Raw genomic sequence first — 275316 nt, 5'->3', positions numbered from 1 at the left:
CTCCCATTCCTAGCCTCACCTCACCCCCTTGGAGGAGACGGTGCAGGCCATTCTTGACAGGCGCATGCTGAGCCCTTGGCCAGCGGTGGGGCTGAAAGGATACAAGATGCTGGTATCCTCATACATTATCCTCCTACTGGCATGCATCTCTTGCTTTCCCGCCCTCCCATCACCACAACTCCACCCTTGTGCCTTCCTCATTTCACACGCCCAAGAAATGCAGCCTGCCCAGCCAGTGGGTGACAAAGAAGAAGGAGAGGAGAGTGAAGAAGAAGAAGAAGAAGATTGATTTGACACTCCCAGCCACCAGCTTCTCAAGGTCAACCAGCAAGGACATTTGCAGCATCCCCCACTGAAAGTCAGCAGCCTTCCACCAGCCATGCTGCAGCCACTAGTGTAGCACTGAGTTACATCAGTAGGATAGGCAAAGGTACACACAAGACAGTCACTAAGCGAATGCATACGGGTGATGAGTTGATTTCTTGATGTCACATTGGATGGATAGACGTATATAGTTGGATTGGAAAATTTGCTTTGTGGAGGCTTTTATTTCAGCATTGTAGCCAAGAGGACATTGTGATGGTCAGTAACAGATGAAAGGTAAGGTGTGGGACTAATGTTGAAAGGGGAATTGGGGTTGTGGTCACTGGAACAGCAGGCGGATGATTCCATCCCGGATATCCCGGCCACAAAGGGGCTGTCTGGGATACATTCTTCTGTCTGATTCCTCCCCTTCGGCTTCCTCCACTCTGCGTCTTCCTCTTCCCTCTGCAAGCGGATGCTGTAAATGTGAAATGACACCATAATATGCTGGAAATACTCAGCTGGTCAGGCAGCATCTCGACCTGAGAAGTGAACTCTTTTTTTCTCTCTACGGATGTTGTGTGACCTGCTGAGTATTTGCAGCATGTTCTGTCTTCTCAATGGCCTTCATTTACCATCCGAGCCCTTGCAAGTATCCAGCAGCACTCCCTACACACTTAAAAAACTTTTCACATCTATTGCAGCAAGCCACCACTTCAGTAAAATAAAAAAAAAGGTCCAAAACTTTAAATCCAAACTTACCTGAATGATGTCTGTGTCCTTTTAAGAGGTGCAGACATCGCCACTGTCAGCCTGCTTGTATGCCAGGTTAACCTGGCATGCTTAGGACCCAGTGCTGAATTCAGCGCTAGGGTCGAAGTTCACGTTTGTGACATAAAGTCGGCGCTGCACGCCGATTTACATCACAACACCGCCATTTTATTGGCAATGGCGCTGCCAGTTACCGGCAGCGCAAAGGTAGGGACCAAAACACCGGCCGCCGCGGGACCCGCCAGCAGCTGGCGAAAGAGTGGCAGCCGTTGTATAAGGCCACGAATTTCTCACCCTATGTACGGAAACCCCTCAGGTCTCTCTGTTCCTGCACTCCCTTTAAAATTGTACCATTTAATTTATATTGCCAGTCCTCATTCTTCCTTCCAAAATGCATCATTTCACACTTTTATAATAATACTAGCTGGGGGAGCCCGGCTTTGCCAGGGCTGTTTTGGGGTGGGCGGTTTAAATCGAGTGCCAGGCTTTGGGGCCTCTCTGTGTCCCTCTGTGAATCTGGTGCCGGGCAACATTTTAAATCGAGTCCCAGGCTTTCAGGCCCTGTCTGTCTGTCCCTCTGTGAATCTGGTGCCGGGCAACATTTTAAATCGAGTGCGAGGCTTTGGGGCCTCTCTGTGTCCCTCTGTGAATCTGCTGCCGGGCAACATTTTAAATCGAGTCCCAGGCTTTAGAGCCCTGTCTGTGTCCCTTTGTGAATTTGCTGCCGGGCAACATTTCTACCTTTTAATACCTTGAAAGATGAAAGTGAAAGTACTTATAAAACGTTTTTGGTAAATCCTATGTTATTTTTAAAAGAGAAACTAACTTTTTCAAAGCTGGATGATCAAAGGGCTTTCAGGCCCTGTCTCTCTCTCCCTGTGTGAATCTGCTGCCGGGCAACATTTCTACCTTTCAATACCTTGAAAGATGAAAGTGAAAGTACTTATAAAACGTTTTTGGTAAATCCTATGTTATTTTTAAAAGAGAAACTAACTTTTTCAAAGCTGGATGATCAAAGGGCTTTCAGGCCCTGTCTCTCTCTCCCTGTGTGAATCTGCTGCCGGGCAACATTTCTACCTTTCAATACCTTGAAAGATGAAAGTGAAAGTACTTATAAAACGTTTTTGGTAAATCTTATGTTATTTTTAAAAGAGATACTAACTTTTTCAAAGTAGTTTGAGCTGGAAGCTGAAGTCATGGCAGTGAAACAATGGCTGCCACATCCCCGAGATGAAAACGATTAGTCCCGCCCACACACACACACACCGATTGGCCAACCATCAGGGGACCGTACTGTAGGATTGGTCAATCGTGACGGCACAGGATTGGTCGAACCTTGACGTCAGTCAATCAATGCTAGCAGATAATGAGTTTAATTTTGAAGGTTTTTTGCATAAGGCGCAAACAATTTTCGTCCGACCGAAAAGTAAATACGCTTACGAGCGTCCCGGAAGCGTAAGCTTTCTTCAGAGGTAACGTGCGCGTAGGTACGCCGTATAACTTTCGAGCGCATAGCCGGACAGACGCACACCCGAGGACAGACAGAAGGACAGACAGACAGATCGATTCCTTTATATATATAGACTAGCTGAAGTGCCCGGCGGTGCCGAGGCTTTTTCGAGGGCATGTTGTTGTTGGAAGAGAGAGAGAGAGCGACTGGGGGGAAGAGAGAGAGCGACTGGGGGGAAGAGAGAGAGCGACTGGGGGGAAGAGAGAGAGCGACTGGGGGGAAGAGAGGGAGGAGGGGGGAGGGGGAGGGGAGGAGGGGGAGGGGGAGGGGAGGGGAGGAGGGGGGAGGGGGAGGGGGCAGGGGGGAAGGGGAGGGGGGAGGGGAGGGGGAGGGGGAGTGGGAGGGGGAGGGGAGGGTGGGGAAGGGAGGGTGGGGGGGAGGGCGGGGAAGGGAGGGTGGGGGGAGGGGAGGGGGAAGGGAGGGGGGAAGGGGGGGAAGGGAGGGGGGGAAGGGAGGGCAGGGGGGGAGGGAGGGCGGGGGGGGAAGGGAGGGAGGGGGGGAAGGGCGGGGGGAAGGGAGGGGGGAAGGGAGGGGGGAGGGCAGGGGGGGAAAGGGGGGGAAGGGAGGGCAGGGGGGAGGGGGGGGAGGGAGCGGAGGGCGGGCGGGGGGGCCCCCCCGAGGGTCGCGGCCCCCCCCGAGGGTCGCGCCCCCCCCGAGGGTCACGCCCCCCCCCGAGGGGCGCGGCCCCCCCCGAGGTGAAGACCGCCGATTGCGAGCGCAGCAGGAGCTGAGACGCGGCGTCTCTCTCTGGCTCGGCCGGCGGGCCCGGTTGCCAGGGTAACCGTGACGCTGACCAAGCCCCGCCCCCCGGCCGAGCCAAAGAGAGAGACGCCGCGTCTCAGCTGCTCCTGCTGCGCGCGCGGCCCCCCCCCGAGGGTCGCGGCCCCCGCAGAGGGTCGCGGCCCCCCCCCGAGGGTCGCGCCCTCCCCCCCCCCCGAGGTGAAGACCGCCGATTGCGGCTGTGCGAGACGGCCGGGGGGCCGGTTGCCAGGGTGACGCTTGACGCTCAGCAAGCCCCGCCCCCCGGCCGAGCCAGAGAGAGACGCCGCGTCTCAGCTCCTGCTGCGCGCGCACCCTAGCGGCGCTGGGCTGAGGCTCGGCCCTCCAGCCTTCGAGTGGGGCCAGGAGGTGCCTAGCTCGGGCGTGGGTGCGAAGGAGAAGCCGAGGCTTCGAGGCCTACCTGGAAAAACGGGGAAAGGTAGGAAAATTAATGAGATTAGATAAGTTAATTACTTTCTAAATCATTTAAAAAAAAAAAAAAAGTTATTTAAAAGCAACGTTTTTTTTTAAGACGCAGAAAGCGGGAAAAAGAAAGGAAATGTTTGGAATCAAGATGGCGGCGACTCACCTTGGTTCAGAACGATAAGGCCCGGCCACACATGCACCGATTGGCCCGGCGGCACACGCCAGCAACCCGGCGTACGATTGGTCGAGCTCGAGGTCACTCTGTCGCTAATGAGCGGATAATGAGATGCTAATGAGCGGAACGTTGAAGGTTTTTGGGATAAAGCACATGCAACGTCGTCATTTTCCATTTTTAGTATGCACACATATATAAATAATATACAATTAATGAAAGTGCTGCAATTCTCCATCCATTATAACAATAGCATTACCAATACTGCATTACAAGATGGCATTAGTCATACTAATTAGAACTGATTTTATAGTTTTAGTAATAATAAGCTTTTCTGCATCACAAGTCATATCAGAAATATTGTTTAGTCTCATCAAATGAAATAATAAAACTATTATGGGGATTTGGTGCTCGGTCACCTTGAAGGTGGTAGGAATAGTTAAATTCTACATACTCCAAAAACTGTAAACGCGTACAGTTTTGGTCTCCTTATTTAAGGAAGGATATATTTGCATGGAAGGCAGCTCAGAGACGATTCACTAGGTTAATTCCAGAGATGAGGGGGTTGACTTATGAGGAAAGGTTGAGCAGGTTGGGCCTATACTCATTGGAATTTAGAAGAATGAGAGGTGATCTTATTGAAACATATAAGATACTGAGGGGGCTCGATTCGGTAGATGCAGAGAGGTTGTTTCCCCTCGTGGGGAAATCTAGAACTCGGGGGCACAATTTCAGAATGAAGAGTCGCCCTTTTAGAACTGAGATGAGGAGGAATTTCTTCTCTCAGAGGGTCGTAAATTTGTGGAATTCTCGGTCCCAGAGAGCTGTGGAGGCTGGGTCATTAAATACATTTAAGGTGGAGATAGACAAATTTTTGCAAGATAAGGGAGTGAAGGGTTATGGGGAACGGGCTGGGAAGTGGCTTTGAGCCCAAGATCAACCATGGTCTTATTGAATGGCGGAGCAGGCTCAAGGGGCCAAGTGGCCTATTTCTGCTCCTATTTCTTATGTTCTTATGTTCTTATAGTTATTCTGCTCAAAAATAAGTCACTGCAAGTGCTTCACCATGATAAGAAATATTTTGGCTGAGTAGTGAAGGTACTAAATCTAATTTAAACAATAGAAACAAAGATTTAGACAACAAAGAATCCTTAAAAATAATTGTGCCTTTTTCTCCTCAGAATGTTTAGAATTTTGTTTTAGTCTGGCCTAGATTTGAGAAAGGTGAAAGGCTAGAGTGTAACTGCTATTGAATGTAAGCTTCCTGTGCTATGCAACTGTACATGACGGTTTAATCCCTACTTCCTTGGCAAGATTAGAAATTTTATTGGTCTATATAAACTGGTCACGGAGCTTTTCCACTTGATTGGCACCCCCTCTAGCACCTTAAACATTCAGGCCTAGAAATTCAGTCGCGTTTGCGCCCACTTATTGGCTAAAGAGTGGTTTGCGCCGGAAGTTTTTTAGCGCCCGAAATTCAGTTGGTCCCTAACATCGGCGTTAGCCGGTAGCGCTGCGCCGGCACCGATGACGTCATCGGTGTGCACAGCGCCCCGGTTCCAATGCGATTCCGTGCCGACCGCCAAATTCAGTTGCGGCCGCCTCGCCCGTGGCGGCCGCAAACAGCGTTTGAAAAACGGGGCCTTGCAGCTCCGAGAGGCCGGCGCATAAAGGTGGAGGGGCGGTCGGCCGCTTTCCCGGCGGCCGCCTGGCCGCACCTCCCTCCCCGGACTCCTGCACCACCCCCCTGCGGCATTGGTGTCTGACTCCCGCTAGCCCGGCACTTCTCCGTGGTGCCGGGCTCATTTGCCGGGGGAATCCAGCGGCGATCTCACGGCTGCAGGCAGCTCCTCCTTAAGAGAAGGAGGAGGCCTGCAGTACCCCAGCCTGCCGCACCGCATCGGGTGCCGCAGCGGCAGCTGGACGCCTGCAATTGACTTTCATCGCCCCAAGCGAGGCGGCCAAACCCTGCAATAGCGCCCGCCTCCGTCTTGGGGCGCCGCAACTGAATTTCAGGCAGGCGCTACGGGAATCCGGGCGAGCGCTAAATTTTGGGCGCTAAAGACCTGGCGGGGCCTTACTGAATTTCTAGGCCTCACTCCCTCCACCACCGGCATACCGTGGCTGCAGTGTGTACCATCTACAAGATGCACTGCAGTAACGCGCCAAGGCTTCTTCGGCAGCACCTCCCAAACCCGCAACTTCTTCCACCTAAAAGGGCAAGGGCAGCAGGCGCATGGGAACACCACCACCTCCAAGTTCCCCTCCAAGTCACACATCATCCTGACTTAGAAGTATATCACTGATCATTCATCGTCGCTGGGTCAAAGTCCTGGAACTCCCTACCTAACAGCACTGTGGGAGTACCTTCACCACATGGACTGCAGCGGTTCAAGAAGGTGGCTCACCACCACCTTCTCAAGGGCAATTAGGGATGGGCAATAAATGCTGGCCTTACCAGCGATGCCCACATCCCATAAAAACGAATAAAAAAAACTCGGTCAGAGTCAGGAGACATCTTTGTGGTAGGCGAGACTCCCATCCCACCAGAGATGCCCTCCAATAAGAAGATTTTGGCCATGGTTTATGGTGGACAAATTACTGCCTGAATTGGATCGAGCTAATACAATTTTTTGTTGTTGTTTTCTGCCATTTAAAATGTTGTGTTTTTTTAATTGACAAATGCTGTCCATTTATGGAACAAGCCAAAGACCTTCATGTGAAAACCTGTATCAAGCAATTGGCGATGTGTAAGCCTGGTTAATGCCACTTGACTTGGATGTCTAGTCCATCACAGACTGGCTGGCACGGTTCAAGCTGCCCTGTTTAGGTCTTTCTGCTACACTGAAAGCAGATGTTCATCACATACTGCTGAGAGAACTCTGAAACTTGGGATGAATACTCCTGGCAGCCATTACCTGAAAGTCAGGTATGAGAACATTTGGTCACACATCCAGAGTTCACAGAAGTAGGCAACTGCTGCTGAAGCTCAGCATGCCAACTGGTGTAACATGGGGTATGGTGTATATCCATACTGTGCCAGGAGAATGGTGGCAATATACTCACATATTTTATGTTTAGTTATGCTGCACACTGTTCTGCCCATGAGGAGCTCCTGCTGCCTATTGACATTGGCAGGAGGCCCAATTAATTTTCGTAATCAAACCTTATTTAAACATGAGTGGCAACATGCCTGTGCTAATCGTGCTACTTATAGGCTGCTCACTGTTTCGGAGAGGGGAAAATCCAGTGGGCTTGCTGCTTCTTAAAGCCAGCCTTAAAGGGAAGGTGTAGTTTTGATTGTTGGTGTGTCAACAGCGCATTTGTGGAGCAGCAGCCACAATGCCAATGGCCAGGGCATTCTGGTTTTCTGATAATGTGGTGGAGGTGCCATTGAAGAAGTTAGGGCCAGGAAGGAGGTCTTGTTTCCTGGGTGGGTGCCATGACAAATAAGTCAGCATGTATAGAGTGTTGTGGGGTGTAGATTAGTGTCACCAGTATCACTCGCAGAACCTGGCTGCAGTGCCTGAAAAGGTTTAATGGCCTTACCACGACTGCCAAGATAAAACTGTTCTTCATATCTCTCTTACTCTGAACACAGCATGGCAAAACCACACTTTCCCCTGGAACTGGAAACCTTTGCAATTTACAATGGCAGTGGACTCATTTGCAGGAGCCACTAGAAGCAAAAAACAATGGCCTAGAAATTGGAACCTTTAGCGCCGGCCATTAAGATCAGTTTTGAAGAAAAAATGGCGGGCACCTCACTTCCACCCATTTCCGACGCTGAACGCGGCGGCCGCCCTATTGTACAGATCGGCAGCACTGCCGTTGCCTGCGCTCGCCGCAAATATTTTAATGACCAGAAGCGTGTCATCAATCGCCGTGCAACGCCGAATTGATGCAAGCTCAGTGATTTTGGACGTCGCCACTCCTCTTACCGCCCTCTCCAAAGCACGCCCGTGTGTGCAGCTGTTGCCAGCGCGTAGAGCCGGGAGAAAGCAGCGGAGATCTATAGATCTCCGCCAAAGTCTTCAATAACTCTGCAGAGTATGTCCAGTCCAGTGAGATGGCTCATGGCGATTGCTGCAGAAACACATCAGCAGATCGAATGCCTGTTCTATACACATTAGATGCCAGCACTCAACCGGAGCAGTGCGTTCTGGCACGCAATGTGTACAGAACAGCATATGGTTACAAATAATCTGGGGGACTTGTACTGCATCTAAAGGTCTGATCCATTACTGTCGCTTGCAGTTGTGTCAGTAGACTGGAAATGAAATGATATTGGGCTTTGTAAATGTTTACTGTTATTGTTCGAAACATTCGTATTGAATATACATCCTGTTCCTCTGAAGTAATGGGTGTGTGCTTATTACTTTTTCAATGAAAGGAGACCTAACGACTCTTTCCTGTCTCTGAAGGAATTTGTACATCTGCAATTACTCATATCGATGTTCAGGTGTTCAAGGTATCCAGTAAACTTTTCACATCTCATGGTGTATTCAGGGAAGAATCATGGATCACCTCTGACATTCAGTATTGCAAATAAATCTCCCAATTCCAATACACCATTGCCCTTTCAAAATGTTTATCTGGGTACTTTCTAGAGGGATATACTCCTAAAAAGACTTACAGTGAAAAACCTCTATAATAACAAAGCTTATTCACCGTGTATCTATCTATCTATATAAATATATATATAATATATATATTATATTGTATTATTATATTATTATATTATATTATATTATTATTATAATATATAAAGCGGTTTGTCTCTCTGTTTGTCTGTTTGTCTGTCTGTTTGTCTGTCTGTCTGTCCGCTATACACTCAAAAGTTATACAGCATACCTACACGCATGTTATATCAAAAGAAAGCTTACCATTAGGGGAGTCTAATAGGCATATTTACTTTTTGGTCAGACAAAAATTGTTCCGACAGTATACAAAAAAGGTTAAAAAAATGGCAAAATTCCGCTCATTAGCGTTGAGTGACGTGATGGTTGACCAATCGGTGCATCACGGTGGGGTTCATTATGTGTGTGGGTGGGCCTAATCCTTCTGAGCGGAGGTGAGTGGCCGCCATCTTGATTTCTAACTATTGATTTATTTTTCCCACTTTGTGTGTTTATTTTTCCTACTTTCTGTGCGTGTGGAGGGGAAATTGTTTTGAAAAAAAGTAAATTCATTTCTAAATATTTTTTCTAAGCTGATTAATTTTCCTACCTTTCACCCTTTTTTTTCCTCTTGACTCGCTGCCTCCGCCGGGCGCCGCAACCTTGGAGGGTTACCCCACCTGCAGGCCTCGAAACCTCGGCCTCTCCTCGCCAGCCACGCCCGAGCTATGCACCACCCGTCCTGCTGGGCCCGCCCCACGATCGCCGCCACCTTGGTAAAGGCTGCGGCGCGGGACTGAGCTGAGCGTAGCCACCGCCGCCATCTTAGTAAAGGCTGGCGGGCGGGAGTCAGCGCACGCGTCAACCTCGGCGGCAGCCCGGAGCGCGACCTGAGGGAGAGGAGAAGGGGGAGGGAGAGGAGAGGAGGGGGGGAGGGAGAGGAGAGGAGAGGAGGGGGGGAGAGGAGGGAGGGAGAGAGGGAGAGGAGAGGGGGGAGGGAGAGGAAAGGAGGGGGGGAGGGAGAGGAAAGGAGGGGGGAGGGAGAGGAAAGGAGGGGGGAGGGAGAGGAGAGGAGGGGGAGGGAAAGGAGAGGAGGGGGGAGGGAGAGGAGAGGAGGGGGGAGGGAGAGGAGGGAGGGAGGGAGAGGAGAGGGGGAGGGAGGGAGAGGGGGAGAGAGGAGAGGGTGAGGGAGGGAGAGGAGAGGGGGAGGGAGGGAGAGGAGAGGGGGAGGGAGGGAGAGGAGAGGAGGAGGGAGGGGGAGGGAGGGTGAGGAGAGGGGGCGGGAGGGAGAGGAGGGGGGAGGGAGAGGAGAGGGGGAGGGAGAGGAGAGGGGGAGGGAGGGTGAGGAGAGGGGCAGGGAGGGAGAGGAGAGGGGAGGGAGGGAGAGAGAGTAAAGCAGGGAGAGACAGGGGGAGGGAGAGAGAGAGGGTGAGGGAGGGAAAGAGTGAGGGGGTGGGACAGGGAGGGAGAGCTCGCCTTCTTCCTTCCTTCCTTACTTCCTTCGCAGGGGTCGATCGGGCCAGGCCTGAGGCACTCCTTCCCCCCCTCTCTCTCCAGGCTAATCCCAAACTAAATCCAGCAGTCTCTCTCTCTCTTCCCCCCCCCCCCCGTCTCTCTCTTCTCCCCCCAGTCTCTCTCTTCTCCCCCCAGTCTCTCTCTCTCTCTCTTCCAACAACAACATGCCCTCAAAAAACCCTCGGCACCGCCGGGCACTCCAGTTAGTGTGTATTAAAAGAATAGGTTGATTTTATTTGTATTGTAGAGAGCAGAATCAGAAATATTGGTTGCATTTTTTAAAAATATGACAGATTAGTCTATTTTTATGCTCTGATTTATCTTGCATACTCTCTCTGTCAACCGAGAAACATAACCAGAAAATTGCGCTTCACTTAAAGAAATCATGATCTCCTGAGAATGCCGCTCGGACAGATTAGAACCGATCTTCGGGCTCCTGCTGAGTTTACTGCCTGAAAGGGCGCGTTGCATGGGAGCTTCTGCGCAGCAGTCGTTTAAATCAGCAGGCGGCACCGTCTTTTTACGGGCGGGCGTTAACCTTTTCCCGCAGCGGCACCACCCGTTTTCGGGGTTAATTGAATTTCTACGCCAGTGTTTCTAAAGCAAAATCCGACTAAGAGGTACAATTAAGATGTCCGTAAAACATTTGCAGCGATTTAAATTAGAGCAGGTGAATGCGCTTTAAATACCACTGAAACTGGCTGTTTCCTGCCGTGTACAAGCCATGATTTGTGGGTGGGTTTTTAAGCAGGGGTGGCAGCACAGACCCACATGAAAATGGTGATTGGACTCTGATTTAAATATATTTGTTAGGGTCCTGCCCATTTCTGGTGGAAGCACTGGCTGCTTAAAGCAAGGTCTGCTCGAAAACTGTAACAGGCAGGCATCTGTCAGTAACTTGGTGATTTTCATTCCACTACCAACCCGGTAAAAATGGGGTGGTATTCAAACTTATCACATCACAAGATTCTGCAAATTGAACACTAATCCCAAAAAGTTAAGCATTGATCTAGGAGTTGACAGGTTGGTTGCCAGCTAACCTACTTACATAAATAAGATCAATATTGTTAGTGAGAATTACCAATAGGCACACTCTCCGAATGTCATATTTAGTTGTTGTTCGTTATTTCTTTTGAAATCCATTCTTTTCTCTGGTGTGTTCTATAAAGTCATTCACACTTTGATACAAATACTCTATTGAAGGGTATGGGGAAATTGGCATTCATGTATAGGCTTTTGTATACAAGCAATATTTTTATTTTTCCTACTCAATTTCTTTCAGCATTGTTTCTGCAAGGTACAATGGATACTAGACCCAAGCATATTGTTTCACTAACAGTAAAAATGACATCAACACTATAGTCAGTAGTCAGACTCACCACTTCAGCTTGATTTGCTTTGTTTTTGTTTCCTTCAAATCCTGATGTTCCGTTTAAATCACTACCAAAATCATCAGTGTGTTTGTTGCTTGGGAAACTCCCATTTAAATGACAATCTTGCTGAGCCACACTTCCACAAGAAGCCTCATTTTCATCCTGCTCATTTCAAAGGTCATTTTGGGCAAAAGCTACTCTGTACAAAGGTAGGAAGTGTGCAAAAACAATGACTGGCTTTTCTCAGATCTTAAAGGAGTATAGTCTTCACTAAAAATGATTTCTAAGTGATTTATGACATTATATCATGTCTTTCAAATTAAGAATTTTTCCGTGGCGACATTAGCCTTTACTCCGTTTTTCTGACATTAGTATTTCCTAATTGCTGATTGTGACATTTCTCAGTGTTATTTCTTCACTGTGTTCAACAGATCTAACCGAAATGTTCTGGTGCAGACTCTTGCAAACACAGCCTGTTCATTTATTTTCTCTCAGTCGTTAGTTTTGAGAACACGCAGTCACTGGTATCAGTCTGGAAGTGAAAGTGTTGCTGTCACTGATTAATCTTTAAAGTAAATGACAATGTTTACGATCTCTCTTGGAACATGCAGAGATTTATCCTTCATGTTACATTGTTAATTTGCTTGTATTCCATGATTTAATTTGAATCTACAATGACCACATTAAAGGGTAAACTTTCTGAGTCCCAGGCCACCACTGGGGCATTTGCAAGCAACAAGAGCAAGTTAGGAAATCGGGCGCCTAACCTTGTGCACCCGATTCGCAGGGCATCCAATTATCTAAAGCGCCACTCGTGCGCAAATAATAAGACCACACTAATGACACATGGAACCTCATTTATTTATTAAAATCCTTGTAAAAATGGTCCCTTGCTGAAGTATAAAAAATTGGTTGCATTGGAGTCCCAGGATCTGGCCTGCTAAAGCAAGCTTCTTAAATGCAAGATGTACATATGGAATACAGGACTGAAAAGACAGTTGTGGTCCATCTGGCCATTTGTAGTCATTTCGTCGTTGTCCTTTTTAATACATTTTCTTGATTGGCATTTTGCTCCATGCATTAGTTAATTTTACTGGGTAGTCCTCCATTTTTGCACTTTTGGGTTTTTCTCTCCACCGATACTTTACAAAGAGGTGAGACTGAGCGTTCCTTTTGGGATTCTAAACCTGCAGCATAATTAAGATGACAAAGAGGAGTTCATGAGGGGCCAGCGAACAACCCCTAAGGCATTTTGGCTACATCTGTCACTAACCTGGGAGCTGTACTTGGACTTGGCCGGGGAGACCTGCTTTCGCCAGCTCTGCATCACAAGCTGTGCCACCTGTTTCATGATGGTTTGCATATATCACCTGGATCAGAGACAGCTCTTCCCGTAGAGGTGGAGGTTAACACTGTAGCTTCCAAGCTACAGCTTCATCAGTTTTCCTGTGGAAAAGAGGCATCAGCTGGACAGGATGCACAGCTTTCACTAGGTGGCGGGGTACCCTCGGGTTCAAAGGGTCACCACCACAACCTCAGGTGGTCTTGAGATGGCATGGGCTCCGGATGCGCTCTGATGTTATCTCAGGAGACGCAGAGAAAAGGAGAATGTGCTACCAAGGTGCTTGCATGAAATGGGTGAGTACAGACTTCTGGAGAATGTGCTTGGGTTTTAGGGGGTAAGTAATTTGCAGGTCAGCAAAGAGATTAAATAAAAGGGAGATTAAGTAAAAGAAAGCATATGCATTGTCAGGCTGGTACTAAACCTCCACTCAAACACTTGGGGGAGAAAATAAAAGTTGAAAAAATTAGGGCGCTAATGTCTTCCAACTTTTAAAAAATTCGGTTTTGCGCTCCAGTAAGGAAGTGGAGCACTTGATTTCCTGGAACGCAACAGGCAGCAGGCGGGGCGGTAGGTGAGCAGCGCTCCACACTGGGCTGTGCAGCACTGCTGCGTTGGAAGGCTCCTTCCCTCCCTTAAAGGGAAGGGCCATCGCTGCAGGCTCTGCAAGGGAAAAACTTACCTGGTCCCCGACGGCAGCCGTGATCCGGCCCGATTAGCCTGATATACTGCAGCAGAGTGCCGGGCTGATCGATCGCTGGCGAAGAAAACTGAAAAGATAACAGAAACACCATTTCAGATTTTTCATTACTTACCTCGGCCACCTCGCCTTTAAGTATCACCCCTGAAGCGCCCGGCCTCCCGATGAACGCCTCCTGCAGCTGCCGATATTTTACCCTGGCGATGCTGCAGGGGGCGGAACTGAAGTTCGTGTCTGGGACGATATCGGGACGATGCGCACGGCGATGATGTCACGATCTCCGGGTGACGAAAATCGGGGTGCAATGCCATACCGCCGCCGCAAGCCTCCTGCAAGTCCATCTTCTCACCGCGCCCGGTCGGTAAGTGATTACCACCCCGTTATCGCCCCCTGGAGGCAGTAACAGGAGGCACAAAGGTACCCAATTTCTCCCCCTTAGACTCCAACTGCTTACACCCTCGTGATGTGCGAGTCCTCTCAGGGTGGCAGAGCCACAAGCAAACTTTGTTGTCCTTGTTGTAGTACTTCTGGTTTTGCTTCTTTAGCATAATGTACCGCCACTCCAGTGCTCGGCCTACATCCCATTTTGTATGAATGAATGACAAATCAGCATGCAAGTAGTTTCAGGGACCCATTTGATTTGGTGTCACATTGTACAAAAATTGTATGTGACCAGAGAAGCATATTAAAGCATCAGCCACAAAATTCAAGCTGCAACATTATGGGCATTGAAGTTCAAGTGCGAAAGATCTGAAGGGTTGTGCTAGTGCTTCCAATGATCCTTCACTGATGCAGCACCATGTCACAAACACAGTTGCTCCCATGAGCCATGGGCATGAAAAGCAGCATTGACTTGATCTGCCACCTCCTGATGTTTGATGTGTATTGTGGTGCAAAAGAGGGTTCCTCTCAGTCCAATATATGGATACCTTCCTTTGCTGCACCCCTTCTAGGAGAGCATCTAAGCTATCTTCATCAGTGACTTGGAATCTGTCAGAGTGACAGAGCTGCAAATGAGATGAAAAAGTACATTTATGGGCACAACAATGTCAAAGAGCTTTCACTGAAATTAGAAAATATCGCGCTCATAAAGAGTCTACAACCATACAACAAGCTTTTTTCACCTTACCACCCTCAAGTTTATCATGTCTGATATACCTTAAATAGCTACAGAGACTGGTAGTTATAACTCAAACAGTTGGCTTTTAATAGCTTAGAACTGGACAGAACAGAACACACATGTTAGCCCTCTGATCAGCTTCTCAGAAGTGAACTAGGAGGCGGAGCCAGGGGCGAAGTAACAGATCAGGACAATCAATGGCACAGCAGAGTGGTATACAGTACATCAGCATTCCTGGCCAACCAAGAAAACAGCAGGGTTACAATAGATTACAATAGGAAACTATACACAGGTAGAATAAGGTATATACTTATAAGACTTATTTCACCACAATGTCATTGAGAAAAGAGGGCAATGATTACTACTAAGAGAGACAGTCATTTAGTTACCTAAACCTCCCCCAGTTCAAGGGTTCTGTATGGGATACAGCACTTACCTTCCTGGGACCCTGAGAAAAATGATGAAGACTTCTTCATTATACATTGTGAATCAACAAAAGCTTCAGTTGTGCAAGTAGAAGCAGCTTAAGGCAGCTTTGCACTAAAATATCACAGAAGGACATGAAGAAGATTTTCTTTAAGCACAATGCCTCATAATGTTCCGTGTCATTATAAAACAGTGTGCATAACATTGTGCCAGCTTTAAACATTTAAGCCTAGAAATTACTGTTGGGGATATTAGCAGGCCAATGCTTAACATTTTGGCATGACATTCTTTTCTAATGCATGAATTTTAACCCATTTATTTTGAATAGTTTAACACCTCCATTAAAATTGCTGGTAGAGGAATGTCATAAGAATTCTGTTACATGTTTGTTCACTAATATCGCCAATAGAGGTAGACTGGCTGTGCCTACTAGAGTGTCAGCAGCCATAAATGCAGACCCAGGCATAGCTACTTGGCAGTGTTCGAGGGGAACTGCTTCCATGGGTTCAGATTCAGCAAAAAAAAGGAAAGGCTTGCATTTATATAGCGCCTTTCATGACCTCAGGACGACCCAAAGCACTTTACAACCAATGAAGTACTTTAGAAGTGTTGTCACTGTTGTAATGTTGGAAACGCAGCAGCCAATTTGTGCACACCAAGGTCCCAAAACCAGCAATTTGATAATGACCAGATAATCTGTTTTAGTGATGTTGATTGAGGGAGAAATATTGGCCAGGACACCAGGGGTAATTCTCCTGCTCTTCTTCGAAATAGTGCCACAGGATCTTTTACATCCACCTGAGAGAGCAGACGAGGCCTCGGTTTAACGTCTCATCCAAAAGACGGCAGCTCTGACAGTGCAGCACTCCCTGAGTACTGCACTTGGACAGTCAGCCGAGATTTTTGCACTCAAGTCTCTGGAGTGGGACCCTGAACCCACAACCTTCTGATTCAGAGGCGAGGGTGCTTCCAACTGCGCCACGGTTGACAGCAGGGAGGCAATTGCAGAGCGTTGTCATCTGCTACAAGAAAACTTGTGGCTAATCTCTCCTGGTTAGTTCCCTAAGTAACTCTGCTATGGTGGCAAAATCCTGCATTTTGCAGTACGTGCAATTTACTTCTGAATGGCTGGAGGCGATTGCAAAGTGCAGCAGAGTGTACTGTTTGCATACAGGTTTCTGTGGTCAGCTCCTGTTGGGGGTGGCCTGTGGGGTGGCGTGTGCGCCCGGTCAGTTATGCCTCTGACTGTTTATGAGCGGTTCGAATTGCTCCCACGCCCCTGGGTTCTAGACACTGGACTTAGGTACAAGGCGGCGGTACAGAGAAGACTTGAGTAAACAGGTGGTTGGATGCAAACAAAAACCAAGATTTTATTGAAGAGGAAAAATTGATACAATCTTATGGAAAATTACTAGTGTACACTTCTACAGGCAAAATACAAAAGAATAACTATACTTATACAGGGAATGGGGAACACACGGCACATCGAGGGAAAACAACTATCTTAACAATCCCCTTATCCTTATCCTGCCCCCTATACCTAACTAGATTAAGCTATGAGGGGTCAGAACTTCATGCTCACCAATCAAAAAGGGTCTGCTGAACTCAAAACAGCGGTGGGGTTTGGGTTCGCTCTTGGTGCTCTCTGGAGCCTGCCGTCGTCACGTGGTCTCCAAGTGCTGCAAGGGCGTTGTCCAGGTACACGTACCCCAAGGTTAAAGTCTCTGCTTGGGTACTTTACCTTGCAGGGATGATTCTTCGTTGTCGGCTGACAGTTTGAGTTTGTGTGAAGATAATCGCAGGTCAGCTGAGGCTGAAGGCCCGATGATTCGAAGCCTACCCTCAGTTCGTCTCCTCAGTTGGTCTTCCTCAGTTGGTCTTCCTCCTCCCTGTATTGATTTCTTTGTGGGTTCAATGATGAGACATTTATGAAAGAGAATGAGTTTTAATCTAAAGTCTGTTCAACTCTTTTATACAGCTTTTACAGGAGACACGATGCTGTGATGCATCTAGAACGAAACCGAAACTAAACTAACTGCCTTGCTTCTCTCGGTCACATGCCCTCTGCCGGTCAGGCACAAGCAATCAATACATGCAATCATGCTATTAAGGCATCATAATCGAACAGGCAAATACCATCTCTATTTGCTGATATCGTTACATCTCCTTTTCTTAAAACAAAAGTATTTTACTTTTAACTAACAACATGTTTTCTTTGTATTAATCTGCATTTTAACTGTAACACTTAATGAACTTACATTATCATTATCATGATCAAGGTTTTTTAACCTTGCTTTGTGTGTTCACATGAAATATGTCAATACACTAGAACTTGAAGAAAGAATAAGATAACATTACTTCCTTCTATAACAATAGTCCTTAAATTTGCTCAATGAGTCTCTCAGGAGGCTTCACGTGTCTTGAGGATTTTCTGATTGATTGTCCTTGAATCTGAGTTGTTGCCTCAGATGATGTGTTCTCAGCTGTGTGATCAGGTTGTTCAACAGTATCAGTCTCTTGACCTGCTGCGGCTGGTCCCATGAGAAGATCTTGACGATTTCTTCTCCGAACAGCACCCTCATCTGTCTGAATGGTGTATGATCTTGGTTGAACTTCACTCAGGACAGTTCCCTTCTGAGTCCATGTGTTTGTTTTATCTTTGAACCTTACTTGGTCACCAGTGTGGAGTTCAGGTAGGTTTTGTGTTCCTCTGTCATAGTAGTACTTTTGCTTTTCTTTCTGTTGTTCTTTGAACTTCCTCACTTTCTCCCCCTCTTTTGTTTTCAGGAGGTTCTCCGGGATGGGTAGGTTTGACCTTAGCCGACGTCCCATCAGGAGTTGGGCTGGTGACATACCACACTCGAGCGGCATTGTGCGGTATACAAGCATGCTCTGGTAGAAGTCAGTTCCACTGTCTTTTGCCTTGTACATCAGTCTTTTCACTGTCTGGACCGATTTCTCCACTAGTCCATTGGACTGTGGAAAGTGAGGACTTGACGTTGTGTGGACAAAGTCCCACTCTTTGGCAAAGTGTCAGAAACTTGCATTGTAAAACTGAGGTCCGTTGTCTGTGAAGACCTCGCTTGCCACGCCATGTCTGGAGAATATGGCTTTCATACATGTTATCACAGCATCTGCAGTGGTGGTGTGCAGTCTACAAACCTCTGGATACAGGGAGTAATAGTCTGTGACTACAAGATAGTCCTTCCCTTGACATACGAATAGGTCAGCGCCTACCTTCTGGTAAGGTCTGTCTGGTGCTGGGTGTGGCTTTAGTGGTTCTACCGGATTGCTTGCTCGATATTTCAGGCATATTGTGCAGTTTGACACCTCATTTGTCACATCTTGGTTGATTCGTGGCCAGTACATCACCTCTCGTGCTCTTTTCTTACACTTTTCGATTCCCAGATGTCCTCCATGGATCTTTTTTAGCATCTCTCTTCTCAGACTCTTTGGGATAACTATTTTACTTCCTTTGTAGATGATGTCTTCGACCACTGATAGTTCCGCCCTGCAGTTCCAGTACTCTGCTATATCAGGTGAGCAGTCTTGCTTCATGTTGGGCCATCCATCCAAGGTGCTTTTTCTCAGTCGTCTCATTGTTTCATCTTTGTTTGTCTCTGTCTTTATGAGCTCCATTTTTGCATCTGCTATGGGCAGTGCACTTGTGATCATGTCCACGTAGGCGTTCACTTTGTCATCCATTGTGGTGTTTGCGGGCTCACTTGGGTCTACAGCTCTGGACAACGTGTCTGCTGTATACATCAGCTTACCCGGTGTGTACGCAACATTCAGTGTATAGCGTTGCAGCCTGATCATCATTCTTTGTATTCTAAGCGGACAGCTATTTAGTGGCTTTTGGAACAATGCAATCAAGGGCTTATGGTCAGTCTCTTTCTTCTTTTTTGTTTTCAGACACAACATCTACATTGAACTCCTCTATGTCGCTTTCATCTACTGCATGGACCTTGCTTTGTTGCGCTTGGTTCTTACAGCAACGGGCATAATGGTTGTTCTTGTTGCAACTATTGCATTTTTTACCATATGCTGGACACTTTTTTGGTGGATGCTGTGTACCGCATCGACTACATGTCTTTCGATTGTCCCTTTCATTTTCGTTCGCTGGCCACGCCTCTTTTTTCACATTGGCGCTCTTTTTGTTAAACGGTTTGTATCCGTTCTTTCTCACTGCATCCACGTTGCAGCTACTGTCACTGAACAGCTCCTTTGCCTGCAACTTCACAGTCTCTGTAGCCCTACACAGTGCTATGGCTTTTCCCAGGTCTAGATTTTGCTCTCTTAGCAGTCTTTCCCTTAGACCATTATCTGGAATACCACACACCAGTCTGTCTTTTATCAGCGAGTCTGTCAGTCCCCCAAATTCACACGATTTGCTTCTGTTTCTCAGTTCAGTTACATACTGATCAATAGTCTCACCCGTTTTCTGTACACATGTGAAAAATCTGTGCCTCTCAAATGTCACGTTACGTTTAGGTATGCAGTAGGCCTCAAACTGTTCCATTATTTTATCTAGCTTCATTTTGTCTCCATTAACAGCGAATGTGAAGTTATTATACACCTCCACCGCTTCATCACCCACGACATGTAAGAACAGTGACGATTTCCTTTTATTACTTTTCTCGTCAACTCCGATTGCTGATAAATACAACCCCACACGTTGTTTGAACCTTCTCCAATTTTCAGCCACATTACCTGTCAACTGAAGCGTCACCGGTGGGTGTAAACCTTCCATTTTTTCACTTCGTTAGCTATTCTCCAATGGTAAGCAACGATGTTCTCTTTTGGCTTGCTAATTTGTGGAGAGCTGATTTAACTTCAGAGTTTTTCTCTTCATCTCTTTCAATCACTTCTGACACCATGTATTGATTTCTTTGTGGGTTCAATGATGAGACATTTATGAAAGAGAATGAGTTTTAATCTAAAATCTGTTCAACTCTTTTATACAGCTTTTACAGGAGACACGATGCTGTGATGCATCTAGAACGAAACCAAAACTAAACTAACTGCCTTGCTTCTCTCGGTCACATGCCCTCTGCTGGTCAGGCACAAGCAATCAATACATGCAATCATGCTATTAAGGCATCATAATCAAACAGGCAAATACCATCTCTATTTGCTGATATCATTACACTCCCCTCGTTGCGTCCCGCCTCGCCTGGCCTGAATAGTCCGTGTCCGCCTGATGCAGTGCCTGGGCATTTCCAGATGGAGTGGGGAAAGGCACGGGCAAAGGCCAGGGGGTAAGCGCGGGATGGGGAAAGAGCGACAGCCACGAGGGTGAGGGGCAGAAGAGCCGAGCAGAGAGAGAGAGATTGCTACCCAGGGCCTTCAATTATACTCTTTTCGAAAACCCTTATCTGCGCACCAAATCAGGTTAGTTCTTTGTCTTAATCTTGGCGGGCTATTTTAAATAATGGTAGCGATCCATACTAACTGTTTTTAGATGGCCGGTAATTGCATCTACCGGCCCGATAATTGACTTGCTTTGTCATGAATGTTCCTTGATTGGCCTGTCCAGCCTCGATGGCTTCCTTAATCTGTTGTCGATTATATATGTAAACTGCTTGATGGCCTTAACTATAGGCCTAACTGAATTTAAATTTGTCTCCAATTCGATCTAATACATAATTCAAAGTCCTGTCTGGTTTCAAAATACAAAGTCTCTCTTCACAGAAGCTGCAGCTTTGGTTTCGATTCCTCCACAAGCTGCCTGCGTTGCAGAGTCCAAGTTTTAAAATCTCACAGGCTTTCTGCCACGAGGCGCGGACGCCATTTTGGGTACCCTTTCTCATTGAAAAAAAAATGTCCATGCAGGGTCCCTTTTCTTATTAATAACCTTCGGGAAAATGCAGAAATTTTGCGAATCTTACACTCCTTATTAGAATTATTGATAGCTCCGGGTGCAGCTTTGGATGTGTGCAGGGAAATAGCCTCCAGATTGGAGCGGGCTGTCGCTTCCAGCCTCCAAGTGATTGGTTTTGGTATACAGGCAAGTATCTCTCAGAGTTTCACCTATCTCAAGGGACCATTGCAAAGTGCTTTCCACTGATCAGTGGCCACACGGAGCCAGTGCCCAGCACAACTGATACGACAGGGATGTGCTAACATGACATTGCTGTCTCTCAGAATAGCGGTACATGGATGCCCTCCCTCCACCCGGCTCTGATACCTGCACATGCAGCAGAAAGGAGGCATAGCCGAGCTGTCCGTGATGTACCAGACCTCTGCTCCATTTTCCACCTTTGCCTGTTGGGATACTGCCTGAAAGTCAGGTGTTAAGAAAGGGAATCGCCAGACTTACGTTAATAGAAGCGACCCTGGTTCATTAAGTAACATAAAGTGACTTATTAATTGAATGATCATAACTAAGTTTATCATTTAACCCCAAAAAGATGGAAAATTTAGCTTGATATATTTTCAAAGTCATGCACTGGCAGCAAAGAGACTTGCTAACGCCATGTTGGAAAAGCATGGATGCTCTACCATATTCTGTCCAAATCAATAGACAAAAAAATTATGCACAGCGTGTCCACAATTTTATGGTATGCGCTGGTGACAGGTGAGGTTTTCTGTTGCAAGCTCTTATTTGGAAAATCACCCTGATGAAAAAACAAGTAAATTATTTACTTTGAAATGTGTACAAAGTTGAGTGAAGTTTAATGAACTTGCACAACTCTTAGCAAACACAGCAAGACTGATGTTATAGGCCTTCCAAATCATTTTGCTCACAGGAGTTATATGCATGACTCAACAAATATCTCAATAGGTTTATCAGTTACAGAATTTATTTCCAGTTAGGCCAGGGGTTATAACTGTAATATGAAAACATAGTTAGCAGAGATTAGTTGTAAAATGATCTATCTGGCTGTAATGAATTTCCCGACATTAAAAATTTGTAAGCAAAGGATCAGTCAAAGATTAAAACTGCTTTGTCATACCATGTTTCATTCATAGATTGAAGTGAATTCATTTGCAAGTTTCTGAAACCCCAATCAAATCCTATGATTGGATACACAATTTGAAATCTGGGTGTTCGTAGTAATGATTATAGATAAGCCCCAATTTTTTTGAGACTCTTCTTACATGGGGCCTCACTAAAGGTGAATGCAGGTCATGACATCAGGTGCGCGAGCCCAAATCCCTAATACACAGCACATTGTGGTGAAATAAAGGGCCGGGTAATTGGAGGCTGTGTTGGTGACCAGCCCAAGTGTCTTTTCAATACCTTAATTATATAAAACAGGTCCCATGCTGAATTTCATGTTCTTGTGGCAAGCTCTGCCCTCAGCACCTCTTCCATATAAAATGATTAGTCCATCGGCCTGGCTTGCAGAAATTGGATTCTTAAAGCTGGGTCCTCAGCGGTGGACTGACGCCCTCATGAATTTTGACCCCACTTACCAGCGGTGATGTAATTTCTGCCGGCTTAGCGTCGGGGTATGCAAATGAGACCCGGGAGTTCAAATTGCACAGGCCTCAGGCTCTGGAAGAGGACCAGATGGATTGCCACCTGCTTTGGCACCCCTCCCCATGCCGACTCCTGCCCCGAGTGAAAATCGGCCCTATCACCTTTCAACCTTCTCTTCTTCAGTGAGACATGCCCATGCTATGTATTCGCACCTTATAGCTGGAATATTTACCTGCCGACACACTGGGAGTGGGCGGGGGTGGGTTGTCAGGTGGCATGTGGGAAACCCAGAAGTAGATGCAACGTGTCTGTCAGTGGCTTTTTAACCCAGCCACTGCATTTGCATCTGACTTCCAGGTTTCCCGATCAATTAACGCGAGCGGGAGTGATGACGACATGTGTGGGTCTATTTCAGCTGAGCTATTTAAAGGGACCCAGCAAAGACGAAAGTTGAAGGATTGTCCATAAGAACATAAGAAATAGGAGCAGGAGCAGACCATTTGGCCCTTCAAACCTGCTCCGTCATTCAATAAGATTATGGCTGATTTTCTACCTCATCTCCACTTTCCTGCACTATCCCCATATCCATTGATTCCCTTAATGTTCAAAAATCTATTGATCTCTGTCTTGAATATACTCAACGACTGAGCCTCCACAGCCCTCTGGGGTAGAGAATTCCAAAGATTCATCACCCTCTGAGTGAAGAAATATCTCCTCCTCTCAGTCCTAAATGGCCGACCCCTTATTCTGATACTGTGACCCCTGGTTCTAGACTCCCCAGCCAGGGCACACATCCTCCCTGCATCTACCCTGTCAAGCCCTGTAAGAATTTTGTATGTTTCAATGAGATCACCTCTCATTCTTCTAAACTCTAGAGAATATAGGCTTAGTCTACTCAATCTCCCCTCATAGGGCAATCCCCCCATCCCAGGAACCAGTCTGGTGAACCTTCGTTGCAATCTCACTATGGCAAGTATAAAAGGATTATTACTAGTCCTAGCCCCTTTCGGACTACCCCAGATCAGGCGTATTCCCCAGACATTCACTTTCAGCTAAAGTTAGAGGTAGCCGAATCCTAAAGACGCTAAAGATCCAGACTATCTCTCCCTAAAGGAAAGGAACGACCTGAAGATGGTACCGTCCTCCAGATAGCACTTTTAATAAGTTTAGCTAGACTGTAACCTTCCGGATATTATGAGGGTCCGGAAAACTCCCCCAGAATTCTGCAACTCCTCACCAAATAGTGTACAAAGATTGAGTTTGCAAGTTTGATACAGAAGTACTATGTGAGACAATTCTAAAAAAATATAGATTTATTAAAGAACCGACATGTAATTACAGTTGGTGATTCAATTGCAACTTTAACAGTTCCAAATACAAAAAGCTTACAATTCTTATTCAGAGATCCTTATTCGCAAATCTTAACTTCATTACATTTTTACATTTCTTAGTCTTATTCCAGGATATCCACCAAAATTAAATACAAGTACCTTTTTTAACCCCGAGATACAAAGAGTTGAAGACTTACAGAGCTTGCCTCTGAAGCCTGAGAATTGCTTTGCCCCTTCAAGCGAATCTGTCTTCCCATTTGAAAATCCAATTTTTATACCCTTTCTCAGTGGTATATCCTTTGAAGTTTTCTGCTGATGCAAGCTAATTATCTCTAGTCATTTTCCTGTTGACCCCTGCTATTCTTATCAGTTCAGCTGGTAGCAAGCAGACTTGTGTCTCTTGTGTAGGTGTCTCAAGCTTAACACAAAAACAATATGGAGCAGTGCATCTATTTGATGCCATTCTCATGAAGGTCTTCTGTTTGTATCTTTTGCATTTAGAACACCTCAGCTGGTAGCACCATTGTCTTTTTAGTTACCTCAGTTGGTTGCAACACATAATCGTGTCTCCATGTTTCATTTGATGTTATTTTTACGAAGGCATATGTTTCTTTAATTTTATGTGTTTCTTTCCAAAGTGTTGGTTTAAAATACTTAGGGGGAAAAATTCAGTTGTTTGCACCTCCCGTTAGCGCCTTAAGAGGGCGCTAATGGGGCGCAAAGCAACTAGCGTCTGGGCGCGGCGATGTTTGCGCCACTCTCGAAATTAACTAGACATTTTGCGGCAGCACTAAACACTACCGCCACGATCTCCTGCGCTGGCAGATCGTGACGTCAGTCGAGTGCGCAACACCCCGGTAGCACCCTGGACTGGATATTGAGTGGTGCTCCCTGCCTTACCACCTGCCGCTAGCAACGACAGGTTGAGGGGAGCATTTTGCAGTCGGAAAGGGACTGGGGGAGCGCTATTTAAAGGCGACCGCTTCCTGCCTTTTTTTGTTGGTGACATTTTTGCACCACGCATTCTGAGAGAGTGAGAGAGAGAGAGACTTCTGGAGAGATTCAACACTGTGTGAAGGAGTTTTGGGTACTGAGCAGCACTTTGCAGGTTCATTTTGATTTGCCCTTCCTTGCTTCGCCAGCGCTCTGAGGTAGCGCCTCGCTCCTCGGCCTTTGTGCCTTAAGACAGGTGTGAAGCGCCTGATTTAGCGCTCCAATCACCTCCAAGGGCGATAAAAGCCAAGTTTGCCGTTGGAAGCGATAATTAGCGCCAGGCACTAAACTTTGCACACGGCCGATAATGGCGCCCCAAAAGAGGCGATATTTGAATTTTTCCCCCTTAAACATTGTGTTCTTTCCAAGCTGCAGACTTCCTGGAACCTCTAACCTTCTGCTTCAAAAAGGCTATTGTCTCAGTGTCAACAACTTATCTTATCTCAAAAGCCTGTATGCTGTTTACAGCATTAGATTGTTGAGGCTTCCAGATTTCCAAACCCAGTTTGTCATGTTTTAATAAAGTCAAAATTCTGTTCATAGGATGGTGTATTTTTCTGAATATGGCATATTCCTTCACAAGTATATCCTTCCTTAGGTAAGGAGACCAAAACTGTACACAATACTCCAGGTGTGGTCTCACCAGGGCCCTATATAATTACAGTAAGACGTTTTTACTCTTGTACACAAATCCTCTTGTAATAAAGGCCAACATACCATTTGCTTTCCTAATTGCTTGCTGTACCTGCATATTAACTTTTAGTGATTCGTGTACAAGGACACCCAGGTCCCTCTGAACACCAACATTTCCCAAACTCTCACCAGTTAAAAAACACTCTGCTTTTCTATTTTTCCTACCAAAGTGGCTAACTTCACATTTCTCCACATTATATTCCATTTGCCATGTTCTTGCCCACTCACTTAGCCTGTCTATATCCCCTTGAAGCCTCCTTGCATCCTCCTCACAACTTACATTCCCACCCACCTTTGTATCATCAGCAAACTTGGATATATTACATTTGGTCCCCTCATCCAAATCATTGATGTAGATTGTGAATAGCTGAGGTCCAAGCACTGATCCTTGCGGTACCCCACTAGTTACAGCCTGCCAACCCGAAAATGACCCGTTTATTCCTACTCTCTGTTTTCTGTCCATTAACCAATCCTCAATCCATGCTAGTATATTATCCCCAAACCCATGAGCCCTAATTTTGTTTAATAACCTCTTGTGTGGCACCTTATCGAATGCCTTCTGAAAATCCAAGTACACCACATCCATTGGTTCCCCCTTATCTATTCTGCGAGTTACAACCTCAAAAAACTCTAACAGATTCGTCAAACATGATTTCCCTTTCATAAATCCGTGTTGACTCTGCCCAATCCTATTATTATTTTCTAAGTGCTACCCCTGGCAAACATGGCATTGATCACCTGAGTGGTACATTTGTGGGCAGCAGATTGTGAGATTCTGCAGATATCTCCTGCAAGATCCCAGGAAGGAGCCAGAGGTGAAGAAATTGAGGGAGGTGGTGACTTTGACAGCCATTGGCAAAGCGTGCCCACCAGGTCCACCTGGCGGGAGGTCTTCTTCCAGGTGGCTCCAAAGGTCTGCGACCACCTGATGCGATACTCTGAGCCTCCTGAGGAACTGGTGTTCCGACATGTCCAGGAAGCTGACCCTCTGCCTATATACGCTGTGTTGGGGGTATTGCTTCATGCGAGCTGCACCCCCGTGCTCATCTCCTCTCTCCTGTGGAGCGGCAGGTCGGTGAGGAGAAGGCTGCTGCTGCTGCTGCTGCTGCTCCTGCAAGGTGCTGTTGCTGCTGCTGCTCATCTTAGTCCTCATTTGAGGTCCAAGGCAAAGCTGCAGAAGCGGCACCAATGCTGAACTGATGCTTGACAGATGGAAAGTGTAATTCAGACTCACAAAAATCCACGGTAGCAGAAATGACCTCCAAAGTAGTGGAAATCAAATCACCTGCAAAGTAGCGAAAGCACACTCTCGGAACAAGCCCTGTGAGCCAAAGCCTTTCACTTAAGCAAGGAAGCAGGTGTGAGGTCTGAGTACTTATAGGATTGTTTGCTTGTCATTTTGTCAGCCCCCTCAATTTGCGCTGTCATCTTGCCTTGCTTTCACTGGCCAGTTCCAGGAAGCCCGGGAAACCTGTGCACTCAGAGTTAAAGCTCAAATCTGCAGTTAAAACAGCTCCCTCTGAATATCTTTTAATTGTCAACCTGCTCTCCCATGGAGGTTACTCGTGCGCAGCCAGACGTGCTCCAGTTAAACGAGGAAGTCAGCGGCTGCAAGCTGTCAATTTCAGCGCTTTTAACTGCCCACCCGCTCCCAAACCCACTCACTCTTTGCAGTTAAAATTCCCCCGATAACACAGTCCCTCCACCCCCTCAATCATTCTGGTTACCCTCTTCTGTATCCTCTTAATCGTTGCAATATCCTTTTTGTACTGTGGTGATCAAAAGTGTAAGTATTTAAAAAGACAGTAAAGTCACAGAGAGCATCTAGCATAGATTCATTAGAATGATGCCAGGGATGGGAGATTTTAGTTAGGAGAGATTTGAGATGAAAGGACTTATTTCCAGGGGATCAGAGATGGCTAGGATGAGCTTTAATAGCGGTTTTTTAAATTATGAAGAATTTTAATAGAAAAAATAGGGAAAATCTATTTCTTCTGGTTGGGGAGTCAGTAATGAGTGATCATCCATTTAAAAATGATCACTGAGAGAGTGAGGAGAGAGATTAGGAAAAGTATCTTTACCCAGAAAATTGTTGGAGCATGCAGTGGTGGTTGAGGCAGAGACCAGCGCATTTTAAGGGAAAATAGGTGAAATATTTGAAGCAGAGAAAGATACGGGGCTATGGGGAGAGAGCAGGGCAGCGGGATTAGCTTTGAATTTCTTTAGCAAAGACCTGGCACGGGCATGATGGGCCGAATGGCCTACATTTTGCACTGTAAACTTCTATGGGATGTACCGTTCATTTAATATATATGCATTCACAGATAGCGCTGCAAATCAGGAAAAACAGAAAGCATCATCATGCCGGTACACTTCACACCTAATCTCAGCTGCCTTTTGTCTTCACGGGCCCATTACCATCTCATCTGGCTTCTAATACCTTTTATTGTCTCCTTTTCTTCTTTTGTTCGATCGCAGCTTTGCCTTCGATCTTTTTATTTTCTTTCCAGTTTTGAAGAAGGGTTTCAACCCGAAACGTCAACTCAAATTTCTCTCCACGGATGTTGCCTGACCTGCTGAGTTTTTCCAGCATTCTCTGTTGTTATTTCAAATATTTTTTCTTTCCCTTTACTTTAAATTGCAGGATGAGGATAGAAACTCCAAACGGAATGTGAATAAACTTTGGGTGCGAGGACATGGTGATGGCAGAGCTTTGCCCCCTTTCCATCAATGCTTGGCTCTGCCTTGATTAAATGTTGAAGGCTGGAATTCTTCAGTTCACCAGTTTCCAGCTGTGAGTTGAACAGTGAAACATGTCTGCCCCCTTGTGGTTCAAACTGTTCATTGTCAAATGGATCTGATTGCACAATTTAACTAAGTCTGTCGTGCTCTTTATTCAAATAGATTATATTCCAAACAATGTTTAATGGTTCAAATAAATAGCATGGTGCACTAGTTTTAGAACTTGTACGTTATTTTCACTTAACATTACATTATTACAGAGCATTGTCATGCTTTCAGTCTGTATGTTTCCACTTGTGGGGAAGACCAGCTCTCGGAGGCCATCAATATAAGATAGTCACTAATAAATCCAATAAGGAATTCAGGAGAAACTTCTTCACCCAAGGAGTGGTTAGAATGTGAACTTGCTACCACATGGAGTACTTGAGGTGAATAGCATAGATGCATTTGCGGAGATGCTAGCTAAACACACAAGGGAGAAAGGAACAGAAGATTATGTTAATAGAGTTAGAGGAAGAGGAGTGGGAGGAGGCTCGTGTGGAGCATAAACACCGGCACAGACCAGTTGGGCCGAATGGCCTGTTTCTGTGCTGTACATTCTATGTAATATTGAGATCAAGCAGTGATTCAAATGTTTCAAAAAATAGAAATGTTCGTCACCCACAATCACTAAAATAATAGTTCACTAAAACTGAAAAGTACAACTGCATTCCTACTACCTCACAAAGCCAACATTTAGTTCCAAGCAGGGTGAACAGACTGTGACAGCAGAATCCTGGCTGCTTGGAGTACAATAAGCTCAGTATCACACTGTCACTCCAGCCGATCTGTTGGGAAGTGGGATTGGCTGAGTTCGGGTAAGTAAACAAAACTATAAAAGGGTTACCTAATGCCAGAGTAGCTGGTGTTCTTCCAAGCTCTAAATAGTTTGCGTGCACTTGAAAGTAATAATTAGACCAAAGGGAATCAGGGGAATGATCAGATTAGATTGTGAATCATTATCGAACACGTTTTCGTGACTGGTTGTTCTGTGTACTTAGAAGTTGCACAATAAGGATTGATCTTCACAGTCCTGAAATTACTGCAATGGCAGGTTTGGTGCCATTAACATCACACTATACTTGCACTGGAAATTGCTGCAATGGCAGGTTTGGTGCCATTAACATCACACTATACTTACGCTGGAAATTACTGCAATGGCAGGTTTGGTGCCATTAACATCACACTATACTTACGCTGGAAATTGCTGCAATGGCAGGTTTGGTGCCATTAACATCACACTATACTTACGCTGGAAATTACTGCAATGGCAGGTTTGGTGCCATTAACATCACACTATACTTACGCTGGAAATTACTGGAATGGCAGGTTTGGTGCCATTAACATCACACTATACTTGCACTGGAAATTACTGCAATGGCAGGTTTGGTGCCATTAACATCACACTATACTTACGCTGGAAATTACTGGAATGGCAGGTTTGGTGCCATTAACATCACACCATACTTGCACTGGAAATTACTGCAATGGCAGGTTTGGTGCCATTAACATCACACTATACTTACGCTGGAAATTACTGGAATGGCAGGTTTGGTGCCATTAACATCACACTATACTTACGCTGGAAATTACTGTAATGGCAGGTTTGGTGCCATTAACATCACACTATACTTACACTGGAAATTACTGGAATGGCAGGTTTGGTGCCATTAACATCACACTATACTTACACTGGAAATTACTGCAATGGCAGGTTTGGTGCCATTAACATCACTATACTTACGCTGGAAATTACTGCAATGGCAGGTTTGGTGCCATTAACATCACACTATACTTGCACTGGAAATTACTGCAATGGCAGGTTTGGTGCCATTAACATCACACTATACTTACACTGGAAATTACTGCAATGGCAGGTTTGGTGCCATTAACATCACACTATACTTACGCTGGAAATTACTGCAATGGCAGGTTTGGTGCCATTAACATCACACTATACTTACACTGGAAATTACTGCAATGGCAGGTTTGGTGCCATTAACATCACACTATACTTACACTGGAAATTGCTGCAATGGCAGGTTTGGTGCCATTAACATCACACTATACTTACACTGGAAATTGCTGCAATGACAGGTTTGGTGCCATTAACATCACACTATACCTACACTGGAAATTACTGCAATGGCAGGTTTGGTGCCATTAACATCACACTATACTTACACTGGAAATTACTGCAATGGCAGGTTTGGTGCCATTAACATCACACTATACTTACACTGGAAATTACTGGAATGGCAGGTTTGGTGCCATTAACATCACACTATACTTGCACTGGAAATTACTGGAATGGCAGGTTTGGTGCCATTAACATCACACCATACTTGCACTGGAAATTACTGCAATGGCAGGTTTGGTGCCATTAACATCACACTATACTTGCACTGGAAATTACTGGAATGGCAGGTTTGGTGCCATTAACATCACACTATACTTACACTGGAAATTACTGCAATGGCAGGTTTGGTGCCATTAACATCACACTATACTTACACTGGAAATTGCTGCAATGGCAGGTTTGGTGCCATTAACATCACACTATACTTACGCTGGAAATTGCTGCAATGGCAGGTTTGGTGCCATTAACATCACACTATACTTGCACTGGAAATTGCTGCAATGGCAGGTTTGGTGCCATTAACATCACACTATACTTGCACTGGAAATTACTGTAATGGCAGGTTTGGTGCCATTAACATCACACTATGCTTACGCTGGAAATTACTGCAATGGCAGGTTTGGTGCCATTAACATCACACTATACTTACACTGGAAATTGCTGGAATGGCAGGTTTGGTGCCATTAACATCACACTATACTTACACTGGAAATTACTGCAATGGCAGGTTTGGTGCCATTAACATCACACTATACTTACACTGGAAATTACTGCAATGGCAGGTTTGGTGCCATTAACATCACACTATACTTACGCTGGAAATTACTGCAATGGCAGGTTTGGTGCCATTAACATCACACTATACTTACACTGGAAATTACTGCAATGGCAGGTTTGGTGCCATTAACATCACACTATACTTACACTGGAAATTGCTGCAATGGCAGGTTTGGTGCCATTAACATCACACTATACTTACACTGGAAATTGCTGCAATGACAGGTTTGGTGCCATTAACATCACACTATACCTACACTGGAAATTACTGCAATGGCAGGTTTGGTGCCATTAACATCACACTATACTTACACTGGAAATTACTGCAATGGCAGGTTTGGTGCCATTAACATCACACTATACTTACACTGGAAATTACTGGAATGGCAGGTTTGGTGCCATTAACATCACACTATACTTGCACTGGAAATTACTGGAATGGCAGGTTTGGTGCCATTAACATCACACCATACTTGCACTGGAAATTACTGCAATGGCAGGTTTGGTGCCATTAACATCACACTATACTTGCACTGGAAATTACTGGAATGGCAGGTTTGGTGCCATTAACATCACACTATACTTACACTGGAAATTACTGCAATGGCAGGTTTGGTGCCATTAACATCACACTATACTTACACTGGAAATTGCTGCAATGGCAGGTTTGGTGCCATTAACATCACACTATACTTACGCTGGAAATTGCTGCAATGGCAGGTTTGGTGCCATTAACATCACACTATACTTGCACTGGAAATTGCTGCAATGGCAGGTTTGGTGCCATTAACATCACACTATACTTGCACTGGAAATTACTGTAATGGCAGGTTTGGTGCCATTAACATCACACTATACTTACTCTGGAAATTACTGCAATGGCAGGTTTGGTGCCATTAACATCACACTATACTTGCACTGGAAATTACTGCAACGGCAGGTTTGGTGCCATTAACATCACACTATACTTACACTGGAAATTACTGCAATGGCAGATTTGGTGCCATTAACATCACACTATACTTGCACTGGAAATTACTGCAATGGCAGGTTTGGTGCCATTAACATCACACTATACTTACACTGGAAATTGCTGCAATGGCAGGTTTGGTGCCATTAACATCACACTATGCTTACGCTGGAAATTACTGCAATGGCAGGTTTGGTGCCATTAACATCACACTATACTTACACTGGAAATTACTGCAATGGCAGGTTTGGTGCCATTAACATCACACTATACATGCACTGGAATTTACTGGAATGGCAGGTTTGGTGCCATTAACATCACACTATACTTACACTGGAAATTACTGCAATGGCAGGTTTGGTGCCATTAACATCACACTATACTTACACTGGAAATTACTGGAATGGCAGGTTTGGTGCCATTAACATCACACTATACTTGCACTGGAAATTGCTGGAATGGCAGGTTTGGTGCCATTAACATCACACTATACTTACACTGGAAATTACTGGAATGGCAGGTTTGGTGCCATTAACATCACGCTATACTTACACTGGAAATTACTGGAACAAAGATCTGATAAAGGCACAGCTAGGTCAGTGATGAATCAGGGGTCTTGTGAGCATTGTGCCCAATGGCTTATCTCACAGGCCAAGCACATGGTACTATAAAATGCTGAAAACAGACGCCATAGCTCAGATTGAAGTGTGCACCAGCAACTTCTAAAAAGACCTTAAATCAACTTTAATAAGTTACTAACATTTAAAAACCTTTGTAAAATGCAGTAAAAAAATTCACGGGCCTAGAAATTCGGTGGGCTGCGCCACCAGTTAGCACCTAAAGAGGGCACTCAGTGGCTTTAGTGCCACTGGCCACGCCTCCTGCGATATTTAGCTGGGGCGCGAATGGCGGCGTTAGCCTGTTGCGCTGCGCCGCCTCCAATGACGTCATCGGTGTGCGCAGCGCCCCGCTACCGCCCCGATCTCGATATTTGGCAGCGACTGCCTCTGTAGCGCTGTTCGCAAATGGCGCCCGGTTCACGGGGCCTTCCTGAGGCGGCAGTGGCGCAAATTAAGGTGGAGGTGCGGGGCGGCTGTTTTTTCCGGCGGCCGCCTGCCAGCACCTCCGTCCCTGGCCTCCTTATCGCCCCCCGTGGCATTGCCGGCCTTTTTCCGAGAGCCCGGCACTTCTCCTCGGTGTCGGGCTCTTTTGCCGGCACTCACGATCTCCGATTGCGCTGGTGCAGGCCCCTCCCCCTTAAGAATGGGAGGATGGCCTGCAGTACCGCAGTGCACCGTGCCACAGCGTGTGGCGCTGCGGTACGTTGCGCTGCGATATTCAGCTTCAGCGCCCTAAGAGGGACGCGGAACTCCTCGAGCCTCGCCCCGTGTCCCTCTTGGGGCGCTCAAGCTGAATTTCCGGCAGTCGCTACTGCTCCAAACGCTGCGCTAAATCCGGCGCCCAGGTGAGCTTGGCGCCCCGTTTGCGGCTCCACCCAACTTCTCCCCCACTGTGTTTTGCAGATACATTTTTCCACAGAAATGACTCAAGAAGACACCATGAGAGAGCGTAGAACTTTGCAGATGAAGACCTGTGGGCTTTCTTGGACAAAGGGGAGAGGAGGTGAGAGTGACTGCTGGGAACTGTAAGGGCGATGGCTCCCCGCAAAGTGAGTCAGGTGGCATGGAGGGAGATGGCAGAGACCCTGAGTGCAACATTGACTGTTTCACCAACAGGGGGCCAATGTAGAAAGAAGTACAATGACCTGACCAGGGAAGGCAAGGTAAGCACTCTCAGTGCTTCATTTCAGAACTGTCCATTAAAAGCACAAAGATTGTTTGCTTTTTCTAACACTTGACCACAATTGTCCTTTCAGTGTGTGTAGAGTGGGGGAAGGTTAGTTGGTTTACTGTTTGTTTGTCTGTTCAAGGCTTAACCCAAACAAAGTAACCCATAAAAATCAGTTTCCATGGGAGATAGCCTTTTCACAGTGGCCAGTTGATGAATTTGACAGCTTTGTTTTCTGCTGAAGAAAAGATTCCAATTCCTGAAAAGAATCTTCTCAAACTAAGCAACCCAAGTAACATTCTCTCTGTCTTCTCCCTGCAGGGCAAGTTGGCGCATAACGTGTGGGAGTGGGCTCAGTCAGGAGGTTGGATCCCCTTCCTGAGGCAGCTGACTTCACATGAGGACAGGGCCCTGAAGTTACCCATGCCGAGGTTGAAGCCATATTGGCAGAGCAGGGTGAGTGTCAAAGCCTTTTGCTTTGTCTCCTGGCCAAGAGCCACCCAAGGATGAGACAAAGAGGAGGGACATTGGAGATTTGTGAAATGCATGTGTTCGATAGGCTGCATGTTGAAAAGCTCATGGATGCAGATTGGGAAAAGGAGGAGTGGGAGGATGCACATGCAGCATTTGAGCAATGGCATTGTGCGAATTGCCTTTTTCCGTATTGTGTGCATTGAATGTGAAGATAACTATTATGTGATCTGCAAGTAAGCATGCTGTACTAATTGTAACATTTTGTTCTTCCTTCCCACAGCTCTCCACCAGCCTGAGGAGACAGGGGCTGCAGAGGGCACTGATGTGGTTGTTGCGTCCGTGTATAAGAAGACACAGACTGCGGAGAACGGTACAACGTGGCTCACACTGCAACTGAACTGTACAGATTACTACTCAGGGCTATATACAGGTGTGGTCACTGCCGGTACTACAGTATACATGAGCTGTAAAACATAGTTCCCCACTTAAAGGTATATACATTACAATTCCTCCCCTTTTAGATTAACAGTACCATAACACTCATTTAACAATTAAATATCAACTAATTACAATTAACACTTTTAACATGCAACATTAGCTGAAAATAGTCTATTTATATATTCAGTCTTTGGGGAGGCTTCCTGATCCTTTCTGGATAGCGCCTTTCCCGAGTGTCTTGCTCTTGGTGCGGAGGCGATTCTGGCCCCCTGTCGTCGGTTGGTTCATCAGCTTCCGATGCTACTGTTTCTGGGGTAGATGCGACCTGTACATCGGGTTCATCACCAGGTACGTATGGGCGAGGCATGGGGTTGACTTGTTCCTGTGACTCTAGGATCTGGTCAGCATGGCGTCTCACGATGCTCTCCCCAACGTCCACTGTGTACATTAGTGGGCCCTGCCGTGTGCATATCGTTCCTGGTTGCCATTTCTCTGTTCGGTAGTCGCGGGCCAAGACTGGTTGCCCTACATTGAAGCTCCTTGTCGGCTTCTCATTGATGTGCTGGAATTGCTTATTTTCAACATCTCTTCGTACATTTGGTCTGAGCAAATCCAGACGAGATCTCAACCTTCGGTTAAAGAACATCATGGCTGGGGCCTGGTTGGTGACTGCATGTGTCGCATTCCGGTAGGCGAACAGGAAATTGTCCACCTTGTGCTGCAGCGGAATGTTGTCATTGTACATAGCCTTTATTGCCTTCTTAAAGGTTTGTACGAACCTCTCAGCCAATCCATTTGTGGCTGGATGATACGGGGCGGATGTGTAATGCCTTACCCCATTCTTTTTCAAGAACCTCCGGAACTCTTCGGACACAAACTGTGGTCTGTTGTCGGAGCAAATCTGTTCTGGCAAGCCATTCCTGGCAAAAATGGTCCGTAGGACTGCAATAGTTTTCTCCCTGGTGGTGGAGGACATTTTGATGACCTCAGGCCATTTCGAGTGCGCATCCACGGCTATTAAAAACATTGAGTCCATGAATGGACCAGCAAAATCAATATGCACCCGTTGCCATGGAGATGAGGGCCACTCCCATGGGTGTAGAGGGGCCTGTGGTGGTGCATTTTGGACTCTATGGCATCCTGAGCAGCTCTTGGTCAGGTCCTCGATTTGTTTATCGATTCCCGGCCACCACACATAAGCCCTGGCTAGGCTTTTCATTTTTACCCCTCCCAGATGACCCTCATGAAGCTCATTGAGCACTCTATCCCTTAACTTAGGTGAAATTACCACTCGGGATCCACACATCAAGGTCCCCCGGCACACTGACAGCTGTTCTCTCCTTGTCGAGAATGCTGGCAACAGTGAGTCGCCATGTGCTGGCCATCCCTTCACCGTTGAATCATATACCCGAGACAGTGTCGGGTCATTTCGGGTTTCCTTTTCGATACAAGCGTTAGTTACCGGTAGGTATTCAACTATAGTCGAATGGAATATTTTGACAGGATCCACTGCTGGTGCTTCCTCCGCAGTAGGCAGTGGCAGGCGTGATAGCCCATCAGCATTTCCATGCTGTTTCGTGCCCTTATATTCAATCTCATAGTGGTGCGCCCCTAGAAAAAGTGACCATCTTTGTAGTCATTGCGCAGTCATCACCGGAACGCCCTTCTTCGGATTAAAAATGGAGACAAGAGGCTGGTGATCAGTCAGCAAAGTGAATTTCTGCCCGTGCAGATAGTGATTGAACTTTTTCACTCCCCACACTAGGCTGAGGGCCTCCCTGTCAATCTGGGCGTAGTTACGCTCGGCTGAGGTTAGTGATCGTGACGCGAAGGCTATTGACCTCTCTGAGCCGTCCGAGAATTTGTGCGACAGCACCGCTCCAATGCTGTAGGGTGACGCATCACATGCCAACCGAATTGGTAATGCTGGGTTGTAATGGGCCAATACCTCTTTCAATGTGATTAGTGTTTTGCTCTTCTGGAAAGCTCGTCTACATTCGTCACTCCACTTCCATGGCACCCCAGTTTGCAGTAGGGTGTTCAGTGGGTGTAGTATTGTAGACAAATTTGGCAAGAACTTATGGTAGTAGTTTACCAGCCCGAGGAACGACCTCAGTTGTGACACATTTTCCGGTGCTGGAGCCTTGACTACTGCCTCAATCTTCTCTGGGGACTTATGTAACCCCTCTTTATCGATAACGTGGCCACAATACGAGATCTGTTTTCTAAGTAATTCGCATTTGGGGCGGTTAGCTCGGAGCCCATATTCCTGCAATCTAGTGAGCACCTGCTCCAGGTTGGCAAGGTGATCACTGTCATTTTCGCCCGTGACCAGGATATCGTCCAAATAACACTGGGTCACTGGGATCCCTTGCAGGACTTGTTCCATTGCCCTCTGCCAAATAGCCGGAGCTGATGCTACCCCGAATACCAGCCGGTTGTATTGGTAGAGACCTTTATGGGTGTTGATTGTGAGGTTTTTTTTTATGCTTCTTCTACCTCCATTTGCAGATACGCCTGGGCCAGATCAATCTTAGTGAAGCGTTTCCCTCCAGATAGCAAGGCGAAAATATCTTCAATCCGCGGAAGTGGATATTGTACGGTGTGAAGGACCGGGTTCACTGTTACCTTAAAGTCCCCACAGATGCGAACCTTCCTTGGTTCCCCAGGCGTGCTGCTCAATGACTTTTTCATCACAGGGACGATGGGTGTAGCCCACTCGCTCCAGTCTACCTTGGACAGTACACCTGAACGTTCCAGACTCTCCAGCTCTGCTTCGACGGCTGGGCGGATTTTGGGCTTGCGTTTTCTTCAATTTTAATCGTCGCTGTCATGCCTTTTAGTGTTCCGAGTCCTTGCTGGAACACTTCTTTCGTGTCAGTTAGGATCTTTGACAGTCGCCCAGGTGTGACGTCGTCATCCTTTTTGTCAGCCACAGTCAGTGCCTGTATGGAATGCCAATCCAGTTGTATTTTCCGGATCCATTCACGTCCCAGTAATGGTGGTCCTCCATCTTGCAATACATACAGGTCTAGTTTTGGTGTTTCCTTACCGTTATATATAACGGTCACCCTTATTTTTCCTTTGGGGTAGACTTTTTGCCCCGTGTACGTCTTCAAAATAATTTTTGTGTCTCTCAAGGGTATGTGTGAGAATAGCCGCTCGTAGTCCCGTCGGTTTATGACTGTTAGGGCTGATCCTGTGTCCAATTCCATCTTTACCTGGACTCCTGCTATCTTGAGAGTGACCCAAATGGTTCGGTGATCCTCCGTTGTGATCACATTATGTATGTAGTTTCAGACAACTCAGTTCCCTGCTTTCCGAGTCGTTATCACTCTTTGGTTCGTCTGAACTATTCTCCGTTATCATATGTACCTTCTTGTACTTTCCTTTGGTCGGTTTCTTATTGCTGGTTTTCTTTCCCGACCTGCAGACTCGTGCTATGTGTCTTACTTTTCCACACTGTCTGCACACTTTGTCTTTGAACCAGCAATCATTCTGGTCATGTGTTGTTCTGCCGCAGCGATAGCACTTCTCTGTTCCATATGACATTTCGTTTGTGCCATATTCTTGCGGTCTCTGTTGTATCTCTGTAGCGCCCCGTGCTGCTGCTTCATATGATACCGTAATGCTAAAAGCCTTTTCCAGCGTAAGGTCCTTTTCAGATAAAAGCCGTTTCTGGGTTCCTTCACTTTGAAGCCCACACACAAACTTGTCCCTTAAGGTATCTGCCAGTCCCGCTCCAAACTGGCAGTGTTTCGATAGTTTGCGCAGTTCTGTTAAATAATCAGCATTGCTTTCATCCTTATGCTGGTTCCGTTTGTGAAACTTGAATCAGCAGCAGTGTGGGGTTTAAATGTTCCTTTAGTATCGTTACTATGTCTTCAAAACTCTTTTCCATTGGCTTCATTGGGGTTACTAGATTTCATAATAAACCATACGTCTTTGCACCCATTAAATTTAACAATACCGACGCTTTCTTGTCATCTGACACCTCATTTGCCTTGCAGTACACCTCTATTCGTTCGACATATGTAGTCCAATCTTCGACTTCATTGTCAAATGCGGTGATACTGCCACTCTTTGGCATTTTGGGTGTGGTTTAAAATGGCGTCTCCCAATGGCTTAAAATGGCGTCTCCCGCGCTTTCCTTCCTCCCCCGCTGCTGCCGACGCCGCTCCCGGCGGTTCTCGTGGCAATGGCGGCACCCTATAGGTTTTGCGCGCTTCTCCTGCGCTGCTGCCAACGCTGCTCTCGGCGGTCCTCGTGGCAATGGCGGCGCCTCGCGGGTTTCTGCGCATCTCTCTCTCCCTCTCTCCGACGCTGCTCAGCCCCTGAACACCGGCTGCACCCTGTGCGCTCTGCCCTCTCTCTCTCTCCCCTGTCGACGCTGCTCGGCCCTTTGCTGTGCCGCTCGGTCGGGCTCTAGCCCGCCGCTGTCCGGGAAGGGTATGCGCACTACCTGTTGCCAGCCCGTTTCGCTGGACCACCTCGACTGGAAAGCCAAGCCTGGATCTCGACAGCCTCCCCCGCAATTCTCGAGTCTCTGCTGGATGACTGGGCGGTTGCCCGTGGTCGACACCCGAGTCTCTGGCCTTGACCTCCAATCCACTGATCTCCAGGAACGAATCCCCGGGAGGTGATGCAGAGTTGCAGGCAGGTTCGAACCTGCCTCGTCGCCAATGTTGCGTCCATGTATAAGAAGACACAGACTGCGGAGAACAGTACAACAGGTGTTTACTCAACGTGGCTCACACTGCAACTGAACTGTACAGATTACTACTCAGGGCTATATACAGGTGTGGTCACTGCCGGTATTACAGTATACATGAGCTGTAAAAGATAGTTCCCCACTTAAAGGTATATACATTACAGTGGTGACTGAGTGGGTGGAGGAGGAATGGAGGTACCAGGAAGGGGGAGGGCAGGCAAAGTGACATTGGTACTCCTGTCCCCACACTGCACTCTGAGGGTGCTGATGCGGAAGGGACGTTTCAGCGTGGCCTTCCTTCCTTGCACCACACCCACCCCACCCCCCTCCCCACCCAGAAACCCACACTCCTCTCCAACTCCCAGCCAATCCCACTCTACACAAGACCCACCCATCTCTCCTCTCATAGGCAGCCATAAAGCTGCAACCTCCACCGTGGGGTCTGTGAGACGGAAGTCACGCTCTGAGTCTGGCATGTCAGGGGATCAGGGACCATTGAGAAGTGGGGAAGATGTGCCCGGTCTCCTGTAACGCAGGGCAGATGTCAGGCCCAGCGTGAGGACCACTGGAAGCAGGACTACAGGGGACCACGACTGAGAAGGAGGATGATCCAGGAGCGTTGCAGGTATCCGCGACATCTCGGGTCCATCGACCACTAGATGCCTGACTGCCAGGTTGCATGCAATAGGGCAGCAGCTGGACAACCTCTGCTGGGTGGTTGGACAAGCAGTTGAATTGCTTGCCCCGGGCAGTACAGTCCTAGAGCTGATGCCCATGTCCCCCCTCCAACCCCTACACAGCCCCCTGCTGCAGAGACAGTCCGGGGCCATGAGGAGCAGGAAGGCAGCAGTTCCCAGGGCCACCTCCTTCCACCCCCAGGCTTTGTGCCAGACGCACAGGCCTTGCAGGACCCTGATGTTGAGGATGACCCTTCGATGATGCAGCCAGCAGCTGCCCCATCACAGGAGGCAGCTGTCAGGAGTCACAGCACATGTGCTCCCATGTCCCCTCGGAGCAACATTCGGAACCCAACTCCCTGATCCCAACTGACATGTGGCTATGCCCTTGACACAAGGGAACGTGTATGGGGAGGGGAGGGGCAAGGCACAGGTACACAAAGGAATAGGATGCCCTCCTCATGCAGAGTCCACCTCCTTCTGCTCAGTCTCACTCTCAGCAGTCCCTCAGGCATGCTTCGGACCACAGATGTAAATATTTTGAAAAGTTCTTATTGATGTTGTTGTTGTTGCTGTATTCTTGCTGCTGTTATGTTGTTGTTTGTTATTATTGATTTTTGAAATAGTTTAATATGGTTGAACAAATTTACATTTAAGAGTGTTGTTACAGAAGAAATTAAAACTAACCACTACTTTTCCAGAGCCTTTAGCACAACAATCTAGGCTGACACTCCAGTGCAGTACTGAGGGAGTGCTGCACTGTCGGAGGAGCTGTCTTTCAGATGAAACATTAAACCGAGGGCCCATCTGCTCCCTCAGGTGGACATAAAAGATCCCATGGTACTATTTCAAAGAAGAGCAGGGGAGTTATCCCTGGTGTCCTAACCAATATTTATCCCTCAATCGACTTCACAAAAACAGATTATCTGGTCATTATCACGTTGCTGTTTGTGGGAGCTTGCTGTGTGCAAATTGGCTGCCACGTTTCCTACATTACAACAGTGACTACACTTCAAAAAGTACTTCATTGGCTGTGAAACGCTTTAGGACGTCCTGAAGTCATGAAAGGCGCTATATAAATGCAAGTCTTTCTTCCTTTTTCTTTCTTTACAATGGACTACCTCAATACAGCGTTACCACTGCTCGTTAGTTCACAGGCAGTAATGTATACATGTTCATTGGAGAATGTTTCTTTACCACTGTTAACAAAGTTCTGTAATTTTTAAAAATGCATTATTTATAAAAATATGCACTACCTTTCTGATGCGTCTTCCTGATGAGAGTCTACAGCTTTTTTATTCTCATCTGCTTTTGCACTGGCCCATTTTCAGCCCACCTTGGCCCCTGTCTGCACAATTACCGCCCTGAGTTAAAATTGGGGCTTCAGCTTTCTGACACTTAGTACAAATGTGCTGCCCCTGGACACACTGAGGATCCATGTTGGCCCACATATCACAATTCATGTACATCAGGAGGGTTCCCTAAACCCTTAGGCCCTTTGGGGGGAATTTTAAACCCCAAAAACAGGTGGGTTTGGATCAGGTGGGAAGTAAAAATGTTAAAAATCTGAAACCCGATGCCAACCTGCCCACTTCCAGTTTTAACGGAGGCGGGACAGGGGGAGGGTAAACAACCTGCTCGCAGGAGGCAGGTTGGTCATTTAAATATTATAATGAGGCTGCATGCCTCAGAATTAACCATCATTTTAAATTTAAAACTGCAGCTAAAGGGCGGCGAGGACTGCTGGATCCAGGAGATACGTGCCTTTCCACTTGCATGATGGATTCAGTTTACCTGCTTCACCCACCCACTGCGATCGGGCACGCCTTGGCCCTTCTGAAATCCCGCCTGTCCCTTCTGATCTTCGCTGACCCTTCCAATTTCCCCTGATACTTCTGATCTCTACCCCCAACCCATACGATCTCCTTCCCCCAACCCTTCCGATCTCCCCTCAATCCTTCCAATCTTACCCCCTGACCCTCCAATCTCCCCCCCCCCCCACCGACCCTTCCGATCTCTCCCCCAATCCTTCCCACCTGCGTCCCCAGCCTTCTGATCTCTCCCCTGTGGCCTCCGATCTCCCCTCTGCACCGGACCCCGATCTTCACCGTTAAATTCGGCTGGACCCATTCTCCCGGGTTTCATGACCGCAAATTCCCCTCCCCTCCCCGCTCCCTCTTGGCTTCCGAGGTAAGATCAGGCTGTGTCTAACTTAAAAAGCATAGACAGTGGTAACTTGTACTCCCACTACCACCAAACACTCACAAGAATCAAACTCCTCTTACTCACTTCACGGAAGTATTAATTTTAGGAAAAAGAAAAAAAATCCTGTTCAACAGCATCTCACAACTGATCTCCCTCTAAAGCCAAGTTCTGCTGAGGCTCAAACCTACACTTTTCAAGGAAATCACAGAATCTTACAGAAGGAGGCCATTCGGCCCATTTTGCCTGAGCCAGCTCTTTGAAAGAACTGTCCAATTTAGTTCCCCACCCCAGCTTTTTCCCCATAGCATCGCAAATTAGTCCTCCTCAAGTTCGTCTTCAATTGCCTTTTGAAAGTTCCTATGGAATCTGCTTCCACCAATCTTTGTTTCCAGTCCACCTGTACTAGATCCCTTCTCAAATCAGTGAAATTGTCTCTCTTCCAATTGGGTATTTTCACCTTTGATTTTTCTTTGTCCCTTTCCACAACTATTTTAAACCTATTTATATTATGATCATTATTACCCAGATGTTCTTCCACTGAAACACACTCCACTTGCCCTACTTCATTCCCCAGAACTGCTTCCTTTCTTGGTGGGCTAGAAACTTATTGATTAAGAAAGTTCTCCTGTACATATTTTAGGAATTCTTCACCCTCTTTGCCCTTTACACTGTTTTTTCTTCCCATTCTATATTAGGGTAATTGAAGTCCCCTACTATTACTGCTTTATTATTTTTACATTTCTCCAAAATTTGCCTGCAGATTTGCTCCTCTGTCTCTTTCTCACTTTTTGGGGCTCTATAGTAAACACCCAGCAATGTAACAGCTCTTTTTCTGTTCCTTATCTCCAACCAAATAGATTCAGTCTTTGAACCCTCTAGTATATCATCTCTCTGTAGAATTGTATTATCATCCTTGATCAAGACAGTCACTCCCCTTCCTTCCTTTCTTTTTTCCTTCCTTATCCCTCCTGAATACATTGTAGCCAGGAATGTTTAGTTCCCATTCCTGTCCATGTTTAAGCCAGGTTTCCATTATAGCCACTATATCATAACCCCATGTGGCGACCTATGCCTGCAGCTCATCGACCTTAGTGTAACACCCCTTGTATTAACACACATGCATTCCAACACCATGTTAGTCTGCTGTGCTTTTTTCCTCCACATAATTCCTGCTCTTTCTACACAATTCTATTCTGGCTTCTCACACTGTATTGGCTTCTCGCAGCTCGGGATTTTAAGAATAACTCTGGGAAATTTCTCTTTGTCTCATTAAGCTCCATTAGGCAACCCATAATGTGGGCAAAGCTTGCAGGACTTGGCAAATTCTGAATATCTCAGACAAACAGCCATGTGAATCTGATCATGGAAATGACTTAAAAAGCACGGTGAGCTGCCATTTGTGCTGAAACTGGAATTTCCAGGCTTATTGTGCTAGTATCTTTGCACATTGACTATAAATGGGTGGAACATGTAGCATGGTTTTCATTGGTTTTATGGAGTAAAGATCTGCCTCTGATATGTCGCTTTACCAAATGAAATAATAAAGTTTAATTATTCTGATCTCAGAGTTGCCATTCAAGCATTGTGAATGGTTTTAAGTTTTGTAATTGATGTTAGTACCAGCAGAGATGCTGATGGTAATTTTAATTAAGAGCATTGTTTGGGTATCAACAAAGCGATGTTAACACCCAAATACTGGGTTTTGTGGGGGGTCAGTGGGTGCGATCAGTGACGGGGCAGATGGGAAAGTGTTTCTTTTCCCCAGCGGGTCAGGACCCTGCTGTGAACCCGCCGCCACTCACCTTTCCCCGATGTTGGGGGTGTCAGTGCTAGGCAGACCCAACATGCAGCGGCGAGATCACAATGGGGGACCCATTTCAGGTAATTAGTGGCTTGTTTAGAGCCACTTAAGAATGAATTTCAGCTCACCTTCTGCTTTTGACAGCTCGCCCATGGGGTCCACACTGGTCGTGGACCACGTTTGTCAAGCTGAGGCAGAAGTTCAGTGGCCATTGAATCAGCTGTTGAGTTGACAGCTTCAAATGTACATTAACAGGTCTCATCTTAGAGATATCTTCCCTCGGCCACAAACTCTTCCTCACTGCATTTCCACAACAGATTCACCATGCTGCAAGTCTTTACACAAATCTCCATCCAGTCTGACATCATTACCTCTCTCATCATTTACAGATCACTTCTGTCATCTCTACTTCACCTGCCATCTATTCCATCGGCATGGGTGCCCTTTATACTCTCACCTTGGCCCTCAGAATCCCACCACCATCAGCCCCAACATCAGCAGCACCAGGCACACCAGCAGCACCAACAACAACACCACCAACCTCCTCCACAATCAACTGATGCTGCACAGGGCAGAGAGCATCAGCACCCGACCACATTGCTGCCGGGAGGCCAGGGATGGCCTCACCATGGCCAGATTTACTTCACTTGACGCTGTACATCCTGGCTGCCACTTGATGCGCCAGGTTGGCACCACCCCACACCAACACCATAAAGCATCCCTACAATGTCCAAGCCATTCCTTTCACACTCATCACCATTGCGGGGAGGTGGGGTGGAGGAGGGGAGGTGTGTGGGGGGGGGGGGTACCGTTATGTCTCACCATTCACAGCAACTCACGAAGCAACTTCCAAGGGTGCACACAAATCTGTCCAAGAACGCAAAGTGGTGACAATAAGGATTTCAATGTTTGACACCAAATTAGCAGAAACTTTACATGGACATTGCATAAAACACCCAAGTACCTATCCTTGCGTGTTGTTAGTTGGTATGATTGGACTAGGATACGGGTGAGTGTGAGGGGTGGCTAGTGAGATGGGGAAGTGATAATGTAGATAGAGAGGGATGGGTGGAGCTGCAAGGTAAGTTAGTGTGAGTAAGGGTGTGAAGGAGTAGAGTAGGGAAGGCAGAGTGATGGGGATGTGATGAGAAGCACAGCAGGATGAGGTTAAGTGTGGCTTTGTACTAACGTTTTGTGATCTACTGAGATCATTGAAACATTTATGGCACTGCAGCCAGGTCCTCCTGACCACATCCCTGCTTGTGCCCTCCTCTGCAATGTGCAACCAAGCTGTGTTGATCTCCTGGGGAGGTCGCTTCCATTAATGGGAACGGAAGAGGGAGTCATGGGAGAGCCTGGGTGCAGCCCTGTGCCTTTGTGCAGTGCTTGTCAGTGTTTGTAGCACCTCAATGCTGTGGAGCACTGACAGCACAAATGTAACCAACTGGTGGCTGCCATGTTGTGGTACCGGTTCGTCACTTTGATCCCTCCCCTTGCGTTTGTCGCCAAGATACAGAAGAAGCTCGTCGACTTCTTCTGGGACAAAAGGAAGCACTGGGTCTCTGCCGCGGTTTTGAGTCTCCCGCTTAGGGAGGGCGGTCAGGCGCTGGTGTGCCTCCGCACCCAGGCTGCGACTTTCCGTCTTCAGACGCTGCAGAGATACCTGTACGTCGAGAATCCTCCGAGATGGTGTGCGCTGGTGACGTATATTTTCCGCCAGCTGCACGGCCTCAATTACGACATGCAGCTCCTGTTTTTGGAAGTGGGCGGCACGCGTGCCAGCCTGCGGGAGCTGCCTGTCTTCTACCAGGAACTGCTATGGGTTTGGAACTACGTCGCCTCCAGGCGGAGCTCTCCCCCGTCGGGAATGGCGGCTGTCCTTCGGGAGCCGCTGTTCAGGAATCTGCATCTCCACGTCTACGGGTTCGGGTGGCTGGCGGAGGGCAGGGCTGTGCCTGGCAAGGTGACTAGAGTCGGGGACCTGCTCGATGGCGGAGGAGTGGACTGGATGGCGCCGGAAGAGTTGGCGCGGCGCATGTCTTGGGCCAACGTCCGGCTCGCGGTCAATGCCATCAAGTCGGTAAAAGCGACGCCGCGCCCCGGCGCCACGAGGTGTATCGAGGCGGCTCAAGCGCGTGGGGCGATCCCGTTCGAGCTTTCCCCCGTTCGGACGGAATTCCTTATCGGCGCCCAGCCCCGAAACCCCCCTCGGGAACCGGCGCCTCACAACTTGAGCCGTCTCGAGGAAATACCCTCCGTGCCTTTTCATTCCGCACGGAGGGGTTTCCTGTACGGGCTGCTCCTGCACACTTTCCACTTTGTCATCTTCGCCTACCGTCCGGACACGCCGTGGCGTGCCGTCTTGCCTTCCGGCGGAGGTCCCCAATGGAGGGCTCTCTATGCGGGAGTCCTCCCTTGTCCTATTGGGGACTTGGCCTGGAGGGTGTTGCACGGAGCAGTCCCGTGCAATATATTTTTAAGTAGGTTCACGGACTCCCAGACCGCCTGTTTGTTCTGCGGCCTGGAGGAGTCTGTGTTTCACATATATGTACAATGTGAGAGGTTGCAGCCCCTCTTCCATTATTTGAAGGGGCTGCTCCTCGATTTTTGGTTGCACTTCAGTCCCACGCTCTTGATCTACGGTCACCCGGTGCGGAGGGGAGCGGGCAGGTTGGAGGACCTCCTCGTGGGTCTGCTCCTGGGCCTGGCTAAAAAAGCCATCAATTGGTCCAGGCAGCGGGCGGTCGAGGGGGTCGTCCAGCCAGATTGCCTCCCTCTCTTCCACGGCCATGTTCGCGCCCGGGTGGCCCTGGAGATGGAGCACGCGGTGTCCGCCGGCGAGCTCGAGCACTTCCGTGACCGGTGGGCGCCGCGGGGACTGGAGTGCATAATTGGATTGGACAACCAAATTTTAATTTGATTTGCTAAGGTTTATTTAAAGTTTTAGAGGTTTAGTTACAGTTTATTTGTTTAATTTACTTGGTCTTTTAAAAGAGGGACAGCACAAATGTTAAAATAAATTTGGACATGGTCCCTTTAAGGAAACCGGCTGATGATGCGTCATCAAATGATGTCACCAGACCCGCTTCCTCTAATTGGCCGGGAAATGAGCTGGGTGGGCTGAACAAACCCCATCAAGGGAAATTCATTTCAGACAGCGGGATGGAGCCAGGAGCGGGGTCGGGACCCACCACCGAACCGCCGAGGTGAGCAAAATCCCAGTCTCACCATCTATTCTGTCAATCCCCCTCAGAATCTTATGTTTCAATGAGATCACCTCTCATTCTTCTAAATGCCGGAGAGTATAGGCCGAATCTACAGAATCTCTCCTCATAGGACAACCGTCTCATCCCAGGAATCAATCTAGTGAACCTTCGTTACACCGCCTCCAAGGCAAGTATATCCTTCATTAGATAAGGAGACCAAAACTGTGCACAGTACTCCAGGTGCGGTCTCACCAAGGCCCTGTACAATTGTAGCAAGACTTCCTTACCCTTGTACTTCAACAATCTAGCCATAAAGGCCAACATGCCATTTGCCTTCCTAATTGCTTGCTGTAACTACATGCTAACTCTCTGAGTTTCTTGCACTAGGATACCTAAATCTCTCTGAACACCAACATTTAATAGTTTCTCACCATTTAAAATATATTCTGCTTTTCTATTCTTCCTACCAAAGTGAATAACCTCAGATTTCCCCATATCTGCTACCATATTGCCCACTCACTTAACCTGTCTATATCCCTTTGCAGGCTGTTTGCGTCCTCCTCACAGCTTACTCTCCCACCTAGCTTTGTATCATCAGCAAACTTGGATACATTGATACACTTGGTCCCTTCATCTAAGTCATTAATACAAATTGTAAATAGCTGAGGCCCAAACACTGATCCTTGCGGCACCCCACTAGTTACAGCCTGCCAATCTGAAAATGACCCATTTATCCCTACTCTCTGTTTTCTGTCTGCTAACCAATCTTCTATCCGTGCTAATACATTATCCCAACCCCATGTGCCCTTATCTTGCATAACAACCTTTTATGTGGCACCTTATCGAATGCCTTTTAGAAATCCAAATATATTATATCCACTGGTTCCCCTTTATCTACCCTGCTAGTTACATCCTCAAAAAACTCTAATAAATTTGTCAAACACAATTTCCCTTTCATAAATCCATGTTGACTCTGCCTAATCACATTGGGCCGTATTTTCCGATCGGAGGCTTCCCGCGTGCGGAAGCCTCTGATCTGGAAAAATTCTACGCACTTACCTGAGGGCACCTGAGTTGCGTATAGTTCCGATGCTGGGCCTCTCAAACTCCAAGTGTGCAGGGCCCACGTATCCCCGGGGTGCATGTGGTTCGCTAACGTCCCTGGGATCACGTGGGCCCTGGGGAGCCAATCAAAGAAGGGAATCTCCCTTCATACACTTGACAGATAGACCTGTCAAATATATGAATGGAGATCACCCCAAAAACACTTAAAAACATTTAAAAAAATGTTTAAATCAATTTTTAAAATTAGTTGAAATTACAATAAATTAAATATTTTAAACAAAAATTAAATTTTTTGAAAAAAATATTTAAAGTTTTTTACAGGGCTAAAAATAAACGTACCTTTTTTAAAAAGTATTTTAAAATGATAAATGACTGAACATTAAAAAAAAATTTTACTTTAAATTTAAAAAAAAACTTTTTCTTGACAGATCGGAAATGCCGGTTTTCAGCGCATGTGCTGTGCGTGCCTGAAACCGACATTTCCGATGTCCCTACGAGTGGGTACACAGCGCGTACCCACCCATAGGGATCGGAATATCTGTGCCAATATGAGTTTCTAATTTCCTGCTTTTTTCCAGTTCTGGCGAAAGGTCTTCGACCTGAACTGTTAACTCTGTTTCTCTCTCCACGGATGCTGCCGGGCCTGCTGAATTTTTCCAGTGTTGTTATTTTTGAGTTTCTAAGTGCCCTGTTACCACTTCCTTAACAATGGACTCCTCCAGCATTTTCCCAACCACCGATGTCATGTATCTCATTGCTGCTTGTGGGATCTTGCTGTGCGCAAATTGACTGCCGTGTTTCCCCACATTACAACAGTGACTACAGTTCAAAAGTACTTCAATTGGCTGTAAACGCTCTGGGGTCGTTATGAGGTCATGAAAAACGCTATATGAATGCAAGTCTTTTTCTTTTATTCGCCAGGGACGTTGCATGCCACTTACTTGCCAATCTAATGTTTAATAACGTTATAGTTGAAGGTCATGGCACACAGATCAAATTGGCTGCAACCGTGTCACTTTGAGTGGGCTCAGGTCTTGCCAAACTCCCAGTGCACAGACTGACAGCCACAGGGATTGGGCAGTGTCTGGGAGCCTGGTGTCCTGACCCTGCAGGGCGCATGCGCGGCAGCCTGGCGTGCGTTCGGCCTGTTGTGGCCGTGGCGGGGACCCGTAGTCCCGGGGCTTTCCGGTGAAAGTTGTCATTTTGTCCAGTCTCGGGCGGGCTGGGCCCAGGAATTAAAAAAAACACCCCACTAAAGCAGCAAAGGGTCGGCTCGGCCGGTCACGCACGGCGCCAGGATGGGCTCGAGTGCCATCCAGATTCCCAGCCGCCTCCCTCTGCTCCTGACAAACGAAGGCGTTTTGTTGCCCGGCTCTTCGATGCGCATCAGCGTGGAGACTTGGAGAAACATCCAGCTGGTGAAGAGCAGGCTCCTGAAGGGAACCTCGGTCAGAAGCACCATCATTGGGGTCATCCCCAACACCAGGGATCCCGACAGCGACTCCACGGAGCTGCCCCATTTGCACAGGTAGGCCCCGGGCGCTCAAGGACGGACATCAGCAGACTGGGCGAGGGGCTTCTGATCATCAGACTGGGCACTGGGCTTCTGATCAGACTGGGCAAGGGGCTGCTGATCAGACTGGGCACTGGACAAGGGGCTTCTGATCAGACTGGGCACTGGGCGAGGGGCTTCTGATTAGCAGACTGGACAGTGGGCGAGGGGCTTCTGATCAGACTGGGCACTGGGCTTCTGATCAGACTGGGCACTGGGCGAGAGGGGCTTCTGATCAGCAGACTGGGCACTGGGCGAGGGGCTTCTGATTAGCAGACTGGGCACTGGGCGAGGGGCTTCTGATTAGCAGACTGGGCACTGGGCGAGGGGCTTCTGATTAGCAGACTGGGCACTGGGCGAGGGGCTTCTGATTAGCAGACTGGGCACTGGGCGAGGGGCTTCTGATTAGCAGACTGGGCACTGGGCGAGAGGGGCTTCTGATCAGACTGGGCACTGGGCGAGGGGCTTCTGATTAGCAGACTGGACAGTGGGCAAGGGGCTTCTGATCAGACTGGGCACTGGGCGAGGGGCTTCTGATTAGCAGACTGGACAGTGGGTGAGGGGCTTCTGATTAGCAGACTGGACAGTGGGCGAGGGGCTTCTGATCAGACTGGATATTGGGCGAGGGGCTCCTGATCAGCAGAGTCTGTGAATGCACTTAGTGTTTAGAGCTGTTTAGCTGTTTGCATTTTGTAAGAATGGCATTTATCAAAGTACGTTGCATTTTTAAACCATTTGTCACTCGCAAGGAAGGTTTTCCGCTGTGTCTGGGTATAGTGAAATCGTAACTGTTTATAATGCACAGGTTTAAGATTTTGCCACAGCTGGTGGCAAGAGAAAATTCTGTCCCTTCACCCAGCCCCGCTTCTGCTCTCTGTCTCGCATCTGCCTCATGTAGGATACCTTGCAATAACTTACATTCTGTAAAGTAGCTCACACTTATGTTGCACTATAAGCCCCGCTGGGATGGTCATCAGGAATTCTTTGCATCTTTTACTCTTCTGATACTTGTATCTTTTTCCACTTTCATCAGATCTGAATATCTTGGTTCAGTCAAGTTTTTTATTTGCGCACAAGACGCGGGGAATGCTGGCAAAGCAGCATTTATTGCACATTCCCAATTACCCAGAGAAGGTGGAGGGAGGTTCTTTTTGAGTAACCTTAGCTACTTAAGATAGCATCAGTGGTCAGCCATAGGTCAGACTGGGTGGCGGTGGCAGATTCCCTTACTTAACAGACGCTTGTTGGGTTTTAACAAGAAGAAAACCAGAAGATTCCCTGGTCATTTTTTTCCTTGTGCTAGCCCACAATTACCAGATTTATTAAAGTCAGTTTCACAGCTTGCCATGATGGGATTCGAATTGACAACCTCCAGTACCTCGCTACCATACCCGTAATCATGCCTGTCATTCTCTTATAAAAATTTCCGCTTATTGCACCTGACACCTTGCTCAGTCTGAAGCATTTCTAAGCCAAATTTATCCCTGCTCATAAATCCATAAATTTGGCTCCGTCATAGATATCTTCTGTGCCATTAGTTGATCTCATAAGTGGATTCCATGGGGGAAAAATTCGGTAAGTTAAAACCTCCCATTAGCGCCTGCAGAGGGCAGTAATGGGGCGCTGATACAGTGGCGCTGAGGCAAATCCAGCACTGCATGGCAAATTCGCCACCCCCCCCCCCCCCCCGCACCACTGGTACGAGGTACTGCCGGGGACTTCAACGCCAGGCAGATCGTGACATCAGTGAGCTCACTGCAACGTGCAACGCTCATTGGGCGCCCGATCTGGAAAATTCATTGTTGCCATATACCTTTGTGCCTCGACCAGACAGCGACAGGGAAAGCTGGCGCACGGCTGCAGGAAGCCGGCTCCAGTGACATTATTTAAAGGCATCAGCATAAATCACTCGCAGCTGTCAGGGCAGGTTAGTTATAGTGGTTTCTTGTCACTTTCACCCAGTGGATGAGTATGAGTAATTTCAAGCTTTTTTATCAGTAGTCTTCTGGCAATTGCAAAGTGGCTACATTTATTGTTCAAACTGCTACACTTGGCAACATTAATGGGAGCTATACTAGCATGCCACCTCGCCCTCCAGGATCTATGGCAGAGGGAGCTTAGGCAGCCAGAAATGCAGGAACATGTGTGCAGAGGGATGAGGAGGGCTATCAGGGCTCTCACCAGGAGGCCTTACCCTCCGAGGGTATTCTGACAGCAACTCTCCTACCTTCAATGAAGCGAGGAGCAGCGTATTAGACGGCTCCGCATCAACAAGGTGGTGGTTACAGAACTCTGCCACCTCCTCCAAACAGACCTCCAGCCTCACACCAGGATGACTTAAACCCTAGATCCCTTTTGCTCACCACATGCCCATCATACCATCCCTGTGTCATGCCATATCACAGCGTCCTCCTGGGTGCAAAGGTGAAATGAGAGAGACCATAAAATATTACAAACTCCATTAATAAATTTATGTATAAGCATATCGCACATATCACATTAATTCTAATAATTAATGACCCTTGTGCCTGCCATAGTTGAATAGCTGTCATTGTGTGCAAGGCGTGAGATGTGGGTGAAAGTGTTGGCAGGTAGAGATTGTTGGTGTGTAAGTGGTGGGGTGTGGTGCTTTGGGCAGTGTGTGAAGCTTGTGGTACAGATGGTGGTATGTAGCATTTGTTGAAGCATTCAATCACCCTGACCACCCAACTGAGGTGGATCGGCCATGAGCACACCTGCTTCAGTCTTCCGGCTCCTTCCCCTTGTTGTGCTTCTCCTTGCTGAGGCAGCTGCACAGCCAGCAATGTTGAGAATGAGGTGCTGCAGTATCAATGAACCTCCCCTTTAAATACTGGGAAAAGCCTGTGGCAATGATGAGTTGAGATTAGACTGCACCCGATATTGGTCCACCCTTTCAGTGCAACGCCACTGAGCTAGACCTTTTCAGTAGGTGAACTGTTTACACTTGTGAGACAAGGCCAGAACAAAACATTAAGCTGCGAGGGAGGGTAACGAGAGTAAACGTGGGAGAAGGAGCTTCAACCCTGAGTACCAACAATCTACGATATTAACTTTACTATATATATAATAATACATTGTGCATTACATAGTATAGTGCTGCTTGACTCACCATGAAGAACTACACCGGAAATTACCAGTTTAAAAAAATGTTGTGTTTGCATGTCTGTAATATTATAATGAAAAGGAAGTTTATAGCGAGGCTTTAAGTTTACTGATTGGTGTGTGATATCATGTAGTGAGCATGAACCAATTTATTGTTGAAAATAACTTCAACCAGTTTCCGGTCACCATGATCTTCCACCGTGGGAATTTTACCCTCTCTTCCCAGTCTTTGCTTCTTCCGGGATCTCTGCTCCCGTGGTGAGTGCTTCACATCCTGCTCTTGCGCTCTCTTCCTTCCACCAAGGCCCAACTCTAATACTCCAAATCCTGCTTTGTTCCTTCCCTTCAAGAGCTGCCCTGAGTATTACAGCAAAAACTCCATTCTCTCTCTCTCGCAGTACATTTTGGGGGCTACCTACTCCATCTTTTACCCTTCTCCCCTTCTGCTGCTCACTCTAATCCTTGTTCTCTGTTTTCTGTCTGCATTCCTTACTCCCAATCCTTGTTCAGTGCTCTCTCCTCATTGCTCTGCTTGACCTTGTGCCCACCTTTCTGTCTGCATTCCTTACTCCCAATCCTTGTTCAGTGCTCTCTCCTCAATGCTCTGCTTGACCTTGTGCTCAACTTTCTGTCTGCATTCCTTACTCTTCAATCTGCTGTTGTTATCCCTGGTCCTGTGCAATTTCACAGCCGGCCGCTTTGGCTGTGTGGACTTGGGCTGCTCCTGCTGCCTCCTCGCTGAGATAACAGCGTCTTCTGCTCAAGACCCACATACCTATGTAAAGAAGGACTTGTATTTAAATAGCACCTTTCATGGCCTCAGCATGTCCTAAAGTGCTTTACAACTGATGGATTTGTTTTGTGTGCCTAGTCATTGTTGTTATGTAGGCAAACATAGCAGTTAATTTTGTCGCCAGCAAGGACCCACAAACAGCAAATGAATGAATATCCAGACAATTGTTTTTGGTGGTGGTGCTGCTTGAGAGAGGGATGTCTGAACACTGAGGGAATGTACTGCTCTTCAAATAGTTTCATGGACTCTTTTACTTCCACTTGAACAGGCAGACAGGGCCTCTGTTTAACATTTCTTCACAAAGGCAGTACTTCTGACAATGCAGCTCCCTCTCAGAACTGCACTGAGGTCTGTACTGGAGTTTGAACCCATAATCTTCTGATATATAGAGACAAAAGTGCTACAGACTGACACATAAAAACTTAGAAATACAGAAACAAGAAGAGCCATACAAAGCGAAAACTGAACAAATACAAAGCAGACTAAAGAACTAGGGAGTAGGACAGAAGCCGAGACGTTGACAGCAAGCCAGAAGAACAATTTTTTTTTTTAATTAAAAAATTGTTTGTGAGGAGATCTGCTAGTAAATTACTTGACAACAAAACTGATTTGTCAAAATGAATATAACTGTGATTTCAATCCAATTATATTGGGGACAGGTTTCAGTGGACTTCACCCTGGTCACTGAGCTCTGCAGCGAGCTCTCTAATGTTGTCTTTGCTTGTTGGGTAATGTAAATAACCTAATTGACATTTTAAAGAATGTTTTTGATCTGTTTTGTTGAAATACGATTATGAAACCTCATTTTCAGAACTAGACTTGTTTCCTGTGTCTTCCCTCTAATAGGTAATTAACACCCAATGAAAACTGATATGTAACATTTTTATAGGATATTGCTGATGGTTTCTTTCCATGTCTTGATTCTTGAATTTTGTTGCAAATTCATGTACACATTCTGATTTGGGAGAACTTTCTATTAAAATTTAAAAGTACCCTTGACATTGGTTTTTGTAGTAATATGTCGACCCAGATCACCCAATAATCACTTTGCTCTGCTTGGTCCTCTTACTATATGTGATTGATAGCCAGGGACTGCATGTATTCTTTACATATATTTTTTTTTGTTGTGATTCTAGTATTGTTGCATTTTCTAATTTTATATCATTCATGTCATCTTTTTCCGTATGGTAGTAGCAAAGCAAATCAGATGTCAATATCTAAGTGTAACAATGTGGATATCTTGTAGGCTGTGTGCGAATTTCCTCTGAGGGCAGTGCTCAATGATGTGCTCCAGGGTCTGATTAGGAGCTCCACAGTCGCATGATGGGGATGCTTTAATCTTCCATCTATGGAGAGGGTGGCAGCATCGACCATGATCCATTCTGAGGCGGTTGATGGTTGTCCACTGTTTGTGAGGAACGCTTGATCCTTCAGGTTGTACTGTGGGGTCCTCTATAAGGAATCCATTCCGTATGTCACAGTTCTTCCAAGCATTTTGTCATCGGTCACCAAGGCTGAGGGGAGATTGCTGAAGGGCTTCGGCGACGGTCCAAACTGGCCGCCTAGATTTGAGCCGGGTTGGTGGTAGGTTGTTCAAGTCGGCCTGGATCGGTGTGTCGTTGCTGGTGTAGCAGTTGTATTCTCTGGAGACTGCACATTCGCGGCGTGGGTGTGGTGGTGCGATCCGCAATAGACCATCACCTCGACATTCCACCTCAATACCCATCAAGCAAACCAAGCTCTGAAAGTCTTCTTTTGAGGTGCAGAGGTAAATCATGCCAAAAAAACCCTCCTATTTAGGAGTCACCCTCGATCGCACCCTGTCATATAGATAGCATCTCCAGAACCTTGGGAAGAAACTAAAGAGTAGGGTCAACTTGATCCAGAAACTCGCCGATCCACACGGAGAGCAGACGCTCAAACCCTCCGTATGGTAGCACTCGCCCTGGTGTACTCTACAGCGGATTATTGCTCTCCAGCATGGCTATCATGTCCACGTGTCAAATCCATTGATGTCTGGCTGAATTCTACTATGAGAATTATCACTGGTACACTTTTATCGACAGCAACACCTTGGCTGCCCGTGCTTGAAAACATAATTCCTGTGATACTGTGTTTCTTAAAAACAAAAAAAGGTAAATTCATACTCTATTGTTTTCATTTGCTGACTGCTTTTTTTTCTCTTTTATTTGTAGGATTGGCACAGCTGGTATTGCTGTACAGGTAGTGGGTAGTAATTGGCCAAAGCCACACTATACTCTGTTGATCACAGGCCTCTGTCGGTTTCACATACTTGAGGTGCTGAAGGAGAAGCCATATCCAGTGGCTGAAGTGGAACAACTTGATCGGCTGGAGCAATACACAGATGGTACTGGGGAGCTGAGTGACCTTTCGCAGCAGTTCTACAAATACGCAGTACAGGTCTGTGTAAGATGTTTTGCAGTTATGAATGCAATCTCCTTATCATTTCCTTGTATCAGTTTCGGTTTTATTAAACAGGAGGGTAGTTGACTATGCTACAACATAGCAGAATGCAAACTTCAACCATCGCAGTAAATCTTGGCTCCGCAAGATGATTTGAATGTAGAGTGAGGTATATGTAAAAAAAAACACTCTGGAAGTTAAAATGTCAATTTTTCAAGAGGCAAAGGCAAACTTTCAGTTAATTTTTGTCAGCGTTGGGACAAGAGATATCTCCCACCCTAGTCTTGATATTTTATTTATAAATACATACCACACATTTAAAATCTAATTTTTATGAATCAACAATTTATCTAGCACTCTTTAACATAGGAAACATTCCAAGGTGCTTTACAGCAGGAGAAATAAAAAAACCCAGGTAAAGGGGGTAAAGAACTGATACAATGCCATTGTGTGGGAAAGTTAAGAGAGGTGGCTCCAAGCTTGGTCGAAAAGATGGGTTTTGAGGCCAGTAAGGGCTTTGAAGATCGAGGATTTTAAATTCAGTATGTTAGGGACAGTGAACCAATGTAGGCCAGTCAGGACAAGGGTGGTGGGTGAGGAACAGGATACCTGGGCTGACTTTTGGATAAATTTGCGTTAATGAAGCATGAAAGATGGGAGGCAGGCAAGGAGGAAATAGGAGACATTGAATCTAGAGGTGATGTGACTTGATGTGAATCGCAGACCAGAAATTTCAAGCTTTTGTAGCTCTTTTTCTGGCGAGGAGGTGCTGGAAGTTTACAAGAACTACCTCAAGGCTTTCTTTGTTATGGCAAAAAGAGGACACTGTACTCTGGTGAAGCCAAGAGGGGAAGAGAGAAGCATCTGTAAAGATGTCCAGAACACATTTCTAATGAGATTCTTATGTTGGGAAAGCTTGTCATTAAGTAATAACTGGCATGTTAGATGTACTTGCCATTGCTGTGAAAGTAAATTTTGAACATAGCTGAGGCTACTTTCTGTGCTGATTTGGAAAGGGTGCTTGAAGACAATATCGGTGGATGAAAATTTAAGACGTTTGTTTCACCTTTTTTTGTTCACTGTTTTACAGGAGACTTTAGCCTGTTTATTTTAAGCAGGTTAGCATCTTGGTTACGTAGCAGTAGAGATTTGTCATATCAACATGTTTATCCAGTAATATTGTCAACAGTAGACTTTGTTTCATAATTTAACAAAATCAGCATAAAGGGGGAGTCAACTCCCTTTATATACGATAATCTCTTTCCCCATCTCTGAACAATTCAAGGAAGAGGAAATGTTAAGCAGAACTACTGAACAGCTATTTTGTAAAACACAAATATAGATCTGTTGAAAAAATGAGGCCCACAATGTTGAGCATGAGCATACATTTTGTAATAGGATTTTTTTCCCTTCCTTTTTTCTTAATCTTCCTGAGCAGAAATTCTCCCGATAGCTTTCTTCACCCAAGAGGTTGAGGGCATTCAAGGCAGTGGCAGTGTGGTAGAGCACCAACACATTGCACTACTTGACAAAATAGGGGGAATTTTAACATCCAAGGTTGGGTGGGTTTGAGGTAGGTGGGAAGGTAAAACATTTTGAATTCTCTAACCGGACCCCAACCCACCTACTTCCGGAGGCGGTTTAGCGGGCGGGCGGGCGACCAGCCCGCTCTCAGGAGGTGGGTTGGTCACTAAATTCTTTTAAGGAGACTGCGTGCCTGCATTTTAACACAATTTTTATTTTTAATGCATGGAGGCTGGGATTCCCGAGCCTCTGAAATCCTGGCAGGTAAAAGGAGATGAGAAGGGCCGGATCCATGAAATAAGAGTCTTTATTGCATTGCCTCTGGGCCGGGAGGAGCAGAATTATTTCCCCTAGGCCCAACATAGATACATAGAAGATAGGAGCAGGAGTAGGCCATTCGGCCCCTCGAGCCTGCTCCGCCATTCAATGCGATCATGGCTGATCATCCACATTCAGTACCTGGTCCCTGCTTTCTCCCCATACCCCTTGATCCCTTTAGCCATAAGAAACATATCCAACTCCTTCTTGAATATATTTAATGAACTGGCCTCCACTGCCTTCTGTGGTAGAGAGTTCCACAGGTTCACCACTCTCTGGGTGAAGAAATTCCTCCTCATTTCTGTCCTAAATGGCCTACCCTTTATCCTTAGACTGTGTCCCCTGGTTCTGGAGTCCCCGACCATCGGGAACATCCTTCCTGCATCTAGTCTGTCCAGCCCTGTCAGAATTTTATAAGTTTCAATGAGATCACCTCTCATTCTCCTAAACTCCAGCGAGTACAAGCCTAATCGACCCAATCTCTCCTCATACGTCATTCCGGCCATCCCAGGTATCAGCCTGGTGAATCTTCGCTGAACTCCTTCCATGGCAAGAACATCCTTCCTCAGATAAGGCGACCAAAACTGCACACGATATTCAAGATGTGGTCTCACCAAGGCCCTGTACAACTGCAGCAAGTTCCTGTACTCAAACCCTCTCGCTACGAAGGCCAACATACCATTTGCCTTCTTAACCGCCTGCTGCACCTGCATGCTTACCTTCAGTGACTGGTGCACAAGGACACCCAGGTCTCGTTGCACTTCCCCTTCTCCCAATCTATTGCCATTTAAATAATAACCTGCCTTCCTGTTTTTGCCACCAAAGTGGACAACCTCACATTTATCCACGTTATATTGCATCTGCCATGTTTCTGCCCAATCACCCAACATGTCCAAATCATCCTGGAGTTTCTCGACATCCTCCTCACAGCACACAAGCCCACCCAGCTTTGTGTCGTCTGCAAATTTGGAGATATTACATCTAGTTCCCTTGTCTAGATCATTAATATGTATTGTGAATAGCTGGGGTCCAAGGACCGATCCCTGCGGTACCCCACTAGTCACTGCCTGCCACTCGGAAAAGGACCCGTTTATTCCAACTCTTTGCTTTCTGTCTGCCAACCAGTTCTCTATCCAAGTCAGTACCTTGCCCCCAATCCCATGTGCCTTAACTTTACATGCTAATCTCTTAGGCGGGACCTTATCGAAGGCCTTCTGAAAGTCCAGATACTCCACATCCACTGGTTCTCCCTTATCTATTTTACCAGTTACATCCTCAAAAAATCCCAGTAGATTAGTCAAGCACGATTTACCTTTTGTGAATCCATGTTGACTTTGTCCGATCCTGTCACTGTTTTCCAAGTGCTCTGCTATTACATCTTTTATAGTGGACTCTAACATTTTCCCCACTACCGATGTCAGGCTTACCGGTCTGTAATTCCCCGTTTTCTCTCTACCACCTTTTTTGAATAGTGGGGTAACATTAGCTACCCTCCAATCCATGGGTACTATTCCAGATTCCATCGAATGTTGGAAGATGATCAGCAATGCATCTACTATTTCTAGGGCCACTTCCTTAAGTACCCTAGGATGTAGATTATCAGGCCCTGGGGATTTATCGGCCTTCAATCCCATCAATTTTCCTAACACCATTTCCCTACAAATACTGATTTCTTTAAGTTCGTCCCTTTCATCAGACCCTATGTTCCCTGGCATCTCTGGGAGGTTATTTGTGTCCTCCTTTGTGAAGACAGAACCAAAATATGTATTTAGTTGGTCTGCCATTTCTTTGTTCCCCATTATAAATTCCCCTGATTCTGACTGCAAGGGACCTACGTTTGACTTCACCAATCTTTTTCTCTTCACATATCTATAAAAGCTTTTACAGTCAGTTTTTATGTTCCCTGCAAGCTTACTCTCATTCTATTTTCCCCTTCTTAATTAATCCCTTTGTCCTCCTTTGTTCAATCCTAAATTGCTCCCAATCCTCAGGATTATTGCTTTTTCTGGCCAATTTACATGTCCTCTCCTTGGATCTTATGCTATCCCTAATTTCCCTTGTTAGCCACGGTTGAGTCACCTTTTTTGTTTTATTTTTATGCCAAACTGGGATGAACAAATTCTGTAGTTCATCCATGCGATCTTTAAATGTTTGCCATTGCCTATCCACCGCCAACCCTTTGAGTGACATTCCCCAATCAATCCTACCCAACTCGTGCTTCAGACCATCGTAGTTTCCTTTATTTAAATTTAGGACCCTAGCCTCTGAGTCAACTACTTCATTCTCCATCTTAATGAAGAATTCAATCATATTATGATCGCTCCGACCCAAGGGGGCCTCGTACAACAAGATTGCTAATTAATCCTTTCTCGTTACATAATACCCAGTCTAAGATGGCCTGATCTCTGGTTGGTTCCTCGACATATTGGTCCAGGAAACCATCCCGTAAACACTCCAGGATTCCTCCTCCACAGTATTGTTACTAATTTGGTTAGCCCAATCTATATGTAGATTAAAGTCACCCATGATAACTGCTGTGCCCTTATTGCACGCTTCTTTAATTTCCCTTTTTAATGCCATCCCCAACCTCCGCATTACTGTTTGGAGGTCTATATACCACTCCCACTAACGTTTTCTGCCCCTTGGTATTTCTCAATTCTACCCATACAGATTCCACATCATCAGAGCTAATATCCTTCCTTACAATTATGTAAATCCCTTCTTTAACCAGTAATGCTACCCCACCTCCCTTTCCTTTTTGCCTATCTTTCCTGAATATCGAATACCCCTGGATGTTGAGTTCCCAGCCTTGGCCATCCTTGAGCCACGTTTCCGTAATCCCAACCAAATCATATTCGTTTACTTCTATTTGCGTAGCCAATTCATCCAGCTTATTACGAATGCTCCTCGCATTAAGACACAAAGCCTTCAGGCTTATTTTTTTAATGCTCTTAGACCTATTAGAATTATTATTTACTGTGGCCATGTTTGATTTAAACCGTTGATTTCTCTGACTGCCACTTTTGTTTTTCTCCTTCCTTTCTTTTGCTTACCGCCACGCGATCGAACATCCTTGAGCGACTGACCTCCACTCCCCTCCAATTGGCCAATCCACCGCGCTTTCCGTTTCTCCTCCCCGAGCGATGTACGAGTCACCCCTGCACGGTGACCGAATTCACCCCCCCTCCCCACACGCCGCGATGCCTGAATCCCCCCGCAATGTCAGACTTACCAGACACCCACTCCCCGGCTGCTTTCCAGCCAGGCAGCCTGACCACCTGGCTCGCTGTCGGGCGGGAAAACTGTTGAAAATATTTACAAGTTTGCCGTTAAATTCAGCAGGACGTGCAGGAAACCCATACTTCCGGGTTTCCTATCCGAAAATCCTCCACCCGCTCTCTTCCCGTCTCTGAGTAAATATCGGGGCCAATGTGTTTGAAAGATTTTGAAACCTCAAATGTTGTTTTCTGAGGAGTTAGCAAAAAGTTGATGGTGTGATTTAATGGAGAAATCTTTAAATATTCCCAAAGCTTGTAAGCATCAGATAATATGTGACCCACACCACTTACTACAAACTTGTGCAGTAATGGATAATTCCTTAATGTTTGCAGTTGGTGGAGATGTTGGATATGTCAGTACCAGTGGTTGCTAAGCTGAGACATTTACTGGATAGCCTTCCGAAAGAAACATTGCCTGACATCTTGGCATCAATTATCCGCACAAGTACCAATGAAAAGCTGCAGGTATGCTTGATTATACACATGCACTTAATGCTAAACATAGACTTTAAAAATTTTAAGTACACGTCTAGGCTGTGGAACAGCTGCAATTGAAAACAAACCCAATTTTACGCACGCCCCGTTCCGTCCCATGCTGTTTCCAGTAATCAGAAATACAAGTTAAAAATTCGACACAGAAAACACTGGCCAAGATTGAGAGCAAAGAGCAGCGCTGCCAATTGTTTATTTTTAAATATTAGAAACTTGGTAGATTTTTCAGTTGTAAGTTTAGTATTTGACGTTAGCACATGATGATATGCACTTTAATTTGCATTGTTATATGGAGCTTTGCTGCCTGAAATTGTGGTTTTAAGTCTGCGGACATAACTTTTTCGAACACTTCAATAATGTCCAATTTTCTTTCTGTTCTGATCTTGCCTCTGACACACAGATACTGGATGCTGTTGGATTAGAAGAGAGATTTAAGAAGACCATCCCATTGCTTGTTCGGCAAATTGAAGGACTAAAATTACTTCAGAAAACTCAGAAGCCCAAGCCAAATGATGAAAAAAGGGTAGGAATGACTTACTGTATATAAGTCACTAGCATACTGTTAGTATGATTTTTTTTGTGCTATGGTGAGTTTGGGCGTGAGCCCTGTAGGCCCATGTGTTAATAATCTGCCCCTGGTGTTAGCCTATTGATTTGATACTTGCTATATGTGTAACTGTGAATATGTTGGTGCAGTAAAGAATGCATTTCGAAATTTTCCTTTTTTTTCCCGTTCAATTAAAAAAAAATCATAAAATGATTTCTTATTTTTATCAATGTATGAAAATGATTAGCTGTATATTCAAACTAGATTGAGGGTGTAGGGGGCACAACTGTAAATTTTCTCACCGATGTTTCTAACACTGAAGGCAAAATGTCACTCAGTCACTTGCGTACTGTGTTCGCTGCACTAAGGGTTGCAATTCTTTAAAGAATTTCAACGCTTTCTACAGCGACTATGTTCTCTATTCTAGTACCTGACCTGCTCTGGAATTCCATCCCTAAACCTTTCCACCTCTCTCTCCTTTAAGGCCCTCCTTAATATCTACCTCTTCAACCAAGCTTTTAGTCACCCGTCCTAATATCATCTTCTACGGCCCAGTGTCAGTTTTTGTCTGATTACGCTTTTGTGAAGCACATTGGGATATTTTACTATGCCAAAGGCGCTATATAAATGTAAGTTGTTTTAAAAAAAAAGGAAAATTACAGGTTTGTGTTCTTATTTAATGACCTGACAAAATCACATTTTCAGAAACATTTGGAAGGCATAGGTTCCCACTATTTTTAGTGACTCATTATGGTGAAAAACAAGCATTCTCCCATTTTTATTAAGAGGAATTGCATTCCCTAGTAATGATCTCTGTTTGTACTTTACCAAGAACTGCGACTGACTGACTAAAGGAATTGACCTGTAATTAGCTATTGCTTAATTATTTAACATATTCCAATTTTGTTTTGGGAGAAAACATTTGAAGGTTTATTTGTCTGGTTTCATTGTCTAAAGAAGTGCTAATTTGCGAGACTGCATCAGTGACCATTTCTATGAAAGAGTGCTGCACACTCCAAATCACACAAAGTAGAAAGGTTTCTGAATATGAATAACACTTTTGTGAAGCACCTTGGGATGTTTTCCTACGTTAAAGGTGCTGTATAATTGTAAATTGTAGACCCTGTTATACTTATCAGAAATACTTGTACAACTACCAGATTGTGACCATCCGATCTATTCGAAGAAACAATCACATTCCAGGAAGACCGTTGCATTTGGATGCAGTGGAGGAGGAAGATGATGATGATGGTGATGATATTGTCATGCTGGAGAAGAAGATTAAAAGTACAAATATGCCAGAGCAGGCAATGAAAGTTTGCATAAAGGAGCTCAAAAGGTACATGATGACAATTGACCAGTAACAGAAACCTTTTTTGGTGGCTACAGTTGAAGAACAGAATACTTGATGTGCTAGGTGCTATTTTTTTTTAATTGATTTTCGTAAAGGAACCTGTTCCATTTGATCGACTCTGATTTATATCACAAGATAGGTACCCGATGTTTTGGACTAATCTTTGGAATGTGTGCACTGTTGAAATTAAATAATTCCAAAATATGTGACAGAGTGGCATTTCCTAGCAAGGTTAAATGTTTGACATTTTTCCCCAGTGATGTTGCTCTGATCACAGAATCACAGAAACCCCACAGTGCAGATAGAGGCCATTTCGGCCCATCGAGCCTGCACCGACACATATCCCACCCTATCCCCGTAACCCCACGTATTTAATCCCCCTAACACTAAGGGTCAATTTATCATAGCCAATCAACCTAACCTGCACATCTTTGTAAAACTAAACCAATGACAATAATATACATTTTTCAAAACAATATTCTGATTTGGAGCACTTTGGCAGGTAAATCAACTGGTACCTAACTCATCAGCACTAGTGTTGCAAAGGAATTAGATCATGCTGAAATGTTATCAGATTCCATAGTGACTGTCACATGTCTTCCTATTTTTCATTTTGAATTAACGAACAGTTCAAATAAGGCGGAGTTTTTTTTAAATTGCCCTATTGTCCATCAATGCTTCCAAGCTCTTCCCCAGGAATATTCAGATTTTAGTTATTTGAACTTGACTTTTTGTCTGTTTTCTGGGGTTTTTTATGAACTAGTCCTGCAATCACAAAAGTGATCCCAGTCTCAGTTGGATAGAGAGGGTGTAGAAGTTTAAAAAGAACTGACATAAAACTCCACAAAGCACATTCTTTACATTTTTCAATGGGTTTTTCCATTTGCAGATTAAAGAAGATGCCTCAGTCTATGCCAGAGTTTGCTTTGACCAGGAATTACCTTGAACTAATGGTGGAACTGCCATGGAACAAAAGCACAACAGGTAAGAAACTACTCACAGTAATCCACCTGTGTTTAGTGTCTCTCTCATGTTATGGGCTTTCTGCTCCTTTTAAGAAAAATGCAAAAAGTGAGGGTGCCCTGTGGTTTCCATGAAATGCAGTCAAAACCAGGTGTCAGCAGTCAGCCCATAATGGGGTGGTGACAGATGCATGAACCAAGCAAGCATTTAATATGAGGCTTTCTCTGTGCATGCATGTAAGGCTGTTAGTGAAGACTGGAGGTATACGGAGGCCCGTAGTTTCTCCAGGGCATTGATAGTGAGCTGTTGAAGCACTTTAACACAATTAAGGGGAGGAGGTTGTAAATGGCAGACATACTTAGTTCTGTGCATTCCAGGAACGTGTGCTTGACTTTTATTTGGCTTAACTGGTAGGTCATTAAACTTCTTGTGGCACTGAATTGTGGAGATGGACTTGACTACCCTAGACACCTTCCACTGTGCCGGAGCATTCTCTGCTTGTTCCTAAAGTTGGCCTCGTTTCTCTGCCTTACTTGACCCAAAAGAACTTCCACTGCTGCCTGTGAAAATCTGGGGCTCTGCGCCCTGCAGCAAATTGCCGTGACATTCTGCAAAGATTTTCAAATTGATTTCAAAGAGAAATATCAGTGTTTTTAAGCTCCTGCAGGTGTTTAAATCCTACAGCAGCAAGCTACTTCCCATCCCTAAATGTCAAACTCCAACTCAGATGTGTTAGTGCCAGGAACTATGTCGGTATTGAAATTGGGCTGGCCCAAAAAGTTCAGTTAGGGTCATTGCTGGGAAGTCAATGGGCATGAGTCCTGCCCCACTACACCTGTGAGGACGATCGAAAGAAGAAAATCCAAAAGAAATCTTTTTTGGTGTCCCCCATAGAGAGCAAGGAATAATACATTATTGGCATTCTCGAGGAAGGACAGGAGATGTGGTGTTTTTCTCCCTCCTCCTATGCATTCTTGGGTGAATATTTCCATCTCTTAGCAATCTTGATTAGTAACTTAATTGCTTATCATCTGTGCAGAATAAGCTCTGCTTTAGTGCTTAAAGGGTCATGGTATTTATATTTAGTGGCTATAAACTGATTTACTGTATAAGTAAATTAAGTAATTAAAGTAGTTCCTTGGGGGGTCACAGTTTTTCTGATTCATTGAGAACTAATTCAGGCTTAGGTTATTACGCCTTCCCTTCTTCTATTTGATATACATGAAATCATTTGCCCTTAATCATAAGTTTCATATGTGAGCATGCTTTTCCTCTGAGTAGCTGCGGTGCCAGGATATCTGAATTAACATGCCCCCGATTTTCTCAATCCCCCTTCACCCTCCCTCTCAATCCCCCCCTCACCCTCCCTCTCAATCCCCCCCCTCGCCCTCACTCTCAATCCCCCCTCTCCTTCGCTCTCAAACCCCCCTCCCTCTCAAACCCCCCCTCCCTCTCAAACCCCCCCTCCCTCTCAATCCCCCCTCTCCTTCGCGCTCAATCCCCCCTCCCTCTCAATCCCCCCTCTCAATCCCCCCTCGCTCTCCCTCTCAATCCCCCTTGCTCTCGATCCCCCCTCGCCCTCCCTCTCAATCCCCCCTCCCTCTCAATCCCCCCTTGCTCTCAGTCCCCCCTCACCCTCGCTCTCAGTCCCCCTCCCCCTCAGTCCCCCTCCCCCTCAGTCCCCCTCCCCCTCAGTCCCCCTCCCCCTCAGTCCCAATCCCCCTCAGTCCCCCTCGATCCCCCCTCGCCCTCGATCCCCCCTCGCCCTCGCTCTCAATCCCCCCTCCCTCTCGATCCCCCCTCGCCCTCGCTCTCAATCCCCCCTCCCTCTCGATCCCCCCCGCTCTCCCTCTCGATCCCCCCTCGCTCTCGATCCCCCCTCGCCCTCCCTCTCAATCCCCCCTCCCTCTCAATCCCCCCTTGCTCTCAGTCCCCCCTCACCCTCGCTCTCAATCCCCCCTCCCTCTCAATCCACCCTCCCCTCGCCCTCAATCCCTCCCCTCGCCCTCAATCCCCCCTCGCCCTCAATCCCCCCTCACCCTCAATCCCCCCTCGCCCTCAATCCCCCCTCGCCCTCAATCCCCCCTCGCCCTCCCTCTCAATCCCCCCTCGCCCTCAATCCCCCCTCGCCCTCCCTCTCAATCCCCCCTCATAGAAACATAGAAGATAGGAGCAGGAGTAGGCCATTCGGCCCCTCGCGCCTGCTCCGCCATTCAATGCGATCATGGCTGATCATCCAAATTCAATACCCGGTCCCTGCTTTCTCCCCACCCTCGCCTCTGTCTCAATCCACTCTCTCTCTCTAGTCTCTCAATCCCCTCTTGCCCTCCCTCTCACTCAATCTCCCCTCACCCTCTCTCTCATTGCCCCCTTTTAATTTCTGTGCCCTTCTACATTTAACTCTCGAGAATAGGATATACTTTTCCAACGATTTTCACCATCTTAGCCATGTGCAAATTCTTTAGTTCAGTCTTTTCATATTTAGCTTCGGAAAATGAGCATGGATTTTCATCTTTTACATTTTGTTTTGTACTGTAACCTGCATTATTTGATCAATCCCACCAAAACATTCTTCAAACTTGTCCTAATGTTTAGTACACGGAGCACTATTTCACTTCCCTTTTGTCCCTCTCAAAAACAAACTATATAATGACACATGGACCAGTATAAAAGTATACATTTCATCTCGCATGGTGTTAATCAGTCATAAGAAAAATAAAATGTCTCTCTCTTGTATTGTTTCTTAGCTTGTCTCCCACATCCTGCCTTTTTTATGGTTTGGGCTCTTCCCATACATTTTAGCTATTTGTGTATTCTTTTATTCTTCTGTTGCCTTTTGTCTCACTGGATAATCTTTTATACTAACAGGTTCCTGCTTCTCTATTAAACATGTTGCAAGTCTTTTTGAATTGAACGGGTTAAGCTTGCATAAAGCCCCTCATAAAAATCATTTACGATTCAAGCAATCCCTTTAAACCACCTTGGGGGATTCGCTATAAATACATGGAGGAAAAGTGCTGATTGTGGTAGTTGGAGTCTCGTGAAACACTTTTGATATATTCATACAGATTGTGCAGCTTGCACACTAGATTGATGTTATTGCATTCATATTTGCTGGAATGTAATTTATTAAGCGGCTGCAGCTGTTTGACTGTTGATGGGTAACGGGGGAGATGACATGAAATTATGTGTGCTGGAAGTCTGTATTTGTGTAATGGACTGAAAAGCTGCAGTTAGTTGTTGCTCTACATTTATACTATCTATGGGTGACAAGTCATCAATAATTCCCATTGCCTGATTTAAAATGTCTGCATTTTACTGGCTTTAGAAGAAAATTGATCATAATATGTTTGCAAAAGCATATCTGTGCTTGGTGTCGATATAATCTTGTAAAATGAAGTTGCATTGTTAATGTTTCTAATGCTTCACTGCAGTTAATTCCTTTGTCCCCTGTGGTCTGGAAGCGCTAGTTTTTCGATACTCTTCCCTTGCCAATAGTTGCTGCTGTTGTGATAATCTGCTTACCAGATTTAACGTAGGTTTGGACCTCTTTACTAAATTCTCTTCAAAATGGTAAACATTACTATGTAGACCACGGGGTTACCACCTTAAGAAACGAATAACTATTTACAAATAGCAATAGGAAACATAACAAATGGCAGATATAAAAAGAACGTACCTATAATATAAACCCTAAGAGAAATGTTCAGAATGGTTTAATTACACTCGGACGTTCGGATTTTCTTCAGACCGTAGTATTATCCCACGTTTTCTTTTAGCAAGGATTGCTGGGGATTGGCAAGTTTCTAGCATTCCCTGCTTTGGTTTTGCACTTCTTGCACATCTTCTTCCCTCCCCTCCATCTTGTCTTTTTTTCCTGGTATGAGCTTTTCCCATGCTTTTCACCATCTTAGCTATTTTCACATTCTTTTATTCTTCTGTTGTCTTTTCCCTTGCTAGATAATCATTTATAATATCTAACGGGTTCCTACTTCTTTCTTAATCTCGTTGCAGGTCTTTCAACCCATTAACTTCCTATCTGACTGGAGTACGCTATCTCCTCCATTCCGCCCCCCCCCACCTCTTTTTCTACTCTTTTCTGTTTACTCAGGGACTTAATAACCATTCAGTTCTGGAAAAGGTTCTTGTGCTCAAAATGTTAACCTGTTTTTTCTCTTTACACGTGCTGACTGACTTGCTGTGTATTTCTAGCATTTTCTGTTTTTGTTTCAGATTTGCAGTTTTTTTTCTTTTTATTCCCAAATTATGCTACCAGTTTAGTGTCAACAGGCATCAAAACTACTTTACATCAGCACAAAAAGGCTAGCATAACTGGCTCATCACATTAGGTGGAGAAACCATCCTAGCTTTGCCAGGGTACTGAAGGGAAGGGTAAAGGCAATCTAGTTGCTGATAAGTTGATGATCACCATTACCAAAGTCCTGGACATAACAGAATACACCTGGAAATATGATGTACTGGAGCTGGCTTTGATCAGTTCTCCAGCTACTGTGTCCCTTTACAAAGCCATAGAAAATCGATTGAAAAGAGTTTGGAAATTCCAAGAAAATAATAAAAATCATATTTTCTTATTATGATATGTAGTCACCAAACTTGTTTGATAACAATTTTCATTAAATATGGCAATTTACTCAGTCAGTCCTTAAAGCAGTGATCGGTGTGAGGGCAGTGTGATTCACCAATTCAGTAATGACGTTGCTGCAATAAATAAAACGCTTCCACAAAACCAAACATGGAAGACTGCATTCAGCATTTTGTGGTTTAATGTGTCTGGTAAACTCTCCAAATGGCTAACCTTGTTAAGGCGGAGTGTAACTGAGACATACAAACCAACTGGTTTCCAGTTTCAGTTCCCAATCTGTGCTGGTTTAGATGGCCACAGCCAGGGTGGCAGTATGTGTTCTACAGTTTGTTTCAGTGCCCCTGGCCTAGGAGGGATTAAAAACAGCAGAAATTCCACTTATGGTCACTATCCAGTGACCCCTGCTGTAACATGCATATGTGTGGACATCTCATGAGGACCGAATCGCGCTTGACCGTGCTGCTCCCCATGGTAAAAAATAGTCTGCCAGTTCTCTCAGTGAAGGGCTCACGTGATGACAATCACTTGGGTGAGTTATCAGAGAGTGACTGATTCTTGGAGAACCAAATCCCTGCAGCCGATGGCACCTTCAGGAAGGGAGAATATTGCCAATTTAAAAAAAAAAAAGAAAATGCATTAGTGATGTGTAATGACATCAACCTTAAGTTTTATGAAATATCTAATTGTTTTGGTTGGACTGAAATTTACCTAGACATTCCAGGGACTTTATATTAAATACACATGTCCACGCCTCACTCTTGACAACGTAGTCAACTTTTTGAGAAAGGACTTTAAATCTTCTCTTTTGTGCTACTTGCTTTGATAGTTTTTTTTTCAGGGGCAGTAGTTCTTGTAATGAAAGTAAAATAGAATATAATTCGATATAACAACAGAAAATGTTGGAAAAACTCAGCAGGCCAGGCAACATCCGTGGAGAGAAAATAGAGTCAACGTTTCGTGTCAAAACCCTTTGTCAAGACTGAAAAAGGACAGGAAATGAAATAGAATAAGAGGCCAGGCTGGGAGAGAACAAAAGAGAAGTGAAGAGACATTAAGAGGTATTCAAAACGAGACGAGATGGTGATAGGACTAGTGGAGACAAAAGATGGCTCTAGATTAGGTGTGAAATGCGCTGGCAGAATGGGAGACAGCTGCCATGTGGGAGAGAAAAAAAAGGGGGGGGGGGAAAGGGCCAAAATAAAGGTCACTACAAGCCCACTGACTCCCACAGCTACCTGGACTACACTTCCTCCCATCCCGCCTGCTGTAAGGACTCTATTCCATTCTCCCAGTTTCTCCGTCTCTGCCACATCTGCTCCGACGATGCCACCTTCCACACCAGTGCTTCCGACATGTCTTCCTTTTTCCTCAACCGAGGATTCCCCCCTACCGTGGTTGACACGGCCCTCGACCGTGTCCGTTCTATCTCCCGCACTTCTGCCCTCACCCCTGCCCCTCCCTCCCGGAACCACGATAGGGTTCCCCTTGTCCTCACCTTTCACCCCACCAGCCTCCACATTCAACGGATCATCCTCCGCCATTTCCGCTACCTCCAAACTGATCCCACCACCAAACACATCTTCCCCTCCCCTCCCCTCCCCTTTCAGCATTCCGTAGGGACCGCTCCCTCTGAGACACCCTAGTCCACTCCTCTGTCACCCCCAGCACCCCTTCCCCTGGCACCTTCCCGTGCAAGGAGATGCAACACCTGCCCTTATACCGCCCGCCCGCCTTCCCACTGTCCAGGGCCCCAAGCACTCCTTCCAGGTGAAACAGCGATTTACTTGTACTTCTTGCAATCTAGTATACTGTATTCGCTGCTCACGATGTGGTCTCCTCTACATTGGGGAGACCAAACGCAGATTGGGTGACCGCTTTGCGGAACACCTCTGTTCAGTCCGTAAGAATGACCCCAAGCTTCCGGTCGCGTGTCATATTAATTCACCGCCCCATTCCCACTCAGACCTCACTGTACTTGGGCTCTTGCATTGTTCCACAGAAGCTCAGTGTAAGCTCGAGGAACAGCACCTCATCTTCCGATTAGGCACTTTACAGCCTTCCGGACTCAATATCGAGTTCAACAATTTCAGATCATAACCTCGGCCCCCATTACATATTTACTTATTTTTTTATCCACACCTTTGTTTTGGCCCTTTCCCCCCCCCACTTTTTTTTCTCTCCCACATGGCAGCTGTCTCCCATTCTGCCAGCGCATTTCCAACCTAATCTAGAGCCGTCTTTTGTCTCCACTAGTCCTATCACCATCTCATCTCGTTTTGAATACCTTTTAATGTCTCTTCACTTCTCTTTTGTTCTCTCCCAGCCTGACCTTTTAATCTATTTCATTTCCTGTGCGTTTTCAGTCTTGACAAAAGGTTTTGACACGAAACGTTGACTCTATTTTCTCTCCACGGATGTTGCCTGGCCTGCTGAGTTTTTCCAGCATTTTCTGTTGTTATTTCGGATTTCCAGCATCTGCAGTATTTTGCTATCGATATAATTCGATATGTTGAATTGCGTTATAACATGTTCTATGTCTATTAATAAGCCATTTATGATTGGTTTCCAGATCGCCTAGATCTTCGTGCTGCAAGAGTTTTACTTGACAATGACCATTACGCAATGCAGAAACTCAAACAGAGGGTGTTGGAATACCTTGCAGTTAGACAACTTAAAAACAACCTGAAAGGACCTATCCTCTGCTTTGTGGGGCCTCCTGGTGTGGGCAAGACCAGCGTGGGCAGATCAATAGCAAAGACCCTCGGCAGGGAGTTTTACAGGATAGCATTGGGTGGAGTATGTGATCAGTCTGACATTCGTGGTCACAGGTATTATACAACAGCTATTTATGAGTGCTTCCTTGTGTAAAAGTAATATTTAGAAACTTGGACTTGTATATCATAAACCCTATTGGTGAAATCCTGATTAATAGAATAATTAGTCATTCATATTCTATGAAATTAAGATGGTAAGATACTTTACTGTTTCTTTTTATACATTTTGTGTTATTATATTTGGATCCCTTTATTTTAATTTGCCTCTAACAACTGGTCCTGAAACTGATGGCAAGAAGACAGACAAACTATTCTTTAGCAAGAAATAGCATTGTAATAACACACTGTAACTAGTGGGGTGCCACAGGGATCAGTACTGGGGCCTCGGCTGTTTACAATCTATATTAATGACTTGGATGAAGGGACCGAGTGTACTGTAGCCAAATTTGCTGACGATACAAAGATAGGTGGGAAAGCAAGTTGTGAGGAGGACACAAAGAGTCTGCAAAGGGATCTAGATAGGTTAAGTGAGTGGGCAAAAATTTGGCAGATGGAATATAATGTGGGAAAATGTGAGGTTATCCACTTTGGTAGGAAAAATAAAAAAGCAAATTATTATTTAAATGGAGGGAGACTATAAAATGCTGTGGTACAGAGGGATCTGGGGGTCCTTGTACATGAAACACAAAAAGTTAGCATGCAGGTACAGCAAGTAATTAGGAAGGCAAATGGAATGTTGGCCTTTATTGCAACGGGGATGGAGTATCAAAGTAGGGAAGTCTTGCTACAGTTGTACAGGGCGTTGATGAGACCACACCTGGAGTACTGCATACAGTTTTGGTCTCCTTATTTAAGGAGCGATATACTTGGAGGCAGTTCAGAGAAGGTTCACTAGGTTAATTCTTGAGATAAAGTGGTTGTCTTATGAAGAAAGGTTGAGCTCATTGGGGTTTAGAAGAATGAGAGGGGATCTTATTGAAATGTATAAGATTCTGAGGTGCCTTGACAGGGTAGATGCAGAGAGGATGTTTCACCTCGTGGGGAAATCTAGAACTAGGGGGCATAGTTTCAGAATAAGGGGTCACCCATTTAAAACGGAGATGAGGAGGAATTTCCTCTCTCAGAGGGTCGTGAATCTTTGGAATTCTCTTCCCCAGAGAGCTGTGGGGCCTGGGTCATTGAATATATTTAAGGTGGAGATAGACAGATTTTTGAACGACAAGGGAGTCAAGGGTTATGGGGAGCGGGCAGGAAAGTGGAGTGGAGGCCAAGACCAGATCAGCCATGATCTTATTGAACGGTGGAGCAGGCTCAAGGGGCCAAATAGCCTACTCCTGCTCCTAGTTCTTATATTATGTTCGATAAATGTATAACTATATTTTTCTCTCCAATTTTCTCCCCACACCTCCTCAAAGTGTTGACCTCTTACTAGGGTATGGTTTCACAAACACTAACCAACCTCTAGTACCTTGTCCAGGTGACTATTATTCATGTGTATGCCTGGCCTTGGGGTGGGAGCATCACAACTGAGCACAATCCTATATATGCACACTTCCACCAAAGGTCACTGGGAAGTGATCAGAAGGTTAAACCCTGACTGATTCTTGACTTCCCTAACCCAGGATAGCTAAGGCCAGTTGTAGCACTGCAGCCACCACTCAGGTGGGATCATCTAACAGAGTGGGGAACAGGTCTGGGACTCTTCCTAGTCTCTGTGGCTCTGTTAAATCATTGGGCAATTATAACAACACTTTTCTACTTAAAAAGTGACCATTTTAATCACTTATGGCACAGAGGTAAGTGCACCTTATGGTAAAGTAATGTGGCATGCAGGCCAATAAAAGCCTCAGTTTGATTGTTGGTCTGAGCACAGCAGATCTAACAAAAGATCTGAAAAGTAAAGAAATATTATAAGGTGACTCATATAAAACGAGCTCACCTGCTCCTCGAACAGCTGGTTACAGTGTTTCTGTCAGCGATCCTGTTAAACAGGTCGTTTTCCTCCAGTGATCCTCCAAACTGCCGCATTTGCATTTTGATCGTTTTACACGTGGTTCTTCTTACCTTCTAACTCTTTTATCAAACCTTTTTTCAGCTCATGAATAATTCAATAAAAGATTGGAAAAATAACAAAATAGGAGGAGACCCATATATATGGGGCTCTTCCGCTCCCCTGAATAGCTGGTCAGTGTTCTCCCTTTCTCTGCTCCATCAGTACAATCAGCCAGTCTCGCAACTCCTGTGAGAATTCTTGTGCATAGGCCAGAACGTAGAAAATGGGAACCTGGATAATCTGCTAAGATTGTATTGACGACTACAGCAAACTGTATTTGCCCTCAGCAGTGTTATGATGCAACCTTTTACTTTTGCATTTGCTTCTTGACTTATTAGTAAAATGGTAATTAGTTAAAAGTGACATTTCACTCCTGCGTACTCCATCATGGTCCTCTTAGAGTTGACACTGCCAAATGAAGAACAGCTGATCTGATCACTGCTTACCCAATCCAAGCAGATATCTTATCCAAACATAGAATTGTAATTTACTGAATTATATTTTAATTGGCCTGAATACGATGTTGCATTAGTTTAACCATATGATGTGTGTTATTTTGGTAGTCTCTAGCAGGTTGTAGCTTTGACATTAGTGACGAATTTTAAAATGATCACTCCCAAAGCATTTCAGGAAATAGTTCTGATTGTATTGTAGCAATATGTAGGTCCCCAGCAGGGAATACAACTGTAGTAACCTACGAAAGAAAAAACACAGCTTTCAGCAAGGGAAAATCCTTCTGCTTGTATTTGTTATTTTATGTGCATGCTTATGTCATTTTATATTCTAATTGTTACTCTTGGGTACAAAGCAATTGTGTGGATTTAATAGTTTATGCCTTATACCTTATGGTGTGTTCTTGAATATAAAATATATATCTTTCTATATAAAAATAAATGTTTAAATCCCACTCTTGCTTCCTGTTCGCAGCAGCAGTTGTGTCAGCACAACTTGATTCCTTGACTGCTTAATGTTATGATGCAGTAGATACAGTGGGGGCTAAATTGGATAGCCCCCGAAAACGGGCACGGGGATCGCAATGCGCGATTAACCTGCACCTGTTGTTTGTGCCATCTTCTTGCTGCCTGCTAATTAGCGTGATTTCTGCATGCAGTCAGCGCCAGCCACGCTGTTCATTACCTGCACGCATCAGCAGGGGGCCCAAAATCCTCGCACTTCTTAAAGCTAGCTTGCACTGCTTAAAGCTAGCCTGCACCCCTTAAAGGGGAGGTGCATTGTGGTTGGAGCAGGTGCTGGGAGTCGTGCAGGAAGTGAATTTGATCTGGGAAACAGTGAAAATGGCACAACATTGGAGAGAGAGCGCGCTCCAAGTTTTTCCGATGCTGCACTGGAGGTCTTGGTGGAGGAAGTGGAAAGGAGTAGAGATGTCTTATATACGCAGGAGGTCCTCCAGACATACGGCCAAAAGGCAGTGGGAGCAGATAGCCGTGGAGGTCAATGCCAGATGACTAGCCCTGAGGACCTGGATGTAGTGTCGCAAGAAGTTCAATGACCTCACGCAAGTGGTCAAGGTTAGTGAATGCATCCTCAAATGCCATATCCTACCAACTGCATCACTAGCCTCAGCCACTCCTCAATTCACCACACCCCCATCACTCACCTAGCAACAATCTCTATCAATCAGAACTTATACCTAACATTCATATACTCGACTGCACCCTCACACACATAGCACTGCTGCAAGCCTCACGCCCACATCTCACAGCTTGCACACACCCCCACCTATTCACCATGACAGCCACATCACCTAAACAGATTGTACGACACTCACTGACACACTTCCTTCTCTCTTGCAGGACAAAGTGGCGCATAACTGGAGGGAGCAGGAACTAACCGGAGGGGTCAGGCATGCCTGCATGTCCTTACCTCCATGGAGGAGATGGTGCTGGCCCTTATTGGAATGGCCATAGCTGAGGCCATGGCCAGTGGCAGGGCTGAAACCATTGAAGATGACGGTATCCTCATACCTAATCCTCCTTCTCACATCCCACTTCCCCCTCATCCCACAATCTCTTCTGACTTACAAGCTGCAGATGGTGTAAACATGCACCTCTTGCATTCCCCCATCCCTTTAACACAACCTTACCCTTGTGCCTTTTCCCTTTCAGATACCCAAGAACTGCAACCAGGCCAGGCAGTGGAGGAACACCAAAAAGAGTGTGATAATGAAGACACACCGTCACTTGATTTCACACTCGCAGCCACCAGCTCAGATACTGACACTGCGTGTATCTTAGAGGATAGCATAGAGGCGGGATCTGCACGTGATGAAACACCGGGCACTAGTGCGCTGCAGACAGGGCAGGGAGCAAGGTTAGCGCAGGTGCTAGCTCGTTGGAGGGTGAGGTTGCACACGAGTTCTGCTGCAGAGGACACAGATGAGGACTTCGATGGGCCGGCCACAGAAGAAGAGTGATGGGCATACACAACAGAATGCTTGGTGCATTGGGAGGCCTGCTAGAAAGTCTGCGTACAATGTCAAGGGGCATGGAGGAGTCCGACACCAACTTGGCACAGGGCTTTGCGCATAGCTTGGAGCCCATCTTTTCCAGCATTTGGGGACCCAACCATGATGTAACATCTGATGGCCGATGTCTCAGCTTCCATTGCAGCACAAGCAGCACCCACCCAATGTTTGAGTGCTGCAGCGGAAGCTCAAACAGCTGCCATCATAGCTCTGAATACCAGTGTGCAAAGTGGCTCCCAGGGCTCCTGAAATATGTTCTCCAACAGATCTCCCTAAAGATCCTCTGCAGATATGGCCTCCTGCCGAGAGCCCTTTTCCCCCTCCTACCCTTCGCTCTTCTAGCAGCTTGTCCTGCTCTGTGTGGCCTCTGCTCATTCTCCCAGTCATGCTCGATGCTAAGCGGAAGCTCTACTAGGCCACCCACATGGCAACTGGTTTGTGCAGAAGCCCTGAAGTCAGCAAAAAAGTACTTCAGCACCTGCGACACCACTCCATGTAGACTTTTTGCAACTTGAAACTACTATGGAAAGCACCAAGCACTTGTAGAATTGTACCAACACCCAGAAGAAATCAACCAGCAACTAACCGGTAAGTAGTTGATGAACCCTTTAAATAGCGCCAGTGGGGGGTCCTTCATGCTGCTGAACTCGTGTTCAGCTTTGTGAGCTTAAGAGAGGGCATTGGCTAGAGCGTGGAGCTCCAAAATGGCAGCGCTGGCATCAATTCAGTGTCACACGCTGATTGATGTCACGATCTGCCTGCTCTGCATACTTCCAGCGGACGTTAGCTGCACGTGCACCAACTCCTTCATCAATATGGCATCTGGCGCGATTCACGGTAGAAGTGTACGCATGCTCAGCGAAAGGCAACCATAGCGCCCAAACAATGGGAGCTACCGAGCCCAATTTAGCGCCCATTCTCTTTTGGAAAACCCTAACATGAGACAGATAATGGGCCATTTTCATGTCCCCACTGTCCTATTTGTGCGTGCAATGGAAGTGCTGACTTATTGCCAACTTCCTGCCAGTTCTGATTTTTTGGGTGGACCATGATCCAGGCAGACAGAGCTCCCACTGGAAACAGGTGTGAGCCTCATGAATATATACTAATATCCCTGACGCCATTTTAATCTTTGCTAGCCTGATTATCACCAGTTCCTGCTCCAGCCCACCAAAAATGGGTGGTACAAGTCAGGAGACATCCATTTTTTGCGTCCATTAAAGAGATCCTTAGCTACTGTCAGGGAAAACTAGATGCAGCATGCTGTTGCATGTGGATTTTGAGCCATATCTAATATCCTTGCTGCTGTTGGTTCTGCAAAAGTGTTGGCTGCTGCTCTAAAATTGTACTTTTCACTCCCTACGCACTTCCCCTTTAAGGTGCTGTAGTAGACCCTTCTAATTTGGCTGCTCTGCCTGATTTCCCGCCTCCAGATCAGTGTGCTGCTTATTGGGGAGTGCGCTCACAGGTCGCTGACCACATTATGATGAGATCTCCGAACAAAATGAATCGGGTCCCCCACTGACTCTTCTGGGTAAATGCCACTGTGTGGCTGTAAAGAGATCCTTCTGCATGGAACAAGGCATTTCAGACAAGAACTCTTGAGCTTTTGGGAGAGAAATTCGATATCGCCCTGTTTGGGGTGCAATTATCAGCTGGGTGCAAAGTTTAGCGCCTGGCTCTAATTATCATCTCTGACTGCAAACTTGGCTTCTATCACCCCTGGAGGTGATTGGAGCACTAAATCAGGTGCTACACACCTCTCTTAAGGCGCTATCACCGAGGAGCGAGGCGCTATCTCAGAGCGCTAGCGAAGCTCATGTGATGTCAGTCAGCAATGGAACACAAACACACTGGCGCCGGCCAGTTCTTAAAGGGGAGGGTCGATCTTGCTCTCCATCCACACCCTGCTCATTGCAGCCTTGAATCTCAGCCTGGAGAGACCTGTACATCAATTCTGCAGGAAAGAACAATGGAGAGGCCCAGGGAAAGAGCTCAGAGTGCAGCCCCCATAGTCTCTTCTAAATCGATGCAAGGAAGGTCAAATCAAAATGAACCTGCAAAGTGCTGCTCAGTACCCAAAACTCCTTCACACAGCGTTGAATCTCTCCAGAAGTCTCTCTCTCAGAATGCGTGGTGCAAAAGTGTTGTTGACAAAAAAAGGCAGGAAGCGGCTGCCTTTAAATAGTGCTCTCCCAGTCCCTTCCCGACTGGGACAAAACGTTCCCCTCAACCTGTCGTTGCTAGCGGCAGGCGGAAAGGCAGGGGGCGCCACTCAATATCCGGTCCGGGGCGTTGCACGCTCGACTGACATCACGATCTGCGGGCGCAGGAGATCGTGGCAGTAGTGTTTAGCGCTGCCGCAAAATGTCTGGCCAATTTCGCGAGTGGCGCAAACATCGCTGCGCCCGGGCGCTAGTTGCTTTGCGTCCCATTAGCTAATGGGATGCGCAAGTCAACCAAATTTTTCCAAGTGGGCACTTTGGACCTCCAGACAGATTAGAATCATAGAATAGTACAGCACAGAAGGAGGCCTTTCGGCCCATTGAGTTTGCGCTGGCTCTTTCGAAGAGCAATCCAGTTATTCCCACTCCCTCGCTCTTTCCCCATATCCCTGCATTTCTTTCTCCTTCAAGTATTTATCCAATTCCCTTTTGAAAGCTACTATTGAGTATATTTCCATCATCCTATCAGGCAGTTCATTCCAAATCCTAGCCACTCGTGAAAAATGTTTTTCCTCATGTCGCCTCTGATTCTTTTTCCAATCACCTTAAATCTGTGCCCTCTGGTTATCAACCCTTCAGCCATTAGAAACAGTTTCTCTTTATTTACTCTATTCTCATTCACTTTTTCAATTCACTTTTAATAAATTAGTTTCTGTAATGATAATTGTTTCTCACAGTTGTTGAGGACCTTGCTGCAATTGACTCTAACTCTGTAATATGCCTTCCGTCCCAAATGTATAACTGCAGTAACCTATTGTTACATAATTCACCTTCTCCTCCATACCTTGATTTTCTTTTCTTCCACTCAAAGCAATGATATGTTGCGGTGTGGTTGCACTGGTGATAACAACCCTCAAGTGGTGGTCTTCATATCTAACTTCATATCTATGGCTGGCACATAGGGGGCTGGCCCATTACAGCTAAGCTCAATGTTGTCCTAAAACAATACTCACACATGCATTGAGCATGGGCCACTGGCTGACGGGCAAGAATGGGAATTGTGTTTCCCTTTTCTTCTGCTACCACATCTGAGATCAGCTAATTCAATATGGACCAGGATTTGTATCTGCATCTTTTCCTGGTCTGTAGAGTTCATAAGCACATCACACAGCACATTTTACCCACTGAACAAACTGACCTTTTATTTTCTGCAATCTTTTCCCTGCTGTTTCCTATTATGTAAGAACCGTGCGACTTCAATTGCATCACTCACCTATAATTCTTGGCAAGAAAAAAGCATGTCTGGCACCTGGGTGACTTAAATAAGTGAGTGCTGAGGCAGTCTTGGCAGAGGAGCAGAAATAGCCAAGAAATATTCAAAGTTCGTAAAAGTGCCCACTGTAATAAAAATAATGACTTCACCACTAGAGTTTAGTTCCCCTTAACAACCAGCACTGGAAACTGTTTCTATGTGACTGAGCAAAGACACAGAATAATTTGTCTAAAAGGCTGAATTATACTTGAGGGGTTCAGATGACATCATAAACAATCAGTGAAGCTTATTTTGTTAACATAAAATAATTCCTACATTACAACAGTGACTACAGTTCAAAAAGTGCTTTATTGGCTGTAAAGCACTGCGGGATGTCCTGAGGTCATGAAAGGCACTATTATAAATGCAAGTTCGTTCTTTCTTTATATGCATTAAAAGCCAAGTGCATGATCCAGCCCTGAACATACAGGAAACTTTGTGATATCCGGCACCGACGGGACCGGCGTGTTGCCGATCTGTCAAAACTGCCGGACATACAAAGTTAATGTTGAAGCATACGGAGGTTTTCATCTCCGTATCTGACAACAAACACTGTTGCTTAGCAACAGCTTCTAAAGAGTCGGCTGCAGCTGCAAGCGTCTCTAGCTGAAGCTGTTGCTATAGCTACAGACCTTGCAGTGCCTGACTGGGAAAAACAAAGAACGAGAACTAAAAAAACTTATAGAAAATGGCTCCTGATTTTTGCCGTTAGATCGAGTATTCCGGACATACAACCTCCGGATAAACCAAAGTTTCCTGTACTCCGTTATCAGTAAGTCAGAGATTGTGCTGTTTTCTAAAAACAGAAAAATTATACCATGTAAAAGATAATGGCCCGAATTTTGCAGTAAAAATAGCGGTGAGGCTAGCAGCGCTCACTGTTATTAAAGAGTAAATCGGACAGCAACTTCTGGCGACCGCACATGCGCAGTTAAACGCGGATATCAGGAAGTTGCTGTCCAAGTTGCCCTGCTCCTCCAAAGGTGCACTATACTGGTATCTTGCTGAGAGACTTGGCATTCAAATACATGGCAGGGCATGAAGTTGGGGCACTTACATGATAGATACCCACTAAACACGCCAGAAAACATTAGAGCTTGTCTGTTCAAGTGTAAGGGAATTTTTAATGGCGTGATAATTCTTAATTACTGCCAAACAACCTCTCTGGCACTGAAAATTAACTTTTACAATTGTGTAGTCTCATTCCTTCGGATTTTAATTATTGTTGGAGATTTTTTTTAATTAAAAAATTTAAATTTTAAAAACTTTTTCCTTCTATCTCGTCTCTCTCTTCATCCCATCTTTCTTTCCCTCTCTTTATTTTGTTTTCCACACATGATTTCACATTGAATTAACTATTCTAACTGACACGTCCTGGTTCAGACTGTGTGTCTCAGTAAGGATTCTTCAATCTGATTGGTTAAGGAGACACACTGTTGCTTGCCCTGTTTACATAGGTCCCAGACCCCTGTAGAGGGCACCTTGCTGTTTTGGATTTCTAACCACTGCAAGTTCCAGTGCAAAAGCCCATAGGCCAGTGTAAGTCTAATGAATGGCTAGCGCCGTTCGTTCGCTGCTGACCGCAAAATCCGGTCCGATATATTCTGCAAAAGTGTTGGTATGTGTCCCTTTTAAGGCTTCAATTTATTTGTTTTCTATTTGGAAAAAGAAAATGAACTCACATTGGGATGCAGAAAGCTTCCTGTTTGTGTGTCTTTTTCTCACTAGCATAGCTTTGATTAATTAGGATATTTACATTTTCCAACAAGAAAACACAGATAATGATAAAGCCTTTGTGCTTACCTGAGAAACTTTCAAAATCCAATTAATGTGCATTGAAAGAAAAAATCAATTTTCTCTCTAGCTAGCTCTATTTCTGAGCTAAAAAAATTTCAGTTGATGATATGAAAAATTCATTCTACAAGATTTTTTCAAAAAAATTGGAAGAACTCATTCCAAAATCCTTTCACACCCAGAAGAAATAGACCCACTCATTTGTTAGTCAATGTTACTTGCATTGACAGAATCTTAGATACATAATGAGAACAGGAATATGCCACTCAGCCCCTTGAACCTGTTCACCATTCAGTTAGAAATCTCCTGATACCCTTACCTAACAAAAATCTATTGATTCTAGTCTTCAAAATGTCAGTTAACCCTGCACCCACAGCCTTTTTGAGGGGAGTGTTCCAGATTTCCATGACCCTTTGTGTGAAGAAGTGTTTTCTGACTTCATTCGTAAATGGCTTTGCTCTAACTTTAAGATTATGTCCCCTTGTTCTGGATTCCTCCACCAGAGCAAATAGTTTATCTACCTTATTGAATACCTTTACCATTTTAAAGACCTCAATTAGATCACCCCTCAACTGTCTAAACACAAGGGAATACAAACCAAGTTTATGCAACCTGTCCTCATAATGTAGCGCTTTAAGACCTGGTATTCTGGTGAATCTAAGGCCACTATATCTTTTCAAACTGAACACTGTACTCCAAATGGGGTCTGACCAAAGCTCTGTACAACTGAAACATCATTGCCTCTCCTTTTGCAATCCAGCCCCCCCCTTGAGATAAAGGTCAACATTCTATTAGCCTTTTTGATTACTCTTTATACCTGTACACTAGTGTTTAGTGATTTGTTTGCTTATGTACCTAAATCCCTTTGCTCCTCCACAGCTCCTAGTCTCACTATTAAGATAATATTCTGTTTTGTCATTTTCTGATCTAAAGTGGATAACATCACACTTCCCCACATTGAACTCCATAGTTTTGTCCACTCACTTAGTCTGTCTATGTCCCATTGTAACTTTCTGCTCCCATATACACATGCTTAGACTGCAGCATCTCCGTGAAGCTAACAAATTGATAGCTCTGAGTTAAACTATCACAGTCAAGCCTAGGCGTTGCTCTGGATAGTTGGATTATATTAAAAAAAAAAAAAAAAAATTTTGGAGGAGGCAACAAGGAGGATCGATGAGGGTATTTTTTTTTTAAATTCGTTTATGGGATGTGGGCGTCGCTGGCAAGGCCAGCATTTACTGCCCATCCCTAATTGCCCTTGAGAAGGTGGTGGTGAGCCGCCTTCTTGAACCACTGCAGTCTGTGTGGTGAAGGTATTCCCACAGTGCTGTTAGGGAGGGAGTTCCAGGATTTTGACCCAGCGACGATGTAGGATCGGCGATATACTGCCAAGTCAGGATGGTGTGTGACTTGGAGGCGGTGGTGTTCCCATGCGCCTGCTGCCCTTGTCCTAGGTGGAAGAGGTTGTGGGCTTGGGAGGTGCTGCCGAAGAAGCCTTGGCAAGTTGCTGCAGTGCATCTTGTAGATGGTACACACTGCAGCCACGGTACGCCGGTGGTGGAGGGAGTGAATGTTTAAGGTGGTGGATGGGGTGCCAATCAAGCGGGCTGCATTGTCCTGCATGGTGTCAAGCTTCTTGAGTGTTGTTGGAGCTGCACTCATCCAGACAAGTGGAGAGTATTCCATCACACTCCTTACTTGTGCCTTGTAGATGGTGGAAAGGCTTTGGGGAGTCAGGAGGCGAGACACTCGCCACAGAATACGCCGGTGGTGCATTTGATGTAGTCTACATGGATTTTAGCAAGGCTTTTGATAAGGTGCAACATGGCAGACTGGTCAGAAAAGTAAAAGCCCATGGGATCCAGGGAAAGTGGCAAGTTGGATCCAAAATTGGCACAGTGGCAGGAAGCAAAGGGTAATGGTCGATGGGTGATTTTGTGACTGGAACGCTGTTTCCAGTGGGATTCCACAGGGCTCAGCCTAGGCCTCTTGCTTTATGTGGTATATATCAATGATTTAGACTTCATTGTAGGGGCCATGATTAAGAAATTTGCAGATACAAAAATTGGCTGTGTGGTTGATAGTGAGGAAAAAAGCTGCAGACTGCAGGAAGATATCAATGGACTGGTCAGGTGGCAGAAAACTGGCAAATGGTATTTAATCCGGAGAAGTGTGAGGTAATGCATTTGGGGAGGGCTAACAAGGCAAGGAAATACACAATAAATGGTAGGATACTGAGAAGTATAGAGGAACAGAGGGACCTTGGAGTGCATGTCCACAGATCCTTGAAAGTAGCAGGACAGGTAGTTAAGGTAGTTAAGAAAGCATACGGGATACTTTCCTTTATTAGCTGAGTCAGAATATAAGATCAGGGAGGTTATGCTAGAACTGTATAAAACACTAGTTAGGCCTCAGCTAGAGTATGGTGTGCAGTTCTGGTCACCACATTACAGGAAAGATGTGATTGCACTAGAGAGGGTACAGAGGAGATTTACGAGATGTTGGTAGGACTGGAGAATTTTAGCTATGAGGAAAGATCGGATAGGCTGGGGTTGTTTTCTTTGGAACAGAGGAGGCTGACGGGAGACTTTTTCAGCTGGTACAAACACGATGGGCTGAATAGCCTCCTCCTGTGCCATAAATTTCAATGAATCTATGATATCCTGTTTTATACTGCGTAATGTATAATTTCCTAACCAGTCCACTGAATTATGGTTATCCATTATTCAAAGTATTATGAAAGTGGTAGTGGTATTCTTATGCAAATCAGCAACTGATTATCAACAACAACAACAACAACTTATATTTATATAGCTCCTTTAACGTAGTAAAATGTCCCAAGGCGCTTCACAGGAATGTTATCAAACAAAATTTGACACCGAGCCACATGAGATATTGGGACAGATGACCAAAAACTTGGACAAAGAGGAAGATTTTCAGGAGTGTCTTAAAGGAGGAAAGAGAGGTGGAGAGGTTTAGGGAGGGAATTCCAGAGTTTACGGCCTAGACAGCTGAAGGCACTGCTGCCTATGGTGGGGAGATTAAAATCGGGGATGCACAAGAAGCTGGAATTGGAGGAGTGCAGAGATCTTGAAGACTTGTAGGACTGGAGAAGGTTACAGAGATAGGGAGGGACAAAGCCATGGAGGAATTTGAAAACTAGGATGAGAATTTTTAAATTGAGGCGTTGCCGGACCGGGAGCTAATATAGGTCAGCGAGCACAGGGGTGATGGGTGAACGGGACTTGGTGTGAGTTAGGATATTAGGATACATGCAGCAGAGTTTTAGATGAGCTCAAGTTTATGGAGGGTGGAAAATAGGATGCCGACCTGGAGAGCATTGTAATAGTCAAGTCTAGAGGTAACAAAGGCATGGATTTCAGCAGCAGATGAGCTGAGGCAGCAGCAAAGTTGGGCGAAGTTACAGAGGTGGAAGTATGTGGTCTTGGTGATTAATGGCCCAGAACTTCGGGTCTCCATGGGTGAGTACGCACGGGGTACTCACCCATAGGCCCAATGGAAGTGCTGGTTTCCGGCATGCACTGCGCATGTGTGGGAAACCGGCACTTCCGTTCCCCTGAAAGTGGGTTAAGAGGTCAAACGCGTGCGCGGGAGAGGCTGCGCGTGCGCATCGAACTTACGTTTTTTTTTTACATGTTTTCCTGGGAGGGTAAGTCTCCAGAAGTTACACTTTTAAAAAGCAGGCGTAAGGCCTGCTTTTTACAAGGTAAGTGGTGAATTAATAAAAATTAAAACATTTTTTCCACAGGTTTATTATTTTTAAATACTTTAAAGAAAGGTAAGTTTATTTTTAGCCCCGTTAGAAAATAAAATTATTTTTTTCAAAAATTTAAATTATTGTTTAAAATAGTTATTTCATGTAATTTATAGTTTATTTAAAAAATGTGATTTAAAAAAACATTTATTTGAAGATTTAGTGATGTTTTGGGGCCCGTAATATTTCTCTAAGTTTTGACAGCTCTTCCTGTCAAACTTATGAATGAAGCATTCCCTGCTCCGATTGGCTCTCCATGGCCCATGTGATCCCAGGGGATGCATCGAACTAACTGCGCCCCTGGGATACGCAAGCACTGTGCGCCGGCAGTTGGAGCAGGCCCAGGATCGCAATTCCACGGGGGCCCACAGCTCAACGGCCGGCGCGCAAGGTAAGTGCAGGTCGGGGGCTTACACTGTTATGTTACATTAGTTATGTAATGAGCTTATATCTTAACAAGATGGTAGGGAAAATGCTCTAGCTTGGAGATAGTTGGGATGTAGAAGTATTAAGATGGGGGATATGGTTTTAGTAGGGCTGAGAGGGTGATCTAGGAATATGGGAATAGTGGGTTGATGGCATGTGAGAACAGCAGAGGGGTGTTGAATGTGGAAGTACAAGATCGTGATCATTGGGAGAGGGGTTTGTGGGGAACCTCTGGGAAAAGTGGCATATCTGACAGTTTCATCCAAAAATTGTTCCGAGTCTGAAAGAACCACCATTCTGAACAGAGTATATTAACTCCTTGTGGACTGATTCTAGTTTTATTCATAGAATAGTACAGCACAGAAGGAGGCCATTCGGCCCATCAAGTCTGCGCCGGCTCTTTCGAAGAGCAACCCAGTTAGTCCCACTCCCCCACTCTTTCCCCATATCCCTGCAATTTTTTCTTCTTCAAGTATTTATCCAATTCCCTTTTGAAGGCTACTATTGAATCTGTATCCACCACCCGATCAGGCATTGCATTCCAAATCCTATCCACTCGTTGCATAAAAAAGTTTTTCCTTTTATGTTCTTATGAATTGTGCTTTTTGAATATCTTGCTGCATCTTTTGACTTTTTTTTTATTGTTTAACATGTAAATACATTTGACCAAATAGATTTAGTGCATATGGGTTGTTTTGGTAATGTATTGTTTTCAGCTTTCAAAAATGATGTGAAACATCCCATTGTATTCCCCAGTGAATAATATACCGCAATTGCAGGTTAATTGGGTTATACTACCTCATACAGCCACAAATAGGGGTATAAGTTTTGGTTTAAAAGGGACTTGGACTGCTTTTGGAAATGTAACACTTATATATGAGAGCAAGTGTTGGGAAAATACCTAAACTGTAACAACTTTGTCTTTCCTATCTTTTCATTTTGGTTAGTGTCCTTCATTATTGCCCTTGGCACTTTGTCAAGATTTCTCCGTATATAAAAAATAAAGCTCTTGTGCTTCTGATTTTCTAAAGTGCTTGAGTGTTGTGTCTTTCAGACGAACGTATGTGGGCAGCATGCCTGGCAGAATCATCAATGGCTTAAGAACTGTTGGAGTGAATAATCCAGTGTTCCTGCTGGATGAAATAGACAAATTAGGAAGAAGTCTACAGGGGGACCCTGCAGCTGCTCTCTTGGAGGTACAAAATGGAATATTTCAGAACTTAAATTACACAATGACTGAATTGGGCAAGGAGTGCAGTTGCCCTAATGCTCTACATTGAACAATACAAATAGTAATAAGAAGCAAATCTTTGGCAAAGGATGAATTTTATTTTTCTTGGCTTAAGTGCAAGCACTGAGTTTCGACACAGAAGAGCCTGTGTTTTATCCTTCTATACCAAGTTATATTCATACTACATTTCTGCCAGCAATGAGCTGTTTATAGCTTTAAAATGCTTCTTATCAGAAACATGTAGGAACACAGTGTATAGCCAACTGGAAACTACAAGTCAGCCTTTTAATTTGAAAGGTTCTAAATCACTTCCAGTTCTTCCTTTGTCCAGTGTAGGCATTTCCCCATTACAGTCTAACTTTTCCATTAGTCCTGTTTTAGGCAGGGGCTGAGGAAGGGAAGGGGAGTGGGGGTGGGGGGGCAGAGATTAGTGACAGGAATTGGACCAGAATGTCTTAACACTTAGGCCGTGATTTTATCAGCGGTGTTGGGATGGTGGTGGGAGAGCTGGTTTCGGGTTCCAGTCATGATCCTGGCTACAGCCGCTCTGTCAAAGGGACTTTCCCTTGATTGGCCTTGTTAAGCCCACCCTGCAGGCTTCCCGGCCAATTAACAGGAAGTGGGTCTGATGATGTCATTTGATGACACATCATCAGCCGGTTTCCTTAAAGGGACCACGGCCACATTGAGTTTGACAGTTGTTCTGTCGGTGTTTGACAGCATTGAGGTGCTGCAAACACTGACGAGCACTGCACGAAGGTGGACACTTGCAACCAGGCTCTCCAATGACTCCCTCCCCAAGGGCAGAAGAGACCTCCCCAGGGCACCAATGTAGCCTGCTTGCACATTGCACAGGAGGGCAAAAGTAGGGCTGTCGTCCGGGGTCCCTGGCTGCAGTAGCGCCAACCTTTCAATTGTAATGATATGCAGTAACATGTCATTCTAGAATGGTACACTAGGTGTAGCTGTATGTTTTAGTAGTGGGCTACATCTATATGGGTTGTCTTGTTTAACACGAGGCACTGGTCGAGAGAGTCAACATGGCTACTGTATACAAGTCAACATGGCTGAATAAATGACTAGCATAAGCTAGCTGTTCATGATAAAAACGTCTTTATTTATGAACATAACATGGTACCAGGAGTGGTAATATCTGCTGAATATTGCGAAACGCGACATGGAGAATTTGAAGCCACCGGAGGGTTTGAAACTCACGGGGAATGTCGACTGCAATTGGCGGACTTTCAAACAACAATTCGAACTCTACATTGCCGCCATTGGGTTTGGTACGAAGCCAGACACAAGGAAAATAGCGTTGCTGCTCACGGTTGCAGGCCCGCAGGCGATAGAGGTATTTAATACGTTTGTATTTGATCAAGAGGAGGACAGAGAAAAAATGGACGACGTGCTAAAGAAGTTTGATACACATTGTTCTCCCAAAAAGAACGAGACCGATGAGAGGTACGTGTTCCGTTCACGGACACGGCAGCAAAATTAGACTTTTGATAGCTTTCTGACCGATCTGAAACTGAAAGCACAGACATGTAATTTCTCTGAACTGAAATCATCCATGATTCGTGACCAGATTGTGTTTGGTATTCATGATAAAAAGGTCAGGGAACGTCTGTTGAGAGAAACCGAACTAACATTGGAGGATGCTATGAAAATATGCCATGCCAGTGAGCTAGCTCAGCAGCACGCAAAGACTTTCAGTGAAATTAATAATGGTGCGACTGTAGTGAGTGACGGTGCAGCTGTCGGTGCTGTGTCCTGCAAGGGGAAGAAACGTGGGCAGAACAGGAATGCAAAGCAATCGGAGGATGGAACTTTCAGTTGTAAATGCTGTGGTTACCAGCACCAGTCAAGACAATGCCCAGCGTGTGGGAAAATGTGCACAAAATGTAATGGAAAGAATCACTTTGCCAAACAATGCTTTTCAAAAGTAAAAACAAAGAAAGAACATAAAGTTAATGCAGTAAAAGAGGACACTGATTTAAGTGAGACATTTTTTGTAGGAATGGTGTGACAATATAGAAAAGGATACAGAAAATGTGCAGCCCTCAGGAATGGACAATGCTGAACATAAAGTTAATGCAGTAAAAGAGGACAAATGGATGATGCCACTGCAGGTAAATGGAGCATTAGTTACATTGAAACTAGACACTGGGGCAAAAGCAAACTTAATCAGTATGAGTGACATTAAAAATATGAAAGAAAAGCCCAAAATACAGAAAAAGTCAGTACTACTGAAGAACTATAATGGACAGAAAATAGATAGCTTAGGTGTATGCAGACTTAAAGTGACAGTCAAAGACAAAGTGCATCATCTCATGTTTTCTGTTGTGGCTGAAGGACTTGATTCACTACTAGGTGACAAAGCTTGTGAGGACTTAGAACTGGTCAAGAGAGTCTACCGTATCAACTGTGCCATAAGCAGACCAGATGACTCAGTGGATTCTGTAGTGAGTAATTTCCAGGATGTGTTCAAAGGATTTGGAGTTCTACCATTCACTTACAAGATCCAGCTAAAGGAGGATGCTCAGCCAGTGGTACATGCTCCACGGAGAGTTCCAGCACCCCTGCGTGACCGGCTCAAGAAAGAACTGGACAGAATGACCACACTAGGAGTCATCAGGAAAGTCGAAGAGCCAACAGACTGGGTTAACTCCATGGTATGTGTAAAGAAAAAGAACAATGATCTAAGAGTATGCATGGATCCAAAGGACTTAAATGCAAACATAAAACGTGAACACTACCAGATTCCCAAGCGAGAAGAAATCACCAGTGAAATGTCAGGTGCCAGATACTTCACAAAGCTCGATGCCTCACAAGGATTTTGGCAACTAAAACTGGATGAAGAGAGCACCAAATACTGTACCTTCAACACACCATTTGGCAGGTATTGTTTCCTCAGAATGCCTTTCGGGATAATATCTGCATCTGAAATCTTTCATAGATCGATGGAACACATAATTGAAGGTCTGGAAGGAGTTCGGGTCTATGTTGATGACATCATCATCTGGGGCTCCACACTGAAAGAACACAATGAGAGACTGACTAAAGTGCTACAGAGCATACGCCGGAATGGACTGAAGCTCAACAAAGCCAAGTGTCAGTTTGGCATCCAGGAAGTCACTTTCCTAGGAGATAATCTATCTGGTAAAGGAATAGAGCCAGATATGGAAAAAGTAAACGCCATACTCAACATGCCCCGACCCACTGACAAAAAAGGAGTGCTACGCATCATGGGGATGATAAACTTCATTGGAAAGTTCATTCCTAACTTGTCAGCCAAGACAGCCTGTCTGCGAGACCTGCTACATAAAACAAATGAGTTCGCATGGACAGAAAGACATGAACAAGAGTGGATGAACCTCAAAACAGTGCTGACAACCACACCTGTACTCACCTTCTTTGACCCAACAAAGAGAATCAAAGTGTCAACGGAGGCATCAAAAGATTGCCTAGGCGCGGTCTTGCTACAAGCAGAGGGTGAAGATTGGAAGCCTGTTGCCTATGCCTCCAGGTCTATGACTGATTCTGAGTGTCGATACGCCCAGATTGAAAAGGAATGTCTAGGCTTGGTAGTTGGACTAGAAAAGTTCCATGACTACATATATGGACTTCCCACCTTCACAGTTGAGACAGACCACTGCCCACTGGTTGCCATCGTAAAAAAAACCTGAATGAGATGTCTCCAAGGATTCAACGACTCATGATGAAGCTGCAAAGATATGACTTTGAACTGATCTACACACCAGGCAAACACATAGTGTTAGCAGATGCACTATCCCGAGCACCCATAATGAGTCATGTGAGCTCTACTGAGGAAGACGTGGATGTTCAAGTGAGTATGGTCACTGCTGCGCTGCCCGTGTCAGACACAAAATCAAAGCAAATAGCAGAAGAAACAGTAAAAGATACAGTGTTACAAACAGTAATAGAGAACATTCATCATGGTTGGCCAAAAGGTTCCTGTCCAAAGTACTATCACATCAGGTCAGAGTTGAGTGTCGCAAGTGGACTATTACTAAGAAAGAACAGAATAGTCATTCCACAGGCTCTACGTCGAGACATGCTCAAAAGGATTCATGAGGGACACCTCGGAATTGAAAAATACAAAAGGAGAGCAAGAGACACTGTTTATTGGCCTGGCATAAATAAGGACATTGAGAACATAATAGGCAAATGTGAGACATGTCAGAAACACCAAAACAAACAAGCAAAGGAACCAATGATAGTAGCTGACTTACCAACAGCACCATGGCAAAAGGTTGGTTTGGACCTTTTTCATTTGAATGGTAAAGACTATCTATTAGTGATTGACTACTATTCTAACTATCCTGAGATGGCGCTGCTCTCAAGCACCACAGCAAGCAGTGTCATAATGCATGTTAAATCCATCTTCGCCAGACATGGGATTCCCAGGATTGCCGTTAGCGACAATGGTCCGTGCTTCAACTGTAAGGAGTGGCAACAGTTTGCAGCACATTATGACTTTCAGCACATCACATCCAGTCCTCTGTATGCTCAGTCGAATGGTAAGGCAGAGAAAGGTGTTCAAGTTCTCAAACAGCTACTGAAGAAAGCAACAGAAAGCAAGTCTGATCCTTATCTCGCCCTGCTGAGCTACCGAGCCTCCCCTTTAGACTGTGGTTCTTCACCTGCTGAACTCCTAATGGGTCGCAAGTTGTGCACCACGCTACCCTGCTGTGCAAAAGAAAAGCAGAGTAAGGAACTGAGACAGAGACTTAAACTGTTAAAGCTGAAACAGAAATCACACTATGACAAGTCATCCAAAACCATGTTGTCAGGATTGAGGATCCAAATGCATGGAACAGGAAAGCTACAGTTCTTGAGGAAGTAGGACCAAGGTCATACATTGTTAGAACTGAGGAAGGACAGATTCTCAGGAGGAACCGCCGTTCCCTCCTGAAAACACAAGAAACTATCCAAGAGCAAATCGATGACAATGCCGCAACTGAATCTTGTCACTCACCACCAGAACAACCTAACACAAACACACATACAGGCTCTCATGCAAACACATCAGACTTGCCTGTGCTGAGAAGATCCACACGTGAAGTAAAAAAGCCTGATAGACGTAATCTTTGAGTACAAAGAAAACTATAATAAAAGAATGAAAAGCTTAGAGTTCATAAAGTAAAGCTTTGAAGATGTGTTGACTGTTGTGAAGATTTTTTTTTAATGTGTCGTTATGTAAAAAAAAACAAGTTCATTCGAAGGTTTATAGAGCACTAACAAAAGTGTTACTGATATCATCTTTATCGTTTTTCTTGAAAGTTGATTGATATTGATTTTGTTTAACCTCAAAGGAAGGGGGATGTAATGATATGCAGTAACGTCATTCTAGAATGGTACACTAGGTGCAGCTGTATTTTTAGTAGTGGGCTACATCTAATATGGGTTGTCTTGTTTAACACGAGGCACTGGTCGAGAGAGTCAACATGGCTACTGTATATAAGTCAACATGGCTGAATAAATGACTAGCACAAGCTAGCTGTTCATGATAAAAACGTCTATTTATGTAGATCACGAAACATTACTGCAAAGTCGCACTCCAACTCACCCTGCTGCGCCACTCAACATATCCCCATCACATCTACTTTCCATACCCTTCTCCTGCACATCTTTACTCACACCAACTTACCTTGCACCTCCACCCAACTCTCCCCATCTCACTAGCCACCCCTCACACTCACCCTCATCCTACTGCAAGCATACCAACTAACAACACACAAGGGTAGGCACTTGAGAGGTTTAGCTAATGTCCATGTGAAGTTTCTGGTAATGTGTTGTCATACAGTGAAATCTATTTTTCAAAAAGTGCCCCTGGACAGATCTCTGCACACCTTGAGAAATGTCTTACTGAGTTCCAGTGAATGTTGAGACATAACACCCCCCCCCCCCCCCCCAGCTATAGTGATGAGTGTGCATGGAATGGCTTGGACATTAAAGGGATGCTTCACGGTGCTGGTGTGGGATGGTGTCAACCTGGCACATCATGTGGCAGCCAGGGTTTACAGCGTCAAGTGAAGTAAATCTGGCCATGGTGATGCCATTGCTGGCCTCCCGGGCAGCAATGTTGTCAGGGGCTGATGTCCTGTGTCCTGTGCAGCATCAGGTGATGGCGGAGAAGGTTGGTGATGTTGTTGGTGTGTCTGGTGATGTTTGTGTTGGGGCTGATCGTGGAAGGATTCTGAGGACCAAGATCTGATTTTTTTTCAAGGGCTCCGATGTTGCTGCAATAGATGGCAGCTGCAGGTGAGATGACAGAAGCGATGTCGTTGGTGAGAAAGGTTGTTCCAGTGAGGTGGCACTGGACATACAATTGCCTCTAAACACTTGCAAACTAAAGAAATCTCTATATGTCTTACAAATGAAGTAACCAAAAAGGTTCTGCGCTCTGAAACTTACCATCTGCAACATGGCATCCTTTACACCACTTCTGCAGCTGTCAGCTTATCAGAAACATCAGAGCAGACTCAACTCACGCCAGGGTGAGCTGGCGTGTTCCCTGAGCAGTGGATAACCCATGGGGGAGACCATAAAATTGGAAGGAAGCCTCAAAATAGCATTAAATTGGCTCTTAACAAGCCATTTAATTAGCTCAATTGTATCCCCTGCTGCTTGGTGTTAGGTCAGTTCTCCACTGACAGACCCAACACCTGGGAGACTCGCGTGGAGGCGGGTTGACAGCGGGTTTCCTACCTGCTGTCAATCTTTGCTATTTTGACAGCGGACCCGTCTCCAACCCATCCGTTAAAAGATATGTATGCCCTAGTAGTCATTTAACACCCAATAAAATAAAACTACTTAGGCTGTTATTTAAAAGCAATTCTCTTCTAATATTCCTGTTTAGGTTTCCCCCATAGATTTTTCCCCTTTTATTGGTTGCTGTGACAACTTCTAGATAGAAGCTAAGCCACCATTGAAAGTGTATATTTCCTTCTCGAGAAAGCGTTAATGGTTCTAGGAAATATAGTAGTTTACACTGGATACATTCAGCACCTTTTTCTTGGCTTAAGAGTGAGTACTGAGTTCTGTTGACGGTTTAATGGTCACAAGTGCTATTTATACTAGTTGTGGGGATCTGTTGGACAAACTATTTCCTGCTACTAGCTCAGGAATGAAGTCTGGCAACAGTGAAAAAGTGTAACAAATTGGGGAAAATAACATTATGGTTAGAAAGTTGTTTTTTATGTGCAATGCTTATTTTATAGCAGGTTGTCAACATTTTATTCTTCCAATTCTTTGTAAAATGTTAGTTACATTTTATCAGAATAATTTATTTTCCTCATTTATCTTCAGGTGTTGGATCCCGAGCAGAATCATAGTTTCACTGACCACTACTTAAATGTCTCTTTTGACCTGTCCCAAGTGCTTTTCATAGCTACAGCCAACACTACTGCTACCATCCCTCCAGCCTTACTTGACAGAATGGAGCTTATCCAAGTGCCAGGTAAACAAATCCTAAAGTGTTCCAAGTTTTGAAGCCAGACTTGCAATCTCTATATAGCAGCACTGACGGAAAGCAAAATTTCAAAGATTCCCTGTGGGTCCGTTGGATAACTGGAATTTTTTTAACTTAATTTTTAAAAAGACTACTAGGGATTTAACTGTGCTGTCAGCTGTCTGTTAACATTACAGAACTGATTCTGTGTAGCCAGCAGGGAGTGATGTAGGGAGAAATTGGTTTGTAGTTGGGACACGCAGCCCATTGTTTTCCATCTGTTAAAATTAATAGATGGAAAATCATAGTCTGTGCTCTCATGATTTCCCATAATGCCTCCCTGCCTGAAACTGGGATTTAACTGGGTTTCAGATGTTGGCGAGTGGGGAACTGCTTGTTTTTTATTCGTTCATGGGATGTGGGCATTGCTGGCAAGGCCAGCATTTATTGCCCATCCCTAATTGCCCTTGAGAAGGTAGTGGTGAGCCGCCTTCTTGAACCGCTGCAGTCCGTGTGGTGAAGGTACTCCCACAGTGCTGTTAGGGAGGATTTTAACCCAGCTTGCTTACATGCATGTTTTGAGCTTTATTTTCTAAGAGTGGATACTACAACTTGGATACACTAACTATGCACTGATGTAAAGAGTTACTGTACTCAAAATCGGTACACGTGTGGTATAATGATGCTCTTAATTCCTCTTCATTCTCCATTTAATTAATGTGACATGTAAGCTATAGGAAGCTGCTACCTTAAGTGCCTTTTTCAAATGTGAACTGATAGAATAAACATGTATGATAAGGGCTATCAGTATATTGCCAAGTTTGAAGCTTGAGTCAGTATGATTTTTATTAAGCTGAAGTACATTTTGGCTCATGACATTGGATATTAAAATTTGAGTAGGCATTAGCCAACAACTGTTCAAATTTACTGAATTGTATGGTTACTTTTCCTTGGGGGTTAGGATGGTTGCCTTTTGATGTTGCCATTTACAAATCAAATGCAAAGTTGGTCTATTCACCATCAGCTGTATTCCTGCTGTTGGCATAGGGTGTACAGAAAAAACACTACCCAGCTCAGCACACAACAGCAGCAACTTGCATTAATATAGTGACTTTAATGTAGAAAAACATCCCAAAGTGCTTCAGAGGCATAAAATAAAAATGAACACCAAGCTAAAGAAGGAGATACCAGATGGTGTGACCAAAAGCTTGGACTTTAAAGGAGGAAAATGGAGATGGAGAGGTGAAGTAGTTTAGGAAGGGAATTTCAGAGCATGGGGTCTAAGCAGCTGAAGGCATGGTCATCAATGGTGGGGTGAAGGGACGGGGTGATGCACAAGACCTAAATGGAGATCTAAATGTGTAGGCAGAAGGCATGGCTGAGGTACTAAATGAGTACTTTGCATCGGTGTTTTCCAAGGAAGAGGACTTTACCAAATCTACGGTAAACGAGGAGGTTGCCGGGATGAGATAAAAATAGATAAAGAGGAGGTACTAGAAGGGCTGGCAGTACCTAAAATGGATAAGTCATCCGGTCCGGGCGAGATGCATCCTAGGTTGCTAAGGGACGTAAGGATGGAAATTGCGGAGGTGCTGGCCATAATCTTCCAATCCTCCTTAGATACAGTGGTGGTGCCAGAGGACTGGAGGATTGCAAATGTTACACCCTTGTTCAAAAAAGTGAAAAGGATAAACCCAGCAACTGCAGGCCAGTCAGTTTAACGTTGGCGGTGGGGAAGCTTTGAGAAATAATAATCTGGGAGAAAATTAAGAGCCACTTGGACAAGCATGGACTAATAAAGGAGAGCCAGCATGGATTTGTGAAGGGCAAATTGTGTTTGACTATCTCTAGTTTTTTGATGAGGTAACTAACAGAGGGGGTGGATGAAGGCTGTGCAGTTGATGTTGGTATATATGGACTTTCAAAAGGTGTTTGATAAAGCACCACATTTTGTTTGCAAAATTGAAGCCCATGGGATAAAAGGGGCAGTAGCAGCATGGATACAAAATTGGTGACGGGATAGAGAAAAAGAGTTGTGGTAAATGGAGGGAGGTATACAGTGGAGTTCCCCAAGGTTCAGTACAAGGACCACTGCTGTTTTTGTTACACATTAATGACTTGGACTTGGGTGTACAGGGCACAATTTCAAAATTTGCAGATGACACGAAACTTGGAAGTGTAATAAACAGTGAGGAAAATAGTAATGGACTGCAAGAAGACAAAGACAGGCTGGTGGAATGGCCGGACACATGGGCAGATGAAATTCAATACAGAAAAGTGTGGTGATACATTTTTGTAGGAAAATGAGGAGAGACAATCCAAGCTAAATGATACAATTTTAAAGGGGGTGCAAGAAGAGAGAGACCTGGGGGTGTTTGTGCACAAATCATTGAAGGTGGCAGGACGGGTTAATGAAGCAGTTAATAAAGCAGATGGGATCCTGGGCTTTATAAATAGAGGCCAAGGGTACAAAAGGAAGTTATGCTAAACCTACATAAAATACTAGTTCGACCCCAACTGGAATATTGTGTCCAATTCTGGGCACCACGTTTTAGGAAGTCTTTGGAGCGGGTACAGAAGAGATTTATTAGAATTGGATGAGGGATTACAGTTATGCGGATAGACTGGAGAAGTTGGGGTTGTTCTCCTTGGAGCAGAGAATGCTAAGAGGAGATTTGACAGAGGTGTTTAAAATCATGAAGGGTTTAGATAGAGTAAATTATGAGAAACTGTTTCCAGTGGCTGAAGGGTCGATAACCAGAGGGCACAGATTTAAGGTGATTGGCAAAAGAACCAGAAGGCAACATGAGGAAAACTGTTTTTATGCAACGAGCCTTTGGAGGAGTGTTGGAGGAGATTACAGAGATGGGAAGGGGTGAGCCCATGGAGTGATTCAAATATAAGGATGAGAATCTTAATTTGAGTCTTTGTGGGAACCGTGATCCAATGTAGGTTAGTGAGCACAGGGTGATGGGCGAGCGGGACGGGATCTTTGGATGTGCTGAAATTTACAGTAGAGAATAGGTGGACTGCCAGGAGAGCATTGGAATAACCGAGTCTGCAGGTGACAAAAGCATGGATGAGGGTTTCAGCAGCAGATGAGTGGAGGTGGGGGCAGTCGCAGACAATGTGGTGGAAGCAGAAGGTCTTTGTGATAAAGAGGATATGGAGCTGGACGCTCAGCTTGGGGTCGAATAGGATGCTGAGGTTGCAAGCAGTCTGGTTCAGCCTGAGGTGGTTGGTAGGGAGGGAGATAGCGTCAGTGGCAAGGGTGCGGAGTTTGTGGCGGGAGCTGAATATGTTGGCTTTGGTCTTCACACAATGATTAGCTGTAGGAAAATGTGGCCCATTCAAGACTGGGTGTGGGATAAGCAGTATAACAAGCAATGGAGGGGTCGAGAAAGATGATGCAGGGGAAGAGCTGGGTTTCATCAGTGTCCATGTGGAAGCTGATCCTATGTGGGCGATTTTGTTAATGGGGGTTGCGTTGGAGGCGGGACTGCTGCTTGGCGGGTCGATGTCCCGCCTCCATTGATTTGTGGCCAGCCCACGCTATTTTCCCTTGATTGACCTTGTTAACGCCGCCCAGCGGGCTTAGCAGGCCAATTAAGGGAAAGCCGGTTGCAGAAAATGTCAACGCATGACATTTCATCTGTCAAAAATTTTTGACAGATGAATTGTCATCGTTTGACAGCTCTGTGAAGCTGTCAAACAGTGACATTCTCTGTAGTTTGATGAGGTCTTGAATTCAAGACCTGATCAAACTACTTTCTTTTACAGAAATGAAATGGTTGTTGCATCTGAGAATGCAACGGCCATCCCTCATCTGCAACACGGAGGTCCGAGACTCTCCGCATAGACACCGACTGAAGCCTGCAGGAAGAAACCAAGGTAAGTACACTTTTACTAACACTTTGCACTTACCTCAGATACTCCACTCTCTACACTTGCACCCCATCACTTACCTTCACAGCACACTTTTGCATCCCCCCGACCCCCGCAGACCCACTACTTGCCTCGCTGAGCTGGCGGGTTTCGGAGTCTTCGGGAAGCCCGCACTTGTGAGGGCAAAAAGGGGATAATCCTATTTTCTGCCTGTTAACAGGCTTTAATCCCTTTCCACCTCCAAGGAAACGGGACCCGGCACGGGACAGCTACCCACCTCCTGACAAGATGGCACGGAGGCGGGTTGGGCACCTGCCCCCAAATTCTGCCATTTTCCCGGCAGTCCCACCTCCATACCCGCCTCCCCAGGGCTGGCAAAATTGCCCCCGATCCTTGGGGAACTCCCAAAGTGATGGAGCAGGGGCTAGAAGAGAAATGTTGCTGGAGATGTTCTGGCTACAATCAGTTTGGTAAGAGCGGCAGCAAGCAAGGGCAATCCTACTGAGCAGGACAACATCCGTTTGAGGAAGATGCTGTGATTAGCCATGCTAAAAGCTGCAGAGAGATCTTATTGCTTGCACATATCTTCCTGACCCACATCTTGTGTTATGGATTGAGAGACAGAAGACCTGCTTTTGTGAATGGATAGGACATGATGTCATTCTTTAGTGGAGTTTGAATTCATGACAAAAAGATATGAATTCCATACCTTATTTACCGTGCTGCTAAGATTTTCTGATTTTTGCAAGTGCTTTGTTTTGGATTTAAAATAAAGTCTAATGTGGCTGGTGATGTAAAGCCTCCCCTCCCCCCAGCTCCAACTATCAGTCATTCAATTAGGACCTCAATTTCTATGCAATGTTCCCTGTAATTATTTTTGGCGCTGCGCGGCCTCTTTAAGGGGTTGCGCAGCGCATTCAAAATACCGTGCACGCACTTTTTTTTCATTTACAAGCCGGCTGCGAGGGATCCCTGGAGAGCTGCTGTCACAACCTGTTGGGCTAAAATACTGACTTTCATGATTATAGACCGGGATTCATCATTATGTTATACTGCGGCAGAGCTGTTATGGATTGTGACCATTAATGTTTCTGTTTTGATTCCTGATGAGGACTATAATGCTATTGTGCTGTTTAATGGTGTGTAAGATTGAGAATTTGATGAAACGCGAGCATATCAACATCCATTCTCATGAATGCTAAACTGGGGGAAGGGATTGCTGCACAGATGTAGTGTTGAACAGTGGTTAAATTCAAGTATCCCATTGTTCTCTTTGTAAATATGATGTCAAATATATAGTAGTCATATTCTGTCCATTATTGACCATTTACTCTAGTTTAAATACAAGACGGGACATAAATATTGCATAAATTTTGTTGCAATAATCCAACAGGACAAAATAGAATAACGAATATATAAAGTAAAACAATGGGTAAGCAAAACACTACTGACAGCCGTGAGACCATATAGTTCACAAGCTTGAAGTACAAGTGGGTTACATGAACCTTGCATAAAGATTTACATAAACAGCTACTCCCACTTGTTTTTAACATCATACACCTATGTTACCATTAAAATGCCTGCTAACTTGAAATTATCTTTTCCTTCATCCAGTTGTGGCTAAGGAAAAGTGTGTGGCTAGAAACCGCACATAGTGATGTAAGTTTTGGTCACTGATCTTGATACTAAGTCTCAATTTGAATGTTACCACCCCACTAACTGCTTCCATGAGACTGGCTTAAACAATCTTTGAAGACATTTTAGGGAGTGTCTAGATGCAACGAGAGGAAGAAGAGATTTTAAAGATGGTGAGGTGGAAAAGATCAGTACTAAGCAGGGGTAAGAGTGAATCTGGGTGCTCATGAAGTTAAGGGATGCCATCACTGGCCTTCCGCCAGCGAATATTGGAAAAACATGGGCCACAAGCCTGCAATTTTTCTGAAGCAAACTGGCGGCAGCCAAGGACTGGGAAAATCCGCCCATTAATCTTGCTGTTAAGCACTTGCAGGTCAGATGCAGATCAAAACTCCCTTTACTTTTCCCAACAGTCACATACACAATTCACACATGCACAGCCGCACCCCCCCCCCCTCCCCCATCACATCAATGTGCACATCTTTTTTAGGAATAAGTTTGTCACCTTATTGTACCAAAATGTGGAGAATTTTCCATTTCTGAATAAAGTTAGGAAATAATCACTGGAGGCTGGGAATAGATGAGGACAGGATAGTGAAAGGAACATGAAGAATCTGGGAGGGACTATAAGAATGATTTATATATAACTTTGCACGTGTAATTTTTTTCTCTGAATATAATGAATAAATAAGATTTGAACAGAAGTTTATTAGTACAGTATTAAAACAAAAGCAAAATACTCCGGATAGTGGAAGTCTGAAATAAAAACAGAAAATGCTTTATATACTCAACATGTCAGATAACTCTGTTTCTCTCTGCACAGATGCTAACATTTCAGGTTGATGACCTTTCATCAGAACTGGAAAAAGTTAGCGATGTAACAGGTTTTAAGCAAGTACAGAGGCAGGGAACGAGGGGGGAGGGAGGGGAGGAAAGAACAAAAGGGAAGATCTGTGACAGGGTGGAAGGCAGGAGAGATTAAATGACAAAAGGGATGATGGTGCAAGGCAAAAGGGGGTAGTAATGGGGTAAGTAAAGAAACAAAAGATGCATCTAGAAGAGGTGTAAATGGCGACAGCAGAACCATTACCAGCACCTGCTGTCTGGAAAAAATGGGAGTAGTGGTTATGATCTGAAATTGTTGAACTCGATCTTGAGTCTGGAAGACAGTAAAGTGCCTAATCGAAAGATGAGGTGCTGTTCCTTGAGCTTCCGTTGAGCTTCATTAGAACAGTGTAGGAGACCGAGAACAGAGAGGTCAGAGTGAGAGTGGGGCGGAGAATTAAAATGGCAAGCGACTGGAAGCTCAGGGTCACACTTACGGTCTGAACCGAGGTGTTCAGCAAAGCGATCACCCAATCTGCTTTTGGTCTCCCCAATGTACGCATTGTGAGCAGTGAATACAGTATACTAAATTGAAAGAAGTACAAATAAATCGCTGTTTCTCCTGGAAGGAGTGTTTGGGGACATAGAAGGTGGGAAGGGAGGAGGTGAAAGGGCGGGTGTTGCATCTCCTGCGCGTGCACGGGAAGGTGATATGTGATGGGGAGCAGGTGTTGAGGGTGGACCAGAGAGTCGTGGAGGAAACGGTCCCTTCAGAATGTATTAAATTTGTTTTTTGTAATTTTCTGTGGTTGTGTTTAATTTCTTTATTATTTGTGTGGATGCTTTAATGGTCATGCATCTCGGCACTAGGCGTGTTATTACAGGGTCAATTTTGGTTCTGTTTAAGTGCTTGATTCTCTGCAATGATACAAGTTACAAATTAGTGTGGAATAGAGTTTGCATTACATGAAGAAGCAATATGAGCTGGAATTCCATGAAGTATCTAGGAGAAGCATAAGAAATAGAGTTAATTTTTATATGCAGATATATATTAAATTTGCATACTTACCACAGGAGCTATTTGCATTATTTTAATTGGTCGATTCTTCAAATATTAGGTTATATTCAGGAGGAGAAGATTGAAATTGCTCACAGACACTTGATTCCTAAACAGTTAGAGCTGCATGGGCTAACACCCCAGCAGATTCAGATTCCACAAGAGGCAACTGAAGGTATCATCAGCAGGTCAGTAATATTTGAAGTAAAAGACTTCTTTCCAAAACGCAAGGCTTCTTTAGTACTTATTTTATGATTTAACTTTCCCAATTTCCAGACTAAATTGAGCATTAGAGATCTATTACTATAGCAACTGGGGTGCTGCATCTTACATTTTTGTGACATTAAATTTATCTATTGATGTATATTAATGAAGCTGAAAAGTACTTGGAGATGTTGCACAGAAAAACATTGTGGTGATTGATAAATATAACCTAAATGAGCAGAAGCAATTTTTAAAGTGGTTGATGAATGTTGTGTCGCAGTGTGCATTAAAGCACCATATGGTGCCAAAGAGTAAACCATATGAATGCAATTGAGAAAAGCACACAGAAAATACTTGAGGGACACCATAAAAGAGGCGAGGGAGGGGACCTGAGTAGGACTGGAACAAAGAATGTTACCCATGCTTAGACAAAACTTGCTCAGCAAAGGGCAGGTTGCTTAAGGATAAATAATTTGCTCAAAGGTGTTCACGCTTCAAAATTTGCTCAGCAGCGGATGAAAAAGTTGCTGAATTACTAATCCAGTAAAATAACCACTCCACTAGCGTACCCAAATCACCGGAGTTGATCATCCATGGCGGGCAGGCACGTTTAATTATATAGAAACAGATTGTGATGATTAATAACAAAAACAGAAAATGCTGGAAACACTCAGCAGGGGCAGCATCTGTGGAGAGAGAAACAGAGTAAACGTTTCAGGTCTATGACCCTTCGTCAGAACTGAAAAAAGTTAGAGATGTAACAGACTTTAACCAGATGCAGGGGCAGAGAAAGAGGAGCGGGGAGGAAAGAACAAAAGGGACGGCCTGTGACAGGGTGGAAGGCAGGAGTAGCTAAATGTTGCCATGGGGATGGCAGAATCATCAACAGCTGCCGTCTGGAAAAAATAGGGGCAGAGGTTATGGTCTGAAATTGTTGAACTCGATGTTGTGTCCAGAAGGCTGTAAAGTGCCTAATCGAAAGATGAGGTGCTGTTCCTCGAGCTTACGTTGAGCTTCGTTGGAACAGTGTAAGAGGCCGAGGACTGAGAGGTGGGAGTGGGAGTGGGAGTGGGAGTGGGAGTGGGAGTGTGGGGGTGGGGGTGGGGTGGGGGGGGTGGGGTGGGTGGTGTGGGGTGGGGGTGGGGTGGGTGGTGTTGTGGGGTGGGGGGTGTGGGGTGGGGGGTTGGGGTGGGGGGGGCATGTGCTTTTCAAAACAGGATACTTACTGAAAAAAATGACTAGTGCATTACTCATTTCTAACTCAGTGCAAAATAAATACTGATGATCTGGCTGTTCCATTCGGTATAGGCTGAATTCCTTCTCAATTGAGGGGAGGGATCTAAATTATTCAAAGTATGGGGGAGAATTTTCTGTCAGAAAAGCGAGGGTATTTTTCAAGTGAGGTAAATAGGAGTTTATTTTGCAAGGACCGATCAGGCGATTTCATGGTATTTAAACAAAATTGCAATGATCAACTCTCAATTTTACACAGCAGCCAGTGGGGCCATTTAAATGCAGCCCTTCTCATTCTGATTTCTGCTGGTGCTGATAAATTGCTTATCCAAGGAGGAAATGGGCTGATTACTCCCGTTCAAATGAACCCATAATGATCAACTGACAGTTTTAATACATTAGGGAAGTCCCACTTAAGTTAATGAGTCATGTAATGTTAAGCTCACAGTGTCACCTACAGGTGCCCTGTTCTTAATTTATAACGGATGTTTTTGAGTACCCTATTTCAAAACAAGTTAAACATGTAAAAAAAACTCTGAATGCTTTTCAGATATACCAGGGAGGCAGGCGTTCGCTCTCTCGAGCGGAAGATTGGAGCCATTTGTCGTGCTGTGGCTGTAAAAGTGGCAGAAGGTCAACACGGGGTTACAAAATCCAGCCGCACACATGTGACTGAGAAAGAAGGTGAGCTGACTCATTTTTATAAATGTTGAATGTCAAGAAAAAGGAAAAATCTTTTTATCTATAAAAGTATTCTGTAACATACCAAGAGAGCACTTGTGGCACTTAAGATATAAAGAGGGCACTAAGGAGGTACCGTTCCACATAACAGACTAATTCACAAGGTGCATACTCATCGAATAGATGGATTGATATGTGGCTGAAAGGCAGATAGTAAATGTAATAGAAACATTGAAGATAGGAACAGGAGTAGGCCATTCGGCCCCTCGAGCCCACTCCGCCATTTAATGAGATCATGGCTGATCATCCAAATTCAATACCCTGTCCCTGCTTTCTCACCATATCCCTTGGTCCCTTTAGCCTCGAAATATATCCAACTCCTTCTTGAATATATTTAATGAATTGGCCTCAACTGCCCTGTGTGGCAGAGAATTCCACAGGTTCACCACTCTCTGGGTGAAGAAATTCCTCCTCATCTCTGTCCTAAATGGCTTACCCCTTATCCTTAGACTGTGACCCCTGGTTCTGGACTCCCCGACCATCGGGAACATCCTTCCTGCATCTAGTCTGTCTAGTCCTGTTAGAATTTTATAAGTTTCAATGAGATCCCCTCTCATTCTTCTAAACTCTAGCGAATACAAGCCTAATCAACCCAATCTCTCCTCATACGTCATTCCTGCCATCCCAGGTGTCAGTCTGGTGAATCTTTGCTGCACTCCCTCCATGTCAAGTGACGTAATAAAACTCACTACGCACTTGGTTTGAGCATAAAGCAAGGCTTTAATCAACTTGTTTCAGAACATGGAAGTCTAGTTGTACTTCACTAGTTCCTTGTCTTACAAAATGTCCCTGGAAAGCTGGGGCCCACGCCCGAGTATTTATACTCCTTGGACAACGCTACCAGCTGGCCGTCCAGCGTTATTTCATAAGTAGTTTCTTGATGATGCGATTTATAACAGCAAGAACATCCTTCCTGAGATAAGGCAACCAAAACTGCACACAATACTCAAGGTGTGGTCTCACCAAGGCCCTGTACAACTGCAGCAAGACATCCTTGCTCCTCTTGTACTCGAACCCTCTCGCTATGAAGGCCAACATACCATTTGCCTTCTTAACTGCCTGCTGCGCCTACATGCTTACCTTCAGCGACTGGTGCACAAGGACACCCAGGTCTCGTTGCACTTCCCCTTTTCCCAATCTATTGCCGTTCAGATAATAATCTGTCTGCCTGTTTTTGCCACCGAAGTGGATAACCTCGCATTTATCCACATTGGGCAGATGCATGGCAAATACAGTATAATCACCCAACCTGTCCAAATCGTACTGGAGTTTCTCTGCATCCTCCTCACAGCACACATGTCCACCCAGCTTTGTGTCGTCTGCAAACTTGGAGATATTACATCTAGTTCCCTTGTCTAGATCATTAATATATATCGTGAATAGCTGGGGTCCTAGGACCGATCCCTGCGGTACCCCACTAGTCACTGACTGCCACTCGGAAAAAGATCCGTTTATTCCAACTCTTTGCTTCCTGTCTGCCAACCAGTTCTCTATCCAAGACAGTACCTTACCCCCAATCCCATGTGCTTTAACTTTACACGCTAATCTCTTATGCGGGACCTTATCGAAAGCCTTCTGAAAGTCCAAATACACCACATCCACTGGTTCTCCCTTATCTATACTACCAGTTACATCCTCAAAAAATTCCAGTAGATTAGTCAAGCATGATTTACCTTTTGTAAATCCATGTTGACTTTGTCTGATCCTGTCACTGTTTTCCAAGTGCTCTGTTATTACATCTTTTATAATGGACTCTAGCATTTTCCCCACGACCGATGTCGGGCTTACCGGTCTATAATTCCCTGTTTTTTCTCTACCACCCTTTTTAAATAGTGGGGTTACATTAGCTATCCTCCAATCCATGGGAACTGTTCCAGAGTCCATAGAATTTTGGAAGATGACCAGCAATGCATCTACTATTTCTAGGGCCACTTCCTTAAGTACCCTAGGATGTAGATTATCAGGCCCTGGGGATTTATCGACCTTCAATCCCGTCAATTTCCCTAACACCATTTCCCTACAAATACTGATTTCATTCAATTCCTCCCTCTCATTAGACCCTATGTTCCCCGACATCTCTGGGAGGTTATTTGTGTCCCCCTTTGTGAAGACAGAACCAAAGTATGTATTTAATTGGTCTTCCATTTCTTTGTTCCCCATTATAAATTCCCCTGATTCTGCCTGCAAGGGACCTACGCTTGACTTCACCAATCTTTTTCTCTTCACATATCTATAGAATGGTGCGTGGAGGAGTGTCAGAGTGGAAACCAGTGGTCAGTGTTGGGGCCACCGCCTGCTGTAAATTATAATTTTTATAAGTGCCTTTAGAGGCTGGAATATTGTCCAATGTGTGTAAGATGGCAAATGACACCAAATTGGTTGATGCTATCCAATAAGCAATAATCCAAAATAATATGGACAAGCTAAATCAATGGGATGAGAGGTGCAAGATGGAGCTCAGCATAAGTGTAGAATTATGAGATTAGGTAGAAGAAGAAAATGATAGATTACTTATTAAACTGCAATATGCTTGAGATAACAGAGCATGAACGAGATCTGATGGTTTTGGTGGATAAAATTACTAGTTCATTGTCTAGGGCACTGACGAAAGCAAATAAAATGTTAGGACACATAACTAAAGGTGTGACTTATATGTCTAAGGATGTGGCATTGAAAATATATGTGATCTTGGTGAGGTCACACAGGAGTGCTGTGTTCAGTTTTGGTCTCCTTACTACAGGAAAGATCTAACATTATTGGAGAAGTTCAAGGGAGGGCTATAAGGCTGATTGCTAAACTTAGGTTTATGAGGAAAGATTGTCTAATCTGGGACTTTATTCTCGGGAGAAGAGGAGGATGAAGGATTTGGATTCAGGAAAATTCTTTTGGGCTCAGGATTTGAGATCTAGGGACATAGTTTAAAGTTAAGGGTATAAAACAAAATAGGATATTTTGGCAATCTTTTCCAGTAAGAGGGTGATCGAATTGTGGAACGAAAAACCATGGCAGGTTTAAAAAAATGGATTAATTCCTATGAGGAAAGAGGCTACAGGGCTATTAATTCCAGAGTAATGGTAAAGAAACTGATAGGCTAGATGAACCAATAATCTTGTCCTGTCCCAAACCTAGGATACTTTAAGGAAAACCTTAAAAATGCACATTTTGCCACAGTCATAATGCATAAAGAAGAAAAAAGAGTATGGGACAGTTCTAGGGGCAACCTGTTTGATGTAAATTAACATACAATATAATACATTATGTAATTATTTTAACATCAGCTAAATAATAAATAGTGGATATCCAGTGTTTTCTGTGATGCTGGTGACAATAGTTTAATAAGTGATGGCATTTAATGGTTGCTACCAGGATTTGTACAGAGGATATACATGATACACAGGAGCCATGAATGGATTGTCCTGGAAATTTTAATACCCGCATCACCGGTGAATTTTCCACACCTTCCAATAAGAGATGTTTTTCACCATAGGAACTCTCTGAAATGGTTGAATCCCGTAAGTCCCACCAGGGTCAGCACTTATTCACTCAGACAGTTGTGTCCATGTCTCAACAGGTCCACACATGGAAAATCAGCACTCCTATCTTGCTACTCCTCATCATGATTTTAACTAAATGTTAAGTTAGTAATCAAAGTGTTTAAAATTGGATGTCAGTTATGATTTTATATTGGAATTAAATGTTTATGCTGATTTTTGCAATGCTATCTCTTGTCTAATGTGACATTATCCCTTTGAAGCACAGGTAAAAATTTAATGAGATGATATCATGTTTGATATAACAGGTGATTAACCTCTAAGATCAGATGAGCGTGAGTTTCCTCTCTGTTTCCAGCACACTTACCGTGCTGGACCAGTGTAGCAAACGTTTTGTGGGAAGAAAGTTGGGCGGAAAACGTTGTGCCCGTTTTCCGTGTTTATACGGTTTACCCTGAGTTTTCTTGCACTTCTGCAGCTCGCCCACAATCCACTTGCTGAATCGCCACCAGCCTCATTTGAATCTCAAAGTGAGAGCCAGTTGCAAAACACCTTGGAGGTCCCTGAAGTTGGACCACTGCATCGCCTTCAGTAAGTTAGACACAGTTCACAGGCGCAGCAGCTGTTGGGATCAGCTGCTCAAGGTGGAAGTGAGGAGTTCCTAAAACAGAAGAGGCTGGAGATCTTTAAAATTAAGATTTTTGCAGAAGGAAACAATTTTTAAAGCAGTTTTTTTTGCCATTCTGCCTACAGACACCTGTACTTGCTTCAGAATGCATCTCTCAGGGTCAGACCATTGGTAGATTTTCATACCCTCCCCATCTCTATCCACTGCTTGGCTTCTCATGGCATTTGCTATGGGCACATATTCTCATCCTTCTTCTAGGTGCCACCTGAGGGCCAGGATCATAGGAGATGATTGGCTGCTCATGCTCTACAGAAGACTCATGAGACTGAGTTGGCCCTCATCTTATGCGCTGTTGGCATGTGCTTCCGTCCTGAAAGATGGCAGTATCATGCAGCTGCGACTCCTTGGTCCTCACCATCCTCTTCACCACCATCATCATCTTCCTGTGATGCCTGTTGCTGTGGTGGATCTGCAGGAAAGGCGGATAAGAGCTAAGAATGGGTGAGCATCGTTATCTCCGCCCATGCACTCGGTGAGGCTCATCTGCACAGCCATTGAGCTGAGGTGTCAATTGTAACCCCGTTCTGATAAACTTGCTTTAGTGATGACGGAGACAAGGAAGGGGGTGGAAGGTTGTGTCTGTGCTGCTTCACTAAGATATCCAGGCAATAGTGTAACTGCTCAGTCAGTAACCTGGGGTGAGGGGTTTAAAGGTGGGAATGCCCCTCTGGTGACCCGCTTTGGCGGGCATTGTGCCAATTTGTCCTGCAAGAAGATAGAGTGAATGAGGCTAAGACTAGCCGTTGAGTACGTGTCATAAAAATATTGCTAAGGCATGCAGTGAAGTACTTAGAGAGTGAAGTGAGAGTCAAACGCTGTTGCTCTCTTACCTGTTTGTCCTCCAGTCTGCTGCTGGAACGTACTGGCTGAGCAGTCTTCAGGTAGTTCCAGGTGGTTCTGCTGCTTATACCGGTGGGTATGCAAATGAGCAGAGCCAGAAAACTCGTGTATACCTCCCGCTAGACGCCACCGGCAGATATAACACTTTTTTAAGGGTACAGCTCCACTGTATGTCATTTCAAAGAAATTCTAGGCCTAAAACAAGCTAATTCTGCTGAGACAAAAGCAAAATACTGCAGATGCTGGAAATCTAAAATAAAAACAGAAAATGCTGGAAATACTCAGCAGGTCAGGCAGCATCTGTGAAGAGAGAAACAGAGTTAACGTTTCAGGTTGATGACCCTTGGTCAGAACTGGCATTCATAGCCTGGCATATCCCTCACTTTACCATTAACATCAAGCCAGGCGACCAACCCTGGTTCAATGAGGAGTGTAGAAGAGCATGCCAGGAGCAGCACCAGGTGTACCTAAAAAAGAGGTGCCAACCTGGGAAGCTCCAACACAGGACTACATGCATGCTAAACAACGGAAGCAGCATGCTATAGACAGAGCTAAGCGATCTCACAACCAACAGATCAGATCAAAGCTCTGCAGTCCTGCCACATCCAGTCGTGAATGGTGGCGGATCATTAAACAACTGGCGGGAGGAGAAGGCTCCATGAACATCCCCATTCTCAATGATGGCGGAGCCCAGCACGTGAGTGCAAAAGACAAGGCTGAAGTGTTTACAACCATCTTCAGCCAGAAGTGCCGAGTGGATGATCCATCTCGGTCTCCTCCTGAGGTTCCCACCATCACAGAAGCCAGACTTCAGCCAATTCGATTCACTCCACGTGATATCAAGAAACGGCTGAGCGCACTGGATACAGCAAAGGCTATGGATCCCGACAACATCTCGGCTGCAGTGCTGAAGACTTGTGCTCCAGAACTAGCCGCGCCTCTAGCTAAGCTGTTCCAGTACAGCTGCAACATTGGCATCTACCTGACAATGTGGAAAACTGCCCAGGTATGTCCTGTCCACAGAAAACAGGTCAAATCCAATCCAGCCAATTACTGCCCCATCAGTCTACTTTCAAGGTATTGTCGACAGTGCTATCAAGCGGCACTTACTCACCAATAACCTGCTCACTGATGCTCAGTTTGGGTCCCGCCAGGACCACTCCGCTCCAGATCACATTACAGCCTTAGTCCAAACAGGGACAAAAGAGCTGAATTCAAGAGGTGAGGTGAGAGTGACTGCCTTGACATCAAGGCAGCATTTGACCAAGTGTGGCATCAAGGAGCCCCAGTGGGAATCAGGGGAAAAACTCTCCACTGGCTGGAGTTATACCTAGCACAACGGAAGATGGTTGTTGTTGTTGGAGGCCAATCATCTCAGCCCCAGGACATCGCTGCAGGAGTTCTCAGGGCAGCGTCCGAGGCCCAACCATCTTCAGCTGCTTCATCAATAACCTTCCTTCCATCATAAGGTCAAAAGTGGGGATGTTCGCTGATGATTGCAGTGTTCAGTTCCATTCGCATCTCCTCTAATAATGAAGCAGTCCATGCCCACATGCAACAAGACCTGGACGACATTCAGGCTTGGGCTGATAAGTGACAAGTAACATTCATGCTACACAAGTGCCAGTCAATGACTATCTCCAACAAGAGGGCTTCTAACCACCGCCTCTACACATTCAATGGCATTACCATCGCCGAATCCCCCAACATCAACATCCTGGGGGTCACCATTGACCAGAAACTTAACTGGACCAGCCACATAAATACTGTGGCTACAAGAGCAGGCCAGATCCTGGGTATTCTGCGGCGAGTGTCTCACCTCCTCACTCCCCAAAACCTTTCCACCATCTACAACGCACAAGTCATAAGTGTGATGGAATACTCTCCACTTGCCTGGATGAGTGCAGCTCCAACAACACTGAAGAAACTTGACACTATCCAGGACAAAGCAGCCCGCTTGATTGCAACCCATCCACCACCTTAAACATTCACTCCCTCCACCACCGGCGCATTGTGGCTGCAGTGTGTACCATCTACAAGATGCACTGCGGCAACTTGCCAAGGCTTCTTTGACAGCACTTCCCAAACCCACAACTTCTACCACCTAGAAGGACAAGGGCAGCAGGCACATGGGATCACCGCCACCTCCAAGTTCCCCTCCAAGTTGCACACCATCCTGACTTGGAAATATATCACTGTTCCTTCATAGTTGCTGGGTCAAAATCCTGGAACTCCCTTCCTAACAACACTATGGGAGTACCTTCACCACGCAGACTGCAGCGGTTCAAGAAGGCGGCTCACCACCTCCTTCTCAAGGGCAATTAGGGATGGGCAATATATGCTGGCCTTGTCAGCGACGCCCACATCCCAGGAACTAATAAAAAAAATACCCATGGTGACTTTCTACAGCAAATATAAAATGAAAGCGTAGGGAAAAGTTCCATACACATTAGGTAACGCCTACAATTACAGTAACAAGACAAAAACATGAATAGGACTAATGCATGGTATAATGATAGATAATTGTGTTTCTATAAGAATAGGTCTTTAGTCCAGAGTTCTAATTAGGAATGAAGGACACGAAGTCCTAAGCTATTCAGCATTATTTAATTGGGTTGTTGAGAACAGAGGACAATGGCTGTTCTGGAGGAGAATTATACTGGCCCGTAATTTGCGATCGGTGGTGAAGCAAAGGCACTTGCTGCTGGCCTCGGAGAAAGCTGTCCATAGAGATCTAAATCTTGTGATCTCTGTGGCGAGAAGTTTGCCTTTCTCGACGTGTAATTGATTGTAGCGCTCTGTATTGGGAATTCCCAGCGAAGAGCTGCAGTGACGTCAACAAACTGTCTAAGTAGCCAATCACATTGTAGAATTCTCACAGACAGCAAACCAGGAAATGAAAAGCAGCCTTTATCCGGACTTTTAAAAAATGTTACAGAGAGCGAAATAAAGTTTGGGATTTTCACATGGGGATAATGTAGAAGCTGAACTATCACAAACAAACTTAAAACATTTTTTTAAGTTTAAAAAAATTGTAATTTTTATAATGGAGAAATTTGACACTCCACAAATATAAAAATTAGTTTTTCTGGGCCAGAACGGTTGTTTAGCAGTCAATATGCTGTTAAATCCCCAGTTACATCTATTTGGATGAGGCTTAACATTTAATGGGGTATTTAACAGCGATATTACCGTGGAAAAGCCCAAGGTTTTTGTCAATTGCACTGATTTCACTGATTATACTGATTGCCGGCTATGGCAGGCGGGCCACAGCGCAGTTTGTGTCTGAGCAGGGAATGACTGACCACTTCTTCAGGATTTCCGTGTTTAGATGCACATGCGCTAAATCCTGAAGTTGCGGTCAGTTTCAAAGGGGTAATGACAGCGAACGCTGGTAGTTCGCTGTCATCACCCACCGCAAAATCTGGGCCCATAATGAATACTTTTTTGCTTCAATTTAGCACTTTTTAAGTGACTACTATAGTTCAGAATGATTTGTTGCCACTGTCTAGATAACAGTGCACTGTTAATTTCTAACAAATCTCTGTGAAAGTTTAGTACTTCAAGAACAACTTGGTAATTGTAAAGGAAGTTGGAAGCCTTGCAGCTGCTACATTAATCTCTTAAGTACTTTGCATACTGTTAAAATAACTAATTGCTGTTACCCAACTTGTAAATTGCAGCTAATAATACAAGCAAATGGCCTTCAGTCACAATTACTGGTTATAACAACTACTATACCATGTAGGGCTATTAGGCAATAACTAAATGCGTTACTCGAAAGTAAATGTGCCTGTTAAATAATTTGATTGCACCATTTGGGAGAAAGAACTATTGTTGATTTTCTAATCCAATAGTTCACCAGAAATGTGACCGTAGTGTTTTAAAAGGTGCATTATTGGTGGAGATATGCAACCAGCTGTGCAATAAATTTGAGGACTGGGATTAATTTTTTCTGCATTCAACTCACTTTCTAAGTAATGTGTCAGTCATTGGTCATTGAAACATTGTGGAGACAAAAAGAAATAAAAACTGTAAATGCATTAAATCTGAAATAACATTTTTAGACCTTTCATCCAATCAGGGGAAAAAAACACTAGTGGGCGTAGTCCATAGGCCTCCGAACAGTGGCAACTCTGTTGGACGGAGTATCTATCAGGAAATAGTTGAGGCTTGTAATAAGGGAACATCTATAATTATGGGGGATTTTAACTATCATATTAATTGGACAAATCAAATTGGGCAGGGCTGCCTTGAGGATGAGTTCATTGAGTGTATTAGGGATGGGTTTCTTGAGCAGTATGTAACTGAACCGACCAGGGGGCAAGCAACCTTAGATCTGGTCCTGTGTAACGAGACAGGATTAATTAAAAATGTCCTAGTAAAGGATCCCCTTGGAATGAGTGACCATAACATGGTTGAATTCCATATTCAATTAGAGGGTGAGAAGGTTGGATCTCAAACAAGCTTGAATAAAGGAGACTATGAAGGTATGAGAGCGGAATTGAGTAGAGTGGATTGGGAAAATAGATTAAAGGGTAAGACGATACATGATCAGTGGTGTACATTTAAGGAGTTATTTTACAACTTCCAAAAAATATATATTCCACTGAGAAGAAAAGGGTGTAAAAGAAAAGACAGCCATCCGTGGCTAAGTAAAGAAATTAAGGATAGTATTCGACTAAAAACAAGGGCATATAAGGTAGCCAAATCTAGTGGGAGGATAGAGGATTGGGAAAACTTTAAAAGACAGCAAAAAATAACAAAAAGATTGATTAAGAAAGGGAAGATAGATTATGAAAGTAAATTAGCAAAAAATATAAAAACAGATAGTAAGAGTTTTTATAGTTATATAAAAAGAAAAAGGGTGGCTAAAGTAAATGTTGGTCCCTTAGAGGATGAGGCCGGGAAATTAATGGTGGGAAATATGGAGATGGCAAAAACACTGAATGAATATTTTACATCAGTCTTTACAGTAGAAGACACTAAGAATATCCCAACACTGGACAAACAGGGGGCTAAAGGGGGGGAGGAGCTAAACACGATCAAAATCACTAAGGAAGTGGTACTCGATAAAATAATGGGACTCAAGGCGGATAAATCACCTGGACCTGATGGCTTACATCCTAGGGTCTTGAGGGAAGTGGCGATAGGGATTGTGGATGCATTGGTAATAATTTTCCAAAACTCCCTGGACTCGGCAATGGTCCCGGCAGACTGGAAAACTGCTAATGTAACACCTTTATTTAAAAAGGGCAGTAGACAGAAGGCTGGAAACTATAGACCGGTTAGCCTAACATCTGTGGTAGGTAAAATTTTGGAGTCCATTATTAAGGAGACAGTAACAGGACATTTGGATAATCGTAATTTAATAGGACAAAGTCAGCATGGTTTTATGAAGGGGAAGTCATGTTTGACAAATTTGCTGGAGTTCTTTGAGGAAGTAACATATAGGGTGGATAAAGGGGAACCAGTGGACGTAGTGTATTTAGACTCCCAAAAGGCATTTGACAAGGTGCCACACAAGATTATTGCTTAAGATAAAAAATCACGGGATTGGGGGTAATATTCTGGCATGGATAGAGGATTGGCTATCTAACAGAAGGCAGAGAGTTGGGATAAGTGGTTCATTCTCAGACTGGCAATCAGTAACTAGTGGTGTTCCGCAGGGGTCAGTGCTGGGTCCCCAACTCTACAATCTATATTAACGATTTGGAGGAGGGGACCAAGTGTAACATATCAAAGTTTGCAGATGATACTAAGATGGGAGGGAAAGTAGTGAGTGAGGAGGACATAAAAAACCTGCAAGGGGACATAGACAGGCTAAGTAAGTGGGCAGAGATTTGGCAGATGGAATACAATACTGGAAAGTGTGAGGTTATGCACTTTGGCAGGAAAAATCGTAGAGCAAGTTGTTATCTTAATGGCAAGAAACTGGAAAGTACTGAAGTACAAAGGGATCTGGGGGTCCTGGTGCATGAAACTCAAAAGGTTAGTATGCAGGTGCAGCAAGTGATTAAGAAGGCCAATGGAATGTTGGCTTTCATTGCTAGGGGGATAGAATATAAAAATAGGGAGGTATTGCCTCAGTTGTACAAGGTATTGGTGAGACCGCACCTGGAATACTGCGTACAGTTTTGGTGTCCATACTTAAGAAAGGACATACTTGCTCTCGAGTCAGTACAAAGAAGGTTCACTTGGTTAATCCCGGGGATGAGGGGATGGACATATGAGGAGAGGTTGAGTAGATTGGGACTCTACTCATTGAAGTTCAGAAGAATGAGAGGCGATCTTATTGAAACATATAAGATTGTGAAGGGGTTGGATCGGGTGGATGCGGGGAAGATGTTCCCGATGATGGGTGAAACTAGAACTAGGGGGCATAGTCTTAGAATAAGGGGCTGCTCTTTCAAAACTGAGATGAGGAGGAACTACTTCACTCAGAGGGTGGTAGGTCCATGGAATATGCTGCCCCAAAAAGCTGTAGAAGCTACATCATTACATAAATTTAAAACAGAAATAGACAGTTTCCTAGAAGTAAAGGGAATTAAGGGTTACGGGGAGCGGGCAGGAATTTGGACATGAGTCTAGGTTCGGATCGGTCATGGCCCTGTGGGTAGCGGAGCGGGCCCAGGGGCCGTGTAGCCTGATCCTGCTCCTATTTCGTGTGTCTAATTCTGTTAGATTCAGGAGATGATTCTGTGATAGTGGATTGGTGGTTAGGATCAGATCAGCCATGATCTTATTGAATGGCGGAGCAGGCTCGAGGGGCCGGTTGGCCTACTCCTGCTCCTATTTCTTATGTTCTTATCTACATTAGAAAAATTAACCTGTCTTTTCTCTTTCCAGTTGTTAATACACCAGCTGTGTATATCCAGCATTTTTGGTTTCAATTCCATGAAACATATGGCATTTTTTTCCTGATTGCCATTGATGCTAGTGATGGGGTGATACAGGTGTAGGGGTCCCAGAAAATTAAGCAGAAATCCCTCTTGCCAGATCCCCGCCCATTCAGTGCTGCTTGTGAACTTCCACTCAGGCCTTAAGGAGGACCTGGGGGCTCTTGCTGAAAAGAGGAGAGAGCTTAAATTTAATATTCTAATGCAATTTCCTGTGATTCTCAGTAGAAATGTGTTGTGCCCTGAGTTTAGCAGTTCAGAATTGTCCTTGGTGGCAGGCATGTTCTTGGCTGACAGAGTCAGCATTTTCTAGAAGAAAAATATCTGTTATAGGATTTATCTTTAGATTAGTGCTGAGCATTACTTTCAGTGCTATTTTTGGAGGATTTTGCCCAAGAGTTTGGGCTGCCAGATTTTTAGTTCATACAATCCTAATTTTAAATAAAGCATTCCTAGCTTTTAGTGTTATTTGAAAGATGAGAGGATGAAAATGGGATGTAAGGTAGGCTGGATTGCATCAGAGGTGGGCTTTTCTTCCCTACTCCTGGTCCCTGAAGCTGTATTTAAAGTCAGAGGCACAACTACCTCAGAATGTCAGGGGAAAATTCCCTTTGTAGGCTTTGCATCACTAGGGAGGCAGTGACAGGTTGTGAATTCTCCTGGAATCCGACCTCCAGCCATTTTTGATGGCATTTTGAAAGTTCAAGTATGTTGGCTGGTTTCAATTTCCCAGCAGCTTTTCCTAATGTCAGTATTCTAGTGACTAACCTTATTATACAGAAGGAACTTGCTTCTGCAGAGTTGTCATCACTGGTACCTAAACAGATGGCGATGGTATCTGCCACAACACCTGCCTCAGTTGACTTATTTTCTTACTCTGCAGTGTTTCAACTGCAATCCCATTCATCAAGGTCTTCTAGCCCAACTGCAACACTGTATTTAGTCTTGCCCTACACCAAGACTAATTGCAACGCCCCTACCAGTCCTCATTGCCGTTCAGCATGCTTTGCAGAGCATTTCAAGTATTTAGCTGTTCATTTGGTATGGATTTATCTAATTTAATGCTACCAATCTAAATTTAACTACGTGGATGCTCAGTGGTTCACTGGTGGACGTTCAGTAATTGATCAGTGCTGCTGCATGGTAACCAGTCACTACATTTGCCCAACAGCAGGCACAATAATTCACCGTACTTCATTACGTGTAAAGGGATTTGAGAGGTTTTGATGTGATAAGATGCTTTGTAAATAATTGTACTATTTTTCTTCAAACACATTTTGGCTTCAGTCTCAAACAACTTTTGTTGAAACTGGTACAGCAAAGCATCAGCTAATGCCAAACTGCTCCGTTTCCTTAATATCAGACCATGATTCTGTTATGAAGGAAGTGGAGCAATCTGGTGCAAACCAATCTGCCATTAGAAATGTGAGGCCAAGACTTATGTAAATCTGAGCTTATCCGCAATTCTGCTTTGCATATGACTTTTGATGTAATTGCAGCAGGTGCACACCATTAATTTCAAATTCATGATGAATAGTTCTCTGTTCCAACTTCTGAAAAAGCCTATCCTGTAAGTGTAGGATTTGAACTTGGTCCATTTCAAGCCTTCAGGGCATCCCTTTGAACATGCAACAATATGTGAGTTAGAAAATGACATTGCATCTATTATATTTGGATTTTGTGAAGGCATTCAAGGTGCCTCACAAGAGGCTGTTACACAATATTAGGGCTCATGGGATTGGGTTAATATATTAGCATGGATTGAAGATTGGTTAACGGACAGAAAACAGAGTAGGAGTAAAAGGATCATTTTTGGGATGGCACGGTGTAACTAGTGGAATGCTGCAAGGATCAGTGCTTGGACCTCAGCTATTTATAATCTATATAAATGACTTCAATGAGGGAACCGAGTGAAATATATCCAAGTTTGCTGATGATACAAAGCAAGGTGGAGAAGTAAGCTGTGAGGAGGATGCAAAGAGGCTGCAAAGGGATATAGAGCGGTTAAGTGATTGGGCAAGAAGGTGGCAGATGGAGTATAATGTGGGGAAGTGTGAAATTATCCACTTTGATAGGAAGAATGGAAAAGCAGAATATTTTTAAAAGGTGAGCCTATTAAATGTTAGTATTCAGAGGGATTTGGGGGTTCTTGTACATGAATCACAGAAAGTTAACATGCAGGTACAGCAAGCAATAAGTAAGGTAAATGGTATGTTAGCCTTTATTGCAAGGGGGTTGGAGTATAAGAGTAAGGATGTCTTGCTGCAATTAAATAGGGCTTTACTGAGACCACACCTGGAGTACTGTGTACAGTTTTGGTCCCCGTACCTAAGGAAGGAAGGATATACTTGCCTTAGAGGGGGTGCAATGAAGGTTCACTAGATTGATTCCTGGGATGAGAGAGCTGTCATATGAGGAGAGATTGAGTAAAATGGACCTATGTTCTCTGGAGTTTAGAAGAATGAGAGGTGAGCTCATTGAAACATATAAAATTCTTAGAGAGCTTGACAGGGTAGATGCTGAGAGGCTGTTTCCCCTGGCTGGAGAGTGAAGAACTAGAGGTTACAGTCTCAGGATAAGGGGTCGGCCATATAGGACTGAGATGAGGAGACATTTCTTTACTCAGAGAGTTGTGAATCTTTGGAATTCTCTACCCCAGAGGGCTGAGGATGCTCAGTCGTTGAATATATTCAAGACTGAGATTGATAGACTTTTGGACACTAAGGGAATCGAGGGATATGGGGATCGGGTGGGAAAGTGGAGTTGATGTAGAAGTTCAGCCATGATCTTACTGAATGGCGGAGCAGGCTCGATGGGCTGTATGGCCTACTCCTGCTCCTATTTTTTATAATCTTATGCTCTTAATATGTAGACCAAGCATGTCTCTAATTCATAGCCCTGGTTATTTATTTCCTTTTGCACAACTTATGAAATAAATAGTAGTGTTTAACCCAATGCAAGCTTCCTCCCCAGGTCTGGGACCCAATGGGTAATAAGCGTCTTTATGCAAAACTGCACAAATCTAACATGGAAAGAACACAAAAGGATATGTAAGTGTCAATTCAGTTGCATATTAATTGGACCATATCTGTCTTATTGCTCTCTATTAATATTAAACAAAAATTAAAAGGAAGGTAACTCAGTTTCCAAATAGTTGTCAGGATGAATGTACCTTAACTCTATCCCCATATCCCTTGATTCCCTTAGTGTCCAAAAATCTATCGATCTCAGTCTTGAATTGAGGGTAAGGAAAGAGGCATACGCTAAGTACATGGACAGCAGGGGAGAGCATGACAAGAGAGAATATGAAAAGATTAGGAGAGAAGTCAAAAAAACAATTAGGAAGGCAAAGAGGAACTATGAAATTAAATTATCAAGAAACATAAAATAGTAAAATATTCTACAGGCAGATAAATTGAAAAAAAAAGGAAAGTCAGCATGGGACTAGGGCCACTAAGGGACGGTCAGGATAAAATCCCACAGGCAGTGATGGCGAAATGGCAGAAATATTAAATAATTACTTTGCTTCAGTATTTACCGGAGAGACAGATCAGATGGACATGACATCAGAAGATGAGATTAGAAATTATATAACTGCATTTAAAATAAAGAGGAGAAATATTAAATAAACAAATTAAACTCAAAGAGGATAAAACAAAACCCATTTACATCCGCGCATTTTAAAAGAATCTAGGAAAGAGATAGCAGAGGCACTATTACACATATTTAATAATTCGTTAGAAAAAGGTGTAGTGCCAGAGAACTGGTGGATAGCTAACGTAAAACCTATATTTAAGAAGGACGATAGAACATGTCCAGGGAACTATAGACCAGTAGGCTTAACATCGGTGGTAGGAACAATAAAAAAAAGTCTTGCATTTATATAGCACCTTTCACGACCACCGGACATCTCAAAGTGCTTTACAGCCAATGAAATACTTTTGGAGTGTGGTCACTGTTGTAATGTGGGAAACGTGGCAGCCAATTTGCGCACAACAAGCTCCCACAAACCAATATGATAATGACCAGATAATGTTTTTTTTGTTATGCTGATTGAGGGATAAATATTAGCCAGGATACTGGGGATAACTGCCCTGCTCTTCTTCGAAATAATGCCATGGGATCTTTTAAGTCCACCTGAGAGAGCAGACGGGGCCTCGGTGTAACGTTTCATCCGAAAGACAGCACCTCCAACAGTGCAGCACTCCCTCAGCTTTGCACTGGAATGTCAGCCTAGATTTATGTGCTCAAGTCCCTGGAGTGAGACTTGAACCCACAAATTCTGACTCAGAGGCGAGTGTGCTACCCGTTGAGCTACAGCTGACACTTAAACAATAATGGAATCCCTACTAAAGGAAAAAAATAGAAGGTCATCTAGAATCCAAAAATACAATAATGAATAGTCAGCATGCACTTCAAAAGGGAAAGTCTTGCTTGACTGATCTCATTGAATTCTTTGAAGAAGTAACAGAGAGAGTATACAGGGGTAATGCAGTAGATGTAATTTATTTAAATTTACAAAAGGCCTTTGATAAGGTACCAATAATAGACTAATGAATAAGATCAGAAAATGCAGATTCAGGGGACAAGTAGCAGAATGGATAGCTAGCTGGCTTCAAGAGAGAAAGCAGAGAGCAGGGGTAAAGGGTAGCTATTCAGAGTGGCAGAAGGGGAAAAGTGGGGTCCCACAAGGATCAGTGCTGGGACCAATGTTGTTCACAATTTATATTAATGATTTAGACTTTGGAATCAAAAACAGAATTTCTAAATTTGTGGATGACACCAAATTGGGGGTGTGGGGGTGGAATAGTCATTACTGAGGAGGACTGCAACAAATTACAAGAAGACATTAATAAACTTGCAGAATGGGCATATAATTGGCAAATGCATTTCAACACAGATAAATGTGAAGTATTACATTTTGGTAAGAAAAATAAGGAGGTCACATATGACTTGGAAAATAAGAATCTAAATGGGGTAGAAGAGCAAAGGAATCTCGGAGTACAAATACACAAATTACTAAAAGTAGCAACGCAGGTTATTAAGGCCATAAAAAAGCAAACCAAGCACTAGGGTTTATTTCTAGAGGGATAGAATTGAAAAGTAGAGAAGTTATGCTAAACTTGTATGAGAAATACCAAGGGGCAGAAATCGTTAGTGGGAGTGGTATGTAGACCCCTAAACAGTAATGCTGAGGTTGGGGATGGCATTAAAAGGGAAATGAGAGAAGCGTGCAATAAGGGCACAGCAGTTATCATGGGTGACTTTAATCTACATATAGATTGGGCTAACCAAATTAGTAACATTACTGTGGAGGAGGAATTCCTGGAGTGTATACGGGATGGTTTCCTGGACCAATATGTCGAGGAACCAACTAGAGATCAGGCTATCTTAGACTGGGTATGATGTAATGAGAGAGGATTAATTAGCAATCTTGTTGTGCGAGGCCCCTTGGGTCAGAGCGATCATAATATGATAGAATTCTTCATTAAGATGGAGAGTGAAGTAGTTGACTCAGAGACTAGGGTCCTGAATTTAAATAAAGGAAACTACGATGGTCTGAAGCACGAGTTGGGTAGGATTGATTGGGGAATGTCACTCAAAAGGTTGACGGTGGATAGGCAATGGCAAACATTCAAAGATCGCATGGATGAACTACAGAATTTGTTCATCCCAGTTTGGCATAAAAATAAAACAAAAAAGGTGACTCAACTGTGGCTACCAAGGGAAATTAGGGATAGCATAAGATCCAAGGAGAGGACATATAAATTGGCTAGAAAAAGCAGTAAACCTGAGGATTGGGAGCTGTTTAGGATTCAACAAAGGAGGACAAAGGGATTAATTAAGAAGGGGAAAATAGAGTATGAGAGTAAGCTTTCAGGGAACATAAAAACTGACTGTAAAAGCTTTTATAGATATGTGAAGAGAAAAAGATTGGTGAAGTCAAGCGTAGGTCCCTTGCAGTCAGAATCAGGGGAATTTATAATGGGGAACAAAGAAATGGCAGACCAATACATACTTTGGTTCTGTCTTCACAAAGGAGGACACAAATAACCTCCCAGAGATGTTGGGGAACATAGGGCCTAATGAGAGGGAGGAACTGAAAGAAATCAGTATTTGTAGGGAAATGGTGTTGGGGAAATTGATGGGATTGAAGGCCGATAAATCCCCAGGGCCTGATAATCGACATCCTAGGGTACTTAAGGAAGTGGCCCTAGAAATAGTAGATGCATTGCTGGTCATCTTCCAAAATTCGATAGACTCTGGAACAGTACCCATGGATTGGAGGGTAGCTAATGTTACCCCACTATTCAAAAAAGGTGGTAGAGAGAAAACGGGGAATTATAGACCGGTACGCCTGACATCGGTCGTGGGGAAAATGCTAGAGTCCATTATAAAAGATGTAATAGCAGAGCACTTGGAAAACTGACCGGATTGGACAAAGTCAACATGGATTTACAAAAGGTAAATCATGCTTGACTAATCTACTGGAATTTTTTGAGGATGTAACTGGTAAAATAGATAATGGAGAACCAGTGGATGTGGTGTATTTGGACTTTTAGAAGGCTTTCGATAAGGTCCCGCATAAGAGATTAGCGTGTAAAGTTAAGGCACATGGGATTCAGGGCAAGGTATTGACGGGCAGTGACTAATGGGGTACCGCAGGGATCGGTGCTAGGACCCCAGCTATTCACAATATATATTAATGATCTAGACGAGGGAACTAGATGTAATATCTCCAAGTTTGCAGACGACACAAAGCTGGTTGGGCATGTGTGCCGTGAGGAGGATGCCGAGAAACTCCAGTATGATTTGGACAGGTTGGGTGATTGGGCAGAAGCATGGCAGATTCAATATAACGTGGATAAATGCGAGGTTATCCACTTTGGTGTCAAAAACAGGAAGGCAGATTATTATCTGAATGGCAATAGATTGGGAGAAGGGGAAGTGCAACGAGACCTGGGTGTCCTTGTGCACCAATCGCTGAAGGTAAGCTTGCAAGTGCAGCAGGCCGTTAAGAAGGCAAATGGTATGTTGGCCTTCGTAGCGAGAGGGTTCGAGTACAGAAACAAGGATTTCTTGCTGCAGTTGTACAGGGCCTTGGTGAGACCACACCTTGAGTATTGTGTGCAGTTTTGGTTGCCTTATCTGAGGAAGGATGTTCTTGCCATGGAGGGAGTGCAGCGAAGATTCACCAGGCTGATACCTGGGATGGCAGGAATGACGTATGAGGAGAGATTGGGTCGATTGGGCTTATACTCGCTGGAGTTTAGAAGAATGAGAGGGGATCTCATTGAAACTTATAAAATTCTAACAGGACTAGACAGACTAGATGCAGGAAGGATGTTCCCGATGGCCGGGGAGTCCAGAACCAGGGGTCACAGTCTAAGGATAAGGGGTAAGCCATTTAGGACAGAGATGAGGAGGAATTTCTTCACCCAGAGAGTGGTAAACCTGTGGAATTCTCTACCACAGAAGGCAGTAGAGATCAATTTATTAAATATATTCAAGACAGAGTTAGATATATTTCTTAAGGCTAAAGGGATCAAGATATATGGGGAGAAAGCAGTGACAGGGTACTGAATTTGGATGATCAGCCATGATCTCATTGAATGGCAGAGCAGGCTCGAGGGGCCGAATGGCCTACTCCTGCTCCTATCTTCTATGTATCGAACCTTGATTAGATCACACTTGGAGTACTGTGTGCAATTCTAGTTGCCATGTAAAAAGTATATAGAGGCACTGGAGAGGGTGCAGAAAAGATTTACAAGGATGATACCAGAAATGCGAGGTTATACCTATCAGAAAAGGATGAACAGGCTGTGTCTCTTTTTCTCTTGAAAAGAGAAGGCTGAGGGGTGACCTAATAGAGGTCTTTAAAATTATGAAATGTTTTGATAGAGTAGACACAAAGGCCGCAAATTTAATGGAGCAGGCGGGATGGGGCGGGTCAGCTGGTTTCCGGGTTCCAGTCCCGTCCCCAGCTGCCTCTGCTCTGTAGATGTGATTTTCCCTTGATTGGCCTTGTTAAGCCCGCCCTGCAGACTTACTGGCCAATTAGCAGGAAGCGGGTCTGATGACGCGTCATCTGCCGGTTTCCTTAAAGGGACCTTGCACAATTTTATTTTGACAGTTGGTTTTTCAGTGTTTGACAGCATTGAGGTGCTGAAAACACTGACAATCACTGCACAACGGTGAACTCTTACACCCAGGCTCTCCAATGACTCCCTCCATATGCTTATAGAGGGAGTCACAGTATGCAGGGAGGTTCTCTTCCCTTCCAAGGGCAGAAGAGACCCCCCCCAGGACACCAACTTACCTTGCACCTCCACCCAACCCTCTCTATCTACTTTATCACTTCCTCATCTCACTAGTCACCCCTCTCATTCACCCTCATTCTACTGCAAGCATACCAACTAACAACACACAAGAGTGGGCCCTTGAGAGGTTTAGCCAATGCCCACGTGAAGTTTCTGGTAATGTGTTGTCATACAGTGAAATCTCTTTTTGAAAAAGTGCCCCTTATTGGACAGATCTGAGCGCACATTGAGAAGAGTCTTACTGAGTTCCAGTGATTGTTCAGTCATAACTCTTGCCACCCCCCACTGCCACCCCGCCTCGCTAAAGTGATGTGTGTGCATGGAATGGCATGGACATTAAAGGGATGCTTCACCGTGCTGGTGTGGGATGGTGTCAATCTGGCACATCATGTGGCAGCCAGGGTTTACAGCATCAAGTGAAGAAAGTCTGGCAAAGGTGATGCCATCGCTGGTCTCCCGGCCAGCAATTTTGTCAGGGGCTGATGCCCTGTGTCCAGTGCAGCATCAGGTGATGGCGGAGAAGGTTGCTGATGAGGTTGGTGATGTTGTTGTTGGGGATGAATGATTCGGAGGACCACTGTCTGATTGTTTCATTGGCTCTGATGTTGTTGGAATAGATGGCAGCTGCAGGTGAGATGACAGAAGCGATCTGTCACTGTGAGAGAGGTTCTCCCAATGAGGTGGCACTGGACATACAGTTGGATTAAAAAACTTGTAAGCTAAAGAAATCTGTATATGTATTAAAAATGCAGTAACCAACATTTACTTTGCTCTGAAACTCACCATGTGCAACATGGCATCCTTGACACCACTTATGCAGCTGTCATCTTTTCACAAACATCAGAACAGACTCACAACACGCCAGGTTGAGCTGGCGTGTTCCCCGAACAGTGGGTAACCAGTTGGGGAGAAGGTAAAATTACAAGTAAGCCTCAAAAGACTCTTAAATTGGCTCTTAACTAGCCATTTAAGTACCATAATTGTCTCCCCTGCTGCTTGGTATCGGGTCAGTTCTCCGCTGACAGACCCAACACCTGGGAGACTCGCGTGGAGGCGGGTTGACAGTGGGTTTCCAACACGCTGTCAATCTTTGCGATTTTGACAGCGGACCCGCCTCCAAACCCGCCCCCTCAGCGCTATTAAATTCGCGGCCAAAGTGTTTCCACTTGTGGGGAAGAGCAAAACTAGATATAAGAATGTAAGATAGTCTCCAAGAAATCAAATAGGGAATTCAGAAGAAACCTCTTTACCCAAAGAGTGTTGAGAATGTGGAACTCACTACCACAGGGAGTGGTTAAAGCGAACAGTATAGATGCATTTAAGAGGAGGCTAGATAAGCATATGAGAAGGGAATAGAGGGTTATGCTGATAGAGTTAGATGAGGAAAGACGGGAGAAGGTTCGAGTGGAGCATAAAAACCGACATGGACTGGTTGGGCTGAATGGCCTGTTTCTGCACTGTATATCCTATGTAAAACCTTACTTGATTATTCACTGGCTAGCTATATATATCCAACGGCAATTATATGCTTCTCTTTTTTGGCTATGAATTTTCTTCAAAGCATCAATTACTCTCCATCTGGCAAAATATAGCAAGAGTATATCTTGAAACATTTCAATCCACTGAGTACATCTCGAAACATTTCAATCTCAACTTCACTGGTAATGTAGTTCTATTAAGTGACTATAAACACTGAAATCCTTCATTAATTATTCCTTTTCTGAAATTGCAAGTCTTATTTTTCTGTACTAAAAGGTGTAATCCTACACCTAATGTTTGAATGAATGTATATAGAAGAGCCAAACTGAAAGCAAAATATCATTTGCTATATAATAATTTCTAATATAATTCTCTAAAGAGTTTCTTCCACACATATTGCATCCTTACTTTTCTTTAAAAAATTGTAGATGCCTTTTTATAAAGTATTACAAAGAATTTACAGCACAGCTTCATGCCCGTGTTTGTGCTCCACATGATCCTCCTCACACCCTTTTTAATTTAACCACATCAACATGTCCTTCTATTCCTTTCTCCCTCATGTGCTTATCTAGCTTCTCTTTAAATGCATCTGTGCTATTTGCCTCAATTACTCCCTGTGGTAGCGCATTCCACATTCTAAACATAAGAATTAGGAGCAGGAGTAGGGGAACATCTAGGCAATAGTGACCATGATATAATATGCTTTAAGATGATAATTGAGAAGGACATAAGTATGATGAAAAGCAGGGTAATAGATTGGAAAAAAGCTGATTTTGAGGGGCTGAGAATAGAACTTGGGGAAAATAAAGTGGGCAACAATATTGGCAAACAGCGATGTAGAACAGCAATGGGAAACATTTGAAACGGTGTTCAACAGAGTGCAGGAACAGTAGATTCCGCTAAAAGGAAAGAACAAACTAAACACTAATGAGACTCCATGGATGAATAAATCTATAAGGGAACAATTGAGGGTAAGGAAAGAGGCATATATTAAGTACATAGACAGCAGGGGAGTGCATGATAAGGGAGAATACAAAAAGATTAGGAGAGAAGTCAAAACAAAATTAGGAAGGCAAAGAAGAACTATGAAATAAAATTTTCAAGGAACATAAAACAAAATAGTAAAATATTTTACAGGCACATCAATAAAAAAAGGAAGGTTGGGATGAGAATAGGGCCATTAAGGGATAGATCGGATAATACCACAGGTAACTATAGAGAGATGGCAGAAATATTAAATAATTATTTTGCTTCAGTATTTACCAGTGAGATAGAACAGATGGACATGACATTGGATGATGAGATTAGTAATGAGATAAGTGTGTTTAAAATACAAAGAGGGGATATATTAAATAAACTAATCAAACTCAAAGAGGATAAAACCCCTGGTCCAGATGGATCGCATCCACGCATTTAAAAATAATTTAGGGAAGAGATAGCAGAGGCATTACTACACATATTTAATAATTCATTAGAAAAAGGTGTAGTGACAGAGGACTGGCGGATAGCTAATGTAATAATACCTATATTTTAGAAGGGGGATAGAACATGTCCAGGGAATTATAGACCAGTCTGCTTAGCATCGGTGGTAGGAAAAATAATGGAATCCCTACTAAAGGAGAAAATAGAAGAGCATCTAGAAACCAGAAACATAGTAATGAATAGTCAGCATGGATTTCAAAAGGGAAAGTCTTGCTTGATCAACCTCATTGAATTTTTTGAAGAGGTAACAGAGAGAGTAGACAATGGTAATGCAGTAGATATAATTTATCTAGATTTTCAAAAGGCCTTTGATCAGGTACCCCATAGTAGACTGATGAACAAAGTCAGAGAATGTGGAGTCAGCAGACAAGTAGCAGAATGGATAGCAAGCTGGCTTCAAGACAGAAAGCAGAGAGTAGGGGTAAAGGGTAGCTATTCACAGTAGCAGAAGGTGGGTAGTGGCGTTCCACAGGATCAGTGCTGGGACCACTGTTGTTCATAATTTAGACTTTAGAATCAGAAACACAATTTCTAAATTTGTAGATGACACCAAATTGGGGGGAATAGTCAATACTGAGGAGGACTGCAACAAATTACAGGAAGACATTAATAAACTTACAGAATGGGCATATAATTGGCAAATGAAGTTCAACTTCAACTTGGTAGGAAGAATAGGGCAGTCACATTACTTGGAGGGTACGAGTCTAGGTGGGGTAGAGGAACAAAGGGATCTCGGAGTACAAATACACAAATCACTAAAAGTTGCGACACAGGTTAGCAAGGCCATAAAAAAAGCAAACCAAGCACTAGGGTTTATTTCTAGAGGTATAGAATTGAAAAGTAGGGAAGTTATGCTGAACCTGTATCGAACCTTGGAAAGTACTGCGTACAGTTCTGGTTACCATGTTATAAAAAGGATATAGAGGTACTGGAGAGGGTGCAGAGAAGATTTGCAAGGATGATACCAGAAATGTGAGGGTATACATATCAGGAAAGGATGAACAGGCTGGGTCTCTAGAGCACATCAATATAAGATTGTCATGAGTAATTTGAACAGGGAATTCAGAAGAAACCTCTTTACCTAAAGAGTGGTGAAAATGTGGAACTCGCTACCACAGGGAGTGATTGAAGCGAAAAGTATCGATGCATTTAAGGGGAGACTAGACAAGCATATGAGGGAGAAAGGAATAGAGGGCTATGCTGATAGATTTAGATGAGGAAAGATGGGAGGAGACTTGAGTGAGCATAAACGCCGACATGGACTGGTTGGGCCAAATGGCCTGTTTCTGTGCCGTATATCCTATGTAATCCTGTTACCGCTTCCTTAATGATGGATTCCAGCATTTTCCCAACGACTGATGTCAGACTAGCTGGCCTTTAGTTCCCTGTTTTCTCTCTCCCTCCTTTCTTGAATAGTGGGGTTACATTTGCTACTGTCCAATCCGCTGGGACTGTTCTAGAATCTAGGGAATTTTGGAAAATCACACCCAATGCATCCACTATCTCTGCAGCCACCTCTTTTAGAATCCTAGGATGTAGGCCATCAGATCCAAGGGATTTGTCGGCTTTTAGTCCCATTAGTTTCTCAAGTACTTTTTCTCTACTGATACTAATTGTGTTAAGTTCCTAACTCTTATAAGCCCCTTGGTTCCGCACTATTTTTGTTATGCTTTTGTGATTTCTACTGTGAAGACAGATACAAAATATTTGTTTAAAGTCTTTGCCATTTCCTTATTTCCAATTATAATTTCACCTGTCTCGGCCTCTAAGGGACCAACGCTTACTTTTGCTACTCTCTTCCTTTTTACATACTTGTAGAAGCTCTTACAATCTGTTTTTATACTTCTTGCTCGTTTACTTTCATTCTATTTTCTCCCTTTTTATCAATTTTTTAGTCATCCTTTGCTGGTTTCTAAAGCTCACCCAATCCTCAGGCTTTATAAGCAACATTATAAGCCTCTTTTAATCTAATACTATCCTTAACATTTTTAGTTAGCCACAGATGGATCACTTTTCCCGTTGAGTGTTTATTTCTCAATGGAATATATACTCGTTGAGAATTTTGGAATATTTCTTTAAATGTTTGCCACTGCTTATCTATCGTCATATCTTTCAATCTAATTTCCCAATCTACCTCAGCGAAGTCGCCCCTCATACCTATGTAATAGGCTTTATTTAAGTTTAAGTCTCTTGTTTCCGACTGGCATATTTTACTCTCAAACTCAACGTGAAATTTTATTATATTTTAATCACTCTTCCCCAGAGGATTCTTTACTATGAGATTACTAATTAACCCAATACAAGATCTAAAATAGCCTGTTCTCTGGTTGATTCCATGACGTATTGTTCTAGGAAACTGTCTTAAATGCATTCCATGAACTCGTCCTCCAGACTACCTTTGCCAATTTGATTTGCCTTGGCTATATGAAGATTAAAGTCCCCTATGATTATTGTATTACCTTTGTTACAAGTTCCTGTTATTTGTTGATGAATACACTGCCCAACGGTATAGCTGCTGTTTTGGGGCATATAAACTACTCCCACCAGTGTTTTCTGCCCCTTGTTATTTCTTATCTCCACCCATACCGATTCTACTTCCCGATCTTCCGAGCCAAGATCTTTCGCACTATTGTCCTGATGTCCTCCTTTTCCATTCTGCCTGTCTTTTCTAAACGTCAAGTACCCTGGAATATTTAGTTCCCAACCTTGGTCACCTTGCAACCACGTCTCTGTATTAAACTCGAGGAAAAGCACCTCATCTTCCGATTAGGCACTTCACAGCCTTCCGGACTCAATATCGAGTTCAACAATTTCAGATCATAACCTCGGCCCCTATTACATTTTTACTTATTTTTTATCCACACCTTTGTTTTGGTTTCTCCCCCCCCCCCCCTTTTTTTTTTCTCTCTCCCACATGGCAGCTGTCTCCCATTCTGCCAGTGCATTTCACACCTAATCTAGAGCTGTCTTTTATCTCCACTAGTCTTATCACCATCTCGTCTCGTTTTGAATACCTCTTAATGTCTCTTCTCTTTTGTTCTCTCCCAGCCCGGCCTCTTAATCTATTTCATTCCCTGTGCCTCTTTAGTCTTGATAAAGGGTTTTGACCCGAAACGTAGACTCTAATTTCTCTCCACGGATGTTGCCTGGCCTGCTGAGTTTTTCCAGCGTTTTCTGTTGTTATTTCTGTATTGACTATTAGATCAAAGCCATTTATCTCTATTTGTGCCACTGTTTGGGTAAAGAGGTTTCTCCTGAATTCTCTATTGGATTTATTAGTGACTATCTTATATTTATGACCCCTAGTTCTGGTCTTCCCCCACAAGTTGAAACATCTTCTCTACGTCTACCCTACCCAACCCTTTCAAGATCTCTTGTCAGGTCACCCCTCAATCTTCTCTTTTTGGAGAAAAAAGCCACAAGTCTGTTCAATGTTTCCTGATAGGTATAACCTCTCAGTTCTGGGATCATTCTATTAAATGTTTTTTGCACCTTCTCCAGTGTCTCTATATCCTTTTCATAATATGGAGACCGGAACTGTTCATAGTCAATTCTGTCCCTCTAGAAATGAACCCCAGTGCGTTGTATGCTTTTTTTATGGCCTTATTAACCTGTGTCACTACTTTTAGTGATCTGTTTATCTGTACCCCCAGATCCCTCTGTTCCTGTATCCCATTTAGAGTTTAAATACAAAAAAATGATTGAGAGATGTTATTCTTAAGATTTTTTGATTCTTTTACACTTTTCTGCTTGGGTGTCATTCTATTCAATTTGTTCAACACGACAGCTTGTCGGGTACAGAGAGAGCGCAACCGTAGGGAGCAGCTGTAATTGTATGGGTAATCACCACTTGAAAACCTGTGAATGGCTGACCATCCAGAGGTAAAAATTCTGATGCGTTCGCTCCTGACTTGCTGAGAGCACTTATCGCAAATTTGTACACACCAAGACTGCGTTTTTCTATTCATTACCTTTTTAATGGACAGCAAATTACAAGCTGGGAGTGCAGAAGAAGTGAGCCCATCAGAATTGTTTGGTTTTCAAATATTTAAATGACAAATATAATATTTTAAATGATTTTAATTGACGGTTTTGTTTTTGTTAACCTAATTTAGATGTGTGCAAGTTTCTGATGGTCTTGGTTTGTAGTATCTCTGTCTTACAAAATCTGTCCCGTTCATCTACCATGTAGAACCACAATATAGACAAAACACTTTAGTACATGTATAGGTCTAATTTCTTGTGAAGAATATTGTTAAATGTTTTTAATTTACAGTCTTTATTTAATAAATGATATGGTGTATTGACCTTGATTTAATATATTTTTAATACTGATGCAATCTTGGTGCCGTTTGTTGCAAGCTTCTGTTGGCTGCTAAAATTGTAATTTTAATATTTGATTGTATAACCCTTATACCATATGCAACTGGTGTGCTAATGTTGCTGTTCCATAAACAGCTGTCTTAGCTACTGTTCTGAACACTGTTGGGGGAGGGTTTCATTGCTGAGAAAAGTGATTTTTAAATTTGTGTTGTTTTCTTTAAACCCAGTCACTATCTTATCCTGGAAAATTCAGGAGTTCTATTTTTTATTTCTAAAGTGAACATTGCTGATACTCTGTGTAAAATCTGTGTAAAAACCTTCAGCAGCAATATCAAAAATACTGATTTTGGATATATTGGATAAGATTCTGCCCCAAAGCTATTCCGTGAGATAGTTTGATTATGTTGTTGCAAATGTTAAATTTCAGTCTATTTCTTCCCACTAAAGTCCAAGGGCAGCGGAAAACAGCTCAAGTTTCTGCTAATGTCAATATTTTTAAAATACGTTGTATTTTGTCATTTTCTTTGAAGTTGACGTCTGTAATAATTTTTTTTATAATTGTGCAATTTTAGGAGAGTGTGTTTATGGTCACAGGTCTTTAAGTTTTTCCCTTCTCTGAGTTTCTGTGAATAAGGACTGGTTGGCCAGCTTACTTTAGGCATTGGTTTAGAAGTGCAGAGGCAGATGCACACAGCTGAATACTTTGGTACATTGCACTGATTATCAGTTTAATTCAATATTTAGCTTTATCCAAACAGCAGTTGTTTTGTTGCAAATACCTGTAAGGTTGTCCTATTTGTGTTAATTTTTCATTTATTTATTTACCTTTGAAAGTATACTGAGCATTATGACTGTGAAAAATAACGATAAAGATCATTTTGAGGTTTACTATGTGGCATTGAGAAGATGTTGTTGGTTTTTAATTTTCAGGAAATGTAACTATGTTAATGAAATAAAGAGATATATAATAAGGATACATTTTTGTTAGAACTTTTATAGTGTTGCAAAATTTCCAGCCTCCAAGGTCTCCTATTTATCTACTTTAATTTCATTGAAATAAATCAATGCCTCAAGAAGAGAAATTGAGTTTTGATTTTATTCCTGTTTTGAGGTTGGTGATTTTTTTTTTGTCTTCTGTGCACATTTTGATGTTTTCCTTCTTAAGTGAGTACACTAACTTCCTCTGGATTTACAACTAAGCACCTTCATTATGCCAAATGTCTGATTGTTGATTTTATTCATAGTATATACTCATTTTGAAAGGCCACAAAATACTTTTAATATACTTCTGCGTTTAAAAAAAATACCTATTATCATTGTTTTATTTCTACAATGCTTATATTTATAAACCGGGAAATAGGATGAAGCTGTTAATTTGCCACTGTTGGATATAATTGTTGTGCTTAATGCTATTGAATGCTTTGATAAACGGGACTTTGAGAAGGGGATCAATTAAGAATTGGAGTGTTAAGCAGAAGATGTAGGCCCGGATTACTGCGTATGTGGCCGTAAGTGCCGTGCAAGTTCTGGGTTAACACATGCGCTGCGCATGCACGAAAAGCTGGAACTTGCGCTCTATCAAGAATCTTCTTGACAGATCCTCCACATCCCCGGGAAATGGACATTCGCTGGCGGAGAGTTGAACTATTTGCCCAGCGAATGCCCATGAAACTCTTACGCCTGGTAAGAGCAGGTGTAGGGCCTTTTACCAGTGTAAGGGTGAAAATAAATATTAAAATAAATTAAAAAAAATAATTTTAACATTCAAAACCTGTAAAATATGTTTGTTATTTTTGGCCCCTTGAAAAATGTTTATGTTTATTTATTTTTTAATTAAATTTTTGATTTAAATGTTTATTTTAATAATATAATTTTTTTTATTTCATGGTGTTAAAACATATTTTTTGGTGATTCCTATTAAGCCGTATGTAAATGGAATCTCCATAAGCATAATGGGAATCCCCTTTCTGATTGGTTGGGCCGGCCCACGTGATCTCAGGGATGCCTCCGAACCGCATGCGCCCCTGGGATATGTGGGCCTTTACGCAGGCGTACGCCTGCAGGCCCAGGAGCATGGGTCTCCGTGGATCCAGGCCCATCAGGAAGGTGCGTAGTTTTATTGTAGTTCGGAGGCGTCCGCCCGTGGGAAGCCTCCGACCGCAAATTCAGGCCCATAGTCTGTGGCTAGGATTAGCCACATGCTTGAATTCAATTGAAATAGGTTTGACAGCAGAGCTTCAGAAGATTGGAAAGCAATAACTAGCTACAGAGAATTTTTGCTATGATTTCCTTTGAAACTCCGAGTTTATTTTAATTCATCAATTGCATGGTTTGTCATTCTTTATGATTTTGAATTGTGTACAGGTGAACTGATTATGCTTACAGTGCAAATAGTACTTTAAATAGATATATTGTGGGTTTTTTTGTAAATCCAATTTCAGTTGGAAAACTCTCAGATGATGACAGATGTTGTCATTGAGAAAGTAGGAGGTGTCGTGTCTGAACTGGTTTTAACCATTATGTAATGTTTGTTGCATATTGTTGCTAATAACTGGTCAAATATGATTGCATTTCCCTTTTTCAGATCACCTAGCTGTGGTTTGAGAATTAAATGGAAAATAAGTAACTGTCAAACCAAGAATTGCAATGAGAAGGTGGCAAGTATTGCCAAGGAGGATTGAGACTAAAATAGCAAAAGTTGTTTAGGAGGGACTTGAGGCAGTATGTTACATCTGGGATGGGATTTGGCCTTTTAAAGTTAGAGTTGCCATGTGATTCAGATCACTCAGTATGAATATGAGTACAGGTTGAGTGTCCTGAATCCGGCATCCTCGGGGTCGAGGCCGAGCCGGTTTTCGTGTTTTTCCGGACTTCGGAACGTGTTTCTGATGTCCGAAGTCTGGAAATATCGCAACCTGGGCTCGGGCGTTTCCGGACTTCGGACATCAGAAACGCACTCTGAGTCCAGAAATGCCTTGGCCCAGGTTGCGGTTTAACAGGGTGTCCGGATTCTGGAACATTTTATGGATTTCGGACGACCCTGCTACCAATTGTCCCGGAGTCCGGATTCCATAACTCCGGATTTTGGACGCTCAACCTGTACAGGGAAAGAATCATAGTGATTGCATTACAGTCTTGGACTTCCATCTTGGCATTTGTTAGTACTTGGCCAAGCTGCTAGGCGGAAATTTAAATGAGCTCTATAGAATACCGTGGCCAATAACTTGTATAAACAGAAACTGCTTTTGCACTATTCAGTAGTAAATATGTTTCAAGTAAATGCAAAGGGATCTAGGGATACAGGTGAACAAATCATTAACAGCAGCATTGCAGGTCAGCAAAGCAACCAAAAATGCTAACAAAGCACTGGGATTTATTTATAGGGGTATAGAATTCAAAAGTAGCAAAGTTATATTAAACTTGTACAGTATTTTAAACTTGTGTAGGACCCTGGTCAGGCCGCACTTAAAGTACTGTGTGCAGTCCTGGAGGGTTAAATTGGTTAGCCCCCGTAAACCGGCGCAGGGATCACGATGTGCGATTAACCTGCGCCCGTTGAGTCGAATGTAGGGAACGCGTTAACTTTGTGTTGCCTGCTCCTTATAATGATTTCTGCATGCAGCCAGCACTCCGCGTGTTGTTCTTTGGCTGGTATTTGGCTTTGGAGGGTATCCGCATACCTAATGCTCCTTCTCTCATCCCACTTCTCCCTCATCCCACAGTCTCTTCTGACTGAGAAGCTGCTGATGGTGTAAGCATGCACTTCTTACTTTCTCCTCCCCCCTCACCACAACCCTACCCTTGTCCCTTTTTCCTTTCAAATACCCAAGAACTGCATCCTGCCAGGCAGTGGAGGAAGAACAAGAAGACGGTGAAGATGAAGACACACCTTCACTCGATTTCACAGCCGCAGCCACCGACTCAGATACTGACACTGTGCATAATTTAGAGGATTGGATAGAGGTGGGATCTGCACATGGTGAGACACTGGGCACAAGTGCACTGGAGCCAGAACTGGGGGAAAGGATGGCGCAAGTGCCAGCTCGCCGGAGGTCGACGTTGCGCACTAGTTCTGCTGCAGAGGACTCGGATGATGTTTTTGGTGGGCCAGGCCGCAGAAGAAGGCTGATGGGTGTACACATTCAAATGCTTGGTGCACTGGAAAGCCTGCCGGAAAGCCTGCACTCAGAGTCAAGGAGCATGGAGGAGTTTGGCACAGGGCTTTGCATGGAGCTTGGAGCCCATCCTTTCCAATATAGAACAGGTGGCTACTTCCATCAACACACCTGTGGTGCCAACCACGATGCAGCGTCTGATGGCCGATGTCTCAGATTCCATTGCAGCACAAACTCAACGTCTGAGTGCTGCAGTGGAAGCTCAGACTGCTGTCATGCAATCTCAGCTTTCTGCCATGGAAGCTCAGACTGCTGCATCATGGCTCTGGATACTAGTGTGCAAAGGGGCTTCCAGGGCATCACAGCACTCCAGCTATCTGTTCTCCAACAGTTTTGTTGCCTAAAGACCCTCTGCAGATATGGCCTCCTGCTGAGAGCCCTTCTTCCCCTCCTCCTCCTTGGTATTCCAGCAGCTTGTCCTGCTCTGCGTGGCCTCTGCTCACTCTCCCAGTCATGCTCAATGCCAAGAGGAAGAAATACTAGGCCACCCATGACTAGAAGCAACTGATTTGTGCACAAGCCTTTAAGTCACCAAAAAAGTACTTCAGCACCAGCCAGACCACTCCCTGTAGACTATTGTAACTTTTAATAAGTATGGAAAAATATCCAAAACACACAGGGCCAAAAATTCGGGTCAGGGGCTTTCCGCGGGTACAAGCCCCCGATCTGCACTCACCCTGCGCGCTGACATCTGAAGCCTGGGCCTGCTTGCATTTCCTGTCACAGGCCCGGTTCAGATGTCAGCGCGCAGTGCTTACCTGATCCAGCGGCGTAGTTAGTGCGATGTGCCGGCTGGGATCAGGTGAGCACTACAACCAATCAGGGGAGGGGAAGGTTCATTCATGAGTTTGAGAGTAAGAACTGTCAAACTCATGAAAACTATCTTGCATACATTCCATGAATTTGTCCTCCACACTATTACTGCAAATTTGGTTTGCCCAGTCGATATGTAGATTAAAGCCCCCCATGATTACTGTATTACCCTTGTTACATGCACCTCTAATTTCCTGATTTATACTCTGCCCTACATTACAACTACTGTTTGGGGGCCTATAAACAACTCCCAACAATGTTTTCTGCCCCTTGTTGTTTCTTAGCTCCACCCAAACTGATTCTACTTCTTGATTTTCGGAGCTAAGATCCTTTCTCACTACTGTCTTTATCCCATCCTTTATTAAGAGTGCTACTCTTCCTCCTTTTCCACTTTGCCTATCTCTTCTAAAAGTTAAGTATCCTGGAATATTTAGTTCCCAACCTTGGCCACTTTGCAACCACGTCTCTGTAATGGCTATTAGATCAAACCTGTTAATTTCTATCTGTGCTATTAATTCATCTATTTTGTTGTGAAAGCTTCACGCATTCAGATATAGTGCCTTTAGCTTTGACTTATTTCTATTTTTCCTTGATGTCACCTTAGTCACTGATGCCTTTTTACCTTTCTTACTCTCTCTGTCCCTTCCTGACCCACTCTGCTAAATTTTACCCAAAACTCTACTCTGCTCTAGAGCCTTGACATTTCTCTCGCTGCTTTTAAATTTGCTCTTTCCTGAATTCTCCCACCCCCCCCTTTCATTAGTTTAAACCCCTCTACTGCCCTAGTTATTCGGTTCACCAAGACACTGGTCCCAGCCTGGTTTAAATGGAGCCCGTCCCAATGGAACAGCTCCCTCTTTCCCCAGTACTGGTGCCAGTGCCCCATGAACTGAAACCCCTTCCTCCCACATCACTCTTTGAGCCACGCATTTAAACCTCTAATCTGTTTGTCCCTATGCCAATTTGCGCATGGCTCAGGTGCAGACCTCCCACAGAAAGCTTAGATTTTTGTAAAAAGATATTGGGAAAAATACTTTTATCCCATTCATCATTTTCATTTCTGTGAATGGCTTACACCTATCATATACCCAACTAGTTATGACCCAGGAGTGGCAGAAGCACACCTGTTATGTAGCTGAATCGGATCCTGATCATACACCTTCTGAAAGTGGCCCTGAAGAATCCTGCACTTCCAATGACAGATATTTGTAATATGTGAACTTTTTATTTAATGACACGCTGCTATGGATTAAATGGTAAGTAGCTACTAATTAGAAATCTCATTTAGAGAGAATATTTACACAGGTACAGAATAATTGTCTATACATTGTACTATATTTACTTAAGAGGAATAGTTTAGTATAGGGAATGCTTTTCTCCCCACAGCAATGTTTTATTTCATAGATTTCCATTGAAGCATTGCTCTTTTTGAAATGCTCAGATGTTTCAGAGTTCCTTCCCTTAACACTCTGATCATCCCTAAATTCTTGATCTTTTAAACTAGTTAGTACACGTCTATTTCTGTGGTGCTGAGAAATGCATATTTATATCAAGCTGGTCAAAGTGATGCCTTTATAAAAGAGCTAACTTAATTTTTCCTTTGTTAAAGGAAAAGAGAGTGTCCCTGAGGAGACCAAAGATGAATCCATCACTGACCCAACTGAACTTGCATTGCCTCCTGAAATGCCAATTGTGATTGATCGGCATGCACTAAAAGACATTCTGGGACCCCCTATCTATGAAATGGAGGTAAGATTGAATTTATAGTTTTATTATTTTAGGTGGTTTTGGAAAATATTTCTAAAGCAAATAACCTGTAAAATGTGTTAGAATATTTATGAAAATCACTAACAAACTTAGTGCATGTTACTTACATTTGTTTTACAGAATACTTTTTAGTTCTGATGCTAACTAAATGAGGTTATGATAATGCAATTAAAATGTATACAGTGTTGGTAAAGTTTCTTCTAGACACTGATAATCCTCATCAGTTTTTATAATCCAACAAAGTCTTGCATTCAAATCTTATTGTTGCAGCTCATGAGCACTGTAATACAGTATACATGTTTGTAGGGCACAGGAGCTAAGATTTTAAATACTTCAACATCAAATCTTTCTGAAACATTTTGTAGAGTGAATACAGAGAACAGTCATGTTAAGGTTAAGGTTGTAGCAATCCAGGTTACATTTTTGGCTTTGAGAAACTGCTAATTTAGTTAACTGACTGCATGTCTGGAGGCTCGCTGCCAGAGGGAGTGAAAATAGAAAATATTTCATCTGTTTTTATTAGACAACATTTTACTTATGTCAAGTTCCAGTCCATTGACTCCGTGGTCCTGGAATCATTTATGATCTCATTTGGTCTTTCCAGAAGATTCCTGCTAATATCACATTTAAGGTGACAAAAATAAGTCAAACCTTCCCAAAGTTATAAATGAGCCAAATCAGGTCCAGGTCACCAAAACCCACCAGAAGAGATTGGGGTAGAAATTTGTTTTGGACAGTAGTGCAAGACGCGTGATATCGTATCCACCGCATGTTATACGAACCGCATGATATTGAGTTCCGTTGACTTAAATACAACTGAATATTGGGCGGAATTTCTTCCCCGTGAACTCTGACTTGGATCAATTTCATGATTTGGGAGTCCACCTAGTAGAAACAGACAGGCAGCGCATGTACCACAGTCGTATACGTATGGAAGGATGAAACTAAACACAATTTATTAAAGAATTGATGACTTCATGACTCTTCACATTTATATACTTTCATGTAGTGCAAAATTAGTTAGCTTGAAAACAAGCTGCTTTAAAGGTAACTTTGGGTGCATTGGTGGAGCAACGATCAAGGCTCATTAGAGTGCCATTTTGTAAACTGTAGCAAATGACCATAAAAATATAAGTGATCTTTCTGGCGTTGTGTTGCGCTGTCAAAAAAACACTAAACAGGAGTCAAGCACATCCTTTAGAGATAGCAAAAGGTGAGGAACCCAGTCAATTCTTCTGCACTTCAGAAGAATTGCCAGTTCAAGAACATCATTGGCAGAATGCTAGAAGCAGGTGCCCCTCTAAACCAGTACAGGTAGACTATCCTTTATCCGAAAACCTCGGGACCAGCCGTGTTTCGGTTTTAGGAAAATTTCGGATTTCGGAAGGTGCGCGAAAACACTTCGGTTTTCAGAGTAATTCGGTTTGCGGGAGCGCGGATAAAGGATGCACTATCCCTTATCCGAAAGGGTGGGGGTCGGCGGGGGGTCGGATGTGCGGATAAAGGCTGGTACACTATCTCTTATCCGAAATGGGGTGGGGGTCGGCGGGGGTCGGGTTCGGCCGGGGGGGGTGGGGGTCGGGGTCGTGCGCACGACTTACGCTGAGCGATTTCGGTTTTCAGAAGTCCTGCTTTGCGCCACTTTCGGCTTTCAGAGGTTTTCTGGTTTCGGATGTGCGGATAAAGGCTGGTACACTTACGCTGAGCGATTTCGGTTTTCAGAAGTGTGGAAAAATGCTACACTATCCCTTATCCGGCTAGGCCTGTAAGTCGTGCACCACTCTGGTCATGTCGTGCGCACGACTTACGCTGACCGAAAAAACCTTCGGTTTTTAGAGGGTTTCGGTTTTCGGAAGTCCGGATAAAGGGTAGTCTACCTGTAATACTGGATGGCCTGGGGAGACTTGAAGGGAAAGAAAAGTGAAAGTATTTTTTAAACAAAGTAACACCTTTTTTATATAGAAGAAAATTACACTTTTACCAGATATTGCTTCATTTAAAAAAAAAATAATCAATTTTATCATGGTAATGGAGCCACTTGAGTAAAATGACACCTCTCCTAGGCTTCTTCATGATATTGATTGTTGGGGTGTCCTAGAAAAGTTCCATTGGTTGGAGATGGGGGGAGGGGCATGACTTCAGACTGACCAGTGGGCCGTTCTGGAGGACGTAACGCTAGGAAGCCTCACTGCAGGCTGGGAATGACAATACTAGATTCCAGCTTTACCTGAGAAAGGAAGGGTTTTTTATTTTTGTTTTTAAACTAGTGCAGGACGATGACCAACTTCTGTTTCACATAATAATCAAAAGATATGCAGTAAACGTTTTACCATACTCCTAAATATCATATTTCCTCCCTTTCTGTGATAAGGTATTAACTGCAGAGCTAATATCATCAAGAAGCATTATATTATCTTGTGATAAGTTTAACTACCAGATTAGCCCCAGAAATCATGTGTTAAACCAAAGAGAAAAACTATTACAAATTTGGAGTCATTCTTGAATACCTAGAGGTGACATTAAATTATTTTGAAGTTTTCCTTTTTTAAAAAACTAGAATGCACAAGTAAAACCATCCATTTAAGCAAATGTATGCTCATTTTCTATGCATTCTGCAGTATTCATCTAATGGGAACAAATATTTGGGGGGAAAAAGCCTGAATATAGATGTGTTATCTATTGAAACAGTGAAATGCTTTATATATTTCTTAAATGAGGATGCCCCAACAATGAGGATGCATTGTACAACCCAGAAAATAAAAATGGGCAGTTTTAATTGTTTTTACTTTGATTCAGATAAGACTCTTCTATGTTGAAGTCTCATTTACTATGAGTCTTTTTGGACATGAAGCACTATGTTCTGTTGCTTGGTTTGCTACTGTCACCGGGAGGTCGATTTAACAACAATTTCGGTGTGCTGTGAGAGGACATTAGTTGTGATCTAAGAGCTAAGATCACGTAACAGGGTGGGCCACGAGAAGGCTGTCATCATTCACCATACTATGTTCTGTAACAATTCTTATTAGAGGTTTAGATTTCTTCTGAACATACACTAGTCTTTGAAGGTCTTAATGAACATATGTTGATACATAATATAATCCATTTTGTTAGATTAGAGAGTTCTCCTGGGTGGATGGTTATCTATTTGACTAATTAGTTCATACCTGGCCACAGTGATCCTTAGAATGCTGGTCTAGCTGCTTTATTCAAAATACACACAATAATGTTGATGCACAGAACAGCTGTTTGGGTCAATTCTACTTAAGAAATCAAGAGTGATTCAAATAGAATTTTAAAAAAAATTTAAATCCTTTTTAAAAATGATTTAGGATGCACTGCACTTGTTTCTCTGTCCCATTTTGGCTGGCTCTGAATTTATTCTTCAATACCAACTTATCTTTCCTCTGGCACTTCACCCAAAGTGGCTGTGTGTGGGAAGGTTATTTGATCCTACAGATGTCACAGCCATATTGAATCAGTTCTTACCTGATGTCCAACATCTGCACTTTACAGCAGGGATCATTAGACAGTGACTTTGGCTGATTTTCATTTCTTTCCTGCCTAAAGGGAACTAAAGGAAATGTAGCACACTTACCATAGCCTCAGCAGTACAGATTGGGGATCAGACCTGAGACTTTCTAGCCTGCATGGTGCAATTCCACACAAGGCAGTGCATTTAACAACTGAACCATTGGAAGGCTACTCAAACATAGTTTTAAAGTTTTACATTTTCTTGGAAATAAATGAATGAAATCCATTAATAAAAATTAGTATTTATTTCTCTTTTTCCACACAGGTATCCCAGCGCCTGAGCCAGCCTGGGGTGGCAATAGGCCTGGCTTGGACACCATTGGGTGGTGAGATCATGTTTGTGGAAGCAAGCCGAATGGAAGGAGAGGGTCAACTGACTCTAACAGGACAGTTAGGGGATGTTATGAAGGAATCGGCCCATCTTGCAATAAGTTGGCTGCGCAGCAATGCCAAGAAATATCACTTAACAAATGGTATGTAAAAGAAACTCCCTAATGAGAATAGCTGCAATATGGGAGTGGTTGAAGCAAATAGTATAATGCATTTAAGATAAGCATGTGAGGGAGAAGGGAATAGAGGGTTATGCTGATAGAGTTAGATGAGGAAAGACTGGAGGAGGCTCGAGTGGAGCATAAACACCAGCATGGACTGGTTGGGCCGAAAGGCCTGTTTCTGTGCTGTATATCCTATGTAATTCGATGCAGTAAATTTAGCAAATCTACATAAGAACATAAGACGTAGGAGCAGGAGTAGGTCTTTTGGCCCCTCGAGCCTGTTCTGCTATTCAATAAGATCATGGCTGATCTGATCTTGGCCTCAACTCCACTTCCCTGCCCGCTCCCCATAACCCTTGACTCCCTTACCATTCAAAAATCTGTCTATCTCCACCTTAAATATATTCAATGACCCAGTCCCCACAGCTCTCTGGGGAAGAGAATTCCAAAGATTCATGACCCTCCGAGAAGAAATTCCTCCTCATTTCCGTTTTAAATGGGTGCTCCCTTATTCTGAAATTACGCCCCCTAGTTCTAGATTCCCCCATGAGGGGAAACATCCACTCTGCATCTATCCTGTCAAGCCCCTTCAGAATCTTATATGTTTCAATAAGATCCCCTCTCATTCTTCTAAACTCTAATGAGTATCGGCCCAACCTGCTCAACCTTTCTTCATAAGACAACCCCTTCATCTCCGGAATCAACCTCGTGAACCTTCTCTGAACTGCCTCCAATGCAAGTATATCCTTCCTTAAATAAGGAGACCAAAACAGTACAGTACTCCAGGTGTGGTCTCGCCAACGTCCTGTACAGTTGTAATTGGACTGCCCTACTTTTATACTCCATTCCATTTGCAATAAAGGCCAACATTCCATTTGCCTTCCTAATTACTTGCTGTACCTGTATGCTAACTTTTTGTGATTCATGTACAAGGACCCCCAGATCCCTCTGTACCTCAGCATTTTGTAATCTCTTCACATTTAAATAATTTGCTTTTTTATTTTTCCTACCAAAGTGGATAACCTCGCATTTTCCCACATTAAACTCCATCTGCCAGATTTTTGCCCACTCACTGAGCCTATCTATATCCCTTTGGAGATTCTTTGCGTCCTCCACACAATTTGCTTTCCTAATGACAGCTAAAGCCTTGATCTATGAAATATTCCTTTAAAAATTCTGCAAGAGACAAAATAAATCTTGCATAAATACAGAGCACACAGGGATTTAAGCTTCTTCTAATACAAAGTTTAGCAGTAACAGTTTGCTTTCAGAAACCTGGAAGTGGGCTGTTGTAAAGATGGTGCCTCGGTGTCAAGTTGACCTGGTCTGGCCTGGATGAAACAATGTTCATTATGGTTATCAGAAATGTTATCTAGTTTTTTGATTGATCGCAGAAGAGGCCCAGAACTTCCTTCTGAACCTTTACTCTTTTCTAACTGAGCACATTTCTCCAAATAAGATTCATGATGTTGTAAGTATTTACATATGCCCTAACTAAAGTATTCAGCTCCCAACAGCTAGCCATGATTACACGTAGTGGTATTCATCAAGATTCCAATCTTGTACAAAATCAGCTCGAGTTGAAGGCACACCATCATTAACTATTGTGGAATACCAGAAAAATTCTTTGCATATTACTGAACTACAGTCAACCTTGCATGTATGTGACCAGCATAGATTAAAGATTTGATTGAGCTCTGTAGTCATGGTGATTAACTTCTCATCCCACTGAGGTTTTTATCTGTAATGTAGTTTTTGCTCTGTATCATTTATTTGTGTAATGCTCCATTTGGTCAATGTAACATCCTATAGAACAGAATGTGGAGTCAGAATATTTTTTCAGAAGCTTTATTTTCCTATTTTTTTTTTCATTGTCAAGATAAAAATACTGAACATTGCATTCTAAATAAAAGGTTTGTGTGAAATTACTATTTTTTCAGTTGAAAGCATATCTACAACTATAGTCCTGAGAGAATTAAGTGGGCAATGTGTAGATTGCTCTGGTAGTGGAATTGCTCCCTTCAACCTATTGCAATCATATGGTTAGTTCTTTGTGTAGAATTTCAACCTACTGAAAAATGTTACAAAATTCTTATGTTCTGGACCAGGCTATAAAGAAAAAAGGAACTTGCATTTATATAGCACCTTTCACGACCTCTGGATTCCCCAAAGCACTTTACAGCCAATGAAATACTTTTTGAAGTGTGGTCGCTGTGCCAATGTAGGGAAATGTGACAGCCAATTTGTGCACCGCAAGATCCTACAAACAGCAATGAGATAATGACCAGATAATTTGTTTTAGTGATGTTGATTGAGGGATATATTTTCCCCATGGTGAAATTTGTTGGTGGGAGGGGGAACTGGGTAAGAGACACTTTTTTTCAAACATTGTTCTTGTATGAATTTACATTACATTTACACAGTCTACTCCTGATTATTCAGTTACTTTTGTGCAAAAAAATTGAATTATCTAATAGCATGAATTAAGCAACATAAATTGCACTATAAAATGGGAATTTTGTGCTTTAAAATTTAAATTATCAGAAAATTTGAATTGAGGAGTAGTATTGAGAATACAGGTATTGGATTTATAGATAACTGCATCTTGCCAAAGTTATGATGTAGGTTCACCCACCTACTTGAGTTTTATTAGTTGGGTATTTGACTCTGTTTTTCAGAAGATGTAACAGGGAGTCCCCAGGTTTGTGTCACTATTTGCAAGGGCCCCCAGACAGAAAGGTTTGGAAGCATTGGTTACATGAGAATTTTCTGTATGAAATTAACTTTTCAATTTATCTGCAGAAATTTATTCTAGAAAAAAGTACATTCGGTTTAATATGGAAATAATGTGTTTTTGTAATTATAACAATGGAAACTTTTCTCCCCCCTCTACATTTAGCTGGTGGAAGTTTTGATCTCCTTGACAACACAGATATACATCTACACTTTCCAGCTGGAGCTGTCACAAAAGATGGACCATCTGCTGGCGTTACTATAGTAACCTGCCTTGCCTCTCTGTTCAGTGGTCATTTAGTACGTTCTGATGTAGCTATGACAGGCGAAATAACACTGCGAGGCCTTGTTCTGCCAGTAAGTATTTTTAAATTTCTGGAGAAAATTATCCTTAATTCTCATTCATATTGCAACATGCACAATATCAAGATAATTCAATCAGTTTTTAATATATAAACAAACTAGATAAACTTTTTTTTTTAAATGCATATAGTTTCATTTTCCTATATTAAAATATCAACATTTACATTAATTAGATTCTTTGTGGCTCCAATTCAGTCTCATTCATCTCATTGCCATTGTTTTTCTTGTGAAGGTGTATTGTGTTAGATGATGTCAGGGGAAACTAGCCTTCACATTAATTTAGATTAGAGCATTGTATCTTTCTTACCAAAGAATATTTTAGAATTATTTCTTAGATTTTATTAAAATATTTAATGGCTGTGCACTATGAATGGCGACATCTTGCCCCTTATTGAAGCCTCCCCACCTGGCAATACTAGGCACCATCTGCCCCACCCAAACTACCACGGTGGTGGTGTGGCCCTTATTACACCTTGGTCTCTCTCCCCTACTCCTATGGTACCTTCTCCACCTTTTGAGCACTTCACTTTATTCCACCTCTTTCACTGCTCGTTTAATATCCTCATTCTTGATCATCTCCCTAAGCCCCAACTGGAGTTTCTCACTGGAATATCCTCCCTCCTTTCCTCCCCCAGCCTCTGCACTGAGCGACGACTCATTCTCGGTGATTTCAATCTCCATCTCAACCCACGTCCTCTTTCCAATGATTTCACTGCCCTCCTGACCTCCTTTAAACTCTCCCTTCATATAAACTTTCCTACCTATATTCACGGCCACACTCTTGACCTTGCCATCTCACGTGACCTCTCTACTCGTCTTAATCACAGACAAAGCCAACTCTAACCACTTCCTTGTATTCCTCATCAGCCCCATTTTCTTCTGTGTCTGGCCCTGGAGTAACCTCCCCCATTGCGTCACTTACAACAGCACTTTTAAACTCCCATCTGTTTAGCCTTTGGCCCACTATTCACAATGATACTTCTGCAGCTGTGGATCTGCAATTAATACCAAGAACAGAAGGAAAACAGGCAAATGGAGACTTGAGAAAGGCAACATTTCATGGTGCCAACTGTGAGATTGCTTATAAAGGTAGGCATCCATTTGACTTCCTGGTTGGGATGGCTCACCTTATTCTATGGCATATGGAGGACAATAACTTTTGAACAGCAGTATTCTTATTCTGGGAGCACATGTTTGCTACCTACCAGAAACATGAACAAATTTCTGAGCGACTCCTCAATTGCTATGGGAAAGTTGTGGTAAACCACTGTTATTGTTGTTCACCGTTGTTGTTGTTGTTACACACTGTTGTACCTATGCATGCCTCAGCATGTCTCTGCTGGCTCCGCCCCTGGCTCCACCCACAGGCCCAGGTATAAAGGTGACTGCTCTGCAGCCCCCTGCCTTCTTGGAACCCAGTCAACCACGAGAGGCATGCTCTGTTCTTTGCTAATAAAAGCCTTTAGTTACTCTCCTAACTCTCCGCCTTTTATGAGTAATTGATAGCGCATCAATTTTATTAGCAAAAACAAAATGTCGACAACAAACGCTGAGCAGCAGGAGCTGCTGCGAGCCCTCAGACCAACATGCCTGGACCTAGACCCCCAAGAAGCGGGTTCGGCTACCAAATTCGCGCATTGGCTGCGTTGCTTCGAGGCCTACCTGCAAGCCTCAACTGTGACCCTGGCCGAAAACAAGTTGGAAATCCTGGCCTCAAAGGTGAGCCACCAAGTTTATACAATAATCCAGGACGCGACGACCTACACGGCGGCTATCGATCTGCTAAAAGGGCAATATGCACGCCCGGTAAATACGGTCTATGCCAGGCACCTCTTAAGATCCCGCAGACAGCAGCCCGGGGAATCGGTGGAGGCCTTCCTACGGGCACTACGGATACTCGGCCGAGGCTGCGATTGCAAAGAAGTATCAGCCGCAGCACACACGGAGGGACTGATCCGAGATGCTTTCGTTGCGGGTCTAAGGTCCGACTACTCCCGGCAGAGACTGTTGGAAAAGGGAGAAATGGACCTGAGAAAGGCAGTGTCCCTCTCGCTCGACGCGGCCCACAGGAATATGGACGCCTTCTCCCCTAACCGCTCCGCAACGTGGACGCCACAACCTTGGGTCATGGGACCGCCACCTTCAACTGCTGCTGCGATGTCCAAGGCACAGAAATGTTATTTTTGTGGCCAGGCAAAACACCCCAGAGCACGCTGCCCGGCGAGAAACGCTACCTGCTCCGGCTGCGGGAAGTAAGGACACTATGTCAGCGCCTGCAAAGGTAAAACCGCTAATGCCAGCAGCGCCGCGTGCGAACCGTGGGGGCAGCCATCTTGTCCGCCATCTTGGGCTCCCCCAGCCGCGTGGGGATCGGGATCATGGGCGCCGCCATTTTGGACGTCTCCAACTTCAACCACGGGGGACCCGGACTCAAACACCGCCTCATCTGACGACCACATCGACTCGCTCGACCATACGCTGGCCTCCGTGACGCTGGACCAATCTCTCCCTCATCAACTGTCCAGGTCCATGATGGACATTACGGTAAACGGCCGCGCCACTACCTGCCTTTTTGACAGCGGGAGCACGGAGAGCTTTATCACCCACCCTCCCTCCGTGTGCTGCAGCTGCTAATGTTTGAAGTGCTGAGCAGTGGGTAGGGGGCTGGAAGCAGCTCGTACTGGTGGAGTTAGATGTGATTTTCCAATCGCAGCTTTACTTTTTCCCGCTCCTTCCGGCTGCTCACGTATTTTCGGTTAGGTTTTGGAGTGCTCAGCTCACGCATTGAGTCTGTTGTTCGCAGTCTAACTGGAGCTTCCCTCTTGCTTGGCCGCTTTCACAATCTGCACCTGTGCTCCTCTGCTTTGCACTTAAATTAAAAACGTGTGGTGAAGGATCTTATGGTCTAATAGCCCTCAGTTTAAGAACCTTCCTCCTCCCTTCCCCCTTAGTTCTTCTAGTTTACTGACTGCTCCTCTCTGTGCTGCCCCCACTCCATGTTGTTGCTGCTGATCCTGGCTTTGCAGAGAATGATAGTGCCCACTTTCTACCATGACCCCTAATCTCCCAACTCCTAGTCCCATTCACTCCCTGAGACCCCACTCCCCACCTCTTTCTCCCCCCGCCCCCCCCCCATCCCCATCCCCAAATGCAGAGACCTGTATGGACCAGCCAAGGGATGACCTCATCTAGTCTGGAAACCAGAATCTTGGCCAGCATTGAGTAGTGATATAGGTCTGTATGATGAGCACTAGATGGGATTCTTTTTTATGTGTTAATGTGATAGAGGCCACCTTAAATGTGTCTCAGAGGGTCATTGTGAGAATGACATAGTGGAGGCGTTTCAGTGGGAGCGTAGGGTATTGTAAAACTCAGCAGGGTGGACATCAAATCCAGAGACATTTCTAAATTGAAAGGCTTTTAACCACCAGCTGAGTTCACAGTCTGTGATTGGTACATCAAGCAACTGTGCTTTCCTGAGAGCTGGGGGAGGGAGGAGGTGGTTGGTATTGTGAAAATTCTTGTTGCATGGCCTGATACTCAGAGGAATAGAGTGAAGCATAGCAGTTTGCAAACTCAGTGGGGTCAGATAATGTTGAATACAAAGTAACCACTTGGGTATACAGGGAAAAGATAGGCAAATGCCTTTGCAAAGTGCAAAATCTATTAAACTTTGAACAAGAGAGAATTCAGTCTCTCCAATCTCATTGTACATAAATCTCAGAAGATACAGAAGAGTGCCAATTGGTAAACAATTCCTTTTCTTGTGGTTATAATTTTGTTTGTGGTTTCCTTTGCCCAAACAGGTTCTCATCAGGTGCAACATTTTCTAATTTAGGATTTAACTTCTTCAATCAGGAAGTGTTTTGCCACTGTTCCTATCTGGTCATTCCTGCCTCAGCAACATCAGTTCTTTCTAGGTTAAGTACTTTGCCTTCCTTCATGCTGTCATAACCGCACATAAACCTATCGCCCTGTAAGGGAAGACAGTACCTGACATCTGGCTTCTTACCCCTGGTCACTACGGTTTGTCAGACTTACTAGTATCCATACCTGGTGGGCACAGCCTGAAAAACTTCTGACAACCAGTGGGAAACAGGTTTCTTAAAACTTTGATATATAAAGAGGGAGTACTTCTTGGATGATAGATTAATAATTATAAAGATAGTTATTGATGATTATTTAATCCATTTGAGCTTTTTGGAGGAACTGGAATGTACCATCTTTGTAAATTATCCTGCTGAAAATTTTGAATTTCTGTTTTCTAATAGGTGGGTGGAATAAAGGATAAAGTTTTAGCTGCACACAGAGCTGGCCTGAAGAGAGTTATTCTACCAAAACGAAATGAGAAGGACCTAGATGAGATTCCTGCCAACATGAGGGGGGATCTGGACTTTGTAACTGCTTCTTGCTTAGATGACGTACTGAATGCGGCATTTGATGGAGGATTTCCAGCTGAGTCACAGCATAGTATTTTGAATAGTAAACTCTGATCTTTGCTATTTAAATCAGTTTCCATTGTAGACTTAACATTAATGCAATTGACAGATAATTTCTCAAGAAATTATTGTACTTGATTTGTACTATGCTGCAGAGTGGAAGGATGTAGGCTCACAACCACAGATTCCTGAACTGTGCTATGTTGTCAAAGGAAGGTACAATGCGAAGGCTAAACACTTGCCATGGGCAAAGAGGAAAAATTGTTTTGGGCCACAATACGTACTTCCAGTGGCCAACTTTTGAGCTGATTGACTTAAGCCTTTTCAACAGGGAATGGTGTATGACCTGGAGATGGCGAATAATATAAAATAAAAGTTAAATTATACATTTAATCTATTTTGCCAAAATTCTAAGAAAATAGAGTTATCAATACTTTGATTACATTGTGATGCGTATGATGCAATGGAAATTGTACAGTCAGGAAATCTATTTTGAGCTGTGTCCAGCAACAGTGATGTTCACTTGAGTCTGTTATTAAAGACTTAGCTAATCTTTGAAGTGATGGTCTTTAACCGTTAAGTGTTAGCTGTAATATTGACGTAAAATCTTCTAATCCAACCGAGTTACGCTTTGTTTCTTTTGTCCAAACAATTGGGGCGCAAAGCAACTAGAGGCCAGGCGCGGCGATGTTTGTGCCGCTCGCGAAATTAACTAGACATTTTGCGGCGACGCTAAACACTACCGCCACGATCTCTTGCGCCAACAGATTGTGACGTCAGTCAAGTGCGCAACGCCCCGTTAGTGCCCCAGACCAGATAGAGTGGCGTCCCCTGCCTTACCGCTAGTAACGACAGGTTGAGGGGAGCGTTATGCTGTCAGAAAGGGACATGGGGAGCGCTATTTAAAGGCGACCGCTTCCTGCCTTTTTTTCCTCAGTGACATTTTTGCACCACGCATTGAGAGAGACTGAGACTTCTGGAGAGATTCAACACTGTGAAGGAGTTTTGAGTATTGAGCAGCACTTTGCAGGTTTATTTGGATTTGCCCTTCCTTGCTTCGCCAGCGCTCTGAGGTAGCGCCTCGCTCCTCGGCCTTTGCGCCTTAAGACAGGTGTGAAGCGCCTGATTTAGCGCGCCAATCACCTCCAGGGGCGATAAAAGCCAAGTTTGCCGTCGGAGGCGATAATTAGCGCCAGGCGCTAAACTTTGCGCACCGCCAATAATGGCGCCCCAAATGGGGTGATACCGAATTTCCCCCCCCCCCCCACAGTGTCATAAGTAGCTTCCTCTTGGATGGTATCCTAATTTGTGCAAACTACATTCTTCATACTCCACACATAGATGGTAAATTTTATAAATGAGCAGAAAATTGTGAGGAACATGCCGGCACTTCCCTGGTATGCAGTCCTGATAAGTGAGACTCCATCACAAGTACATGCATTCATAAACTTACCCTTAGCCAAGCTTAATAATTCTGCAAAACCCATGTGCTGACTGTACACACAAAAATGGCATTACAAGATTAGGACCCCCCCCCCCCCACCCCATAACAGGGAGACTATAACCTAACAAGTTTAGACACCAGAGCCCCAAATTTCATCGGGACCTGTGAGGAGGTTAAAACACTGCCCACCAGGACTTCTGCCCACCGGTGACTTACACTGCTGACCCTGCCATAGTTTGTAGGGTCTGCTTATTTCCCTATTTTACAGTAGCCAGGAGTTCTACTGTGTAGAGGGGGTAAACAACTGGGAAGGTGAGGGGTGGAATTTGTTGCAGCAGTGAGATGAAGGAGATCCAAATATTAAATATGAACTGTAGTCATAAAACATATTTGCATTGGCTGTTAGCCAATGAGCTCATTAAGTTTTGTGAAAGCTGGTTGGGGCAAAATGGCATGGTTGTTTAATGAGACAGAAAGACTAATGTTTTCACATTAAAAGATTGGAGTAGTCATGGAGGCCAGGGCAGTAGGTGTTAATCTGCAGGTGTAACTCTCTGGAAGCTGGGATCTGAATCAAGATTCTCCTGATGTTGGGTTCCTGGTGCTGCCATCTCCACAGCGGTTGGGTCTTCCCACTCCAGGGATTCTAGTCCTTTCCAATCCTCAGATCTCTGTACTCCAACAATTTTGGCCTCTTGTGCCCCCCGTTTTCATTGCCCCACCATTATAGCCATACCTTCAGCAGCTACCTAGGCCCTATGTTCTGGAATTCCCTCCTGAAACCTCTATCTTGCTCTCCTCCTTTAAGACACCCCTTAAAACCTAACTCTTGGACCAAGCTTTTGATCACCTGTCCTAATAGCACTTTATGTAGCCTTGGTGTCAAATTTTGTTTGATAACAGTTCTGTGAAGTGCCTGGGGACTTTTTACTACTTTATATAAATGCAAGTTTTTGAATAGCAAAGTACTGAAAGGTACAACAATCAACTACAATGCAAGAAACCTGCTCAGGAACATACTGTAATGCCTCTCCTGAACTATCAAAGCACTGCAGCCTTCTCTGCAGACGCTGAATAGTCCTCTCAATTACCACTAGTTGATCAATATGCCTCCTTGTACCAATATTCAGCTCGTGAGGATAATATACAAAGTGGAGTCATGAGACATGGAAGCAAAGGATAGGCGTGTTAGCCAGAATCCATCCAGGAACTCGACTGTGTTCTATGAATAAAGCTGGAATACTGGTACACTTGACAAGTGACATGACAACCTCATGCAAGTTAGGATTCTAATGGCAAGTTCTTTGCATTTTCACTAGTTTGTGATCAGCAGAGAGTGGAACCCCTTTCTCATCAGGAAATTCATGAGTTCACAATAGGGCCCTGAACTGCAATGTGGATCCCAACTATTGCAGCCTGAACTTTGGGGAAACCAGCAATCTTAATACAATTGAACAGCCTTTTTATGTTTCTTTCTTGGATTCATTCTAAAATGAATGAATTCCCCAGCTTTCCTAAAATGTGCAACCCTGACTTAGTAAGTGCAAGATCTGTTGGCATAGTGGGTGATGTTACACATATTTCCTGTTGCAACCTGGAATGAGCCAGTAGCCTAAAGGTGTGCGCAGTACTCACTTTGCTGCTGGCATAACTATTCAGGCACTAGATCTGGGCTGGAGACTAGTACGTGAAGTGAGCGTGATCATCTGGGGCTTTCTTTGTGAAGCTAAGACTGTGAAGGCATTGTTCTAATTCAAATGCTCATAGCATCTGTTGGGCCTGTAGACTCATTTGGGGATGTAGCGATGGGTTCCTCATCCATCTCCAATACTGTCACACTCTTTTGCTCCCTTCTAGTGTTTCTCTTCCTCCCCATCTTCATATATAGCACATAAACCACAGCAGCCATTTTTATTTTTAAACAGAATCCTTGCTTGCCATATTCCTATGGACATCAGTCACAAAGGTTTGAGGAAATAGAAATTAACAGCAAACCCTAAAATAGACTAAATATATCCACTTCAACTCAGAACACTTCAGTAGACTGGTCAGTTGTACTTGGGTCCTTCCTGGCATTAAAAATTCAGGACAGATAAACCAGTCTCTACAACAGTCTGGGAAAAGATCACAGTCAGCCAGTTAACGTTTTCATATCTTCACACTATTGCCTTGGGTGCAAAATAATGGAAGGAGTCACAGGTTGTCATAAACACTCCTTCCATGGCTATTACTATTTTTATACCAGCCAATTGGGTGGTTAGTGCCCACCCACCAGTATCCCACTGGATGTCAAGTGAGAATTCTGAGTCGGAGCCCCAATTTCCACTTACCAACACCGTCTGGAGCAGGGTTCAAACCCTGTACAGGAAACTTTGTGCTATCCGGCACCGACGGGACTGAGCTGTTGCCGTCCCATCAAAACTGCCAGACAAACCAGCGCTAATGTTAAAACATATGGAAGCTTTTGAGCTCCGTATCTAGCAACAAACCCGGTTGCTTAGCAACAGCTTCTAAACACAGTCAGCTGTAGCTTGCAAGCGTCTCTAGCTAAGCAACAGCTTTAGCTAGACCTTGCAGAGCCTGACTAGTGGGGGAAAAAAAAAGAAAAACTTACTGAACTAACTCCTGAAATTTTGCCAGTGGCTCGAGCACTCCGGACAGTTTCCTGTACTTCGTCTCAGAGGCAACAATGCTACTAAGCCAAAACCCTCACTCCGTAACCAATGAATTAATCAAGAACTATCCAATCAGATTAGGATCACCGTGCCAATGAGCAAGTCCATTCACAAGCTAATTACAAATGAGGAAGACTTTTTGGCCTATATTAGTTGCTCTATCTCGAATGACACTACAGACCCCTATTGCAGCATCCAAATTGTTCACAGAATCCCCCAGTGCAGATAGAGGCCATTCCCACCCGATCCCTGTAACCCCACGTATTTAATCCCCCTAACACTAAGGGTCAATTTATCATAGCCAATCAACCTAACTCGCACATCTTTGGACTGTGGGAGGAAACCAGAGCACCCGGAGGAAACCCACGCAAACACGGGGAGAATGTGCAAACTCCACACACAGTCGCCCAAGGCCGGATTCGAACCCGGGTCCCTGGCGCTGTGAGGCAACAGTGCTAACCACTATGCCACCGTGCTGCCATACATAATTCCAGCATTCTCACCTTTACACTTGTATCTGGGACTCATTCCCTCAGTCCTAACTTTCCCTTTTACTAGTTTGAACCTGTGGTTCTTTGCCCTACTTCTGCAATTTAATTTAAAGTAAATTTCCAGGTTTACCTTTCCCAGTTTACTATCTTATATGCCTCTATAAAAATCACCTCAAGTCTGAAAAGCCCAAGTGTGTTCAGTCTGTCCTCCTAACTCTCTGCGTAGGGCATGTTCATTAATTCCTCCAAGTATTCACAAGGGAAGGTATCATTCAGAATGTTTACTATCCTGTGCTTGCCCCATTTCAAGCTTGCTTGTATCTTATATAGTTGTCACCTCTTCAGACAGCCCTCTTACTATTGAAATATTTAAAGACTTAGTTACATTTTGCCTCTACAGCTATGCTTTTTTTAATGTCTGTCTTTGCCTCTGATCATCTTTTTAATGGATTTCTGTATAGGTTCTCATGTAGGTTATATTCATCCTGGTGAAACAAAACCCTTTTTTGATGCAGGATCTGTAGAGCTCATTTTCCTCTGTAGTTCACATTTAATTGGTTAATTAATGTAAGGGGTAACATCCTTTAAGTCTGAGGTATGTATCTATTCTATATGCTCAGTTATAAGCCTTTAAATTTGTTGCATTTGTTCAGTTAACTGCCTCCCACCACCCCCCTCAATTTGCTTAAATTGTTCCTTCATTTCTTTGAAATTAGCCCTTTTACAGTTATATATTCAGCTCCTGGTCTTTGGCATTTCTGAATCCCAGATCATGTTGATCTAAATAATTATCTGGCTGCCATGGCTTCTATTTTCAGTACATTGTCTATATTTACAAATAGTGATTAAAATTAGTTACCAATTTCCACAAATACCCAGATTTTTTGGGAGGGGGAAACCAGTAGAAAAACAATTTCCTTTCAAAATTTGAACCAAACCCACAACTTTTCCATTATTTTCTCTAAAAAATCAGATCTAGACATGCATGGGCATCACAGCTATGATGGTCAGCATGCATGCTCTATGTGCTATCTCACAAATGCAATGTATTTTGGATGAGACATTAAACTGAGGCCCCGTCTGCACTCAGGTGGATGTAAAAGATCCCATGGCACTATTTTGAGGATCGGGAGTTATCCCCAGTGTCCTGGCCAACATTTATCCCTCAAATCAACATAGAGATTATCTGGTCATTAGCACATTGCTGTTTGTGGGAGCTTGGTGTGCAAATTGGCTGCTGCATTTCCTACAATACAACAGTGGCTACACTTCAAAAGTACTTCAATGGCTGTAAAGCACAGATGTCCTGTGGTTGTGAAAAGCACCATATAAATGCCCTGTGGTTGTGAAAAGCACCATATAAATGCAAGTCTTTCTTTAATTTCTGGTCCTGATTTTCAGCAGGAATAGAAGTGAATGTGTGCAATTTGAATTTTTTCATTTAAAATATGAGGACTCTGATGATCTCTAGTTACTGCTGAAAGGACTGGATACAGCATCAAAAATGTGTCTTTCATTCCAAATTAGGCATGCAGCAAGGACAATAGCAGTTACCACATTGTTCCTGAAGACTGAGGTCATCAATCAAAAGCTGATTCAGGTCACACACACCAAGGCAGTTTATGGAAAGCAAGGTCACAACAGTTTCCTTGTGCGTAATCTCCAACAACATTCATCATCCCACCAAAGGGGCAACGAAGTGTCTAGAGCCACAATTGTGTCCAAATTGTACAATTAATTATTTTTTTAAAACTCAGGGCTAAATGTGAGTCAGTGAAAATAGCGTGCATGACTTGTGTAAATAATTGAGTTATCATTTGGCTTCACTGTACTTTATTAAAATTCAAGAAACAAAGCATTTAAATATGTCCAAAATAAATTTTTTAAACTATCTTCAACACCCGCCCCCCCACCCCCTCCCTCCAAAAAAAAGTAAAACCAGGTTTTCTGGATCCAATCTTTCCACTGATGTTTCTCCTTTAACACTAATAAAACCTAAAAAAATCCAACAGGTTTTTAAATTGGAAGTAAAAACAGACTTTAATGATACACAGATAAATACCAGGGTAAGAGGAGTATGAATGTTTCTAGTTTGTCTCACTGGGTCATAAAGCAGTTCATGCATTGCATTACCAAAGTTATCACAATTTATTATTAAGTTTACTGAAGTCACCCATTAAAATATCTTTCCTGTTTTCACATACTATTCCTTCATAGTGAACCGACTTGTTTTGTTGACCTGGTGTTCAATAGCCCACCCCTAGTATTAGCTTGGATTTTTTTATTAGATGTCTAGATCAGTTAGTCAGTCATGTTATCCACTGCAATTCACCATGTTTCAGCTATTATTGCATCATATTTTTCTGCTGCCACAACAGCCTCCACATATCCATCAACATACCTGGATAGAGAGAGGAGAGAGATCAGAATGATTATCCCACCTCCTATGGTGTTGCAGAGCTCACTCCAGGTCAAGCAGGATTAGAGGGCGGGGTTAATTGGATCCAAGCAGAGGTGGCAGAGCAGGCAGATGGGAATGGAAGTAGTAGGGGTGGGAAACAGGAAGGGAGGAAGAGGGGGTAGGAAAGAGGTGGATGGGAGGGTCAGTAGGGAGGGGAGCAAAGGTAGAATGTTCAGCTAACTGGCCTGTAGTTACCACATCCCTCCCCTCTTGAATAGGGGTGCAACCTTCCAGTCCTCTGGCACCACTCCCATATCCAAAGTATTAAAAAAGATTGCAGCAAGATACTCACCAATTGTCTTGGTTCTGCCCATCCTGCAATAGAAATTTACATCACAGCATCAAACTTTTGCAGTACAAGTTTTTGTCTCCTTTACCCTATCCACAGGACATTAATCACTCATTATGAAGTGCTGAAGTCACTCTTGAACCAGCCATTAAGTTTCCTTAACTACAATAATGGTTTAAATTTCAAATTGCACTCGGTTAACCTTTTCCATTTCACTTGGTATCCTTTTATGGTCTTTCTTCCCCCCTCCACCAACCCCATCTCCCGAGGTTGAAAAGTCCAGGTTTCTCCTTTCCTCATAACTCAGTTCAGACAGTTGGGGGGGGGGGGGGGGGGGGGAGAGAAAGGAAAGAGTAGGGATGTGGTCTGATAATATAGCCTACACATTGTGCATGCTGACCTTTAAGAATCACTCCAGACATATGGATTCTCTTCTCCATTTCAAACACACCCCTTTGACTCAGCTAATTTGTAGCCAAGGCAAGGGGCACTGCATCCTATACTGGTGTTCCAGATCCTAAATCCATTCCCAATACAGGTGAAATTTAAAGCACTGCACCCAGGGTTCAGGTTAGTTGCTACGACAGTTCTGGAATTGCCAGAGAACCATCAGAAGCATATTAATTACAATTTCAGGAGGCAGCCTCATCAGTACAAGGTATTCCTCTTTCTTGCCCCAGCAACCTAACTTGATTAGCAAAATTCTAATGAAAGCTAATCTGTAGTCCTTAACGCTGTATTTAGGGGAACCAACACTGGGAATTTCCTTGGTCTTCTGCCACTAAGTTTCCAAACTTGTAGCGGAGTCTGAGAAGGCCGGAGGAAATTCCCTGCATTAGTTTCCACATCATGCAGCATTGCCCCAATTGTTTTAATAAGTGGATATTAAAGACTATTTAGAACAGGTGGTGATATCAACTTTTATTGGAGTTTAAAATGCAAATAAAGCATAAACACACAATAAATCAAGTTTCAGGCAGAACAGTATAAAAGGTTTAACCGTAACCCTTACACAGCATCATTTACTGTACAACAGCATGGTTTTAAGCATCAAGAAAATGGGTCTACCACAAAGCTAGCTTAAAAAGGATCCAAGGTTGGGGGTGGGGGGGAAAAAGGAGGAAAAGAAAATGATCTTGGATAAAAAGATGTTACTTGCAAATCAAGTTTGAGGAAGGGAGAGTTAACCAGTAACTTTAAGAGGCAATACATTGCACAACAAGTGGCTAAATTCCACATACTTCTCAATAAAAACACCCATAACAAAGACAAGGAATTTGTATGACTGAGTTACCAGTGAGACAGCTGCAGTACTATACCGCTTGTTATGCAAGGATTTTTATGGGTAGGTTCCTTCCATTTAAAAAAAAGTGAAAATGGAAATATTTATTGCAACTGAAGTAGAATTGCTCCTAAATTTAATCATTCCATTGAATTATGTAGCACTGTAAAAAAAAGTGTATTAGAACAAAAGTTAAGTGTTACACAAATTCACAATACTTTAAGCTAAGTTTGTCATAAGCTTCCATTAATATTCAAAAATGGCTGTGCATTTAGCCATCTGGTAACAGTATTTATACTACTTGCATTGCATTTTTGGATAGGTTCTGGATCAATATCCTTACTAGGTTTTTTTTGCATGAATGATTCAAAAAAGGTACACATGGAAGTTCATTAGAACAATTTAATCCAAGAGTAGATGCTAATTCAGATACCTAAACAAAGAGTTTGCTCATACACTTGTGTGGAAAGGCATTCCCACAAGGGGTTTGACATTTCAATGTCACTGCATTGTAGGAGGGCATCTTTCATAAGTTGGGTTTTGGGAGGGGTGGGTCAGAGGAGAGAGAGAGAGAGAGAGAGAGAGAGGAAAAAAAATCAATCACAAAAGCTATACTTCTGTAGTCTCAGAACTTAACCATGTGCAGACTATTTAAAGTAATCCAGTTACTCCTAGCACATTAGCCACTATACAATGCAAATTACACTTCTCAACCTTTACTATTAGTTTACTTTTAAACATTAAATACTGTTAATATGCATCATGTAGTTGTGTCAATTTAACACTGTCTAAATAATGGCAATTATGGAGTCAAGGCTGCTTTCCTTAAAATGAAACTGAAATTTGAAAACTACATCCCTGCCTTCTAGTACACAATGTTATAGGATTGTACACAAACTGGTTTAGTATTCTTCTAAACTATCAGGTCTTAATTTCACAAAAGGAGCTAAAAGTATAGTAATTCAGTCTCTGGTCATCCCATATTACATCACCTTGTGTTGTAAAACTGCTAGTTTGAGGCAAGACATTGTCTGCATCACCCTAATGACTGCATCAAGTTTCGGCCTAGGCAACAGAGTTCCAGCCAATGTCTGTTCCTAGACTGCCCCTAATCAGTTTTATAAAAGCACAAAAGTGAGGACAGTATTTAGTCTGTTAATTCACTAGATACATCTAAGGGGTGGGGCAGGGCAAGGTGTTATATTTTCAACAGTAGAAGAAAAGCAAAATAGTTTGAAATTATACATTAGTTGCAAAGAAAGTATTTAAACTCATGGCGGCAACTTTTTTTTGGGAGGGAAAGGAGAAGGAGAAATTCAAAGCTTCTACTTTAAAATTAAGCTGTGAATAGGTCTCATACATTATTAAGTATAGCTGGCCAGTTCTAGTTACTGGGAGTCACTTGAAAGATTTACAGTTGGTAAAATTTTAATCTAGTCGGCAGACACTTCGAAATCTGCACACAACTATGACCACAACTGAACCTTCACTTACAGTGAAATGACAAGTCTTTGTTGAAAACATTCAGGTAAGCAGCTGCAAGTCATTAAAACACAATTACAAAATTAAATCAAAAGCAGGACCAATAAGTGGAAGTATTGATTTATCCTGTACAAAATTAAAACTAGTGTGCAACTTACTGCATTTAAGCAAAATACTAAGCTACAGAAACTTTAAGGTAGGTAGAATAGACTGGCTTGGCAATTCTTAAATCAGCTATTCACCAATAAAATGTTTTAAAGCAGGCTTGTCTCTAAACTAGCAGAGTCTTTTTAAAAAGATTGGGGAAAGAGGTTCTGAAGTTTACATTGTATTCGTGCAGTAGCTCCAGCCTACCTTCTCCATAGCAGTGGGATGTCCGAATCTTTTGTTCCATTTCTTTACGATTAAAGTTATTCCCCCGCAGGCATGGGGCAGCAAGGTAGTGTCATTGATTGAGGAAATAAATATTGGAGGAGACTGTTTGGATAAACTTAGAAAAATATAAATCTGCAGATGTATTGAAAATTGAAGCACTTTCCATCTTGATATAAATGAGTTTTGATTTTATGCAAAATAACTAATGAAAGTGCATTAATGTTGGTTCAGTTATCCATTATATAATGACACTAGATACTGCAACTCAAGCATTTTAGGGATTTAGAAAGTACTTGTCACTTAAGTTTTAACGGAGTTTAGTACTTAATAGCAGACATCTAGAAGACAAAGATTGGATATACAGTATAAATTTCTAGCTTGTAAACTCAAATAGGATATTAAATGAACTTAATGGCTTTGAGGGACTGGTTGTACAAAAAGGGAGGGAAATTTTTATTTGATGAAAAACTAGCAAGTTCATAAAAATAGCCATACACAGAAAATTTACACAAAACAGCAGCAATTCTATGTAGTGACAAATACGAGAAAAGCAGCAACTTAAAACTGCCCAACATGGCTTGTCAGTAAAGACAATCAGAACACAAAACGGTTTTCAACACCTTTTAGCTGACAGTACAATCAATACGAACTACAACACAAGATTGTAGCACTTGCATTTCTGTTTTTATGCCCATTTTCTTTAGGCTCAGCACTATTTTCTACAAAAAGAGGATTTCTGTTCAGTGGTTTACTGCATTTATAATTAGTGTTACTGTAAGCCAGTTCTACATGTTACCGTCGTGACCCAGACTTTGAACAATCCAAGAAGCCAGTCTGATAAATGCCTAGCAGCAAAAAGATGTACAATGTCTCCAATATTCAGAGCTCAATGTACAGCATTTACTGCCCCAATGCTGGCCCCTGACAAGAGAATTTGTGAAATGTCATAGTTTCAACACATGGAGATTGTTACATTGATTCCCAGGTTGCCATTTTCTGCAAAAAGCTGTGCAATGCTAGTGTCAAAGACCAGACAGTCACTATTCATAATTGCTGTGGCAATACCCTCATGAATTGATCGAGGAGTTGCTTCCCAAGTCAGTCGACGTCTGTGGCCATTGAGTTCAAGTCTATAGGCAAAGTTTTCCGCTTGTTTGCGTGTTCCAATTAGTTGTACTATGGCAAAAAACTGTTGGTGGCCATCATACTTCTCCTGTTTTTCCAAGACCAACATGAAATGGAAGCCAAAACACGACTGCATCATAACCCAATCTACTGCACCTGGGAGGTTAATGTCTGTGGCCAGGAAAACTATGTCCTCACCCTGCAAGGTTGTAATGGACTTGTGTTGATGCATCAGGTGTGGCATTACAGCATCCAGAGAACCCTGCCATTTACAAGAGGCACCGGGGCAGGGGCACAAGTATGGCCTGAACTCACAGAGCTCCTCATGGTCTGCTTTCTCTGTATGTGGCAGTGTTATCTCACAACCTGAAGAGGCATATTTACAAGGGAACAGTACAGAGTTAGCCACCTTTTCCATAGCCAAGTTGCGAATGGAACCCAACGGGCCCCTGCAAGTGGGACAGCATGTAAGCTTAGGACGACAGTTGCTGCAGACAAGATGGCCACTCTGGCACTGAAGGATTGGTGGCAGCACATAGTCAAAGCACACTGGACACTCAAAAAGACTTGCTAAATCACTATTGGAGGCTGTGGTTCCAGTCAATGCAGGGACTCTCTGGGCAGGAGTGCACTTTGATGTACCAGTAGGGAGTGCTGTGGCAGTCTGACGACTCATTTCTGAAAAGAGGAAAAGGGAAGAGCAGTTAGAATGGCAGCATTTACCTAGTTCACAAAAAGATAATGGCATAAACTTTCAGCCAATTTGTCATCATTAAGTATGAATCCCTCCATTTTTCTACCTTCATACCATCTTTGGCCAACAGATTCTGCACCCAGGCGTTTACCAACATTAGGAGCCGACTCCTAGCAGCCAGGGGTACTCTTCCTTACATAGAAGATATGAGCAGGAGTAGGCCATTCGGCCCCTCTAACCCACTCCGCCATGGCTGATCATCCAAATTCAGTACCGTCCCTGCTTTCTTCCCCATATCCCTTTCGCCTCAAGAAATATATCCAACTCCTCCTTGAATATAATAATGAATTGGCCTCAACTGCCTTGTGTGGCAGAGAATTCCACAGGTTCACCTCTCTGGGTGAAGAAATTCCTCATCAGTCCTAAATGGCTTACCCCTTATCCTTAGACTGTGACCCCTGGTTCTGGACTCCCCTGCCATTGGGAACAGCCTTCCTGCATCTAGTCCAGTTAGAATTTTATAAGTTTCAATGAGATCCCTTCATTCTTCTAAACTTTAGCGAATAAGCCTAATCGACCCAATCTCTCCTCATACGTCATTCCTGCCATCCCAGGCATCAGTCTGGTGAATCTTCGCTGCTCTCCATGGCAAGAACATCCTTCCTCAGATAAGGTGACCAAAACTGCACACAATACTCAAGGTGTGGTCTCACCAAGGCCCTGTACAACTGCAGTAAGACTTCCTTGCTCCTGTACTTGAATCCTCTCGCTATGAAGGCCAACATACTACAGGAAACTTTGGTTTATCCGGAGATTATATGTCCGGAATACTCGATCTAACGGCAAATATCAGGAGCAGTTTTCTAAGTTTTTTTAGTTCTCGTTGCTTTCCCCACCCCCACCCACCCAAAGTCAGGCACTGCAAGGTCTGTAGCTATAGCAACAGCTTCAGCTAGAGACGCTTGCAGCTGCAGCCGACTGTTTTGAAGCTGTTGCTAAGCAACAGGATTTGTTGATTCACACGGAGCTTTTCAGTTCCGTATGTTTCAACATTAACGCTGGTATGTCCGACACTTTTGATGGTACGGCACCAGCTCGGTCCCATCAGTGCCGGATATCAGAAAGTTTCCTGTATTTGCCTTCTTAACCGCCTGCTGCACCTGCATGCTTACCTTCAGCAACTGGTGCACAAGGACACCCAGGTCTCGTTGCACTGCCCCTTTTCCCAATCTATTGCTGTTCAGATAATAATCTGTCTTCCTGTTTTTGCCACCGAAGTGGATAACCTTGCATTTATCCACATTATACTGCATTTGCCATGCATGTGCCCAATCACCCAACCTGTCCAAATCGTACTGAGTTTCTCTGCATCCTCCTCTCAGCACACAGGGCCACATTACCTTCCCTGTAAGGAGGTGTGCACCCATCTATTTCCCTATAACAGTGAAAGTGTAATTATGCTCTGAAATAGCCAACGATCAAAACCACTTCAATCACTGCAACACCAGTACATTGCTTCAATAGATTGGTGGTGGTAAGTGCAAAAGCAGAGAAAAATAGCTAAGTGCATACACATGGTTGCATATAAACAAGACTAGCAAAAATGGAGGCAGGCAATGGGGGCAATACTAGTTATATGCTCGTCAATTTAGAAACAAATACTAAAGTTCCCTATTGCAAGACTACTTTACAAGGAGTCTATTTTTCTAGTTAGAAATTGGTGCTCTAGTGCTAAAAAAAGGTGCAGTGTAATCAAAAGTTCTGTAAAATAAAAAAGGCACTTCAAAGGGCACATACAACATAGCTTTCTAATGCTCTTAAGACCTTAGCTATGATTAGCAGAGAGATTTCTCAGGACAATAGCAAAATACTGCAGATGCTGGAAATCTGAAACAGAAAATGCTGGAAATACTCAGCAGGCCAGGCAGCATCCATTGAGAGAGAAAGTTAACTTTTCAGATCTGGGACCCTTCATCAGAACTCAGACTTGAAACATTAACTGTTTCTCTCTCCACGGATGCTGCCTGGCCTGCTGAGTATTTCCAGCATTTTCTGTAGATTTCAGGATGTGGGTGACACTGGCTAGCACATTTATTACCTATTCTTAATTGCTGAAAGTGGTGGGTCTTCTCCTTTAACTGCTGCAGTCATTGTGATGGCATTAGGTAGAGAATTCCAGGATTTTGAATCAGTGACAAATGAACAGCACTGTATATCCAAGTCAGTGTGCTGTGCCATTTAGAGTAGGACTTAAGGCAACTGTGTTCCCAGACAGTGCCACTCCTCCTTCTCAAATGGTAGAGGTTGCATGGCTGTTGAAGTTAAGTGGAACATGCTACCACAAGGAGTTGAGGCAAATAGATGCATTTATGGGAGAAGCTAGATAAGCTCATAACAAAGGAATAAAAGGATACACTGATAGGGTTAGATGGAGGGGTGAGAGAAGGTTCATGTGAAACATAAATGCTGGTATAGGCAAGTAGGGCTGAATGGCCTGTTTCTGTGCTGTAGACTATGTAAATAGGAAGAGTGCAACAAATGATTAAAATTTCAGTTTGTTAAAAAGGGCTTTGAAGCAATTATTTTTTCTTACTCTAGTTAATGAGATGGCCATCAGATTAGAAGATAGACAGAGGGGCAAAATAACTCAAGCATGCAGTGCCCTACTTGGCATTTCACTAGATTTAAAAAAAGGTATTTGTTTTTATGGGATGAGGGAGTCACTGGCAAGGCCAGTATTTATTGCCCATCCCGAATTGCCCTCAAGAAGGTGGTGGTGAGCCGCCACCTTGAACCGCTGCAGACAGTGTGGTGAAGGTACTCCCACAGTGCAGTTAGATAGGGAGTTCCAGGATTTTGACCCAGTGACGAAGGATCGGCAATATACTTCTAAGTCAGGATGGGGTGTGACTTGGAGGTGGTGGTGTTCCCATGTGTCTGCTGCCCTTGTCCTTCTAAGTGGAAGAGGTCACGGTTTTGGGAGGTGCTGCCAAAGAAGCCATGGCAAGTTGCTGCAGTTAGGAAGTGAGACACTCGCTGCAGAATACCTAGCCTCTGACCTGTTCTTGTTGCCACAGTATTTATGTGGCTGGTCCAGTTAAGTTTCTGGTCAATGGTGACCCCCCCCCCCCCAGGATGTTGATGGCGGGGGATTCGGTAATGGTAATGCTGTTGAATGTCATGGTGTTTAGACTCTCGCTTGTTGGAGATAGTCATTGCCTGGCACTGGTGTTGCAAATGTTACCTGCCACTCATCAGCCCAAGCCTGAACGTCGTCCAGGTCTTGTTGCATGTGGGTATGGACAGCTTCATTATCTGAGGAGTTGTGAATGGCATTGAACACGGCAGTCATCAGCAAACATCCCCATTTCCGACCTTATGTTGGAGGGAAGGTCATTGATGAAGCAGCTGAAGATGGTTGGGCCTAGGACACTGCCCTGAGGAACTCCTGCAGCTATGTCCTGGGGCTGTGATTGACCTTCAAATCACCACAACCATCTTCCTTTGTGCTAGGTATGACTTCAGCCAGTGGAGTTTCCCCACAACCCCCCATCCCGATTCCCACTGACTTCAGGTTTTTTTGGGCTCCTTGATGCCACATTCTGCCTGCGACATCAAGGCAGCATTTAACAGTCACTCTCGCCTCTGGAATGCAACTCCCTTTGTCCATATTGGGACCAAGGTTGTAATGAGGTTGGGAGCAGAGTGGTCTTGGTGGAACCCAAACTGGGCATCAGTGAGCAGGCTATTAGTGATTAAGTGCCGAGTGATGGAGCACTGTCGATGACACCATCCATCACTTTGCTGATTGAGAGTAGACTAATGGGGCAGTAATTGGCCGGGTTGGATTTGTCCTGCTTTTTGTGGACAGGACATACCTGGGCAGTTTTCCACATTGTCGGATAGATGTCAGTGTTGTAGCTGTACTGGAACAGCTTGGCTAGAGGCGCAGCTAGTTCTGGAGCACAAGTCTTCAGCACAATAGCCAGGATGTTGTCAGGGCCCATAGCCTTTGCTGTAACCAGTGCACTCAGCCGTTTCTTGATATCATGTGGAGTGAATCGAATTGCGATATGGGGACCTCAGGAGGAGGCAGATCTGGATCATCCACTTGGCACTTCTGGCTGAAGATGGTTGAAAACACTTCAGCCTTGTCTTTTGCACTCACGTGCTAGGCTCCACCATCATGGAGGATGGAGACATGCATGGAGCCTCCTCCTCCTGTTAGTTGTTTAATGGTCCACCACCATTCATGACTGGATATGGCAGGACTGCAAAGCTTGATCTGATCTGTTGATTGTGGGATTGCTTAGCCTTGTCTATAGCATGCTGCTTCTGCTTTTTAGCATGCATGTAGTCCTGTGATGCAGCACCCTCACATTGGCACACCTGGTGCAGCTCCTGGCATGCTCTTCTACACTCATTGAACCAGGGTTGGTCCCCTGGCTTTGATGGCAACGGTAGAGCGAGGGATATGCCGGGCCATGAGGTTACTGATTGTGGTGGAATACTAATTGTAAGTATTACATTTGACTGAAGTTTTTCCTAATTAAAAAAAATAAGCTTTTAAAAATCAAATTTTTCAAGAGTTTGATATCAGTTTAAATAACTGGTCACCAGGCAAGTATTGCCAATTCAGCTATTTGACAGGGAACATTTCTTTCAGCTGCACAAGCAAGGAGAGATTCAATATGTTCCCTATAATGATCATAGAATTATACAGCACAGGAGGCCATTCAGCCTCATCATGCCTGTGCCTCTTTGGATAGCTCTTTCAATTAGTCCCACTACCCTGCTCTGTCCCTATAGCCCTACAATTTAAGTATTATCCAATTTTCCTTTTAAGTTAGTTATTGAATCTGCTTCCACCACCCTTTCAGGCAGTGCATTCCAAATCATAACTCGTGTAAATTTATTTTCCTCCTCATGTCACCTATGGTTCTTTTGCCAATTACCTTAAGTGTCCCCTGGAAACAGTTTCTCCTTATTTACTCTATTTATTTCTCCCTCCCTTTTTTGAACAGTGGTGCAACACTTACAATCTACCAGTCCTCTGGCACCACACCCATATCCAAGGAGAATCAGAAGATTATGACCAGAGCCTCCACAATTTCCTGCCTTACTTCCTTCAGCAACCTAGAATGCATCCCATCTGGACTGTGACTTTTCTACTGAGTGATGCCAACCTTTTAATCACCTCATACCTATTTTATCTTATCCAATTTCTCTGCTACCTCCTCTTTTACTGACATTAACTGCATCCTCTTCTTCAGTGAAGACAGATGCAAAGTACTCATTTAGTACCTCAGCCATGCCCTCTGCCGCCATGATGATTTTTTGGTCCTCAATTGGCAAATATGTAAGTTTTAATGCAGCTAGTCCTTCACTATTAAGACTGCACCATGAATCTTTGCCTGAACAAAGGGTGAAAATAGTTAGTATCTTGACTTGGGTTGAATCTCAAGTAATACTAAAAAAAGTAAATATTTAAAATTTAAGGCAGATTTCAGCAGGGATACTGTAGTCAGGTTTAATTACTTTAAAAAAAAACCTGGAGTCATGCTCCTATTTTTGGCACAGCTTCAATCGATCGACTGTGGAAACTGAATTTAATAATAGTTGCTAGCCTGAAGAGACACTTTTGTCAGAAATAGAAGAATTGCTATGCAGAGCTACAGATTACTACTTGCTAAGGAGCAAGTTCTAAACCTGGCTGAGTAAAAATGTACACATTTCACAGGCTGCTAACAGATTAGATGTTTGGTGACACTCAGTTGTCAACATGCAATATAGTACCACTATATAACCTAAACCCTATACCAACATATCCATTATTACAGGAGCTAGATTAGCCATTAATGCAAGGAGTTCTCTACAATTCCAAGAATTTACAGCTATAAATCCTTAGACTGCAGTCTTCAATACCTGAGCAAAAAGAAAGTTTCTGCTTTCAGTATTTTGGTTCCAAACCAAATGAAAATTAGGCCTTTCCCTCTCCAAGTACGCAAAAATCAAAATGGATTTACTAGTCATGAGCAGCAGCTGAAACCCAATTTGGCTTACTAGCACAAATTAAACTGGCCCATCCTCATGTATTTAAAAGTACTTCCTATTTAAAAGTACTTCCAATTTAAATGCCCCAAGGGAACCAAATTCCTCATAAGACAGGCATATGAAAAAGAGAGGACGTTCCTGCACTTTGAAACATTGTTAGATTTGGCTGTGGGGAAATGAAACATTTGTTAAAGTTGGCTTTCTATGGGGAAACAAAAGCAGGAACCCTCATCTGGTGATTCACAAAAAGGAATGTCTCAAAGAATGCTTCTGTACCAGGCCCCCACTGAAATTCATTCAACTATAACAAAACCCTCGTCACAAGATGGAGTTCCCACTGAATAATCTAGCCTTTGGCACAACAAACTTCATTCCAACCACTCACTGTAGTCCAGGTTGAGCAGCTACCAGATCATGCAAATCTGTCACCGCCAAGTATAACTTCAAACAAAGGGATTTCACAATAAAATCCAAGTCGAGTGGTTCTGCTCTCCAGTTTAGCTTTTTAAAAAATCAGTTCAGTTGTTCCCATTTATTTACAAAGATTTGTAAAAGCAGTCACTAAGGGCAAAGTTCAAAATTCTGCAAAATCCACAGCAGTGTCTGTTCAGTAGTAGTGCATTATAGGTAACCCTGAAATTTTCCCACCATTGGTCTGAATCAGTATGGCATTTCAGATATTAACTTATGACATGTTGGTATGGAGAAACAAGTCACATATCAACTCAAGTGCTTAGAGCTCTGCCAATGGCTTAATGGGGAGAAACTTACTTACTGTGGCTCTGAACACTAAACAATAGGAAGGTTCCAGGTTTTATACCAGTCGGTGCTGTATTGGCTGATCTTAGCTGAGGAGTGCTACAATCAGTACCCCAGCTAGGAAGTGGGGGAAAAGTATCTTTAGGTTTCCACTTCTGGTAAGAATTCAGTGACCCCTGGAAGAGCACATGTGGATATTGACTAGGACCGGCTCAGATTCAGTTGCCCTGTGCCCCACACAATAGAATCATAGAATAGTTTGGCAGAGAAGGATGCCATACAGCTCATCAAGTCTGCAGCGACTCTGTCAAAGAGCAATCTAGTTTGTCCTACTCCCCAGCCCTTTCCCCATATCCTTGAGATTTGGTCTCCTTCACATATTTATCAAATTCCCTTTTGAAGTCTACTATTGAATCTGTGTCCACCACCCTATCAGGCAGTAGATTGCAAATCCTAACCACTTATTGCATGAAAGTTTTCCCCCCTCATGTCACCTCTTGTTCTTTTACCAATCTGTGTCCTTTGCTCATCAACCTTTCATTATAAAGTTTCTTATTTACTCCATCTAAACTCATGATTTTAAAATCTCTTTGCTGTTCTAAAGAAAACAAGCCCAGCTTCTCCAGTCTATTCACGTAACTGTAATCCCTCATCCCTGGAACCATAGTAAATCTCTTCTGTATCCTCTCCAAAGCCTTCCATCCTTCCTAAATTGTGGTGCCCAGAATTGGACACAATATTCTAGCTGGGGCCGAATCAGTGTTCTATATAGGTTTTGTATAACTTCCTGGCTTTTGTACTCTAGGCCTCTTCATAAAACAAGGATGCCATCTGCTTTATTAACTGCTTTGTTTACCTGTCCTACCACCTTCAATGATTTGTGCACAAACACCCCCAGGTCTCTCTTCTTGCACCCCCTTTAAAATTGTATCATTTAGCTTGGATTGTCTTTCATACTTCCTGCCAAAATGGATCACCTCACTTTTCTGCGCTGAATTTCATCTACCATGTGCCCATCCATTCCACCAGTCTATGTCCTCTTGAAGTCTAGGACTACCTGCATCACTGTTTACTACACTATCAAGTCGTCAACTGCAAATTTCAAAATTGTATCCTGTACCTCAGTTAATATATCAAAAACAACAGTGGTCCTAGTAGTGTCAGCCGTGGGTAGCACCCTCGCCTCTGGGTCTGAAGGTCGTGGGTTCAAGTCCCACTCAAGACTTGATCAAGGCTGTTGGATATGCCGTTAAACCGAGGCCCTGGCTGCCCTCAGGTGGACTTAAAAGATCCTATGGCACTATTTCAAAGAGCAGGGGAGTTATCCCCAATGTCTTAGCCAATATTTATCCGACAATCAACATCACAACAGGTTATGTGGTCACTATCACATCACTGTTTGTGGGAGCTTGCTGTGCACAAATTAGCTGCCACGTTTCCTACATTACAACAGTGATTACACTTCAAAAGGCACTTCATTGGCTATAAAGCCAGTGGTTGTGAAAAGCACTATATAAATGCAAGTCTTTCTTTCCAGTACTGAGCCCTGGGGAACTCCACTGTGTACCGCCCTCCAGTCCAAAAAACAGCCAGCCATTCACCACAACACTTCTAATTTAGCCAATTTTGTATCCATGCTGCTACTGCCCCTTTTAGCCCATGGGCTTCAATTTTGCCAACAAGCCCAATATGTGGTACTTTATCAAACGCCTTTTGAAAGTGAATATACAAATCAACTGCACTGGCCTCATCCACACTCTTACTTCAAAATAGTCTACCAACATTTACTGCCTGGACTCAGTGAATGCTCATTTGGGAGAGAAATGTACCACAGCACAAGTCAACAACTTCAGAAAAGAGGAATAAAATTCAATTTTCAAGTTAGTTTCAGCATTAGTGGAATGGATCTCCAAGGCTCAGGTTATTATAGAAACATAGGAGTAGGCCATTCAGCCCTTCAAGCCTGCTCCGCCATTCAATATCATGGCTGATCCGCCATCTCAATACCATATTCCCACTCTCCCCATACCCCTTTTACCTTCTGTCTAGAAATCTATCTCCTTAAATATATTCAGTGACTTGGCCTCCACAGCCTTCTATGGTAGAGAATTCCACAGGTTCACCACCCTCAGAAGAAATTTCCCATCTCAGTCCTAAATGTCCTACCCCATATCCCGAGTCTATGACCCCTCATTCTAGGCTGCCCAGCCAGGGGAAACATCCTCCCTGCATCCAGAATAGGCCTGTCAGAATTTTATATGTTTCAATGAGATCCCCTCTCATTCTTCTAAACTCTAGTGAATACAGGCCTAGTCGACCCAATCTCTCCTCATACAACAGTCCTGTCATCCCAGGAATCAGTCTGGTGAACCTTCGCTGCACTCCCTCTGTCAAGTATGTCCTTTCTTAGGTCAGGAGACTGAAACTGCACACAGTACTCCAGGTGTGGTTTCACCAAGGCCCTGTATAACCGACATGGACCATGTACAGCAGGCACCTCAAAGCACTGGAGGGGTACCACCAACGCTGCCTCCGCAAGATCCTGCAATTCCATTGGCAGGATAGGCGCACCAACGTCCGTGTTCTTGCTCAGGCCAACACCCCCAGCATCGAAGCTTTGACCACGCTCAATCAGCTCCGATGGACAGGTCACATTATCTGCATGCCCGACAAGACTTCCAAAACTAGTGCGCTACTCGGAGCTCCGGCACAGCAAGAGCCCCCCAGATGGGCAGAGGAAACACTTCAAGGACACCCTCGAAGCCTCCTTGAAAAAGTGTAACATCCCCACTGACACCTGGGAATCCCTGGCCCAAAACTGCACAAAGTGGAGGAGAAGCACCCGGGAAGGTGTCGAACACCAAGTCTCTTCGCCAGGAGCAAGCAGAAGCCAAGCGCAGGCAGCACGCATCAACCCAAGCACCCCACCCACACACTCCTTCAACTGTCTGCCCCACCTGAGAGACTGTAGGTCCCAGATTGGACTCTGTCACCTGCAAACTCATTTTTAATGTGGAAGCAAGTCATCCTCAGTTCCGAGGGACTGCCTAAGAAGGAGTATAACTCTAGTAAGACATCCTTGCTCCTGTACTCAAATCCTCTTGCAATGAAGGCCAACATACCATTTGCCTTCCCAACTCTTGCTGCACCTGCATGTTTGCTTTCAGTGACTGCTGTACAAGGACACCCAGGTCCTTCTGTACATCAACATTTCCTAATCCATTACCATTTAAATAATATCTGCCTTTGTTTTTCCTACCGAAGTGGATAACTTCACATTTATCCACGTTATACTGCATCTGCCATGCATTTGCCCACTCACTCAACTTGTCTAAATCGCCTTGAAGCCTCTTTGCATCCTCCTCACATCACAAAACCAGGTGGGATTGAGTTGTCAGCAAACCTGGAAATATTACATTTGATTCCCTCATCCTCATCTGTGTTCACTATGTAGAAGGACGATGTAGGCATAGAAATCAGGCAGGGGGAATTGTGATATACTTGAACAAATTAGTATCGAGAGGGAGGAGGTACTAGCGGTTTTAGCGGGCTTAAAAGTGGATAAATCCCCAGGCCAAGAGGAGATGTATCCCAGGCTGCTGTGTGAGGCAAGGGAGGAAATTGCAGGGGCTCTGACACAAATTTTCAGAACCTCTCTGGTCACAGGGGAGGTGCCAGAGGACTGGCATAGTAACATAGTACTATTATTAAAGGGTAGTAGGGATAAACCAGGGAATTACAGGCCAGTGAGCCTAACATCAATGGTAGGGAAATTATTGGAAAAATTCTGAGGGACAGAATTAGTCTCCACTTGAGAGGCAAGGATTAATCAAGGATAGTCAGCATGGCTTTGTCAGGGGGAGATCATGTCTAACCAATTTGATTGAATTTTGCAAGGGGGTGACTAGGTGTGTGGATGAGGGTAGTGTAGTTGATGTAGTTTACATGGACTTCAGTAAGGCTTTTGACAAAGTCCCACATGGGAGACTGATCAAGAAGGTAAGAGCCCATGGGCTCCAGGGCAATTTGGCACATTGGATCCAAAATTGGCTTAATGGCAGGAGGCAGTGAGCGATGGTCGAAGGTTGTTTGTGACTGGAAGCCTGTGTCCAGGTGCTGGGTCCTTTGCTGTTTGTAGTGTACATTAATGATTTAGATATGAATGTAGGAGGTATGATCAACAAGTTCCCAGATGACATGAAAATTGGTGGAGTGGTAAATAGCAAGGAGGGAAGCCTCAGGCTACAGGATGATAGACAGGTTGGTCAGATGGGCAGAACAGTGGCAAATGGAATTTAACCCTGAAAAGTGAGGTGATGCATTTTGGGAGGACTAACAAGGCAAGGGAATACACAATGAATGTTAGGACCCTAGGAAGGACAGAGGAATCTTTGTGTGCATGTACATAGATCCCTGAAGGCAGGTAGATAAGGTAGTTAAAAAGGCATATGGGATACTTATATTCTATGCCTTGGCTAATGAAGGCAAGAGCAGGGAGGTTATGATGGAGCTGTACAGAACGCTAATTAGGCCACAGCTGGAATACTGTGTGCAGTTCTGGTCGCCACACTATAGGAAGGATGTGATTGCATTGGAGATGGTGCAGAGGACATTCACCAGGATGTTACCTGGGCTGGAGTGCTTCAGCTATGAAGAGACTGGACAGGCTGGGGGTGTTTTCCTTAGAGCAGAGGTTGAGGGGTGACCTGATTTGAGGTGTACAAAATTATGAGGGGCATAGATAGGGTAGATAGAAAGGAACTTTTCTCCTTAGAAGGTTCAATAATCAAGGGGCATAGTTTCAAGGTAAGGGGCAGAAGGTTTAGAGGGGATTTGAGGAAAAACTTTCACCCAGAGGGTGGTTGGAATCTGGAACTCACTGCCTGAAAGGGTGGTAGAGGCAGGAACCCTCAACATTCAAGAAGCATTTAGATGAGCACTTGTATGCTCTGGCGTTTCAAGGCTACGGACCAAGTGCTGGATAATGAGTTTAGAATAGATAGGGCTTGATGGCCGGTGTGGACACGATGGGTCGGAGGGCCTCTTTCTGTGCTGTATAACTATGACTATCATTGATATATTGCAAATAGCTGGGACCCAAGCACTGACCCCTGCGGTACCCCACTAGTCACCGCCTGCCACCTCAAAAAAGACCCATTTATTTCTACCGTGTTTTCTGTCCATTAACCAATTTTCAATCCACACTAGTATATTACACCCAATCCCATGTGCTTTAATTTTGCACACTAACCTCTTGTGTGGGACTTTATCAAAGGCATTCTGAAAATCCAAATACACCACATCCACTGGTTCTCCCTTATCTATTCTACCAGTTACATCCTCAAAAACTCCAGTAGGTTTGTCAAACACTATTTCCCTTTCATAAATCCTTGTTGACTTTGTCTAATCCCGTTGATATTTTTTAAGTGTCCTGTTATGATATCCTTAATAATAGACTAGCATTTTCCCTACTACTGCTGATGTTAGGCTAACCGGTCTGTAGTTCCCCATTCTCTCTCCCCCTCCATTTTTTTTTTTTTTTTTTTTTTTTTTTAAATATGAAGTGGGTTACATTTGCCACCCACCTTCCAATCTGCAGGAACTGTTCCATAATCTATAGAATTTTGGAAGATGACAACCAATGCATCCACTATTTCCATGGCTACCTCTTAGTACTCTGGGATGCAGATTATCAAGCCCTGGGGATTTATCGGCTTTCAGTCCCATTAATTTCGCTAGTACTATTTTTTTACTAATACAAATTTCCTTTAATTCCTCCTTCTCAAGACCCTTGATTCCCAAGTATTTCTGGGAAGTTATTTGTGTCCTCTTCTGTGAAGACAAAACCAAAGTATTTGTTTAATTGCTCTTCCATTTCCTTGTTCCCCATTATAAATTCTCCCATTTGACTGCAAGGGACCTACATTTGTCTTCACTAATCTTTCTTTACATACTTGAAGCTTTTACAGTCCGCTTTTGTTTCTTGCAAGTTTACTGATACTCTATTTTTACCCCTCAATCAATCTCTTGGTCCTTTTTTTTTGCTGAACTCTAAACTTCTCCCAATTCTCAGGCTTGCTACTTTATGACTCCTCTTTGGATCGAATACTATCCTTAAATTTATTTTGTTAGCCATGGTTGGGCTGCTTTTCCTTGTGTTTTTGCACTAGAAAGGAATGTATAACTGTTGCAATTCATGCACTCGTTCCTTAAATATTAGCCATTGCCTATCCACCGTCATGCCTTTTAATGAAGCTCCCCAATCTATCATAGCCAATTCACTCCTCATACCTTCGTAGTTTCCTTTGTTTAGATTTAGGACCCTAGTTTCAGATTGGACTTCTTAAAATTCTTCATTTTAAAATGGAAAGTGATCATGTTATGGTCACCTCGTCTCTAAAGGACCCCACACAACATTATTAATTAACCCCTTCACAATGCCCAATCTAAGATAGCCTGTTCCTAGTTGGCTCCTCAACGTACTGGTCTAAAAAACCATCTCGTACACACTCCAGGAATTCATCCTCCAGAGTGTTATTGCTAATTTGGTTTGGTCAGTCTATATGTAGATTAAAGTCACCCATGATTACTGTAGTACCCTTGTTACATGCATCTTTAATTTCTTGTTAATGTCATCCCCTACATTAACACTGTTTGGAGGCCTATAGACACTCCCACCAATGTTTTCTGCCCCTTGGTGTTTCTTAGCTACATCCAGACTGATTCTACATCTCGATTTTCTGAGCCAATATCCTCTCACTATTGCTCCGATTTCATCCGTTACCAACAATGCCACACCACCTCCTTTCCCTTTTTGCCTGTCTTTCCTAAATATCAAATATCCTTGGATATTCATCTCCCAGCCTTGGTCACCCTGCAGCCATGTCTCCGCAATCGCAATATCGTATCAGTTTACATCTATCTGTGCTGTTAATGCGTCTACCTTATTACGAAATGCTTTGTGCATTCAGATAGTGTCTTTAATTTGTCTTGAGACATTTTTTTGTACTATGGCCCTATTTGTCTTACCATTTTCTCTTACCCAGACCCTATTTGGTAGGGCACTCTAGTTCGCACACTGTCCCTTCCTGACAATCTGGTTATCCTTACCCCAATCACTTTCCTGCAATTTACTCATTTGATATTAACTGAAGTCTAAATCAACAAGCTAAACACTGCTGCTTATTGAAGCTATTCATCATTCACAAAATACAGCAGCACTGCATCTCAAGGCCAGGTAATTTTGTACAAGCAAATTCCAGATCACTGCCATTTGCAAACTCAACTTCAAGTTTACAACAGGAAGGTTCTGATTTTCTGTTCTTTGTTCTCCTAGCCTGTAGGGTTCTCAAAATTCCCACATTCCCCAAAAGTTATGGATAAAGGGACCCTGTATGGACCAGTTATTAAAAAAGGGTACCCAAAATGGCTTCTGAAACCTCGTGACCAAGGCTTGCAGGATTTTAAAAGCAAGGCCCTGCAGAAGGCAGGCCCATTCAAATCCAGAAACGAAACCTAACATGCATGGATCTGTGAAAGACTGTCATTTTCTAAAGCCAGACAGCTTGGTAAACACAGAATATGCATTCTTCACCTTGGAACAGATCAAGTCAGGATGGACCTAATCTTGAGGCCATTACCTTTTTGCATAAGTAATCAGTAACAGCTCACAGGTAGCTACCAAGCCAGGAAAGACAATTAAATTTCATAAACAGCCAGGATAGACAATTAAATTTCATAAACAGCCAGGATATCGAAGCCATTAAACAAGGAGACAACCGCCCCAAAAGCCGTTAAAGTAAATGACTAATCATTTTAGACGAGCCCGCCAAATTAAACAAAGAACTGACCTGATTTGGCATGCAGATAAGGGGTGAAGAACCGGGTATAATTGTAGGCCCACCGGTAGCTCTCTTGCCTCTCCCGACACCAAGGACGTCCATTACAACACCGGGGGGCCAAACGCAGAAGGAGAACGGAACCCGATTCGAACAAGCACAAGACACGGGGCCGCAAACAGACAAGACGAGAGGCAAAACAGATAGGCAGAGAAGGGCAGCAAAAAAACGTTGGGGACAAGCAGGCATACACCCAGGCCTAGTTATAAGCTGGCGTTTGAAGCATGGGTAGAAAAATCAAAGTGACAATATAAACCACCAATCGAGCCCCAACTGCAACAAAACCATCGGCGACCAAACCACCACCAGAAGAACAACCATTCCTGCAAGGTGAAGTACCCAAAAGACTACTCTAACGAAGGAAAAGGAGGGTACTTCGCACAGACGACTCCATTGCCGTGCCCTGTGACGATGACAGGCCCCAAAGGACAAGAGCGAACCCCAAAACCACAACCGGCTTAAAGCGACAGGTTTCGAATCGTAAAAGAAACCCCATTGGTGAGCATGAATGCCTGGCCCCTCAGCTTAATCTAGTTAGGTGTGTTGGGGGGGGGGGGGGGGGGGGGTGGAATAAGGGTAAGGGTTTTTTTTTTTTTTTTTTTTTAATGTGTTTGTTCCCTCAATGTGCCATGTGTTCCCCATTCCCAAATAAGTAATTTTATATGCCTGTAATTATTCCAGTAATTCTCAGTATTGTGTTTTATTGTGCCTTTAATAAAATTGCGGTTTTCTTGCACCAAACCACTTGTCTACTCTATTTTCTGTTTCGCCGCCTGTACCTAAGTCCGGTGTCTAGAACCCAGGGGTGTGGGAGCGATTCGAACCGCTCAGACAGTCAGAGGCAGAGCTGACCGGGCACACGCCACCCCTACAAAAAAAAGTTACAAAATGCAAATCAGCTGTGAACAAAGACATGCTTTTGAGCACAAAAATGAAACTGAATAAAAATAGCAAAACAAATTTTGAAAAAAAATCTCTTCATAAAGAAGTGGACATGCACCATTAGCTGCATCTTCAGTGCCTCCTCCTCCATTTGTTCAGCCAGCTAGGTGACATTGGCCAAAGGTACAGTCCATGTCCCAATGCTGCCCATGGGTATGGTGAAATGAAATGCTTCTTGTGCTAAACAGGGAAAGCCATTACAGGCATCATATTAGAACTGCAGTACGCTGACTGACCAGTTTACATAGGAACAGGAGTAGGCCATTCAGCCCCTCAAGCCGGTTAGATCATAGCTTATCTGTAGCTTAACTTCATCTGCCAGCCTTGGTTCTGTAAGCCTGAAGACCCTTGCCTAACAAAAACTTATCAGTTTTGAAATTTTCAATTGACCTAGCCTCAACAACTTTTTGGGAGTTCTAGATTTCTACCAGTGTTTTCTGCTATTACCACTGAACAGCCTAGCTCTAATTTTAAGGCTATGCCCTCCTTGTTCTGGACTCACCCACCAGCGGAAATGGTTTCTCTATCCAATGTTCCCTCCAAGCTGCACGGTCGCTCCAGGGGTCCTTTTAAATAGAAAAACGCACACTCTGCATTTTGAATGGGCAGTGTGGTTAAAAGGGGCCACGTGACCCCCCAAAAATTTAGTGAACATTGGCTGGAATTTTCTGGGGTGTCCAGTCGGATGGGAAATTTGATTTTTTTGACAAGGGGTTGGGACCCCGCTGTCAACCCACCGCAATGCACCTTTCCCAATGTCGGGTCGGTCATCGCGGAGCAGGCCAGACAGGCAGCGGCAGGCGACCCAATTAAACTCATTGGCATCTAGTTGACACATCATGAACAGGCTTTAATTTACCTTTTCACTAACTACATGGCCAGAGGGTCCACGCTGTTGGGACCACGGCTGTCAACCTGAGGCAGGAGTTCAGTGGCCACTGCTGCTCCAGCGGATTACTTGACAGCTTCAATGTACAGTAAAAACTCCCACCTGACAGATCACTTTCCTCAGCCACAAGCTGTTCCTCAATCCATTTCCAGCACAGATTCTGCAGGCTTTCCACTTTCCATCCACTCATACCTCATTGGAAGAACACTCTCACCATTGACAATGCTTCTGTCATCTCTACTTTACCCAACATCTATTCCATCAACATGGGTGCCCTTTATACGGTCACCTTGGTCCTCAGAATCCCACCACAATCAGCCCAACACCAACAACCTTCTCCGTATCACCTGATGCCTTCTGCCCTGTGCAGCAGGCATCAGCACCTGACCAAACTGCTGCCCGGGAGACCAGGGATGGCATCACCATAGCCAGCTATACACCCTGGCTGCCAAATGATGCGCCAGTTTGGCACCACCCCACAAAGCATCCCTACAATGTCCAAGCCACTCCTGGCTAGGGTTGCGAAGGGGTGGAAGGTTTCCAGTAAATTTCTGCAAAATTTCCACAGGAAGTTTAGCTTGGGAATTTTGTCCAAAAAAGCACTATTTTTTTGTATTTCATTTCCTCCTCCCCCCCCAAAACAGGTCCTCTTTAAAATTAAGAGATGAATCTTAATTATTAAAGGAATTTCTTTAATCAATATATGTTTATCTTCTTACTTGGCTTGTCTTAATAATTACGTGTTGTGTGTGAGACTGAACAAATGTGTCCTGATTGGTTGGATGAGCGATTAGCTCCCTCTATTGGTGATGGAAGCATGACCTGTGCACGCACGATGCTACATCACATGGAGAATCAGGAAAAATTTACTCACCCTGTTGCAATCGTGCTGATCGGCCGCAGTTCAACACAGACGAATGCCCTTTATTTCTCTGCATAGAACAATGCCACATTTACTGTCAGATGCGTGGAAGCATTTTACCCCAAGCATTAAAGATGGAAAGACTGTACAAAGCCATATGTAAAGAATGCCACAAAGATGCAGCAGCATTTATCCAAATGCAACAACTTCACTCAAAGCTCACAGCAGTCAGCCCCGAGTTCCTCTGCTTCCATTCAAGATGATGATGGTTCACATTCAGCATCAGGCTCCTCATCATCAGCAACTCCTGGCCCACTTGGAAGGTTCTTTGATACAATGGATAACCATAGCCAGAAGAATACAGGTGAGTGCCTTGCTTGAGCTGTATATGCCTTGCTTGAGCTGTATATGCAACAGGCTCACTCCTCATGCTGACAGCCAATGTGTACTGGAAGCAATTTTTCAATGTTATTCGCCCTGCATACTGTCCTCCCACCAGACATGCTTTGTCTACTTATTTGCTGGAGGCTGAGTATAACAGAGTCCAAGGAAAGCTCAAAGAAACGATAGAGATGGCAGACTGTTGCAGTTATCTCAGATGGGTGGTCAAATGTACGAGGGGAGGGAGTCAAACTACATCGTCTCCACTCCTCTCCGTGTTCTTTAAGAGCACAGACAAAGGACAACAGACACACACATTGCTGATGGGCTGAAAGCAGTCATCAACGATCTTGGATCACAAAAGGTCTTTGCAGTAGTTACTGACAATGCTACAAATATGAAGGCTGCTTGGGCTCAAGTGGAGGAGGCCTACCCTCATTACATCTATTGGGTGCGCAGCTCATGGGCTCAACCTGCTCAAAGACATCATGGGTTTGAGAACCATGGAAACACTGTACAAGAGAGCCAAGCAAGTTGTTAAGTATGTCAGGGGAAAACAGGTAGTTGCAGCAACCTACAACTCCAAGCAAACGACAAAGAACAAGAACACCACACTGAAACTGCCCAGCAACACTTGATGGGGTGGCGTTGTCATAATATACAACGGCCTTCTGGAGGGTAAGGAGTTGCAAGGAATGTCAATATCCTAGTCTGGGGATATGGAAACCACCATCAAGAAAATACTGCTGGATGATGTGTTTTGGGAGAGAGTGGTTAGCAGCCTTAAACTACTCTCACCAGTGGCATCTGCAATTGCCCAGGTTGAAGGAGATGATGCCATCTTGTCAGATGTTCAGGCTTTTTGCTGATTTAAGAGAACAAATCAGCATTGCCCTACCCACATCCCTGCTGCTCAAAGCAGAGAAGGCAATTGTTCAATTCATACAGACGCATCAAGAATTTTGTCAAGCCGATTCATGCTGCAGCATACATGCTGGACCCAAAGCATGTTGGGAGACCAATACTTTCTGGAGAACAGATCAACAGCACTTAGTGTGATTTCTACCCTCTCACGCCACCTCAATCTGGACATGGGCAAAGTTCTCTACCAAGCAAGGTCTTTGGAATGGGGACGGGATATGGGAATCATGCAAGCATATCAGTGCACATACCTGGTGGAAGGGACTGTACATCGGAGGCCCCGTCACCCATTGCATCGGTGATACTCCAAATCCCACCATCAGCGGCCTCTGAACGAAACTGGTCACTTTTTGGGAATACGCATACAAAGGTGTGCAACAGGCTGACTAACGAGAGTAGAGAAACTGGTGGGTATCCGGGCGAACCTACAACTTATTGAGCCAGATACAGAAGTGGCCACCACAGCTAGACAGTGACTCAGGAGGAGGAAATGGACACGTCAGAGCCAGAGAATCAGGAGGAGCAATGATGAGTAGAAAACTCAAAAAAGGGACAAAATAAGGACAAATTACAGGGTAAATAAGCTGACGCTCTATTTTATTTTAGATTGGTCTTTGTGGGGGTTCAATAAAGTTCAAAATTATAACCTAAATAAAGTTTTGAAAGCCTGTTTTTATTTGTATGGAACAGTATGTTTATTTTGATGACAAAGATAACAAGGGTCAAAGACAAAAACCATCAGTGTGCAAAAACACTCAAAATTCCCATGGAAAGTTTCCTTTTTTTAAAAATTCCCAGAATTTTGCAACCCTACTCCTGGCACACTCACCACCATTGCGGGGGTACCATTATGTCTCACCATTCACTAACTCACAACCACTTCCAACAGTGCACACAATCTGTCCAAGACTGCAAAGTGTTGAAAATAATGGTTTCAATGTTTGACAGCACATTACCAAACTTTACAAGCACACTGAATAAAACACCCAAGTGGCTACCCTTGTGTGTTAGTTGGCATGACTGCACTAGGATGAGGGCAAGTGAGGGGGGTGGCTAGTGAGATGGAGAAGTGATAAAGTAGATAAGAGGGATAGATGGAGGTGTAAGGCATAGAAACAGAAGATAGGAGCAGGAGTAGGCCATTCGGCCCCTCGAGCCTGTTCCGCCATTCAATGCGATCACGGCTGATCAACCAAATTCAGTACCCTGTCCCAGCTTTCGCCCCATACCCCTTGATCCCTTTAGCCTCAAGAAATACATCCAACTCCTTCTTGAATATATTTAATGAATTGGCCTCTACTGCCTTCTGTGGTAGAGAATTCCACAGGTTCACCACTCTCTGGGTGAAGAAATTCCTCCTCATTTCTGCCCTAAATGGCTTACCCCTTATCCTTAGACTGTGACCTCTGGTTCTGGACTCCCCTGCCATCAGGAACATCCTTCCTGCATCTAGTCTGTCCAGTCCTGTCAGAATTTTATAAATTTCAATGAGATCCCCTCTCATTCTTCTAAACTCCAGCAAGTACAAGCCCAATCGACCCAATCTCTCCTCATAAGTCATTCCTGCCATCCCAGGTATTAGCCTGGTGAATCGTCGCTGCAGTCCTTCCATGGCAAGAACATCCTTCCTCAGATAAGGCGACCAAAATTGCACACAATACTCAAGGTGTGGTCTCACCAAGGCCCTGTACAACTGCAGCAAGACATCCTTGTTCCTGTACACAAACCCTCTCGCTACGAAGGCCAACATACCATTTGCCTTCTTAACCGACTGCTGCACCTGCATGCTTACCTTCAGCGACTGGTGCACAAGGTCTCATTGCACCCCCTTCTCCCAATCTATTGCCATTCAGATAATCTGCCTTCCTGTTTTTGACACCAAAGGCAAGTTGGTATGAGTAAGGATGTGCAGGAGTAGGGTAGGGAAGGCAGAGTGATGGGGATGTGATGAGAGGCACAGGAGGATGAAGGTGTGTGGGGCTTCATACTAACGTTTCGTGATCTAGTGAGATCACTGAAAGGTTTGCAGAACTGCACCCAGGTCCTCCTGACGACATCCCTGCTTGTGCCCTCCTGTGCAATATGCAACCAGCCTGTGTTGGTCTCTTGGGGAGGTGTCTTCTACTCATTGGAAGGGATGACCTCCCTGCATGAGCATATGGAGGGAGTCATTGTTTGCAGCACTTCAATTCTGGAGAACAGACAGCACAAATGTCAAAATAAGTTGGCCATGGTCCCTTTAAGGAAACCGGCTGATGATGCATGAAAGACATCACCAAACCTACTTCCTCTAATTAGCCCAAGATACAGAGTGGGCTTAGCAAGCCCCATCAACAGAATCATTTTCCAGAGCGGGATGGAGCCAGCAGCAGGGTCAGGACCCGCCACCGACGTTGCCCACCCCAGACTGCCAAGGGAAGGAAAATCTCAACTATTGTCTCCATCTACCCCAGCAACATCTTTGATCATCTTAAATACCTCAAATAGATCACCCCTTAATCTTCTATATGCAATCGGCACTGCACCTGTCCTAAACCAATATAACCTTCCTGAGGAGCAACACCCAGAACTGAATACAGTACTCTATATGGGTCTAACTAGAACTCTGCACAGCTGTAACACAACTTCCATCCCTTTGCATTCCAGCCTTCTTGTGAAAGGCCAACATTCCATTAGCCATTTTTTTGTACCTGTCCCACTAGCTTTGTGATTTGTACACTTGGACCCATAAATCCCTCTGGTCATCCACAGTTCCTTGTTTAGAATCAGAATGATACAGCACAGAAGGAGGCCATTCGGTCCAAGTTGCATGTGCCGGCTCCTTGAGCTATCCAATTAGTCCCACTCCTCTGCTCTTTCCCTATACCCCTGCAAATTTTTCCACTTCAAAAGTATTTATCCAATGGTTTACCGAATCTGCTTCCACCACCCTTTCAGGCAGTGCATTCCAGATAATAATTTGCTGCGTAATTTTTTTTCTCCTCTGGTTCTTTGCCAATTACCTTAAATATGTCCCCTAGTTACTGACCTGTCACTGGAAACAGTTTCCCCTTATTTACTCTTAAAACCTTTCATGATTTTGAACACCTCTATCAAACCTTTCCGCTCCAAGGAGAACCACCCCAGTTTCTCTAGTCTCTCCACGTAACTGAAGTCTTTCATCCCTGGCACCATTCCAGTAAATCTCCTTTGCACCCTCTCCAAGGCCTTGAAATCCTTCCTAAAAGTGTGGTGCCCAGAATTGGCCACATACTCCAGCTTCAAACCAGTGATTATAAAGTTTTATCAAAACCTCCTCTATTTTAATAAAGCTATGGATTGCTTATGCCTCAACAGCCTTCGCAACTTGTCCTGTCACCTTCAAAAGACTTATGTACACCCCCAGGTCTCTGTTCCTGCACCCCTTTAAAATTGTACCATTTAGGTTATATTGCCTCTTAAATTTCAATCTGCCATGTGTCTGCCCATGTCCACCTGAAGTCTGTTACTACCCTCCTCACTTCACTAAAATTCTGAGTTTCGCGTAATCTGCAAACTATGAAATTATGCTCTGCATACCCAAGTCCGGGTTATTAATATATACATCAAAAGACCAGTGGCCCCAACGCCAAACGCTGGGGGACACGACTGCACATTTCACTGTCTGAAAAACAAACATTCACCACTACTCTGCTGCTTTGCCAATTTTGTATTCATGCAGCAACTGCCCCCTTTAATCTCATGGGCTTCAATTTTGCCAAGAAATCGATTATGTGGCACTTTCAGACACCTTTTGAAAGTCCATATACACTATCAACTGCACTACCCTCCTCAACCCTCTATGTTACTTCAAAAGAACTCAATCAAGTTAGTCAAGCATGATTTGCCTTTAACAAATCTGTTGTGATAATCATTTAACACATTTTTCCAAGTACCAATTAATTTTGTCCCGGATTAATGTCTCAAAGTTTCCCCAACCATAGACGTTTGGTTGACTGGCCTGTAGTTGCTGGGTTTATCCCTCACCCTTCTTTGAACAGGGGTCTAACAGTTGCCATTCTCCAGTCCTCTGGCAGCACTTCCATATCCAAGGAGGACTGAAAGATTGTGATCAGAGCTTCTGCAATTTCCACCCTTCCTAAGATGCATCCCATCCAGACCATGTGACCTACTTTGAACACTGCCAACCTTTTTAGTACATCCTCTTTAAAAAAAAATCTTATCCAATTTCTCTACTACCTCCTTTACTGAGACATTGCATCTGTCTTCACTAGAGGATGCGGCCAAAGTACTCATTTAATACCTCAGCTATGCTCGCTGCCTCCACAAGATAATCTCTTTTTGCTTCTTAGGTAATTTCTATTTTGCTCCCTAATCAGCCTCACCCTTCTATTTATATGTTGATATAAAAGACTTTCGCATTCCTTTTTAGGTTACCCGTTAATCTACTCATACACTTTGCCCCGCTTATTTCCTTTTTCAGTTCCCCCTGTACTTTGTATTCAGCATGGTTTTCTACTGAATTATGAACCCAACACTTCTCATAATCCTCCTTTTGAAGTTTCATTTTAATCTGTGTATCTTTACTCATCCAGGATGCTTTGGATGGCCTTCCTTTCCTCTTCATGGGAATGCATCTGTCTGCACCCAAACTCTCCTTTGAAGGTTCCCCATTGCTCATTTACTGTTTGACCTGCCAACCTTGGGTTTCAATCCACCTCAGGCCCGATCCCTTTTCAACTCACGAAGTTAGCCTTCCTCCAGTTGAGTTTCACATTTAAATTTTCCTTGTCCTTTTCCATAACTACTCAGCGATCATTGTTTCCCCAAATGCTCCCCACTTTATTCCCTAGAACTTCCTGGTTGGGATGGAAACATACCTGATCAAGAAAGTTCTCATACACATTTCAGGAATTCCTCCCCTTCACACTTATTTCCCCAGTCTATTAGGATAATTGAAGTCCCCCATTATTACACTGTAGTTCTTGCATCTTTCTATAATTTGCTCCTCTATCTCCTTCCCACTGGTGGCTTATAATTATATACACCCAACAGCATAATAGCTCCTCTATTGTTCCTCAATTCTAACCAAATAGATTCTGTCTTTGAACCCTCAAGTACATCATCCATTTCTAGTGCTGTAACAGTATCTTTGATCAATACAGCCAGCAATCCCTCCTTTTTTGAATACATTGCAGCCAGGAATATTAAGTGCCCATTCCTCCTTGTTTGAGCCAGGTCTCCTTTATTGCCACTATGTATCAATCTCATTTGGCGACTTGTGCCTGCAGTTCACCAGCCTTATTTACCACACTCCATGCATTTTAAATACATACACTCTAAACTCACCCCCACAGCTCTAGCTAACCTCCCCATGAAGACATTGGCCCCAGTGCTGTTGAGGTGCAACCTGTCCATCTTGCACAGGTCCCTCCTGCCCCAGGAATCAGAAGCCCTCCCTCCTGTACCATTTCTCAGGCCACGTGTTAGCCTGTCTTAACTTACTGCTCCTATACTCACTGGTACATAGCATGGAGTAATCCAGAGATTACTACCTTGGAGGTCCTGCCCTTTAATCTCCTCCCTAGCTCCTGAAACTGTCTGTAGGACCTCAACCCTTTTCCTACCCATGTCCTTGGTCCACTTCGGGCTGTTGCCCTTCCACCAGAAAAATGTTCTCTTTCTTGCCATTTAGAAAATACACTGATCTATCTTTCTCAAGTCCAAAGGAGATGTCCTTTGGACCAGTTTAACCCCAATTTTGAGATTCATACTGCATGTGCATTTTTTTTTTTTGGGGGGGGGGGGGGAAAAGAGAGAAAATGTGTAGAACAGGGGGGGGGGGGGGGGGGGGGGGGAAGACAATTATTGCTGTGAACCTAACCCAGAAGCTGAACTGGGCCTGATGTAAAAGAGAGCATTATAGCACCTTGCATGTCCTTAAGACATTTCAGCGCACTTCACAGCCAATGAATTAGTAGGTAAACATGGCAGTCCCAGTGATATGACCAATTACTAGGTTTTGATGGGGTTGACCAAAGGCTGAACAGTGGTAAGGACATGATAGAAAACTCCGTGCTCTTCAGAAGAAGTGCCATGGGATCTTTTACATCTCCCTAAATGGGTAATACAAGCCTCAAGTTAAACATTGATTTGAAATATAGTACTCACTGAAAATACAGACAGCATCAACCTAGAATTTGTGCTCGGGTTCTGGAGTCAGTTAGTTACTTGGCACAGATACATGCACTGGATATAGCCGATTTCCTGAATCCTTACTTCAGCTCAGAACACAAATCAAAAAAAGTACACATGCAATCAGAAGCATTCTGGCTAGAATGAGTCAAATGATCAATACCTTATACTATACATTAGCAACTAAAACTTTTAATGCGACCAGTGTCTAGTTCCAACTTGCATTCTCAGTTTTGATTTTAGACTGCAAGGTCCTTGTAGATGCTGGGCTCTGCTTTTATACAAGGCCTTCAAAGCACAAATGCAAAACTGTCCTGGTGTTCACTAAAACTGGTTCACATTCTGATGACAGAATCTTGGACTGACTTTTTTTAATGCAGTGAATGTGGGCAATGCCTGTCTCCTCCTGTCCTGAGAACGTGGTGTTGGTCATATTTAGTAAAATGCTGTAGGGTTTGAGTTAGCTAGGGAATTCAGGATTCTGACCCTGCAGTGATTAAGGAATGGCGATGTATGTCTAAGTCAGGATGGTGTTCCCATGATGTTGCTTATCCTTTGTTCTAGAGGTCAGAACTGGGAGGTGTTATTGAAGTAATCTTGGCAAGTTGCTGTGTTGCATCACATAGCTTCTACATACTACAGCCAGTGTGGTGGAACAGGTGTAATATTGAGTCCAGTGGTTCGTGCTGATCGAATGGATTGCTTTGCCTGGAATCATGTCGATCACCAAGTATTCTTGTGTCTGCACCCATCCAGTCGGGTGGTATTTAATCATACTCCTGACTTGAGCCTTGTAAGTGGTGGTGATGCATTGAAGAATCAGGCGCTGAGCCACTTGACTCCAAATACCCAATTTGTGTCATGCTCTTGTAAACAAGGTGTTGATGTAGCTGGTCCAATTAAGCTCCTGATCACTGCTAACTCCCAGATGTTGATGGTGGAGGACTTGGCAGCACTGGTACCATTGAAAGTCAGAGATGGTTAGGCCTTTTCTGTTGGCGATGATCATTACCTGGCATTTAACATGTTAGTTACTGCACCCTCTAGTGATTATTCCCTGGAATTGGCAGTTGGCCTACTTTGTAAACTCTGTACAGCTCAGGTAATGTGCAGTAATTCAAATGAATTGCAATATTCCTGCTTCCATATTTATTTTGTTGAAAAGACTGCCCACCAGGAAAACAGTGACCTGATGATGCATCTTCATATACCATGCTACTGAGAAGTTGGAACTTTGGAAAAAATGTTACTGGGGTTGTCTAATTTTATTTGTTAGCCTCTTGTACCCAGAATTCCATCCTAGTTGCTCCCAGCAACACCGGAGCACTCTATCTCAAAGCTGTCCGGGTCCACAGTTCCATTTCATCCTTCGACTCATCCGATGCTTCAACAAAAAACTTTTCTCCTTCCTTGCCGATGTCAAGGATCGCAAGCTTCATCAACTCTTGGACACCAACGCCCCTCCGGAACCTTCTTCCCCTTCACTTTCCTCTGACCCCCCCTTCTCCCAATCCCACCCCCTGCTGCGTTTTCACTATCCCCTCTGACCCCGAACGATCAGTCCTCAGCAAAGGCCTGAGCTTCATCCCCTTACGCCCCCACCTCAATGAATTTCGAGCTCGGCACGATGTTGAGCTATTTTTCCGCCGCCTTCGTCTCCGTGCCCACTTCACTGGCCAGGAGTCTTCCCCCCGCACAACTGACCCTTTCTCCCGCTTGCAGAATTCCCGTTCTACCTGGACCCCTCCCCCTGGCCTCTTACCCTCTCTAGATCTTTTCATCGCTAACTGCCGCCGTGACATCGGCCGTCTCCATTTCTCTGCTCCCCTCACTCACTCCAACCTACCTCCCTCTGAACTTGCAGCACTCCATTCTCTTAGATCCAACCCTGACATTGTCATTAAACCCGCTGACAAGGGTGGTGCTGTTGTTGTTTGGCGTACTGACCTCTACCTAGCGGAAGCTGAACGCCAACTCTCCAACACCTCCTCCTACCTCCACCTGGACCATGACCCCACTACCGAACATCAAACCACCGTTTCCAAGACTGTCACTGACCTCATCTCCTCTGGAGATCTTCCCCCTGCTGCCACCAACCTCAGTTCCCCAACCCCGCACAGCCCGCTTCTACCTCCTTCCCAAGATCCACAAACAGGACTGCCCTGGTAGACCCATCGTTTCAGCCTGTTCTTGCCCTACAGAACTTATCTCTTCCTATCTTGACTATCTTTTCTCCCCTTGTCCAGTCTCTTCCCACCTACATCCGCAACTCTTCGGACGCCCTCCGCCACTAACAGTTTCCAGTTTCCTGGCCCCAACCGCTTCCTTTTCACCATGGACGTACAATCCCTCTACACCTCCATCCCCCACCCAGATGGCCTGAGGGCGCTCCGCTTCTTCCTTGAACAGAGGCCCGACCAGTCCCCATCCACCACGACCCTCCTCCGCCTGGCTGAACTTGTTCTCACATTGAACAACTTCTCCTTTAACTCCACTCATTTCCTCCAAATCAAAGGTGTTGCCATGGGTACCCGCATGGGTCCTAGCTATGCCTGCCTTTTCGTGGGCTATGTGGAACAATCTTTGTTCCAGTCCTACTCGGGTCCCTGCCTCACCTCTTTTTCTGATACATTGATGACTATCGGTGCCGTTTCCTGCTCTCGCCCCGAACTTGACAATTTCATTCACTTTGCCTCCAATTTCCACCCTTCCCTCACCTTCACATGGTCCATCTCGGACTCTTCCCTTCCTCGACTTCTCCGTCTCCATCTCTGGGGATAGGTTATCGACCAATATTTACTACAAGCCCACTGACTCCCACAGCTACCTGGACTACACTTCCTCCCGCCCCACTTCCTGTAAGGACTCTATTCCATTCTCCCAGTTTCTCCGCCTCCGCATCTGCTCCGACGCCACCTTCCACACCAGTGCTTCAGACATGTCTTCCTTTTTCCGCAACCGAGGATTCCCCTCTACTGTGGTTGACACTGCCCTCAACCGTGTCAGTTCTATCTCCCGCACTTCTGCCCTCACCCCTGCCTCCCGGAACCACGATAGGGTTCCCCTTGTCCTCACCTTTCACCCCACCAGCCTCCACATTCAACGGATCATCCTCCGGCATTTCCGCTACCTCCAAAGTGATCCCACCACCAAACGTATCTTCCCCTCCCCTCCCCTTTCAGCATTCCGCAGGGACCGCTCCCTCCAAGACACCCTAGTCCACTCCTCTATCACCCCAAACAGCCCTTCCTCTTCGCCTGGCACCTTCCCGTGCAAGCGGAGGAGATGTAACACCTGCCCCATACCTCCCCCCTTCCCACTGTCCAGGGCCCCAAACACCCCTTCCAGGTGAAACAGCGATTTACCTGTACTTCTCGCAATCTAGTATACTGTATTCGTTGCTCACGATGCGGTCTCCTCTACATTGGGGAGACCAAATGCAGATTGGGTGACCGCTTTGCGGAACACCTCCGTTCAGTCCGTAAGGGTGACCCCGAGCTTCCGGTCGCCTGTCATTTTAATTCACCGCTCCATTCCCACTCGGACCTCACCGTCCTTGGCCTCCTGTATTGTTCCACGGAAGCTCAATGTAAACTCGAGGAACAGCACCTCATCTTCCGATTAGGCAGTCTGCAGCCTCCGGACTCAATATCGAGTTCAACAATTTCAGATCATAAGCTCGGCCCCCATTTCATTTTCTCTTGTAATTGTTCCACTCCTTTTCCCCCCCCCCCCCCTTTCCTTTTGTTTCTCTCTCACACCTGGCAGCTATCTTTCGCCAGTACACTTTACACCTAATCCCAGCCTATCACCATCTCGTCTAGCTTCTAATCTCTTACTTCTTTTGTTTCTTTTATTCTTTTGTCCGATTGCAGCCCTGCCTCCGATCCAGTTTCTTTTCTTTCCAGTTTTGAAGAAGGGTCCAACCCGAAACGTCAACTCAAATTTCTCTCCACGGATGTTGCCTGACCTGCTGAGTTTTTCCAGCATTTCCTGTTGTTATTTCGGATTTCCAACATCTGCAGTATTTTGTCATTCTACAAGGACCTGCTCCTTTAGTCCAAATGCAAAAATGGATAAAGTTGCAGAAATATAAAAAGCCTCTGGAGGCAGATTACCAATTTCACAATATAGTAGTAAAGGCATTTGAAATCCAGCTTCAATCTGGACACTCTCTCTCTCTCTCTGTCCCACCCCCCCAAATGTCTCGTCCTTGGGTATTTTAAATCTAACACCCTCAACTTATATCCCCGTACACAAATTTTGATATTGAAGATTGATTCATTGGGAACTTCTTAGCCGAACCGTGTCCACATGACTAAGCACTTTCCAATAGGAAAGGCCACCAGAGGCAGAGCAACCAGTCCCATTCCCCCCCACCACTCAGGTCATGGAGGAATTTTCTAAACTAGTTCCTCCACTTCAACACTCTCCTCTCTTCCCCACTCCCCAAACCAACCCCACACTCTACTGCGCCAGTGGCATTAAATCCAACCAGCAATATAAACAAGATGAGTTTTTACAGCACTGCAAAAATCACTACACAATGTTAAAATGCTATTAACTGTTGGGGTAGCTCTTCTGCAGTAGATCCACAGTAACCAGTCACTGTCCAGTACCTCATTCAAGTGGACACACTTCACATGCACAAGGGGGGGGGGGGGTGGGGGGGGGGGAAAGAGAGAAGAGAAACAGCTGAGCCCAAATGGCCCATGGTTCTGATAACTCAAAAGTTGGCACAGCCACAGTGATGCAGATTTGGCCCAGAGACTGCAACTAAAAAAGGTGGCTTTGATGGATTTTCATAAGCAGCCCTGGTGATGGTCAATGTGGACTACTTGGCCACAGGCCATTGCTTGATATAACAGCTGTATCTCAGGTACTGGAAGAATATAACAAGTATTGTCAAATCTACTTCTGAAGGCAAATATTGATGCCCAGACAAGATCTAAATACAAACAAACTTTTCAGCTGAAGTCACTGGTAGCATTTAGGCATGGAACCCCTGACTAATTTCTCCTTCCGTAGGGCAGGAACAGAGGGCAACGGCAGCACCCTCGATGCAAATTTTGCTGGGAACTAAGTGAGCACCAACTGCAATCATCGCCCACCCCCGCCTTTAAAAAGTCCACCCTTAACCCCTTTGTCCTTGCAAAATACCACATCTTCAACCTCCCTTTCCTCAGTCCTTGAACAGCTGGTCACCTCCCAACTCCAAGTTTGAACCTCTCCAATTACAATTCCACCTGTCACAGCACTGAAATGGCCCTAATCAAAAGGCATCTTGTGAACAAGATGCACTATCCCTCTCAGCAGCCTTTTGACACCGTCAGTTACACTCATCCTGCTCCAACACCTCGCCATTGTCCAGCTGAGCAGAACCGTCCTCAACTGGTCTCAATCTTACCTATTCAATCGTTACCTCTGGAGACCCTCCACCCCCGGGCAAAATTAACCAGACATGTCAAGTTCCAGGCATACAAACATCTGGATGAAACCAGGACTTAGAGGGTTAAATTATGAGGACAGGTCATAAACATGGCTTGTATTCCCTCGAAGATAGAGTGGCGATCTGATTGAATCCAGTTAACATTTAAAATCTCAATAGGGTGGATAGAGAATCAATTTCCTCTGATGGGGGAAATCAAGAACGAGGGGGCATAATCTTAAATTAGAACTAGGCCAATGAGGAGGGAAATCAGGATGCACTTTTCTCCCCCACACAAAGGGTAGGAGAAATATGGAATTCTACCCCCCCCCCACTAAAAGGCCATGGATGCTGGGACAATTGGAGGTTTCAAGACCACGATCACTCGGTTGTTGTTAGGTATGGGTATCAAGGGATTATTGAGCTACAGCAGGTAAATGGAGTTTAGATACAAATCTAATGGCAGAGCAGGTTCGGGAGGTTTAATGGCCTACTCCCGTTACTATGTTCCACACCTATGCTGTGACATCCAGCTCTATTACATCAACACCTCTCTTGACCCTATTGTCAGACTCCTCGTCTTGCATTAGCTACCATTTCCTCCACTTAAACATTAGAAAGACAAGCCAGCCTTCACCTCCTGCCATAATCTCCATTCCCTTACCAGATTCCACCCCCCTCCCTGGCCACTCACTGTCCCAGACTGAACCTGACTTATCTAGAGTTCCAGTTGACCCCAAGCTGAGCTTCCAACCCCATATCCTCACCGTCACAAAGAGTGCCTATTTCCACCACAAACATCACCAGTCTCCACCCCACCTCAGCTTTTTAGCTGCTAAAACCATTAGCCATGATTGTTATTTCCAGACTAGACTATTCCAATGCTCTCCCGGCCAGCCTCCCATCAACCCTCCATAAACTTGTGCTCATCCAAAACTCGTGCCTACATCCTAACTCACACCAAGCCCCACTCACTCATCACCCGTGTTCACTGACTTACACTGGCTCCTGGTCCAACGCCTTGATTTAACAATGATCATTTTCATGTTCAAATCCCTCCATGGCCTCACTCCATCCCATCTCTAATCTCCTGCAACCCTATAATCCTCCAAGAACTCTGCGTTCCTCCAACTTTGGCCCCATCACACCACCATTGTCAGCTGTGTCTTCAACTATCTAGGTGCCAAGCTCTGGTATTGCCTCTCTGCCGTCAAGACACTCCTTAAAGCCTACCTCTTTGACCAAGACTTTAGTCACCTGCCCAAATATCTCCTTTGGCAGTGAATTTCTGCCCAATTACACTCCTGAAGCACCATGGGACATTTCCTTAAATGTTAACAAAGGCACTATATTAATGCAAGTAGTAGTTTGCCTTTGCTCTCAGAAATTTACAGCATGGAAGGAGGCCCCATTGTGTCCACGCCAGCCAACAAAGAGCTATCCAGTCTATTCCCACTTTCCAGCTCTTGCTTCCTAGCCCTGTAGGTTACAGCACTTGCACATCCAAGCACTTTAAGGTGGCGAGGGTTGTTGCCTTTAGCACCCTTTCAGGCAGTGAGTTCCAGACCCCAACCACCCTCTGGGTGAAGAAATTTCCCCACAAATCCCCTTTAAACCTATCAATTACTATGCCCCCAGGTTGTTGACCCCTCTGCTAAAGAGAAATCGATCTTTCCTGTCCACTCTATCTAGGCCCCTCGTAAGTTTATACACCTCAATAAAGGTCTCCCCTTCAGCCTCCTCTGTTCCAAAGAAAACAAACCCAGCCAATCCAATCTTTCCTCGTAGCTAAAATTCTCCAGTCCAGGCAACGTCCTCGTAAATCTCCTCTGCATCCTCTCTAGTGCAATCACATCTTTCCTGTAATGTGGTGACCAGAACTGCATGCAGTACTCTAGCTGTAGCCTAACTAGTGTTTTATACAGTTCAAGCATAACCTCCCTGCTCTTGTATTCTATGCTTCTGCTAATATAGGCAAGTATTCCATATGCCTTCTTAACCATCTTATTTACTTGGCCTGCTATCCTTCAGGGATCTATGGACCTGCACGCCAAGGTCCTTTTGTTCCTCTACACCTCAGTGTCCTACCATTTAATGTGGTGTTGCCTTGTTAGCCCTCCCCAAATGCATTACCTCACACTTCTCCAGATTGAATTCCATTTGCCACTGTTCTGCCCAATTTATTGATATCTTCCTGTAGTCTGCAGCTTTCTTCATTATCAACCACACAGCCGATTTTAGTATCATCTGCAAACTTCTTAACCATACCCCCTACATTCAAGTTTAAAATTATTGAGACACACACCACAAAAAGCAAGGGACCTATACTGAGCCCTGCTGAACCCCACTGGAAACAGCCTTCCAGTCACCCATCAACCATTACCCTTTGCTTCCTGCCTCCGAGCCAATTTTAGATCCAACTTGCCACTTTGCCCTGGATCTCATGGGCTTTTACTTTTGTGACCAGTCTGCCATGTGGGACCTTATCAAAAGCCTTGCTAAAATCCATATACATTACATCAAACACTACCTACATCAAACACTACCTTCATTGAATTTTGAGGTGGTAACAAGGAGGGTCAATCAAGTTAGTCAGACACAACCTGCCCTCAACAAATCCATGCTGACTGTCCCTGATTAATCCATGTCTTTCCCCTTCAAGAGTCTACAAAGTGCAAGTCCATCCAAGACTGTCATACTTCTGTATCTGGAACACTCAAGCATCTCATTCTGATGGACAGGACTCAAGAAATTGCTATTCATCAGATACGCAAACATTTTCTCAACCATAATTACAACCTTTTTTGTCTTTTTTAGAAACCAAACATTTTTGCTCCTTTTAACCTACAAACACTATCCAAGTGGTCTCCTTCTTGCTTGCATCCAGTTAAAAAGCCAAACACCGCACAATCTCCCATTCTAACTCATTCCTGATCAGGACTTTTTGCATAGCTCCACTTTTAGTTTTCCTTCTTCCTACAATCATTGGAGGTTTTTAAACAAGCTTTATACTTCTATTTTGATTTACATGACATGCTCTTCTTCAGTCTTGAAACTTGGTACCCTGTACTATAGACCATGGTACTTTCCCTAGGTTTCTGTGGTCATTAAGATATCAGTAAAGCATAACAAAAAGTGTGAAATTTCTGTACTGTGCCCACTTGAAGTGTGAAAAGCATCCTAGTGTACAATGATAGATTTTGTCCTTCCAAACTTGGATTGCATTAGAAGTATTAATTATGTGACACTGAGGTGAAGTATTGGTGGGAGAAATTGGAGGTGATCATTTAAAATGGTGACAAGAGCATTTAAATTAGCATAAATTCAAATGAACAGAAGAGCCAGGAGAAAGGGACATAAAACAGTATGTTCTACAATTAAGTGGGGGATAAGAGGACAAAATGACAGAAGGAATAATGGTATGACAAAAGGTGGCAATAATGAGAAATTAGAGAAATAAAAGATGTATCCAAAACCCAGAGAATGTGTAAATGATTAAAGCACAATAGCAGACAGTGGGGGCATGGAAAATCTGGTAAAGCAGGCAGGGCTCCAGCAGCCCAAGAGTATAGTGGAAAAGACAGGCAACCCCGAATACTGATAGGGGATACCCATCCCACAACCTTCCCCTTTCCTGAAGTGCTGGCACACCAATCCTACATCACCAGCGCCTGCTGTCCAAGAGAAAATGGAAGTTTAGTTAAAGTCAACACTAAGGCCAGAGGACTGTAAAGTACCTGGTAGAAAGAGGTGCTGTTCCACAAGCTTGCATTGAGCCTCACTGGAACAGTGTAGGAGGCCACAGACAGATCAGAGTGGGAAGAAGAATTAAAGTGGCAATTGACTGGAAACTCAGTTGCATTTGCAGACGGAATGGCATTCAGCAAAGCGATCACCCAATCTGAGTTTGGTCTCCCTGATGCAGAGAAGACCACACTATGAGCAGCAAATACAGAATACTAGGTTGGAAGTTCAACAAGTACATCAGTGTCTCACTCAGAAGGCATGTTTGGAACCCTGGGTGGTGGCAAAATGGCAGATATTGCATCCAGTGCACTTGCATGAAAAGGAGAAGCTTCCAGCAGAAGGAGACCAAGTGTAAGGGATGATGGAGTGATCCAAAAGACTGCAGACTGAACAGTCCCTTCGGCATGCTGAAAGGAGGGATCGTGTTAGAGGTGGCGGAAGACAATCTTAAATGCAGAAGCTGATGGGTGAAAGACAAGGACAAGAGGGTCCCTATCATAATTCTGGGAAGGAGAAAACCAGGGGCAAGATCAGAAGGATGGACACACTCAGCCGAGCACCCTGTTTACCAAGTTGGAGGGGAATCCTCAGTTGAGGAATAAGGAAGTCAATATGCATAGTCTTGACATGTCTCCTCCCAAAAAGGTTCGTTTGTTTTCCCTCCAGTTGCCAGTAACAGCTTTATACTTCCAGTTATAAGTTCTCTTCCCCCCCCCCCCCCCCCCCAACATATTAAAGTCACCTTCCAAGTGGCTTTCATATAGCGACACAATCTTTGATGACTGTTCAAACATTTTACCTGGTTTCTATAGTTACTTAAATTTGAGAGTCAGTGACCAAGCAACCAGATAGCCAGTCTAGGCATGCCGGTTGCGTTTAAAAATTAAAAGTGACTAAGAAAAAGCGAGAATCCCTTTACAGTAGGCCTGGTTTGCACCTGCTACATCTGAAATACGTCAACATGTACGTAGGGCTGGGGCTGCTTGTATCAAACAGCCCATCCACTTACTTTCACACGAGTCACCGATAATAGCTTCAGAAGCCACTGCGCTGGACCTCGTGATCCTTGGTGAATTATATTAAATTATAAGCGAAGCAACCGTCAACACGGAACAAAGACACGATGGGTGGGTTACTTTTTCGCCTACAAAACAACTTCAAGGTGTAAAAACATACGTTAAACGCTTTGGACCACAACGGACAATCCGCCAACATGTTAAAAAAACATTTCCGTTGTGCCACTGCAAACAAAAAAAACTAAAAAAAAGCTAGAGAACACGGTAGAAGTAACCAGACTGGAAGCTAAGAGACTTCGCGGCCGTTCAGTACAGAGCAACAAACCGCCGCCACGTTTGTCGGGGTTGCTCCAGACAATGCGAGGGCGATAAATATATATGGAGCCAGGTCGAACGAAGCAGAACGGGGCAGCTGTTTACAAAAAAAAACTGAGCTGCAGAGGGCCGCGGCCTAGCTAACCCCCGCCATGCTGGCTGGTGGCCTCTCGACACAACAAATAATCCCGCACAACATGCAACTACGCTCCCGCTTCACCCACCGGGAAACGCGAGCAAGGACGTCCCGAAGTGACGGCACTACATACCATAGGGAAGCTCCTTCAGAAAAAATATATAAAACACAAGGTCGGAAGCCCGGGCAACAGACTCGCCTTAGTCACGCACGGCTCGAGTTACTACAGCCAACCCGGAGAACAATGTCCCTCCCTCCACACCAAATAAATAAAACGTTTCCTTTGTGCATTTAGATCCGATTTATAAACGCCTTACCTGCACTAAAATGCAAACTAAAGTCGCACCTTTTTAAAAAAAATATATATATATCTTTATTTATCTCCCTCGGCAAGCTAACCAGGACGCACCGACCGGCTCCGCTCGGATCGGCGCCTCTCTCTCCCCTGCCGCTTTTGTCCGAGGAGAAAACAACCGCCGCGCTCGAGCCAGCGCCAGCAGCACGCGTTCACCTGCCCCGCACAACGCGATTAATTATGCCAACCAGTCAGCCAATCAGCAGCGTCGCCCGGACTCCGCCCGCGCGCTGCGCGCGTCCCGGGGAATCCAGCACTTTTGCAGCTGAGCGCCAATTAAAGTGATGGCAAGCAAGTTTGAAGACATTTGACTTACTGATTCGTAGCGTGCATATAGCGTAGAGACAGGCCAGATCTGCGTGGGTGTTTTTCTCCATGCAATCAGTTTAGTCTAATCCCAACCTATCCCCCCCCCCCCCCATACGCCTTTCTTTAAACTTACTTAGACTTGGCTTCAACAAGGGTTAGAGAGTTCCATATTCTAACCACCCTCTCTTGTTCAAAAAAACATTTAATCTTAAGCCTGTGCTCTTTCCTTGCTGTCTTGCTGACTAATGAAAACAAAATGAGCTTGGGATCTTTTTAGAAATCAGCAAAGGGGGACCAAGAAATTGGTAAAGAAAGGGAAAATGGAATATGAGCACAAACTAGCGAAAAATATAAAAAGGATTGTAAAAGCTTCTATAGATATGTCAAAAGGAAAAGACTGGCGAAGGTAAATGTAGGTCCTTTACAGTCAGAGATGGGAGGATTTATAATGGGGAATGAGGAAATGGCAGAGAAATTAAATAAATACTTTGTTTCTGTCTTCACGGAGGAAGACACAAAAAACCTCCCAGAAATACGAGAAAACCAAGAGTGTGGCAGGAATGAGGAACTTAAAGAAATAATTATTAGTAAAAAAACAGTACTAGCAAAATTAATGAGACAAAAAGTTTGATAAATCCCAAGGACCGGATGACAGGGTTTTGAAAGAGGTGGCCATTGGGATAGTGGACGCATTGGTTGTCATCTTCCAAAATTCTATAGATTCTGGAACAGTTCCTGCAGATTGGAGGATAGCAAATGTAACCCCGCTATTTAAGAAAGGAGGGAGAGAGAAAACGGGGAACTACAGACCTGTTAGCCTCACATCAGTAGTTGGGAAATGCTGGAATCTATTGTAAAGGATGCAATAATTGGGCACTTAGAAACTAATAGTAAGATTGGGCAGAGTCAACATGGATTTATGAAAGGGAAATCCTGTTTGACAAACCTACTACAGTTCTTTGAGGATGTAACTAGTGGAGTAGACAAAGGGGAACCGGTAGATGTGGTGTATCTGGATTTTCAGAAAGCCTTCGATAAGGTCCCACATAAGAGGTTGGTGAACAAAATTAGGGCACATGGAATTGTGGGTAATATACTAGCATGGATTGAGAATTGGTTAACAGACAGAAAACAAAGAGTAGGGATAAACGGGCCTTTTTCAGGATGGCAGGCTGTGACTAGTGGGGTACCGCACAGACCAGTGCTTGGGCCCCAGCTATTCACAATCTATATCAATGATTTGGATGAGGGGACTAAATGTAACATTTCCAAATTTGCTGATGATACAAAGCTAGGTGGCAGTGTCAGTTGTGAAGAGGCTTCAAGGGGATCTCAACAGGCTCAGTGAGTGGGCGAGAACATGGCAGATGGAATATAATGTGGATAAATGTGAAGTTATCCACTTTGGTAGAAAAAACAGAAAGGCAGGGTATTTCCTAAATGGTGAAAGATTGGGGAATGCAGATGCTCAAAGGGACCTGGATGTCCTTGTACATGAGTCACTGAAAGTGAATGTGCAGGTGCAGCAAGCCATTAGGAAGGCAAATGTTATGCTGGCCTTCATTACAAGAGGATTTGAGTACAGGAGTAAAGAAGTCTTACTCCAATTATATAGGGCCTTGGTGAGACCACACCTGGAGTACTGTGTACAATTTTGGTCTCCTTACCTAAGGAAGGATATACTTGCCATAGAGGGAGTGCAACAAAGGTTCACGAGATTGATTCCTGGGATGGCGGGACTGTCGTATGAGAAGAAATTGAGTAAACTAGGGTTGTATTCTCTTGAATTCAGAAGAATGAGGGGATCTCATCGAAGCACACAACATTATTACAGGGCTTGATAGGGTGGATGCTGGGAGAATGTTTCCCTTGGCTGGGGAGTCTAGAACCAGGGGCCACAGCCTCAAGATAAAGGGTAGGCAATTCAGGACTGAGATGAGAAGAAATTTCTTCACACAGAGGGTGGTGAATCTTTGGAATTCTCTACCCCACAGAGCTGTGGAGGATCAGTCATTGGGTATAGTCAAAACAGAAGTCGTTAGATTTCTGAGTTTAGAAGATTGAGAGGGGATCTCATCGAAACCTATAAAATTCTGTCAGCGCGGGACAGACTAGATGCAGGAAGGATGTTCCCGATGGCCGGGGAGTCCAGAACCAGGGGTCATAGTCTAAGGATAAGGGGTAAGCCATTTAGGACTGAGATGAGGAGGAATTTCTTCACCCAGAGAGTGGTGAACCTGTGGAATTCTCTGCCACAGAGGGCGGTGGAGGCCAGTTCATTAAATATATTCAAGAAGGAGTTGGATATATTTCTTAAGGCTAAAGGGATCAAGGGATATGGGGAGAAGGCAGGGACAGGGTACTGAATTTGGATGATCAGCCATGATCTCATTGAATGGCGGAGCAGGCTCGAGCGGCCGAATGGCCTACTCCTGCTCCTATCTTCTATGTTTCTATGTTTCTATGACTAGTAAAGGCATCAAGGGATATGGCGATAGGGCCGGTGAATGGAGTTAAGGCAAAAGATCAGCCATGATCTCATTGAATGGCGGAGAAGGCTCGAAGGGCCGAATGGCCTACTCCTGCTCCTATTTCTTATGTTCTTATGTTCATAATTTGCTGTCAAAATAACAGCAAGGCTAATGACGCTCGCCGTTATTTATGTGCAACTGTTTCTGCAACTCCACGAAAGGGTAGATACATAGATACATAGATACATAGAAGATAGGAGCAGGAGTAGGCCATTCGGCCCTTCGTGCCTGCTCCGCCATTCGATGAGATCATGGCTGATCCTTTAATTCAGTATCCCGTCCCCGCCTTCTCTCCGTAACCCTTAACCCCTTTTGCCCGTAGAAATATATCTAATTCCCTCTTAAATATATTTAATGAGCTGGCGTACACTGCCCTCTGTGGCAATGAGTTCCACAGGTTCACCACTCTCTGAGTGAAGAAATTCCCCCTCATCTCTGTCCTAAATGGTTTAGCCCTTATCCTTAAATTATGTCCTCTAGTTCTGTTCTCACCCGCCAAGGGAAACATTCCTTCTGCATCCAGTCTGTCTAGACCTGTCAGAATTTTATACACTTCTATGAGGTCCCCTCTCAATCTTCTAAACTCCAGTGTGTACATCCCTAAACTACATAGTCTCTCCTCATAGGTCATTCCCGCCATTCCTGGTATCAGCCTGGTGAATCGCCGCTGCACCCCCTCCATGGCAAGAACATCCTTCCTCAGATGAGGCGACCAAAACTGTACACAGTACTCGAGGTGTGGTCTCACCAGTGCCCTGTACAGCTGCAGCGGTTAAACGCAGAAATCTAAAAGTTGCTGTCCGAGGTGCGGTTAGCATCGCAAAAAATGGCATCTTGCTGTCTGCCTCACCCTTAAAATGCATTGAATGGCATGAAGTTGCTGTACTTGTGCAGTAGATATAAGCTAACTCACCACTGAAAGTTAAGTCTTGTCCATTTCAGTCTAAGTACCCTTTTAACAACATGTTAAGAGTTAATTTCTGCCAAATAACCTCTTCTGGCACTGAAAATTAACTATTACAAGTGTGGAGTCTCATTCCTTCAGGCTTTAATTGTTGGAAATTTTAAAAATGTCAAATTTAAAATTATTTATTTACTTTTCCTTTCTGTCTTTTTTTCTCTCTCTCATAATCCAATCTTTCTTTCCCTCTATTTTTCTTTCTGTACCTGATTTGCCATTGAATTCGCCCACTCTAATATACATTTCCTTCTCAATCCTTGTGCTGTGAATTTCACAATCCTTCAATCTGATTGGTTAAGGAGATACACAGTTGCTTGCCCTGTTCACTCAGGTCCCAGGTGCCTGTTTTCAGTCGCTGCGATGTTATCAGCTTGCACCTTCAGCAACTTCCAGTGTAAATTATCGAGATTAAATGGGCAAGGGCAAGTCTTACTAACGGTGGATGGCAGGCAGCTTTCGTTGCCCTGCTACAGCAAATTATGGCCCTGTCTAACATTATTCATCATAACCCTTTGTAATCTTGAAGTCATCTATTAGGTCACCCCCTTAACCTTCTCAGCATTAGTGAAAAAAAGTGCAGACTTCTTTTTAAATCTCTCACGTCAAAACTGTAACCTCATCCATGGTAACATCGCAATGCACCCTTTCCATTGCTTTTTTAATCCTTCCTACAATGGGGTGTCCAAAACAGTACACAAAACTCCAACTTTTCTGCTAATGTCTTGTGGAAATTCAACATTATCTACTTGCTTTTGTATTCCAAATCTTTAGATATAAAACCAAGTTGGTCCTTTTAATGACTTTATCTATTTTCACTGCCATGTTTAATGACTTGTGTATCTGCAGACCAAAGTCTTCAACAACAACAACAACAACTTGTATTTATATAGCGCCTTTAACGTAGTAAAACGTCCCAAGGCGCTGCACAGGAGTATTTTAAGACAACAAATTTGACACTGATTCACATAAGGATAAATTAGGGCAAGTGACCAAAAGCTTGGTCAAAGAAGTAGGTTTTAAGGAGCATCTTAAAGGAGGAAAGAGAGGTAGAGAGGCGGAGAGGTTTAGGGAGAGAATTCCAGAGCTTAGGGCCTAGGCAACCGAAGGCACGACCACCAAAGGTTGAGCGATTATAATCAGGGATGCTCAAGAGGGCAGAATTAGAGGAGCGCCGATATCTCAGAGGGTTGTGGGGCTGAAGGAGATTACAGAGATAGGAAGGGGCGAGGCCATGGAGGGATTTGAAAACAAAGATGAGAATTTTGAAATCGAGGCGCTGCTTAACCTTCTGGACTGTATTTAAAATTTACCATTAAGGTGCACTTCCTTTCTGTAACCTGTAGCCAGTTCCTACAGCAAGAACGCATTCAACTTAAATGATACCAACATTAAAGGGTCAAACGGCTGTACTGTAAAGGCAGTTTTGTGAAACTGACCAAACTTCGTATCCTAGCATTATATGTATGAGGAAAGACAAAACTTTTAAAAGGAATTTGTAATGCACGCTCTGGACTAAACAGCATAAGAGCCACAGACACGACTCTTTTACTTCATGAATATGCTAACCAAGGAAGTGGCTGGAATAATCAAACCACACAATGGCATGTGTTTGTGTAAATTTAACTGACTAGCAAAACTCCTTGATCCATTACAAAAGCAAAATACTGCGGATGCTGGAAATCTGAAATAAAAACAGAAAATACTGGAAATACTCAGCAGGCCAGGCAGCATCTGTGGAGAGAGAAAAAGAGTTAACGTTTCAGGTCAATTCTGGCAGAACTGGGGTGGGTCCTGGAATTACGCAGCACTGCAACAGGCATCCTAAGGTTTTTTGCCATGTCATGAAAATTCAGATTCATGGATTTTTTAATCAGCTTTCAAATGAAAGCATAAATACAATATATAATAATTACTATTTGATACTTTAACATAGAAACATAGAAGATAGGAGCAGGAGTAGGCCATTCGGCCCCTCGAGCCTGCTCCGCCATTCAATGCGATCATGGCTGATCATCCAAACTCAGTACCCTGTCCCTGCCTTCTCCCCATATCCCTTGATCCCTTTAGCCTTAAGAAATATATCCAACTCCTTCTTGAATATATTTAATGAATTGGCCTCTACTGCCTTCTGTGGTAGAGAATTTCATAGGTTCACCACTCTCTGGGTGAAGAAATTCCTCCTCATTTCTGTCCTAAATGGCTTACCTCTTATCCTTAGACTGTGACCCCTGGTTCTGGACTCCCTGACCATCAGGAACATCCTTCCTGCATCTAGTCTGTCCAAACCTGTCAGAATTTTATAAGTTTCAATGAGATCCCCTCTCATTCTTCTAAACTCCAGCGCGTATAAGCCCAATCGACCCAATCTCTCCTCATACGTCATTCCTGCCATCCCAGGTATCAGCCTGGTGAATCTTCGCTGAACTCCTTCCATGGCAAGAACATCCTTCCCCAGATAAGGTGACCAAAACTGCACACAATACTCAAGGTGTGGTCTCACCAAGGCCCTGTACAACTGCAGCAAGACATCCTTGTTCCTGTACTCAAACCCTCTCGCTACGAAGGCCAACATATCATTTGCCTTCTTAACTGCCTGCTGCACCTGCATGCTTACCTTCAACGACTGGTGCACAAGGACACCCAGGTCTCGTTGCACTTCCCCTTCTCCCAATCTATTGCCATTCAGATAACAATCTGCCTTCCTGTTTTTGCCACCAAAGTGGATAACCTCACATTTATCCACATTATATTGCATCTGCCATGCTTCTGCCCAATCACCCAACCTGTCCAAATCATCCTGAAGTTTCTCGGCATCCTCCTCACAGCACACACGCCCACCCAGCTTTGTGTCGTCTGCAAACTTGGAGATATTACATCTAGTTCCCTTGTCTAGATCATTAATATATATTGTGAATAGCTGGGGTCCAAGGACTGATCCCTGCGGTACCCCACTAGTCACTGCCTGCCACTCGGAAAAAGACCCGTTTATTCCAACTCTGCTTTCTGTCTGCCAACCAGTTCTCTATCCAAGTCAATACCTTGCCCCCAATCCCATGTGCCTTAACTTTACATGCTAATCTCTTATGCGGGACCTCATCGAAAGCCTTCGGAAAGTCCAAATACACCACATCCACTGGTTCTCCCTTATCTATTTTACCAGTTACATCCTCAAAAAATTCCAGTAGATTAGTCAAGCACGATTTATCTTTTGTAAATCCACGTTGACTTTGTTCGATCCTGTCACTGTTTTCCAAGTGCTCTGCTTTTTTAATGGACTCTAGCATTTTCTCCACTACCGACGTCAGGCTTACTGGTCTGTAATTCCCCGTTTTCTCTCCACCACCTTTTTTGAATAGTGGGGTAACATTAGCTACCCTCCAATCCATGGGTACTGTTCCAGATTCCATCGAATGTTGGAAGATGATCAGCAATGCATCTACTATTTCTACGGCCACTTCCTTAAGTACCCTAGGATGTAGATTATCAGGCCCTGGGGATTTATCGGCCTTCAATCCCGTCAATTTCCCTAACATCATTTCCCTACAAATACTGATTTCTTTCAGTTCCTCCCTTTCATCAGACCCTATGTTCCCCGACATCTCTGGGAGGTTATTTGTGTCCTCCTTTGTGAAGACAGAACCAAAATATGTATTTAATTGGTCTGCCATTTCTTTGTCCCCCATTATAAATTCCCCTGATTCTGACTGCAAGGGACCTACGCTTGACTTCACCAATCTTTTTCTCTTCACAGATCTATAAAAGCTTTTACAGTCAGTTTTTATGTTCCCTGAAAGCTTACTCTCATATTCTATTTTCCCCTTCTTAATTAACCCTATTATCAAGCCCGCACCAGGGTATTATATGCACAGCGGACAAGTAAAATGATGGGAGTGGCTTATTTATATATATTGTCTGAATGTTTCGGATAGTAAAACATAATAACCACCTCAACTATTTCAACATTAAACAAGCTGACTACATTAATTAAAGATGGAGGCTTTTCTGCAGTATTACCCTACTATTCTTTTGGGGATAGATAATGGACTCTAAAGTATCTGTAGTTCACCCTCCCCCCGATTACATTGCTACACCAGGCAAAATCTGTAAGAGCAGTGCAATGACTGCCAAGAAAAATATACAAACACTGGAACAACTCAGAAGAGATCTGATTAAAGGTAAACACCACAGAGGTTAACCTATCCCTTTTATAGATGCTGACTGATCTATTTTTATGTCCAGAATTTTCTATATTATTTCAGATTTTACGTTTTTTTTTAATCAGAACAGAAGATCCTCCATCTACAGGGCTGCCAACAGTGGGACAATGTTTCTAGTGATATGCATGATCAGCAAGAGTGATGCAGAATAGAAACCTCTTTAGACATATGAAGCGATTTTTATTTTTAAGAGTGACATACATCAAAATAGGATACATGTTTTGTAAGTGATTTTCACTCCTCAGTAAGTGTTATGATTGGTGTGCATATGATAGATGAAAACTCAAGTTACCAGCAAATAAAATCATTCAGATGTTAAACATTTCACATATTGTGACATCAACAATGTTGTGATGTTGGGTCATGTGATCATTCCTTCCTACGCCATATAACCACTGAGGTGATATTTTAGTTCTTTCCTTGCTGTCCTCCTTTTACTCACCTGCCATTTTGTGTTTATTGCACAGTTCAAATGCAACTTTTTATCTGGCATGCTTTTTCAATTTTTTCCTCTGATCTGTGGTAGGTTTGTGAGACAAAGGGGTCGATTTTCAGTGTGCCGTGAGGCGGGCTTTTAGACGTGCGGGGGGCAAAAATCCCGAATTCGGGGGTCCTGACACCATCCCGCCCAAAACCCGCCTTCACGTAAGTTTTGAAGGAGGCGGGTACCCGCCCCGCACAGGGACCCGCTGACCCGAGGCGGGAAGGAATTAGTGCCAATTAACTGCCTGTTAACAGGTAGTTAACAGGCAGTTTTTAGCCTAATCCCTATTTTGAAGGTTGTCGTGTGGGATTCCCGACGGCTCCAAACCACGCCAGGTTAGAGCAGGCGGGCCGTCGGGTTGAAGGACTTGGAGGGGTCGAGATGTCGGTGTTCAGGTGAGTGATGGGTGCATGAGTGCAAAGGTAAGTGTGTTTGGTGTGTCTAAAGTTTGTAAAGAAGTTTAAATTACCTGTACTTACCTTTACAGCCTTTCTTCCTCTAGGCTTCGGGAGTCCATCATTCAGCAGGCACTGAAAGCAGAATGGCCACGAGCTGTCAAAAGTGACAGCCTTCAGCTTTCAGTGCTGGCGAGATTTCTAACTGAGTCTGCGTAGAAGGACTCAGGTTAGAAGTAAGACTGTCAGTGTTTGACAGCTTCAAACAGCTGTGAAACACTGATATTTCATCTGTCAAGACGTCTTGACAGATGAAATTTCAGTCTGTGACGTCACCTGTTGCCGGGTGGCCTTTAATTGGCCTGCTGAGCCCACTGGGTGGGCTCAACAAGGTCAATCAAGGGAAAATCGCGTGGATTGGCCACATCTCGATGGAGGCAGGACTAAAACCCGAAAGTTGTATTCCCGCCTCCTTCCCGACTGCTGAATGAAAATCCAGCCCAAAATGTCTCCAGGAAACTACAAAAAGAAAGTTTTAAACATACTGCTTTTTGTTCATTTCAGTCTTTCTGACTTTTTTCAATCTCCAATAAGATTCTAAATAAATAGGTGGCAAAGTAGCACAACAGCTTTCCACTCCAACGCACTTTATTTAGAACTGGTAAGATTTGGATTCCATTCCTTGATTCCCTATGGAATTGGCTCGCTATCTCAAATGTGCCACGATGGGAAAATAATGAGTACAGAGCTTGCTGCACAGATCCTGTTTGGCATGAGGGGACTGTTGGAGGAAAAATGAGGAAATAAAATAAAATAATCAAAACATTGTTTCGTAATATAAAACACTAGTTGCAGGAATTACCAGTCATTTATTGTTGCTCCAATTTCTTGCATTCACTCTTTATTTTTGATCTTTTTCAGATTTTTTCACTGATCATTTGCAAGGGGTGTTTCCTTTTTCTCTTCCTCTCGTCTCCTCTTTTCGTATTCACCACTGCTGAAGTTAAGTTGTATTCTTTCGCGGTTCTAATTTTCCACCTATATTTGTTTGCAATTCTCTCTTCTTTCACCTCAGACCTTGTGTAGTTTATGCTACCCAGTTGCTCTGTCTTTACATCTCCACAATTTGTGTAGTAAATCTGAGTTGTTGAATGAAGGCTGTCATTTAGTTGCTGTGCACAACAACCAAGAGGTGAACCAGCACATCGTGGGCTTTCAAAATGACCCACAAGCCTGTGTCATCAATCTCCAAGGATCAACATGAAACTCAGAGAGTTGGTGCAGTTCACTGGCTGATGTTATTTTAGTCCACAGGCATTTTTGGAAGTGGAACAATTCCCAGGATCCCTTAAGGGGCTCTAAGAAACCTGAGGATTTGGAGAGAATAAATGTTGATTTGAATTTCATTGAATCTTTGAATTTATTTAATTGAATCTTTTGGGGAACTAGCAGACCATGTGTATGTTATATTGCATAATCACCTTGTTTAGGGCTCTGGTGCTTTTTAGCATGCATTTTAAATATATATACTTCTTAGTAAATTACCTTTAAACTCATCAAGGTGAGAAATGTTAATGCTGTTAAGTGAAACACTTTTCCATTTGGGAAAGTAGTAGCATCAAGCATTTCCAGAACAGGTGATAGAAAGACCTGCATCTATAAAGCAAAATATCCCCAAGCACTTCACAACTAATCAAATTGCCTTAGAAATACAGTCACAGTAGTTATGCAGGCAAATGCAGCATCTAGTTTGTACACAGCAAAGTCCCACAACAGCAAATGACCAGTTAAAAATAAAAACAGAAAATGCTGGAAATACTCAGCAGGTCAGGCAGCATCTGTAGAGAGAAACAGAGTTAACATTTCAGGTCGATGACCCTTCGGCAAAGTTCATCGGTTTTTGATGGTTGAGGGGAGAATGTTGGCCAGGGCACCACTATTTGCTCTTCTTCAAATAGAACCATGGGAAAGTTTACATCCACCTGAAAGGCAGATTATCCTTGGCTTAATATCCCATCTGAAATACACCACCTCTGGCAACGCAACCATCCTTCAATACTGCTCTGAAATGTCTGCCTAGATTATTTCTCAGTAGTGAGAGTGCGATCAACTGAGCCAAGCTGACACTATACAGACTGAAGTTCTCTTCACCCTGACTCAACAATGTACATTGTTGAGCAGTGTACCTCTATTGTAGCAGTATAAATGTTTCCATTCCCAACACCAGACATCTTTATATTATTACATACATAGGATTACATAGGATATACAGCACAGAAGCAGGCTATTCGGCCCAACCAGTCCATGCCGGCGTTTATGCCCCACTTGAGCCTCCTCCCATCTTTTCTTATCTAAATCTATCAGCATAACCCCCTATTCCCTTCTCCCTCATATGCTTATCTAGCCTCCCCTTAAGTGCATCTATACTTTTTGCTTCAACCACTCCCTGTGGTAGCGAGTGCAACACTCTCACCACTCTTTGGGTAAAGAGGCTTCTTCAGAATTCCCTATTGGATTTCTTGGTGACTATCTTATATTGATGGCCTCTAGTTATGCTCTTCCCCACAAGCGGAAACATTGGCTGCGAGTTTGCCGGTTCTGAGAGGGCATGTTCGGAGGTGGGTCCGCTGTCAAAATCGAAATGATTGACAGTGGGCTGGGAGCCCTCTCTGAACCCGCCTCCATGTAAGTTTCCAAAGTGTCGGGTCTGCGATTTCAGAACAGACCCGACACCAAGCGGCGGGGGAGGCATCTACGATAGTTAAATGCTTGTTAAGTGCCTGTTAACTATTATTTTGCCAGCCTATTTCTATTTTACCACATTTTTAACGGGGCTCACGTTATTCTGAGATCATGTCAGGTAAGTATGTCAGGAGTTCAATCGAGCTGAATAGTTCACAGCTGCAACTGTAGTATAAAAGCTAACCTTTCACATCTGTTCACTTTCCAATGTCAGAAGTTACTGATTTCAGGATTTGGAAGACACATTTGATCTTTATTGAGGCTGTAAGTGTGTGGTGTAAACTCTATATCCACTTTCACCTCCTTGGAATAACCTCTCTCCTCATTGACTGATTGCTTCTAACATCTCATCCTCACCTGCTATATATAACAGCAGAATGGGAACAATTTATACTCTCTCACCCTGGTCCTCAGAATCTGACCACAATCAGCCACAGCAGCAACAGAACTAGGTACACCAGCAGCACCAACAACAAGAGCGCCAACCTTCTCCTCAACCACCTGCTGCTGCACAGGGCAGAGGGCATCAGCACAGGGCTGCACCGTGCCACAGGAGATACCCCCAACACAGGGTTTGCAGGCAGAGGATGAGCTTCCTCAACATAACGGAACAGCAGTGCCAAAGGAGGCTGAGACTTTCGCGACAGGTAGTCGCAGACATTTGCACAATGCTTGATCAGGACCTGCAGCCCAGAGGAGCGGGTGGACACCCCTTACCAGTGGCTGTCAAAGTCACCACCGCCCTCAACTTCTTTGCGTCAGGGTCCTTCCAGGGATCATTAGCGGCATCTCCCAGTCGGCCGCTCATAGATGCATCACCCAGGTTACCGATGCCCTCTTTGCCAAGTCCGCCAATTACATCCATTTTTCCATTGATGAAGCCAGTGTTACCGAGCAGTTGCTTGGCTTTGTCAATGTGGCTGGCTTCCCATGGGTGCAGGGCATCATCGATTGCACATGTGGCCATCAGGGCATCCCATCAGAACCCAGCAGTATTTGTGTACCGCAGGGGCTTCCACTCCCTTAACGTGCAGCTGGCGTGCATCCACAGGAAGAGCATCATGCATGTGTGCGGCAAGTTCCCTGGCAGTTGCCATGACTTACATCCTGTGCCAGTCCACTGTGCCTCAGCTCTTTGCACCGCCAAACGAACTTTCCCGCTGGCTCCTTGGAGACAAGGACTATCCCCTGAAGACGTGGCTAATGACGCCTTTGAGGAGGCCATCAAACAAGTCTGAGGAGCGTTATAATCAAAGCCACATTTCCACCAGAAGTCTCATAGAGCAAACAATAGTGTTGCTCAATATGCGCTTCAGATGCCTGGACAAATCTGGTGGAGCTCTTCTGTAGACACCAGCCAGAGTCTCGAGAATTGTCATTGTCTGCTGTGCCCTGCACAACATAGCACTGCTGTGAGGATTAACGCTGCATGAGGAACAAGGCACAGAGCGCACAGCCCCTTCAAAGGAGGAGGAGGAGGAGCAGAATGAGGTTCAGCATGAAGAAGACCTGGAGGAGGCGGCTGACCCAATGTGACCAGCACGCGAGCACATTGCTGCCCGTGATGCCAGGGATGGCCTAATCAATGCCAGATTCACCTAACTTTATGCAGCACAGACATGTGGCTGCCACATGCACATGAAGGTTGGCATCACCCCACTTCAACACCATAGAGCATCCCTACTATGAACTGTGCATTCCTTGCACTGTCACCACCATTGCTGGACATAAAAGGTGCCCTCACCCTTCACCCTGCCACTTCCAATTGTGAGCACATTCAGAAAATATTAATTTATTACAACAAAGTAAAAGATCAGAAACTTAACATTCATTTATAGCAAATCACCCAAGTGACTATCCTTGTGACTATTTTTGTGGGAGCTTTCTTTTACGCATGCTTCTACGTGGTCCTACCTCTGTGGCTTCAGTAGAGGTGGAGGCAACTTGCTCACTTCCCTGTTGTGCCTGCTTAGATGCCTTTGGCGGTTCTGGAGATGCTTCTGGGTTTTGGAGCCTGTGAAGGCCCCGCCAAGATCTGTTCCTCCTGCGACTGTGCAGGGACAGACTCAGCCATCACTGTCCGGAGAGGCATCTGGGGCTCTGACTGAGGGGTTGGCAAGGGGGGGGAAGTTTGAGCGCTTGGAGAGGAGCCCCCACTTCCATGTCCCCTCCCACCATCATCCCTGTCATGGGCCACCCGCACTTCTCTGCTAGCAAGTAGCTGGAGAGCACCTTGCTGCACATCAGTGGGGCCATGAGGACCCATTTGTGTGCTAACACTCCTCATAACAAGGACGCCCATGAACCTCTGGTTTCTCTCCTCAATAGATGCCCATCTATCCTCCATAGATGACCATCTATTTAGAAGTGTTACCATGTTCTCCTGAGTCTGGTGATTTATGTCCTCATGGAGGTAGCCATCCTTTCCATGGCGGAACCTACAGTTGCTAGTGCATGCGCCATGGTGTTGCTCATATTTGAGATGGACTCCTCCATTCTCTACACACTCGCAGTCACCATGGTTACTAACCCTGTCAGAGCCTCCTGCACTTGTTCATGAAGCTCCAGGACCGCCCTCTTCCTGGATGGCCCCCGAGGCTCAGCGTCTGCATGCAGCTTAGCAGAGCTAGGAGACTCCTGCGGCCTCCGATGAGGTGTCTCCACTGCTGTCCCTGTCTCCACCATCTGATCTTGCTCACTTGTGACTTCTGATACACCACTGAGGTGTGCGTCTCTGCGCTGGTGCTGGGTGCGCTCATTTCTGCTGACGCTGCTCCCTCAGAGGCTGGAGGATCCTCTGAGGAGTGCTCCTGCTCTTCCTCCTGGACAGTGGGGGCGGGGCGGGGGGGCTCTTGATGGGAGAGTGGGAGAGTAAAGACATGTTAAACATGTGATATGTAGATTGCAGACACATCCCATTATGCACATGATGAGCATTCAATTTCTCTTGACATCAAACCCCACATGAGTTACTCATGAATGCCAAATAAGATGTATAGAAAATAATTCTGTTGTTCTAATGAGCCCCTCTGTCCGTCCCCCACTTCAGGCTGGTCAACAACTCCTGTAATGTCCGGAGCTGCCTCCTCAGTGTTGGTGAGCTCAGCCAATGATGACGGTCCTCCTCCTGTTCGCTCCCTCTCCCTCTTATTGTGGGCTCTCTTTTCTTGCAATGAGGGAAAGAGGGAAGTTTTAGTGAGAGCGATGGAATGAGTGTAAAGAATGGATGGGATAGATGTTTAGAGGGAGATTATGATGGAGTGGGGTGCCAATACCAAGTTGCCTCCTTTTCAGTTGTTAGTTGTTGTCATTGCATAACAATGACGGTGAGTGTGAGGGGTGCATAGCAAGATGGGGATGTGATTCTGTACATAGGAAGGGAGGGATGGGTGATGTTGCAAGGGATGTTGGGGTGAGTAAGGATTTGCAGGAGTAGGGTTGGCAATACAGCATGGTGGGGATGTGATGACAGGCACAGCAGAATAAAGGTAAGTGTGCTTTCATACTCACTTTTCCTGAAAGCAGAAGATCATTAAACCTCTTCCTACATTGCACCCAGGTGCGAACAACCACAGACCTTGCATTGACCTCCTCAGCTATTTGCAGCCAGGTTGCCTTTGTATGCTGAGCAGGTCTCCTCCTTCTATCTGCATGGAATAGAACCTCCCTGCATCCTCTGACTCCCTGCACAAGAACATGGAGGGAGTCATTGTTGAATCATGGCGCAGCCCTTTGTCTCTCTACAGTCATTTTTCCCACAAGCAGCACTCAGGAGCATGTGGTTGGTCCAGTTAAGTTTCTGGTCAATGGTGATCCCCAGGATATTGATGGTGGGGGAATTCGGTGATGGTAGTGCCATTGAATGTCATGGGGAGGTGGCTAGACTCTTGTTGAAGATAGTCATTGCCTGGCACTTGTGCGGCGCAAATGTTACTTACCACTTATTAGCCCAATTCTGAATATCGTCCAGGTCTTGCTGCATGCGGGCATGGACTGCTTCATTATCTGAGGAGTTGCGAATGGAACTGAACACTGTGTAATCATCAGCGAACATCCCCACTTCTGACCTTATGATGGGGGGAAGGTCATTGATGAAGCAGCTGAAGATGATTGGGCCTAGGACACTGCCCTGAGGAACTCCTGCAGTGATGTCGTGGGGCTGAGATGATTGGCCTCCAACAACCACAACCATCTTCCTTTGTGCTAGGTATAACTCCAGCCAGTGGAGAGTTTTTCCCCTGATTCCCACTGACTTCAATTTTACTAGGGCTCCTTGATACCACACTTGGTCAAATGCTGCCTTGATGTCAAGGGCAGTCACTCTCATCTCACCTCGGGAATTCAGCTCTTTTGTCTATGTTTGGTCCAAGTCTGTAATGAGGCCCAAGGCCTAGTGGTCCCAGCGGAACCCAAGCTGAGCATCGGCGAGCAGGTTATTGGTGAGTAAATGTCGCTTGATAGCACTGTCGACGACACCTTCCATCGCTTTGCTGATGATTGAGAGTAGACTGATGGGGCGGTAATTGGCTGGATTGGATTTGTCCTGCTTTTTGTGGACAGTCATTACCTGGGCAATTTTTCACATTGTCAGGTAGATGCCAGTCTTGTAGCTGTACTGGAACAGCTTGGCTAGTGGCACGGCTAGTTCTGGAGCACATGTCTTCAGCACGACAGCCGGGATGTTGTCGGGGCCCATAGCCTTTGCTGTATCCAATGCACTCAGCTGTTTCTTGATATCATGTGGAGTGAATCAAATTGGCTGAAGACTGGCTTCTGTGATGGTGGGGACCTCTGGAGGATGCTGAGATGGATCATCCATTCGGCACTTCTGGCTGAAGATGGTTGCAAACACTTCAGTCTTGTCTTTTGTACTTGCGTGCTGGGCTCTGCCATCATTGAAGATGGGGATGTTCATGGAGCCTCTTCCTCCTCCATTGATGACTGAATGTGGCAGGACTGCAGAGAGTTGATCTGATCCGTTGTTTGTGGGATTGCTTAGCTCTGTCTATAGCATGCTGTTTCTGCTGTTTAGCATCTCTGTAGTCCTGTGTTGTAGCTTCACCAGGTTGCCACCTCATTTTTACGTACGCCTGGTGCTGCACCTGACATGCTCTTCTACACTCCTCATTGAACCAGGGTTGGTTCCCCTGGTTTGATGGTTATGGTAGAGTGAGGGATATGCCAGGCCATGAGGTTACAGATTGTGGTGGAATACAATTCTGCTGCTGCTGATGGCCCACAGCACCTCATGGATGCCCAGTTTTGAGCTGCTAGATCTGTTCTGAATCTATCCCATTTAGCATGCTGGTAGTGCCACACAACACGATGACGGGTGTCCTCAGTGTGAAGACAAGACTTCATATCCACAATGACTGTGCGGTGGTCACTCCTACTAATAATGTTCTGGACAGATGCATCTGCGACAGGTAGATTGGTGAGGACGAGGTCAAGTAGATTTTTCCCTTAAGTTGGTTCTCTCACCACCTGCCGCAGTCTAACGGCTATGTCCTTCAGGACTTAGCCAGCTCGGTCAGAAGTGGTGCTACCAAGCCACTCTTGGTGATGGACATGGAAGTCCCCCACCCAGAGCACGTTCTGTGCTCTTGCTATCCTCAGTGCTACTTTCCAAGTGGTGTTCAGCATGGAGGAGCACTGATTCATCAGCTGAGGGAGGGCAGTAAGTGGTAATCAGTAGGAGGCTTCCTTGCCCATGCTTGACCTGATGCCATGAGACTTCATGAGATCCCGAGTCAATGTTGAGGACTCCCAGGGCCACTCACTCCCGACTGTATACCACTGTGCTGCCACCCCTGGTGGACAGACCCACTGGCAGGACAGATCCAGGGTGGTGATGGAGGAGTCTGGGACTTTGGCTGTAACATATGATTCTTCGATTATGACTATGTCAGGCTGTTGCTTGACTAGTCTGTGGGACAGCTCTCCCAATGTTGGTACAAGTCCCCAGATGTTAGTGAGGAGGGCTTTGCAGCGTCGACAGGGCTTGGTGTGCCTTTGTTGTGTCGATGCCGGTTGGTCCGTCTGGTTTTATTCTTAGTACACTTCTTTGTAGCGGTTTGTTACAACTGAGTGGCTTGCTAGGCCATTTCCGAAGGCAGTTAAGAATTAACCACATTTCTGTGGGTCTGGAGTCACATGTAGGCCAGACCAGGTAAGGACGGCAGATTTCCTTCCCTAAAGGACATTAGTGAACCAGAAGCAGCATCAAAAGAATTGTTTTTGCAGTAAACAATCCGTGGTCCAACATCACTAACAGCAATAGTTTTCCTTCTATGCTGTTTTAGCAGAGCAGTGCCACTATAAGTTTGAACCATTTTGGAGTGAAATTCAATTTTGCTGGGGCACTAATCGCGGGGTAGCAGATCGGCCACCCCATTGTACACCCCACTGGATTTTCCTTTCTATTGATCCATCCAGGCACCTGATGCACTGCTTCAAGATGCCTATATTATGCTCAATAATTATCATGATGGCTGCGTGCGTCTCATATTTACACTCAACTGGTGAGTATGCCTGTTACAATGGTGTCATGAGCCAGGACTGAAGAAAGTATCCTTGGTCTTCTGAGATTCATTCTTCAAGATTGTCTTAAGATGAAGGAATTATGAATACTGCCTGGGAAGCTGGCATTTACTTGCATGATCCTGTAATCTTGCTGATTACTGGCCACTTGACATTGAAGGAATGGAACTCCTTGTGGTTCATAAAATCCATAGTGTTGTGTGTAGGGCCATATTGGTGTCATTAAAAATGTCCTGGACGCTGAGGAATTCTAAAATTCTGAAAAATCACAGCACCTTCACATTCTGCCGTTGGCTTTGTTCCAGGAAAGTAATGAAGGGTTGGTCTTGGTGAATAACACATCAGTGACCTGATAGATGCGTCTGTATATTGAAAATTGATATATGTTTATTATGTCCCACATGGTAGATTGGAATGTGCTTGGCCTTCATCACCTATTTTAAATGGGTGTTCTGAACACACAGTATGAGAAAATCATTGAAAATCTGATTTCCATGGGCTTACATATTAAAATGAAGCTCTCACACAGAATGCGCAGGGGTACTTTAGGTCAGCCTAAAAGGGCGGGGGTGGGTGGAAGACTCAACGCCATGTGACTTGGACATGGATCTTTGCCTAAGTTGCCTCCCCTAACTTATCCATCCTAGTTAGATAAAAAAAAATCTATCCTTCAGATTGGTGCTTTTACCACTGTTTGAAAAAGGTTTTATTGAAGCAGAAAGAGTTGAGCAAGGCATAAAATACAGCAGGAATTCATAGATAGAAACATTGAAGGGTTGGAGATAAAAGAAAGGCATGTTGGCCTTTATTGCAAGGGGGTTGGAGTATAAGAGTAAGGAAGTCTTGCTGCAATTATACAGGGCCTTGGTGAGACCACACCTCGAGTACTGTGCACAGTTTTGGTCTCCTTATCTAAGGAAGGATATACTTGCCTTGGAGGCGTTGCAACAAAGGTTCGCTAGATTGATTCCTGGGATGAGAGGGCTATCCTATGATGAGAGATTGTGTAAAATGGACCTATATTCTCCGGAGTTTAGAAGAATGAGAGGTGATCTCATTGAAACATACAAGATTCTGAAGGGAATTGACACGGTAGATGCTGAGAGGTTGTTTCCCCTGGTTGGAGTGTCTAGAACTAGGGGGCAGAGTCTCAGAATAAGAGGTCGGCCATTTAAGACTGAGATTGGAGGAATTTCTTCACTCAGAGGGTTGTGAATCTTCAGAATTCTCTGCCCCAGAGGGCTGTGCATGCTGAGTCTTTGAGTATATTCAAGGCTGAGATAGATAGATTTTTGGACTCTAAGGGAATCAAGGGATATGGAGATCGAGCGGGAAAGTGGAGTTGAGGTCGATGATCAGCCATGATCTTATTGAATGGCGGAGCAGGCTCGAGGGGGCCATGTAGCCTACTCCTGCTCTTATTTCTTATGTTCTTATGCTCTTGTGAAAAAGCTTAAAATGTGCTTTGTTTTTTGTTTTGCTAAAATTGAAAAGTAAATTGTCCTAGATTTGCTGCTGAATACAAATAGGCATCAGCAACCTCCCATTGGCAGTTACATAATAAATATGAGAACGTATAAGGAACTATTTTTAAAAAAAATCTAAATTAAATGTTGAAGTAATAAGTTCTTAAAAGGTTTAATATTTTCATAGACTCTGGAATCTGATTTGCACATGTTGTTACTTGCCCTACAATTCCATTATCTGCAGGACAAAGCCTAGTGCAAGACATTGGCTTATTGCACAGCTTCTTTTGTTATTTATATTCTACTTTATTTTCTTAATGTATAAAAGTACAGTGTTTCTTTTGTTATTTGGTTTGTTCTCATCTTCATTTGTCTTGTCTAAGATATTGGCCCAGATATTCCGATCGCAGGCCTCCCGCGGGCTGCGATCTGGAAAAATCTGCGCCCTGACCTGAGGGCTCCCAGGAGGCGCAGATTTCTGCTGCTGGGCCTCTCCAAACTGCCGGTGTGCAGGGCCCACGTATCCCAGAGGTGCAGGTAGTTCGCAACGTCCCTGGGATCACGTGGGTCATGGGGAGACAATCAGAGAAGGGAATCTCCCTTCATATATTTGACAGGAAGACCAAATGGAAATCACCCCTAAAACATAGTAAAACTTCAAATAAATTTTTTTTAAATCACATTTTTAAAATGACCTGAAATTACATAAGTTAACTATTTTAAACAAAAATTTAAATTTTTGAAAAAAATAATTAAAGTTTTTAACAGGGCTAAAAATAAACTTACCTTTTTTAAAAGTATTTTTAAATGATAAATCAGTGGAAATTTAAAAAAAAACTTTTTTCAACTCTTATCCTGGTAAGAGCAGGCCTTACGCCTGCTTTAACCAGGCGCAAGAATTGTAAGTGTTTTCTGCGGGCGGAGGGTCTCCAAAAAGCGAACTCTTCGCCCACAGAGTCCCTGCTCCAGCACAGCTGGAGGATCTGTCAAGAGCTTTCTTGACAGATCGGAAATGCCGGTTTCCAGCGCATGCGCAGTGCATGCCTGAAACCGGCATTTCCGATGTCCCTACGGATGAGTACACGGCGTGTGCACACCTATAGGGAACGGAATTTCTGGGCCATTGCTGCAGCAGACATTTAGGAGCAAAATTTGTGCACTCTTGATTATCTGCTAATTTGCATTACCCTTTCATTAAGGAGGATAATATAGAGTTTCCACCTTATTTACTTTGAAGTAAGAGGGTTTGCAATCAAATGACAGGGCATGCTACAGAAATAAATAATATTATAAATTCCATGCATATTTCAAGATTAAATCCAATCCAGTAAATATTTATTACACATAGACGCACTGCATTATTCCGGGGACGTTTAGTCACCTCAACAAAGACAGATTTATTAATTTAGAAATAGAGAATCTTAATTGAAACAAAAACAGTCTGAATCAAAGCGAATAGACTGCAACCAAAAGGAAACAAAAAATGCAGAACCAAAACTTCTCACCACTTCAAAGAAGTCAGGATGCTGCTGCTATATTTTTATGACAGTAAGAGGCACTGAAGTGTAGTGAGCTTTTGCCTAAAGCAAGAAAAAGTTGAAAATCAAAGCAGATTAAAGATTCCAGAACCACACAGAATTATCTGCAAGTTAGAAGTAGTTATTAACATTTTTTTATTTTGACTTATCTTCTTTAAAAAAAATTGAAGTGCTCTACAATGTAACATTTGTTGTTTGAATCTATATAGTGAGTGGTCTACAACTTTTTCTAACTTGTAATTTTATTCAATCTGAATGATATTTTCAAAGATTCTCACCATCATCACCCTTTTTAAAATCAAACAGATACAAGAAATATAATTAACATTGTTGTGTTTATTTGTGACTTTCTGGATCTTTTGAATATTTGCTTTTGAACAGTGAATCTAGCAAGACAATTGAGGAACTACTTCAGAAGAGTTATTCAGCTCTAAAATGTGAGGTATTTTAATACAAACAAAAATACTCTACTTAACCCAGAGTAATTAAGCAACCATGAGATTTCAGTGTCCATTTTAATTTGGCTCTCTCACACTGAGAAATGCCAATCATAATTCTTTGCAGCTGATTTCTATAATACTGTTAGCAAGATTCTCTCATTTAGTTAAAATCCTCACTTCTTGGAAACTAAAAATTGTTTTTAAATGGCAATTGACAATTGCAGTGTTAAGCAGGATGGATATGACAAACTGCCAGTTAGTTATTTCTAAGTCATGTGCTTCTAGATTCTTAATGAGTGATGGACAAAAGCCCCAAACCTCCCCATGGCCACTGCAAATCACGAGGTCAGGTCATTTGCATATCCACCAGCAACTGATTGTGTGCAACTCCCATGTAAAACATAAAGGGGGAGAAATTCATTATAGCCCAGGAATGGGCGCCAACTTTAGAAAAGTTTGAGATTTAGCGCCAGGCGCTAATGATTCAGACTGCATGCAAAATTCAATGTCTTTGTTGAAAGAAAGGATTGGAGCACTAAATCAAGTGCTAATGTCCTAACTCAGTGTCATCAAACTCAAAGCGCTGACCAATATCGGGTGCAGTCTAATCGCAAGTCATCACCGCCACAATCTTTTCCCACTACTTAAAGGGGAGGTTCATTGATACTGCAGCACCTCATTGTCAGCATTGTTGGCTGTGCAGCTGCCTCAGCAAGGAGAAGCACAACAAGGAGAAGGAGCCGGAGGACTGAAGCAGGTGTGCTCATGGCCGATCCACCTCAGTTGGGTGGTCAGGATGATTGAATGCTTCAATAAATGGTACATATCACCATCTGTACCACAAGCTTCACACACTGCCCAAATCACCAGACCCCCAGCACTCACCCACCAACAATCTCTACCTACCAACATTCTCACCCACATTTCACACCTTGCACACAATGACAGCTATTCAACTATGGCAGGCGCAAGGGTTATTAGTTGTTGGAATTAATGTGATATGTGTGATATGTTTATGCATACATTTATTCCTAGAGTTTGCAATATTTTTGGTCTCATTTCAACTTTGCGGCCACGAGGATACTGTGATATGGCATGACAGAGGGATGGCATGATGGGCATGTGGTGAGCAAAAGGGATCTGGGGTTTAAGTCAACCTGGTGTGAGGCTGGAGGTCTGTTTGGAGGAGGTGGCAGAGTTCTGTGACCACCACCTTGGTGTTGCGGAGCCCTCTAATACACTGCTCCTCGCTTCATTGGAGGTAGGAGAAGTGCTGTCGGAATACCCTTGGAGGGTAAGGCCTCCTGTTAAGAGCCCTGATGGCCCTCCTCCTCCCTCTGGCCACATGTTCCAGTCTTTCTTGTGGTCTCCGCCCTCTCTGCAATTGATCCTGGAGGGCGAGGTCAACTGCCTGTACAGCCCCCATTAATGTAACCAAGAGTAGCACTTTGATATGTTGTCAGAATAAATGTAACTAATTTTCAGTAGCCACAACACTCCTGAAACTAAAGAACCTTTAAATGACTGAATTAAACTGTTGCACAATCTCAAACTGACAAGGAAGCAGTGTGACAACACTAACCTGACAGCTGCAACTCATTACTCATGATCCCTTTAAGTAGCGCCCCTGGAGTTGGCATCCGCCTGCTTCACGCCTCCTCTCCCTGTCGCTGTCGGGGTGAGGCGCTAAGGCAAGTGGCGAAAATGAATTTGGGAGATTGGGCGCCCAGTGAGCATTGAAGACCCTGGCGGTAACTGTTAGCGGCGGCACTACGGGGAGGGGAGTGGGGGGAACGGATTTGGCATATGGCGCTGAATTCGCCTCACCCTGGTGCAACTGCACCAGCGCCCCGTTAGCGGCCCTGCCAGGTGCTAACAGGAGGCACTAACCAACTGAATTTCTCCCCCAAAATACTGTACCAGGGGTTGGGGCGATTAAAGTGAAACCTTTAAAAAGCTTAGAATGGCTGAAGATTTCAGCAGCAGTCTGGAGGACCAGGTAAGTAGTAAACTGAGTAGTCTGTCAGATAGCTATATAGATGGCTCATTGTGGGTATTTTAAAGAATATCTTCCACTGGAGGATAGGGCAGAGGCAGCTTTTTAAAGGAGGCAGAAAAGAATGAGGACAAATTATAGACACTCCTGGATGAAATGCTGCAAAGGCGAGATAATTGCTGGGTTCCCATAGGAGGAAACCTCAGAAAAGTGTCTCATGTGCCATGTGGAGGGAAATGGCAGTGCCACAGTGCCACCTCTCTTATCCTCAGAACTGCAGAACAGTGCTGAAGAAAGTTCAATGACCTGGTGAGAGTAGGCAAGCTAACACACCAGCCACTGTTCCTTTTCTTCCTTGGGCACAATGGGCACCAACACATTGTTCACCCTATAAAATGAATATATAATGAAAAACTATAAAAATGCACAAAATAATGTCCAAATGTTTTTTGACAATTAGGCTCATACAGTTGAGCAAATTGCTGCACTAATAGACTGGCCAACTGCAGTGTCCTCGGATTGAGTTCTTGATCACAGCTAGTCTATTTGGATAGGAGCCAAAAGGAAGAGAAAGAAAATCAGTGAGTCAATAGAAAGTGCACACTTCCTCTTGGTCGGTTACATATTGGCAGTGAGGTGGAAATAGTTTACCTGCCAACTGCCTTAGTCAGAGAATGGTACCTAGGACTGGTGGAATTGAGGGGAAATACATTCAGCTAGAGAGTGAGGTATGTATCAAATCTATTTCATTGCTGGGCACGGGGGTGGAGCAGATATCCCCAGGTGTTTATAGCCTATTTATAGACGTTGCAATGTGGCTCTCCACTCTCCTATCACAGGGAAGTCAACACCATATGTACATAAATCACACATTTCTAAGTATTGGGCCGTGATTTTGCTGGCACTCAGAGGGCGGGTTTGGAGGCGGGTCAGCGGTTAAATTCGACTTGATTGATGGCGGGTTCCGATCCCGCCGTCAACCCGTCTCCAAACAGCTTTCCCAAGTGTCGGGTCCCCGATTTGCGAATGGACCTGACACCTAGCGGCGGGAAGTGGATTAAAGGCAATTACCTGCCTTTTAACAGGTACTTGTCAGTAGTTTTCAGGCTGTTTTTGGATTTTCCCGCTTCTGGGTCGGGTTTCCCGATGTCCGGACACCACGCCAGGTAAGTGTGGCGTGTTGTGAGTCTGGTGTACTCTTTTGTTTGGGTGATTCAATAAATCAACTGTAACTTAATAAAACTTAACAAATTAAATTAAAATTTGCTTGGCCAGGGTGATGATGCACTCCAGTCCCCACGGCGCCCATCGGTGCTCCATCTCCAGGGCCACCGTGAGTTTGGTGTAATGTTTGTGGAATGATGACAGCTGCAAAAGTGGTGTGAAGGATCCAATGTTGCACATGGTGGGGTTGATTTTCATTGACCCGTGGAGTCGGGATTGGAGGCGTGCGGGGGGTTTAAAGTCCCGAATTCGGGGGTCCCGACACCATCCCGCCCCAACCCGCCTCCATGTAAGTTTCAAAGGAGGCGGGTACCCGCCCTGCACTGGGACCCGCCTACCCGAGGCGGGAAGGGATTAATGCCAATTAACTGCCTGTTAACAGGTAGCTAACAGGCAGTTTTTAGCCTAATTCCTATTTTAAAGCTTGAAGTGTGGGATTCCTGATGGCTCCAAACCACGCCAAGTTAGAGGAGTCGGGCCGTTGGGTTGAAAGACTTGGAGGGGTCGAAATGTCGGTGTTCAGGTGAGTGATGGATGCATGAGTGCAAAGGTAAGTGTGCTTGGTGTGTCTAAAGTGTGTAAAGAAGTTTAAATTACCTGTACTTACCTTTTCAGCCTTCCTTCCTCTAGGTTTCGGGAGTCCATCATCTAACCGGCACAGAAAGCAGAATGGCTGTGAACTGTCAAAAGTGACAGCCTGCAGCTTTCTGTGCTGGTGACATTTCTAACTGAGTCTGTGTAGAAGGACTCAGGTTAGAAGTAAGACTGTCAGTGTTTGACAGCTTCAAACAGCTGTGAAACACTGATATTTCATCTGTCAAAACATCTTGACAGGTGAAATTTCAGTCTGTGATGTCACCTGTTGCCGGGTGGCCCTTAATTGGCCTGCTGAGCCCGCTGGGCAGGCTCAACAAGGTCAATCAAGTTAAAATTGCGTGGATTGGCTGCATCTCGATGGAGGCGGGACTACAACCCCGAAAGTTGTAGCCCCGCCTCCTCCCCGACTTCTGAATGAAAATCACCCCCGGTGAGTTTCAGAGCAAAGAAATAATAATAATAATAATAATAATAATAATAATCAACTTTATTGTCATTGTTAGTGCACAAGTGCAGTACAACAAAATGTAGGCTTGCGGCTCCCGAGAGTGTACATTTTGATTAAGACATTTAACATTCAACATTCATTTGGCTTGTAATACATAAACATAAACATAATAAAGTGCATTGGCAGATGTGCAGGCTTTAGAGTTTATTTGTAGAGTTCAGTAGGATGACAGCCCTGGGAAAGAAGCTGTTCCTAAGTCTGGTCGTTCGGGTGCGAATGCATCTGTAGCGTCTCCCAGATGGCAGGGAGGCAAACAAACTGTGGCTGGGGTGGGTAGGGTCTTTGATGATGGTCAGTGACCTCCGTAAACAGCGTTTCTGGTAGATGTTCTCTATGGTCGGTAGCCGGGTGCCGGTAATGCGTTGGGCAGTTTTGACTACCCGCTGCAGGGCTTTCCGGTCATAGGAGCTACAGCTGCCATACCACACTGTGATACAGTTCGTCAGGATGCTCTCTATTGTGCAGCGGTAAAAGTTAGAGAGGATCAGTGGTGACACTTTTTAAACATTTACAGATTTCTTTAGCTTACAACTTTTTAAATCCATGTCCAGTGCCACCTCATTGGGAGAACCTCTCTCACCAGTGACAGATTGCTTCTGCCATCTCACCTGCAGCTGCCATCTATTCCAGCATATAGAGGGAGTCATTGGAGAGCCTGGGTGCAAGAGTTCACCTTTGTGCAGTGATTGTCAGTGTTTTCAGCACCTCAATGCTGTCAAACACTGAGAAATCAACTGTCAAAATAAAATTGTGCATGGTCCCTTTAAGGAAACCGGCAGATGATGCATCATCAAATGATGTCATCAGACCCGCTTCCTGTTAATTGGCCGGCAAGCCTGCAGGGCGGCTGGGGGTGGGACTGGAAGCCAGAAACTAGCTGTCCCGCACCCATCCCGACACCGATGACAAAATCACAGCCTTGATGTCTGCTTGGGAGGAGTTGAAAAGAAAATCTCTTAAAATGGATGGTGTGCTGAACAAACTTTATTACAGGTAGGATATTTGTGTTGCCAGTCTATTCAACCAAAGGAGTGGGGGTTGGACCCCAGTTGAACCTGATTCCATTCTCACTCGATGTCTACACACATCCAGTTTTCACCAGGGTAGCTAAACTGTGACCAGGAGTAGGAATGCTTGTCATGAATCTTATCATTCATGAAGAAATGACTCATGAAATAACACTGGGCGGCCAGCTGGTGGCGCCATCCAAGGGGTATAAATACTCGGGCGTGGGCCTAGTTTGCCCAGGACGTTTTTCTAACCAAGGACTAGTGATGTAACTAGAATCTCATGGTTGTGAAACAGTTGATTAAAGCCTTGTTTTATACTCCAACCAAGTGCTTAGTGAGTTTTCTTACATCAATGCTTACCAATTTTCTTTTCCTTTTTCTGGGATTTCAAGGCCAATTACTATACTAGTACTCCCCAGCTGATATCATCTAACTCAGAGTAGATCAGACGTTCCTGTACTGTGTGGCTCAGCTACTCACTAAAGATACTTGCTGAGCCATCAGGGACCCACTTCAGTCTGTTTAGCTCCTAACTGTGTAAAAAAAAATTGTAAATGAACTATTGAAGCACAATGAACAGTAAGGAGAAGGGGGGTCAGAGGATTTTAACCCTACCTGCTCTACAGGAATCGGGCAGAAGGCAGTTAAAATGCCCCGGGTTACTTTCCTACCACTATTTCTGATTTTGATGGCAGTTCTGGACATACCAGTAAGGCATCTGCCCAAAGCTGGTCGAGTCCCAATTCACATATGCTAATCAGCATCCAATGACATAATCAGACCTGACAGTGTTTGTAACTTTAGCCTGAATAGGAAAGCCACCACAGCTTTCCCGCCAGGTGTAGGCCAACAGAATAGGATTGGGAAGCTGAAGAGACCCGTCAGGTATGCTTTTTACTTTCCCTTGTGGGACCAGAGGAAGCAGGAGTGTTTCTCTAGGCAGCCGAAGGTACGGTGGGGTGAAGGGAGGAGGGCTGCACAAAAGGCCAGAGTTGGAGGAAAATAAATTTCAGGGGATGATTGTAGGGCTGATAGAAGTTACAGAGATAGGGAGGGATGAGGCTATGAAGGGATTTAAACACATTTTAAATTGGAGGCGTTGGGGATCTAGGAACTAATTTAGGTCAACAAGGACAGGGATGATTGGTGAATGGGACTTGTTATGGGATAGATTATGAGCAGCAGCGTTTTGGATCAGCTGATGTTTACAGAGAGTAGAGGATGGGAGGCTGGCCTTGAGAGCATTGGAATACTGAAGTTTGGAAGTGACAAAGGCCTGGAAAGGGTTTCAGCAGAAGGTGGGCTGAGGTAACTGTGGAGGCAGGCAACGTTACAGAGATGGAAGTAGGCAGTCTTTGTGAGGGTCAAATACGATGCTGAGGCTATGAACAGTCTGGGTCAGCCTGAGACCACGGAGACAATGGTTGGGAAGGGAGATGGAATCTATGGCAAGGGTACAGAGTTTGTGTTGGGGGCTGAAGACAATGGCTTTGGTCTTCTCATTAATTAACTGCAGGAAATTGCAGGTCATCCAAGATTGGATGTCTGACAACACAAAGGCTGTGGCGGGGTCTGGAGAGATAGAGTTGGGTGTCATCTGCGTACATGTGGAAGCTGACCCTGTGTCTGCAGATGATGTCGCCAAGGTGCAGCATGTGGATGAGGAACAAGATTGACCAAGGATTTTACTTTGGGAGAGTCCAGAAAAGATGGAGGTGGTCTGGCTACAATTGGATAGGCAAGATTGGAGCCAAGTGAGGGAAATCCCACTGAGCTGGACAACAGAGGAAAGTCGCTGGAGCAGGATGATTTGGGTGACCGTTATAAAGATCGATTGTGAGAGGTTTAACAAAGGCAGTGAATTCAGAGGAGAGAGGGCAAGGAGAGCTGACATGGAGATTGAGGTCACCGAGGATGAGGAGTTGCTCAGTGCAGAGGCTGAGAGAGGAAAGGAGAAAGGATATCTCAGTGGAAAAACTCAGGATGGTGCTTGGGAGGGGTGTGGTAGACAATGTGAATTTTAAAAGAGAGGTGTCAGGGGTGGAATAAGGTGAAGTGCTCAAAGGTGGTGAAGATACCAGAGAAGTAAAGGGAGAGACCAAGGTATGATCTGGTGATCAAGGCCACGCTGCCACCACAACACAAATGTGATCACCCCAAAAATAAAATTGGAAAGTGGTTTAAATAAGTAATTGCAATAATGGGGTCAGGGACTTGCATGATTTTTGTTTCAATAAATGTATTTTTAATAGATGCATAATTGTTACTTTACAGAAAATGGAATATTGCGTGATTCACCTAAAATAGGTTAGATGATGCTGTATTTAGTCAGTCTCCAATACTTCACAGCTGCCCACTGTCCACTAATGCTTCTTAGCCCGTCAGAATTTCCAGGGTCAGGCAATTTAAATAAAGTGGCAGATGAATATATCTGTAGTGCTGCAGCTGACAGGGCTGCTAGGTGGGGTTGGTAGAATTAGTGGCATTGTGCAACAACTGGGTACCAGTGCCAGAAGATCCAGTAGAAGACTCAAGAAATATTGAAAATAATGGTCTAGTTCCCAAGAAGGGAGTTTTCTTTGCAGCAGCTAATCGCTTTACTTCCTTCTCCAATGTTAGCTTGGATGCAAAAAACACCTATCCCCACTTCCCAGGAAACCCTGGCACTGGACAAATAGGGTGAATACCTGGTGGAACCAGGCCCCATCCCAGGATTTGCCTCCTGCCTCTATCCTCGCACCCCGAATGCCCAGAAAACACGACGGCCTAGAAATTCATTGGCGCTACTTCTGTTTTTCAGGCGCAAAACGGGCATCCAAGTGTCCAAAATAGCGAATGCTCATTCTGTGCCGGAAATGTACCACCCGCATTATTGGATCTGGCTGCTCCAATAGCGTCCAGCCATTTCTGTGTTCAGCAATGTTTCCCTGTTTTCTGCAGCCAGAGTGCACCTCTACTTTAAGTGAAGCCTGATTTCCCTCTCCCCGTTTACAGGCGTGCAACCAATGAATAGCGCGTGTAATGCAGGCTACATGCCTGAAACATTATAATGAGGTCCCAGCACCAATTTCACGTGGTCCCTGCAACCACATAAACAGGAGTCTGCAGAGTGTCTTCTGCACACCCGTTTCTGGGCGCAATGAAATTTCTAGACCTGCGGATTCTTGGGGCTTCAGTTCTTTTTATATCTCACAAATCTAACCAATGGTCTTTTGATGGTTCTCCTCTTAGTCATTCAACATCTGTTAACATTCTGCACCTCATTATATTATCTGACCTCAAATGGAACTCCCACATGGTGAAATCTCCCTTCAAGAAGCTAGGTTCCTCTCTTAAACACTTCTTTTCCCCCTTAATAATTCTTAATTCTGTACAAAGCCCAACTATGTCCAAGATTTGAATATTGCTCCCAAATCTGGGGAGCCACTTCTAATATCTCTGTCGAACTTATGGTCAAGATAAAAGAAAAACCTTGTTGATTGATAGACACATCCTCTGTCATTTCCAGCCTTCCTTTCTTGTCTATCTGTTGTATTTATACTGAGCGCTCCTCAGAACTTTAACCTCTTCCTCCTCCTAAGCTGCAAATGTGCCATCCTTAACGCTCTTCCTTAACCAACATGTATTTGTGCTATCTTTGGGCTTTTCCAATACATGTTCTCTGTTTGTCATTATTATCTGTATCCTCATGGGTGTTTATTACTTAAGATTTTGATTGCCTTAAGTATTCCTTCAATCCCTCAGTTTATTTGAGGCATTTTCTTTTCATCTTTTTAACTTTTGGTTTTCCAATAAACTTTGCCTTGGGTTCTTTTACAAATTGTTCAAGGAGCAGGCACGCATGTCCCTTGTATTTGTACAGCAGTCTTCCCACATTTATAAAGTCCAATACTGAATTTATCACACTGGGTTGCATTCCCATGAGTTTAGAAGGTTGAGGGGTGATCTAATCAAGGTGTTTAATACAAGATTGTAAGTTTTCTCTTTTTGGAACTGTTAATGTTGCGATTGACTCACTAACTGTAAATTACATGTCAGTTCTTTAATAAATCTATATATTTTTAGAATTGTCTCACATAAGACTTCTGTATCAAACACTCGCAAACTCAATCTCTGTAGACTCTTTGGTGAGGAGTTGCAGAATTCTGGGGGAGTTTTCCAGACCCTCACAATATCCAGAATGTGACAGTCTAGCTAAACTTATTAAAAGCGCTATCTGGAGGATGGTAACATTTTTGGGTTGTTCCTTTCCTTTAGGAAGAGATAGTCCGGACCTTTAGACCCAATTAAGCGTCTTTAGGATTCGGCTACCTCAAACTTTACTTGAAAGTGAACGTCTGAGAAATACGCTTGATCCGGGGTATCCATAAAGGGGCTAGGACTAGTAATTATCCCTTCACCATATCCCTTGATTCCCTTAATATCCAAAAATCTATCGATCTCTGTCTTGAATATGCTCAACGACAGAGCATCCACAGCCCTCTGAGGTACAGAATTCCAAATATTCACCACCCTCTGAGTGAAGAAATATCTCCTCATCTCAGCCATAAATGGCCGACCCCTTATTCTGAGACTGTGACCCCTGGTTCTAGACTCCCCAGCCAGGGGAAACATCCTCCCTGCATCTATTCTGTCAAGCCGTGTAAGAATTTTATATGTTTGAATGGGATCACCTCTCATTCTTCTAAACTCTAGAGAATATAAGCCTAGACTACTCAATCTCTCCTCATAGGACAATCCCCCCATCCCAGGAATCAGTCTGGTGAACCTTCATTGCACTCCCTCTATGGCAAGTATATCCATCCTTAGGTAAGGAGACCAAAACTGTACACAATACTCCAGTAGTGGTCTCACCAGGGCCCTATATAATTGCAGTAAGTCGCCTTTACACTTATACTCAAATCCTCTTGTATTAACGGCCAACATACCATTTGCTTTCCTAATTGCTTGCTGCACCTGCATGTTAACTTTTGGTGATTTGTGTACAAGGACACCCAGGTCCCTCTGAACACCAACATTTCCCAATCTCTCACCATTTAAAAAATACTCTGCTTTTCTATTTTTCCTACCAAAGTGGATAACTTCACACTTCTCCACATTATATTCCATTTGCCATGTTCATGCCCACTCACTTAGCCTGTCTATATCCCCTTGAAACCTCTTTGCATCCTTATCACAACCAACATTCCCACCTAGCTTTGTATCATCAGCAAACTTGGATATTACATTTGGTCCCCTCACCCAAATCATTGATATAAATTGTGAATAGCTGAGGCCCAAGCACTAATCCTTGCAGTACCCCACTAGTTACAGCCTGCCAACCTGAAAATGACCCGTTTAGTCCTACTCTCTGTTTTCTGTCCATTAGCCAATCCTCAATCCATGCTAGTATATTACCCCCAATCCCATGAGCCCTAATTTTGTTTAATAACCTCTTGTGTGGCACCTTATCGAATGTCTTCTGAAAATCCAAATACACCACATCCACTTGTTCCCCCTTATCTATTCTGCTGGTTACAACCTCAAAAAACTCTAACAGATTCATCAAACATGATTTCCCTTTCATAAATCCGTGTTGACTCTGCCCAATCCTATTATTATTTTCTAAGTGCCCTGTTACCACATATTTTAGCATTTTCCATACTACTGATGTCAGGCTAACTGGTCTGTAGTTTCCCATTTTCTCTCTCCCTCCTTCTTAAATAGTGGGATTACATTTGCTACCATCCAATCCGCAGGAACCGTTCTTGAATCTATGGAATTTTGGAAGATGAGAACCAATGCATCCACTATCTCTTTAGCCACCTCTTTCAAAACCCTCGGAAGTAGACCATCAGGTCCAGGGGATTTACTGGCTTTCAGTCCGATTAATTTCTCCAGTACTATTTTTTTACTAATACTAATTTCGTTCAGTTCCTCATTCTTACTAGACCCTTGGTTCTCTATTATTTCCGGTAGGTGTTTTGCGTCTTCTTCCGTGAAGACAGACACAAAGGCTGCAAATTTAATTGAGAAGGCACTGCAGACATGATTTTCCCTTGATTGGCCTTGTTAAGCCCGCCCTGTTACCGGCCAATTAACAGGAAGTGCATCTGATGACGTCATTTGATGACGTGTCATCAGCTGGTTTCCTTAAAGGGACCACGTCCACATGGAGTTTGACAGTTCTGTCCATGTTTGACAGCATTGAGGTGCTGCAAACACTGACAATCACTGCACAAAGGTGAACGCTTGCACCCAGGCTCTACAATGACTCCCTCCATATGCTTATGGAGGGAGTCACAGCATGCAGGGAGGTTCTCTTCCCTTCCGAGGGCAGAAGAGACCTCCTCAGGACACCAACTTACCTTGCACCTCCACCCAACCCTCTCTATCTACTTTAGCACTTCCCCATCTCACTAGCCACCCCTCACATTCACCCTCATCCTACTGTAAGCATACCAACTAACAACACACAAGGGTAGGTACTTGAGAGGTTTAGCCAATGTCCATGTGAAGTTTCTGGTAATGTGTTGTCATACAGTGAAATCTCTTTTTCAAAAAATGCCCCTTATTGGACAGATCTAAGTGAACCTTGAGAAGTGTCTTACTGAGTTTCAGTGATTGTTCAGTCATAATTTCCACCCCCGCCCTGCTATAGTGATGTGTGTGCATGGAATGGCTTGGACATTAAAGGGATGCTTCACGGTGCTGGTGTGGGATGGTGTCAACCTGGTGCATCATGTGGCAGCCAGGGTTTATAGCGTTAAGTGAAGAAAATCTGGCCATGGTGAAGCCATCGCTGGCCTCCCAGCCATCAAGTTTGTCAGGGGCTGATGCCCTGTGTCCAGTGCAACATCAGGTGATGGCGGAGAAGATTGGTGATGAGGTTGGTGTTGGGGTTGATCGTGGAAGGATTCAGAGGACCATGGTCTGATTGTTTCATTGGCTCTGATGTTGCTGGAATAGATGGCAGCTGCAGGTGAGATGACAGAAGCGATCTGTCAATGGTGAGAGAGGTTCTCCCAATGAGGTGGCACTGGACATACAGTTGGATCTAAAAACTTGTAAGCTATAGAAATCTCTATATGTCTTAAAAATGCAGTAACCAACATTTTCTGTGCTCTGAAACTCACCACCTGCAACATGGCATCCTTCACACCACTTCTGCAGCTGTCAGCTTATCACAAACATCAGAGCAGACTCAACTCACGCCAGGTTGAGCTGGCATGTTCCCTGAACAGCGGGTAACCCATGGGGGAGAAGGTTAAATTAGAAGTAAGTCTCAAAATACTCTTAAATTTGCTCTTCACAAGCCATTTAAGTAGGTCAATTGTATCCCCCGCTGCTTGGTGTCAGGTCAGTTCTGAGCTGACAGACCCGGCACCTGGGAGACTTGCGTGGAGACAGGTTGACAGCGGGTTTCCTACCCACTGTCAATCTTTGCTATTTTGACAGCGGACCCACCTCCAAACCCACCCCCTCAGCACTATTAAATTCGCGGCCAAAGTATTTGTTTAATTTCTCAGCCATTTCCTTATTCCCCAGTATAATTTCTCCTGTCTCCACCTGTAAGGGACCCACATTTACTTTCGCTAATCTTTTCCTTTTTAAATACCTATAGAAGCTTTTACAGGCTGATTTATGTCTCTCACTAGTTTACTCTCATATTCGATTTTCCCTTTCTTTATCAATTTCTTGGTCCTCCTTTGCTGAGTTCTAAAATTCTCCCAATCCTCATGCTTATTGCTCTTTTTGGCAACATTATAAGCCTCTTCCTTTGATCTAATACTATCTTTAACCTCTCTTGTTAGCCACGGTTGGACCACTTTTCCTGTGGGGTTTTTGTGCCTCAAAGGAATGTATATTTGTTGTAAATTATGTATTAATTCTTTAGCCATAAAGCAGAACAAATCTTCCCATGACATTTACAGTGCTGCTAACACAGCAATCAAAGGTAATCTTCCTTCATTCTGACTTGTCCACATATCTTTAATTATTTCAAATTCAGTATTTCTTAATTGTACCTCTTCCCATATTCATCAGGATTTTATGTCTGTGTCTGAGTTGTATATGTATTTAATGACAAGGAAGCCATTGTAAAAAAAAGTTTGAAACCAAGCAAAAGAGAATAAGTTGTCAAAAATAATCATTTCACTCTAGATTGCGCAAGTAAAACAATCTAAATAATTCAGTACTATTTGTTAACTTCTTTTGAGGCAAACCGACTTAAAGCTCCATCCTCAATTCAAACTCTCAAATCCTTGGTAGAAGTACTCAAGTCAGCTGTACAGACTCTGCCAGCCGAAATCATTTACCAGAAGTTATATTGAATTCTGATGGACTCGGTCTGCCTTGCTTGTGTCCTGGTATAGTGTCTTTGACAAAAAGTCACAAATTATGCAAACAGATGCTGCTAATTGTGAATGTTCATTTGTTTGCTCTGAATTTGTTTGCTCTGAATTGTAAATAACAAGCTGGGGGAAAATTATAAATGGTTTGAGGCCCTGTTCTGAAGAGAACAAAAGATATCCAAGGTAACCACCAAATATTGAATGACTCTGGTTCTTTGCTTTCAGTTTTCATATTTTTCTGAGAATTTTTCAGTTTTATTTATGAAAATGAAGCTGATAGTTACTGTCACTGCCGACCCTATGCTGCACGGTCACTTGCAGCAGATTGCACTTATACATTTTCAGTCTCTGCTCCCCATGCAGAGTCTGGCTCAATGAGAGCGCAGATCAAAATACAGGGCGCAGACAACACTCCTAATTGTTTTATTACACAGTATTACAAAGTATTTATAGAACAGAAACAGAACACTCGGCCCAATAGGTCCAGGCCGGTGTTAATGCTCTACATGAGCCTCCGCCCACCCTTCTTTATCTAACCCCATCAACATATCCTTCTATTCATTTCTCCCACATGTGCTTATCTAGCTTCCCCTTTAATGCATCTATGCTATCCGCCTCAACTACTCCATGTGGTCGCGGCGGGTTCCACATTCTAACCACTCTCTGGGTAAAGAAGTTTCTCCTGAATTTCTTATTGGATTTATTAGTGACTATCTTATATTTATGGCCTCTAGTTCTGGTCTCACTCGCAAGTGGAAACATCTTCTCTACGTCTGCCCTATCACACTCTTTCATAATCTTAAAGACCTCTATCCGGTCACCCCCCAGTCTTCTCTTTTCGAGAGGAAAGAGTGCCAGCCTGTTCAATTTTTCCTGAAAAGTATAACCTCTCAGTTCTGGTATCATTCGAGTAAATCTTTTGTTGAACCTTCTCCAGTGCCTCTATGTCCTTTCTTATAATAGAGACTAGAACTGTTCACAGTACTCCAAGTGTGGTCTAACCAAGGTTCTATACAAGTTTAACGTAACTTCTCTGCTTTTCAATTCTATCCCTCTAGAAATGAACCCCAGTGCTTTGTTTGCTTTTTATGACCTGCGTCGCTTAATGACTAAAAAAATCAGGAGTGCTACAAATCAGGTGCACTGACCTCTGATCCATGCTCCTGTCAAGTGAGACTCTGCACCATCCCCATCTCCACCAAAGGAGCATGAACATTTACTCTTTTTAATCCAGGTGAAAGTCAGCAAGAAATTCAATGTTCCCATTAAAAAAACTCAACAAGATGTTTTGATGATCTCAAGAGATATAGGCGAGGCAGGATTGGACTTAGCAGTGATGTTCCCCATGATCAAATAGCCTATTTCTCGCTCACTGCCCTCCCCTCACACACACCCCAGGTGTTTATCTTCACTTTTTTGCTGTTGTTATTTTGCTTCTCTGCCCTCCCAACTGGTGGATTGATAGCTGGGCACAATGCAGCACAAACCTGGATCCTGCATCCACAAGTCAGTGTGAGAGCGGAGAAAGGGGAACAAAGTGACCTTTTAAAAAAAAAGTGCTACAGAGATTCTCTGAAAAAATCATTAATCTTTCTCAGAAATTCTTGGCGAGAAAAATTGGGTTGATTTGCATCTCTCATTAGCACCCCCGGGGGGGCGCAAATTGGGCGCAAATCCCCTCACGCCAGGGCGCAGCGCCGCTAATGCCTCCAACACCTCCCGCGAAATTCAGCGGGAGGTTAGTGGTGGCGGTAGCTGGTAGAGCCCCGCGGCACTGCGCTGCCGACGATGATGTAATCGCCGTGTTCAGCGCCCCGCTCACGCCCTGGCTGCAAATTTAGGTTGCGGCCCCTGACCAATGTCCGACAGGGTCAGGGTGGCGCTTTTGCAGCCGTGGCAGCGCTACTTAAAGAGCTGGTGTCGGGCAGCCATTTTTTTCCCGCCGACTGCCAGCACCTGTCCCCTTCCCCTTTTTTCTCCGGGCTGCCGACCACTGCACCCCGCTCCTCGGTGGTCAAGCAGGGCCCCGGTGTGCACAGCGCTAGGCCCTCCCCTTTAATCAGGGGAGGGAGGCCTGAAATGGCACGGCGCTACGTGCCGACGCACGTGGCGCTGTTGCACTTAGTGCCGTGATATTTAGTTGTAGTGCCCCAAGAAGGAAGTGGAGTACTTCCAGTAGCGTTCCACCTCCCGCTTGGGGCACTACAGCTGAATTTCAGGCGGAGGGGCGCTAATATTTTTGGGGTGCTAAAATTAGCACCCCAGTGACGTTAGCGCCCCAAAAGGGGCAACACCGAATTTTTCCCCCTTGGACATTTTAGAAGGTCAACGTGCATTTTTAAGGAGTCTATAAAAATGGCTGCACATCTCCCCCCTCCAATTTTTTGGTATTTTCTTATCGAAAGGAACTTAAAAATATGAGGGCTAAATTCGGTTGATTTGCACCTCCCGTTAGCGCCTAAGAGGGCGCTAACAGGGCACAAATCAACTAGCGCCTGGGCGCAGCACCGCTAACGCCTCCCATGAAATTCAGCGGGAGGTTAATGGCGGCGCTAACTGTTAGCGCCACACGGTGCTGTGCTGCCGGCAATGATGTCATCGCTGTGCGCAGCGCCCCGCTCGTGCTCTGGCTGTAATATTGGGTGGTGCCCCCCTGGACTTAGCGCCGAACGTTATGTCCGCCGGGGTCAGGGGGGCCTACCTGCGGCCGGGGCGGCGCTAGTTAAAAGGGGAGTTGACGGGTGGTCAGTTTTGTTCACAAGGATAATTTGGACTATCCGAGTGCCCAGCTGGTTGCCATGCTCGCAGGGCGTGCAGGTCAGAGAAATGGCCCTACACATTGGCAACTCCATCTCCTAACCGTGTCCCCATTGAGCACCTCTCCCTGCTGGGAGTTAAGGATTGCTGAATCTACCTTTTGTGAAATTAGACCTTACAGTTGCTGAAGCTGTTTTGTCGTCCAGTTAGTCATAGAGTCATAGAGTCATAGAGTAATACAGCACGGATAGAGGCCCTTCGGCCCATCGTGTCCGCGCCGGCCATCAAGCCCTGTCTAATCTAATCCCATATTCCAGCATTTGGCCCGTAGCCTTGTATGCTATGGCATTTCAAGTCTGACAGGACTAGTGGAAGTAGACAGTATTCTGAAATTAAAAAGTTGCTATTAATACTATTGTGTGATTAATGTTGTCTTGGCAAGGACAAAATGGAGACTGTGGCCAAGAGTGACAACAAATGGGGATAAAAGCATAAATAATTTTAATGGAACATCCACATTAATAACAGCTGGCACATAAAAATGTTAACACTACATATATATAATGTTGGCAGGGAATATTTTGTACATATCCTCTGGAATTATTGGAGTACTTCAACTGTTTAAGTTTAAGATTTAATTTTTATGGTGTTTCATTGCTCATATCCAGTATGGTAGATATAGCAACAGATCATTCTGAGGACATAGGTAAATGGCTCACTATGACCAGACACCTTTTTGCAAGAGGCTGGATGACAGCCAGCTCTCACATCCAATTTTCTGTGCACTCAATTAGATCCAGATGCTCAGATGGAATGAAATGTTAACAAATGGCTCCCTGAAGCTAGCAATAGTGACTATGTACAGGAAATTACTAATGCAAGGGGAGTTAACGTGTGCCATCACTGTCATGGCTCTATTATGGAACACATACAGGAGAATTGTGTTAATTTCCCTGATGCCTTTTAACAAGAAACAATTTGATGTAGCTATAAATTCCAATGCATTTTGTGTGTAATATATGTCAGAGAATGCTGGGATTTCTTAACTCAGCATTTTGCTATCACATCATTGAGTAAATGGTATCTATTTAAAAAGGTTTTAACCAAACCATCCAAGTCTAACATCAGACACACTTTGCCAAGTTATATGGCATTTTGTTTAGCTCCTTCACAATAATGTGCAAAAATGTTTTCAAAATAAATTACTGATTTAATTTTATTTCAGGTTGTTATATGTCATAATATTGAAGATCACACATGAACCGTTGCATGGAGATAATTGTGTAGAACGATAAATTCTCCCAATGACTCAGTGAATTGCAAGTGTGGCACTGAGCCATACAGACCAGCATAGTTTCAGGTGTGACTCTTAGGGCTGGCTTTTGCCAGTGTGGGCGGGCTGGGGCATGTCAGTTGGAAATCGTGTCAGGTCCCCGACTCCTGAGTGAAGTGCTGAAAAAGTGCGATTTTCCCCTAATTGGGCAATTGATTTCCTGCGTGTGGGAACCCCTGGCCTATTGAGTCTTTTCATACAGAAAGTCGCCTCCGATGACATCATCAATGCTGCTGGATTTCAGACCTGCAAGCAGTCTTGCTTCTTCCGGAGACTGCGAAGGCTCTGCAAATTGTATGAAGGGGGAGTTGATTTCCTGACAATGTCCACGATCAAGCAAAAGTTTGCTCCTCGATTTGATGAGCCCTCCCTCCAAGCTCTGGTGTATGGAGCCAGCTGCAATAAGGAGGTGCTGTTCCCTTCCTCAGGGAGAAAAAAGCCACCCCAGCAGACAAAAGCTGTGTGGCTACAAGTGGCCCAGGAGGTCAACTCCATTTCGCTGAGCCACAGAACCTGGCTGCAATGCAGGAAGAGGTTTCATGATCTTCTCCGCACAGGAAAAGTGAGTATGACTTTCCCATCACCCTCAATCTGATCCCCATCGCCTCTCCTCACCAGCACTCTGCTTTGCCAACCACTTCCTCCACATCCCACTTCAAATGTCACTTACATGCCTGCACCCTTACCCATTTCCTCTCTCTCTAAGGTCACATTCACTTAACTACTCGACCATGCAGCCCTTACACTCCCTATCACTGTGATGCCATGACAACAACAACTTTCAACACACAGGGAGGGTCCTTTGTATCTATCTAAGTATCTATGCTATGGTTTCTCTACAATCACTCCTTCATTCTCACTCAAACTCCGCTTGTGTCCCTCATTGCAGGAAAAGAGAGCCCACAATAAGAGGGAAAGAGCCATAACAGGAGGAGGGCCACCCTCAGTAGTCCAGATAATGCACAAGTAGTCACAAGGGTAGAAACTTGGGTGTCATGTTGTGTTTATTTTTGAAAAGCTATCATTTGCTTGTTGTGATAAAAATTTCTGCTGGCAAACTGTTGAAGTTGTGGCGTGTGTCATTTCACGAATGGGACTTCCACATTGAGGGCTTAGGGTGACTTGCAATTGCCAGTATGGTGGTCAGAGTGATAGGAATCTGCAGGTTCTTGGCCATTGTCGATGCTTTGGTAAGAAGCTGCGAGGTAAAAGTGCTTGAATGGCTAGGCTAAGCAAATCTGGCCACGATGAGTGCGTCCCTTGCATCCCGGGCAGCAATGTGCTCGCATGCTGCTGCCGCAGGTTGATGGGCCTCTGCAAGCTGTTCGTTGTCGCTCTCCTCCTCCTCCTCCTCATCTGAGGAGGCTATGTGATGAGCCTCCTCCTCCTCCTCATCTGAGGAGGCTATGTGATGAGCCACTTGTTCCTCAGGCATCTGCAAGCCACGATGCTGTGCCATGTTGTGAAGTGCACAGCAGACCACAACCATTCTGGAGACCCTGGCTGCTGAGTACTGCAGGGCTCCACCTGATCTATCCAGGCATCTGAAGCGCATCTTCAGCAAGCCGATGGTTTGCTCGATTATGGATCTGGTGGAAATGTGACTGGAGTTGTAGCGCTCCTCAGCTTTGTTGGATGGGCTCCTCAATGGCGTCATTAGCCACGTCTTCAGGTGCTAGCCCTTGTCTCCAAGTAGCCATCCGAAAAGTTGGTCTGGCGGACTGAAGAGCGGAGGCACACTAAACTGGCGCAGGATGAAGGAGTCATGGCAACTGCCAGGGTACTTGGCGCAAACATGCAAAATTTCCTTCTTGTGGTCACGCACCAGCTGTACGTTGAGGGAGTGGAAGCCCTTGCGGTTGACAAAAATACCTGGATTGTGATGGGGTGCCTTAAGGGCCACACGTGTGCAGTCTACAATGCCCTGCACCCTTGGAAAGCCTGCCAGATTGTCAAACCCAACTGCACGCACAGTTACACTGGCTTGATCCTTGGAGAAATTGATGTAATTGTGCGCGATGGCAAAGAGGGCATCGGTTACCTGCGTGATGCAAGTGTGTGTGGCCGCCTGGGAGATGCTGCTGATGTCTGCTGTTGATCCCTGGAAGGAGTCTGAAGCAAAAAAGTTGAGTGTGGTGGTGACTTTGATGGCCACTGGTAAGGGGTGTCCACCCACTCCTCTGGGCTCCAGGTCTTGCTGTAGCATTGCGCAGATGTCACCCACTACCTCTCCCGAAAGTCTGAGCCTCCTTTGGCACTGCTGCTCAGTCATGTTGAGGTAGCTCATCCTCTGTCTGTAGGCCCTGTTTTGGGGGCATCTCCTGCGCCGACGTGCTTCCATTCGCTGGCGCCTTCTGGCCTATGCAGCTTCAGGTGGGTGAGCAGCAGCTTGGAGCTCCTGCTGTTGCTCCTGCAGTTGGTGCTGCTGTTGTTCAGGGTTCTGCTGCTGCCGTGGCTGGTCTTCGTCCGAATCTGATGTCCAGGAGGAAAGGAAATAAATGGTTCCCATTCTTCAGGTCTATACCTCAGTTGAGGAAGTGCTCATTCAAGGTGCGGAGAGGGGTTTCCCAGGAGGTCACACTGGAGATGGGTGTCAGGCTCCAAACTTCCACAACAATGAGTAGGCCGCTAAAAGCTCCCCCAGACCTGAGACAACAAAGTTCTGCCACCTGCAAATGAAGATTGCTGAAATCTCCTTTTTAATGGTGGTGCTGCAGCTATTAGTAATCCACTTGTGATGCCGCCAGGATTCACTGGCGTGTTCCAGAGGAGACGTACAGCTCGTGCAAAAAGTGTTAAAATCAGAAAGGCCTCTCAAAATGGGATTATAGAGCCAATTAAGTGGTTGTTAAGGGCCTTAAGGGCCTATCCCGCCTCTTGGAGGCGAGATGGAAAGCGGGTCAGGAAACACACATTTGGGAAAATTGCTCGGAGGTGGGATGGAGGCGGATCGGGCCCGCCTGCCATTTTTTGCGATTTTACCACCTCACACGCCTCCAACCCCGCCTCCTCGGTCCTGGCAAAATTCAGCCCTTCGTCTGTGCTGAATGAATTATTCTCAGCTAGGGAGAACTAGAAGTGTGCTTCAGTGTCCCCAGGTCAGGGTTTCCCCTTCTCTGGTTGGAAGTACACTGTGCAGACTTGGCTGTGAATGTTCCCATTATTCAACAATCCACTGACTCTCAATCACCTGAGTCACACCTATTTACTACCCACTTAGGTGAGGAACTCAAAGCTGCTGCTGCTCTCGGAATCCAGACCAAGTTATCTACTCAGGAAAGAGGTAAGGAGAGAAAATCAGGAAGAAAATTGAGGGCACAAAAATCAAATTATTAAAAAAAAATGACGCCCCACACACACATTTACAATTAGACTTGAATGAAAAAGTATTAGAATTGATGTTTTAGAAAGCTGTGATTATGAAGTGGGAACAGTAGCATAGTGGTTATGTTACTGGACGAGTAATCCAGAGGCCTGGACTGATGATCTGGAGACGTGAATTCATAATCCCACCACGGCAGCTGGGGAATTTAAATACAGTTAGTTAAATAAATCTGGAATGAAAAACTAATATCAGTAATGGTGACCATGAAACTATCAGATTGTCGTTAAATGTCCTTTAGGGAAGGAAATCTGCCGTCCTTACCTGGTCTGGCCTATATGTGACTCCAGACCCACAGCAATGTGGTTTGACTCTTAATTGCCCTCTGAAATGGCCTAGCAAGCCACTCAGTAGTAACTGTTATAAATCTCATCATTCATCAAGAAACTACTCGTGAAATAACGCTGGACGGCCAGCTGGTGGCGCCGTCCAAGGAGTATAAATACTCGGGCGTCGGCCCCAGCTTTCCAGGGATATTTTGTAAGACAAGGAACTAGTGAAGTACAACTAGACCTCCATGTTCTGAAACAAGTTGATTAAAGCCTTGTTTTATGCTCAAACCAAGTGCGTAGTGAGTTTTATTACGCCAATTTAATCAACTTGATATCGACTCCATGCTTTGGGTGATTTCGGGAACAGCCAGCTATGACTCGAACCGTAGAAGGGAACTCAGACAAGTAATCGATCCATCATGGAGAAACTACTCAGACCCGCCCGTCTCGACTTGGACCCGAATTCACTTACAGCTGCTAAGGTATGGAAACACTGGTATCGTACTTTCAGCAACTTCCTCGGGGTGTGTGGTAAAAATGTTCCTGATAAATTAGAGATACTTGCTAATTATGTATCCCCTCATGTGTTTGATTATATCGAAGACTGTGTAGACTATGACGCCGCTATCCAAATACTACAGCAGCTATATGTCAAGTCCCCAAATTAAATTTTTGCTCGGCATCTACTGCCCACAACTCGACAACAACCCGGGGAATCACTTGACGAATTCCTTCAGAAACTTCACAGGCTCAGCAAGGATTGTAATCTTAAAGCTGTTACAGCTGAGCAGTACCAGGAGGAGTTAATTCATGATTCCTTTATTAATGGGATTGCGTCTCCCTTCATATGTCAGCGTCTGTTGGAGAATAAAACCCTCAAGTTACAGGCTGCCTATGACCAGGCATGTTCTCTGGATTTAGCAAAGAGGAATGCAGATACCTATCTTTCACCACGTGCAAGGGCTGCTGCTATCACTTTTAGTGACTCTTTCGATAGGCCTCAGGCAGAAGCCCTCACCGATGATGACTCTAACCCGGCTGATGACAACCCTACCCTAGAAACCTACACTGATGATGACCCTGCCCTAGTGGCATCTTGGCAATCTGGAAGGAAGTGTTTCTTCTGTGGAGGTGCGTTCCATTAGAGGAAATTTTGTCCTGCTCGTAACGCGACCTGCAATCATTGCAGCAAGAAAGGTCACTTTTCTAAGGTATGCCAGTCAAGAGCCGCTGTTAGTAAGAAAGGCCACTTTTCTAAGGTATACCGGTTGAGAGCTCCTGTTAGTTTTGTAGCTACTATCTATAAAATTGCTCCTCCCCCAAGAACCACTACTAAGGTTACAGCTGTCAAGGGTAAAACTGCCCCTCCTCCCATCACAGCTGTTTTTCCCCAAAGTCTGTCCCATGCAGCCGCGAAGGTTTCGGTAAATGGACACATTTTGAGTGCACTAATTGACTCATGCAGCTCTGACAGCTTCATTAGTGAGCGGGCTGTCAGTAAGTTAAAACTGCGTATTTACCCCTCGGACAGGGAAATTGCAATGGCTCTGATGACACTGACCACCAATTCTTCCGGCTTTTGTCTTGTCGACCTTATTCTCAATGGCCACACTTATTTCTCCACCCGGCTCGGGGTGCTCAAGAATCTATGCAGTGATGTGCTCCTGGGACAGGATTTCCAGAAACAACACAAAAATCTCACTTTCGAGTTTGGATGGTCAAAGCCAGAGCTTACTATTTCCAAAGTACCGTTTTGTGCGCTTTCGGCGGCTTCACTCGACGAGCCCTCCTTGTTTGCCAATCTTTCCCCCCGATGTAAGCCCATAGTCACTAAATCATGATGTTTCAGCCAAGATGATCGATCCTTTATCGAGACAGAAATCTCTCACCTTCTAGCTGACGGTATCATTGAGCCATGTTCATCTTCCTGGCGGGCTCAAGTCGTCGTGGTTAAAAATCCTCTGAAGCAACACAAGAAATGTCTTTGCATCGATTACTCGCAAACTATTAACCAGTATACCGACCTGGATGCCTACCTACTGCCACGCATCGATGACATGGTCAATAACCTTGCCAACTACAAGGTATTTTCAACTTTGGATTTAAAGAGCGCATATCATCAAGTGCCGTTAAAGGACTCTGACAAGAAGTATACGGCCTTTGAGGCCAATGGTCGGCTTTACCAGTTTTGTCGCCTTCCATTTGGGGTCACCAATGGGGTGGCCATCTTTCAACAGGCAATGGATAGCCTAGTCAAACAGGAGAACTTAACGGACATTTTTCCATATCTGGATAATATCACCATTGCTGGTCATGACCAGAAGGAGCATGATGCCAACCTCCAGAAATTTTTTGACGTTCTCCGTTGTCGCAACTTAACCTTAAGTGAGTCCAAATCTGTGAAATCAGTACCATCAGTCAACATCCTTGGCTACTGGGTGGGCAACGGTGTCATCAAACCGGATCCGGAGCGACTTCGTCCGCTTCAGGAGCTCCCTCCCCCTACGAATCTTTGGTCTCTTTGTCAGGCACTCGGCATGTTTGCCTATTATGCGAAATGGATACCCCACTTCTCCGACAAGATCCAGCCCCTGCTTCACGCAAAGTCATTTCCATTAGAGGCAACGGCTATTTCAGCTTTCAACCTCCTCAAGCGACAACTGGAAAAAGCCACGCTTCGTTCCATTGATGAAAATCTTCCTTTCGTGGTCGACTGCGATGCATCAGATGTGGCGATCTCAGCTACCTTGAATCAAGGTGGTCGACCCGTTGCATTTCTGTCCAGAACTTTGCAGGGTAGTGAGCTCCATTATCCTCCTGTCGAGAAGGAGGCTACGGCCATCATCGAAGCGGTACGTAAATGGAGTCATTTTCTCGCTCATCGCCATTTCACACTTATAACCGATCAGCGCTCCGTGGCCTTTATGCTGGATAACCGGAAACGCACTAAGATCAAGAATAACAAAATACAACTCTGGAGGATGGAATTGGCCGCCTTTGGATACACCATACATTATCGACCCGGCAAAGAGAATGTGTCCCCGGATACCCTCACGTGGGCATTCCGCTCTTCTATGTCAACTTCGACTCTGGCGGATCTTCATACTGACTTATGCCATCCTGGCGTTACCCGTATGTTGCACTTTGTGCGATCTAAAAATCTCCCATTTTCTACGGAAGATGTGAAAAAAACGTGCTCCTCCTGTAGAATTTGTGCGGAATTAAAACCGCAATTCTTCCGTCCATCGGATGGCTCGCTCATACACGCTATGCAGCAACTCAGCATTGACTTTAAAGGGCCATTGCCCTCCTCAACGCGAAACACCTACTTACTGACTATGGTGGACGAATATTCACGCTTTCCCTTTGCTTTCCTCTGTCCCAATATGCTTACTTCCACAGTGATCAAATGCCTTGATCAAGTCTTTTCCCTTTGAGGTACGGCCAATTTCATCCACTCTGATCGGGGTCCCTCCTTCATGTCAAGTGAACTCAAAAGTTATCTCTCCCAACGGGGAATCGCCACAAGTAAAACGACACCGTACCATCCCATCGGTAACGGACAGGTTGAGAGATACAACGCTATCATTTGGAATGCTGTTCATCTTGTGCTGAGGTCATGCAACCTACCAGACCAGCAGTGGGAAACTATGCTTCCTGACGTGTTGCATTCCATCAGGTCTCTCCTTTCTACGTCTACCAATGTCACACCTCACGAGCGATTCTTCAGCTTCCAGCGTCGCTCCACCCATGGGATGTCTCCACCGTCATGGTTGGCAGCTCCCGGCCCCATGCTGCTCTGAAGATTCATCCGATCATCTAAAACTGATCCTCTCGTCGACGACGTAGAACTCACAGACGTCAATCCCACGTACGCACACGTGCGGTACCCGGATGGCTGGGAGTCCACCGTTTCACTCCGGGACCTGGCTCCCTGTCCGGCCGGTTCCACGGACCCAACCGATAGAGGGACCCACGGGGATGATGCCGTCACTCTGCGCTCCCCCGAAGATGACGCCCTACCTGGGGCATCGAGAGATCTGCCAGCTGCCTCACTGGATCCACTCGGGGAGCCGAGCGCTCCCCGTGGGATGGCTACCCGAGGCCAGGACGCCGGTCAATCCCCGGCTATCCAACAAGATGAAGCCAGTTCTGCGCCTGTGGGGACCCGCACCTGGAGTCACGATCTCCCCAGCCTCCCTCGGGTCAATCAGAGCAACACGGGCCCTGTCGATCCACCGGGGAGACGTGGCTTCCAGCCATAAACAAAAATCTAAGAGACTGCGGCTATTCGTGGATCGCCTGATCCGCTAAGAGGAAGTCGTCGGACTTCCAAATCTTTTAGGCAGAAAGAATGTTATAAATCTCATCATTCATCAAGAAACTACTCATGAAATAATGCTGGACGGCCAGCTGGTGGCGCCGTCCAAGGTGTATAAATACTCTGGCGTCGGCCCCAGCTTGCCACGGACATTTTGTAAGACAAGGAACTAGTGAAGTACAACTAGACCTCCATGTTCTGAAACAAGTTGATTAAAGCCTTGCTTTATGCTCAAACTAAGTGTGTAGTGAGTTTTATTACGTCAGTAACAAACCGCTACGAGGAACAATAATAAGAATAAAATCGGACGAACCACCCGGCATCAATCTAGGCACCGGCATCAGACGTGACAAGGCACACCCAGCCCAGTCGACCCTGCAAAGTCCTCCTCACTAACATCTGGGGACTTGTGCCAAAATTGGGAGAGCTGTCCCATGAAGTTTCATGGCTTCAGGTCAAGCATGGGCAAGGAAACCTACCGCCCTACTGATGAATCAGTACTCCTTCATGTTTACCACCACTGGGAAGAAGCACTGAGAGCAGCAAGGGCACAGAATGTACTCTGGGTGGGGGACTTCAATGTCCATAACCAAGAGTGGCTTGATAGCACCACTACTGACCAAGCTGGCCGAGTCCTGAAGGACATAGCTTCCAGACTGGGCCTGCGACGGGTGGTGAGAGAACCAACACGAGGGAAAAACCTACTTGACCTCGTCCTCACCAATTTACCTGTCACAGATGTATCTGTCCATGGCAGCATTGATAGCAGTGACCACCGCACAGTCTTTGTGGAGATGAAGTCCCATCTTCATATTGAGGACACCCTTGATCGTGTTGTGTGGCACTACCTCCGTGCTAAATGGGATAGATTCAGAACAGATCTAGCAGTTCAAAACTGGGCATCCATGAAGTGCTGTGGGCCATTAGCAGCAGCAGAATTGTATTCCACCACAATCTGTAACCTCATGGCCCGGCATATCCCTCACTCCTCCATTACCGAGCCAGGGGACCAACCCTGGTTCAATGAGGAATAGAGAAGAGCATGCCAGGAGCAGCACCAGGCGTACCTAAAAATGAGGAACCAACCTGGAGAAGCTGCAACACAGGACTACATGCATGTTAAACAGTGGAAGCAGGAAGCTATAGACAGAGCTAAATGATCCCAAAATCAACGGATCAGATCAAAGCTCTGCAGTCCTGCCACATCCAGTCGTGAATGATGGTGGACAATTAAGCAACTAGGCTCCATGAATAACCCCATCCTCAATGATGGTGGAGCCTAGCACACGGGTGCAAAAGACAAGGCTGAAGAGTTTGCAACCATCTTCAGCCAGAAGAGCCGCGTGGATGATCCATCTCGGCCTCCTCTTGAGGTCCCCATCATCATAGAAGCCAGCTTTCAGCTAAGCGATTCACTCCATGTGATATCAAGAAACGGCTGAGCGCACTGGATACAGCAAAGGCTATGGCCCCTGACAACATCCTGGCTGTTGTGCTGAAGACTTGTGCTCCAGAACTAGCCGCATCTCTAGCTAAGCTGTTCCAGTACAGCTACAACACTGGCATCTACCCGACAATGTGGAAAACTGCCCAGGTATGTTCTGTCCACAAAAAGCAGGACAAATCCAATCCAGCCAATTACCGCCCCATCAGTCTACTCTCAATCATCAGCAAAGTGATGGAAGGTGTCGGCGACAGTGCTATCAAGCGGCACTTACTCACCAGTAACCTGCTCACTGCTGCTCAGTTTGGGTTCTGCCAGAACCACCCGGCTCCAGACCACATTACAGCCTTGGTCCAAACATGGACAAAAAAGCTGAATTCCAGAGGTGAGGTGAGAGTGACTGTCCTTGACATCAAGGCAGCATTTGACCGAGTGTGGCATCAAGGAGCCCTAGTAAAATTTAAGTAAATGGGAATCAGGGGGAAAACTCTCCACTGGCTGGAGTCATACCTAGCACAAAGGAAGATGGTTGTGGTTGTTTGAGGTCAATCATCTCAGCCCTAGGACATCGCTGCAGGAGTTCCTCAGGGCAGTGTACTAGGCCCAAACATCTTCAGCTGCTTCATCAATGACATTCCCTCCATCATAAGGTCAGAAGTGGGGATGTTCACTGCTGATTGCACAGTGTTCAGTTCCATTCGCAACTCCTCAGAAAATGAACAGTCTATGCCCGCATGCAGCAAGACCTGGATGACATTCAGGCTTGGGCTGATAAGTAGCAAGTAACATTCGTGCCACAAAAGTACCAGGCAATGACTATCTCCAACAAGCGAGAATCTAACCACCACCCCTTGACATTCAAAGGCTTTACCATCGCCGAATCCCCCACCATCAACATCCTGGGGGTCACCATTGACCAGAAACTTAACTGGAGCAGCCACATAAATACTGTGGATCAAGAGCAGGTCAGAGGCCGGGTATTCTGGGGCAAGTGTCTCACCTCCTAACTCCCCAAAGCCTTTCCACCATCTGCAAGACACAAGTCAAGACTGTGATGGAATACTCTCCACTTGCCTGATGAGTGCAGCTCCAACAACACTCAAGAAGCTGAACACCATCCAGGACAAAGTAGCCCGCTTGATTGGCACCCCATCCACCACCTTAAACATTCACTCCCTCCACCACTGGCACACCGAGGCTGCAGTCTGTACCAACTATAAGATGCACTGCAGCAACTCATCAAGGCTTCTTCGGCAGCACCTCCCAAACCCGCGACCTCTACCACCTAGAAGGACAAGGGCAGCAGGCGCATGGGAACACCACCGCCTCCAAGTTACGCACCATCCTGACTTAGAAGTATATCGCCGATCCTTCATCGTCGCTGGGTCAAAATCCTGGAACTCCCTCCCTAACAGTACTGTGGGAGTACCTTCACCACACGGACTGCAGCAGTTCAAGGCAGCTGCTCAGCACCACCTTCTCAAGGGCAATTAGGGATGGGCAATAAATGCTGGCCTTGCCAGCGATGCCCACATCCTGGAACATATAAAAAAAAGGTCCTACCAGAAAACTAATTGAACTGCTTTTTTACAGAATATAGTTAAAATCCCAACAGTCACACAGTGAATGTATCACATGGTATTTACGAAATTCCCTTGTTTGATCTCTAGAATGAGCAAATTTCAACTGGAACAGCAATTGGGATGCTACAAGTGGCCTGGTGCCCCTCGGAGAGGAAAATTAGCTAGGGTTCCTAATATTTGGTGACCTCTGCTGAACACTGCTGATATGTAGATATCGGGTGAGGAAAGTAGAAAAAAGTTGCATTTGGAAATAATTTTTACATGAATTTGATTGCAATTATCCCCCTCGATTTCTGTTGGGAGTCAGCAGTTGAAAGTGTTCCACATAAAACCATTTTAGTTGTGGATCGTGGCGCAGCAAAATTAGTTAGCAAATTATCACCCACGTCAACTCAATATTACAAGCTGCATCCTGCACCTTGTAATCAGAGGATGGTTTGTATCCAAGTGAAACTTTATTTAAAAAAGGATAGCGATCCTCTTTAAATGTATGTTATTTCTGTTTGTCCACCAATTTGAGGGTTAATGTTCAGTGGTTGACATAATGAGCTTTCGCAAACACTTGGGCGAAGTTGTGATTTGACTGTGCAATGGTGTCAAAGCTCACTTAAAAAGCTGAAAATATCATCTTGTCCTCTCACCTGCAAACATAGTGATAAAAGGACATGTGACATCCTAATTTTTCCTAAGGATATTGTTACTATAGAAACATTCTTGGTTGTTGCCGAGTATTGCACAGATCATGCAAATAGCCAATGGGATGACACATTTGTTTGAAACATTTGTTTTGTATTTTACTGTTGCCATGGGTTCGCAACTTACTGATACTTAATTTGCACCCGTCATGTGGATAGATAAGATATGAGTTCACACCTCTGACCCCATCCCCACATCATTAGTTCCCAATAGCTAGAATGTGAGAGGGAGCAATAGGACAAAAAATGGCCAGAGACAGAGAAAAAATGAGAGTGTAACTTATGCCAGGCCACTCACATGTATGCTGCATAAAGATTATAGTGAGGATTTTGAAGCAGACTATTCATTATATGTTTGCTACTAAACGTAAATAAAATGAGTGATCATTGTGAGAACTGTATTGATGTAATAAAAAAAATGTCAGTTCCTTCCTTCCTCTCGTGAAGGCACTGCGGTTCCACAAGCACTGATAGCCACCCCAGACCTCACCAAGATGGCCATTCTTCGTGTGTGATCCTGGACAGTAAGTGTCAGCAGGCTATTAGAGGGCATTACACCCGAGCCCAATCCTGCCCTTATTAGACATTCACACACTCCCACTTTCTAGCAGGAGTCAGTGGAAAGTTGACAGTCTCTGAGTCTCTGAGTCAGAAGGTTGTGGGTTCAGGTGTCACTCCAGTATTTGAGCACATAAAGTGAGATTTTCCTGGGTCTCTGCCTAAGTGCACTGGGCTCTGCAAATATTGGAAAGTCAGGTGGGTTGGAACGCACACCTGTAAAGGAACCTGCTTGATTTTCTTCCATTTAAATTAATGGAAAGAAAATTAGGTGTGTTCTTTTATAAAAAGGAAGATTTGCATTTATATAGCACCTTTCACAACCTCAGGACGTCCCAAAGCACTTTACAGCTAATTAAGTCCTTTTGAAGCGTAGTCACTGTTGTGACCTGTTCAATAATCACTGCATCCTGGAGATTCAGTGCGCCTGCACCCAGACCCAGTAATTCCTCCCTTATAATGTGAGGTGACGCCCCAGTGCAGTACTAAAGGAGTGCTACATTGTTGTAGGTACCATCCTTCAGATAATGCTTTCTGTCTGTGCTGGTGCTCCATGTGGATTTTAAAGATCCCATGACACCATTCAAAGAAGAGTAGGGAATTCTCCAAGTGTTCAGCCAACATTCCACCATCAACCAACACAACCAAAAGCAGATTAACTGGTCATTCATCTCATTGCTAAGCACAAAATGGCTGTTATGTTTGCCTACATAATAATAATGATTGCATTTCAAAGTAATTCAGGCTTGAAGTGCTTTAAGAATTTCTGTACCCGCCAACTGGCAGGAGGCCCTTGCCATAAGTCTGCCGGACTATGTGGAGGGAGGTGGCACACCATGTGCAGGAAGTTTAACAACCTCACACGGGTAGTCAGGGTGAGTGAAGGTTTCAACAAATGCTACATACCACCATCTGTATCACAAGTTTCACACACTGCTCAATGCACCACACCCCCAGCACTCACACATCAACTATCTCTACCTAGCAACAGTCACACCCACATCTCACACCTTGCACACAATGACAGCTATTTAACTATGGCAGGCACAAGGGTCATTAATTATTAGAATTCATGTCATATGCGTGATATCTTTATAGATACATTTATTAAATGTGTTTGGAATATTTTGTGGTCGCTCTCATTTCACCTTTTTGCCCAAGAGGACACTGTGATGTGCCATGAGGCAGGGATTGTATGACGGGGATGTGGTGAGCTATGGGGATCTGGGGTTTCATTCATGTGAATTGGAATCTGATGAGCCGGTCACGGACAACCCGTCTTGCTGCCTCCGACCTCCCTCCTATTCCTCCTCCTCCTCTTCGTCCTCGTCCTCATCCTCCTCCTCCTCATCTTCCTCCTCTTCCTCATCCTCCTCCTCTTCCTCGTCCTCCTCCTCTTTCTTCTCATCCTCCTCTGCCTCGTCATCCTCCTGAATTAATCCCGCAATCCCGCATCCCCCATGACTGTGAGGAAGTGTTGTGAGCAAAAGCCTTTAACAAATGATGAGTGACTTCTGCACTTGGATCCACACTCCCTGTCACCAAAAAAACTTGAAATAACTAAAGAAAGCTGTTTCAGTTGCAGGAAGTAGCAAACAGGCACTGAAACTGCAAAACTCTGTCAGGTACAGCAGATTGGGGATGGTGCCTTTAAATATCGCTGCTGCAGCCTGCTTCCTGCTGGTAGATGCCAGCCCTCCCTGTCGTCGTTCTGCACTGCCATTAAGGTAAGTGACTAGAACAAAGTTGGTAGATCGGACGGCCAATGAGTGGTGCACACTCACTGATGTCACGATCTCCATGATGGTGAGGTCCCTGGCTGTCAAGTTTACCAGAAGCACCGATTTGGCGTGAGGCGCTCGAACCGGCATCAGCTGTCGTTACAGCTGTCAACGGCGTTTTAGCGCCATCTTGTGGCATCAACGTGTGGTGCAAACCACATGAATTTCTAGCCCATAGAGTACAAAAGCAAGGAAGTTATGCTAAACCTTTATAAAACATTGGTTAGGCCTCAGCTGCAGTATTTTATTCAATTCTGGCCACCACACTTTAGAAAGGATGTCAAGGCCTTAGAGAGGGTGCAGAAGAGATTTACTAGAATGGTACCAGGGATGAGGGACTTCAGTTACGTGGATAGACTGGAGAAACTGGGGTTGTTCTCCTTAGAGCAGAGACGGTTCAGAGGAGATTTGATGGAGGTGTTCAAAATAATGTTTGATGGAGTAAATAAGGAGAAACTTTCAAGTGACAGAAGGGTCAGTAACCAGAGGACACAGATTTAAGATGATTATCAAAAGAAGCGGAGGCAACATGAAGAATTTTTGTTTTACACAGCACGTTGTTGTGATCTGGAATGCACTGCCTGAAAGGGTGGTGGAGACAGATTCAATAGTAACTTTCAAAAGGAAATTGGATAAATACTTGAAGTGGAAAAATTCACAGGGCTACGTGGAAAGAGCAGGGGAGTGGGACTAATTGGATAGCTCTTTCAAAGAGCCAGCGCAGGCATGATGGGCCGAATGGCTTCCTTCTGTGCTGTATCATTCATTTAGTGAACTATGTACAAATATTAAGGATTACTATAATACATGCTAATATGAGAAAAAGTGAATAATTCTGTAATATCAGTTTCACTAAGAGTGACATCTTCCCCTCTTCACTACCACCACCAATCTAATTCACATCAAATTGGTTCATTAAGACAAGTTATTCTTTTTGCAGTGCCAGGTAGCCATGTGATGCAACGCATCAGTGTGCCACAAAGTGATAGGACGAAAAATTATGCCCTATAGCACCAAATTTTTCGGTGCCACGGGTGCCGTTTTGTGCCTAAAATGGCATCCGCACCACGTGCACACACTTCCGGTGTGTGCCGCACCAGACGATCTCTTGGTGAGGGCAGTAGGGCAGGTGTTGGGAGCGTGCGCCGGAAGTATGTAGAGTGCGCAGATCGTGACGTCAATCAGCGTGCAACGCTGATTTGACGCCTGCGCTGCCATTTTTGTCATCAACACTGGAGCTAACGCCTTGTCTTAACCTCGCACAGCTGAACAATCAGCATCAGCAAGGAACCCCCCCCCCCCCGCCACTCCTCACCCTACGACCAGCGTTATTTAAAGGGATCAGCAACAACTTTCAGGTAACTTGTTTTTTGATTTCTACTGGCTCTGTTTATGGAACTGTTTGGAGCTTTATGGAGTTGTTTAAAGTCAGTGAGGTGACAGGGAGTGATGCTGCAAGTGGAGAAGGCCTTGCTTCTGACTTCAAGGGTTCTGGTCAGACCACCTGCTCCCAGTCATGGGTGCTCTAGTTGTCATCCCCCTTGGCCTGCAGCATGACAGGGAGATGGAGCAGAGGCAGCAAAGAAGAGGACAAGCTGCTCGCAGAGGGAGGTGGTGGAGGGGGAGAAGGGCTCTCAGCAGGTGGCCTTACCCACCTAGGGTCTTCTGAGAGCAATTCTGTTACCTCAACCTGAGCCAGGAGCAGTGTGTGAAGTGTCTGCGCTTTATGAAGGAGATGATCACAGAACTCTGCCACCTCTTGCAATGAAATCTGCAGCCTCACACCAGGGCAAGGACAGCGCTGCCAGTGGCTCTGAAGGTGACCGAGGCCCTGAATTTCCTCACATTGGGATCCTTCCAGGCTGGAGCAGACGATATCTGTAACATCTCCCAGTTCACCGTCCACTGCTGCACAAGAGAGGTGACCGACGCTCTTTATGCCAGGAGAGGGGACTTCATCGTCTTTTCTCTGAACAGGGAGAAGCAGGCAGAGTGTGCACGTGGCTTTGCCAGGATAGTGGGCTTCCCCATGGTGCAGGGCGCCATCGACTGCACACACGTTGCTTTGCGGGCACCGCATCTAAATGCTGAGATGTACCGCAACCGCAAAGGTTACTACTTGCTGAATGTGCACTTGGTGTGTAACCATGCTCAGCATATCATGATGGTGAATGCCCAGTATCCTGGCAGCAGTCATGATGCTCTTATTCTGCCCCAGTCCGCTATTCCCTCAGTCTTTGAGCCACCATGTCAAACCAGAGGCCGGCTGTTAGGCGACATGGGCTAGCCCTTGACCACCTGGCCCATGACTCCACCGGCCCATGAAACCACACATGGCCAGCATGCATACAATGGGAGCCATGCTGCCACACAAAATATCATAGAGCATACCATTGGGGTGCTGAAGCAATGATTCCGCTGCCTTGTTCCGCTCTGGAGGAGCCCTGCAGTAATCACCAGAGCGCGTCTCAAGATTCGTCTTGGTCTGCTGGATGCTCCACAACCTCGTCATCATGATGGCACAGCCCTTGCCACCAGCCATACAGCGACCAGCTGAGGAGGAGGAGGAGGAAGAGGAGGAGGCTGAAGCTGAAGAGGAGGACGCAAAGGGAAGAGGCAACCCAGGCGCCCCTTTCTGCCTGGGCTGTCCATGATCGACTCATCTGACTCCGATTCTAGTGAATGCAACCCCAATTCCACATTCACCAATAGTCCCACACCTTCCCATCCCTCTGATACGGTCCATCACAGCGTCCTCTTGGCCACAATCCTGAAATGAAAGCCACCACAAAACAAACATTCCATTCCAACTTTATCCATCAATCCATCCAATATCACATAAAAAAGTCAACTAATCACCCTTGTGCATTCCCTTAGTGCCTATCTTCTGTGTGCCTTTGCCTGTCCTAGGGCTCCTACGCAGTGCTACCCCAGTGGCTGCAGCATGGCTGGTAGAAGGCTTCCAGTGGGGGAAACTGCAGATGGCCTTGCAGGACAATCTTGAGCAGTTGTGGGCCTAGAAGGCATGGGCGGCAGCAGTCTGGGCTGGCGGGCTGACAGGCAACAGCAAGAGCACTGGTGGAGTAACAGTGGTGGGAGCATGAATGCTGTCATCCTGAGAGAGGACAGCAGGTTCGTGCTCCACGGAGCCGCTGCCTCTCCCCCAGTGTGGTGCTTCAGCAATCCTAATAATCTGATGGAGGATAGATTGCAGGACTGCTGTGACACCCTGCAAACCCCTTTCAACACTGGTAAATGCAGCCACGATGACAGCAGGCTGAGCTTGCATGACAGAAGTCTGAGCTTCCACTGCAGCACTTAGACGCTGGGTCACATCCGCCTGTGCTGCAATGGAAGCTGAGACATTGGCCATCAGACCCTGCGTCGTGGTTGGGTCCACAAGTGTGGTAATGCAGTTGGCCATTAATTCCATGCTGGAAATCATGGGCTCCAAGCCCTGTGCAAGGTTGGTACCAGACTTCTCCATGCTCCTTGACATTGCACTCAGGCTTTCTGGCAGGCCTGCCAATGCACCAAGCATTCCATTGTGCATACCCATCAGCCTTCTTTTGTAGGCTGCCCCCTCATGGTCCTCATCTGAGTCCTCTGCAGCAGAACTCATGTACGACCTCACCCTCTGGGGAGCTGGCACCTGTGCTACCCTTTCCCTCTGCCCTGGCTGCAGGCCAATTGTGCCCGGTGTCTCATCACGTGCAGATCCCGCCTCTAGCCTATCCTTTAAAGTACGTGGAGTGTCAGTATCTGAGCTGGTGGTTGCGAGTGTGAAATCGAGTGACGCTGTGTCTTCATGATCGCTGTCTTGCTGCTCCTCCACCAGTGCCTGGCCAGGTGGCAGCTCTTGGCTATCTGAAAGGAGAAAGGCACAAGAGTAAGGTTGTGGTGAGGGGAAGGGGTGGGGGAAAGCAAGAGGTGCATGCTTACACCATGTGCAACTTGTAAATCTGAAGAGATAGTGGGATGAGGGGGAAGTGGGATGTGAAAAGGAAGATTAGGTATGACGCTACCGTCCTCTTGGATTGCTTCAGCTCCGCCGCTGGCCACGGGCTCAGTGATTGCTCTCCCAAGAATGGCCAGCACCATCTCCTCCATGGGGGTGAGATTATGTAGGCGCGCTTATGCCCCTTCTGGTCGCCCCTGCTGGCTCCGATTGTGAGACACCTTGTTCTGCAAGAGAAAGGGAAGTGTGTCAGTGAGTGTGGCGCAATGTGTTTGGGTGATGTGCCTTTTATGGTTGAATAGCTGACAGCGTGTGCAAGCTGTGAGATGTGGGTGTGAGTGGTAAGTGTGTGAGGGTGAGGTGAAGCTATGAATGTGAGGTATGAGTCATGTTTGGTAGAGATTGTTGGTAGGTAATTGATGGGGGTGTGTTGCATTAATCAGTGTGTGAGGCTAGTGGTGCAGATGGTAGGATATGGCATTTGAAGATTAATTGACTGATCTTGACCACTCATGTGATGGCAGTAAACTTTAGCCAGGTCCTCGGGGTGACACTGCTGGCATTGACAGTTATGGCTATCTGCTCCCATTGGTATTTTCGATTTTTGCCTGGAGGGCCTCCTGGCCCCCTGTGTAAATAGATCCTCTCTCCTCCTATCCACCTCCAGCACCAAGGCCTCCAGTGCTGCATCAGAGAACCTTGGTGCATGCTCTCTCACTTGTTGTGACATCAGTAGTTGCTTTGCATTCTCTCTTCCCCAGGCAGTTGAATGAGCTGCTGCAGGCAGAATACACCTCCCCTTTAAGAGGTGCAGACTGCCTTTAAGATGTGGAGGCTTGCTTTCATTGGTGCCAGCCTTGCATGAGCCTGGGCCCCCTGCTGAGCATTCAGCCACTCAGCAGCGTATTCAGCGCTGGGCTGAATGCTACAATCATTGGGCCGGAATTTGCGGTCGGAGGCATACCTCTGGGGTATGTTAATTTTGTGTTGACTTTTATTTTTGCATTGTGACCAAGAAGACGATGTGATAGTGACAGAGGGAAGGTAAGGAGTGTGGGACTGTTGGTGAATGGGAAATTGGGGTTGAGGTTACTGGTATCGCACTTGAATTAGTTCTTCACATACAGCCTGGGTAGAAAGGGGATCTCTAGATTGCTGCCTCCATTCCTCTTTCTCCTCCTCCTCCACTTCCTCAAGCTCCTACTCCTCAGCTTCTCGTCTGATAGGTGATGGCAAGAGCTGTCTCCTCAAGATGGCAAGGTTGTGCAGCATACCACCACAAATCTTGAGACCCGCTCAACCGAGTACTGTGTGCTCGAGAGCATTCCAAGCAGCAGAATCGTTGCTTCAGCATGCCAGTGGTCTGCTCTATCACATTTCTTGTGGCAGCATGGCTCTCATTGTATGCATTCTGTGCACATGTGCATGGTTTGCGAACCGGAGTCATGATCCATGTTGTCAACCGATAGCCCTTGTCACCCAGTAGCCACCCTTTGGTTTGCTGTGGTGGCTGAAATACAGCTGGCACAGCCGACTGCCGCAGAATGAAGGCATCATGACTGCTGCCAGGATACCGGGCATTGACTTGCATGATGCGCTGCCTATGGTCACACACCAGTTGGATGTTGAGGGAGTGGAATCCCTTCTGGTTCCGGTTCATGGCTAGGTTGACATGCGGCGCCCGCAATGCAATGTGCATGCAGTCAATGGTACCTTGCACCATGGGGAGCCTGTAACCCTTGCAAACCCTTGTGCTCGCTCTGCCTGCTTGTCTCTGACAAGAGGGAATGAAATTAAGCTATCTCTCTTTGAATAGAGAGCCTCAGTTACCTCCCTTATGCAACAGTCGATGGCAAACTGCGAGATGTTGCTAATATCTCCAGCACCAGCCTGGAAGGAGCCAGACGCATAAAAGTTCATTGCCACGGTAACCTTCACAGCCAATGGCAATGCAGTCCTTGCCTTGCTCTGAGGTTGGAGTTGTGGATACAGCAGTTGGCAAATTTCAGTGAGGATGTCCTTAGTGAAGTGCAGACATCTTACGTTGTTCGTTGCTGAGCTTCAGGTAGGAGACTTGCTCCCTGAATGCCCTGGGTGGATATGGCCTCCTGCTGAGAGCCCTTCTCCCCCTCCTCCTCCTCCCTCTTCTAGCAGCTTTTCCTTCTCTGCGTGGCCTCTGCTCATTCTCCCAGTCATGCTCAATGCCAAGAGGAAGGCCCACTAGTGCACCCATGTCTGGGAGCAACTGATTTGTGCCGAAGCCTTGAAGTCAGCAAAAGTACTTCAGCACCTGCCACACCACTCCCTGTAGACTTTTGAAACTTGAAACAACTATGGAAAGCACAAAAAATCTGTAGAATTATAGCAACAGCCAGAAGAAATCAACTGGTAACTAACCTGTAAGTAGTTGATGATCCCTTTAAATAGCACTGGTGGGGGGAGGGGGGTTCTTCCTGCTGCTTAATGCATGTTCAGCCGTGCGAGCTTAAGAGGGCATCAGCTGGAGCGTTGAGCTCCAAAATGGCAGCGCTGGCATCATCAGCTGCTTGCTCTGCATACTTCTGGCGGACATTAACTGTGCACACTAATGCATCAAGATGGCATCTGCCGCGCTTCGCATCAGAAGTGTGCGAGAGTGCCACGGACGTTATTTTGGTACCCTTAGGGCACACAGCACCCAAAAAATGGGTGCTACTGAGCCAAATTTCTCACCCTCTGTCTCATCCTGTTGAAGTCAACCTTACCTAAATGTAGTGGCTGTTTTGCATTTCTCCCTTTCAAACACAACATTGAACTCAATCATATCGTGGTCGTTATTAGATAAATGTTCACGCGCCGTTAGGCTGTTAACTAAATCTGGCTCATTACTCATTATTAATTCTAATTTGGCCTGCTCCCTTGTTGGTTCTAAGACATATTGTTGAAGAAAACAATGCTGAACACACTCAGGAAATTTGCTACTTTTCTGACATGAGCTCGTCTGCTTATCGCAATCTATATGAAAGTTAAAATCCCCCATTAAAACCATTCTGCCTTTACTACATGCTTGTCTAATCTCTGCATTAATACATTTTGCCACTTCACAGCTGCTACCAGAGGCCCTATACACAACTCCCACCACAGTCTTAAATCCTCTTCTATTTCTTAATTCTACCCGTAAAGTCTTCACTACCTTATATCTTCTCTTATCATAGAAGTAATTTCATCCTTAATCATTAATGCTACTCCGCCCCCTTCTACCAGATTCCCTATCCTTTCTGTAGCCCTTGTAACCTGGTATATTCAGTTCCCAGTCCTGTCCATCTTGCAGCTATGTCTCAGTAATGGTTACCATGTCGTACTCTCTAAGTTGAATTTGTTCCAGTAAGAGGCCTGTGAGGTCACCTGCCTACACTCAGTCTGAAAAAGTAATTACAAATGCAGACAAATAAATATAAATTAAAAACAGAACGTCCATCAGGATTTTTCTGAAAAGTCCACACTACCAGTGTCTATTTTGGGGTTTCATTTCTGATTAGCTGATGATGTCAGCGCTGCCATTTTATAGAAGTGGCATTAAAAACTTTTAGTTTTTCTCAAGGGCTGTGGGGGAAGGGGGGTCCTTTGGCTTGTTCTAAAAGCTGGACCTCAAAGATCAGTTGGTCTGTTACACAAACATCTTCATACATAATGTTTTGCATCTTACATGTATTAGATTCTGAAATAATTATACGAGTAAATTGTTACTGGTTCAATAATTAAAAAACTGAAGATTCTATCGACACTGATGCCACCATTTTCTTTTCCTGTTCTCAATTCTGTGTAACATATTGCCCTCTTTCTGCCTCCCAATACTATTGTTTGAAGCATTTAGTGTTAATAAACCTACTAAAAGTGAGGTTTGAATAAGGCGGAATAACTTTGCTTCTCTGATTACTATTGCATCATCTCATTCATTTTTAGCTGAGCTCTTTGATGTTCTTGTACCCTTAATACCGAGTATGTATCACATTTAGAGTCTAGCTTTGTCGGGTGCTTTATTTTTTTACGATTTTCAAAACATCCTGATTTGTCAGAGAAACTGAAGGGTTATTTATAATGGACAATGAAACAGGGGGCCCCTGAAGTCATTGAGCAGTGCTGTGTGTTGCCCTGAGATATTCCCCTGCAGAGCTTGTCAGGCAGGAAGCCAATAGCATTGGTAAGCTGATCAGATTTCAAGAACAAAGAGACACAGCTACGATTTCACATGAGGTTCCAAGAGACGAATATTGAAAGTAAGATTTGTGTGTTATTAAGCTGATTGCCTCATATTGTGATTTACCGATAACACTGTATTTTGAAGACTGATGAGAAACGATAAAGCAGAAGACATATATTTGCGGAATGCTATTATCCTTGCCATCCATACAATCCATGTGAAAAACCCTAGGGAGCGAATAATGGGATGACTTTGTTTAGAAACAGCAAAATCTGATATATTTCCAGTAACACACCAAAAGCATAATTGGCAATCTAATAAAATTATATGAATTATGATTCTTTTTTGCTAAGCAACAGCCCCCATTCATGCCAGCCAGAATGCTGCTGAACATTTTAATGTGCTTTAGGTTTCAGTAAATTGGGTGAACACAGGGTTCAAACAGTGTACCATAGCTTTTGTTAATTTACAAGGCAGGATAGTGCTGTTCTCTTCTCACATGCAAATGAATTAGCAAATAAAATGTCAGGAAAGCTGCTTCCTCAATTCATCCTCTTCTGCAGTTGCCCAGAAATCTGACTTGCTGGAGGGCAGTGGAGATGAAGGCAAGCCGGAGCTGGAACAAAGATTAATATAGCAGAGGAGTGGTGTATTCTGGAGATTCTGTACGTTTGCAGGATATCTATTTTCTGGGCCTGAGAGATGCATATTGATGAAATCATTTGACCTCTGAAAACAAAAATTGTGGCTAGGGACTGTCATGTTTCAGGATTTTTTGGACCATTTATCCACAGAAAGAATCAGGACAGTTACCTTTAATGTTAGGTTACTAAAGCAATGTGTATTTCACACAAGCTTAGGTGGGGAAAAAAACGCCAATAAGAAAGGTGGTTAATAAGCTAATGGGAGTTGTTTTGCCAAAGACTGTAACCAATAAGCAATTCATTAAATTGTTCCAGTAATTGATAAATAGCTCACACCCATTGGGGGTAATTTTAACCCACCAGGGTGGGGAGGCAGGGGTTAAAATATTTTTTAAATGAGCAACCCGACACCAACCCGCCCACTTCCGGGCAACCAATCCGCTCTCAGGAGGTGGGTCAGTCCTTAAAATATTTTAAACAGGCTGCGTGCCTCCATTTTATCGTCGCTTTTATTGTTAACACCTGCAGGCCGGGTTTCCGGGACCTCGGGACTGCTTGAGGGCCAGGAGGAGCAGGAGTGCTTCCCCCCGGATCAACAAGCAAACTTGCAAACTTCCTGCAACTGTCCACTGCACCTCCCCCCACCTCCCTTCACGATTTGACCGACTCCACTGCGACCTGACCCCCCCCCCCCCCCCGCAGTGACCGACCCTCTCCCGAACACTTACTCCCTTGCTGATACAAGATCCCCGGCTGTGGCCTGGAGCCGCAGGCCTACCCATCTGACAGCCTGCAATCTGGCCAGCTGCAGCCAGGATACAGAGAATTAAAAAGATCAAGTCTTGCTGTTAAATTCGGCAGGACCTCTGGGAAACCCGTACTTCCAAGTATCCCAGTCACTAAACCCCCCCTTTCCCCCCCACCCCCCGCACCCTTCCTGCTTACCTTTTATTATCAGGCCCATTGTGTTGGCAAGTCTCCGATCCTGGGTGCTTGGCAAGGAGTACTGTAAAACTTTCCTTTTGGGTTGGAACAGAGGGAGATAAGAGGTAGAGGGTGTGGGGATCCCGAGGCACGATTAACCCGCGCCCACTGAATGAGTTCGGGCAGCATGGCAACTTCATGCTACCTGCTAATTATAATGATTTCTGTGTGCAGCCAGCGCTTCCTGCGATGCTCATTGACTTCATGCATCAGCAGTGGGCCCAATATCATTAGTAACTTGCACTTCTTAAAACTAGCCTGCGCTACTTAAAGCTAGCCTGCACCTCTTAAAGGGGAGGTGCATTGTGGCTGCAGCAGGTGCTGGGAGTTATTCTGCAACTGAATCTGACCTGGGAAAGAGAGATCAATGGCAGACCATGGGAAAGAGCAGGCCTCCAGGTTTTCGGACGCTGTACTGGAGGTCTTGGTGGAGGAGGTGCAAAGGAGGAGATATGTCTGTATCCTCGGGGGCAGGAGGCCCTCCAGACACATGATGAGAAGGCAGTGGGAATAGTTAGCTGCAGAGGTCAATGCCAGGAGTATATCCCCAAGGACCTGCCCACCTGCATGTTCTAATCCCCATAGAGGAGATGGTGCAGGTTATTATGGGAAGGGCCATTGCTGAGGTCGTGGCCACCAGCGGGGTTGAAGTCATTGAAGATGAGGGTATCTATCTACCTAATTCTCCTTCCCTCATCCCACTTCTCCCTCATCCCACAATCTCTTCTGAATGAGAAGCTGCTGATGGTGTAAGCATGCACTTCTTACTTTCTCCTCCCCCCTCGCCACAACCCTACCTATGTCCCTTTTTCCTTTCAGATACCTAAGAACTGCAACCTGCAACCAAGTGAAGGAAGAGCAAGAAGACAGTGAAGAAGAAGACACTCTGTCACTTGATTTCATAGTTGCAGCCACCAGCTCAGATACTGACACTGCGCGTAATTTAGAGGATGTAATAGAGGCGGCATCTACATGTGGTGAGACACCGGGCACAAGTGTGTTGCAGCCAGGACTGGGGGAAAGGATAGCGCAGGTACCAGCTTGCCGAAATGGAGCTAATTTACAGAACAAACGGGAAACTGTTCAACCTCCGTCGCCTCCAGTCCAGATCCAAGGTCGTCCCATCCTCTGTCGTCGAATTACAGTATGCAGACGACGCTTCTGTCTGCGCACACTCGGAGGTCGAACTCCAAACCATCATCAACACCTTCACCGATGCATATGAGAGCATAGGCCTTACACTAAACATTCGTAAGACAAAGGTCCACTACCAACCTACCCCCGCCACACAGTAATGCCCCCCGATTATCAAACTCCACGATGAGGCCTTGGACAACGTGGACCACTTTCCATACCTCAGGAGCCTACTGTCAACAAGGGCAGATGTTGATGACGTAGCCCAATACCGCCTTCAGTGTGCCAGTGCAGCCTTCGGTCACCTGAGGAAGAGAGTGTTTGAAGACCAGGACCTCAAACCCGGCACTAAGCTCATGGTCTACAGAGCAGCAGTGATACCCACCCTCCTGTATGCCTCAGAGACATGGATCATGTACAGCAGGCACCTCAAAGCACTGGAGAGGTACCACCAATGCTGCCACCGCATGATCCTGCAAATCCATTGGCACGATAGGTGCACCAACATCAGTGTTCTCACTCAGGCCAACATCCCCAGCATCGAAGATTTGACCATGCTCGATCAGCTCTGATAGACGGGCCATATTGTCCGCATGCCTGATACGGGACTCCCAAAACAAGCGCTCTACTCGGAGCTCCGGCACGGCAAGAGAGCCCCAGGTGGGCAGAGGAAATGCTTCAAGGACACCTCAACGCCTCCTTGAAAAAGTGCAACATCCCCACCGACACCTGGGAATCCCTGCCCCAAGACCGCACAAAGTGGAGGAGAAGCATCCGGGAAGGCACCGAACACCTCAAGTCTCTTCGGCGGGAGCAAGCGGAAGCCAAGCGCAAACAGCGGAAGGAGCACACATCAACCCAAGCACGCCACCCACCCGCCCCTTCAACCACCGTCTGCCCCACCTGTGACAGAGATTTTAGGTCCTGCATTGGACTCATCAGTCACCTGAGAACTCACTTAACAGAGACGAGTGTGGAAGCAAGTCATCCTTGGTTCCGAGGAACTGTCTAAGAGATAGAGAGAGACTGCTGTTGGTTACAATGTGGCTAATTTACCACAGGCTGTTGGAAAGAGAGGGCTAGAAATTGGCCTCCTTAGCGCCTCCCGTTATCGCCTCCGGGGGGCGATAACGGGGCGCTAATGACTTACCGACCGAGCGAGGTGAAATGAATGACTCCCGCTAACTTGGCCGAGAGGTTTGCGGGCGGCGATAACACATTGCACCACGATCTCCTGCTCCCGGAGATCATGACGTCATTTTCCTGCGCATCGCCCCGGTAGCGCCCGGGCCTGAACTTTGGTTCCGCCTCCTGCAGCATTGCCGGGCGACAACACCAACAGCTTCAGGAGGCGTTGTTCAGGAGTCCGGGTGCTTCAGGGAAGCAAGTTAAAGGGGATGTTGGCGCGGTAAATATAAAAATTGTTACAATGCATTATTTCAATTTTTTCCATTTTTCTTCGGCCGCAATCAATCAGCCAGGTACTCTGCTGGAGTGCATGGGGCTGATTGGCCCAGATCGTGCCTGCCATCGGGGACCAGCTAACTGGTCCCAGTGCAGAGCCTGCAGCGATGACCCTTCCCTTTAAGGGAGGGAAGGAGCCTTGGATCTCGGCAGCGCTGCACGGGACATTGTACAGTGCTGCACCACTACTGCCCCGCCTGCGTCCTTTAGCGCCCCAGGAAGGAAGTGGAGCGCTTGTCCTTCCTGGAGCGCTAACACCAAAATTAGAGAAAGCTGAGAATCATTAGAGCACCTGGCGCTAATTTTTCCAGCTTTCAAAAGTTAGCGCCCCAAACGGGGCGATATTCAATTTCTCCCCCAGAAGGTCCACTTCTTATTGATTCAAATCAACACATCACTCAGTGGATATCTAGCTATGAGATAATCACTGTAATCTTTGGGACACAGTTACAGTTTGTATGTTATTGAAAAACTTTCAATAAAAAGTTTAAAAACTGACTTTGCACAGTTTACACTTATACATTATTACAGTAATGTTTAGCTATTAATACAGGTATGATTTTCAGAACTTATTGAAAACATTGGGCGCGATCTTACCAGCCCTGAGGAGGCTGGTATGGTGGTGGGACTGCTGGGAAAATGGCAGAATCTGGGGGTGGGTGCCCAACCTGCCTCCGTGCCATCTTGCCAGGAGGCGGGTAGCCGACCCGTACCTGGTCCCGTCTTCTTGGAGGCAGGAAGGGGATTAGTGCCACTTATCTGCCTGTTAACAGGTAGTTAACAGGCAGATAAGAGGATTATCCCCATTTTACCCACACAAGTGCGGACTTCCCGAAGGCTCCGAACCCCGCCAGGGTCACCAAGGCGAGCAGTGGGTCTGCAGGGGTCGGAGGGGTGCAAAAGTGCGCTGTGAAGGTAAGTGATGGGTGCAAGTGTAGAGAGGTCAGTGACATGAATCTTGTCATTCATGTAGAAATGACTTATGTAATAATACTGGGCGGCCTGCTGGTGGTGCTGTCCAGGGAGAGTATAAATACTCGGGCATGGGCCCAGCTTACAGGAACTAGTGAAGGACATAACTAGATCTCCATGTTGTAAAACAGTTGATTAAAGCTTTGTTTCATGCTTAGACCAAGTGCCTAGTATGTGAGGTGAGTGCAAAGTGTTAGTAAAAGTTTACTTATGTTTGTTTCCTCCTGCAGGCTTCAAGAGTTGGGGATGCAGAGAGTCTCGCATCTCCGTGGCAGAGATGACAGATGGCCGTTGCATTCTCCAATGCAACAACCATCTAATTTCTGCTAAAGAAAGATGTTTGATGAGTCTTGAATTCAAGAACTCATCAAACTACAGAGAATGTCAGTGTTTGACAGCTTCACAGAGCTGTCAAACGATGACAATTCCTCTGTCAAAAATTTTTGACAGATGAAATGTCATACGTTGACGTTCTCTGTAACCAGCTTTCCCTTAATTGGCCTGCTAAGCCCGCTGGGCGGGCTTAACAAGGTCAATCAAGGGAAAATAGCGTGGGTTGGCCAGAAGTTGATGGAGGCGGGACTGAACCCTGACAAGTGGGAGTCTCACCTCCAAAAGCTCCCCATTGACAAAATCCAGCCCAGTTTTTCATAAACTAACCTTGCTAACAAAGTACATCCCAAATCATTAATGAACATATAGGCCTAGAAATTCAGTGGGCTTTGCGCCCAGTTACCGCCCAAAGAGGGCTTCTGCGCCAGTCTGCAAACTTCGGGCGAACTTCATTGACGCGCTAATTGCAGCGGTAGCCGTTAGCGCTGCGCCGCCACCGATGACGTCATCGGTGTGCGCAGCGCCCCGGTTCCGCCCCGACACCGGCCCGATCCCCATCTTCAGTAGCGGCCGCCTCTTCTGTGGCGGCCGCTAATAACATTCGGAGACCGGGTCCGTACAGCAGCCTTAGTGGGGCGCTTTAAGGTGGAGGTGCGGCCGGCCGCTTTTTTGGCGGCCGCCTGCCCGCACCTCCTTCCCCGGCCTCCTCCACCCCCCCCCCCCCCCGCGGCATTGCCGGCTGGTTTCCGGGAGCCCGGCACTTCTCCGTTGTGCCGGGCTCTTTTGCCGGCACTCGCGATCGGGGCTCCGGCTGCTGCAGGCACCTCCCCCTTAAGAGAGGGAGGAAGGCCTGCAGTGCCGCAGCCTGCCGCTCTGCTGCGGGTGGCGCTGCGGCCACTAGCGCGCCGATATTCAGTTTCAGCGCCCCAAGCGGGGGCGGCCACACCCTTGAACAGCGGCTGTCCTCGACTTTGGGCGCTGAAACTGAATATCGGCTGGGCGCGAGTGGCTCCGCGCCCAGCGGTAAATTCTGGCCGCCAGCGAGCTGGCGGGGCTATAGCTAATTTCTAGGCCATAGTATTTATTTTGTATTGATTAGTTTATTACAGGTGCTCACGTCACAAGACAACCACTGGGATTGAAAGTACTGAGCCAATCACCATTAATTACTAATGGAAATACAGCATCTGTCAAAATCACACATTAAAGCAAACACCAGAACAATGGCTCTGTACAGCTCACTTCTTGTAGTTAATAGCGAAAATATTTTGTGCATTTAAAATCCAGTCTACTAACTATTTCACATTGGAAAAACCTGTGAGGGCAATAAAGGTTTTTTTTTATATGAAACTTGCATGAATTTAAACTGTAATGATACAGTTTTGTTGGTATTATCTGTATTGGGACTCAGAGAAGGGTGATTAATGGAACTGTTTAGAATTTGCATAATGAGACCATTAAATTATGTGTGGAGGCTAGCTTAGTAGCCCAAATGGTCACAATCTGGACACCTTCTCTGTTCCTTTAATTGAGTCTCGCAAATTGACAGGTCTGACACTCAATAGTCTTTTTAGGTAACAAGCGAATACTCCATCTGTGAATGAGGTAAGGGAAAGTACTGATAGGCTGCTTTTGTACTGCAGTTGTTTAGATGGGGGCGGCAGAGATTTCCGTAACCCAGATGCTCTGCCTTCAGGGTAGTGTACGCAGTATGCAGAAAGAATGGAAGCAAAAAGATGGGTATGGAAAATGAATAAAAAAGGAAATATGGTATGTGGAGAAGTGTCAGACAGGAACCTTGTTGCCTGTGGAATCATAGAATAGTACAGCACAGAAGGAGGCCATTTGGCCTATCGAGTCTGCGCCAGCTTTTTCGAAGAGCAATCCAGTTGGTTCCACTCGCTCGCTCTTTCCCCATATCCTTGCAATTTTTTCTTCTTCAAGTATTTATCCAATTCCCTTTGGAAAGCTACTTTTGAATGTGTTTCCACCACCCTGTCAGGCAGTGCATTCCAAATCCTAACCATGGAGTCCCACATAGTTAGTGTTGTGCCACTGTATAAAATTTTTATAAATGACTTGGAGTCCGGACTATTGTCCAGGGTGTTAATTTTGTGGATGACATCAAATTAGGGGCAGTAGCCAATGTTGCTAATCAATGTGCGATAATCCAACAGGATTTGGATAAGCTAAATCAATGAGCAATGCGGGATAGGTTACGGACAGTAGAGTTTTGGATGCATTGAAGTTTATGAAGAGTTGAAGGATGGGAGGATAGCCAGGAGAGCATTGATTGGTTGAGTCTGGAGGTGACAAAGGCATGGATGAGGGTCTCCGCATTAGATGGGCTGAGGTAGAGCAGAGGTGGGCGATGTTATGGAAGTGGAAGTAGGTGGTCTTTGTGATGGAGGATTTGGGGTCGGAAGCTCAGCTCAGGGTTGAATAGACACGAAGGATGCACATAGACTGCTTCAGTCTGAGACAACTCTCAGGGAGAAAGATGAAATCATTGGCAAGCCTACAAAGGTGGAAATTGGCAGGGACTGAGAACAATGGCTTCAGTCTTCCCAATGTTTAGCTGTAGGAAATTATGATTCATCCAAGACTGAATGCCAGACAAATAGTGTGACAACACAGAGTCAATAAAGGGCTCGAAAGGTTGTGGCGAGGTAGAGTTAAAGTTGTATCTGTTCTTGGTGAAGCTGTATCTGTGTTCAGTTTTAGTCTGGCTATTACAGGAAACATGTAGAAATATTGGAAGAATATTGGAAGAAACCTAAAAGGTTGATTCCTGAACTTGGAGGACTGAGTTATGAGTGAAAATCATCCACTTGTAGTTTTTACTCTCTGGAGAAGAGGAAGATGAGGGAGGACTTGGTAGAGATCTTTAAGGTTTTTACAGATTGTTACTGTGTTACTACATTAAGTATGAGTACTGACATTGAGATTTTCCATATCTGTGATATTTTGCCAGCAGAGCAAAGAAGCTGCTGCATCCTGGTATCCTCCAGTCACTGATATTCCACAGTGAGTGGGCGTTGCTGGCTGAATCCTAACCAAACTATTTCAATGTTAACAAGTTGCCCAATAATATTATTATGTGTAATTGTTTTTTAAACAATAAAATGATGTAACATCATGACATAACATCATGATGACAAAACTTTATTATTGCTCGCTGATAAGTCTGAATACAAATCAGGATCACTCACATTCCTTTGGGAACAACATTGACTCCTGTCAGCTGGCAAAGCTTATTACAGACAGCTAATAGAATTAACCATTTCTGACCACATATGCTTTTTGCATATATAGTACAGGGACAGTAATTTAACACAGGGACAGGGTGGAGCCATTACTGCTGACGTTTTATCTGGTTGTGGACTCTGTACATTGTATATACATCAAAGTAGTTATCAAACAAGCCACGGTAAATGGTAATGGTAACCATACATCTGCTTCCGCACTGCTGTTTCCTCTTATTGCACACATAAGGCCACAGCATCCTGAAATAGAAATTTCCCACTGATTCCTGATATATTATACAAATATCTTATACCTACATTACAACAATGACTACACTTCAAAAGTACTTAATTGGCTGTAAAGTGCTTTAGGGCATCCCAAGGTCGTGAAAGGCGCTATAGAAATGCAAGTTCTTTCTTCCCTAGGCACATAGCAAATTCCAAGTCTGCTAATAGCAGTGCCTCGGCCAGGAAAAAGGGATTTCCTGAAAGCACTAACTTAAAAATATTTTTTTTCTGGTAGTTCCATGAAGCCCTGCCCATCATTATTAACTGCTCCCTTCCACAAATTGACAGAGCTTTTTTAAAAAAAAATGTTGCAGCATGCTATAGATTTTTCATTGTCAGTTGGTAGCATAATAGCACAAGGAAAAAAGCAAGCAGTTTGAAAAGTTCAGTTACTGTATATACTTCAGCACATGTTAAAGCCCCCAGAATACATTATGCAGTCACAAGTCAGATTCTCAAGCTTAGCTTTTTTTTAAAAAAAACCCACATTTTTACAGTCCTCCAGTGTTTTTCAACTCCGATTCAAAGGATTATATCACAAACAAGAGCAATTTGTTAGAAGCCAAATGTTTGCTGCAGTATTCTTGTGGAAATAGCTCTATGTGAAAAACCTTTTCAACCTCGCTAGCAGCAGGGGATTAAAAGACTTATTAAAAAGTATATTGTTCCTGGAAAGGAATCCTGTTTAATTATCAACACAGCAATAGCTAGAGAGAGAGAGTGAGACAGAACACTGTCTGCTGGGAATATTCCAGTGCACATAGGATTCAAATAGGATTTACAGTATTCTACTTATTCTCTGTGTCTATTTTGACTAATTGCTGGACATTCATTTCAATCTCAATATTTGGTAACATTTGAAGAAGATTAATCACTTTTTCAAAATCCTGTTTAACATGAATCAAAGTTTTTATTAAAATTATATAGTTGGTCTTTTTAGATTATCTTCAAAGTCTTCAAGTGGTTTTGCTGAAATACTCATGATTCTCCATTGTCAAACTATGGTAAAATATTTCTAGATGTTCATGTCTAACAAATAATTCTTCCTGTTCACGTGGCATAATTTGCTGTCAAAGTTTAATTATAAGAAGTCACACAACACCAGGTTATAGTCCAACAGCTTTATTTGAAATCACAAGCTTTCAGAGCGCTGCTCCTTCGTCAGGTGAAGTGGAGAAATGCATAAAGACACAGCTTATATAGTCAGAGAATCATGTCAGATGTTTACAGGTAATGTTTTTTGATTGCTGTGATTATCTCTCTGCCGAGGTGTGATAAATGGCAGTTGGAAACATTACCTGTAAACATCTGACATGATTCTCTGACTATATAAGCTGTGTCTTTATGCATTTCTCCACTTCACCTGACGAAGGAGCAACGCTCCGAAAGCTTGTGATTTCAAATAAAGCTGTTGGACTATAACCTGGTGTTGTGTGACTTCTTACATTTGTCCACCCCAGTCCAACTCCGGCATCTCCACACCAAAGTTTAATTAATTATTCTCTAAATGAGGGATGAAAATAAACATGCATTCCCATGTGGAAAGAAATCCAAACAATCTCTTCCTTTTAACTCAATTCTCATCACAAAAAAATAGTTTTTCCCAACTTCTTACAATTTCTGTAAACTTGAACGCCAAGTTTATCCTTTCTGACATTGCTTTTAGAAAGTACGGTGCTGTTAATTGAATTGCCAGCTCCTCTTAGTGAGTGAAAGCTTTCTATGCACAGCAGTGCAAGTTCAAATCCTGGGGCTGACAATGGGCAGAGTAGCCACTCCAATTTTTGTTTTGCTCTATTGCATTTGACTTCTGATTTTCTTTCCATAATATTAGTTCTTTAAGGAAAAAGCTGTAAGCTCTTTATGCTCAATGAGATAGAAGAGGCACTTTATACACCACTTACTTCTGCTGCCAATTACAACCTTGAGCTTGGCAGCAAAGCAGTAAAGTAAACAAGACAGTGCTCGTGTAGTCAGAGGATATGCACACCGTCAATAAAGCTGGTATTAGTTTGAGCCTCTTATGGCAGTCATACCTCTGACACTAGGTTAAATGCTCACCACCAGAGGCTAAGGTGGCCATGTATTTGCTCATGGTAGGCTGAATGGCTGACCTGATCATGTCTGGCCGACAGTTGGCAATGAAGCAGCATTTTTTTCACTGGCCCGTTCACCATCTTCCTCAGCAACTGGAGAATGTGGCAATCCCCAGCAAAATACCACAAGCAGCAACTTAGTCAAGACCATCTACGGCCCAAGCACCCAAGGCCCTTCCCCACTGCGGGCCAAGAATGGAGAGGTACTCATCAAGGACAGGGAAGCAGTCAGTGCCCGCTGGAAGGAGCACTTCGAAGATGTCCTTAACCATGACTCTGTCTTCAACACGCGTGTCCTCAACTCCATCCCACAGCATGCTACCCGCCACCATCTCAGCACAACCCCAGCCCGGCATGAGGTTGAAAAGGCCATCCGACAACTGAAGAACAACAAGGCCTCAGGAGCAGACGGAATCCCCACCGAGGCACTAAAGCATGGCGGAGAAGCACTACTAGCACGAATTTATGAACTCATTTCTCTTATCTGGAAGGAGGAGAGCATGCCAGGGGATCTCAGAGATGCCGTAATTGTGACCATCTTCAAGAAAGGTGACAAGTCTGATTGCGGTAATTACAGAGGAGTTTCCCTGCTATCTGCCACAGGGAAAGTCATCGCAAGAATCCTCCTCAATCACCTTCTCCCAGTGGCTGAAGAGCTCCTCCCAGATTTGCAATGCAGATTCCGCCCACTAAAGGGCACAATGGACATGATCTTCACCGCACGTCAATTACAAGAGAAATGCAGGGAACAGCACCAACCACTATACATGGCCTTCATTGATCTCACAAAGGCCTTCGACACTGTCAACCATGAGGGATTATGGAGTGTCCTCCTCAAATTCAGCTGCCCTCAAAAGTTTGTCACTATCCTCCGCCTGCTTCACGACAACATGCAAGCCGTGATCCTGACCAACGGTTCCACCACAGACCCAATTCATGTACGAACCGGGGTCAAGCAAGGCTGTGTCATTGCACCAACGCTCTTCTCAATCTTCCTTGCTGCAATGCTCCATCTCACCCTCAGTAAGCTCCCCACTGGAGTGGAGCTCATTTACAGAACAAACGGGAAACTGTTCAACCTCCATCGCCTCCAGTCCAGATCCAAGGTCGTCCCATCCTCTGTCATCGACTTACAGTATGCAGACGATGCTTGCGTCTGCGCTCACTCGGAGGTCGAACTCCAAACCATCGTAAACACCTTCACCGAAGCATACGAGAGCATGGGCCTTACACTAAACATCCGTAAGACAAAGGTCCTCTACCAACCTGCCCCCGCCACACAGTGCTGCCCCCCGATTATCAAAATCCATGACAAGGCCTTGGACAACGTGAACCACTTTCCATACCTTGGGAGCCTACTGTCAACATGGGCAGACGTCGACGACGAAGTCCAACACCGCCTTCAGTGTGCCAGTGCAGCCTTCGGTCGCCTGAGGAAGAGAGTGTTTGAAGACCAGGACCTCAAACCCGACACTAAGCTCATGGTCTACAGGGCAGCAGTGATACCTGCCCTGCTGTATGCCTCAGAGACATGGACCATGTACAGCAGGCACCTCAAAGCACTGGAGAGGTACCACCAACACAGCCTCCGCAAGATCCTGCAAATCCATTGGCAGGATAGGCGCACCAACGTCAGTGTTCTTGCTCAGGCCAACATCCCCAGCATCGAAGCTCTGACCACGCTCAATCAGCTCCGATGGACGGGTCACATTGTCCGCATGCCCGATACGAGACTCCCAAAACAAGCGCTCTATTCGGAGCTCCGGCATGGCAAGAGAGCCCCAGGTGGGCAGAGGAAACACTTCAAGGACACCCTCAAAGCCTCCTTGAAAAAGTGTAACATCCCCACCGACACCTGGGAATCCCTGCCCCAAGACCGCACAAAGTGGAGGAGAAGCATCCGGGAAGGCGCCAAACACCTCGAGTCTCTTCGCCGGGAGCAAGCGGAAGCCAAGCGCAGGTAGCGCAAGGAGCGCACATCAACCCAAGCACCCCCACCCACCCGCCCCTTCAACCACCGTCTGCTCCACCTGTGACAGAGACTGTAGGTCCCGCATTAGACTCATCAGTCACCTGCGAACTCATTTTTAATGTGGAAGCAAGTCATCCTCGGTTCCGAGGGACTGCCTAAATCAAAAAACAAAAAAAAACAAAGTTATGCACACAGAGTCATTAAGTGTTGATATGGTGCTGGAGAAACCATCATTTGAGATATAAACTGGGCACCAGGAGCCACAGCTGGCATTACAGAGCTGCATCCTGAAGTAGTTAAGGAATATAAATGCAATATTAATGCCTTCAGCTCACAGGATCAGAGGTTCAAAACCAAGACGGGGTGCTTTTGTCAACTGTTCCCATTGACTCCCTTCCTCCTCTCCTCCCACATAAAAGAAAGGAAATATTTTCTTGTATGCTTGAGGGAGAACTAAGACAAAAGTATTTGCTTTTTTGAAAGAGAGTTTAGGATTTGTACAAATTCAAGTCCACACACCACGTCACCTAAATAATTTGCAATAAAAAGGTGAAGGTGGCCTTAATAATTCACAGTGTCCTCGGAAATTTGTTTTTTGACAGCCCTGGGATGTTTGGTTGCCAATTTTGAGTGTACATCACTTGCAAATAACATCTGCAAATGCTTTCTATGGTGTATTTGTCTTCTTTTCAGCACACACTAGTTCCAGTTTATAAAAGTGTTGATTGTAACTTCTAATGGCCCAGAAAGTATCATCATGCACTTCATGACTTCTCACTTGTACACTTGGCTGCCCTAAAGCAAAAGAGCATTCCTTCCAAAACACAGAGGGACAGTATTGTGCCCATAAAGCCGATTACAAGTAGCTGAGATACATCGGTATTTTCTTGCCATGTCCGGCACTGTAATTATTTCTTTTCCCCTCCTTTTTTTAGGATAAATTCAAATAAAAAATTATATTAATCGTAATGAGGTGCTGAAAAATATTTGACCACTAAAAATTAAAATGATCGCTCCCTTTTTTTGAAGCAGTAATCTTAATTTCTAACAGCTCCCTAGTACCTCCTCTACAATTGCAAACAAGTGCTAAATTGCCAAAAATATCTAGATTGTGGCTGCAGACATTGCAACTTTAGTAAAATTGAAACGTACAAATTCCACCTTTTTAGAATGGCTTGCTTAGTTTTATATGTTAAATATGGGGATGCTTCCAAAGTGCAAAAACAGTTAACACTATTTTGCCGTGCTCCTATCTTCCTAGAACCAGTTTGTTCTCCTTTGCAGTGACTTTGCTAGCACTCATTCAACATGTTGATGTTACTAAGTTCAACTCAGAATAAAGTGCATGTACAGGCATGGTAAATGTATATGTTCATTGTGCTAGTAAAGTGTAGGTAAGAGTGGAGCCAGGCAAGGACAGTCCTACTCAGCTGGACAATGGAGGAGTGGCATTGGAGAAGGATGATGTGGTTAACCATGTCAAAGGCTGCAGAGAGATTGAGAAGTAGGAGGAGGGATAGTGCACCATGGTCATAGTCACAGAGGATGTCATTTTGTGACTTGATTAGTGCAATTTCAGTGCTGCAGCAGGGGCATAAACCTGATTGGACAGGTTCAAATATGGAGTTGCAGGAAAGATGAGTATGGATTTGGGAGGAAACCAACACATTCAAGGATTTTGGAGAGGAAAAGGAGACTGGAGATAGGACTCTAGTTTGCAAGGACAGAAGGATCACAGGTGGGTTTTTTGAAGAGGTGATGATGACAGATTTGAAAGGGAGTGGGCAGTACCTGAGGAGAGAGAACCAGTTATAATACCAGCTGGCATGGAAATCCGGAAGAGAAGTTGGGTAGTCAGTGTTGAGTCTGTGTGTCCCAGTTATGCTTATTATAAATCACTGGACACAGACAACAAGAATAACTTTAACAGGTCTTTACTATTTGGAGGTCAGGGCTGAACTGCCCAGCAAATCACTACACAACGTTTATATACCGGTGTGGTCACCACCGGTATTACAGTATACAGCAGCCAAGAGAA

General features: G+C 44.6%; 2 protein-coding genes across 9 annotated transcripts; one reads left to right on the top strand and one right to left on the bottom strand.

Annotated features, from left to right (window-relative positions):
- The first annotated feature begins 49606 nt into the window (after positions 1-49606).
- On the top strand, positions 49607-151019 carry lonp2 (lon peptidase 2, peroxisomal). Of its 2 annotated transcripts, none has more exons than XM_085991499.1 (15): positions 49607-50043; positions 56179-56404; positions 61861-61992; positions 62420-62542; positions 63706-63905; positions 64810-64904; positions 72056-72314; positions 87328-87469; positions 94837-94987; positions 102442-102568; positions 104368-104501; positions 138679-138818; positions 142633-142840; positions 145761-145951; positions 150229-151019. In XM_085991499.1, exons 1-15 carry the CDS (start codon positions 49814-49816, stop codon positions 150448-150450), a joined length of 2580 nt encoding a protein of 859 aa, XP_085847625.1. In that variant the 5' UTR covers positions 49607-49813; the 3' UTR covers positions 150451-151019. The 2 variants fall into 2 exon arrangements, with proteins under 2 accessions (XP_085847625.1, XP_085847626.1); XM_085991500.1 differs by having other exon boundaries at positions 49609-50043; positions 63727-63905.
- A 7643-nt stretch (positions 151020-158662) lies between these two features.
- On the bottom strand, positions 158663-198759 carry siah1 (siah E3 ubiquitin protein ligase 1). Of its 7 annotated transcripts, XM_085991504.1 has the most exons (3): positions 198583-198759; positions 197779-197924; positions 158663-162698 (listed from the first exon to the last, which is right to left on the bottom strand). In XM_085991504.1, the coding sequence occupies exon 3, from the start codon at positions 162694-162696 to the stop codon at positions 161848-161850; it is 849 nt and encodes a 282-aa protein (XP_085847630.1). In that variant the 5' UTR covers positions 162697-162698; positions 197779-197924; positions 198583-198759; the 3' UTR covers positions 158663-161847. The 7 variants fall into 7 exon arrangements, with proteins under 7 accessions (XP_085847630.1, XP_085847629.1, XP_085847628.1 ...); XM_085991503.1 differs by lacking the exon at positions 197779-197924 and having other exon boundaries at positions 198554-198759; XM_085991502.1 differs by lacking the exon at positions 197779-197924.
- Between the last annotated feature and the right edge of the window lie 76557 nt (positions 198760-275316).

The sequence above is a fragment of the Somniosus microcephalus genome, chromosome 6 (genome assembly GCF_052327205.1).
Source record: "Somniosus microcephalus isolate GS21.2 chromosome 6, FLI_Smic_1.0, whole genome shotgun sequence".
Classification (NCBI taxonomy): Eukaryota; Metazoa; Chordata; class Chondrichthyes; order Squaliformes; family Somniosidae; genus Somniosus; species Somniosus microcephalus.
The sequence above is the reverse complement of the archived record's forward strand: the minus strand, read 5'-3'. Positions and strand labels throughout refer to the sequence as shown.

Excerpts from the sequence above, each read along its gene's own strand:
- siah1 (XM_085991501.1), bottom strand. The coding sequence starts at position 191,584 with ATGCTGGAAAAACTCAGCAGGTCAGGCAACATCCGTGGAGAGAAATTT. Across the intron at positions 162,699-191,433 it reads GAATAAAAGAAACAAAAGAA|AAATGAGTCGTCAGACTGCC; the intron begins GTAAGAGATTAG and ends TCCTCTTTTCAG.
- lonp2 (XM_085991499.1), top strand. The coding sequence starts at position 49,814 with ATGGGCTCGAGTGCCATCCAGATTCCCAGCCGCCTCCCTCTGCTCCTG. Across the intron at positions 87,470-94,836 it reads CTGCAGCTGCTCTCTTGGAG|GTGTTGGATCCCGAGCAGAA; the intron begins GTACAAAATGGA and ends ATTTATCTTCAG. Across the intron at positions 145,952-150,228 it reads TGCGAGGCCTTGTTCTGCCA|GTGGGTGGAATAAAGGATAA; the intron begins GTAAGTATTTTT and ends GTTTTCTAATAG.